At 55.1% G+C, this 209,376-nt stretch overlaps 13 protein-coding genes and 1 long non-coding RNA gene across 29 annotated transcripts; 5 read left to right on the forward strand and 9 right to left on the reverse strand.

Annotated features, from left to right (window-relative positions):
* Positions 1-10,738: 10,738 nt before the first annotated feature.
* Positions 10,739-16,148, forward strand: LOC127467474 (uncharacterized). The gene is made up of 3 exons (XR_007903143.1): positions 10,739-10,772; positions 15,754-15,795; positions 16,110-16,148. It is a non-coding gene; the product is annotated as an uncharacterized LOC127467474 (long non-coding RNA).
* Positions 16,149-25,463: 9,315 nt separating this feature from the next.
* Positions 25,464-40,736, reverse strand: LOC127467466 (uncharacterized). Of its 8 annotated transcripts, XM_051779452.1 has the most exons (7): positions 40,248-40,736; positions 37,879-39,794; positions 37,225-37,349; positions 36,783-36,905; positions 34,808-34,922; positions 28,812-28,934; positions 25,464-26,380 (listed from the first exon to the last, which is right to left on the reverse strand). In XM_051779452.1, exons 2-7 carry the CDS (start codon positions 37,940-37,942, stop codon positions 26,349-26,351), a joined length of 582 nt encoding a protein of 193 aa, XP_051635412.1. In that variant the 5' UTR covers positions 37,943-39,794; positions 40,248-40,736; the 3' UTR covers positions 25,464-26,348. The 8 variants fall into 8 exon arrangements, 1 of the variants encoding a protein (XP_051635412.1); XR_007903133.1 differs by lacking the exons at positions 25,464-26,380; positions 28,812-28,934; positions 40,248-40,736 and adding an exon at positions 30,645-30,742 and having other exon boundaries at positions 34,808-36,242; positions 37,225-39,842; XR_007903132.1 differs by lacking the exons at positions 25,464-26,380; positions 28,812-28,934; positions 40,248-40,736 and adding an exon at positions 36,430-36,558 and having other exon boundaries at positions 32,762-36,242; positions 37,225-39,842.
* A 1,972-nt stretch (positions 40,737-42,708) lies between these two features.
* On the reverse strand, positions 42,709-68,028 carry PAXBP1 (PAX3 and PAX7 binding protein 1). Its single transcript, XM_051779392.1, has 19 exons — positions 67,490-68,028; positions 66,550-66,678; positions 64,770-64,946; positions 63,458-63,679; positions 62,762-62,865; positions 62,154-62,374; positions 60,987-61,176; positions 56,865-56,988; positions 54,755-54,854; positions 54,208-54,323; positions 52,812-53,011; positions 51,228-51,372; positions 50,955-51,076; positions 50,578-50,654; positions 50,248-50,314; positions 48,612-48,758; positions 48,060-48,214; positions 44,660-46,841; positions 42,709-43,098 (listed from the first exon to the last, which is right to left on the reverse strand). The coding sequence occupies exons 1-18, from the start codon at positions 67,953-67,955 to the stop codon at positions 46,724-46,726; spliced, it is 2,880 nt and encodes a 959-aa protein (XP_051635352.1). The 5' UTR covers positions 67,956-68,028; the 3' UTR covers positions 42,709-43,098; positions 44,660-46,723.
* A 689-nt stretch (positions 68,029-68,717) lies between these two features.
* Positions 68,718-74,776, reverse strand: IL18BP (interleukin 18 binding protein). Of its 2 annotated transcripts, XM_051779454.1 has the most exons (6): positions 74,466-74,776; positions 74,106-74,174; positions 73,841-73,906; positions 73,427-73,556; positions 70,569-73,306; positions 68,718-69,201 (listed from the first exon to the last, which is right to left on the reverse strand). In XM_051779454.1, exons 1-5 carry the CDS (start codon positions 74,485-74,487, stop codon positions 73,120-73,122), a joined length of 474 nt encoding a protein of 157 aa, XP_051635414.1. In that variant the 5' UTR covers positions 74,488-74,776; the 3' UTR covers positions 68,718-69,201; positions 70,569-73,119. The 2 variants fall into 2 exon arrangements, with proteins under 2 accessions (XP_051635414.1, XP_051635415.1); XM_051779455.1 differs by lacking the exon at positions 73,427-73,556 and having other exon boundaries at positions 70,569-70,866.
* Positions 74,777-74,828: 52 nt separating this feature from the next.
* Positions 74,829-90,429, reverse strand: RNF121 (ring finger protein 121). Of its 2 annotated transcripts, XR_007903126.1 has the most exons (10): positions 90,312-90,429; positions 85,288-85,325; positions 82,915-83,056; positions 81,374-81,528; positions 80,798-80,905; positions 80,254-80,374; positions 79,043-79,176; positions 77,393-77,494; positions 75,675-77,070; positions 74,850-74,960 (listed from the first exon to the last, which is right to left on the reverse strand). XR_007903126.1 is itself a non-coding variant. In XM_051779444.1 (9 exons), the coding sequence occupies exons 1-9, from the start codon at positions 90,366-90,368 to the stop codon at positions 76,950-76,952; spliced, it is 978 nt and encodes a 325-aa protein (XP_051635404.1). In that variant the 5' UTR covers positions 90,369-90,429; the 3' UTR covers positions 74,829-76,949. The 2 variants fall into 2 exon arrangements, 1 of the variants encoding a protein (XP_051635404.1); XM_051779444.1 differs by having other exon boundaries at positions 74,829-77,070.
* A 67-nt stretch (positions 90,430-90,496) lies between these two features.
* On the forward strand, positions 90,497-94,930 carry XNDC1N (XRCC1 N-terminal domain containing 1, N-terminal like). 2 transcript variants are annotated; one of them, XM_051779432.1, is made up of 10 exons: positions 90,497-90,763; positions 91,293-91,399; positions 91,683-91,821; positions 91,910-92,065; positions 92,385-92,539; positions 92,720-92,796; positions 92,926-93,104; positions 93,734-93,815; positions 93,962-94,101; positions 94,344-94,930. In XM_051779432.1, exons 2-10 carry the CDS (start codon positions 91,355-91,357, stop codon positions 94,535-94,537), a joined length of 1,167 nt encoding a protein of 388 aa, XP_051635392.1. In that variant the 5' UTR covers positions 90,497-90,763; positions 91,293-91,354; the 3' UTR covers positions 94,538-94,930. The 2 variants fall into 2 exon arrangements, with proteins under 2 accessions (XP_051635392.1, XP_051635391.1); XM_051779431.1 differs by having other exon boundaries at positions 90,498-90,763; positions 92,382-92,539.
* Positions 94,931-94,989: 59 nt separating this feature from the next.
* Positions 94,990-115,509, reverse strand: NUMA1 (nuclear mitotic apparatus protein 1). 3 transcript variants are annotated; one of them, XM_051779384.1, is made up of 26 exons: positions 115,488-115,509; positions 112,683-112,755; positions 111,678-111,766; positions 109,915-109,994; positions 109,093-109,175; positions 108,924-109,004; positions 108,560-108,644; positions 107,761-107,890; positions 106,567-106,724; positions 106,113-106,230; positions 104,885-105,002; positions 104,398-104,538; positions 104,054-104,176; positions 101,281-103,587; positions 100,556-100,597; positions 99,226-99,294; positions 98,994-99,104; positions 98,695-98,913; positions 98,467-98,609; positions 98,118-98,355; positions 97,112-97,388; positions 96,858-96,994; positions 96,526-96,747; positions 95,974-96,084; positions 95,718-95,885; positions 94,990-95,550 (listed from the first exon to the last, which is right to left on the reverse strand). In XM_051779384.1, exons 2-26 carry the CDS (start codon positions 112,722-112,724, stop codon positions 95,515-95,517), a joined length of 5,328 nt encoding a protein of 1,775 aa, XP_051635344.1. In that variant the 5' UTR covers positions 112,725-112,755; positions 115,488-115,509; the 3' UTR covers positions 94,990-95,514. The 3 variants fall into 3 exon arrangements, with proteins under 3 accessions (XP_051635344.1, XP_051635345.1, XP_051635343.1); XM_051779385.1 differs by lacking the exon at positions 115,488-115,509 and adding an exon at positions 114,912-115,217 and having other exon boundaries at positions 107,761-107,887; XM_051779383.1 differs by lacking the exon at positions 115,488-115,509 and adding an exon at positions 114,912-115,212.
* A 2,154-nt stretch (positions 115,510-117,663) lies between these two features.
* On the reverse strand, positions 117,664-121,879 carry LAMTOR1 (late endosomal/lysosomal adaptor, MAPK and MTOR activator 1). The gene is made up of 5 exons (XM_051779453.1): positions 121,772-121,879; positions 119,922-120,067; positions 119,239-119,316; positions 118,613-118,739; positions 117,664-118,292 (listed from the first exon to the last, which is right to left on the reverse strand). The coding sequence occupies exons 1-5, from the start codon at positions 121,811-121,813 to the stop codon at positions 118,200-118,202; spliced, it is 486 nt and encodes a 161-aa protein (XP_051635413.1). The 5' UTR covers positions 121,814-121,879; the 3' UTR covers positions 117,664-118,199.
* Positions 121,880-122,042: 163 nt separating this feature from the next.
* TOMT (transmembrane O-methyltransferase) lies at positions 122,043-124,522 on the forward strand. 2 transcript variants are annotated; one of them, XM_051779441.1, is made up of 4 exons: positions 122,043-122,791; positions 123,209-123,485; positions 123,631-123,827; positions 124,027-124,522. In XM_051779441.1, the coding sequence occupies exons 2-4, from the start codon at positions 123,224-123,226 to the stop codon at positions 124,345-124,347; spliced, it is 780 nt and encodes a 259-aa protein (XP_051635401.1). In that variant the 5' UTR covers positions 122,043-122,791; positions 123,209-123,223; the 3' UTR covers positions 124,348-124,522. The 2 variants fall into 2 exon arrangements, with proteins under 2 accessions (XP_051635401.1, XP_051635400.1); XM_051779440.1 differs by having other exon boundaries at positions 122,043-123,485.
* A 110-nt stretch (positions 124,523-124,632) lies between these two features.
* ANAPC15 (anaphase promoting complex subunit 15) lies at positions 124,633-126,738 on the reverse strand. Of its 2 annotated transcripts, none has more exons than XM_051779450.1 (4): positions 126,086-126,738; positions 125,250-125,309; positions 125,041-125,178; positions 124,633-124,887 (listed from the first exon to the last, which is right to left on the reverse strand). In XM_051779450.1, exons 1-4 carry the CDS (start codon positions 126,635-126,637, stop codon positions 124,840-124,842), a joined length of 798 nt encoding a protein of 265 aa, XP_051635410.1. In that variant the 5' UTR covers positions 126,638-126,738; the 3' UTR covers positions 124,633-124,839. The 2 variants fall into 2 exon arrangements, with proteins under 2 accessions (XP_051635410.1, XP_051635411.1); XM_051779451.1 differs by having other exon boundaries at positions 126,097-126,277.
* A 137-nt stretch (positions 126,739-126,875) lies between these two features.
* On the forward strand, positions 126,876-130,007 carry LOC127467451 (folate receptor alpha-like). Of its 2 annotated transcripts, none has more exons than XM_051779426.1 (5): positions 126,876-127,846; positions 127,985-128,138; positions 128,345-128,533; positions 128,608-128,743; positions 129,096-130,007. In XM_051779426.1, the coding sequence occupies exons 1-5, from the start codon at positions 127,284-127,286 to the stop codon at positions 129,368-129,370; spliced, it is 1,317 nt and encodes a 438-aa protein (XP_051635386.1). In that variant the 5' UTR covers positions 126,876-127,283; the 3' UTR covers positions 129,371-130,007. The 2 variants fall into 2 exon arrangements, with proteins under 2 accessions (XP_051635386.1, XP_051635387.1); XM_051779427.1 differs by having other exon boundaries at positions 127,988-128,138; positions 129,096-130,004.
* A 722-nt stretch (positions 130,008-130,729) lies between these two features.
* INPPL1 (inositol polyphosphate phosphatase like 1) lies at positions 130,730-145,397 on the forward strand. Its single transcript, XM_051779387.1, has 28 exons — positions 130,730-130,935; positions 135,202-135,265; positions 136,015-136,165; positions 136,251-136,371; positions 136,470-136,607; positions 136,690-136,780; positions 137,002-137,091; positions 137,431-137,529; positions 137,701-137,851; positions 138,041-138,147; positions 138,395-138,497; positions 138,575-138,771; positions 139,140-139,257; positions 139,663-139,759; positions 139,844-139,982; positions 140,060-140,159; positions 140,243-140,331; positions 140,412-140,493; positions 140,582-140,671; positions 140,783-140,896; positions 140,971-141,059; positions 141,157-141,244; positions 141,326-141,481; positions 141,552-141,636; positions 141,981-142,130; positions 142,201-142,948; positions 143,060-143,178; positions 143,664-145,397. Exons 1-28 carry the CDS (start codon positions 130,760-130,762, stop codon positions 143,752-143,754), a joined length of 3,843 nt encoding a protein of 1,280 aa, XP_051635347.1. The 5' UTR covers positions 130,730-130,759; the 3' UTR covers positions 143,755-145,397.
* A 1,652-nt stretch (positions 145,398-147,049) lies between these two features.
* PHOX2A (paired like homeobox 2A) lies at positions 147,050-150,791 on the reverse strand. The gene is made up of 3 exons (XM_051779449.1): positions 150,488-150,791; positions 148,583-148,770; positions 147,050-147,606 (listed from the first exon to the last, which is right to left on the reverse strand). The coding sequence occupies exons 1-3, from the start codon at positions 150,693-150,695 to the stop codon at positions 147,178-147,180; spliced, it is 825 nt and encodes a 274-aa protein (XP_051635409.1). The 5' UTR covers positions 150,696-150,791; the 3' UTR covers positions 147,050-147,177.
* Positions 150,792-154,038: 3,247 nt separating this feature from the next.
* CLPB (caseinolytic mitochondrial matrix peptidase chaperone subunit B) lies at positions 154,039-207,396 on the reverse strand. The gene is made up of 16 exons (XM_051779398.1): positions 206,640-207,396; positions 205,854-205,905; positions 197,222-197,308; positions 189,049-189,152; positions 184,899-185,027; positions 174,927-175,024; positions 172,117-172,231; positions 165,367-165,444; positions 164,127-164,182; positions 162,176-162,220; positions 160,768-160,929; positions 159,665-159,821; positions 156,685-156,758; positions 156,067-156,186; positions 155,513-155,617; positions 154,039-154,741 (listed from the first exon to the last, which is right to left on the reverse strand). The coding sequence occupies exons 1-16, from the start codon at positions 207,379-207,381 to the stop codon at positions 154,502-154,504; spliced, it is 2,364 nt and encodes a 787-aa protein (XP_051635358.1). The 5' UTR covers positions 207,382-207,396; the 3' UTR covers positions 154,039-154,501.
* Positions 207,397-209,376: the final 1,980 nt, after the last annotated feature.

The following is a 209,376-nucleotide window of genomic DNA, read 5'->3' on the forward strand; positions in this document are numbered from 1 at the left end:
AGTTTGATTCCCAGCACTGCCTTGCAGGGCTGCTCCTGTAATGAGTTTCTGGAGCTTCACACACTGTGTGAAAGACTTTCCTTTGGTGTACTTTCTCAATAGTTAATGCAGAAAACATTAGTGGGAAAGGTAGTTAAAGCAAAGCATATCATGGGAAGACAGGAGAAAGCACTCAATGCTTTGGCAGAGGCAAAGGTGGACTTTTTTCTGCTGCATTGTCTTTTTCTCTTCTACATTTTTATTTCAGAGCACAGACACAGTTGTTCTTACACAGCTCAAGTACAGGGAAATGGGGAACACTGTATTTTTGCATGGGTCACAAGTGCTAATAGCAAACCCTGGCTTCATGTGCTGAAAGAGCAAGTAAATTGAAAGAACCAGGAATAACTCAACCAGGAAAGTTCAGCCAAGGAGAAAAATAAACAGTTTCACGCACACAAGCTTTACAATAACTTTGCTATGAATTCGTTCAAATTTCTTTTCAGAGCACAACAAAAAATGTTTCTACAAGTGCCTATTTTCTTTGGTCTAAGAAACTTCACACTTGGTGCAACCTCTTTCATTAAGTGTTTGTCTTTTACATTTTACATAACTGAGTTTGTGGACATTCAAGAGACACTATAGTAAAGCGGGGATTTATTAAGTCACCTTTCAGCCACTGAAATCTCAAGAGCATTCATCCAGTACAACGACATTTTTATGTAGCCAGCAGTAAGATTATGGCTGTACACTTGGTTTCAAATCTTTTCCTTTAAAATACAATGAATTAAAAAAAACCCCAAAACCTATGGATGAACATAAGGAAGGTTGTGTGTGGCCATTTCACTCTTACTTTGAGATTTGCTGCTGTAAGTTGCTGTTTCAAAAGCACTTCCATTATGTAAAAAACAAACAAACCAAAGCAAAACACACACACAAACCCCAAAACAAACAAACTAAACAAAACACAAACAAACAAACCCAAAACCACTACAGCCAAAAAATCCCACAATAAAATTAAAAAGACCAGCTTAAAACAGTGCCCCCCTGTCTTTAAGAGAGTACAATGATATAGAACAAATGTCACTGGGAGGGGCGGGGGGACAAGGGACGACAGGAAAATTGAGGTCTAAGTAAATCTTAATAATTGGAAAATTACAAATGTAAAGATAAATCAGTCTGTGTAGACCATACGGAAATAAGCAAATGAACATTCATTTCTAAACTCAGTTGCTTGGTCTGTCAAGCAGAAACAAAAGCAAAAAACTAATAGCCCGTATCTCACCAAATTAGGAACCACTGGAGAACAACTCACTTCATTGCAAGAGGTACTAAAGGCAGACTTGATTTACCAAGGCAAACCTGTACTGGCTGTTTCTAGTCACCTTCTCACTCCTTATGTGTTTGGAAATGGCTTCCAAGATTTGCTCCACAGTCTTCCCAGTTCCTGAAGAGAGGATAAACACTCTGTAGCTCCCCAGATCCTCCTTTCTCTTCCTGTCAACAGGTGGGAAGTTTTCTTGCCTTGAGCAAACTCCCAATCACCAGGACCATCCCAAGATAATATGCAGCACCGCTGCTCCCTCAGTAATCCTAAATACACCCCCTTTTTGCCCAGGCACTTCTCTATGTCCAGTATTCTCACCACAAGTATCCCTATTGGGACAGCGCACCTCCAGAGCAAGAGGGGTCTGCAGCATGAGCTAATGTTCCCCCACTGGCCATTCTGGAAAACAAATGAGCTGTCTGGGAAGTGAAGTATGGCTGTCTTTAAATTGCTCTTCAATTTGTTCAGTTTGATAAAGCAGGACAGGAAGCAATTCAGAATAGATAAAATTCTTCACTTAGTCAGAAAAGCAATCACATTTATTTTTCCCTGAATTTGTCACGAAGAGGATCTAGAGGACTCAAAGCCAGGGCTGCCACTTTAGGAACATTGGTGTGCCAGAATAAAGGCATGAAGAGCTCCCTATGGAATATATCAGGGTCTTGTTCAAAACAGGGGTTTCTGTTGCTCTGCTTCTTCAAAGATTTATCTCTTTCCCTCTCCAACCTCCAAAAAAACCAATAGATTTGGGATTGAAAACAGTAGGAACAGCACTGGGGCAGTAGGAAAAATAGGGAAGAAAATTATTAAAATAAGAGCTGTCCTAGGTAACACTCTGACAGCTTCTTCAACTATAATATCACATAAACAGCATTTTGAATTAAATTCAGACATTTTTAATTTCTGATTTCAAATTAAACCTCCTCTAAATGCCCACCCACTTTAAGAAAGACAATTTAATTAATTCCCTGAAGATGTATTTGAAGCGACATGAGAGCCACCCCCTTAGGGATAGGTAATATATGTTCTGTCCAAATGGGAGACTAGTGGAAAACATACACAAAGCCTACTTTGTGCCTACTTTTTGTCATCTGAGCTAAGAATTAAACTGTCCCATCGGCTTTAATGGTTGCTAAAAGATTACATTTTTTTTTCTTTTAATATCACTTCTGCCTGTTTCAATGTCTCTAAATTCACAATTCTATTCATGGTAATGCCATTTTTACCAATTTTGCCAACTTTATTGGGAAGACTCTCTTTTTTAGCCCAAAACTCAGAATTAGACAGAAGTTTTGGTAAAGATGGTATTAGAAGAGGCCAAATGCAGAACCCTCCAGGTAATCTGGACACCTTCAGTATATCCCCTGCATTTGAAGGACACACAATTTGCCAAAAGAGTCTGGACATCAATCTTGAGCATAAGAAACCTTACACACCTAATTCTGGGCATCACATAACTCCCACTTTGCAGTTCACTGTTCTTTAATTTTTCACATCTCATCTGATCTGGATTTTGCTACTCCAGAACCATCAATGCACCTCATTAAGCATTCAAAGGATCACAAAGGCATCAGTCTACAGAAGGAGTCAAAACTGCATTTACTTTCTCTTCTTTAATCTCCCGGACCCTAATTGCCATATGACAAAAAAGAAACAGTTGTTTACCTTTTAAAGTCTCAGGAGTGCCTGCCAAATTAATCCTTTTAAGCAGTGTTTCGTCAGCTCCAGAAACAAGTAAGTAGCATGCAAAGCAGCAAGAGGCTCCCTTAAGAGACAGTAAACACACATACTGCTTCAAAATTAATCTTGACTATTACAACTTGTCAAAGTTCCTTCCTTTTTCATATAGTCCAGAGGTTCCAAAAGGTTGTGTGTTTTTTTCTCAAAGCAGACTTTGAAACTTATTCAAAAGAGTTTTATTACCTAGATGTATGCAGGGGCCAAAACACACAGTGGAGGTGGTGGATAAATGTTATCTAAAGCGTGAGCTCACAGAATATTAAAGCAGAAAGTGAGCAGAATTATTTGGTATTAAACTCCTGAAAAATATGGAAACATGTTGTAAAACCATGCAATCCTCTCCAAAGGCTGTGAAACAGTACATAATACTAATGAAGTCTTTGATGCTGTGTCCTAAAGTCAGTACTGTACACTTTAGAGCACAATTATTTTTCCTCCCCAAGACTGAATTATCACCCTGTAGATAAATATCACTCTGTAGATAAATTCACATGAGCTGGAAAGTTTTTATATAAACTGATTCTTGTACTGTAACTGAAACATTAAAAAAAAAAAAAAGAAATAATTGCTTCCTCAGATAATGCTTACACTTCAGCTGCAAAGGAAATTAAATTTGCTGCAAAAACCAGACAAGCACTTCATGTTTCAGCACCAAACTGGAAGCACATTGATGGGCTTTAGTTACAATCACCAGTACAGCTGGAATATCCTGAATTATTTCCAGATGTTCTCTTCACATTGCCCTCTACCTGCTCTGAGATAAGCCAATGTTCCCTTGGGATAGTCTTTCCCATTGTGTCTGCAGCAGGAAACACACCTAAAATTCTTCTGCCAGAACTGAAGCAGCTGGTTAATGGCAGGAAATCTAAACCAAGGAGCTGCATATTTAGGTGCAATCCAGCACATAGGATGTATGATTGCTACTTTCTTGGTATCTGAAGGCCTCACCTTGTTTTTATGGATCTCCGAGCCTTTATGTGGTCCCCTACTGCCACCTCTAGTCAAGCCGAAATAAAAACAAATTTGAGAGGAAGTCTGTAAGAAATGAGGCTCTTGGTGCTACCTGGAGGTTCTGAGCAAGATCAGTGGGAATCAAAAGGTGCCAGACTAGTATCTTATCCCAAGTGCTACAAGATCTCATATGGTTGCAGGCAACACAACAGAATGTCTGCTCAGTCCCACTAATACTGCTGGTATTAGGGTTGTTACATAGCCACATCATTTTTTTAAGCCTACCAAGAAGACTTATAGCAGAGGTGAAATCAGGAGTGCAAAAGGATGCATTTTGTCAGTGACCTGCTTTGTTTAGACACACAGGCACAGATTATGCTATAGAGCAGCTGGGAGGCAGCCTCCCCATAATTCTCAACCCAATATTACAAAGCTTTTAAAATATGCCCTACTTTTAGTAATAGGAGGGCAAAAATTTCCAAAGAGAATAAACAAGCTGTCTCTCGTCGAATCTCTTGAAAAAGAGTTATGTCCCAACATGAAACTCACAAAAGGAATCTATCATATCCTTCTCACAATGAAAAATGTAAGTAAAGATTTTCCTATATATCTCTTCAGGCAAGTATAGTGCAGAAGGTTGCTGCAAACTTACTCTTTTGGACAGAGTGCCAAGCAACAGGGCTCTTCTCATTTTGCCAATTCCTTATGTCATTCGTCAATATTATTGAAAGAAATATAAGCTGGTTTGGAAAAACAATTTAGGAGAGCATTTCACTTCAGAGCTGCTCTCCAGCCAATAACTGGTCATTCTGTTATGAAAAAGTGTGTCAGTTTTACCCCACTGCTTCAGATTGATCTTTACTTGAGGGATAATCTGTCTGTTGGCAAACAGTAGCACCAGTCCCATTAGTTTCACTTTGGATGGACCAGTGTTTATACAAGGAGATTGTCTAACTATATTAATATAAAAATCTCAGCAGTAGCCAAAAGCCCATGTGCTTGAAATATCTTTAACAGCAAATAGGTTGAACATTGGGAAGTAATGATGGAAAAAAAATTTAAAACTCTTCAGTGAGGACAGGTACCAGAGGGTTGGCATCGTTTTTCTCCTGGTACGTGACTGCCTTCTGTCCATATGGACTTCTGCATCTTCAGAGTGCACGCAGCTATTTGCATTCTAACCCAGCAAGCAATAGGCTAAAATCAGTCCTGAAAATCCACTCTGTGGATACTGAATGGTGCTCTATGAACTTTAAATTTAAGCTTATTTTTTCCCTAGCAATTATAGGCGGTGTCGCAGAAAAGAAACCCAGGGCTTATCACTCCTTGCAGAGAGGTGTTCCCGTTTGCAAGAGAAACCATGTGTCCAAAATACATATTAATGCACCAGCATCCCTGTACCTGTTCCCTTCAGACTCTTGGTAGCCTTCCTGCCTTCATTGCTGTCCCTTTATCAAAGCTGGAAACAAAAAAATACAGAAAAAGTGGAAGTGCATTTGCATCCCAGACACCATTAGTAAAAACTGTTCTTCAGGGTTTCTAAAGTCCCAGGCACTACAAACTTTTAAATTTGATTCCTTGTAGAACAACCTCTGCTCTGCACAGTCCAGTATCCTAACTATGCACTAAGAAGTCTGTTTTAGATATGTACTGAAAAATCTACACACCTGAATGCAAGATAAAAGTCAATAAAAGATAAGATTGGCAAAAGATTGCTAATACTGAAAAATCTACCAGAAAGCAAGATGACCATGGAGTTCAGTGACACCACTCAGAACAAAGGACTTCTCTGACAGTGAGCTTTCCAGACAGCTGGTTCTCATTAAATATATTCACATTTTAATGTACAAGGCAAATGCTAGCTAGACCACACTGTGGCATAGCAAACTCTAAGGCATCAGTTACCTGATAAATCCCACATATACTTCCTTATTAATTTTCAGTGTATCCCAGTAACCTCTGGGAAAAAAAGGCTGGTCTCTCCACCAGTTTTTCAAACAGGAGCACTTTCGAAGGAGATCAGGACCCATGTCACAACAGACCATTGGCATTTCCCATCACACCCAGAGAGGAACACAACACCGAAGGTACCACCAAAAGAGTTCTTCAGTAATGGAACTGCTGTTAAAAGTGTGAATTCCAGAGACAGTTGGTTTCTTTCAGCAAGAGTTTCTGTTTCTAATTACTGAGGGGTTAAAAAATACATGTAAGAGAAAAGTTTTTAAGGAAAGGTTCCCACTCATCTTTTCAAACAGAAGCTCTCTGGTTGGAGGCTTTGACCAAATCCTGATCCCTGGTCAGTCCCCAGACTGTGGGCAAGGGCTTTGTGGGATTTGTCTGCCAAGCCTGGAGTACCCAAGTTTTAGCTCGGTAAAATAAATGATTTCCACCAAAAAACATGTTTAAACCCTAAATCCCACACAGTCCCAGCTATTATTTTCTTCCTTACAGAAAAAGGAAAGCAGAAAACTCTCAGTGTAAGAGTCAACAGCATCAAAGTGCAGCTTTTTGTTGTTGTTGTTTCCCTGGATCCTGGGCTTTTTCTTCCATGCCAGTTGTTTTTTAGTCTATCTGATACTGACACTAAATAGAACTGTCTTAGCTATTTTCAAAAAGAAGAACAAAGTCTGTACCAGTGAGTTATGCCATAAAGAATGCCACAATAGGAGGTGTCTACAATACGTGGGAGATGCCAACTGTACCAGAAATATCATGTCTTTGTTTTCTGCAGGCTCCAAATTTACACCTGTAGGATTTTCATACCAACAGTGACAGGCAGACACTTCATTTCCTTTAATCTCCAGTTGGATTTGTATTATACTGTTTTCTCCAAAGTCTTGCCCTATTTTCAGTAATAGCAGGGCAAAAATATCCAAACAGAATAAACAGGTTTTCTCTCCTTGAATCTCTTGAAGAAAGAGTTATGTCCCAACTGGGATGAAGGTACACAAGACTCAAAGAGAAAGGTAAGGAGCCAAGCTCAACAGATACAGTCTCGCAAAGACTGACTTCAGGTTTTGTATCTGTGTGCTATGAGCTGCTTCCAGAATCAGGAGGAAGGGCATGTGGCCATGAAGAAAAATTAGAAATTTCCCCACAAAACATTAATATGAGAGAGGACATGCTATGAAAAATTAAGAGTTACAAAACTGATTTCCCAACATGAGTCACATCAGAATGTGCAAACTTGCAGTTCTGTAACTGCTTGTACTAAAACATCAGTCTAAGAGATTACTCATACAGATACTTTTCAGAATAGCATATCTTAGTTCTACTGATACTGACTAAAACAATTAAAATCTTCATTAGTCTATAGGCACACAGCTACCCCTGCAAATTTGAGACTATTTATCTCATTTGTCATAACCTGATGACCTTCAGAAAGGCAAATGTGCACCATGCAATGGTTTTGTGTTGAATCTGTTTCACTAGAAACTGTTGCCATACAAACAATGTAACATAAGATATCATGAAGTTTATTGTGGCCTTTTATTCCTCTGTCCACACCATTCCTTCTGGTCCCCTACCAGAAACATACTCTGCCTACTTTTTCATCAAAAAAGGGGCTAAGAAAAGCCTTTTCTTTTTAAAAGGAGGATGCCAGTTGTATAAGCATTCCCAACAAGAGGTTTTCTGCAAAACAGAATAAAAAAGAGCAAAGCTTCACACACTCAAACAGCACGCATAGCATTAATGCTTTGCTTTTTCCCTTAAAGATTTATTGTCTTAGGAGATACTGCCTCTCAACAGTTCACCACAGTAATGCTGCATAATGCTGCCAACCCAGCCAAGGCTTGGAGGAGAAATAAATAATGAGAGTTCTTGAAACAGAATTGACATGAATTGAGTTTACAGTTCCTCCCTTGAGTCCTCATTTCTCCACCTGGAAGTAATGACGTGGTGGAGCCTGTTGTGGGAACTGTTAACTCACTGACCTGTGGCCAGTTCAAGGGCTATAATATATCTCCTTGTTCTACTTATAACGCCATTCATGAGCTTGCTGGTCCAAACATTCACACACATTAAACATTCCACTAGGTAATTAAAGGCAAAGTGCTGCTGCAGTACACTTCTTTTTAAAAGGATAATCTTAATTTTGATAGATATTTATGTTTCAAGCTATTAAAACTGTTGGAGTTCAGGCAGCTTGTCATATTGATATGAAATCCCTTTCTGCTGAAAGTGGTGGTTGCATTGGAACCGGATCAACTTCCAGTAGGGCATTACTTCTTCCATTTACAATAAAATTAAGGACATGGTATTTGCACTCCTTGTTCCAAAATACTCCAAAAATCCAAAACAGATCTCCACAGGGGCTATAGTGCATTACTGATGCTTCAATATCCAGTTAATATTTCCTAAAATATTCAAGGTATCTGGGTTAGAATTGGAAAATGAAACAAAGAAACATCCATGACTGAAAGAGAAATACAACTCTTCTTGGGCACCCCGGGGTTTACTCCTCGCCCCGCCGTCCGCCCTAAAGTGTGAGAAGGGGACCCCAAAAGGTGGGCGGGGGAAGGCCGGGGAGCCGAAAAGGCAGCGGAGGGGGTGCCGCGAAATGTGAGGGAGGGCCCCGGCAAAGCGGGCGAGGCGCACACAGTGAGAGAGCGAAGGCGGGCGGTGGGGCGGGGGGGGGGGTCAGGCAAGGTGCCCAACCCGGCGTTGGGGGCTGCGGCCGCTCCCGGCGCTGCCGAGGCTGCCGGGGAGGGACCGGCCTGTGCTGGGGGCACGGGGTTCGTTCCTTGGGTTCGAGGGCGGCAGCGGGAGCGGCGCTGCGGGGCGGGACGGGCGGGAGGGGCCGGGGCGGGGCCCGGGGGCTGCAGTTCTCTGGCTTCCCGACTGGCTTTGCAGACATTTGCCACCTTCAGAGGAGGCACAAATCCCCGCGGAGCTGAGCGAGGGGTGCGGGGAGTGCAGCGAGCTGGGGCGGGGCTGTGACCAGGGCAGGGTGTGCGCAGTGCCCCAAAACCCGCACCCAAAACCAGCCCGGAACAGCCCCAGAGCCCAGAGCGAAGCGACGCGGGATCGTGCCGACCCCGCCCCTCGGCCCACCCAGGCCCGCCCCCCGGCCAGCCCCCCGGCCCGCCCGGCCCCGTCCCGCCCGCCCCCAAGAAGGCCGCTGTCCCCGCAGGCCCCGCTCCCCTTGTCCCAGGAGAGCTCCCGGCCGGGCCGTGCCCGCGGAGCTCCCACCCGCCCTTCCCCGGCCCCAGCAGCGCCCGCCGGGGCTGCGGCGGCGGCGGGAGCCGCGCGGAGGGAACGGGGGGCGGGGCCGCGCCGAGGGGCGGGGCCGGGCTGAGCGGGCGGGGCGGGGCCGCAGGGCCAGGCGGGCTGGGATTGGGCGGAGGCGCTCGAGTGCTGATTGGGCAGCGCTGCCGGCCCGCGGTATAAAGGGCCGGCGGGGCGAGGGTGGGCGGTTGTGTGTGAGGGCTGAGGGTGCGGCCCCGCTGCTGCCTGAGGGGAGAGCGCCTTGGCCGCTGGGTTTGTGCACTGGGGGAGCCGGGGGCGTTTAGGGGCGCCTTGTGCTGGGCAGCGGGGGCCGGGTAATCCCGTTACCTGCCGGGTGACCCCGGGGGGAGCCGTGGCGGGGCTGCCGGGCTGGTGCTCTCTGGGTGTCTCAGGTTTTGCTTCGGTATTTCAAAGCCTTTCCCCGTGCAGGGTTATGAGGCAAAGACTGCTTGAACTTGGTTGTTTTGTGCTGCGTTAATGCTTTTTGCTCGTTCTGTGTCCATTTGCAGCCTGGCTCGTGGTTTCCCCTGGTGAGGAGGCGAGTTGTGCTTCCTGCTGGGACAGAGAACGGCCTTGGGAAGCTGCTCCATGAGCCACAGCTGTGCCGAGCCCGGCAGTCTGTCCAGGTAAGAGCAGGGCTTATGCTGCCCGTGAGGAGGTGGGTTTGCTGTTGGAAGATAGAAAATGCCCGTGCCTTTAAATGCAAGGACAGGCAGAAGCTGGGAGGGACCCTGAGCAGGTTTGGTGGCACGACAGCAGTTTGAAAAGACCTTGACTGTGGGAGAAGTGTCCAGGAAAAATTATTCCTTTTTTTTGCAGGGAGGCAGTTTGTAAGGACTGGGGGTTGCTGTGCTCTCTAGCACAAATACTGCCCTTGGGATGTGCAGGGTGAGGAAATGTTGGCCACGTGTGGGCTGGAGCAAAGGTGTGTGGGTGCCTGTGTGTGACAGCCGTGGGTGTGCTGGAAGGGGGTTCTGGTGCCATTGGAGCTGCCAGGGAGCCAAAAGGGGCACAGTTGTCTGAAAAATGCAAAAGTCTCAGTCTCTGTTGACACCTGCACTAAAGGAGATGCAAATTTTCCCTTTCTCATTTGCAGACTTCACAAAGCTCCCCAGGAAAGGAAGCTTTAGATTCCTCCCCAGCTTTATGCTAAAGGTTTCCTTCCTCCTGTCTCAGCACCCTTTCTGCTGTTGGGACAGCACAAGGTGAATGGAGAGGATCCCCAGGCATCTGCAGGCACAAGGGACTCCAGCCCGATTGGATATATTCCAATATATCCAATGCTGTGGAATATATGGAATACCTCCTCCAGAATGAAGGAGGCCCCATTTGAGGCTCCAGAATGAAGGAGGCCTCCTCCAGAATGAAGGAGAGAATATATGGAATACCTCCTCCAGAATGAAGTCCCTGCCCATGGAAAATCAGATCCGATTTTCCTCCAGCCCTCGTGAGAGGGACTTTCAGGATACTCTTGGGTAATGTGCCAGTTCTCCTGCTGGAGCTTTTCTATGGAATAATTGAACACAAACAGTAAAACTAAAGTCAGGTTTGTTCTGGAGTAGGTTACACTTGTGCAAAGCTCCTTCCCTCTGTATGTTTTCTGTTCTCAAAGCACATTCTTGGGTTCCTGGGCACTTCCTATTAATTGATTCCCTGAAAATAATTTTGTACTGAAAGGGGAAAGGAGCTGTCTGTGGGAGGTCAGATGTCCCTGGAAAAACTTTGTGTTTTTTCACTCAGTAAGCTCTTAAAATATCTCACAGTGTGCAGGAATGCCCAGCTTCTAAAAGTCACCAGCTGAGTCTTAGAGGCTTCTTTGAAGAGCTGATTTCAGGCAGGCAATTTACCCCCCCCAGGAGGGACTCTGTGCCTGCTCTCCCGTGGCTCCAAGGGATCTCTGGCCCTTCATGCCGGCACCGAGATTTTCTCGGGAAGGGCCTCAGATCCCCGGACCAGTCTGGGACACAGGCAAGATCCCCCTGCATTTTAGGACCAACTTGGGCCCCCTGGAGGGACAGTGCTGTTGGTGCCCCCCGGGTTGGGGCACCCCGAGGACTCCAGCGTGCACCGAAAGGATTATTCGGGGAGATCCTCGGGGTGCCCGGCCCTGGGGAGCTCAAAGCAAGGTCTCTGCAATGGATTCAGGCATTGCTGAGAGTATCCCAGGGGTACCTGTCCATGCTAGACATGGAGCTCTCCAATGGGCTGTAATTGGGTTCTAAAAGTGGTGCTCCAAGTGTCAAAGAAGTGTGGGATTGGGATTAAGAAATGAGCAGTGAGGGTCCAATTGACTGTTTTCTCTGGAATGGGACTGTGAGAGCTGCAGGAGTGCCAGGTGTGTGTTCCAGTCCCCAGCATTTGGTTTGCACTTGTCCTGCTCAGACACAGGTCCAACTTGCTCAGTCCTTAACCCAAGAGAGGGAGAATTAAGGACTGGCAGTGTTAAGATGATTGGTGTGACAGGGGTCAAACTGAGAAAACATTGGGGAATTCCTCAGTTGGTCTATTTGCCAAACTCATCCAAACCTGTGCTAGGAAGAGATGGACTGGGGTCTCTGATCTCCTGGGCAGTTGTCCTGCATGATCTGGGAGCCTCTGGGATTAGACTGGCCTGGGCAGACAAGGAGCAGTTTGTCCTGTGGAGCTGGGCTGGGTTTGTTGAGGATGCCTTGGGAGGCAGGGCTGGAGAGGCTCCTCTGTTGGCTGTAGTGGTGGAAGGTTGTAGCAAGAGGGATGGAGCCTTCGACCTCCTGCTCCCCCCGTGAGCCCCGACGGGCCCGTGCCCTTGGCAATGGAGGGCCCCCATTGCTGAGTCAGCGGTTCTGGGGGCCAGGAGGGATGGGATCAGGATGCCGAGCTCCACCCAGGGCCAGGGCTGCCAATGTTCAACCATGGAGGGAACTGAAAGCACAGTGAGATGGAGGCCAAGCTCCAGCACAAGGGTGGGTGAGAAAAGACCCTGGTCCTCAGGTGGAGCTTTGAATTCCCTGGAAAAATGGATCCTGACAGATGGTTCAGGCCCTTGTGGGTGCTGTAGCAGAGGCCTCTGTGATTTATGGTCCCCCTGAAAGGTTGCAAGGACAGCAAGTTTTGACTGCAGGATGAGGTGGCAAACAAAGTGAAGTGGTCCAGAGAAAAGCTGAGCTTAAAATTGGTCCTGTGCCAGAGCAGCCTCGTGCAGTGCTTGTTGCTGTCCCTGAGTGTCCCATTGCAGTGGATATTTCCAAGGGTGCCTTGTGCTGGGGAGCACTGGGGGCAGTTCCCTTTCCCTGGGCAGGGCAGGCAGGGCACGTTTCCCCCCTCGAGGGTGGCTCCACAGTCCCCCCCTGTGCCCTGGGAGCGTGGCAGAACACCTGGACCCACTGTCCTTGTCAGAGAGGGGACAAGGGATGGTTGGATGGGTGAGGGAATGGTTCAGGGAGTACAAGCACCATTAGAGTGAGTAGTGCAACCGATGGAAAGGAAGGGGGGGAGTTAATCCAGACAAAATCCAAGCACCTGCCCAACCTGTGATATTTTTAGGAACTCAGTGGTGCTGTGGTCCCCAGGAAGTATTGCCCAGGACTAGGCAGGAGACTTCAGACTTGGTCACCCCCAGAGCAAGATGGCAGCCCAGCAGTTTATTGGTTTGTTTGGCTTTTGGTGACAACAAGGTCCTCCTTTGGGACCAATGCTTGGCCTGGCCCACAAAGTCTCAGGACAGAAGTGTGAGTTTGAGTGGGAAATGAGCAGCAGGGAGGGTTGGAAACAGCTCAGGGAGCAATTCAACAGGCTCTGAACCTGTGGCCAATATGAACTAGAGAGGGGGAACTGAAGGTTCCTGCCAGTGATAATGATGCCAATTGGAGCCTCTGGCAGAAGTAGGGTAATGTAAGGGGGGTACTTTTGAATTAGATGATCAATGGAGCATAGAGGTGTGAGAAAGAAATCATATTAGGATGTGAAACCAGCTAGAGTGTGGTACATTGTAACTTCATGGCACAAGCTAATTGTAAGGTCCATTGTGCTTTTCAGCAAGTCAACCTGATATCCCCTGTTCTGAGAGCTGAGTTCTTCCTTGGTTCTGCTACATCTTGCAAGGTAGGTACATCTACCCTTGAAACACAAGGGTAGAGGTCATCCATAGGGGTGAGAAGGATGATGGTGAGAGGAAGGTGATGTGGGCAGGGGTCGCTGGCCCCTTGCCTTCCAAGTAGGGCAGGCCCAGACTGTTGCCATCAGGCAATGCTCAGGCGGGGTTTGGCTGCCATTCAGGCCTCCCCTTACACGGCGTCCTGGCCCTACGTGGTGTAATGTGGAGCTGATAAAAATGGGCTGTCAGGACTGCTGAGCTGAGCGATCCTCATCCTGCCACCGAGCCTGTGCTGCTCCGCGGGGACGCCCGCCAAGGGATGGGCACCGACCAGCTGCTGCAGATCCTGACAGCCCTGCCTGTCTGGGGGGTGGGCACAGGTTAGTGATAGGAGGCAACAGAGAAAGAAGACTTTAAATATCCTTTAGTGTTTCTTTAATACCCTTTATTTAGTGTTCATAATATTTCCCCTTTTACTAACCAAGAATCATGTTAATAGTTATCCATAATATTGTGTTAAGATCCTTTTTGGTATCCCTTTGACTCCCTTTTTACTAGTTAATATTATACTGTATTGAATGCTGTTCTTAGTATTTGTTTTAATGCCACACAATAAGGTAGTTCATTTGTGTCCTTTATTAACTTTTGATTCTCTTTGCTAAGTTTATTATTATTATTATTATTCTCACTGCAATAAAGGTATTTTGTGTGTTTGAATGTTTGTGGCACTTGTCTTTACTCTGGGCATGTATCCTAATGAACTGTTACAGGTAGGAAGGAAGTGCCCTTAGGATTTGGGAATAGGAAGTTACTGGAAGCCAGCCCAAGATAGACCCAAGAGTATGTTCTTGGGCTTTAGTGGCAACTTAAGAAATGATAAGAGGGCCTGAAATCCCCATAAGGCCTTGGGTACAAAGCTCCTCCAGGGTGCACAGGCCAGGCTATGCTCAGGAAGGCAGCACCATGAAATGGAGATGGTGGATCCAAGCCAGAGCCAGAGCAGGGGTCGGGGCAGGAGCGAGGCCTCGGGAGGGAGTTGCCAACGGCCCTGTGGTTGAAGCAACAAGTGTAGATCCCCTGGACAGTGAGCACAAATCACTGGGAAATGGGGAAAAGCCCCAGAGCAAGTGCTGGGAGCAGAGAGGAAGCATGCCTGGCTCACTGCTGGGTCAGCCACATCTGTCAGTGGGAAGCACTTTTGGAAAGCAGGAGCTTATAACCCATGCCAGAGGGAGTTGGAAGTCATGAAGGGGGGAGGCAAAAGTTGTCCATGAGCTGAATGAGATGCCCTACCTCTGGGAATGAAACAGGAAAAGGGGAATATGTTGGTGTGAATAAATATTAGTGGAGGGAATGACATTGCCATGTTTTAGCTTGATATCTTACAGAAACTGTGGATCCTGGCCATCCTCAGAGCCCTTGTGGTCCCTCTGGGCGATGCTGTTGGCCCGGGCAGTGCCCTGGAAAAGGTGCCTGGGTGGGGTGACTTGGTTTGATTTGGATGGAGATGGAAAAGCAGCTCCAAAACAGGCCCCCAGGACAAGGTGACCTGGGAAGCAAATGGCCCTTGCCCAGGGGTCAGTCTCCCTTTGTGCCCGGGGAACTCTCTGGCAGGGCCGGGGTCTGTCGGGCTCATTGTGCAGGCAGCTGTTGGTGCCCTCAGTGGGATTGGATGGATGTGATTCCAGGGGCTGGGAGCACTGTGGCCATGCAGGGCTGGAGTTTCCCTTATGGTGCTGGGTCCAGGGGGTCTCCCTGGCATCGTTGTCCCGCTGTGTGAGCGGTGCCAGTCACAGCCACAGTGTCACAGCAGCAGGGCTGTGCCCTGGGCTCTGCCTGCTGGGCTGTTCTGGGTAAGTGCTGCCAAAAGAGCAAAGGGATCAGCTTGGGCAGGGGATGGCACAGTTGGGCATCATCCTCCCGAGGAGAATATTGGTCCAACTGTTGGGTACCTGCTGCCTGTGTCCTGCAGCCCAACATCATCAGGATAACAGAATTCCTTTCCTCACTCTGATTCCAGTGCTCCCATCTTGGCCCAGGCAGTGAGGCTGGGGGGACATGGGGCTGGGAGGAACAGGAGCTGGTATTGGATTTGTAGGCAGTGAAGACATGGAATTGTTTGGTAACCAATGGCAAAGAGCTGGGCCAGGTGTATCCCGAGTGCTGAATTGAGGAGCACAAGGGATGCCCACTGTATTTACCCCCCACCCTTCACTCCAGAATGTGATGGGGAGTTTGGGCAGCTCTCTAATGGTTCCCCAAGATGTAATTGTGCACAGGGGAACACCAGTAACTTATGAACTGGGCTGAGTGCACATGACATGGTGTGTATATTGTACTACAAAGAAATGAGGCACAGAAGGACTTAATGAGTACCAATGAACTGATGTGGAGGGCTGTATTCACATCCTGGATTGCAAAAATTAACTGGATTTTGTCTCCTGAATTTCTGCAGTGCACCAACTGATATCGTGCTGGAAAAATAACCCACTTCAATGTAAGTAAACCAGGGGTTTCTTTGGATGTAAACACAAATTTCAAATTTGCAGGGCAATAATAAGACTTGATCACCAAATGCAAACAGTAACTATAGCGGTCAATTAGTGACTTTTGGACATCAGGTAGAACAAGTCTCTGCTCACCACTGGTGGGACATATTTACAGGAATCTCAGCACCTGCTACAGAGTTTTTGAACACTTTAATCCATCCACTGATCACAGTAATTATACTGATTTTATGAACAATATGCAGTTGTTGTCTCTGGGATCAATTATAAGAAGTAGTTTCTCACGTGTCTCTGCCCTGCCCAGGGATCAAAGGACCGAAGGAAAGGATGAGAAGTTCCCTGAGAATTGAGCCCTGGGGCTGCTGCCCCTGAGGAGCAGGGTAAGGGCTGGGTGTGCTCAGGGGCCACAGTTCTGGCTCGGGGGGCAATCTGGATGTGATGCTTTGCTCCTTTCCTTTTGTGTCCCCTAAATCTGTAGTTGAGGTGTTGGATTGTGTTTGTTCAAACTGTTCCTATTATTCCCTGACTAAGGAGGAGTTGTTTCCTTGAGTGCCTTGCCTGTCAGCAAAACACCGGGCCCAAAGGATCCGGGCAAGTGCAGCCCTGGAAGAGTCAGGAATACTCAAAAAGGCCCCAGTTCTCATGCAGCTCAACTGTGTAAAACATTTATGAAGCTAAAATTCCACAGCCTTGAGCTGTTGGCTCCCAAAGAATAGTGGAGGGAGAGGCAGAGAATCCCACTGCTGCTGGGGCTGAACTGTGTGCAGTGAGGGGGCAGGACTTGGCCCTCCTGCCTGAGTGCTCTCCAGCCCCCCAGGCTGGATCCCCACTGTCAGCCCCTGGCTCCATCCCTTGAGAAGATGGTGTTCCTGCAAGCCCAGCTGCTGTGCTGGTGGTCCTGGGGGCACCTCCTGCCCTGGCCTGCTGTGAAGGTGTTTGTGTTGCAGCTCACCAAAGTCCCTTTCAGTGGTGATTGTGTCACTTTGGTGTCAGTTTCTCTCCTCTCTTCCCCTGCCCCAGTGGCTGCATCACTGCCTTGTGCCTAACTGAACTCTTCCCCTGCAGCAGTTCCCTGCTGCTCTCATCGAGGGGGGAGCTGAGGCCCCTGAGCCAAGGGGAAAAGGATCCATACAAGGCAGGCCCGTGCTCACCCCCTGCCTCCCTCCAGCCTCCCGTGTTTCCAGTTCCCCTCCCTGCTGGACACACAGCCTGTTCCCAAACAACCCCTGTTCCTGTTCTCTCTCTGTGTCTCCCCTCACAACTCCCCTCCTCTAATCTCCAGCTGCCCAGGCCCCTGGTTTTGAGGGGCATTCCTGGGCTGCTTCCCTCCCATTCTTTATAAATGAAGTGCCAAGAGCCCCAAGTACAGAGAGGTCTGCAGGGAATCAGTGCCAAGAGCTGCCCGTGCCTGCCTGTGTTCCTGCAGTTCTCCTTCCTGTTCTCCCCTGGGCTGGAGAGACCTGCCTGCCCTGGGTTTATTGGAGCAGAGGGATGTGATTACATTTGTCCAGAAGGGATGTTCACAGACATGTTTTCTGACAGGCAGTGCCATTTTCCTTTTGCCTTTCCCAAGTTTTTCCAAGTGCTGCCCAGCACGGGGATCCGTGTGCTGGGACAGTGATTGGCAGGAGGAAGGGGAGCCTTGGCCTCACCTGCCCAGCTCAGGTGGGTGGCACAGAATTGGGGTGGGCTGGCAAGGCATGAACACATTTCTGAGTTCTGGAGTGCCTTGAATCCTTTCCCTGTCAGGTTTCTCTCCCTCATTTCCTGGGCTCCAGCATCCCAGGTGTCTCTTCCCTTGTCCAAAGCCCAGTGGCAGAGGATGGACTGACTCACAAGGGGGGGTTGGAACCAAAAGGGTTCTGTTCAAATTGGGCAAGGAATGCAGTAAGAAAGGTGAGCCTCCTTTTAGTGCCTGAAGTAGAGAGGAATAAACATGCTGGAAAAGGCCACGTTTCATTTGTTGTCCCCCCTGGATTTTTCATGGCTAAAACTCTCTAGTGAGCAACTGAACAGAAGGGTGAAGGGCAGGAGCCTTTGACTTGCCCAGTGCCCTTAATTGCCTTGTTCTCCTCTCTTCCAGGCCAGGCCAAAGCCCTGATCCAGCCCAGCTCTGCCAAGTGCCCTGGGCTGGGAACAGCCAAAGGCAAGAGGCTGCAGCCCCGCCGGCCGGGCTGGGGGCTCCTGGTGCTGCCCGTGGGATGGGGTAAGTCACAGGGACACCTTTCTCTCCTCCTGGTGTTGGCATTTGCTCCCTGGGCACTGGATGTGTAAGGAAGGATGGAGTAGCAGGGAAGGGCAGTATTTCCAAACTGTCTGAATGTTGTCCCCAGGTTTGGGATGGAGCAGCGATGGGGGTGGTTGGGTTTGGCCTGGGCCGGTCAGGATCAGCCAGAAAGGACCCATCAGACCCCTGAACCCTCACATGTCCAGCCCCTCTAGTCATTAATTTTCAATAGAGGACAAGTTATTGGTACTTGCTTCTGATCTGTGGAGAATTTCCTTTGGAATGATCAACCAGAGAGTGTATCAGTGCAAAGCATCCTTTTGGGTCTTTTGTTTGTTTGTTTGTAATTTCCTCTCTGGCTTCAATGATTTTGATGTGCTCCTGTTAAGGAAGCAACCTGTTTTTATCTGGAAATTTGGGGTGGTTTGCTTTGTTTAGGGTTTTTTCCCCCCACTGACTCGGGCTTTCCGTGCATAGTCCGTGTTGTCCCACAAGACTGCTTTGGTTCTGGGTCAGAGAGAGAGAAGGGAAGTGGCTTTTCCTCATCTGGAATGTTTCTAAGCAGAAGTGGGGTGTTGTCCTGCCCCTCCCCAAAGCACTGCAGGCACCTGGGAGTAGCTCAGGGCTGGCCCAGTTCTCTGAGACAGAACCATGGGGGAGAGGTTTAAGTATTAGTAACATCTCTGGTGTCCCTTGGTTGCAAAGATTGGGTCCTACAGTCCCAGAGTGTTAAGGAAAACAAGGAACTTCTGTTCTTTCTGGCAAACCTTCTGTTATTGCTTATGCAGTGTTTGAGTTCTGTTGTCTGAGTTCCTGTCCAGGATCTTTCGAAGAGAACCTGTTAGAAATTTAGAGGTAGGATTAGAATTTGGGTCTGTTGCCTACCCAACTACCTCCAAGTCCTGATGGACTGGAGTGATGAGTGCTCTCAGCCCAGGGTATTTCTTGATATTTTGTGGCTTTCCCTCAGTTGTGGGTGAGGAATTGTGCAAGCAAGGCCTGTGTGCCCGTGGGTGTCTCCCGTGTGTGTCCGTGTGGCAGGGCTGGGACAAGGACTCGTGCAGGGACCCAGCTGGCACTGGAGCTGCTGCCATTCTGAGCCACTGCCAAGGGCTGGGGAGAGACCATCTGGGAGGCTGTTCCTGGGATTCCATTGGAGCTGGATCTCCCTCCAGCTGCAGCAGCCAGGGGAGGGTTCTTCCTTGGGCAGCCCAGTGGCTTTTGCTCAGGCTGGCCCAGAGTGGGGCTGGGGCAGGTTCTCCAGGGAACTGGAGCCAGCCCTGAACGGGGCTCTGGAGAGCAGGAGCTGCAGGGACTGAAGTTTGCAAAGCTGGGCTGAAGTTTGTCAAAGCAGCAGAACATTCTCATTCTGGTGGGTTTGTGGAGTCCGTGTTGGTGCCCAGGAGAACTGGGTCAGACTGGGTTTGTGGTCCGAGAGCTGCCCCCCTAAATGTGGCAGGCTGTGTGTGCTGGCAATGAAGTGCTATCCCAGAGGCTGATGGTTTCTGTCTCCAGGGATGCCCAGGACGCTGCTAATCCCCAGGGATCTGCTCTGGGGCCAGGCTATCCGTGCTGGAGGGCCCTGGTGGCTGCAGTCCCTGAGCCCACAGAGACAGAGAGAGCCCCGGCCCGAGTGGCCTTTGGCCCCTTGTCCTGAATTTGGGGTGAGCCTAGGAGCGTGTGGAGGGTGAGAATGAGGGCTGTGTTTCCAATGCATCATCCCTGGGAAGATCCTGTTGTTCCAGAGTGCTGGGGACAGTTTGGGCTTGGCAGCTTCAGAGCTGGGTTGGAGCAGCCCCTGAAAAGAATCAGGAGAGTGGAGGTTTGTCCCAGTGGTGCTTTCACACCCCACTGGACAGTCTGGGCTTTGTGTTTGAGGTTGTCCTGGATTTGCTCTGCAGATAATGGGCCCTTCCCAATTCAGCCTAGCAGATCCCAAGGGCTCTTATGGGAATATTTGTTCTTTCCTTCCCTTTGGGATAACTTCATCTCCAAACTACCATGAGCAATTCCTTAATTTCTGCTGGAGAAAACCAAGTGTCAGAGGCAGTTTGCCAAGGAGACCAGAAGTGTCTTTGGAGCAGAGAGAATGAACATTTTGGGATAAACTAAGGCAGTCATCAGTGGACAGGTAACATTTGAGAAACTCTCCAGGGTGGAGAATGAATATTTGGAGGTCAAAAGGAGGTAGTCAGTGGTGAGCAGGTGGGGAAAGTTTTGAGAGTGAACTTGAGGTGGTCTGTAGGGTAGAGCATGAACATATTTAGGTATACATGAGGTGATCAGCTGTGGAGAGGTAGGGAAATTTTGGGGGTCCCACTTGATCAAATCTGCAGGGCAGAGAATGAATATTTGGAGGTCCAAAAGAGATAATCAGGAGTGTGCAGGTAGGGAAGACTCTGGGAGTTACAAAGTAGGTAAACCCGGGGAGAGAATGACTCTTTTGTGTTCAAGAAGAGTTAATCAGCAGTGGGCTGGAAGGGGAAAGTTTGGGGGTTAAAAAAGGAGTTTCATTCTCTGCAGGGCAGGGAATGAACACACTGAGGTAACCTGAGGTGATGAGTGGTGAGAGACACAGACAATTGTGGGTGTTAAATTTCAGGTAACCTGCTGGGAAGAGAAGGAATGTGTTGAGGTGAACTGAGGGTCTCTGCAGTGGCCAAGCAGGGAAATGTTGGGCTGAGCCATGAGTTGCTCCTGTGTGGGGGGCTGCAGCGAGGCCGAGCCCTGGCCCTGGTTTGCCAGCCATGGGCAGGGGGCTCTGTGCCAGCCGGGGGAGCAGCGGGGCCCCCGTGGCAGAGAGGGCAGGGGGGCTGTGGAGCTGCCCGGGGGGAGCGGGGGGGCCTTTCCTGGGCCGACTTCAGCCCCCTCGATCCCCGGGGCTGCGCTGCCACCCAAGGCTGTTTGGGGCAGAGAGTGCTGCCAGCTCTGTGTGCCTGTCCCCAGCCTGGCACTGCCCACAGGGACACACTGGGCACTGACCATGAGAGGGAACAAACCCTCTGCCTGCCAGAGGGTTTGTCCTGGGCCACTCAGGCCTTGGGCAGGAATTGGACTGGGCAACTCCATCAGCTGCTCTTCCCCCACAAAGCCCCATCCCCTGGGCATTAATGACGTGCCCTGTGCCCAGCGCTCACTGTTCACCCAACTGAAACCAGAGCAAGGCTTGCTTTGCTTGGAGCAACTTAAAGGAACTTGAAAACAAAATAAATCACTTTTTTCTTCTTTTTTTTTTTTTTTCTTTTAGATGCTGGAATTGCCTCTCTGGGTGTGTGCTGAGCTCTGGCTGCAGGGGAAGGAGGGCGGGGGCAGGGGGGGCTCTGGGAGGGGGGAGGAGGAGGGGGCAGGGGAGGAGGGCAGGGGGATCCCCTCCAGAGGAGTGGGGTCCCCGGGTGGGAGGGGCCAGAGGTGGGGACTCCTCCCACTGATCCTTCCCACCTCGGGACTCCCCCCCCGGGGGGCGGTCTGGGGACCCCCTCCAGGGCAGTGGGGTCCCCGGGTGGGAGGGGTCAGAGGGGGGAATTCCTCCCACTGATCCCTCCCATCCCGGGACTCCTCCCTCGGGGGGCGGTCGGGGGCGGGGCTTCCTCCGGGGAAGGGGGTCCCGGGGTGGGAGGGGAGGAGGGGCGAGTTCCCCCCTCTGGCCCCTCCCACCTCGGGACTCCCCGCCCCGGGGGACGGTCGGGGGACCCCCCTCCGGGGGATTGGGGTCTCGGGGTGGGAGGGGTCAGAGCGGGGAGATCCGCCCTGCGATTCCTCCCATCCCGGGACCCCCTCCCCGGGGGGGGAAGGCGGGGGGGGAAGAAGTAGGAGGAAGGAGTAGTGGAGGAGAGGGGGTGGGAGGCAAGGCCAGGAGGGAAGGGGGGGCACGGGCGGGGAAGGGGGAGTAGGGGGGGAAGGGAGGGGATTAGATTCTTAGAGATTCTTAATGATTCTATTTTATCTTTGTATATATATGTAGTATTTATATAACATTACTAATGAAAAACTATAATATATTAAAATGTATAAGCAAAAATGATTGCTTGTACAACAGTATGTAGTATAAGTTAATAAACTATAGTTACTACGACATATTATATAATGGTAATTCATATACAACGTATAAAGTAATTACATTAATTGTATGTTTTATTAAGACAGTAACTTTTTCGGGGGTTTTGTACTTTATGTTTTATACATGTTACATATATACAGAAAACTTTTTCATATGTAATAAAAAGACGCATGTACTCGTATGGGAAAAAGGGGGTAAAAATTATTAATATTATTAATTAGCATATTGAAAATATTAATTTTTAGTTATTACTTGATTTAAAGATGTATTGTTTCAATTGCAGTTTACGTTTAATCACTTATCAATTAAGAATTAATCTATTAGATTTAATACAGAATGTTATCATATATTAAATTAATTACTGTTTAAGGATATGCTTTTAAAAAGTTATGAATATTGGTTTTCATATTTATATTATTTATAAAGGTTTCGAAACTGTATGTATAATATATATACAATGTACGAACATATATTTTAAACGATTCTTCCCACCCCTTCCCCTGCCGTTCCCCCCGCCCCTCCTCCTTTCCCGCCCACCTCCGCACCCGTACTCCCCCCACCTCCTCCAGGGAGGGAGTCCCGGGGTGGGAGGGATCAGTGGGAGGAATTCCCACCTCTGACCCCTCCCACCCGGGGACCCCACTCCTCCGGAGGAGGTCCCCCTGACCCCCGCCCCTGCCCCCGCCCTCCTCCCCCTTCCCCGAGCCCCCTCCTCTGGAAGGGAGCCCCCTGACCGCCCCTCGGGGCGGGGAGTCCCGGGGTGGGAGGGATCAGTGGGAGGAGTTCCCCCCTCTGGCCCCTCCCACCCGGGGACCCCACTCCTCCGGAGGGGATCCCCCTACCCCTCTCCCCGAGACCCCCAGCCCCCACCCTCCTCCCCCTCCTCCGGAGGGGACCCTCATCCCCTGCCCCCCCGCCTCCCCTTCGTCCCCCCGCCCGCGGAGCCCCCCGTGTGATGTCGGGACGGGCCGGAGCCCCGGCGGTGTCGGGCGGCGCTTGGGAACTGCAGGGGGGACCCGCCGAGCGGGCCCGGCCCCGTGGGGGGGATCCAGGGAGGCGCCGGCTCCGGCCCTCGCGGCTTTATTAAAGCGGCGCCCCCAAGCCCGCGGCTGCGGGGACACGGCCCGGGGGACAGGGGGACGGAGGGGACGGGCGGGGGGGGCAAGGACGGAGCGGGGGACAGGGGGGGTCGGGCTGTGCAGCGGAGCAGCGAGGGGGGAGCAGGGGCAGGCAGGGGGGGCCGGGGGCAGGGGGGGGGCCGGGCTGTGCAGGAGGGCAGCGACAGCGGCCGGGGAGAGGCGGCGTGCGGGGAGCGGGTGGAGGGTGGGGAGGAAGGGAGGGGACGAAAAAAAGGGAGAAAAGTAAAAGAAAAGTAAAAACAAAAGCAAAGCAAAAGAGCCGCGGCAGCGAGAGGCTCCCGCGGCGCTGCTGCCTCCCCGCGCACTGCCCGAGCAAACGGGAGATGGGGCGAGTTCCGGCGCTTAAATACCCCCGCCCCGACCCGCCCCCTGCCCGTCCCCGCCCCGCGCACCTGGACGGGCCCCGCCTCGCACACCTGTGCGGGCCCCGCCCCGCCCCGGCCCCGCCCAGGCCCCGCCCCGCCCGCGGCGTTCAAAGCCGGCAGAGCCGGGCTCGTCCCGAACTTGTGGAGAAAGCTCGTACCGGGATGTTGCGGGAGCGATCGCCGCATCGGAGGACCGAGGGTGGCGATGGAGCTCGGCAGGAGGACCGGGACAAGGATCAGGACCGGGACCGCGACCGGAGGAGCGAGGTTGGCTTGGGGCTGGGATGGGGCTCGGCATCCGGTCGGGGACCAGGATCGGTGCTGGGCTCATCCCAGCCCGGTCTCGCCGCCTGTGCCCCGGCAACGCGGGTGAGAAGAGCCGCTCCGGGGCGGGCGCTGGGGCCGAGCGCGGCGGGGCCGCTCGGGCCGGGGCTCTGCCGGGGCCCGGTCGGGGGAGAACGGCGGCGCTTTCGTCGTGCAGAGGCGGAGCCGGGGCTGGGACCGGCCGGGGCGCGGGGACACGCCGGGCCGACCCTGGGACCCCCGAGAAGGGGTGCCGCCCGCACCCCCAGCGGGATCGGAGCTCTCCCGCTCGGGCACCCCCGAGGCCACCGCACCCGCTCCCGGGGAGAACATCGCCCGCCTCCCCCTTCCACACGGCCGCGGGGGTTCCCGCCCGCAGGGCCCCCCGGGAACGAGGGCTCTGGGGCCCGCCGGGGCTCCGGCCACGGGCCCGCTCCGGCCGCGGGGAGCCGGGGGCCTGCCGGGGCAGGGAAGAACGAGGGCAGCCCTTTCTCCGTTCCTCCCGTGCTCCGGGACCCCCAGCAGAGCTGCCCGTCTGTCCCCGTGTCCCTGTGTCTGTCCTCAGGCGGCCCCAGGAGCTGGCGCTGACCGTGCCGCGGGTCGGGCACAGGCTGCTCCCAGCTCTGCCTGCGGAACTTCGGCAATTGCCCACAGCAGTTCTTTGCCCTGCCATCCATAAGGTGCGGCTCATCTGACATTTGTCAGGTGAGACCTGAGGTTTTCCTTCCTCTCCCCTGTTTCCTCGGCAACTCGCTCCCTCCCGGGCCAAACCCTCTGGTTTTTCAAAATCCCGTTGAAACATTTCCTCTTTATTTGCAGACGGGGAAGGCCCTGCCTGGGAGGGAAAAAGCTACAGGGGAGGAAACCAAGAAATGCTCCAACCGGACACTGCCGCGCGAGTCAAAGGAGGGAAGGACCTCAGACAAATAGAGTCAGGAAATGCGCTTTTATTCAATCTCGGCAGCTCTCCCTCCTCTGCACGAGCCCTTCGCAGCCACGGGCCGGCTGGGCTGTGCCCGGCTGGGGACGGGCACCAATTCATCACTGCCCTGCTCAGGGAGGTTTTCCGGCCCCGTCCGGGATTTCCCCATTGACTGCAAAGGTGCTGGTACAACGTCCCTTTCCACGGATAAAGAAGCCAAACGAGTCCGGAGGGATCCCTCGCTCCGAGGCAAAGGCGTCGGTCGAGTGTCGCCGCCTGGTCCCGCCTGCGGGGGGGCGTCTCCTCCAGGTGAGCGTTTGGAACCCAAAATGCCGGGGGGGCTCAGGTCGGGGCCGCTTTTCGGGCCCGGAGTTGGATGGAGTCCGTGGACGGCTTGAACAGGTGGGACAGAGCCGAGGTGCCCTGAAGGCAGGGATGTGCATCCCTTTCCTCGGGGAAAAGAACTCCCCGGGGCCGCTCCCGAGGCTCCGAAGGGACAGCGGCTTCCCGGCCGGAGGGACGTCCTCGCCCGTGCTCAGGGGCTGCCTCGCCCCGGGCCGGGAGCGCGTCCGGCCCCCGCCTTCTCCTGGGCCAACACGTCCCCTGGAGCCCGGCCCGGGGCGGAGAATCGGCCCAATTCCAGGGAAGTCGCTCAAGGGACACCAGCGGGGCCGAGGGAGGAGGGTTATAAACAGCAAAGTCTGTGGAATATCTACCTGTCCTTACCCCGATCCCGCTGAGCAAACCTGGAACTGTGGCTGCTTCCCGGCAAACCTGGCGTTAGAGCGGCAGCTCTGCAGGGGAAGATCCAGGCTCCAGGAGGCACTGGGAGGCTGTTCCAGCAGGAATTCCCCGTGGAATTGCGGGCTGTAGGTAGAATTCATCCAAACCTGCAAAGCTGAGACCGGAACCCAAACCTGGGCCCCCGCAGAGAACAATCTTTGTGCTGCCGTGTCGGCCAAAGCCGCTGCACTGAGAGATCTTGGCAGCCTGAGGGAGGGCATTGTCTGCATCCCAGCAACCTCCATCTCCCAATGGGACAATCCAAGTCACAACCAACTCCTTTGGCCTTTCCACAGGGACAGTGACCCTTATTTGGTTCCATTTCAGTGTATCTTTAGTCCCTCACGGAGCAGCTTGGAGAACTTCCCCTGGCATTCAGAGGCTGAGCAGGGTTTGCTTTGGATTGCCTTGCACCTCTGGCCCCAGCTGGTGCAAACACAACTTGGGCCAATGTGGTTCAATGCACTTTCCTACACAAACAGTTGCTGTATCCCCTAGAAATTACCCCAAGTCTGCAGATAAAAATGTCACCTCTGTCCCTGTTCTCCCAGGTTTCCCCAGCTGGGAGCTACAAGGAGGCTGTGAATTCAAAGGTAGAAAGAGAAGATCTGTCAGCAAAAGGCACAAAGAAGGGGACAGGTTTCAGAAAACATTTCTGCAATCCAAGGAATAACTCTTTCCAGTTTCCCAGGGAGAAGAACACGAACTCACAGCCACTAAGGCCTGACAGTCCCCTGCAGCCAGAGCTCAGCACACACCCAGAGAGGCAATTCCAGCATCTAAAAGAAAAAAAAGGAAGAAAAATGTGATTTATTTTGTTTTCAAGTTCCTTTAAGTTGCTCCAAGCAAAGCAAGCCTTGCTCTGGTTTCAGTTGGGTGAACAGTGAGCGCTGGGCACAGGGCACGTCATTAATGCCCAGGGGATGGGGCTTTGTGGGGGAAGAGCAGCTGATGGAGTTGTCCAGTCCAGTTCCTGCCCAAGGCCTGATGGCCCAGGACAAACCCTCTGGCAGGCAGTGGGTTTGTTCCCTCTAATGGTCAGTGCCCAGTGTGTCTCTGTGGGCAGTGCCAGGCTGGGGACAGGCACACGCAGCTGGCAGCACTGCTCCAAAGACACTTCTGGTCTCCTTGGCAAACTGCCTCTGACACTTGGTTTTCTCCAGCATAAATTAAGGGATTGCTCATGGTAGTTTGGAGATGAAGTTATCCCAAAGGGAAGGAAAGAACAAATATTCCCATAAGAGCCCTTGGGATCTGCTAGGCTGAATTGGGAAGGGCCCATTATCTGCAGAGCAAATCCAGGACAACCTCAAACACAAAGCCCAGACTGTCAAGTGGGGTGTGAAAGCACCACTGGGACAAACCTCCACTCTCCTGATTCTTTTCAGGGGCTGCTCCAACCCAGCTCTGAAGCTGCCAAGCCCAAACTGTCCCCAGCACTCTGGAACAACAGGATCTTCCCAGGGATGATGCATTGGAAACACAGCCCTCATTCTCACCCTCCACACGCTCCCAGGCTCACCCCAAATTCAGGACAAGGGGCCAAAGGCCACTCGGGCCGGGGCTCTCTCTGTCTCTGCGGGCTCAGGGACTGCAGCCACCAGGGCCCTCCAGCACGGACAGCCTGGCCCCAGAGCAGATCCCTGGGGATTAGCAGTGTCCTGGGCATCCCTGGAGACAGAAACCATCAGCCTCTGGGATAGCACTTCATTGCCAGCACACACAGCCTGCCACATTTAGGGGGGCAGCTCTCGGACCACAAACCCAGTCTGACCCAGTTCTCTTGGAAACCAACACGGACTCCACAAACCCACCAGAATGAGAATGTTCTGCTGCTTTGACAAACTTCAGCCCAGCTTTGCAAACCTCAGTCCCTGCAGCTCCTGCTCTCCAGAGCCCCGTTCAGGGCTGGCTCCAGTTCCCTGGAGAACCTGCCCCAGCCCCACTCTGGGCCAGCCTGAGCAAAAGCCACTGGGCTGCCCAAGGAAGAACCCTCCCCTGGCTGCTGCAGCTGGAGGGAGATCCAGCTCCAATGGAATCCCAGGAACAGCCTCCCAGATGGTCTCTCCCCAGCCCTTGGCAGTGGCTCAGAATGGCAGCAGCTCCAGTGCCAGCTGGGTCCCTGCATGAGTCCTTGTCCCAGCCCTGCCACACGGACACACACGGGAGACACCCACGGGCACACAGGCCTTGCTTGCACAATTCCTCACCCACAGCTGAGGGAAAGCCACAAAATATCAAGAAATAACCTGTGCTGAGAGCACTCATCACTCCAGTCCATCAGGACTTGGAGGTAGTTGGGTAGGCAACAGACCCAAATTCTAATCCTACCTCTAAATTTCTAACAGGTTCTCTTTGAAAGATCCTGGACAGGAACTCAGACAACAGAACTCAAACACTGCACAAGCAATAGCAGAAGGTTTGCCAGGAAGAACAGAAGTTCCTTGTTTTCCTTAACACTCTGGGACTGTAGGACCCAATCTTTGCAACCAAGGGACACCAGAGATGTTACTAATACTTAAACCTCTCCCCCATGGTGCTGTCTCAGAGAACTGGGCCAGCCCTGAGCTACTCCCAGGTGCCTGCAGTGCTTTGGGGAGGGGCAGGACAACACCCCACTTCTGCTTAGAAACATTCCAGATGAGGAAAAGCCACTTCCCTTCACTCTCTCTGACCCAGAACCAAAGCAGTCCTGTGGGACAACACGGACTATGCACGGAAGGCCTGAGTCAGTGGGGGGAAAAAGCACCCTAAACAAAGCAAACCACCCCAAATTTCCAGATAAAAACAGGCTGCTTCCTTAACAGGAGCACATCAAACTCATTGAAGCCAGAGAGGAAATCACAAACAAACAAAAGACCCAAAAGGATGCTTTGCACTGATACACTCTCTGGTTGATCATTCCAAAGGAAATTCTCCACAGACCAGAAGCAATTACCAATAACTTGTCCTCTGTTGAAAATTAACAACTTGAGGGGCTGGACATGTCCAGTGAGGGTTCAGGGGTCTGGTGGGTCCTTTATGGCTGATCCTGACCGGCCCAGGCCAAACCCAACCACCCCCATGGCTGCTCCATCCCAAACCTGGGGGCAACATTCAGACAGTTTGGAAACACTCCCCTTCTCTGCTACTCCCTCCTTCCTTACACATCCAGTGCCCAGGGAGCAGATGCCAACACCAGGAGGAGAGAAAGGTGTCCCTGTGACTTACCCCACCCCACGGGCAGCACCAGGAGCCCCCAGCCCGGCCGGCGGGGCTGCAGCCTCTTGCCTTTGGCTGCTCCCAGCCCAGGGCACTTGGCAGAGCTGGGCTGGATCAGGGCTTTGGCCTGGCCTGGAAGAGAGGAGAACAAGGCAATTAAGGGCACTGGGCAAGTCAAAGGCTCCTGCCCTTCACCCTTCTGTTCAGTTGCTCACTAGACAGTTCTATCCATGAAAAATCCAGGGGGGACAAAAATAAAATGTGGCCTTTTCCAGCATTTCCATTCCTATCTCTTTCAGGCACTAAAAGGAGGCTCACCTTTCTTACTGCATTCCTTGCCCAATTTGAACAGAACCCTTTTGGTTCCAACCCCCCCTTGTGAGTCAGTCCATCCTCTGCCACTGGACTTTGGACAAGGGAAGAGACACCTGGGATGCTGGAGCCCAGGAAATGAGGGAGAGAAACCTGACAGGGAAAGGTTTCAAGGCACTCCAGAACTCAGAAATGTGTTCATGCCTTGCCAGCCCACCCCAATTCTGTGCCACCCACCTGAGCTGGGCAGGTGAGGCCAAGGCTCCCCTTCCTCCTGCCAATCACTGTCCCAGCACACGGATCCCCGTGCTGGGCAGCACTTGGGAAAACTTGGAAAAGGTGGAAAGGTCAAAGGGAAATGGCACTGCCTGTCAGAAAACATGTCTGTAAACATCCCTTCTGGACAAATGTAATCACATCCCTCTGCTCCAATAAACCCAGGGCAGGCAGGTCTCTCCAGCCCAGGGAGAGCAGGAAGGAGAACTGCAGGAACACAGGCAGGCACGGGCAGCTCTTGGCACTTCTTCCCTGCAGACCTCTCTGCACTTGGGGCTCTTGGGACTTCAGTTCTAAGGAATGGGGAGGCAGCAGCCCAGGAATGCCCCTCAAAACCAGGGGCCTGGGCAGCTGGAGATTAGAGGAGGGGAGTTGTGAGGGGAGACACGGAGAGAGAACAGGAACGGGGGTTGTTTGGGAACAGGCTGTGTGTCCAGTAGGGAGGGGAACTGGAAACACGGGAGGCTGGAGGAAGGCAGGAGGTGAGCATGGGTCGGCCTTGGATGGATCCTTTTCCCCTTGGCTCAGGGGCCTCAGCTCCCCCCTCGATGAGAGCAGCAGGGAACTGCTGCAGGGGAAGAGTTCAGTTAGGCACAAGGCAGTGATGCAGCCACGGGGGCAGGGGAAGAGGGGAGAGGAACTGACACCAAAGTGACACAATCACCACTGAAAGGGACTTTATTGAGCTGCAACACAAACACCTTCACAGCAGGCCAGGGCAGGAGGTGCCCCCAGAACCACCAGCTGGGCTTGCAGGAACACCCTCTTCTCAAGGGATGGAGCCAGGGGCTGACAGTGGGGATCCAGCCTGGGGGGCTGGAGAGCACTCAGGCAGCAGGTCCAAGTCCTGCCCCCTCACTGCACACAGTTCAGCCCCAGCAGCAGTGGGATTCTCTGCCTCTCCCTCCACTATTCTTTGGGAGCCAACAGCTCACGGCTGTGGAATTTTAGCTTCATAAATGTTTTACACAGTTGAGCTGCATGAGAACTGGGGCCTTTTTGAGTATTCCTGACTCTTCCAGGGCTGCACTTGCCAGGATCCTTTGGGCCCGGTGTTTTGCTGACAGGCAGGGCACTCAAGGAAACAACTCCTTAGTCAGGGAATAATAGGAACAGTTTGAACAAACACAATCCAACACCTCAACTACAGATTTAGGGGACACAAAAGGAAAGGAGCAAGGCATCACATCCAGATTGCCCCCCGAGCCAGAACTGTGGCCCCTGAGCACACACAGCCCTTACCCTGCTCCTCAGGGGCAGCAGCCCTGGGGCTCAATTCTCAGGGAACTTCTCATCCTTTCCCTTTGATCCTTTGATCTCTTGTCAGGACAGAGACGCACGAGAAACAACTCCTGTAATGGATCCCATAGACAACAACTCCATTTCATTCATAAAATCAGTGTAATTACTGTGATTACTGGATGGATTAAAGTGTTCAAAAATGTGGGAGCAGATGGTGAGAATCCTGTAAATATGTCCCACCAGTGGGGAGCAGGGAGTTGTTCTACCTAATGCCCAAAAGTCACTAATTGACCCCCTCTGTTTACTGCTTGCAGTTGGTGATCAAGTCAAGGCTTCTTTCAAAGTTGCAGGGCAATAATTTCCTCTTACATACAAAAACTCCCTGGTTGACTTACACTGAAGTGTGTTATTTTTCCAGCACGATATCAGTCGATGCCCTGCAGCGATTCAGGAGATAAAATCCAGTTAATTTTTGCAATCCAGGATGTGAATACAGCCCTCCATGTCAGTTCATTGGTACTCATTAGGTCATTCTGTGCCTCATTTCTTTCTATTACAGTAGACACACTATGGCATGTGCACTCAGCCCAGTTCATAAATTACTACCCTGATCAATATCTGCCACAGGAGGATGATGCCAAACTCTGCCATCCCCTGCCCAAGCTGATCCCTTTGCTCTTTTGGCAGCACTTACCCAGAACAGCCCAGCAGGCAGAGCCCAGGGCACAGCCCTGCTGCTGTGACACTGTGGCTGTGACTGGCACCGCTCACACAGGGGGACAACGATGCCAGGGAGACCCCCCGGACCCAGCACCATAAGGGAAACTCCAGCCCTGCATGGCCACAGTGCTCCCAGCCCCTGGAATCACATCCATCCAATCCCACTGAGGGCACCAACAGCCGCCCCCACAATAAGCCCGACAGCCCCCGGCCCTGCCATAGAGTGCCCCGGGCACAAAGGGAGACTGACCCCTGGGCAAGGGCCATTTGCTTCCCGGGTCACCTTGGCCTGGGGGCCTGTTTGGGAGCCGCTTTTCCATCTCCATCCAAATCAAACCAAGTCACCCCACCCAGGCACCTTTTCCAGGGCACTGCCCGGGCCAACAGCATCGCCCAGAGGGACCACAAGGGCTCTGAGGATGGCCAGGATCCACAGTTTCTGTAAGATATCAAGCTAAAACATGGCAATGTCATTCCCTCCACTAATATTTATTCACACCAACATATTCCCCTTTTCCTGTTTCATTCCCAGAGGTAGGGCATCTCATTCAGCTCATGGACAACTTTTGCCTCCCCCCTTCGTGACTTCAAATTCCCTCTGGCATGGGTTATAAGCTCCTGCTTTCCAAAAGTGCTTCCCACTGACAGATGGGGCTGACCCAGCAGTGAGCCATGCATGCTCCCCCTCTGCTCCCAGCACTTGCTCTGGGGCTTTTCCCCATTTCCCAGTGATTTGTGCTCACTGTCCAAGGGATCTACACTTGTTGCTTCAACCACAGGGCCGTTGGCAACTCCCTCCCGAGGCCTCGCTCCTGCCCCGCCCCTGCTCTGGCTCTGGCTTGGATCCACCATCTCCATTTCATGGGGCTGCCTTCCTGAGCGTGGCCTGGCCTGTGCATCCTGGAGGAGCTTTGTACCCAAGGCCTTATGGGGATTTCAGGCCCTCTTATCATTTCTTAAGTTGCCACTAAAGCCCAAGAACATACTCAGAGCCACTTCTCCAACGGGGGCTACCTTGGGCTGGCTTCCAGTAACTTCCTATTCCCAAATCCTAAGGGCACATCCTTCCCACCCTACTTCTGCCAGAGGCTACAACTGGCACCATTACCACTGGCAGTAACCTTTAGTTCCCCCTCTCTGGCTCGGATTGGCCACAGGTCCAGAGCCTGTTGAATTGCTCCCTGAGCTAATTCCAACCCTCCCTGCTGCTCATTTCCCACTCAAACTCACAGACTTCATGGCCCAGGCCAAGGATTGGTCCCAAAGGAGGACCTTGTTGTCACCAAAAGCCAAACAAACCAATAAACTGCTGGGCTGCCACCTTGCTCTGGGGGTGACCAAGTCTGAAGTCTCCTGCCTAGTCCTGGGCAATACTTCCTGGGGACCACAGCACCACTGAGTTCCTAAAAAAATCACAGGTTGGGCAGGTGCTTGGATTTTGTCTGGATTAACTCCCCCCCTTTCTTTCCACGTGCTGCACTACTCACTCTAATGGTGCTTGTACTCCCTGAACCATTCCCTCACCCATCCAACCATCCCTTGTCCCCTCTCTGGCAAGGACAGTGGGTCCAGGTGTTCTGCCACGCTCCCAGGGCAGAGGGTGGGACTGTGGAGCCCCCCTCGAGGGGGTAAACGTGCCCTGCCTGCCCTGCCTGCCCTGCCCAGGGAAAGGGAACTGCCCCCAGTGCTCCCCAGCACAAGGCACCCTTGGAAATATCCACTGCAATGGGACACTCAGGGACAGCAACAAGCACTGCACGAGGCTGCTCTGGCACAGGACCAATTTTAAGCTCAGCTTTTCTCTGGACCACTTCACTTTGTTTGCCACCTCATCCTGCAGTCAAAACTTGCTGTCCTTGCAACCTTTCAGGGGGACCATAAATCACAGAGGCCTCTGCTCCAGCACCCAGAAGGGCCTGATCCATTTGACAGGATCCATTTTTCCAGGGAATTCAAAGCTCCACCTGAAGACCAGGGTCTTTTCTCACCCACCCTTGTGCTGGAGCTTGGCCTCCATCTCACTCTGCTTTCAGTTCTTTCCATGGTTACAACACTGGCAGCCCTGGCCCTGGGTGGAGCTCGGCATCCTGATCCCATCCCTCCTGGCCCCCGGAACCGCTGACTCAGCAATGGGGGCCCTCCATTGCCAAGGGCACGGGCCCGTCGGGGCTCACGGGGGGAGCAGGAGGGCGAAGGCTCCAGCCCTGCTGCTACAACCTTCCACCACTACAGCCAACAGAGGAGCCTCTCCAGCCCTGCCTCCCAAGGCATCCTCAACAAACCCAGCCCAGCTCCACAGGACAAACTGCTCCCTGTCTGCCCAGGCCAGTCTAATCCCAGAGGCTCCCAGGTCATGCAGGTCAACTGCCCCGGGGATCAGAGACTCCAGTCCATCTCTTCCTAGCACAGGTTTGGGTGAGTTTGGCAAAGAGACAAACTGAGGAATCACCCAATGTTTTCCCAGTTTGACCCCTGTCACACCAATCATCTTAACAGTGCCAGTCCTTAATTCTCCCTCTCTTGGGTTAAGGACTGAGCAAGTTGGACTTGTGTCTGAGCAGGACATGTGCAAACCAAATGCTGGGGACTGGAACACACACCTGGCACTCCTGCAGCTCTCACAGTCACATTCCAGAGAAAACAGCCAATTGGACCCTCACTGCTCATTTCTTAATCCCAATCCCACACTTCTTTGGCACTTGGAGCACCACTTTTAGAACCCAATTACAGCCCATTAGAGAGCTCCATGTCTAGCAGGGACAGGGACCCCTGGGATACTCTCAGCAATGCCTGAATCCATGGCAGGGACCTTGCTTTGAGCTCCCCAGGGCCGGGCACCCCAAGGATCTCCCCGAATAATCCTTTTGGTGCGCGCTGGAGTCCTCGGGGTGCCCCAACCCGGGAGGCACCAACAGCACTGTCCCTCCAGGGGGCCCAAGTTGGTCCCAAAATGCAGGGGGATCTTGCCTGTGTCCCAGACTGGTCCGGGGATCTGAGGCCCTTCCCGAGAAAATCTCGGTGCCGGCATGAAGGGCCAGAGATCCCTTGGAGCCACGGGAGAGCAGGCACAGAGTCCCTCCTGCAGGGCCAATTCAGCTGCCTGAAATCAGCTCTTCAAAGAAGCCTCTAAGACTCAGCTGGTGACTTTTAGAAGCCAGGCATTCCTTGCTTACAACACCCTGCCATGATCCCAGCCCGACAGGGGTCCTGGCAATCCGCTCCCAAAGGGCACACAGAGGGGTCTCCACTGCAGCTGATATGGCAGCATTACAGGAGGGTTCATTTTCCTTCCCTGCATTCCTGTTCCACATTCAGGACATTCCCAACACCTGATCCCATACACACAAACCCTTATAAGGTCTCTGAGGGGCTCCATCAGGGGTCTCTGGTGGTCACCTGTGCCTGCAGCCCCCAAAGTTCTCAGTGACCACCTTATCAACTTCAACACAACTCACCTGGTTGTAGAGGAGCTCGGTGCTGCTTGGCTTCTGCCTCAGTTCTCTTCTTCATTCTTTCTTGACTTTGCTTGCTCAGTCCCTTTAAGTTCCTTGGCTCAGCTCCATGCAGTTTCTAGGGAACATCCCACTGCAAAAACTACCAGTTCTTGGTACATCTCCTAACTCAGATATCAGGGAGTGAGGAAGAAATCAACTAATTCAGGGTACTACCTACAAATATTGAGACAAAAACACCAAAACATTCCATGGCCTCCCTTGGCAAATCAACCCCAAACTGCTCAGACACAAACAATACCCTGCACACTACAACAATCTGGCACTGCTGGTTCAACCCGGCCAAGGCAGTTGGGAAATTACACAAGGTCAACTTTCTTCCAAGTTTCAGTTATGATACTGCCATGGTTTGAGATCCCCAAAATCTAATTCCCTAGTCTAAGCCTCCTCCCACATCTCGACCTAATGTGGGATGATTTTTTTCCAGACAAACACACAAGACTCAAAATGGGGGAAAGGGAATATATTACAATGACTGTACAAATAAATATTATAATACGTTATACACACGATTTCAACTATCTCTACCATGACATAAGTATTTACAATGAATCAGATCTCTTCTCCCCTCCAAATAAAAGTCCAGGAGGGAAGAAGGACAGATCCCTTCTAGTCTCTACTCTGAGCAGCAGTATCTTCTAAGGCAGCAGTCATCTGTCCTCTTCACATGCAGCAGCTGTAACTGGATTATCGTAGCTGGATCTCTTTTCAATACACACAAGGGGGTCTCCAAGCCCCTTGGCCCGTTGTCTCCAAACGAGGGTCTTTCAAGACACAAGGGGTTCTCCTTTCACCCCTCTTGGCTCTCCTTTGACGCCAAGCAAAGGCCTCACCTGTGGACTGCCAGCAGGGACAAAACTCGTTTCACCACAGGCATATCACGAAATGCAGGGCTGTCTTCATGAAAGTCCCTTCCTCAAGGGGTTCACCCCTGAGTCAGAACATCTTGGGCAGCATTCAGTTGAAAGCCTTTGTCTCGAGTTCTACCAGAGCTCCTGTGCTCTGTTTCAGGCTGCCACCTTGGCAGCAGTGGCAGGGGGGGGAAGGCCAAGGTCACCCCCCTCTGCATTCCTCTCCATCCCGGTCCAGCTTCCCAGAATGCTCTGAGCTTCTCAGCTCCTCTCTGCAGTGCATGTCGCACTTCACCCCTCCCTTCTAGGATGTGAGGGGTCTCCAAGGAGTTTAGGGGGTCTGGTTCAGTTCTTACCCCCAAAAATCTGTCTCTCTGCTGCTCTCTCGCTCCCTCTCTCTCTCTCTTTCTCTCTCTCCTTGCAGGAGTTCTTTCTCTGGTGCTGCATGCCGTTGTTGCTGCTTGATTTTATCTCTCCTGGCTCTCTGCCACCTTCTGCGGCCAGTGTTGCTTCTGCTGCCGCTGCTGCTGCTCACAGTGAAGGAAACTTTCTTAGCTCTCTCCTGCAGGCACCCAGCCCAGCTTTATGCTGTTCCAGGTCCCCGCAGGCCCCCGCTGGGGGCTGGGAGGCCAAAGCCCCCCAGGGGGCTTCTGCCATCTGCTCCTCGTGGCCTCAGAACATGGCTACCACTTCTACAACCAAACTACAACTAACCTTCTCTTCTGTTTGCTTGTGGTATGTTTACATTTCGCAGGAGCGCACATTGGACAAAACTTCAAAACTTCCACAGGTCACCACCCCCTGGGTTTTCTTAGCTTCAGGGGGAAAACCTGGTTCAAACCACTACAGATAGAAAAATTAGGGAGATCACAGACTCCCCCACAAAGTTTTACTCTGAGGAGAGAAAGAAACCAAAGCCATCCCCAGGGGTGCAATAGCTCAGGCTCCCAAAAAGACCCAGGGGCTTCAGGTTTCTGAGGGGCTTCACCGAGGGCCTTCCCAGCTCTTCTCTGTCTGGAGCCCTCAAAATCCTCAGTGCCTGCCTGAGGAACCTCAACACAACTCACCTGCTTACACAGGAACTTGGTGCTGCTTGGCTGCTGCCTCACTTCCTTTCTTTCTTCACCTCCCTTGGTTGGTCCCTTTACATCCCTTGGCTCAGCTCTGTGCAGTTTCCAGGCTACATCCCACTGCAAAAAGGATTAGCCCTTGTTACATCTTAACACTCAGATATCATTCCCCCTTTTGCCTTGACACTGGGCCATCAGGCCAGGGTCTCCTTATTTAAAGCACAGTTTGACTCCTCAGTGACAACAACTGACAGCCCTGAATCCTAACACAGGCTGAGACACAAACAGGGATGGGAACTCTGAAGGATCCACTTCGTTCTGCTCACCAATCAAAAGGAGCTTTCTGAACTCAAGAAGAAGAGACCCCAGGTCCTTTTACTGCAACTTCAGCTGCTATAAATGTGACCCACAAGACCTGCAAAGGCCCTTCCCACTTCACCTGCAGGGCTGGCAGTGCCACCACTGGACATGGCCCCAGTGGCTGGGCAGGAACGGAGGGGCTGGGGCGTCCAATCCATCGGCCCAGGCGGCACCAGGAGTTCCTGCAGTTCCTGAGGGGAGAGCCTCAAGACAACAAAGGGTTAGGAAGAGCATTTTAAACTTTAATATGTATATCCCCTGAAAGATGGGGAGCTGGACAAGGCCTACTGGGGCAACAAGGACACACTCAAGGCTATCTATTCAAAGGATCTACCAGCACTCAAAAGCTATCACTGTCCTTCTGTCATGGGGAACTCAGCAAACTCTCTTTGCCAAGAGCCTCCAGGAGGATTTCCAACTTTTGGGGCTCCCTTTGGACCATTTTTCCCATCACTGGAGCTGGGACTGTCACCTGCCCTGTAGGGGGAACAGCCCACAAAGTTCACTTGCAGGGATGCCATTAACTCAAAGTCCCTTCTCAGAGGGGTCACTGCACACCTTGGCCTTTCTTTACCCTCCTCACCAAAGATGCTTCCAACAGTTCTGACACATCTGGCAGACCCAGAGCTCTCCTCAGGGAAGGCTTCAGCTGCTTAAAGGCTGCCCTTGCACCATCTAGCCAAGGCAGCAAATTCTTACAGGCTGTTCTGAAAAGTTGCCATAACAGTCTTACCACACATCCAGAGGGAGCAATCCAGAGTCCAGCTCGTCCCACCATTCCCAGCAAGGCAGTTCATGGGCTGTCTGGGGCTCAGGGAGGAGTCACGGGGCTTCTCTTCTTCCTGCCCACTTGCCCCATTTTCTCCTGCAAAAGCAAAGCTTTCTTGGCTTTCCTTGCTCAAGGAGATGCAGCAAAGGCCCTCTTTGCAATCTAATACTGCAAACTACTCCAGGTTGTCATTTCAGGGGGATCTCTCAGGTCCTGCACTAATCAATCCCCTTGGCCCTTGCTTTTCTTGGCAGGTTCTGGCATTCACCTTCTACAAGCAAACCATGAGGAGCAAATTCAGCTGTTCCTGCAACCAATCCAAGCTGCCATTCTGATTTTAAAGGATACTGGGTTTGCCTTACCAGGAGAGATCCCACATCAGGGGTAATACCTATAGGTTCTGCCCTCTTCCACTCTCCTGCAGTTCCACTGGCCCACACCACAGGAACAACTGCAGCTGCCACTTCAGTTGGGGCCTTGCTGCTGACAGGAGTTATTCCCTGCACAACAAGAGCTGCTGCTTGGACACATTTAGTTTCAGCAATTACAGTGTCAATAGCCCCAGTTTTCAGTTTGATTTCTGCCTCAACTTTTCCAGTCCATCTCTTCCTAGCACAGGTTTGGGTGAGTTTGGCAAACAGACAAACTGAGGAATCAGCCAATGCTTTCCCAGTTTGACCCCTGTCACACCAATCATCTTAACAGTGCCAGTCCTTAGTTCTCCCTCTCTTCGGTTAAGGACTGAGCAAGTTGGACCTGTGTCTGAGCAGGACATGTGCAAACCAAATGCTGGGGACTGGAACACACACCTGGCACTCCTGCAGCTCTCACAGTCCCATTCCAGAGAAAACAGCCAATTGGACCCTCACTGCTCATTTCTTAATCCCAATCCCACACTTCTTTGGCACTTGGAGCACCACTTTTAGAACCCAATTACAGCCCATTAGAGAGCTCCATGTCTAGCAGGGACAGGGACCCTGGGATACTCTCAGCAATGCCTGAATCCATGGCAGGGACCTTGCTTTGAGCTCCCCAGGGCCGGGCACCCCGAGGATCTCCCCGAATAATCCTTTCGGTGCGCGCTGGAGTCCTCGGGGTGCCCCAACCCGGGGGGCACCAACAGCACTGTCCCTCCAGGGGGCCCAAGTTGGTCCCAAAATGCAGGGGGATCTTGCCTGTGTCCCAGACTGGTCCGGGGATCTGAGGCCCTTCCCGAGAAAATCTCGGTGCCGGCGTGAAGGGCCAGAGATCCCTTGGAGCCACGGGAGAGCAGGCACAGAGTCCCTCCTGGGGGGGGGGGCAATTTGCCTGCCTGAAATCAGCTCTTCAAAGAAGCCTCTAAGACTCAGTTGGTGACTTTTAGAAGCTGGGCATTCCTGCACACCGTGAGATATTTTAAGGCTTTACTGACTGAAAAGCATAAAGCTTTTATCACGGACATCTGACCTCCCACAGACAGCTCCTTTCCCCTTTCAGTACAAAGTTATTTTCATGGAACCATTTAATAATAGGTGCCCAAGAACGCCAGACTGTGCTTTCTAGAACAGAAAATAAACAGAGGGAAGGAGCTTTGCACAAGTGGAACATACTCCAGAACACACCTGACTTCAGTTTTACTCTTTATGTTCAATTATTCCATAGAAAAGCTCCAGCAGGAGAGCTGGTACATTCTCAAGAGTATCCTGAAAGTCCCTCTCACGAGGGCTGGAGGAAAATCGCAGTTGTACGAGTCCCTTGTGCCTGCAGATGCCTGGGGATCCTCTCCATCCACCTCCTGCTGTCCCAACAGCAGAAAGGATGCTGAGACAGGAGGAAGGAAACATTTAGCATAAAGCTGAGTTAGAATCTAAAGCTTCCTTTCCTGGGGAGCTTTGTGAAGTCTGCAGACGAGAAAGAGAAAATGTGCATCTCCTTTGGGGCAGGTGTCAACAGAGGCCAACAGAGCTTTCACCTTTTTCAGACAACCGTGCCCCTTTCGGCTCCCTGGCAGCTCCAATGGCACCAGAACCCCCTTCCTGCACACCCACGGCTGTCACACACAGGCACCCACACACTTTTGCTCCAGCCCACACGTGGCCAACATTTCCTCATCCTGCACATCCCAAGGGCAGTATTTGTGCTAGAGAGCACAGCAACCCCCCAGTCCTTGCAAACTGCCTCCCTACAAAAAAGGAATAATTTCTCCTGGACACTTCTCCCACAGTCAAGGGCTTTTCAAATGTGCTCAGGGTCCCTCCCAGCTTCTGCCTGTCCTTGCATTTAAAGGCACGGGCATTTTCTATCTTCCAACAGCAAACCCAGCTCCTCCCGGGCAGTATAAGCCCTGCTCTTACCTAGACAGACTGCCGGGCTCGGCACAGCTGTGGCTCATGGAGCAGCTTCCCAAGGCCGTTCTCTCTCCCAGCAGGAAGCACAACTCGCCTCCTCACCAGGGGAAACCACGAGCGAGGCTGCAAATGGACACAGAATGAGCAAAAAACATTAATGCAGCACCAAAAAAACAAAAAGCCCGGCCCCCGCTGCCCAGCACAAGGCGCCCCTAAACGCCCCCGGTGCACAAACCCAGCGGCCAAGGCGCTCTCCCCTCCGCAGCCCGGGCAGCAGCAGGGCCGCACCCTCAGCCCTCACACACAACCGCCCGCACCTGCCCCGCCGGCCCTTTATACCGCGGGCCGGCAGCGCTGCCCAATCAGCACTCGAGCGCCTCCGCCCAATCCCAGCCCGCCTGGCCCTGCGGCCCCGCCCCGCCCGCTCAGCCCGGCCCCGCCCCTCGGCGCGGCCCCGCCCCCCGTTCCCTCCGCGCGGCTCCCGCCGCCGCCGCAGCCCCGGCGGGCGCTGCTGGGGCCGGGGAAGGGCGGGTGGGAGCTCCGCGGGCACGGCCCGGCCGGGAGCTCTCCTGGGACAAGGGGAGCGGGGCCTGCGGGGACAGCGCCCTTCTTGGGGGCGGGCGGGACGGGGCCGGGCGGGCCGGGGGGCGGGCCTGGGCGGGCCGGGGGGCGGGCCTGGGCGGGCCGAGGGGCGGGGCCGGCGCGATCCCGCGTCGCTTCGCTCTGGGCTCTGGGGCTGTTCCGGGCTGGTTTTGGGTGCGGGTTTTGGGGCACTGCGCACACCCTGCCCTGGTCACAGCCCCGCCCCAGCTCGCTGCACTGCCCGCACCCCTCGCTCAGCTCCGCGGGGATTTGTGCCTCCTCTGAAGGTGGCAAATGTCTGCAAAGCCAGTCGGGAAGCCAGAGAGCTGCAGCCCCCGGGCCCCGCCGCGGCTTCCCCGCCCTCCCCCGGCCCCTCCCGCCCGTCCCGCCCCGCAGCGCCGCTCCCGCTGCCGCCCTCGAACCCAAGGAACGAACCCCGTGCCCCCAGCACAGGCCGGTCCCTCCCCGGCAGCCTCGGCAGCGCCGGGAGCGGCCGCAGCCCCCAAGGACGGGCGGTGCTCGCCGGGAGGGGCCGCGCGGGGCGGGGGCGGGTCCCGCGGCTGCGACCCCGCGGGGAGGGACCCCCGGGCCGGCCCCGTCCGGCACCGCCGCTGGCCCTGCTCGGCCACCGCCCCTCGCCCACAGTTTTAACATTAGAGAGCCAAGATTTAACCCAGAGCGCCGCAAGCTCCCAAGTGCGGGGCACTTCCATAGACTTGTTATTTTTCTCTTTTTAATGACCGCGTTGCCAAAGTGGGGGAAACACAATCAGCATTCCCTAAACACAATCACAGCATCTCCAGGGCACGGCGGGACCGCCAGGAGGGGGCTGCCCGCGCCGGTACCTGCCGCCGCCCACGAACCTGCCGCCCGCGCCCGGCGCCGCCGAGCGCCCCGCCCCGTCCCCACAGCGGGAAGCGGCGCGGCGAGAGGGCGCTGCGGGCGCGGGGCGGGGGTCCGGGTCGGGGCGGAGGTCAGGCAACAGGATAGACGCCTCTCTGAGGCGAGGGGGCCTCTCGCCGCCATCTTTAGTGTGGTCTCGACTAAGTTCAGGTCCTGGCGGCACCATCTTTACTGTGGGCTTGGGGCGAACTTCCGGGCTGGGGCCGCCATCTTTTTGTACGGCCTTGGAGGACTTTCGGTCACAGCGCCGCCATCTTTCTTTCTGGGAGGCTTCGGACGACTTCCGGTCAGAGAGGGCGCCTTCTTTGCTGGTGCGCCGTCCAAAATAGTCCGGTCGCTCTCTCTTTCCGGTGCCTGACTTTACCTGAATTAGCGTCCCTCGCTAATTTCTGCGCTTTCGCCCCAAAAATCTTCACGTTATTCCCCCCATGCACACCTCGGGAGAGACGGGAGGCCGCAAATCCCACCGTGCCGCCGGAATCGGCTCGTAAATTGAGCGGAGAGCGCTGCAGCGGCACAGGAGCCACTGCGCATGAGTCGCCGGTCCCTCTCTCGGCCGCCCTTAATTCCACGTGATCGCCGGCGTCTTGCCATGGACTGCGCATGCGCCGGCGTCGCCACTTTGGCTGCCCCCCCCCCACCTGGTCTTCTGGCTTCGCTCCCTCACTGCGCGCTCCTCGCCCGCTTTCCTGGGGCCCCTCCCTGACGTTTCGCGGCTCCCCCGCCGGTTTTTCAGCTCCCTGGGGTTCCCCCACTCACGTTTTGGGGTCCCCTTCTCACACTTTAGGGGTAACCCCCAAGTTACGGGGCGGAGGGCGGGGCCGGGGGGCGGGCAGTAAACGGGGCACCCAAGAAGGGGTTTTTTTCTCTTTTATTTAATTTTATTTCCTTTTTAGTTTTTTTGCTTTTATATTTTTAATGTTCTTTTCCATTTTCTCTTTTCTTCTTTATTTCGTTTATTTTTTGCCCTCTTTATTTTTCATTTTCTTTTCTTTCTCCTTTGGTTTTTATTTTTTTAGTTCTTATTCTTCCAGAGAGGGAAACACTGCAGCTCCTCTGGGCCAGAGAAAGGCTCCTCTGCCCTTTCCTTAAACACAACGCCTGCAGTGAGTGCCCTGGAAGCCCGCTCCGCTCCTGCCAGGCACTGGGGCTCACCCCCAGGGGGGCTTTGCCAGCACCCAGTGGAAATTAAAATTACAGCCAGGGCAAAGGCGCTTCCAGCAGGACTGCTTGGACGCTCCTGGCCAAGGCCACCGGTCCGTGCAAGTCAGACCACTGACCACCGGGGGCTGGGGATTTTCAGGGGCACACTTCCAGCTTTTATTCTCCAGAGACTCCAGTTCTTTCTGGCCCTGCTTGCTTCAGTCTTCCCCTGTCGGAAGAGGTCACTTAGTCTTTTTGGGGGCCAGATTGCCAAAGCCCGGCCGGTCCATTCCCTCCACACCCCCCGCGCTCAGGGCCCGAGGGGCAGCCCTGCCCCGCACAGACCCCGGGCTCGCCTTCAGGCCGTCTGTCCCAAGGCTGGAGCGATCCTGCCATCAGCCCGTGGCCACGAGGGGCACAGAAAGCCCAGGGCCAACAGCAACCCCAGGCAGCTGCAGGCAGAGGTTATCCCTTCCCAGCTTTTTGGCAGCGGGGGGAAGGTGCCTTTCCCCGGCCGGCAGCGGCATCGTCCCCTCCGCAAAGCCCGCCCCGATCCTGGGCCGCCTTGGAGACAATTCCCCTGTCACAGCCCGCCTCCCGTAGAAAACTGTTCGGGTTGAATGCGTTCTTTGTTGTATTTTTAAATGTTTATTTTATCGTTAAACTCCGTTATTATTCTCTCGAAAGCCCGGGGAAGGCGGCCCCCCCTCCCCGGCCGGTCCCCGCCGCTGCCCTGCCCGGCGGCCCCGAGCGCTTCCGGCCCGGCCCGGCCAACGCCTCGCTCTGCGCAGGCGCCGCTTCCCAGCCCGCCCCGACCGCCGGGCGCTGCCTCGCGGTCGCCGCCTGGCGGACACGGCCGGGAACGGCGCTGCAGCCGCGCCCCCCCCCTTGCGAGACCCGCGGCGCCTTTCGCGAGGACGGACCTTTCTTCCCTAAAACCTGCCCTTCCCTAGGAAAAGCTGAGCAATTCACAGAGTTGCTGTTTTTATCCCGGCTTCCCAAAGGACTTCTCTCTCCCGGCCCCAGCAGCAGCAGCAGCAGCAGCAGCGGCAGCAGCTGTTCTGCCTCTTGCTCCCCTCTCATTTGGAACCGAATGGTGAGGAACAAGCCCCGGGCACAATCGGCACCGAGCAGCAAGGCCTGGGCTCGCCAGAGGCCCGGGCCTGCCTACTCCAGGCTCTGGGCTTCCTTTGCTTTCTTCCGCCGCAATTCTCCTGCCCCGGCGAGCGTTAAAAGACAGACTGCCCGGTGAGACGTGCCCCGAAACAGCCACCAGTTCCAAGGCCAGAAACCCTCAGGGCCACACTTAGAAACCCTGCCGCGAGGCCCCCGGAGAAGCCAAGGGGAGCTGGGATTCCCTGGAGTCCCAGGGAACCGAGGGGAAGGTGGGAAAGGGGTAGAGAGCAAACCCCCCCCCCCAGCTGCTTCTCCCTGCAGCCCCCACGGAAGGTGCAGCGAACGCACACCGGTGTGGAGTTTTTAAGAGAGCTTTACAATAAATTAAAAAACAATCAGTTTACCGAAAAATCCTTCTGCAGTCTGCACTGTCAAACAACTCAGATTGCTCACTAAGAGAATTACCTGATTTAGAACAACTGAATTGTAGAACCTCAGTGCTTATCAAATGTATTCACTGGCAGAGAAAAAAATAATTGCAAGTAGTGAGACCCACATTGCAAATAAGTCTTTGCTTTAAAAAGAAACAGAAAAAAGAACCCAAAACACCAAATCAGAGCTGTGAGGGGAACCAAAACGTGTCCAGAGAAGAACTAGTAATCGTAAGCTCTCACCTGCAGGAGCTTCAGCTTGTGAACGGTTCCCAGCTCCCACAATGGGCAGAGTTTGTGATTTTAGCAGCCCCTCAGCTGCCCGGCAAGGCTCATGTCCCACCTGAGAATGCTGCTTTCACCCCAAGGTCAGGTCTGGAAGTGAGACGTGGCATAGTAGACGACTGGACAGAAGGACCTACTGCTGCCACTCCCCTTGGAGCAGAAGCCACTGGCTCAGGTCAATTCCCTCTGAAGAAACCTTTTTCTTTTTTATTTAGTTTTCGATTTTTACTTTTGATTAAAAAAAAAAAAATTATTATTTTATGGCAGTTCCAACCAGATAAAACTAGTTCCAACCTGATCAAACTGGTTCGGACCTGCCTGCCCTGGACCACCTCTTGTCTGCACCACCACCACTTGGGCTGGGTTCTGCCCTTCCCAAAGGAAAATAGTCCTTCTCTTTCTGGAGCCCACCTCCAAAACTTAACCACCACCTTCAGAACACAATATATGCAAGAATTGCTCCCACACGAGAAGTGCCAGGACAGAAAGCTCTGTCTGGCCTTCACCTCCACTGCAAGGACTATTATCTGCACCACCAACAGCTTTTCTGTCTGACACACTGAAAGTCAGCCAGCACCCATATAATTTCCTTTACTCCCCTTCCTAAAGGAAAAAAGCTTACCAAGTTGCACCGCAACAGCTCCTCCACCAGATGAGTTTATTGAAACAATTTTAAAAAGCAGGTACTTCTGAGTGTACTCCATCAATCCCAACAGTTCAGAAAAACAACTGTCCAGTGTCCAAAGAAGTGTGCATGTGACAAACGGTTCGTATTTACTGTAACTCATTTATGCCACAACAGGAGCACAAATGTTACTCATTACACAAATTGCTACAGTTCCCCTCAAAAAAGTAGGGCACATGTGGAAATAGCTCTTAACCCAAGGCTATTACAGCTGTCCCCCTGCCTTGGACCCAAAGATCAAGTCACTAGTGTTCTGATATAAATCAACAGATTTTTTTAAAGTGTTTTCTTTTTTATTTACATTTAAATTTGATCCCTGTTTGGGCTTTTCTCGAAAGACTATTCTTATGTGGTATTTAGTGGAAAGTGTAACATTTGAATATTTACTACAATATAAATACTTCAAAGTTTTTTTCACCTTCATTTTGCTCAACCTCTTTAGCCACACAAATCTGAAGAAACAGGTTCCATGGACGACATTAGAAAACAAACCCAAAAAACAGAAAACAAAAAAAACCACAAAACCAAAACCCCCAAATCCTGACACAAACAGTGGATTTAAGCAACTTAGAAAAGAAAGGAGGGTCCAGAGTTCAGGGTAAACCATTACTCCTCCAAAATGACAGGTGTTTGGAGCTTAGAAAGTGCTGCTATCTACACATGCACAATGATCCCAAGTTCTAATTGTTTGCCTGCATTAAAATAATTCATCAGCGACTTTCAAAGAAAGTTCCATATTCTGAACGCAAATCACTTTTTAGCTACTCCACTTGGAGTGCAGCACAGCTGCTTTTTAAAGGTCAGGCTCCATTTGAACGTGTCTCTACTCTTCAGCTCAAATGATTTTCACATATTTGAATGTTTTACCAGCCCTTTTGACCAATAAGATGATCATATTTTATTGTCAAAATAAGTAATTTTTAGCAAATGAAAAGCTCATTGCAACAGCACAACATCTCTATATCCAGTGTGAAAGCAACATGGTGGTATAAATATGTGCATACATTGGATTACACAAAATATATTATACACATTCCAGTTAACCATGGAACAATTAACAGGAGTAGATGACTACTGATCATGGGCACAAAGTATTTTTGTAAACAAGATTTTGAGAAACTTGAAGGAAAAGTTGGTTTCTGGAAAGATGACAATCTTGGGATTCCATTTTTGTTTTCAATGAAGTCAATGATTTTTATTTTTAAGGATGCTGTATATAAGAATGCACTTTGTATTAAAACAAAGATCAATACTTTACAGTTTAAGAAACTTTACATATGTACATAAATTACACATCAGGAATGGTTTTAAAGCTCAAAATGAGTTGTGGGAAAAGTCTATTTTCCTTCTATTAAAATCTTTAACTCTTTTACGTTGTGATCATTTGCAACTGTAACAGCATGATCCAGGGCTCGGATACTTGCTAAAAGCTTTATGATCTGCTTGATGTGCTCCCTAAAAGGAGGAAGGAGAAGTCAATACAGGAACAGAACCATCAATGACATGGATTAATGTTACAACAGAAGATTACATTAGGAAGCCATATAGTTAATACTCCTGCTGCAGATTTATTATATTTGCTTAATTAGGGTAATGGCAACAGCTTTGTTAAATGCTGGGGAAAAGCAGGACAGAAGACAGAAATTAAATGAGAACTCGCTATGAAAATAAGGCTAACTGGAAGTTTCTCTTCCACTACAGACTTTTACCAAGTTATCTTTTCACCTGGTAAAAAAAGTTCTTTCAAATCTAGAAACAGCCTATCAAAAGAGAGAGTTCAAAAATTTAAACTTGAAACCCAAATTATTGCACTGATACACAGGACTATAACAAGACTGGAAGACTGTTTATTCCTGTGCTGTTGCTGTTCCCATAGCATTCCAGGCCAGCAGTAACGTGTCTAATCCAAACTTTTCATTAAACTGGTTATTGGATTCAAGCAAAATGACTCTTGGATCTAGGGCAAAGCAGCTTCATCTAGCTGGTTGTGTAAATTAAGTCAGAACTTCTCCACTGTATACGACAGACAGTTTGGAATTTAGAAGCCATTAGGCAGGAAGCAGCAACAGGCTCACCAAGTGAAACAGTCCAAACGCAGGAGCTACAAAATTTGGCAGAATCATGGAATGGTTTGGGTTGGAAGGGACCTTAAGGACCATCTCATTCCAACCTCCCCTGTCACGGGCAGGGACACCTCCCACTAGATCAGGTTACTCCAGGCCCCATCCAACCTGAACACTTCCAGGGATGGGGCAGCCACAGCTTCTCGGGGCAACCTGTGCCAGGGCCTCCCCACCCTCACAGGGAAGAATGTCTTCCCAATATCTAACCTAAATGTCTCCTCTTGCAGTGTAAAACCACTGCCCCCGGACCTGACACTATCTGCCCATATAAAAAGTCCCTCTCCCTCCCTTTTATAAACCCCCTTAAGAATCTCTGACACTAAGCAGCAGTGCAATATATATTACCAGTGTTTCAATATTTCCAGTAGTTGCTGGGTTTAGACACCTTAAAAACATCCCCATCTACCATACTGTAACACATTTCAAGTCTGAATTCAAAGAGGTTTCCAAAGGCATGCAGCAGGATGGAGACAGTTACTCATGTTTGCATGCACAGGCAAAATAAAACAGATCACAAGAACTGCAACTGCTTTAACTCAAAGTAAGTTACCTTGCATTTCTCTTCTCTACATCAGAGCAACCAATGCTGTTTCTGTAAATTGTATCAGCCAGGTGAACAAGGTACCTACAGAAGTTTTCTAGCTGAGAAATAGTCTTGTCTCCTTTTAGATTACTGAACCACTGTTTAGGAAAGCAAGCAATTACCTAGGCAGAACAGGAAAAAGAAAGTTAAACACAATGTAAGAAAAAGTTTAAAAGCTATGTAACATGATTTGTGAAATCTGCCAGGTAAGACTGCAGTGACAAGGCCCAACTGAGTGAACAAGCGAGAAAACTACCACAAAGAAAAGTAACCAAAATCCAAGCAGCAAAAATCTGAAACCCACAGTATACCTAAGCCATCTACAGATATGAGCCAATCTATTGGTTGGCTTTAGTTCTTTCTTTAGTTTGTGTATTAAGAAAATATAAAATCTATTTTTCACTGACAATACAGATTTTGAGATATCAAAGCCAAAATTTCATAGGCAACCTCGAATTTTAACTACATTTTCCCTTCAACTGCAACCTGTGCCTTCAAGCACTGTTTGATTTTACTTACACTTTGAGCTTTCTTAATGCTGTCCTCTCCATACTCCGAGTTTTGAAAAGCCATAAGAATGTATCTATTTAGCAGCCCATCTATGGACAGCTCTTGGAGAGTTTTATTTGAAAGGATCCCATACCACTGGAGAAAGTTTCCTAATAACTGAAAACACAACACAGGGAAAATAAGTATTTCAAGATGTACTGAAACCAGACAGTTGATCAAACACATAAAAACACTTTTAAAATATTTAGGTTTTTAAAATATTTTGCAAACCCATTCAGAATACAGTCTCCCTCACTGCTGCAATTTAAACAGAAAATTCCAGAGAAGAGTTCTCTCTGTGTGATTGTGGAGAGCAGGTGTTCAACCAACATGAGTCTCTACTTCTCTGTTTAGTTGGGAGCTAATTTGCTTTACGGCCTTTTATTGGAAAGAAACGATGACAGTCACAGCTTCGAGCTCTCCCATTCCCCCAGAGCAGTATATTTTATTCTGGCAAGCACAAAAGGACACAAAAATCCTGGGCTGAGTACGCTCAGTGACATGCAAGTTGAAATGACGGTGCTTTCACTTGGCAATCTTTGAATCACAGAATCAATCAGGTTGGATCTCTGCTGAGATCATCCAGTCCAATCTTTGAATGAACACCACCTTGCCAACTAGACCATGGCACTGAGTGCCACGTCCAGTCTTCTTAAACACCTCCAAGGATGGTGACTCCACCACCTCTCTGGGCAGTCCACTCCAATGTTTCATCACCCCTTCCGTGAAGAAATTCTTCCTAACGTCCAACCTGAGCCTCTCCTGGCACAGCTTGAGGCCATGTCCTCTCATCCTGTTGCCTGAGGGAAGAGGTCACCCTCCCCTGTCAGGGAGCTGTAGAGAGTGACAAGGACTCTCCTGAGCCTCCTCTTCTCCAGACTAAAACCCAACTCCTTCAGCTACTCTTCTCTGAACACGCTCCAGCCCCTGAATGTCCTTCCTGAACTGAGGAGCCCAGAACTGGACACAGCACTCAAGGTGCGGCCTCACCAGTGCCAAGTACAAGGGACAACCCCTTCCCCAGTCCTGTTGGCCACACTATTCCTGATACAGGCCAGGATGCCACTGGCCTCCTTGCCCACCTGGGCACGGTGCTGGCTCACGCTCAGCTGCTGTCAGCAGCACTCTCAGGCCCTTTTCTGCTGGCTCACTCTCCAGCCACTCTGTCCCCAAGCCTGTAGTGCTGCAGGGGGTTGTTGTGACCCAAGGACATGGCACTTGGCCTTGTTGCACCTCACACTGTTGGTCTCAGCCATGGATCCAGTCTGTCCACATCCCTCTGCAGAGCCTTCCTGCCCTCCAGCAGATCAACACTCTCACCCAACTTGGTGTCGTCTGCCAATTTACTGAGGGTCCACTGGATCCCCTCATTCAGATCATCAGTGAAGATATTAAACAGGACTGGGCCCAAAGCTGAGCCCTGGGGGACACCACTAATGACTAATGCAGAGGCACAGTGCATTACCAAAGACTAAGAATCCTCAATTAGAATTCTTGCAAATAAAATTAAAGCAGTCTCCATTTACCCTTATCCACAAATTTGAGGAGTATTTTATTGCTACACTGTCTTAGGCCAAACATTTACCAGATGTATTTACTGACTTACCTTGACAGAGGACCAAAACTGACGTTGGAAAAACAAATATGGACCAGAGTTCTTGTTTTCTAAGATGCTGGAAAGTAAGAGATTTCTTTAATGAGCAACCAAGACCACACCTCTGTCTGGAATTTCTGGCTTCCTGTCTCCAGCACACACATCATTTCCATAACTACTCCCTTCCATCCTTCTTGTCTTTGCTAAATGCTACCAGCAGGATAACAAAAGATGTCCTGTATCCAGGCACTGAACCACACTGGGAAAAACCCCTGTTAACTATGGACAGAAGGCAGAGACTTGCTAAGAAAGATCTAACACCATAGTTGAAAGTAAACTTACTTTTTTGGATATAAAGGCATGAATACATCATCATCTAGTGTTCTCCTCATTCTTAGCAATAATGCCTTTAAAAGCATCTGAAACAGATAAATTTTTTTTTAAATGTCCAAGGCGTGGCTTAGTAGTTAAATATCAGGAATTGATTTTTAAAGCAACAAAGAACAAACAGTAAAGGCATACATATTTCAGCACACATATAGTCTTAAAGTCTCTTAATTTATCACCATACTTGACTGTCCACAACCAAGCTGCAGAGCACCAAATGGCTGAAGAATTCTCTTTCTTGCTGTGTTTTCCAACAGTAAGTGTATTAAAAATAAATTCAAATTCCTTAACTTAGGCAAAGCATTTATGGAAAAAAAAAACAAACAACTTACTTGTGTATTTTTGTTTTCTGCGTTCACCACTGAGGGATATCCATCTACTAGTTTCTGTACAATTGCTACCATTCTAGATGTCTGTGTGGTAGAAAAAGGATCCCAGATATTTTCTGAAATCACTGTAAGAGATTAAAGAATTACTCCACTTTGAAAAGACTCAAATACAGGTATTGAGACATTAATGCAATTATTTACAAAACAGTAAAATCTGAAAGCACAAAGAAGCCTCAGATTTCACAACCCTTTCCCTCCCATTTTCCAAGCCTGTACCTGTTAATTTAGGAAGAACCACTCTCTCTACAATGGTAGGCAACAGTGAAATATCAGCATCATCTTTCACTTGCTCCTGCTCTTCACAGCCATAAAACAGCAATGATTCAAACCACAACATTGTTTCAAAATCTCGGCACTTGCCCTAATTAAAAAAGAACTGGGGTTAGATTCCTAAAAAGAGATTTGAAGTCAACACACAGAAAAAGTATTACGTGTGCAAGTATGACACCACTCACAAAACAGAACCAAACAACTTTAAAACAAATGAACCAATTCCCTCTACCACCACACAGTCACCAGATGTAATGAAAAGTGAAAATGGCAGAAGATTGATTTTTTTTTTTTAGCAGTTGTTGCCCCACAGATTTTAACTTCTACTTTATAGATGCAGCCAAATAAAAGCCCACAGATCAGGGTATAGGCGGGAAGTACAGCTCAACTGTGCTGCATTATAAAATTATGACTGCTGGATTTGAAATCTCTCTTCTTTATGAGCACCTTGAAATTTTTCTAACTTAACAAAATGTTTACCAGGAGCAGTAACAGAGAGTAGTGAATACAGTTAGACTTGATAACTCTGTACCATGTCTCCAACTAATGTGAGCTTTGTTTTGTCAGCCTGGAAACTCACAGAGAAATAGCATGGGGGAAGGGACAACGTGCAAAAACAGTTTTAAATTTAATGAGGATATCTTTCATAGATTTCCCCTTGTTTGATTAATGAAGTGAACCATCAAATTAATAAAAGTAATACTCTGAATTCCCTCTGAAGAGGACTTATGCTTCCCTCCCTTTGCAATGAGCAGAGGTGACAGAAAATTCTCCTCTAAAAAATTCTCCTGGTAGTTAAGAAAAAAACCCACTTCTGAAAAAAGTAGGAAGAAGAGAGTGGGAGTCAAAAGGTACCTGAACTGCTTGTCCTGGTGGCATCTCATGTAAGCACATCTATGCAGGCTGCACAACAAACATGTGCCAGACATAATGGGTGCTGTACTGCTTCTCCCATGGTCCCTACCTAATTACTGGGCAAGGAGGACTATGAGGAAGACATGGAAAGTGCCAGCCAGAGTTCTGCAGGGTATGAAGGCGTAGGTGAGAGAAAGAAAGATATATAATCTATAGAGACATAGGCTGTAACTCAACGTAAGAACAGGCTTCTTACTTCCACTTCTGAAGACACAGCCTATCTAGAATCACAATCTTCTCTGAAGTATTTGAGAGCCTAAATGTATTTTCATAGAATCACAGAATGGTTCAGGGTGGAAGGGACCTTAGAGATCACCTAGTTCCAACCCACTGCCATGGGCCAGGACACCTTCATTTACGCTGTTTGACTTTTTGGTCTACACCACCCACTAGGGAGGTACTGGTAGGTGCTGAATTGAACTCTGGCCTGCTGGGAAACTAGAGGACAACAGCCTAGAAACTCCAGAAAAGCTTTGCCCCATGAGTGGTGCCTGTTTTAAACTTCATCCCCTTAGGAGAAGCACACATCAGAGGTGCAATTTACTTTGCTCTGCTCAAGTGTGAAAGAACTGCTATGGAGAAGCTTATGCAGAAGCTACTTGCAGACAACCTTACCTCCAAAGGAGTCCAGATAAGCAGTTGAAGTCTGATTAAAGGGTTAAACAGCTTTGGTAAACAGAGGCCAATATAAGCATCCTTATAAGAAGCGAAGTACTTGGAGCGCCAAGCTTCGAACTGTGACTTAATACAATCAATTGAGTAAAAGCTTTCCAAAACATCTTCGAAAACTTTGCTGGACTCCTTCAATATACGATCTGGCAGGGGAGAGAAGGAGCAGTAAGTTAATTAACTATTCCCTGTAATATCTCTTTCAAGAGAGTCTTTGATGCTCACTGACATAAGCTAACTCCTATAAACAAAACCAAAAAAAAAATCCCACCGCCTTTAAAAGTTCTGTTCCTTCTGCCTAAAATATACAAGGCAATAAAAACATGAGCACATGAGTACTCTCCAATAGACTGTCTCGCTTTAAATAGTCCTTAAATGATTTTCAGCCACCAGATGCAGGACTGGTGATGTATTGGGCTGTGCAGTGTCAGGTAACACACAGGTACCCCCGGGAATGCCACATGGAAGGAGTTCAAGGAAATTTATTCTGAAGTTGAGAATACCAGATCTACAAGGGAAAACTCCACCAGTGCTGCAAAAGCACTGGGCCTGAGAAAGACACACCTCCTGTCCTTCTTCAAGACTTTTTATCTTCCCAGTTCTCACCCTGCCACCAGCTCTCTCCGCCAGCACTGCCTGCAACATCTGTTTATCTCTCCTCGTACTAGAGAGAGAGAGAGAGCCTGCAGGCCTCTCTGGAATGCAGAAAGAAAAGGAAAAAAAAACAAAAAAAACACCTAGCCACCCTTGAGAAAGGCAATTCCCAGGCAGGAAAGACTTCCTAAGCATCACCTGCCTCTTCAAAGTGAATCCTTCCAGCAGAAAGGATATTTACCCTTACAGGCTGTATTCAGAGTGGATCGAGCTTCAAAGCTGGCCTTGCTGTGCATGGGAGTTTCAAACAGCTCATCTCCAGGTCCCTTCCAAGCCAAGTTATTCTACATCTTTGATAAGCCAAGTGCAAATATAGGAGGGCATCTCAGATAAGCCAACTGAACTGGCAGTTCAGACAGAGCGAGTCCTGGCAGGCACCATGAGCTTACAAGAGCATGCAGTGACAAGACAAAGGGGAATGGCTTCCCACTGCCAGAGGGCAGAGTTAGATGGGATATTCAGAAGGAATTCTTCCCTGTGAGGGTGGGGAGGCCCTGGCACAGGTTGTTCAGAGAAGCTGTGGCTGCCCCATCCCTGGAAGTGTTCAAAGCCAGGCTGGACAGAACTTTGAGCAACCTGGGATAGTGGAAGGTGTCCCTGCCCATGGCAGGGGGTTGCAACTAGATGAGATTTAAGGTCCCTTCCGACCCAAACCACTCTGTGATTAAGCTTCAGTAGCTTTTCTAACCTCGCTCCAAGTTGAAGTTCGTGATATCTGTTGAAGTTTCCTCGTCATCGCTGGAAAGGCCTTCAAGGTGATCTGCCATCTTCCCAGTTTGCTCTCTTGCTTGTCTACGGCGAGCTCTGCAAAGCATAAACCAGTTACCACTTTTTTCTTCCTACCCATACAATGAGCACACCCACCTAAGCTTGTCCTAACTTTTAATTCAAGGAGAGTCAGGGTGAAAAGAACTTTTACTATGCCACCACCTCAAACATTCCACTTATATTGCTGCCTCAAACAAAAGAAGGAAAAGAAACCAGCAGAGACCATATAGATGTAATGGATTTACTATGCTTCGAGTGATTTTAAATCAGAATCATGCAATGATTCCTTGTTTTGTACACTTGCATGGTAAACTGGGATATATAAGAATACCCCTGGCCCAGCATACCAGGTGAAGTGTTTTCTTCCCTTTGCAGGGAAGAAGCAAACATTGCCACTCTCACACAGGACAGTTGTATCATGTAAGCAGGCAAAGACTCCTCAGTGGACAAGAAATCTCATCCTCTACCTTCTAGCCTCTCTTTCTGCAGTTCGGCGCTTGACTTGCTCTTGATAGATCACTCTGTCTCGCCCAAAAGAATCAAGATTTGGTGCCATCAGTGCTTTATCTGTAAAATTACATTGGTGAAAATTAAAATGCTTATTTATGATTCTAGAAATGTGCTGTAGGCAGTTTCATAAGAGCCTTTTACCTACTTTTAAACTAAGTGTAATTTGAAGTAGAAAGTTGAAGTTTTTTAAAAAAAAAACAAAAAACAAAACAAAACAAAACAGAAGCCTGAATTCCCCAAGCGTAGAGGTTAAAACAGAAAGCAGCGGAGTTTGGAAAAATTTCCCCTTAAATGTCAAATAGTTTTCACCATAATTCACTCTTGTCCGTCTCACAACAGTGCCCAACTACATAAGAGTCAACAGTTATAACAGAAATTGCTTAAATTGAATGGCCCAAGACAAAAAGTGCTCCTTACATAAACACATTCACCATGTAACTTTTGAAAAGAAAATTAACAAAACGAAGGTCAGGGAATAGTGACTGGAGCAAGAACATAAAACGTTTCACAGTTCTAGTCATTGTGTTTCTAAGTTCATATGCTTTAGACTGCCTGAAGTTTAAAACACATCAAAACCTACAGGAAGACAAATCATCTTCCTTCCTCTTCAAGCTGTGATTATCTTTATAGATGTTCCTGGTTACAGAAAGCACACAAGAGTGTCTCCAGTTCCTTCTTCCCAGGTAAATTTTAAACAGTGGATTGAATGCTAACTAGAGCTCAGGTCCACCCACTGAAATATTAACATTTAAAAAACAGCCTATCCAAACTTCTGGAGTAAATTTACATGTTCTAACTAAATCTATTTACAAATTCATCATTACAAGTATTAATGATGATCTATGTCAGTATTCCAATTCAATACCAGAACTACTAAGAGCCCTCTCAAAACTTCCAGATACTGTGGAAGAGCTCTCTGTAAAACCCAACCTCAGCCATGACAACTATTCCCACACCCCCATTAAATTTCAGCCTAGAAGAATCTATTCCAAGCTTCTTTTAGGAAATACATTTCTAGTACACCAGGTTTCCAGTTCTCACATTCTCACAACAGCGTTTTCATGGTAAAACTGCAAGGCCTACGTGTGATGCCTGGGGCTCCAAACACAGTCCTAAAAGGAATACGTGTGCTAGCCACTCTGTAAAGGAATAGCAACTCTGACACCCTAACATTTCATCATCCTCAGTAAATTCTACCTAATGGTATTAAAAGATTTCATCTCTGGACACACTGTGACAGAACAGGAAATGGCTTCTGTTATAGGATTTTACATCAGCAATGGGACAGACAAGAAAGCCATTTCTAAAAATGGGAAGCTCTCTGAAGCAGAAGGAGGACTCCAATTCCTCGGATATTTTAACTGTCAGTTTTTTTGAATAAAACCTCCAAGAAACATATATTTCCATCCAAGTTAACACTTATGCTTTTGGAAGAGTTTTACATACTGAAGAGTAATAACCACAGGAAACCTCCTCAGTGAGAACCTCCCATCCACAAATTCACAGCAAGCAGGACTTTGAACTGGCTAATCTTAAGCTGTATTTCATATAGGGTCACTCTGTATTAGTCTGATTAGTCTTCCAGTTCTTTACCTTTACCAGTTAAGTGCCTGAAATTAAATACTTATGCTGGCTACAAACCAGAGCATTACATAGAAGTCTAGCCCAGTGCTTCATGGCTTTGTACAGAACTAACTGTAGATGTTAAATGCCATGTATAGATTCAGGAAGGTTAAAACAAATTTTTAAAAAGTCCTGACGTAAGAGGAAAATGGGGAGACACATGCTACCACTATTTCCACTGCCATCATGCATACACTTTCAGTGCTAGGAAGGAGAAAATACAGTTAAGAGAAACAGAAAGGAGAGATGAAGTCAGAGTTAGAGCGGTCTGGAGTTTAAAACAAAACAGATTAGAGAACTTTCATCTAAGCGTGCTGCTACCCATCTCTAGAGCAAGGATAAACTTTTAAGACACTCATATGTTAAACATTTACATTTCAATTTAGTCATACTAAGTAAACAAGGTTGTTTAATGAATAATAAAAACCTTCAAGATGGACTGACTTGAATGGCTTGAAAACTCCGAAGATTCATCTTTAATATCATCTTGTCGTCTTTGGACAAGGCGGGAAGCTCGCTGTTTGTACAGCTGGTGCATTGCAGACTCCAGCTCGTTAATCAGAGGCACCTGTAAAAATACAACACACTCCGTAACACCCGGTCCTCGAGCTGCTCAGCTTCTGGGCTCCCATCCTATTCCGAAGCATAACGCTGGGGCTGGGCTCCTAGCAGCACAAACTCTTGCCTTTTACTCCTTTGCATCATCTGCACTGGGAAGGTGTGGAAAATACATGCATTTAGTGTTGGCAGCTTGTTCAATCAGAGCAAGAGCGTTCTGAAAGCAACTTCAGTGGGTTGAATGAGCCTACACAGCAAGACGATCATCTCAGAGTGTGAAATAGTCTTTCCAGTACTCTTGCTTTCTCTACCAAGCACGTTACGTGTTGTACAAGGGTTTACAATTCTCAGACCTTGCTGTTTCCTATCTTTATGCAAGAATGTAGAGGTATTCTATAGATAAATGAGAAAATAACCCAAATGTACATAGTGAAAAAAAACACCTATCAATCCATCCTCCTGAAGCCAGCAGCTATTGTTTTGCTCTAACTCTTATTACTGAAATGGAATCAAGCCCTGCATAACCATGTCATGCCAACAGGCAATTCAAATCAGCCAAATGTTCCTCTAGACAATTACTAAAACTAAACCAGTACAATTTGTGCAAGTTATGCATTAAGTATAACCTTGAATAATACACAGGTAAGTCAGATCAGACCTGTCACTTTTTTTTTTTTTTTAAGTGGACTAAATTTTAGCAGCAACTCTAACAAAAATAGATGATGTTAGAACAGTCCTGACATTAAATAGCAGGTTCATTGATCACTTCTGCGAAAATTCATTTCCTGGGACAAGTTAAAATTAGATCATTATAAATATCCAAATGCAAAACAGAGCTTTTCACAGTCTCTTAATTTGGAAAGGCAAGTCCTTTTGGCACGAACACTTAAGCCATATCCTCCTTACCTCCAGACGAATGCTTACTCCAGTCTTCCAGCCTGTTAGTTCAAATATTTCAGTGCTGCCTACCATCCAGGATTATGGTTTTTTTTCAAAACAAAAGATGAAATCGGAAATTGTTTCCTGATGTAATTTAGAATGTGACTCAGCAGCTATTAAAGAACCTCCTTCAGTAAAATATAAGATTCTGAGATTATAGCTACAGGGCCTTTTCAGCTGAGACTGACACACACATCAGAGGAGATATTACGTGAAAAGAAGTATTAGCTCTTTGTGGGATAAATTGGGACTCCAGGGATTAAAATGAAAGCAACTCTACGTCAACTCAAAATATGTACACCTTTCTTTTGGAAAAAAGACTAGTGAGAAAGATATCCCAGCACTGGAAGCCTATATTGAGAATTTAAGACAATTCTGAAAACAGAAATAATAATCAAAAAATACTAGTTTTACTGCAATTTACCAGAGAAAATATAACTTTCTCTCTTAAGTATGTAAAGGAAATTCTAACATTGAAAAGTTTAATGAATTTTTTCAAAGCATCCCCAGAGGTTTTCTGGATTAAAAGAAGAAACAACCAGTGATGTATTCAGATATATGAATCCGCTTGAAAGTATTTCCCATTGAAAACACAAGAGACTTAGAAGCCCTTATTCTTCTATAATCAATACCGTGGTTAATGGGTCGCTGACAATTTCTCTGACTATAAAAAGTTACAAGCCTCATTCCCTGTTTTGTTTACTCAATACCTTAAATTCGGTGTTTTCAAGGGGTCTTTTGTTCACTTCCACTGTAAACAGTGTAAGAGGAAAAGCAGAAAGCTCCCTAAACATTTAGATCACAAGGACAATTTTAAGGTACAGCCCACACCTCTGACACACAGAGTGTGTTTTGATAATTTGCTTTGCAGGTAAAGTAACAGCTCATCTCCCTGTGCTGTCAAAGTACGCTCGAAACAATTCCATCTTTCTGTATCCACTGTACATTCCTACATTCCAAATGTAAAAACACCCTTACCACTCCCTAGCCTTCCCAGAAAGCATCATTCTGACAGTAACTGCTTCACAAGGAAGTCATGCAGGCATCTTCCACTCTTATTTATGGGGGGAAAAAAATAGATATCACAGGGATTTTGACCTTTCTAGTGCTTGTTTCTAAAATCTGCATAACAACTGTCTCATTATACTCTCCGCTGTGCCTCACAAATAGGCAAAGTGATTCTAACATTCAGAATCTTTTCAAAATATCCTAAGATATGTGTTCATATATGTATGTATATATATACACGTACAATATTATCATTATTACACATATACACATTTTATATGCTTATGCATATTATAAGCATAACTATGCCCATTATTACAAACAATAATAGCAACCCTTTAAATATGAAGCAGTTAGGGCCACAGGTTCTACCAAAAAGCTGAAGGTAATTTATCTCTACACTCAGAACGACAAATTTACTGTCCTACTGCATTTCATTTAAATAAAAACTGATACTGATTTTATTAATTGATTTTTTTCCCCTCCCCCCACCTCCTTTTTAGAAAACCTTGTAGTGTCCTGTGGACTGGTGGTTCTGAATTGAATGGCACTTTTGTCATGCTGAAAGCACTGAATTCCAAACCACATTATCTGGCCAAATAATATCATCACAAATGAAATGCTCCCGTTAGACTGACCACATCACCTCCTGCTTTTGCCACTCACTGCGCACACAAACACAGCAACAGCCTCCTCCTGACACCAGCAAACCCCTGTGAATGCCCCTAAGAAGCATGAGATGAGAAAAGTCACGTCTCAGAAGTTCAAGGGACTGGCATGGCAGATGAGGAGTGGGGACGCTGAGAAGGGGGAGGAAGGCATCCAGGTGTGGAATCCTCGAAAGACCAACTACCAGGAAAGCAACTGTAGCTGCTGCTAATTTACCAAACAGGCTTGTTAGTTTGCTGTAAAATGGCTGGGATGGATTTATTTACTAGTATATAGAGAGAGGCCAAAAACCTTCCTACAAACTGAACTGAAATTGTTACACTGTAACTTAATAGTAAATTTTCCGGGTTTATACAAAATCTGTCAGATTTGGGATTATGGCTTCATCAGGAAACATCAATTGCAGGTAATTAGTTACACTAATCCATCAGCTGGGTGAATTAACTGATCCACACTTCCTAGGTTTGTTCATGACATAGTTATTCTTCACTTCACAGGACTGAAGATTGGTCTCTCCCAATTCCACTAATACTGCACAATTAATGTCTAACCCATTAACACCCAGAATGCTTTTCTGTTCCTCCTCTCACACATAACGAGCTGGGCAAACAGTAGCTTAAACTACTCAGTCATTTTGACAGGTAATATATTAAGAAGCTACTATACTACTGTATTCAAGTCAGAAGACAATGAAGAAACAGCCTATATACTGATAACTGAATTCTACAGCTCCTGTGTGTGCCTAATACATAGATAAATATATATATATTCAGGAGCCCCTACAATATTTACAACAAAGTAAGTATTCAAAGCATAACGAATATGTTTTTGAGTTAGACATATACAAAGGTATCACACTACATGAAAGAAGGATATTTTTATGTTTGGGTGTCTTTGAACAGCTACATTACTTTTAAAACTTTTCTCCTTCAGACCAGAGTAATACCGAGTAATGCCCAGCAGGAGGAAGTCTGTAATAACACAAAAAAGAAAAGTCTCTGCTACTGTGTACACGAAGCACTCCAGAAACTAGCAAGGTCATAATCCAGCCCTTATTTGTGCTAACCTGATGTCCAACACAAGTAAAGAGCAGCATCTGAGTAAAGCTGAAATGCCAACGTATCTACCAAAGTCCTAAAGACACAAAATCTACAAGTTTTTAGGCAATCTAAAGTCAGTGATCTCTTACACTGGGAAGAGAGGTTCCTGAATAACCAGCTTAGCATGATGAAAAGTTATTTTTTCAATCCCTGAATAACCAAACCTTCAGAAGAGTTCTCAGGGGACTTTTTTTCTGAGAACAGAGGGAAATGTGGTGTTTGGCATGTACTAAGAGACCCCCTTTTTTTTTTTTTTTTTTTGGAAAAGAGATGAATGTTTTTGCATCCTTACCTTTTCACTGAAACACTCAAGCAAGTCTTGGACATACCCTCGCATTTCTTGCAAAAACTTATACTGTTCACCAATACCCCCAGAAGACCCTTCTAATCTTTCAATTGCCTTGGTAGAGTCCTCTCGGCTTTGCTGATGTTTCTCATATTGCTGCCGATTAGCCTTGTGCATTTCTTTCATAGAGTCCAACCTGAAGGGCAATGGATAAATAGTAAATTTACATCCAAAAGTCTATTTCAGACCATTGAGATATTAAACAGACAGCGCAAGTACTGAGCCCGTACGTGGGAAATACTGCAAAGACATTCTCCAACTTTCATTTGTCACTCTGTCCCCTCTCTCCACCACCAGCAAGGCTAACGTTGGCGTTCGTTTGCTGGACTCAGTGCTGAGTGCATTGCATGGCCACTCCCACTCACTCTTACAGGAGCTGACAGCATTTAGAACAGTGCAAGGTTGGCCCTAAAGAAAAGATGGGTGTCAAGGCTGCAGGTACAGGGGAACTACAGCTTATACAAAGCACTCTTTTTCCTCTACTAACTCGACTCACTGTCAAAGGCTGTAACGCTACCAAGGGGCATACAAACCAATTTTGAAGACATGTAAAGTGCAAGGTGTTCGTTACAAATGATTTCTCATTGCAATTGCGTTGTTCATTCCACACCCCTTTTGTGTACCTGACAAGCAGATTACAGTGTTTAAACCAAAAAAAAAAAAAAAAAATCAAAACAAACCACCCAACCAAAAAAAAAACCACCCCTGTATACACTAAAAATTGAATTCTTCGTCTACTGAAGGGGAAAACTCTGATTCATAGTTTAAAAGAATGCAGCTTGATAAGCTGAACACCTCACTGGCCTTTCACTTCTTCACTATAAGACTGTGCAGTGTCCAGAAGATGCAACTCAGACCTGTCTTCAACAACATCAATGGCCTCATATTTAAAGCTTCACTTCCAGAGAAGCAATCCAAGGAGAGTTTCGAACAAAGTGTCAATGCCATCTTCATTTTGAGCTTTTTTTGTTTGCCTTTTTTTTTTTAAGTGGATGTGCCAGTCAGTACTTTTCCAGCGATGAAACTCTGTGTTTGCTCACCGAGACTAAAGACACCTGAGGAACAGAAACCTAGGGGACAGGTCTTTAAGTCTAAAAAGATGGTCTGTCCTACCTGTCTTTAAGCTGTTTCTTTACCAAATCAATAGTAACAGGAGTCATCTCATTACTGGGAGTTTTGAAAGGAACTGTATTATCTGTTTTTTGAGCCTTGGTCTCCGATGATCCATACGCAGCGTAGGTGTATGGGATACCATACGATGAACCATAAGACAGTGTCTGGTAAGTGTTCTGGTAGTACAGATTATTCACTTCAGCAGGCTGACTTGGTTGAACCTAGTGGTAGAGGAAATCCAATTGTACTATATTAGGCTTTAAAGAAAGGAGAAACTTACTTTCTTACACATCTCACACTTTATAAAGTGAAAAATGTAAGCAAACACATTTACAAAATGTCATTATCAAGTGGATTTAAGCATAGAACTTCCAACCTCTCCTTTAAAGTGGAAGAAATTTAATACCCTCAGAAGCACCTTCTTAAATGGACAAATTCTCAGTATCATTATAATTCTAAATATTTATACTAGTTCTCTTTAAAGAATATCAGCATTTACACAATGAACTTCTCAGATAAAAAAGCCTTCTGGAAACTACTCGAGTTTGTAACAGATTTAGCCAACACACGCAGAAACAAACCAAACCTGAGTTCAGTTATATACATGCCTGGGGTATGTTGATTCCTTTTCGTATCTGCTCTTGCTCCCATCTACTGAGTTCTTCATCTTGCTCCCCTGCCACCAGTGCTTCATCATCACTTCCCTCAATACCTTCATACAAGTAAAACAGACAAGTAAGGAAAAGGAGGAGATAATGTATTCACAGTAAGGGCCATAACTTAAAAAACCTGTGACCACTCCTCAGTGAGAACTCAGAGCATCTTCCTTTCCTCCTCAGGAGGAATTAAGGACATCGACCTGTGAATTATTAGCATAGGGATTCCACTTGAAAGATCCAAGGAGTAAATCTGCAATTAACTGCTGGTAAAGCCCTCTAATGTTAAAAACCTATGTATCTTACTAATTCTCATCTTCCAAGAGGTTATTTTAACTGCTTGTCAGCAAAGAGAATTCTATATCAAATGTTTTTCTTTTCACGACTATATACTTCCTAAAAACAGAGTACAGGAAAAATAAGAATTGATTCTTAGTGGAAGTTTCTATTAGATTCAGCAGTGTGCACAGGAACATAGTTTTGTGCTCAACATTTTGTAAGCAGATTCCATTAGGTAGTACTTTTTCTCAGCACAGGAATAGAACTCCAGATTGTTTGAAAAACACGTTCTTTAAAAACGCTTAATGGGAGAATTCGCAGTGAAAACAGTGTGAACGTTTATCAGCTGTCCTTCTAAAAAGGTTTTACCTATTTCCTCGGCAATCTTTTGCCTTTGAGATTTTTCCTTCACTGTAAAAACTATCCTCCTCTTCTCGTCATCATCTTCATCGTCACTGGCATCATTTTCATCTTCTCGGACGAGGCGGCCTTTCCCCGGTTCGCTCTCAACGGGGGTAAAGTCTCCGAGCTCACGAGCCATCTGACGCTTTTTCCTAGCGGCATGAATAAAAGCAGCATCTGGAATTTCTCCTAGAGACAGATGTGTGCACCATTAAACAACCACTGCAACAAAACGGGTATTATGATTTCTTATCACTCATCTCTGCCGCCCTACCAAATCATCTCTGCACACAGAAAAAACGAACACGGGAGGAAACGAATCCATACTCACAGAAACACCTGCAAGCAACTTAGAAGCTAAACATGTAAACTTTCTGACCAGAAACCCTCAAAGGTGGGATCTTCACAAAAAGTGTGGCTCTGCTTCTGGCAGCTCACACGTCATAAGAGCAGAAGCCTGATGTTCCTATAGGAAACACTCCTATAGAAGAGGAAGCCCTTTGCAGGAGCTGACTATTGCAAAGGGAGGAAGAAATGGAGGTGAGTGACTGTGTCACTTCCTGTCCTGATATTGCTCCCAGCTCTTCTTATTTTGGGGGAACAAAAAGCACCAACCATTTCAACAGATGATGACAGCTCAGAGACTAAGAAGACACCAAACCAGACAAAGGTAACATGAGAAGATTGTACAACTGAAGAGAAACAAGAAAAGTGGACCTAATGAAAAACTCTAAAATCTACAGCACAAAAGTAATGCAACTTATGTAAGTCACATAAAGAACAGTTCCCAGGACATCCACCTTATATTTGGTGAGCAGACTACCACAATTAGCAAACCAGTTTCAAAAATACTTTCTCAGACTGATTTCTTTGGCCTCAGGGTCTGACTAGAACCTCATTATACAAAACAGGTTAGGGAAATATTTCCGATCCCTTGCAGACCCGTAACTGAAACACCTGAATTAAAGAACGGATTTTAACCGACAGCAGTTAAATCTCATGTGAAGTCATCTATCCCAAATCTAGATTTTCTTACAGCTTGTCATCTACTTGGGAGACAAATTCCTGCTTTTGACATCAAGATGAAGCACTCTGTAGCAAAACGTTTTCTCTTGTAAGGCTTGTGAAACTGAACCCCTTTAGAAAACAGCAGTTTCTTGAATTCTCAGATGCCAGATATATTGTTGGAAACTGTTTCCTAACCTCTCATGCACATTAGTCTGCTGTAAACATTGGCTAAAGCATTTGCTAACTTATCAGACAAATTACAAAGACCAACCTGGGCGGAGAACATTCAGGGAGGACAGAGCATTCGAAAACGCCCCACCAGCTTTCGGTTTTTCATCTTCCTTCTCACTTTCAACTTCCATTTCTTCTTCACCATGCTCACTGTTTGCAGTCCCATCTTCTTGGCCTAGATCCTTATTCTGTCCTGTCTTTTCTAGTGGTGCTTCAACTGATAAGACAACAAAGCCCATGTTTTACTCCTTTTATAAAGATCACTCGGAAGTACTTTTTTTTAAAATATAAAAACCAAAAGGAAAAATCAAATTAAAATTTTGCATTATAATTTTATTGCTTGCGATCTAGTAAAATATGCTTTCTTAACTGTGGTTAAGTCACTGACATCCTCTCAAAATAAAATCTGACAAGGCAGGCACACCAACAGCCACTAAACATCCTCCACATTGTCAGGTATTAAGAAAGTAAGGGAACTCGAGATCATACAGGCAACCTTGTCTCTTACACACGTAATGAGAAAGCATTGCCTGTATTACACCCAATCTTTCCACAAGAACAAACTCATCTCAAAGGAAGCTTTCATTTTCGTCTTGGGCTGGGTGTAACAAGCCCTTACATCAGGTGGGTAACGTACAGATAGATAGAGCAGAAAGTACAAATACTGTGTAAAACAGTGCAAGTTAAACTCAGCTGCACATATCTGAGGTTTTAGACTCAAGCATTTGAGTAGAGAATCCAGGCTACTGACTCAAGTAGCAGCCACAAGGTCTTTACACCATAACCACATCAATTAGGGACAGCAAAACAAACAGAAAATAGGTACACACAGTCATGTGCAAAATGCAATTTTTTAACGATCTTTGCGACAGAAGCAAGAATTAAGATCCAGGTTTTCACAGATGACCCTGAACACTACACGCACAAATGACCATTTCTGCCCCACACCAATGCACGGGCAACTTAAAGATTCTAGTAAGAAAGAATTTGTGGGTTTTCTAAACACAGACAAAACCTTTAAAAAACCTTTAAGAATTTTTTAAAAATAATTTAATTAAATATAAAAAGGGCATTTCCTGCATGGGACCGTGTTCAGCTCCCATACACTTCAGCCGTACCATTGCAATCTTTACATCATAAGCCTCTCAGCTCATGCTCACAGCATTATATACTCTATGCAAAAACATAACTGGAAAAGGAATCACTACACTTTACCAATGAGCTTCCCAAAAAACAATAGTACAACTGGAATTGAAGTCCCAGGCTCTGCTCCACGCTGTGGAGGACCGTACATTGTTAAAAGATCCTTCTGCTCCAACACTTTCAGTCTGTCACCTTAATCATCAAGTCTACTCTAAGGTCCAAGTCTTGAAACAGGCAGCTTACTTAATGACAAAGAACACCACTCTGCTCACCCCGAAAGTCTTCCTCTTTGAAAAGATGCATTACAAGGACACATCCTGTCAGACAAGCACCAGGCATATTTTTAAACTAATATAACTCCTTCCTAACTCAGTAAGAAACTCATTTGTCATAACCACAGCTGAAATTCAGAAAACTGATGTCTACTGACAACCGGACACAGAGCTGAGAAGTTTCATCCTTCTATATTAATTTCCACATAGGAGAGATTCAAAGAACTCTCTACCACCTTCAGAACAGCATCTGTAAGGCTCAAGTAACACGCTTAATGTGCGCTTTACTTCAGCTCTAAACGTGAAATCCTCTAGAAGTGTAGGCAATTCCTCTTGGAAACAAAAAAAGAAATTACAATACTCCATCTTTCCCACTACAAAAGTTACTATTAGTTTTGCAGTTACCAGCTGTTGGAGAATTGACCTCTGTTCTAACTTTTGATTTTTCAAGATCTTCTTTGTATTCTTTCTTCAACTGCTTTACAATCTTTTTGCTGTAACTTGATTTCTTCACTTTAAAAACTTCTTCAGTTTCTTTAAAAGAGAAATTGGAAAACATTACATTAGACCCACCATCAAGTATACTTACCTATTAAATATCTTAATTTTGTACCTAGAACTTTAGAAGCGCCATTAACAAACAACTGCCAGGGCTTTTCAAAGTCTATAGCATTATTTCATGTTTTCAGTATTTCTGTCAAGATTTCTAATCACAAATCTTAGAAACCAAGTTCTGGTAGTTACAAGAGAATTCCTTCTAAGACACCTACGAACTGCCAGGGCAAAAAGGCAGTCCGACATGACCCGTGAACAGCAGCCACCGCAGATTAAAACAAACCCGGCACAAAGCCCCGGGGCAGATGCTCCTCAGCCAACCCCCGCCGGTGCCGGGGGAAAGCGGCAGGTTGGCACAGGTGGGCCCAGCAACTCCCACCGCACAGACCCCTACCTGCGGGCCACCACGTGCAGCGAACGCAACACGGGGGGAACGGTCAGGCCCCGGCAACACAGAAGGGGAGGCGACTGAAACCCCCAGACCAGAATTAAACCCGCTGCCCCGCGGTGCTGGGAGCGCGCTGGCCCCGCAGGAGCCGCGCCGGGCCGGGGAAGAGCAGCGGGACCGACGGGGCGCTCCCTGCCCGCCCGCACCGCGCCGCCAGGGCCCTCCGCCTCTCAGGCGACCCCACATCACACGCGGCAACCCGACCGCCTTCAAAAATAAATAAGGGTCCCGGCTTTCTGCGAGGGCCGAGGGCGCGCGGCCGGCGGGGGCAGGCCGAGCAGCCCCGGGCCCCTTCCACCCCCGCGAGCGGCGAGCCAAAGGCCGGGCAGCCTCTCGTCTCACCCTCTTCCTCGTCCTGGAAGCTGAGCAGGCTGGCCCGCGGCACCTCTTTGTTCTCTCGCGGCCGCTTCTTCTCCTTGGGGCGGCCGGCCGCCGGCAGCCCGTTGCCCTGCTGGGGCTGCGGCGGCGGCGGGGGGGGCAGGAGGGCGGGCGCCGGCAGAGCCCCCAGGCCTGCCCGGTCGCCTCCCATCAAGCCCAGCCCCAGCCCGAGCGCCGCTCCGTAGCTCGCAGCGCAGGCGAAGGCCGCGGGGCTGCCGGGCAGGGCGAGGGGCACGCAGCCCGCGGGCAGCGGCAGGAGCCCGGCGCCCGCCGCCAGCGACATGGAGGCCTCGCTGGGCCCTTCCCCCCCCGCCCCGGCCGCCGCCGCCGCCGCCGGCGGCTCCTGAGGCGGCTCCTCGTCGCGCTCCTCGTCCTCCTCCTCCGAGTCGTTCCGCTTCCGCACGTTCACCCTCCGCGCCTTGCGGAACATCCCGCCGGGCACCGACCGGGCGGCCCCGCGCGGCCCCGACACCGCCCGCCCGCTCGGCTCCGGCCGCCCCGCGCCGCGGCCCGGCCCCGCCCGGCCCCGCAGCGCCCCCCGCCGCCCGCGCCCGCAGCGCCGCCCCCGCCGCCATCTTGTGGCGAGAGAGCAGCGCGGGGGGGGCGCGAACGGCGCCGGGGAGAGCGAGCGGGGTGTCACCGCACGGAACGAGTTCATCGCACCGAACGCGTTTTATTGCACCGAACACACCGATGCTGGGGCGGCGTTGCTCTGAAAAAGAAATCTGCAAGCTTCTAACGCGCAGTACTTCCACGGGGCAAAGCCGTGTAAAACCGGAAGTGGGACAATCGGGTTCTTGGTATCTTGGAGTTGGAAAGGTCGCTGCGATATCGGTGCCGTGGATTTCTGCAGTTCAGGACTTTTTGGCGTTTTCCGGGAAACTCTCTGCAGTGCTCGCTTGGGCACAGGAGTAAAAGGGCTTTTACACCAGCCTTATTCACAACACTTACCACCTGGGGAGTCTTTCTGCTGTGCCTTTTGCAATCGGACATGTCTTTCTGGTATTGGCCTTATTAGCCACCAGCATGCTTGTAACAGATGTGGATAGAGCCTCTCCCAAATCTTCATTTACGAAGCCTAGCCATGATGATTCAGAACACAACAGTGGCAAAAGTAACTGAGATTTTAATTTGCTCTGTTAGAAAGCCCAAGGATTTATTAATCTCATGGTTTCTTCCCAACAAACCCCGGTTACTGCTGCGTGCTTGAATTTCTGGACACGTGAGCAGTTTGCCATCATCACAAAAGATGAAGTCAAGCTCCCCAATTTGGGGAAACTGCAGGTGTCCACACATCCAGCATGTGCTGGATGACAGGCCCTTCCCTGGGAAAATACAGATCAACTGAAATGGTCTGGTGGAGAGACACCAAAATGGGCAGGGGTACATGTGACTGTGAGAAAAGTGGGGGGGAACCGGGCACACAGCCTGGACAAGGGAGGATGAGGTTAATACGTGGAAAAAAGTTGCCCTGTGATATCAGGCAGGCAGTGGAGCAGGTTGCCTAATGAAGGTGTGCAGGCTCCATCCTTGAGAGATTTTAGGACCCAGCTGTAGAAAATGCTGAGCTGCCTCCTCTGATCCCAGAGATGGTCCTGCTTGCAGCAGGGGGTTGGACTGAAGATCTCCCGAGCTGCCGTCTAACCAGAGCGATTCTGTGGGAGCCTCAGGTTCTTCTGCAATGGAAAGTACATGGTTATGTCTTTTTCTGTGTGAGGCACAACCTTAAAACAAAATTTACCTGCAGATTTCAATTCTCAGCTTACAGTATATTAAAAAAAATTCTAACAAGGCTTTCTAAAACAGTTGTTTCACATTTACTTTGGTCTTTAAGAAAGTGTTTACTGAACTAGTCTGATGAGTCTTGTCTTAACTTCAAACACCTCCTTGTAGAGTGCTCTCACAGTCAGAACTGTCCATCCCCTAACAGCTCCTCCTGGCCAAACCAGACAGACTTAAAGATGTCCCATCACTCTCTTAGCAGATTGCCAGTCCTCCCACTACTAAATATGTTAAATTACAGGTCTACCCCACCACCTCCCAGTCCTTGCCTGTCCCTTCTGAAGAGTTCACCACCATCCATTGCACCACTCCAGTTGTGCCAGTCATCCCACCATGTCCCCATGATGCCAACTATGCCACAGTTTTCCTGTTGCACTGTGGCTTCCAGGTCCTTCTGTTTGCTGCCCATGCTGTGGGCATTGGGGCAGATGCACTTCAGGGGGGTTATTGATCCCAATGCCTTTTTGGGGAGAGAAGCTCCAGTTCCTGAGTGACCATTCTCAGGAGCTTCCATGGTTTCTAGCACATCAGTAACACTTTCATCCTTGCTTTTGCATGGATCTCCATTGCCTACCTCTACTGAGATGGCAGACTGAAGGACCTCGCTAGCACACAGTCCCTCAGCACTGGCGTGTCACCCCCAGGATTATCTCCAGTGACCTGATTTTATCCCCTCCTCCCTTCAAATCCAGTTTAACTCTCACCCAACATGCCCTGCTAACTCCTGTGCAAGGATCCTATTCCCCTCAGAGACAGGGATGTTACCAGCACGCTTGGTGTCGGCCAAACCAACCCACGATCAAAAACCCCAACATTCTGCTGCTGGGGCAGCGTGAGGAGCAGCAAAGATGCTCAGTGCTGACTGAAACATCCAGGGGTTATCAGTGCTCCCTCCAGCACAAATCCAAAACACAGTCAGGGAAGAAATGGAACTCTTCCTCCCTGCCCAATGCAGCACATTCTCCACCTCTTATTCTATGCCATGTACATCCTGCCCAGGTCCCACACTATCCAATACCCACCACCACCCTTTGCTATCATACACAGATATCATTCCCTTTGTCTGTGGACCACTCCTGTGAAATGTCCACAAAATGCCCACAAAATGTCCACAAATGTTCACAAAATCATAGAATCACAGAATGGTTTGGGTTGGGAAGGACCTTTAAGTCATCTTGTTCCAACCCCATGCCATGGACAGGGATACCTTCCACTCCAAGCTCCATCCAACACTGAACACTTCCAGGGATGGGGCATATACCTGCTCCAGTGTGGCCTTCTCCATGGCTGCAGTCCTTCCAGGGGTGTACCTGCTCTGCTGTGGGTTTATCCATGGTCACACACTTCAGGGTGCTCCAGCATGACTTCCTGCACAGCCACGGATGCTTCAAGATGTACCTTCTCCAGCACGGTCTTGTCCTCGGGCCACGTTCCCTTCAGAGATACTCCTGCTGCAGCACAGACATATCCATGGCCACAGACACCTTGGGGTTTCTTGCTCCCACGTGGACACATCCACAGGTCACAGTAAGCAGAAGCAGCCACTAATGGGAACAAGACTAATTTACAGTAAAGTGAGCACAGAAGCTTTGTGGTTTTGCTTTCCCTTTCTCCTTGGCCTCCAGGGCTGCCCTGGCCAGGCTCTCTCCTCACACCGGAGCTTTCTCCTAGTCCCAGGGCTCCCCAAGAGGACAGTGTCTCCTTCCTCCTACCAGGGTCCCCCCCAGCTGGATTCCTGCCCCCAACCAGGGGCAGTGCCACTTGCCCACTCACACTCCCCCCACTACAGTAAATCCTCTGTGTGCCATCCCAGGAAGATGCAAGACCCTTCCATGTCCCCAGCACCTCCAACTCTCATCCCCTGACCCCTCATCACCCACAGGTATCTCCCCACATTTGGCTGTTGTCCATCTCCCCACTGGCTGATAGGGCCTCTCGTCTGGGGAGGATCCTGCTCCCGAGGGACGTGGACCCTGCTCCCAAGGGACATGGACCCTGCTCCTGAGGGACAGGAACCCTGCTGGTGTGTGGGGTGACAGGTGAGCACGGCCAAGGCTGTCACAGGAGCAGCCAGAGGTGGCTCAGCCAGATGAGTGATGATGTTTTGGGGGCTCACTTTGGCTTGGAAGTGAGGCTGGGAGCCCAGCTGTGGGCTGCCACCCCAGCATCACCAGTGTTGGCCCCATGGCCCCCCCTTTGTCTCTGATCCTCCAAGTGTTCCGTGCCGTGCTGTGCAGACACAGGGGTTCCCTGGGAGAGATGTTGCTGCTGATCTGAGCCACAGCCTACTGTGTCCTCAGCAGCATGAGAGAGGGATTGGTGCAAGCACCGCACCCCCGGTCAGGAGCACCCTGACCCGCACCCACGAGGCTCAGGACACACTTCTGGCTGGGATCCCAAGGGGGTTGCTCCCGGTGGGTGACACAGCAGGGCAGGTCTCAGCTGGTGCCAGCACTGGGGTCTGGGTTGGTGCTGGGACATGTGCCAAGGAGGGGCTCTGGCCAGGGATGGAGCAGGGGGTGCTTTCCTGCAGCCTGCCCTGCCTCTCTCCACATCCACCTCCCAAGCCCCACCACCCTCCCTGAGTTGGCCCTGCTCCTGCTGCCCAACCTCCCCAGGCACTCGCAGAGTAACCAGTTGCTTCCCTGTCCACAGCACCTCGGCATCTGTGGGCTTCCCTCGGGGGCTCTGCCCTCTGCGGAGCATCTGCTGGCCAGGACCCGGCCACTGACAGCCCCCAACACTGGCGGGACCTCGACCCCATCAAGAAGACATCAGGATGGGTGTAAGGATGCAGCTGAGTGTGGGGTCTGTGAGGGGCTGTCCCAGGGATGGGGGCTGGAATCAACAGGGCTTGGGGGTGCAGCAGGGCTGTATTGGGCAGGTCCCTGCCCAGGTGGCTGCTCTGCTGCTCACCTTCTCCTGGCTCCTTAGAGTAGCTGTGGGACAGGGGTGTCCCCAGGAGTCTCCTGCAGTTCCCTGGACTGAGGGCAGCTCATGGGGGCTGCAGCTGGGGGCTTCTTCAGCCCCCTCTATCCCTCCCACATCCTGTGCTGCAGTGCAATGCCTGCAGTCCAGTCTTGCTCAAGGGGTCCAGGCTGTCCCACAGCCCAGGGGGGTCACAGCCCCCACAAGCACACGAGATAGCAGGGAGGGGGCTGGCACCAGCGACTCCAGCCCCAGTACCCAAGAGCAGGAGCCCTGCCAGGACAGCATGGTTAGGGGGGCTGCCCCATGGTGGGGCTCAGCAATGCCATGCTGGGGGACAGCCCCAGCTTCCCCCAGGTGCAGAGGGGAATGGGATGGGCCTATCTCCCCAGGGTCCCTGCACCCCAGGGCTTCCCCACGTACCCTCCTCCTCTGGGGCAGGGCACAGCCATAGGGCCAGGCATTCCCTGGGCAGAACTGGGACTGACCATGGTTTTCCAGCACTTTGCCAGGCAGGGAGGGGGTCAGAAATGGATCCTGCCCTTTGTGGGCACCAGGGCCACTTCCTCTCCCTCCCTCCTCATCCCACAGGTGCCCTGTGCACTCATGGGCAGCACTATCCCCAGGATGCAGGTGACAACGGGGCAGCCTCGATGTACTTTAATAAACCCTGGGGTCCCATAGCCAGCTACAGGCAAGGCTGGGGTCGGCCCAGGCACCAGAAGCCCCAGGCTCAGCAGGCTGGCACATGTGGGGCCATGTGGTCCCCACAGCAGGTCACGGAGATGGGCCTCCATGGAGGTGTCACACGCGCACGGTGCGGGGCTGTTGGAGCAGGGACCCTCACTGCGGGGCGCTCACCCCTCACGAGTTGCTCCCTGGTGTCAGCCCAGCCCCCCACTCTCGACAGTGACACAGGCTGGTGCTGGCTGGGGCCATCGCACCTCCCTGGTGTCGACACCGAGAGGACTGAGCACCACGCAGGTGAAGTTGGTGAGCAGGTGCTGGGTGTTGAAGGAGCTGAAGTGCAGGTCACGGCGCAGGGCCGCCCCCGAGCCCCGCAGCTCCTCTCTGCAGACCCAGGGGGGACCCATCAGAGCCCACCCTGGGCTGGCAGATCCAGGGTCCCTGCCCCAAATGGGGCCACCCCGCTGCCTCTGTCCCCCCCATGTCCCCCGTCCCCATACTCACTGCACTGTCCCCTCGTGCACAGCCCCGTCTGGGTACAGGCTCTCCACAAAGGAGCCGTTCCCCAGCCAGTAGAGCAGCGTCAGCTCTGGGAGCCCACTTGTCGCCTCACATGACACCGTCACGCTCTCGCCTGCAGCCGGAGGGGACGTGGGGATCAGGGGGGCTGCAAAGGTCCCCAATGCCCCCCCGTTCAGGCTGGCCACAGTCACGGTCCCTCCGCACCCCTCAACAATGGAGAATGTCCCCCCACCTCATCAGCAGCCCAAAATCTTGGCTGTGGGTGGAAGATGCACCCTGTGTGTGTGCCGGGTGCTGGTGCAGGAGCTGACCCCACTGTGCCTCCCCCAACTGGGGGGCTCACTGCAGCTTCCCCATCCCTAGGCCATCCCTGCCATGGCCCCAGGGGTCTCTCACCTGGACGGGGGGCCTCTGCTGGCATCCGCAGGATGGTGATGGTGGGGAGCTGCAGGGCCATGGCACCTGGGGGAGCAGAGTGGAGTGAGGCAGGAGGTCAAGAGCGACCCTCTGAGACCCCACACCTCTGGGGTGGGTGAGAGGGCAGGATGCCATAGAGGCATGGGAGCGCTCCTCACCCCCAGAACCCTGCACAGGCCCCTCGAGGGGCACAGAGCCCAGAGGTGACCTGGCCTCCTCGCCTCGCCCAGAAACCCCCACCTACCTGCACAGAGAGCAGCCAGGGCCCAGAAGGGTAGAAGCAGGAGGAGCCAGGCAGGGAGTCCCAGGGGCCCTGCAGGCAGAGATGGAGCTCAGTGCTGGACATGCCGGGATGCTCCCCACGAGCCTGGGATGGTTCCGTCCCCTCAGCATCCTCCCAGCTGGTCACGGTCCCTCCAGCATCTCCCCCCCAGCAACCCCTGGGCTCGTCCCCTCGCATATCCCCAGTTAACCATGATCCACCCAGCGCCTCCCCAGCATGCCATGAGCCTGGGATGGTCCCGTTCCCCCCGGCATCCCCCTCCCGGGGTCCCTCAGATGGCGGCTGGTGCCCCCCGGGGCTGTCCCCCCGTCCCCTCCGTACGGGCAGGCCGTGGCTCAGCCATGGGGCGCCGGTGCTCGCGGCGGCGGCGCTTTATGGGGCGGCCCCGCTTTATGGGGCGGCCCCGGGGCGGGGCGAGCGGCAGCGCCGTGACTCACCGCGAGCCGCCCCCGGCCACGGCCCCGCGATGCCACGATACCGGGACCCGCACCGGCCCCGCTGCGTGTCCAGAGGGCCCGTGCCCCCATATCCCCCGGTTCCCAGAACGTGCCCGCTGTCCCCAGCACTCTACGCCCCCTATGCTCCATGTCCCCTACGCCTGGGGCGAACGCCCCTCAGGCAAGCCCATGATCAGCACACCGTGTGTCCCACCCGCTCCTGGGCGAGCATCCACGGGCCCCCAGGGATGAAGGAGCGGGGCTCGGTTGGGCCCCCGTGTCCATCACGTGGGGCATTGGCTGAGCCAAGGGGCGTCACAGGACTCTGGGACCTGCTGGTTTGCCCCCTGACACTCTGGGGTCAGGGGCAAGGCAGGGTCTGCACAAGATGAGAGGGAGGTGGGTTAAGCCCCCAGGGGACTGAGCATGCACAGCGGGTGGGGGGAGCCCTGCCCGCTGACCCCCGGGTGTCCCACCTGGGGCAGGACAACAGCTTAGCACAGAGGAACCCCCCAGGACCCAACCCAGGCTTCACGCTGGTGCTTGGCTGTGGGAAGCCTGAGCAAGGGCAGGACCAGGATCCTTTCCCCTGTCCCACAGTAGAGCCCCCTCATCCCTTGAACCAGCCCCTTGGCAGCAGACACAGTTTCAACAACCCACCAGTCCCATTCCCCAGCACCCTCAAGGCCAGGAGCCAGTGCAGGCACAGCCACCTGAGCTGCAGGCCCTGGCACTGCCTGGTAAAAAGTCCCTAATTCCCCAGTGAGTTTCGTTATCCCTGTTCCCAGCAGGGCAGAAAGGTGGCAGGAACAGGAATGTTTATCTTGGGGACCTGCCAAGTGCAATACGTCCCTGTCCTCTTGCTGGGATGAGGTCAGCAGCCACATCCTCCCCACAGCACCCATGGATGTCCAGTGGGCAGTGACGGGCCAGAGGCCACTCTCATGGCAGCACCCAGTGCCTGTGCTCCTCTGCCACCTCCCTGCTCCCACCAACACCAACCAGCTGAGCTCTGGGTGCCACAGGTGCTCGTTTGCCATCCACACGATATCTGTCCCCCTGGGAGAGCCGAAAGGAGGAACCATGGCCTCACCCTGGAGCAGGGAAGACGATCAAGAAAAACCCAGCGCCACGTCTCCATTTCCAGGACTCTTATTTTGGTGTTTGGCACGACACTGCAATGTGGTTTCCCCCGAAAGAAAACCCAAATGACGCAGCAGGGCGCTGGGGTTCCCTGGGGAGGGGGGGCACACAGCCCACGTGGTGCCCACAGCCACACCACTGCTGTGGCCACTTCCCAAATCCCCCGAGCCAGGAGCTGCCTCATAGCCCCTCACCAGACCCCAGTCTCCTCAGACGATATGGCTCAAGTATCTGCATGCCAAAAGACCACCATTGGCCCTCGAGGGACTTTGCCCCCACCCAGTGCCAAAAGATGAGCCTGAGGCCCCTCACACCAGCAGGACTGCGGCACGGCTCCCACCGGCATGGCCAGGAGGATGCCATGGTGCAATGCCGGGGCAAGGAAATGCCAGCACCAGCCCAACCTTCGCTCCATCCCTTTTATTCCAGTGCCAAGAAGAGCAACACCCAGCGAGGAGGCCCCCACGCCCTGGGGCAGGGGCACCCACTCCTGGGCTGCTCTTGATGTACCGTCACCGTCACCCAAAAGGGCGCAGAGAGAGGAACAGCACCGGTCCCACTCCATGCCCTGGCTGACAACCCCGAACAGCCAGGAGACAACGCTGGCCTTCAGGGAGAAACATAGAAAATTTGGGAGCATATAAAAGGGTTCCCCGAGACAGAGCCCACCATCACCGTGCCAGTGAGCAGCTTGGTTCCTCCTGGCACACCCATGGCACCCAGAAGGGGACCCAGCAGCCTGGGGTTGCCAGGCATCCCTCTGTCCCCTCTTTCAGGGCACTGGGCTCCAGCCTCTCCTCTGCAGCCCCCATATCCCATCCTCGCTGCCAGCAAGGCTGCTCCGGGGTGCCAGCGTCGGAGCCGGCAAAGCCTCGGCCCTTCTCCCCATGGCCTCCCCTGGCAGAGCGGCAGGAGGGAGCTGGAGAACAGCCCCCAGCCCAGAGCTCAGCCCAGTGGGGTGCTGCGAAGGACCCGAGAGGGGCAGGGAAAGGGGACGAGTGTCTCTTTTCAGCTGCAATAGAAAGTTTTAAATACGCTCATTAAAATAATTGCTTTTTAAAAAAATCCTCCCTCAGCTCTGGCAGGAGGGGCCCCAGTGCTGCTGTCCTCAGGGGTGGCCGAGGTCCTGAGAGGTGATGGAGCAAAGCCAGCATCCCCGGTGGCAACTGTCCCCGGCCCTGGGCACGCGTCCTCTCGTGGCTCTGCGGCTCCCCACCGCCTGCGCTTACTCCAGCCCCAGGATGTAGTTGATTCCCTGGACCAGTCCAATGATCACCGGTTGCCAGGCCACCAGGTAGCGCAGCCAGTCCAGCAGCTGCCCATACATTACATGAGGCCTCTCCCAGCTGGGCAGGAAGGAGTTAAAGAGCCATGGGGAGATGGGTGAGAGGAGCACGGCCCACCCAGGAGCCACCCAAAGGTGCCCCAAAGCAGGGACAGAGAACACAGGTGCCCAGGGAGGGACGGACACCGGCACCCAGGGAAGGACAGACATGGGTCCCCACAGAGGGAAAGCTGTGGCCAGGCTTGCCTTGGGTTTTGCAGGGTCTCTGCCACTGTCATGGGCTGCAGTGGCTTACCCAAGGTAAGATGAGCCCCTCACCCCTTATGTGCTCTACCCACTGCTCTCCTTCCCACAGTGCTGGCTCCCAGCAGAAGAAAGGATACGGATTACTGAACATCCTCTTGAGATCCACCTTCTCTTTGCAGTATGGACACGTCTGCTTCTTCCCAACAATGCACCAGCCACGGATGCAGAACTCATGAAACCTGGGGAGTGGCAGGTTAAGGGGAACTAGAGGAAGAGGGGCACACATGACTGAGTGTGGAGGGAACCACCAAGCCTAAGAAAATCCCCCCAGGCCAAGGAAACATCCCACTGCATGAGGACGGTGCATTGCACAACCACAGACCTTTCCTAGAAGGTGCAGCAGCTTCCAGGGACAGCAGAAGGGGCTCAAGGGGCAGCAGGATGGGACCAGGGAGGCAGAATGATGGCCTGACCAATGCATGGGCACCGGGGAGACTGAAACCCTTCACTGATGGTGCCCAACACTGGGAAGTTTCAGACAGTCTGGGAGAGCTCTGTGAACTGTGTGCATTTTGGAAGCCTTCTTCAAAGGCTTCTTGGGGATTGAAGACATATTTATGGAATTTCTCCCAGGATCTGACTTACTGCTATGCTCCATCACAAGGACGTGCACAGCTGAGCACTGCCCGGGGAAGTTACAGGGAAACACGAGGTGGCTGCAGCCCACTTGCCACACACAAGGGTGTCACTGAGCAAACAAACTTCCCCCAGAAAATCTCTGCTGCTCAAACCAAGGGGGAATGCCAGTGAGTCAGCAGTCACTCCCTTGTCAGCCCTGGAGCCATAGATCCAGGGGTGCCCAGCCAGCCCTCACCCCAGAGGACCACCAGGAGCATAGACCAGCTCCTCTGACAACCACACAACCCTGTGCTGCCATAGTCCCAGACTCTGCACGAGTCAGCCATAAATCTCACAAACAGTTCCTAACAGTTAAATTTAGGCCATGAGTTTTGCCAGCATGACCTTTGCCTAGGCCCAGTTTGGAAACCACCTTGCAGGCAGTAATGCACGCAGTGCCAGACGACATTCCACGTCCAGGTTGAGTCACCACAGAGAAAAAACCCTGACCTGTCTCAGCTGGGGCTGAGCAACAACCAGGACTTCCAGTTTCAAAACCCACTTCACATCAATCAGCTGATGGGAAGGGCTGAGTGACTCCAGGGTCCTGGAAACCCTGGAGGAGTTCTGGGAAAGGAGGAAGCTGCCAGGCTGTGATCAGAGCAGGCAGTGACCAGCAGTGCTGGACCTGGGGGCTGTTTTCAGAGGGAGGCCAGCAGTGTTTCCCCCGATTTTTCCTTATGGAGACTCAGACAGGACCCACTGCACTGGCTCTCTGATGAGGGGCCAGCATGGCACAGAGCAGGGCACGTCCCAACCTCAGACCATCAGAGCTGCCACCGCCAGGCAGATAGGTCACAGTGGATTTGGCAAAGGCAGGTGGAAAGTGAGGCGCAGCTCCATGGCCGAGCAGAGGGAGCTGGGGAGGGAAAGAAAGAGGAAATAACCACTTGTGATGCACATGGAGGTGGCAACCAAGTGATTTCATGGATGCTGAGTCAGTGAGGACACAGTCATGGATCACATGCAAATTCAGCCAGACAGCCCCAAGTCCCAGGACGGGCATTTCTTCACCCACTGTGGGAGCAGCCGTGGGGCAGGAGCTCCCTGCTGCCCACTCCAGCGTGGGGCCAGCGAGGCGAGGGACTGGCACCTGCAGAGAAGGATACACGTGGTTGCAGGAGAGGCGATAGGTGTTCTCGATGATCCCCTCCTCGTTGACGTCCACAAAGATCTGCTGGCCACAGACGGCGCAGACGCTGTCGGAGAGGTGCTTGGTGGGCATTCCCGAGGCGCTGTAGAACTGAGCGAGGGCAGAGCAGAGGGAGAGCGGTGACAGCGGGAGGGCACGTGTCCCACGCCCGCGGTGGCACGGCTAAGCTCTAAGGAGGGCTGGGGGCAGCACCCCGGGAGTCGCCTCAGCCTTTGGGGCTTAAAAACCCTGTTACAGGTCCGGCTGCGGGAAACAACTACAACAGGACAGGGAGCTGCTCAGTGATGCAGTGGCCCATCACATCCCAGCCCCACGCACCCCCTTCCCATGCTGAGGGACTTGCTGTCAACCCCAGCTCCCTAATCCCTTTCCACGGGACTCTCTCCAGGCTCTTGTCTTCAAATTTGTACCTATAACCAGGATTATGCCACCCCAGGAGGAGAATCTTGGCACTTGCCCTGCTAAATTTCACATGGCTGAAGCTTGCCCAGCTCTCTCGTCTGTCCAGCTCTCACTTCTAAGAGGCCACAGCCTCTCCTGGTTTAGTATCATCAGCAAAAACATGCCTCCCTCAGAGTCCTGGCACATTTTTGCTCTGAGCATCTGACAAAGCCCTGGGGATCTGAGAGAGACCTGAGCTGTGCCAAGGTGTTGCAGTGTGGCCCGTGAGAGGCTGGAGCAGAACCTCAAGAAGCAGCAGCAGAAAGCTCAGAAAGGAAGAGGAGGAGGAAAGACAAAGTCCAAGATCCTAAACAGCTGCTGAAAAGAAGAAATATGACCTACTTCACTGGTGTCTTATGTCACATATTCTAAGTGGATTGGGTTATTTTGATATCACACGAGCGGGCTACAGATTTTGGGCCACCAAGCCCTCTGTCCACAGGGACAGCAAAAGTCTCTGAACAACCTGTGCCAGCGCCACACCACGCTCCTGGGGAAGTACTTCTTGTCCTTCTGGGGCTGAGGGGACCCAGCAGAGGCTTCACTCTTCAGGAAGGCTCTCAGAGCAACTCTTGCTACGTTATAGCCAGGGACCCTTCCTTGAGGGGGAAGTTTGATGCACTTTCCCATTGGAGGGAGGCCAGAGCTGCTGCCGGGACCAACATGTTTCAGGCCCCCCGATATGGGGATGACTCTGGCCTGGGGGACAGCCCCTGGTGAACTCACCCCAATGGTCGAGGCCATGTAATCCGCACACATCTCGGCAAAGTCCCGCTCCAGCACTCCGTAGTAAAGACCATAGAAGAGGAGGGAGATGCCAAAGTCCATTGCATCTTCTGGTTTGATTCTACAACAGAAAAGCCCAACCATCAAGAGTTTTTTTGAGGGCAAAGCCGCTCTTATCATATTCCGAGAACATACGATTCTAGAGAATATTCCAGAGAAGTGGTCAACCTCTCTAAACATGAAGCTGACTTGGACTAGACTCCTCTGCCACCACCTCTGGGCTGGCTGCTTCTTGCAGGTACAGTTTCATCAGTATAGCAAAGAAAATCCCACTGCTGCCCCCGGACTGGACACCACAGAGCTGAGGGAGCTGCTGACAGCTGAGCTGGAAAAAGGGCTTTCCAGCCACCTGGACCAGTTCAGGTACCAGCACCTCACCCATGATCCTCTCAGGAGCAAAGGGACACCCCAGTAGTCTCTTTGGTGCCATTAATCAGTGGCATGTTAGACCCCATTGCCCCAGGAGTGGGAAAGATTCACTCACCTGAATAATAAGTTAAGACCAAAGAGTGTAAACATGACAGCCATGTACCCCACGATCCCAGTTGCATAGCTGATCTTGTATATTAGTAGAAACCATTTATAAACCAGTCTGTAAAGAATTAAAACAAAGAATTTAACAATTTAATTTTTTCCTGAGTGAAACTGTGCCAATCACCCGAAGAGTTTTATTTCTCAAACCCACAGTGTTTTTGCAGACACATCACCTACCCCCTACACATGGGCAAGAGGTTTACATTCCTAATTCAACCTGCCATGGGCTGCTCACAGTCTTGACTTCCAAACTAGAAACCTCAGGATCTCGGAAGGCCATAAGGAAGCATGCTGCACACTGGGAATGCCCTGGGTGAGGCTACCAGCCCACGTGGAATCCACCTTTCCACCACCCACCCAGGTACCAGGTGCATCAGGCTGGCTGCCAGCAGCCACTAAAATCCTTCACACCAGGCTCCCAGGATGCAAAGCATAACACAGTCATCTGTGGCAGGGAAACTGGAAAAATCTCCTTGTAATGGTTACTCTGGGGCTGAGAAGTTTCCTCAGGAACACACGGACGAACCTGGGTGTTGTCTGTACCAGAGGCTTTCGAGTTGCCCTGAAGGTGACAAAAGCTGTGACTGCTGAGAAGAGCACCCAGATCACCAGGAACCGCCACCAGTACAGCTTGATCGTGAAATACAGAGGCACTACCCACATCTGGAAGAGGGTCACCATCTGCAGGAACAGAGGAAAGGCACTCGGAGCTGGTTCTCTGCTCCTCAGACATCAGAAACATCCTGACAGTCATGGCAGCCATTCTCTCGCCTGCATCAAAGGGCCCTGAAAAGCACCAGGAAACTGGAGGTTTGGTCTGTGGCACCCAGAAAACAGCTCAGAGCTCGGCTGAGAGCATGAGTCTGATGGGGTGCAACTGAGGGAGCTGGGGATAGAAGGAGGCTCAGAGGGGACCTTCTTGCTCTCTGCAACTCCCTGACAGGAGGGGGGAGCCAGGTGAGGTCAGGCTCTGCTCTCAGGGTACAAGGGACAGGACAAGAGGAAATGACCTCAAGTTGTGTCAGGGAAGGTTTAGGTTGGATATTGGGGAAATTCCTTCCCTGAAAGGGTGATCAAACCCTGGCACAGGCTGCCCAGGGCAGCGGTGGAGTCACCATCTCTGGAGGGATTTAAAAGACATGTGGATGTGGCACCTGGGAACAAGGGTTAGTAGTGGGCTTGGCAGTGCTCGTTGGACTCCATGATCTTGGAGGGCTTTTTCAACCCAAACGGTTCTGTGATTTTGTGAGGGAGTCAGAGGCAGCAGTCAGGTGATTTCTGGTAGCAAAGGATAGAGCTGGAGGGAGAATGCAGAGGAACCATCTCCAGAGTAAGGTACAGGAGATGGTCCACCCAACCAGTTGTTGTAAGGCAGCTTCATAAACCTTTGCCTTCCCAAGGTCCTGACGCTGCAGCACAGACAGGTATTACACAAGGTGAGAAGGTTTTGGCTTGTCTCTGCACTCCAGCCTATTCCCAAATGGATCTACAGCTGTGCAGCTGAGCTCTCGTGGTGCTGCTGGAGGGAAACGGGCAAACAGGTTCGGTTCAAAGTTCACAGAGGATTACAGGTGCTCCCAGGAAACATTAATGACGATAATATTATCATTACTGTTATGACAAGGAAGTCAGAGTGAAGTTGGTTCAGTTAAATAACAGACCCAGCCACCCAGCTGGTGGCATTGGCAAGTGGCAGGTCTGCTCAGTAGAGTGCTGCAGGAACCATCAAACCCAGGGTCCTGGCAGCAAGGAGCTCCCATTGCTTCCAAGGAAGCACCCACAAAATGCAGCTTCCCTCTGGACAACACCTGAGATCTGCTTGTCAATCCCAGGTGTCAAGGCACCATGTCACACGGAGTTATTGGTATCGTTTCCAGCAAAACCTGAGGCCTTCAGGTCCACCCATCCTCACCCCTACTTAAAATCCCCCCATGCTGCTGCGAAGTCAAGGGAATCCCAACACCAGACAATAGGAAAACCAGGAACACACTTCTCATTGGCAAAAGGAGGGTGTCAGTCAGCGCTCACATCCAGCCTCGGGCGGAACAGCTGCGGGGGGTCACTTACGTTGTAGGAGCGAGGGTGCCGCTGCTTCCACTGGACCAAGAGGAGCTGTGCCACCACCAGCGTGGCGATGAGGATGAGGACCATCTCGGCATGCATGGCCTCGTGCCCGCGGTGCTTGGCGTGCATCCGTGCGTGCTCCACCCTGCAACAACCAGGAAAAGGCAGCTGAGACTGCACAGTGGGGGACAGACACCTTGGGAGAGCTGGGAAGACCAGGCAGAAAAACAGCCCAAAGAGGAATCGTGGAGTCAGGGGCTGTGAACAATCCACGGGAGAAAGGACGAAAGGTCGCTCTGGGACCAGCTCATTTCTACGCTGAGAAAGTCAAGACAACACCCAGCCCATCCAGGTGTGAATGAGGTGGAAACTCCCACTGACCTACCTGAACTAAGGAACATGGAGTGTACGGTCCACATAACTCACAATCCCAGAATGGGCAAGGTTAGAAGGGACCACTGGTGGGGTCATCTGTTCCAACCTCCCTGATGAAGCACGGTCCACCTAGAGCACACTGCAGTGTTTGACCCCATGAGTGTGTGTCAATTCTCATTACCAAACTCTCAGCCCAGGTTCAGAGCCACTAACACCATTTTCCCTCTTGCCCAGCAAGGGAAAGGCTGCAAGAGTCAAGGGTGGGGGACAGTTGGCACCTAACAAAACCCCCAAGAACCAGCAAATCGCTTCTCTCCACCATGAGCATGCTGGAACAAGTGATTTCCAGACTGATGCTCGCCAGATACCTGGGGTTCCTTTGCAGCTTGTGCTGTTTGACCAGAAAGCAAGGTGGAATTAAGAGCTGTGACATCCTTATGTCTTGGTCTCCAGGTGATAATATGGTTCACATTAGAAGAAAAAAAATCCAAATGCAATAAATATGCCAAATTCTCTGATTTTAAGTCATCCTCTAAAAACTAACACAGAATCAGGGAATGGGTCAGGTTGGAAGGGACTACAGTGGGTCATCTGGTCCAACATCCCTCCTCAAGCAGGGTCATCCCAGAGCACATGGCACAGGATTGTGTCCAGACAGTTCTGGAATATCTCCAGTGAGGGAGACTCCACCCCCTCTCTGGGCAATCCATCCCAGTGCATGATCACCTGCACAGGGAAGTTCTTCCTGTTCAGATGGAACTTCCTGGGCATCAGTTCCTGCCCGTTCCTCTTGTCCCATTGCTGGGACCCCCGAGCAGAGCCTGGTCCATCCTCTGCCCCCTCCCTGCAGACACTGACACACCCTGGGGAGGGCCCCTCTCACTGTCTCCTCTGGAGGCTGAACAGCCCCAGCTCCCTCAGCCTTTCCTGCTCCCAGAGATGCTCCATCCCTTCGGCATCTCTGCAGTCTCTGCTGGACCTGCCCCAGGAGCTCCATGTCCCTCCTGTCCTGAGGAGCCCAGAGCTGGACACAGCACTGCAGATGTGCCTCATCAGGGCTGAGCAGAGGGGTAGGATCACCTCCCTCAACCTGCTGGCAATGCTCTTCCCAATGCCCCCCTGGACACCACTGCCCTTCTTGGCCCCCATGGCACACTGCTGGCTTAGAGGGAGCTTGTTGTCCACCAGGACCCCCACGTCCTTCTCCACAGAGCATCCTTCCACCTTCCAGCAGGTCGACCCCCAGCCTGTGCTGGTGCAATACCGAGAGACCAGTCTCACTGTGATTTTCAATAAACATCTGGCTGAAATTGGTGTAGCTTAAGGAAAAGGAGGATTTTTGAGGCCTCTTACTACAAGGCAGACACTGAGGTGCTGGAGGGTGTCCAGAGAAGGGCAACAGAGCTGGGGAAGGGTCTGGAGCACAAGATTGATGAGGAGAAGCTGAGGGAGCTGGGGGGGCTCAGCCTGGAGAAAAGGAGGCTCAGGGGGAACCTTCTGGCTCTCTGCAACCCCCTGACTGGAGGGTTGATTGAGGTGGGGGGTGGTTTCTTTTTCCAGGTAACAAGTGACAGAACAAGAGAAAACAGCCTCAGATAGTGCCACAGGATGTTTAGGTTCGACATTTGGGAAAATTTCTTCACAGAAAGGATTGTCCAGCCCTGGCACAGCTGCCCAAGGCAGTAAGGGAGTCCCCATCCCTGGAGGGGACGTGGTGCCTGGGGACACGGGCAAGTGGTGGCCTTGGCAGTGCTGGGGGAATGCTTGGACTTGATGGTCTCAGAAGGCTTTTCCAACCTAAACTATTCTGTGATTCTAATATTTAGCAAGTAGTTTAAAAGAAAAAAACATGCCTTTTAAGACAGTTCATACTTCCCCTCAGCAAAAACTGCTGACCCTGTCCTCTCCCACTGTGAACACGGGCTGTGCTGCCAGTCGCTCCAGCCCGGAGCAGGAGCTCGCTCGAGCTGCACGCACTGATTCACCTCCCAGCACACTCACCTCCATCTCTCCTCTGGGGACAAGTGCGAGAGGTCAACCTAGGGAGACAAGAAAAACACCCATGAAATCAGCCACTGGAGTCTGGGAGCAGCAGCAGCACCACAGAACGGGTAACTCGTTCCCTTCCCCTTCCTGAGCAGCACGGTGCTGGCTTGTGCCCACACGAGCAGGACTCTGTGTGCCTGTTCACCACAAGAAACACAGCACCCAGGTCCTTTATCTCCTGGTGAGACCCTGAGCCGTGCTGACAGCCATCCCATGAGACCTCCAGGATTGCTCTCTGAGAACTTGAAGAAGGAATCTCTGGATTCAGATACTTTAAATAACAAACCTGGATGTGCCCATGGTGACAGCACAGCCCAGAGCTGTCCTTCACCCTCCCAGGCTGCACAGGGAAAGCAGTGAGCCCCCCTGCTCCTCTGCCACCTCCACTTCCTTATTTTACTGGAGCTGAGGCTCTGCCCACTATCCCACACCACCACTGCCAGAGAATTGGTTTAAATCCCATGTTCACAACCCTGCCTGGCATCTTGGGGCACGGAATGGTCATCCCAGTGTAGCCAATGCAAATGCAGTCCAAAACCCCACCAGGCTGCAGGACAGGGGACAGTATCTGCACACCAGCAACGAAATAGTGCTAAAAAAAATTTCAAAATCACAGAAAAGGAAAGATTTAGGTCTTGCTTTGCTGAGATGACTGGAAGTTCTTCCCAAACGTTACAGGCAAGAGCAACCCAAGAGTGACAGGAGCTGCTGTTATTAGTGATGATTGACAATGGGCTCATGTAATCCATCTTCTCCAGTGAGATTTTGTGTGAATACTCTCCCTTTGGGACAGGGGAAGAGTGGGGGGAGCTTTGACACTGCATTTCAGCTTTCGCTTGGAGCTTTATATAGAATCATAGAATCACAGAATGGTTTGGGTCAGAAAGACCTTAAAGCTCTCGTTCCTATCACCCTGCCATGGGCAGAGACACCTTCCACTAGAACAGGTTGCTCCAAGCCCCATCCAACCTGGTCTTGAGCACTTCCAGGGACAGGGAGTCCACAGCTTCTCCAGGTAAAATCTTTACCTTCATAAAATCTTCACCTAATTGCTGAGGACCCTCCAGCCCCAGTCCTGTCCCCACACGGTCTCACAGACCGGGCAGCACACGGACCCACAGCACTAGGGAGGGAATCCCGCTGCTCTGGGTCCCGTTGCCTTTTCTTGGTGAGACATAAACTCAGATTAAACCAAGAGCAGCTCGTCTGGGGCTGGGAATGTACACACGGGGTTTAGAAATCCTCAGGGGGCCGGAAACACTCCAGCATTGCCCAGGCATTGGGGGTGGAAACTGGAAACAAGCCATAGCAAGGACTTTGATATCACTCTGTCCTGCACACACAGCAGAGATGTGTACACAGGAACAGGCTCCACCTCACCCCACTGGGTACAGGGCCGTGGGCTTGGCTCCAACCTTTACCCCAGGGCTCTCCCTGGCATGGCACAGCCCTCAGCCTCACCTGCCCGGGGCACCACTGCCAGCACAGAGGTGTGTCACAGCCAGCAGCTCCATCACAGCCGGGCTTGGCTGAGGGCACACGCAGCTGCCCTGCTTCCCCTGCGGTGCCTAATTACACCCCAGGGTGAGGAGGCAGGAAAGACACACAGCAGCAATCCGACTGCCTGATGTGGAACATCTGCTGAGCTTCACCCCAGAGCAACACTTGCGAGACATTCAGCTCCTGAGGCCCTTGAGGAGTACTTCAGGACCTAGATGCAAAATCTAGAGCCACGAAAATCCGTGTTGGAGCTCGCTGGCTTGTGTCAGACCCTGTGGGGAGGTGGTGACAACCTGACACCGACACCGAGAAGGGTGTTTGTATCGACCAAAGTCCCCGAGTGCCTCTGCTCCTAAAACAGCCAGTCCAGATCCATCAGTTCAGTTGCTGTGACACAATTTGGAGCGAGAACAACTGTTCTGATACAAACAGGAAAAAAAGAGATTTAAAAACTAGTCACTGCACGCAGGAGAAGCTGAGAAACCCCAAGCGCTTGTTGGCTCCAGTGTAGGTCGATCCCCCTGCGAGCTCCGGGAGTCACGCAGGTGCTTCCACTGCCTCCCCCCAGGAGATCCCTGCTCCCCCCAGGCTCTGGCCACATCCTTGCTGAATAAGGATGTTTGACAAGCACCTTCCAACCACACCAATTTTTTTATCCCTATGCAGTGGCTCTGCTCACTCCTCCGTACCACACCATCAGCCACGCCATCCAGAGTCAGTCCTGCCTTGGGAAACACTTCCCAGCCTCTTTGCTTCAGCATCTTCCCCAAATCTCCAAATGCTTCCAGCAGCCCCAAACCCTGTGGAAATCCTGCTGATATTCCACAGAGGTTCCTCCAAGCTGTGCTTCCAAGCCAACCACGGATCCACAGCACCAGACACAATTTCGCCTCAGTCACAAGGACTGAGCTTCACCAGATTTCCCAGAGCTCAAAGCTCCTGAAATAACTTTATTAAGGGGGGCCAGGACATGACATAAGGGATGTTGGGAGGCATCTGATGGCTGTCAGACAGGACTTGGCACAGCAGCCCCCCCAAGCCAGATCTTCCAGCTAACCCCTCCTTGATCTGCACACTCTCTTAGCACAGAAGTTTTGGGTTGGGGCTAAAAACGAACAGTGATGGTGAAGGAAGCACCTGGACTCACCAGCAAGCATTCGTTCTATTTTTAGTTTGGGGTTGTCTTATTTTAATACCCAGTTTTTGGGTCTCTTGGGGGGGTTTTGGGTCTCTTCCTCTCTCTGATGACAACATTGAAGAACCTCTGCTTGTAAATCTCTACCAGGGGAGTTAGACAAGAACAACGAGGGTAAAGCAGCTAAAGATCAGTTCTATCAAGTGTTGAGCACCAGCCCACTGCTGCTGCAGCCTCCTCCAGCTGCCACATCAACACAGGACCCAGTGTGCAACCAACTACAGCTCTTTGAAAAGCTTTCTTAAAAAAAATTAGGAATTAAGAATGATTCTTCCGCTCTCTGTCTCTTCTGCAACTCACGATCCACTTAAAATCCCCAACCTCCTCTGGGTGACGACTGGGAGAAACTGGATACCTTGGACTAAAGTCTAATCATCTCCTTGGACGTGCTACGATGGCCTTTGGCAGAACCTCGTGCCACTCCCCATTTCTTTAAGGGCCTGATGTCCCAAAGCCTCCACAAACCTGTGATCCCCACCATTGGGACAGCCAGTGCAATTACCCCCTCAAGGAAAACACAAAGGCTGTTGATAGGGTCAGCACCAAAACCAGAACCACCCGTTCCTCAGAGCCCAGGGGGCTGGGGGGATCTCCAGGCACACACACGCTGCTGTGAGCCGGCTCTAATCTCCTTATGCTCTAAATCTGTGAAGGAGGCAAGGAGAATGCCTTGAGGATGGAGAATAAGCAGCTGCTGATTTCAGTTCAAAGCTCCAGAGCAGCCACCAGCCCTGATCTCACCTTTCCCACAGCCCCAACCTCAGTCTTTGTCTCACAGCACCCGCTAGGAACAACCTGACATGATGGGAAGATAAATCTCAAAGTGCTGCAAGTTCAACCAAGGCAGGTTGGGAAGAGGCACATTCTTTAGTGAAAGTCTGGAGAGATTTTGGAATCTCAATTCTGCTTTCTTCCTGCTCATAAAACAGCACAGGAACAAGGATCAGGGAGGAGGAAGGTCCCAACTAATCAAACACTTGGATAATTGGAAACTAAACATTTGTTGAAGGCCCAAGCTCCCCGCAGGCAGAGCCAGAGCCACAGGAATTAACATTCCAAGGGAATGTTAAACTGCTTTCAGGTCCCCACCATTAGTGATTCATCAGCAACCTGCTCTGCCCAAAGAGCTGCCAGGACCTCTGGACAACACAAGCAGACAGGTTTTGTCCTGACAGACACGGATTGTGTGGAATCACAGGGATAAGCACATGTCCTATATGCACTCCCTCACCCGCTGCCCCCTCCTGACGCCCTCACTGCCAGCCCCAAAAGTAGCTTCCTGACAGAATGAAAAATGGGAATTTCACTTCTGAGCATCAGAGACCTTGGATCTTTCACATTTTTACATACAAAGTCACTAGAAAATATCTTAGAAATATAACCAGTAGCAACTCGACAGTGATTGCTTTGTGGTCCAAATCTCCATCACCTCACTGCACCTGCTCTCTGACAGCAAAACAGGATGTGGGGAGGAGACACAAGCTCCCACAGTTCAGCCATACACCAGGGAATCTCCACAGCTTGACTCTGCCAGGAATCTTCTCCAACATAACCATCAGCATCTGAGAATTTTTAAGCGAAACCACCTATTCTTGAGGAAAAGTACCAAAAAGTACCTGACTGCACCAGCAGTCACCCACACTAACACAGTGCAGGCAGGATGGAACCACGTTCTCCACACAGAACAGACCCAGATTCTCCTGGTTCTCTACGAGTTGAAAGAAAACTCCTGAGCATAAAGCACAGGGGACGGCGAAGAGCCCCTGCAAAGCCCGGGGCATCAGTGCCGGTGCCCGTGGCACACACACCACCCTGCTCCCAGTTCCAGCTTTCCAAATAGAGTTCTTGTTTCCAGCTTTGTAATTTTTCATCCCCAGGAACGCTTGAAAGTCAGCATGGGAACAACAGCCGAGCCTCTATCCTCGCCCTCCTGCCCCCGGGAGCTCCCCTGTCCCGCTGCCCCAGGGGCCTCCCGAAGCCCCCAGCGCCCCTCTGCCCCCGGGACGCTCAGTGTTCCCCCACGCCAGGGATCCCCAGAGCCCCCCCCAACACTAACACTCCCCACACCCACCAGCCCCAAAGCCCTACAAGCTCAGAGTGCCCCAGACTCCCTCTCTCCCACTCCAGGGACCCTCAGAACCCCTTAGCGTACACCCCGACTCCGCTCCCCCAGGCCCCGCTCCCGAGCGGCTCCCCTCCGGCCTCCCCCGCGGGGGAGCTGCCGGCCCCGCAGTCGCCTCCCCTCCGCGGCTGCCCCCGGCCCGGCCCGGCGCAGCCCCCACACCTCCTCCACATCGCGCTCGACGGGGCCGCCAACCTCCACCTCCAGCACCGCCGCCATCTTGCCCCGCCCCCCCAGCGGCCAGCTCCTTCCGCCGCCGTCCGCCAATCACCGGGCGAGCCGCCGCCCTTGGGCCAATCTCTGCGCGCGGCGCTGCCCCGGCGGCCAATGGGGAGCGGGGAGGGGCGGGACGCGTGCCAGGCGCGGGGGAGCCGTCCCGGCCGGGCCCGCCTGCCCTTTGCAGCCCCGCGGGCTCGGTGCCCCCGGGCCGCCCGCCCGCCCTTCCCGCCGCCGCCTCACTGCTCCGCACCGTCAGTAACGCCGCCCGCGCGGGGCCCTGCGCGGCCCGCAGACTACGAGTCCCGTCAGGCCCCGCGGCCGGGCCGGGCTGGGGACGGCGGGGAGCGGGAGGCGGGGCCGTGCGGTTCGGGCGGGAGATTCGGGCTTTGGGATCGGTGCGTTGAGGGGCCTGCGGGTGTTGGGCTGCGGGGGCACTGCCGCGGGGGGATGGCGTGGAGGGGCTGCGGGGCACAGCCGGGGTTTGATGGGGCCGGGAGAGGGGTCGAGGTGGAGGACTGGGGGGCTACTGCGATGAATAGCTCTGGGAGCGTTGTTTGTGTGTCTGGGAACACGGGGGGGTGGAACTGGAGGAGCTGAGGGGAGCTGTGGGGAAGGATTGGGGGGTACTGGAGCGACAGAATGGGGCTGGGGCTTGTGGGCTGGATGTGGGTGGCAGCCAGTGATGGGGGGGTTGTGGGGTGAGCAGCGGACACAGGGGTGGCCGAACAGGGACGGGGGGTTGTGAGCCAGATGTAGGGGTTACTGCTGTGGTGGGGCGGGTCTGGGGGGCACTGAGGCAGTGAGATGGGACTGGGGCACACTGGAACTGCTGAGGGCTTGTGGGCTGAGGCTGGGAGCTGCTGAATAGTGCCAGAGCTGGGAGACACCCGAGCCCATCACAGACCTGTCTTCTTTCCCCACTAGGCACTGGAGGGATCTGAGGGGAATGTGTGTCCTAGCAGGACACTGACTCTAGAGCTTCCCGAATGGCTCCAGTTAAAATCAGCTACGTGGTGTCCTTCTCCTCACAGGTACCTGGGGGTTTCCTCCAGGGGGGCTCGTTCCCCCTGAGCTGTTGGGTTCTCTGAAGAGGCAGGTGAGGGTGCGACAGGGTGCAGCACCAGCTTTCCTTGTTAGGCTGCAGGGCACTAAGTGGGGCTGAAGGGCAGGAATTTCAGGCAATTCTCAAAGCAGGGTGTTGTTCCTTGGGTTACCAGGGAATTCCCTGCTTCTCTCCTGGGCCCCGAGCGAGCTGGAGCCGGAGGAGAAGGCATTCAGGGAGGGAGCCACTTCATGTCCCTGCTTTGTGTGCAGGACCCCAAGTACCCGGCAGAGAACCTGCTGAGTGAGGGCAGTGTCCGGCCCTGGCTCGGCTGCCCCCAGGACCGCAGCACACGGCTGAGCGTGGAGCTGCAGCTGGAAAGAGCCAGTCCCATCGGCTACGTGGACATTGGTACTTCCCCGTCCCCGTGCAGGAGGCAGGGCTGTGCCCCCCATGGGCTCAGCAGCTCTGAACCCCCGTGCTTCCCACTGTTCCCCAGGGAACTACGGCTGCGCCTTCCTGCAGATCGAGGTGGGACGTTCCTCGTGGCCACGTGACCAGCCCTACCTCACCTTGGTGCCCACCGTCACGCTGATGACACCGGACGACTCAAAGCTGGGCCGGAATCGCTGCGGGGTCCGGATGTTTAAGGAAGGTAAAGATCGATCCGAAGGAAAAAGGCACAGGGAAGAGCTATGGCCCTGGTGGTGGGCTGGCTGGGGGGGCCGGCAAAGGGATGGGGCTGGCTATGGGGTTGGCAAAGGGGCAGGATGAGGGGCTGGGTGGGGGGGGGGGCAGAAGGGGACAGGTAGACCAGGGGTCATGGTTGTCCTTGGGAGAGCCGTACCAGCTCTGCTCCCCTACCCCAGCCTTGCTTGTGCCCGTAATCTCCCAGTTGTTGCTGTTTCCTGGGTGTGCCAGGACAGTGGTCCCTGCTGCGTCCCCTCCACCCCAGGTGCTCTCCCCCACAGCAGACTTCCTGGTGCCGGCGGTAGGGCAGCACTGGGACCGCCTGCGGCTCACCTGCAGCCAGCCCTTCAGCCCGCGCAGCCGCTTCGGGCTCTCCTTCATCCGCCTGCGCACGCCACAGGAGCAGGAGCCTGAGCCCCCCCGGCCACCCCTGGGCCTGGTAGGTGCCTCTCACACCTCCATGCGTGTCCATGGGGAGGCTGTGGGGATGGGGCAGCTCCTCCACAGGTGCCACTTGGAGAGCACAGGAGAATGCTCACCGGGCTGAACCAGGGGCTGTGCCAAGATAGTGGGCAGAAGGTTCCTGCTTGATTGCCTGGGCTGTCCCCTTGTCCCACAGGAGGACGCTGAGCCCTCAGACAGCCCCTGGTGCTCCAGCCCTGACTTCCACCAGACGTTTTTTCCCAAACCACCCTCGTAAGAAGCCTGGTCTGATCCATCCCATCCTCTCCCTGTGTAGAGGGGCCTGGAGCTCCTCGAGGTGCTGCCTCAGAGCCCAGAGCCCTGGCTGTCCCCTCCTGCGAGCCTGACCCTCCCTGTCCCCAGGAGATCCAGCGCAGAGGAGCAGCTGAGGAGCCGCCTGTGGCAGCTGGAAGGGGGTGCTGGGAGCCCGGCCTGCCTCAGCCGCCCGGCCCGGATGGTGCTGTTGGCAGCGCGGAGTCGGGCGCCGAGGCCGGGGGTTGACCCAGAGCTGCCAGACCTGGGACATCCCGTGGTGCCAGAGGGTGAGCCTGTAACAACTGGGTCCTGGGCTGCATCCCCAGCACTGTGGGCAGCAGGGTGCAAGGTGGGGTTCTGCCCCTCTGCTCCGCTCTGCCTCTGCAGTGCTGCCTCCAGCTCTGGGGCCCCCAACATCAGAAGGACATAGAGTTGCTGGAATGAGTCGAGGGGGCCACAGAGGTGTTCCATGGTCTGGAGCACATCTCTTATGGAGCCAGGCTGAGAGAGCTGGGGGTGTTCAACCTGGAGAAGAGATAGCTCTGAGGAGAACTGAGAGGCCCTTCCAGGGCCTAAAGGGCCTAAAGAGCTGGAGAGGGACTTGGGACAAAGGCCTAGAATGGTAGGAGAAGGGGGAATGCCTTCACACTGACAGAGGACACTGCTAGATTGGATAGTGGGAGGAAATTCTTCCCTGTGAGGGTGGGGAGGCCCTGGCACAGGTTGCCCAGAGAATCTGTGGACTCCCTGTCCCTGGAAGTGCTCAAGGCCAGGTTGGATGGGGCCTGGAGCAACCTGTTCCAGTGGAAGGTGTCCCTGCCCATGGCAGTGGGTTGGGACAACGTGAACTTTAAGGTCTCTTCCAACCCAAACCATCCTGTGTCTCCATGGTTCCTGCCCACTTGCTGTTTCCCAGGCTCTGCACAGGACATCCCTGCAGCCTCCCCAAGCACCTACAAGCAGCCAGACAGGTGCCGCGCTCCCAGCCCTGATGGCAGGTAATCCCTCAGCTCACTGTTTTCCTCCTGCCCTCGCCCTGGTGATTTACCACTCCCAGTCCCAGAGAGCTCTGGGTCCAGCCCTTCACTCCTTTGGGCTGGCAGAATGTGGCACAAGGTGCCTTCAGGGTATGACCACTCTGCAGGGCTCCAGCTGCTGCCTCAAGGCCACCCATGGTCAGAGGAAGAGCCCAAACCCACGGCCACCGAGAGAGACGGGCCAAGAGGAGGGGCAGGAGACAGGCCAGCGGTGACAGGGAGACGGGCGTCTGCCCCATCTGCTCAGGTGGGTGCTTGGAAGGGGTGTCCTCTGGTGGCGAGGGGACACCAAGCAGCAAATGGGGACAGCAGTGGCAGTTCCATAGCTGAGACACCTCCTGCTGGTGCCAGGGCACCAGCCTGGTGACACCACAGTGCATCCCAGTCTATCTCTGCCATAAGAACCCTCAGGGAGGGTGTCAGCCCAAACCCCGTGTCATCCCAACACCAGTGAGCCTCTGACAACCACATCACCTCTCCTTTCCACAGGCCGCTTCCTCCTGGATGTGCTCCCCACGCACGCCTCCCACTGCGGGGAAGAGCCCAGTGCAGCCTGGCCCTCCTTGTCCCCTGACACCTGGGTGTCCTGTCCCATTTGCCAGCTGCCTTTCAGCATGGCAGAGGTGGAGCAGCATGCCAGCACCTGTGGTGAGACGCTGTCCTCATCCCACCACCTGCAGTAGGACAGCGGAGCTGGGGACAAACCCTGTGTCACCACCCCCCGGGGGCTGAAGCCACAGTGCTGGACCCAGCTGTGGTGCAAGGAGCGAGGGGGCAGAGACGCAGCAGCCCCAGGACGTTTGTGGCAAGACTGGTGGGGCGGATGGAGAAGGTGTTTCCAGCCCCTTGGCCGGGTTTGGGGGGCGGTGGCTTAAGGGGCCTGAAACACTGTAATGGCAGGAGTTGCTGCTGGAGAAGAATAAATTAAAGGAAAGAAGGAGGGGAGAGAGAAATGCTCTGTGACTGCCCAGTGCCACAGCAGGTTCCCTGGGTGAGCATTCTGCCTTGGGGCACGCTGTGCAGCTGGTGGGGACAGTGAGGGGACAAGGAGGAGGTCACACTTTTCCTCCCTTCAAGCCCCACCTGGAGTTCCAGCACGTGTGGCCCAGGGGAGGAGGAAGCCAGTACCCCTAAAGCAGGAGAAAAATACAATTTATTTACAAGTAGAAACATTTAAAAATGTTGCCTCGGCTTCCCTGGGAGCTGCAGGAGGGCAGGGGCAGGTGGGGAGTCCCACACAGGGGGAGAGGGGGAGGCAGGGGGGGGGTCAAGGGATGCTATGTCTTACCTCTGTCCCTGTCACTGGGGCTGCAGGATATCCCTGAGGAGGGCTCAGACCCTCCAGCCCCAGCCTGGTGCCAGCCCCTGCACCCACGGGTGTTTCCAGCCCTCACTCCCTGTCATGCCCTTGCCTTGGGTCTCGGGAGGGTTTAGGGTGACAATGGGTGCAGGAAGGACATGGGGGCCCTGCCGTGCTCAGGGCAGCCCCGTGGTTGTCAGTGGGACGTGCAGGGCAGCGTCACACGGGTGGCCCCATCTGTTTCCCCTCGGTGCTGCTGGGCCCCGGGGATGTTCTCACAGCACTGGGGGGAAAGGGAGAGGCAAGGGGGTGCAAGTAGGGGGCAAGGGCAGAGCCTGCAACACAAGGACTGGGGAAACCTCAGAATTTTGTGTCCTTGAGCGATCGGCGACTGGCCTGGAAGGGAGAGAGCAGAGAGGGGACGTTAGTGACAGTGAGTGTGACCAGGGCCCTGGCAGCAGCCGTGCCCACGCTGGGACCTGCTGATGCCACGGCATGAGTCCAGGGCAGGGGCTTGGGGGCACGTGCTCAGAAGCCCACCTGGGGGTATGGGCAGTGCCTACCTTGCCCTTGGGGGACTTGGCGGTGGCGATGCGGGGCGAGCGGCGGGTGCTGCCGCTGGGGGTGTTCTTGGGAGTGCTCTTGCGGGCGGCTGCCCGGCGCAGCAGGCGGTTCCCCAGCTTCTTGGGGGTGGTGAGGATGCTGAACGCCATGGACTGGCGCCTCTGAGCCTGCAGGGGAGGGGGCAGGACCACCAGCTCAGCTCAGGACAAGACAGGGAGGTCCCTCCCGACCCCTCCTTTTCCCTCTGGAGCTCACCTGCTTGGCGGGGGTCGGCTGTTCGCTCTGCCGGCTGCCCTGGGAGCCGCGCCGCTCACTGCGGTCCTGGGCGGTCTGGGGCCGTGGGAAGCAGCTGGTCGGCTTCTTGGACTAGAAAAGAAGGGACCAGCTGGGACTGTCATCCGGGGGTCACCCTGCTGGGGAGCTGGCAGCAATGAAGGAATCGAGGGGCTGCAGGGAGGGGACAGGAGCGAGGGCAGCAGCACCCAGGGAAGGCAGAAGGCTCAGCCTTTGAGTGGCCTTGGGAGTATGTGGAATACTGGACACAGCACTGGATGCTGGGAACACAGGGCACTGGAAGCCAGGATCACTGGGAACATATGGAGCACTGGGAGCATCTGGGAATACTGAGAGCATTTGGAGCACTGGGCAACAGGAGCGGTAGGGGCACTGAGAGCACAGGAGCACTGGGGTGCCACCCCCAGAACTGCAACAGCCCCCTCAAAACCTGGAGAACACCTGCAGCTGTCTCAAACCCTCTGTCCCCTGGTCCCCAGCAGGGTGCTGTGGTGGGGGCTGGGCTGGGCTCACCTGGGGGGTGTCGGGGCCCTGGTGGGTCTCATCTGAGAGGCGCTTCCTCTGCTGCCGGGTGGTGATGCCGGCCAAGGCGTGGCCCAGGGTGCTGCGCCGGGTGCCCACCCCACTGCCGGTGGGGATGATCTGTGAGGGCTGCATGCTGGCGCGTCGCAACGTCTCCTTAGGATCCCCCATCTTCACCTCCTCATCCGTGATGGTTCCCAAAGAAGTGGAGGGCTGGGGAGGGGGCACGGAGATGTTGTCAAGGGGCACTGCCCATCCCCAGACCCGCTCCCAAACCTCACTTCTGGGGAAGGGGCCACCCGCCCTCCGTGTCCCCCCCGTACCCTGCTCTCCAGGGGGTAGCAGGTCTTCAGGTGTGGGGGGCAGGCCTGGTTCCGCCGCTGCAGCTCTGCAATGCGGTTCCAGTCATCCGGCTGCTCCGGCTCATCCTGGCACGTGCCCAGGTAGATGCTGTTCCGGCCTAAATGCAAAGCAGGGAAGGCTGAAAGGAGGGTCCCAGATAAGAAGTGACCTACCCCTAAGGCAGGTGGAACCCCACAGCCAGCAGCCCAGGTGCCCACCCTGCCCACACACACACCGAGGCTGGAGCTGCTGGTCCCCTGCAAGCGCAAGGATCTGCGAGTGACTGGCCGGTACCCGGGGAGGCCCAGCAGTGCTGAATTGCCAGGGGTTTCCTCCGGGGAGGAGGTTTCCAGCTTGACAAGAGTTTCCCGGGAGGGAAAGCTGGCGAGGGAGCGGGTGGAGGCAGCTGAGCGCAGCCGTCTCTTGGCAGGGGAAGCGCTCGGGGACTGAGCTGATGGGATGCTGTAGAAGGAGAGGTTGACGCAGTCCAGTTCCTCGGACTTGGCCTGTTTCTGAGAGAGAAAAATCGAGAGATCAGGGAATCACAGATGGGTTAAGGCTGGAAGGAACCCTAAAACTCATCTGGTTCCAACCCCCTGCCATGGGCAGGGACACCTTCCACTGGAACAGGTTGCTCCAAGCCCCATCCTTGAACACTTCCAGGTGTGGGGCAGCCACAGCTTCTCTGGACAACCTGTGCCAGGGCCTCCCCACCCTCACAGGGAAGAATTTCCTCCCAATATCCAATCTAGCAGTGTCCTCTGTCAGTGTGAAGGCATTCCCCCTTCTCCTACCATTCTAGGCCCTTGTCCCAAGTCCCTCTCCAGCTCTTTAGAGCCCCTTTAGGCCCTGGAAGGGGCTCTCAGTTCTCCTCAGAGCCATCTCTTCTCTAGGTTGAACACCCCCAGCTATTTCAGCCTGTCTCCATAGCAGAAGTGTTCCAGCCCTCTCAGCATCTCCACAGCCTCCTCTGGACCCACTTCAACAGCTCCACATCCTCCTCATGTTGGGACCCCGGAGCTGAAGGCAGCACTACAGGTGGGGTCTCACCAGAGCCGAGCAGAGAGGCAGAATCCCCACCTCATGCTGCTGGGAATCAGCCCAGGACAAGTTTGGATTTTAGGCTGCCAGTGCACGTTGTCAGGCCACGTCCAGCTATTCACTCCCCAGCAGCCCAAGTCCCCCTGCAGTGCTGCTCCCCCTCCCTCCCTTCCCCAGCCTGTGAGGGCCCCCCTGCTCACGTTTGTCATGGTGATGTTGATGGTGGTGCGGCGCCGCGCCGAGCGGGTCTTGCACCCGGATTCGAGGGAGAGGCTGCCCAAGGAGTCGGTGCTGCTCTCCAGCTTGGACCGCGTCCCGCTGGGGATGGGGGTAAAGTAGAGGCTCTCCAGGGACTCCACCTCCCGAGGCAGCCGCTGGGACACCAGCGACTCTTCCCTGTCCAGTGGCACTGCCGAGGCTTCCGAGCTGCTAGCCTGCCTGCAGAGACGAGGGGTGAGCGTAGCACCAACAGGCTCACCCAACCCCTGTGGAACAGCGAGCAAGAGGACAGCGGGTTTTTGGGGTGCTGGCAGCTGGAGGGGCTGGTACCTGGTAGAGTTGAGCGGCTGTGCCTCATCGAGGCTGTCAGTGCTCTGGTCCAAGTTCTGGTGGCAAGTCTCCTGGTCCTTTAGTGAGGTGCTCTTCACCTGGAACTTCCTGAGCTCCTGTAGCTGCCGTTCAGCAATCTCCACCTGGGTGTGAAGCAGAGAGGGATGGATGGACCCTCCAAGTGAGGTGGCAGAGGAGGAGGGCGAAGCCCCACTGCACCATGCCTACCTGAGCCTCCAGGCTGCGGACCTGGCTGGTAAGGTTCCTGCAGCTCAGCTCCGACTCCTTGGCCTGCAGGATGCTCTGCTGTAGCTCCTTGGCCAGCCTGTCTGACTCGCTCCGGAGCTCCGTGTTCTCCTTCTGCAGCCGCTCCATGGCCTTCAGCTTCTCTGCCAGGTCCTGGTTCTGCTGCTTCTTGGCGTCATAGTAAGTTTTTGCCTTCTCCATCTAGGATGTCAATGAGAGGAATCCTGTCAAGCTTCCCAGCAGTGCCAGGGACAGTGGGGCCATGCCAGCCCCCGGCATACCTGCCCTTTGTAGTGCTCAGCCGCCTGCTCCTTCTGGGCGAGCTGCCCCTGCAGCTCTGCAACCTTCTCCTGCTGGCGGGTGGCCACTGCCTGCAGCTCCTCTTCCAGCGCCTGCAGGCAGGGAAGAGACTGGATCAGAGGCTCTCCACACCCTGGGTGAGCCCCCTGGGCAGCACCAACAGCTCCAGGGCTGCCCAAGAGCTCAGCCCCCAGGTTTTTGGTCCCTCTTTACCTTAACTCTCTGCTGCTGGGTCAAGGTGGCCTTCTCGTGCTGAGTCAGCTTTTTATTTAGCTCCTCCACCTGGAAGAACACGGCTTGGTTAGACCAGCTCCAGGCACTAAACTCCAACAGCCCTCCCATGGAGGAACACATCCCTCCTCTCCAGCCAGCTCCAGGGCAGGACAAGGTTTCCTGCCCCAGGGGGATTGTTCAGCAGCACCCACCACCAAGAAGATCCCAGGACATTACAAAGTGACAGCCACCCACATTAGTCCTTACAGGGAGGAGGCTGGCACTGCCCAAGTGTAAGGAGCAGCCACGTGCTGGAAGCAAAGCCTCTTTCAGTACCCAGTGCCCCAGCAGCCATCTCTGCTGCCAACTGTTTGCTGTCAGCTGCCAAACCTCAAGCCACGCAGTTCAAGGGAAGCCCATGCCCAGTCTGGGGAAGAAGAATCCCACCTCCAAGGATTCGAGAGGGGAGAGCTGGCAGCTGTGGGATGTGACACCATGGACGTGCCAAGGGCCAAGGGACCCGGTCTAGGCCTCTGGCCACAGCGGGAGCCCCCCATGGCATGGATGGGAGGCTTGTAAATCTTCTACCTGGGCACCTGCAACCTGGAGTCCCACAGGTTATCCAGCACTCCTAGCACAGGTAGATGGTTGGTGTGAGTTCTGGCCTGGACATGCTCTCCCTGCTCCAGGGGGTGCTTGGGGAGCCCAAAGCCCTCTGGTTACAGTTACAAGGCCTATGCAGAGTTCCTCGGCAACTCAGGCTGGGACTAGACAGGGAAACGGGGCTTTTCCAGCATCATTTCTCAAGTGTTAACTCCCACCATGTCCAAGATCGATGCTACTGGAATGCCTCCTATCTCTGGCCACCTCTGGACCATGCTGTCTAGCAGCACAGCTGTTCCTATCACCTGGGCAAGAAGCTGAACCTCAGTTAAAGAGAGGGGGGGAAAAAAGGGACATGTAGAAGGAACGGGGTTTTGCAGCTGCCTCCAAATCCTCTCTGTCTGAGGACAAGGCATCACAGGAGTGATGGTCCTGCGTTGAGGAGCCCTGGATGCCCCTGGCAGCACTCACTGCGTGTGCTGCCGTGGGGTGCATGAGAAGCCGTGCCAAGTCGTGGGCACCACTGTGAGCGGGCAGGTGGCAGGTTGGGACCCCAGTTCCTACTTCCCAGGGGTGTAGGTGCCCAGAGACCTGAAGCCAACTGGCCCACGGCTGGGTCCCCACTGCAAACGGTTCAGGAGAGGAGAGGGTGGCTCCAGTGGGAAGCGGCAGCAAGGAAGGCTGTGCACTGTCACCGTTTGAGCAGCCAGCACTTGGCATGCGTTACCTGCTTAGCCTGGTCTTTCCGAAATACCTCCAGCTGTTCCACCTGAGGGCACAAAAGGCAGAGGTCAGCATATGGCTGGCACACGCCAGGCTGCTTTTCATAGAATCACGGAATCGTTCAGGTTGGAAAAGCCCTCTGAGACAACTGAGTCCAACCACTCCCCCGGCACTGCCACGGCCACCACCAAACTGTGCCCCTAAGTGCCACATTCATAACATTTGTTCCATCCCTCCAGGTGTGGGGACTCCCCCACTGCCCTGGGCAGCCTGTGCTAGAGCTGGACAACCCTTTCAGAGAAGGAATTTTTCCTAATATCCAACCCGAACCTTCCCTGACGCAACTTGAGACCATTTCCTCTTGTCCTGTCACTTGTTATCTGGGAGCAGAGCCCAACCCCACCTGGCTCCACCCTCCTTTCAGGGACTTGTAGAGAGTGAGAAGGTCCTTCCTGAGCCTACTTTTCTCCAGGCTGAGCCCTCCCAGCTCCCTCAGCCACTCCTCATCAGTCTTGTGCTCTAGACTCTTCCATAGCTCCACTGCCCTTCTCTGGAAACAGTCCAGCACCTCAATGTGACAGTCCCTTTCACACCTAGGAGCTTGTCCCAGCCCCCTAGTCCCCAAACTGATCAGGCTGTGGATTCAGGGGTGTGCAGAAGACCAAACACACCCCTTTTGCAGGAGGACTCCCTTGCCTACAACCTACCTGCTGGGAGCAGAACCCCTACCTGAGCTGTCAGTCTGTGCCTCTCCTCCAGCAGCTTCTTCCTCTCCTCCAGCAGCTTCTTCCTCTCCTCCAGCGCTGCAGCTTTGCTGCTCTCATACTCCTTACTCATCTTCTCCAGCTTCTGCGCCGCCTCCTCGGCCTCCCTCCTGCTGACGGTCACCAGCTCCTCGGACGCCGCCCGCAGCCGCTCCAGCTCCTGCACGTGCCGCTCCCTGGCCTGGCCCAGTTCTGCCTCAAGCTGCTGCCGCCCCTGGCTCCGGCTCTCGCTGAGCCCCTGGTTCTCCTCGGCCAGACGAGCGTTGGCCTGTTGCAGCCCCGCCAGCTGTGCCGCCGCCTTCGCCGCCTCAGCCCGCAGCTGCTGAATGGCCCGGTCCTGCTCCGCCGACCGCTCCCGCAGCGACAGCGCCTCGGCCGCCTCCTGCTTGGCCTGGGCCAGCTCAGCTTGCAGCGCACCCGTGGCTTTCATCCTCTGCTCCAGGTCCTGGCGGTGCTGGCTTTCCAGGGAGGCACGCTCGGCCTGGAGCTGCTGGCAAAGGTGCTTCAGTGCCGGCAGCTCCCCAGCGAGTGCCTGGGCGCTGTCGAGCTCCTGCTGCAGGGCGGCCAGGAGCTGCTCCTTCTGCTGGCACTTGTCCTGGCAGACCTTCGCCTCCTGCCGCAGCTCATCCTCCCGCTCGCTCTGGCAGTGGCGGTCCCTCTTCAGGGCCTCGATGGTCATTCGCTGCTTCTCCATCTCCTCCTGGCAACGCTGCACCTCCACCTTCATCAGCGAGCACCTCTCGGCCGCGCGGGAGGCAGCCGTGGCCATCTCCGTCTGCAGCACCCGCAGCCTCTCCTCCAGCTTCTTGCTCTTCTCTGACTCAGCCAGGATCAGGCGCTTCAGCTCCTTGCTCTCCCCCTCCTTCTCCGTCACCTGCCGATGGAGAATGGAGACCTCGTGCTCCAGGCTGCCGATCAGGCTGTTCTTCCTCTCCATCTCCTGGACACACTGGGACACTTGCTCCTTCCAGCTCTCCTTTTCCTGCACGGCGGAGCGGAGGGACACCAGCTCCTTCTCTGCGCTCCGCAGCCGCTCCACGGTGCCTTCCAGCTCCTTGGATTTGAGCTTCTCCTGAGAGAGCTGCTGGGAGACCCCCTCCAGCGCCTCAGCAGCTCTACGGGCATCTGCCTCCAGCCCAGCCACGCGCTGGGCCACAGTTTGCTCTGCCATGGCCATCTTCTCCTGCAGGGAGGAGACCTCAGCCCTCAGCTTCTGCTCCTCGCTCTCCTTCTCCTTCACCCATGCCTGGGCGCTGGACAGGTCAGCCTGGAGGGCAGCCAGCCGCTCCTGTTGCTCTGCAGCCAGGCGCTCTGCCTGGGCCTCCAGCGCAGCCACCTTCTCCTGCTCGGCCTGCAGCTGCTGGCAGACCTGGCCATGCTCCCGGCTCAGCGCCCGCACCTCCTCCTCCAGCCGCACGCGCTCTCTGTCCTCCCCTCCGGCAGCAGGAGAGGCTCCCGTCGGCTTCTCCCGGCTCTCCTCCAGCACCTGGTGTGCAGCCAGCTCCTCGCCCCGCTCCTGCGGAGCCTGCTCCCGGCTCTGCACCAGCTGCTGTCTCTCCGCCTCCAGCTCAGCGATCCTGGCCAGGTTGCCCTCCAAGCAGTCAGCTGCCCGCCTCTTCTCATCCTCCAGGATGCCCTCGGTGTTCCGCAGGGATTCCTCCAGGAAGAGCAGCTGCTCCTGCAGACGGCTGTTTTCCCGGGCCAGCTTCTCCCTCTCAGCCAGCCTCTGCTGGCTCTCCTTTAGCCGAACCTCCAGCTCCCGCACCTGGACTTTCAGTGCCTCTGCTGCCACTCCCTGCTGCTGCTGAGCACTCAGCTCCAGGATCTGGGCTTCCAGCTTGCTGACCTTGTGGCTCAGCGCAGCCTTCTCCTCGGCCAAGGCGGCCTGGCTGGCACCTGTGGCCTGCAGCTGGCTGCTCAGGGATGCGTTGGCCTCCCTCAGCTGCTGCAGCTGCTGCAGGGCAGAGTCCCTCTCCTGCAGGGTCTGCTCATGCTGGACACTGAGGGCAGCCAGCTGCCCGGCCTGCCCCTCAGCATCCCGTGCCTTCAGGTCCTGCTCCAGCCTCTCTTGGGCCCGGTGGCTCTCAGAGAGGGAGCTCTGGAGGCTGGTGACAAGGCTGCTCAGCTGCTGCTTCTCCTCCTCGAAGCGGCCACGTTCGGACTGCAGGGCTGCCTCCCGCAGCTGCTTCTCCTCCTCCAGCCGCAGGACCGTGGCCTGGAGCTCTGCTCCTTTGGTAGTGAGGCTGGACACCTCCTGCTTCAGCTCCTCCAGCTGGCAGAGAGAAGAGGGGGAGGACAAAACATGCACACCCCCCCAAGGTGTTACTCAAGCTGCAGCCAAAGTGCTCACCAGAGAGCCACGTGCTGCATCCCAGTGGGAGCTGCCCAACGTCTGTCTTCCCTTCCAGCACCCCCAGTACACCCCAGCACACCTTGCTTTCCCCTTAGGCTCATGCCACTATGCTCCCTGGAACCAAACACCTTTTCTCACCGTGCAGGAGCCACTCCCTTCACAACAAAGCCATGCTAGGGGAGGCCGGGAGAGCCAGCAGGTTCCTTGGAGCAGATTCAGCCCAAAAGGGGCTCTCCCGGAGTGCTCAGCCCCACAACCCCCACCAGCAGGAGAAGGCAGCCGGCTCTGCCTCACGTGGCTTTGCCATGCATCCCCAGCATCCCCTGCTCTCTCCAGCTGGAGGAGCTTTTCATTCAAGCCCTCGCTGCCAAGAGCCCCAGTGTACCTTCAGAATGTCCCCCATGACTTCTCCCTTCTCCTGGCTGCTGCACTCCTCCAGCTTGGCCAGCTGGTCTTCCAGCAGAGAAATCTTTCCCTGGAGAATCTCGATTTTCTCTTCCAAAGATTTCTGGGGACAGAGACATGGGACTGAGCACAGTGGAGGCAGAAGGAACAGGGAGAAGCTCCCCACAGGAGCTGGCAGTTGCACAGCTCCTCCCTGTGTCCTGGCACGGATGGGTAAGAGGCTCCCAGCCACTCCACCCCGCCAGCAGTTGGCACATGTCCCCCAGCCACGGTGGGCAACGTGGGGCTGCAAGGGGGCACCCACCACTCCCAGGGTCCCTTCACCTTGTCCTGCAGGGCAGCACGCAGCTCGTTCTCCAGCTGTCCCTGCTTTTCCTGAGACTGTGCCAGGGCAGCGTTGTGCTCCTCTGAGAGCTCATTCAGGGCTTCCTGCAGCTGGACCATGTGGCTGGCAATCTCCCGCAGCTGCCAAGCAAAAATCCCCCCGGTCCAGAGGAGGGTCAGAGCGTGCCCTCGCTGCCCAGTGCCCTGCCCACTCCCCACTCCCGAGAGCTGCAGCACACACGGGCACCTCAGGTCCCGGGTGCTCGCCACATGCAGCAACCTCCACCCAGTCCCCACTCCCCCACCACAGTTCTTCGAATCACGATCTGGAGCCCAAAGCAGGTTCGGTCACTGGGTCAAAAGTCACATAAGCCAGTGGCAGAACCATCAACATCCCAGCGTCTGGCACTGCCACCAAATCCTCCCCCCAGCTCCAACCACAACCGACTGGGCTGTGGGGACACGCGGAGGACACAGTGCCCCATACCTTGAAGGAAAGATCGCCGTTCTCCTCAGAAAGCTGGTTGATCTTCCGGTCCATCTGGGCCTTTTCAGTCTTCAGGTCCTGGCACTGCCTGAAGGCCTCGTGCAGGCGCCCCACCAGGCTGTGGGAAAGGAGGTGGTTAAAGGAGGGGGTGAGCTCCCGAGGCAGGCGAGGACATCACCAGGGATCGGTGCTGCTGGATATTGCCAAGGAAACTAAAGGTTCGAAGGAATCTCTATGCCCTGCTGTGACTCTACCAATCAACCCAGCTTTAAAAGTGAGTCCCAACATGTGGCAAAGCAAAGATAAGCGATGTTTGTGCTTTGCAGAAGCCCAGCCACTCCAAACTGAGGGCAGAGGCAGCTGTGGGACTCCAGTCACCTCCCTGCAAAGCGAAATAAGTGAGGAGAGAACAAAAAGACATGGCACTTGCAGCACAGGTTGGGCGTCCTTCCTGAGTAAACACAGTGCTGCATAGGGACAGAGCAAAAACCAGGATGCAGTGGGGCACGTGATTTCAAGGGTGTGAAAGCCCAGTTTATAGCATGAAACTGAAGGGCTGAGGAAGGGGCTGGGATCAGGAGTTTCAGGGTCATGCTGAAAGCTTTCAGTGACGCAGAGCTTATCCCAGGGCAGGCAAGACCCACATGGGCAGCACAGCCTTTTCCCACAGCAGGGACAGCTGTTCCCGTGCAGGGTTTGTTAAGAGTGGGCTGTCAGAACAGACTGCGTGGCTTGGGACTGGCTCCCTGCCCACTGTGATAAAAATGGGCTGCAGGCCGTGTCTGCCCCGAGGGCGAGGCACAGCATGACAGCAGCACAGCTGTGTCCTGGGCTGATCCCCAGAAGAGTGGGCAGCAGGGCAAGGGGGGGATTCTGCCCCTGTGGCACTGGCACAGTGTGTCCAGAGAAGCTGTGGCTGCCCCATCCCTAGAAGTGTTCAAGGACAGGTTGGATGAGGTTTGGAGCAACCTGGTCTAGTGGAAGGTGTCCCTGCCCGTGGGAGGGGGTGCAACTGAATGAGCTTTATATGTCCCTTCCAACCAAAAACCTTTTTTGATTCTGTGCCTGCTGCCTTCTCCCCAGGGTGCAGGAGGGAGGAACAAGAAGAAGGCTTGCCTTCTCCCATTTCATGCACTGCCAAGGAAGAGACAGACAGCATGGAGTCTGGGGACGGGGGAGTAAAAAGGTGCAGCCTAGCAGGAGGGAGCAGAAGTTCCTGGAGGATTACCTCTCGTTCTTCTCCCTGAGCTCCTCCATTTCTTTGGGCTCCAGCTGGTCTGCAGCTTGCTTCTCGTTGAGCTTAGCCAAGCGATCAATCCGCTGCTGCATCATGGTGACCTGAGCCTCTGAGGAAGCAGGGGGAGAAAAGGTGTTACCGACCACCCAAACCCCCAACAACAGCATTTCTGCACAGAAACCCTTTGCAGCAGGAGACAAAAGAGCCAGGCCACCAGGGCTGCTGCTGAGCACAGGTGTTGCTTCAGGCATGGCTTTTGTTGCCCAAGATACATAGAGGAACACAAAAGAGAAGAAGAAACCCAGAGTCTCACTTGGGGCCTGGCAGGATGGACCATGCACAAGCAGAATTATGGTGGGGTCAGAACAGAAAGTAAGAGAAACAAGGGGAGGGCTCAGTCCCACAAACCCCTCCCTGCACCACAGGACATCCCGCTGGAACTGACCTTTCTCCATGAGGAGCTTGCGATTCTCCGCCAGCTCCACCTCCAGCCCGTCCCGGTTCTCCCTCTCAAAAGCCAGCTGCTTCTTCAGCCGTCGCAGCTGGAACTGGGGGGTCTGCATGATGTCCCCCATGGGCGAAGATGGAGGGCTGGGCAGCATGCTGCAGAGAGGCACACCACACAGCTCGGGCACCCAGAGCAGGGCACGGGCCCTCCCCGCGCAGCCAGACCTGCTCTGGTTCCCCCATCTCAGGGGCAGGTTCACAGCAATGACTTTGATGCCACCTGAGCAGAAAGGCCACGCTCCTCCTCCTGACTGCACTAATGCCAACCTCCAAGTGCTGGGCAAAAACCACCACCAGCATGCCCAAGTGGCCAAAAAGGCCCAGGGCATCTTGGCTTCTGTCACCCATAGTGTGACCCAGCAGTGTCAGGGCAGTGACCATCCTCCTGTGCCGGGCACTGGTGAGGCACCTTGAACCCTGGGTTCAGATCTGGGCCCCTCTTGACAAGAAAGACACTGAGGTACTGAGTGTCCAGGGAAGGACAACAGAGCTGGGGAAGGGTCTGGAGCACCAGGAGCAGCTGAGGGAGCTGGGGGAGCTCAGCCTGGAGAAAAGGAGGCTCAGGGGGACCTTCTGGCTCTACAACCCCCTGACAGGAGGGGGGAGCCAGTGGCAGGGGCGGGCTCTGCTCCCAGGGAACAAGGGACAGGAGGAGAGGAAACAGCCTCAAGTTGCATCACGGGAAGTTTAGGTTGGATACAGTGAAAATTTCTTCCCTGAAAGGGTTGTCCAGCCCTGGCACAGCTGCCCAGGGCAGTGTGGGAGTCCCCATCCCTCAAGGGATATAACAGAGGTGTGGATGTGGCACTTGAGGCATGGTTTGGTGGTGGTCTTGGCAGTGCCAGGGTAACAGCTGGACTTGATTGTCTCAGAAGGCTTTTCCAACCTTAATTATCCTGTGATTCTAAAAGGAGCTAATTAGAATCTGAGCTCACCCCTGTCATCCATCCATCCATCCCTCCATCCCCACATCATGCCTGAGCACTGTCCAGCAGGACACCACCACGGCAGAATGGGATATTCTGTGGAGTCAACGTTCAGCCCAACTACACCTTTGGCTCCCAGAAACTGCCCCATCCATTCCCCACCCCTCTCCTCGCTCCCCCTGGCAGCCAGGAGGTGGGGGACGTACTTGTTGGTGCTGGGGAAGGAGGCAATCTTCTGCAGCTCCAGGAAACGCACCTCCCGCTTGTGCGGGAGGGAATGTGGCGGGGAATGCTCCTCCATGCTGCTGCTGGACGTGCCAGACGAGGATGGCGCTGCTGGAAATAAAAAGGGGGAAGCAGGCCGTGATCTTTAATACCTAAGGGGCTGAGCAGCTGAAATCCCAGGGGCACAGAAAACAAAAATTCCAGCAGGGATGGAGCAGTCCAGCTGAGGAAGCCATAAACCTTCCCTAAGTCCCCATCCCACCTGCTCCACAGTCCTGTCCCAGCACTCTGCTCCCACGAGGCTGTGGGCACACCACCCGCTTCGCTCCTCCAGGGAAAGGCTGCGGTACTGCTGAGCAGGAAGAGCCCAGCAGGTCTAAGGCAGCCCTACTGTTAAAGAAGAGTTCACAGGGGACCGTGTCGTACGCGAGGGGTTCTGGGTGGTGCTGCTCCCTTTATGGCTGGGCAGCTACAGCAGCACAAACAGGGCGAAAACTGCAATGTTTTTATGCTCTAGAAAAGCGTGATCCCGGACAGCTGGGTGCTGCCGGTGTGGGAGCTGTACAGGAATATGCCAGCACTGCAATATCTGAAAGGTTATGGCCTGGTTCTGTCCCACTCCAAGCTGCCACTTGGACATCACCACAGCAGACACCTGCTGCTCGTAAGATGCCGGTGTGCCAGGTGCCAGTGAGGAGAAAAACACACAATGCCGACCCTGCCTGCACGAGGCTTGGCCTGTGCATGCCACAGAATGGGCAGCCAGGGCCCAGCACTCACCTTTCGTCAGCAGAAATGGCTCTAGGTTCTCATTCAGGTTCTCCTCATTATCCAGCACAAATTTGAGGATTGATGCCAGCTCAACCTGTGTCAGAGGAGCCATGGGGTCAGCAGCTCTGCTGCAGCTCACAGGCAGCAACCACAGCAGGCTTGGGGCAGCAGGCAGCTCCCTTGCCTACCCATGCTGGTGCCCACACTCGCTGCCACAAGCCTTTGACAGACCAAAAACACCCGTGAGACTGCAGCACCCACTCCACACTGTCTTTTAAGGGGACCCAGAATAGGAGGGCAGGTCTCAGAGCACCCCCTGAAAGCCACCGCTGCTCCTGCTGCACCCCAAGGAAGGGAACCCCAGAGGGATTACCTGGGTCTTGTAGTCAAACTCATTCCAGTCACCAGGGCTCTTGCAGCTCATAGAGGTGTGATACAGGAGCAGCACAGCCACCTGAGCAAGGCAGGTAAAGTGTCACTGACCCCACGCCAGTCATCAGCACATTGGTGCCAGCCAGGACTAAAGCATGCCACACAGTTACCTTGGCCAGAGCCAGCTCCTCTCCATCCACCAGCTTCTGTGCAGAGACCAGGTTCTCTGCAGCCAATTTGTGCCTGCAGTGCTCTGCAACAAGAAGCAGGATTCCCAGTCCCGCAGGATTCCCAGTCCCGCAGGAGCTGCTGGGCACGCTGCCTGCCCGTGGCACGGGGCCATCCCCCGAGGTGACACGCAGGGGCAGGGGGGCACTGTGATGCATCCCCAAGCACAAGGGGCCAAGGGCAGGCTGGGCTCTGGAGCTGAGGACCCGTTAACGCTGACTGGTTTTTATTACCCTCCCTGGAACTCCACTCTAAATCTCAGCCCCCCCACCTTGGCATCTCTCCCCCACCGCCAGCACAGAGTCCCACCTCTGGAGGGTGGGGTACAAGTTGGGTTGTGGTGTCTCCCCTCCAGAAAGGGCTGAGTAAAAGCGTGAAGTACTTTCAATTTCCCCTCCCAGGATTCCTGCTTGGGTAAAGGTTTTCCAGTGGGATTCGAACAGCTTGAGGCCAGGTACACAGGTAAGAAAACTGCCCCAAAGCAGCATCTCCTGAGCACCCACTGGCACCCTGCCCTTCACACCCAGGACCTCCTTTGCTCTGAACCCAGGCTCTGCCAAGGATTGCCATCCAGAATTTTCCCATCAGGAAGCCTGCCTTCCCACAGGCTGCTGTGGGAAAGCTGCTGGTATCTCACAAAGCTGCTGGTGCAGCAGCAGGGGGTCACTTTTCGGAGGGGGAAGCTGCAGACAGCAGACCAGACCCCTGCGGAGGTCGGGGGCACCAAGCAGGGGCAATCGCTTTCCCCCAGCGGAGGCTCTTACTCTGCAGGAAGCCACGGATGAAAGAGATCCTCTCCGGCAGCGGCTGCTCCAGCACGGACTCTCCCTCCTTGCTCCTGTGGCTGGAAGAGCGCAGGGGTTGCGTTAGTTCTCTCCCAAGGGATTAAACCGAGGGTGAGTTTTGTGCAACGGGGTTTGCCGAGCGAGGGGCTGGCTCGGGGCGCCGCCGTGCCCTCCGCCCCCGCGCCTGGGCTGCCGCCGGGAGCGAGCCCTGACCAACGGGAGCGAGCCCTGACCAACGGGAGCGAGCCCTGACCAACATGGCTGCGCTGGGTGAGCAGCCGGGGCCGGGCAGTCGGGCCCCCCCGCACAGCCGGGCCCCCCCGCGCCGCTTCCTCCTCTGCCTGCCAGCCCCGGCATCCGGCGCCGCACAGGGAGCGGGGCAGCCCCGCCAGCCGGGGTCGGGGGGCACGCGTGGGGCTGCTTGCTGGGTTTTGGGGAGGCTGAAGCTTCCTCCTGCTCTTATTTGAGACTCCACTCTTCCTCAGCAGCTGCCAGCTCACAGAATATTGGAAGGGACCCACGAGGATCATCGAATCCAACTCCAGTTCAGAAACATGGTGCCCAGAACTCACACTAGCCATGCCTGACCAGCACTGCTTTGGTACTGTCAGTTACTCCCAGGGTGCCAAAAACAGGGGCCTGGCCCAGGGGAGGGGCTGCCACGAGGATTTGCTCCTCCTGACAGATTTCCCAGCCCATCCCCTGGTGCCACCGGGAGCTCGAGCTGCCGTGGTGGCTGCCGTGGTGGCACCCCACTTATCAAGCTATGGCCAGGCCTGTTTAGTGAGCACACGCCACGGGCAATTCTGGCTAATCCGAATTCAAGCACAGACCCAGGAGATTAACCATGTCCGACTAAATATATCCACAGTGGAGGCAGCTCCTTCCTCCCCACCCACCACAGGCAGATCCCTGCTCCAAGCAGGCTCTCGTTACCCCGTGTAGGAGGTAATTATAGCAGACAGGCTCCCAACAAGCCTCCCACCGGAAGGGTTTGAAAGAAATATATGGCAGCCTCACGCCCTCTCACTTTGCTTCACCAGCTCCTTAACCACCAGGCTCGGTCCCACCTCTGATGCCCATTATGGCCTGAAGGTTTTAGTTGCCCTTGCTCCCAGGCAACGAACGCAATTCCTGAGGGAGGCATTCCTCCCATCCCTTCTGGGCAACTCAGGTCCCAGGACAGAGCAAACAGGCTCCACCCTGCCTGCACCATACTCAGCAGCAGCCTGACATCCACAGAAGAGAGGAGCACTTCGTGGGGCAGGAACTGTCATTCTATATGCTGCTTTCCAGATACAAGAATTCCTCAGGATCCCGAGGCTGCTGCCCAGGAAAACCTGCTGAGCTGTTCCCTCACCCGAGTAGCATCAACGGAAATGAATAATTTCCCTGTGCCACTGGCAGCACCGCTCAGCTCTTTTCTTCAGCGCCAGCAGTGAGCCCAGATGTCAGTGCCAGATGTGATAACAAGTCTCAAGTGACAGGAACTCTGACCCAAATCCTCCCTGGGCAGCTCTGTGGGGCCCGACAGCTCTGCCCAGGCAGACCCCGGTTGTGCAGTGGCACAGAGGAGACAGATCCCAGCATCAGATATGCCAGAGGAAGAATAAATACCCCAGGACCCCTACACTCCCACCCTGCCCAAGCAGAGACCCCCTCAGCTCCTGAAGGCCAAGGCCATGGCTCCAGGAGGCAGCCCAGCACCACCTGGGTGGTTTGGCACAAATCCCTGTACTCACATTTTGTGGATAATCCTGATGAAGACACTACAGTCCCGGAGCTGGGACAGATTGTTGAGGGGATCAGGACAAACCTTTGTGCTGTTCACCTAGAAACGGGGGTGAGATGGTCAGAAGGCAGAAGCCAACACCACACCATGCTGTGCCACCTACCACCTCCCAGTCCTGGCAGGGGACAGCAACAGGTCTGGGTGTGAGAGCAAACCCAGCCCTTCCAACCACTCCTGCCCTGCCCAGGAGCAGATGAACGTGATCCCCGTGGCTCCACAGCAGGGCAGGCCAGCACGGGACTCATTTATCACACTGCTGGAGCACCTCTGCTGTGGAGACAGGCTGAGAGGGCTGGGGGTATTCAGCCTGGAGAAGAGAAGGCTATGGGGAGACCTTAGAGTCCCTTCCAGTGCCCAAAGGGGCTCCAGGAGAGCTGTAGAGGGACTTTAGACAAAGGCCAGTCGTGACAGCACAAGGGGGAATGGCTTCCCACTGCCAGAGGGCAGGGTTAGACGGGATATTGGGAAGGAATTCTTCCTTGTTAGAGTGGTGAGGCCCTGACACAGGTTGCTCAGAGAAGCTGTGGCTGCCCCATGCCTGGAAGTGTCCAAGGCCATGGTGGATGGGAGCAACCTGGTCTAGTTGAAGGTGTCCCTGTGCATGGCAGGCGGTTGGAACAAGACTGTCTTTAAGATCCTTTCCAACCCAAACCATTTTGTGATTCTTTGCTAGGTCACAGCACTGCTTTGCAAGGCAGATCCAACAACCCCTCTGCAGTCCAGCTGCTGCCTGCTCCAGGCTCAGCTCCAGCTCCCAGGCAGTTTCCGTGACCAGACCAAGCCATTCCGGCATTTCTGGTTACCCAACAGGAAGGGAGAGCAAGGCTTCTCCTGCAAACACCCACCTGCCCAGCTGCCCCAGCCACAATCCCTCCTGTGACCAGCCCCAGAGGAGCCACCAGTGAAGCACGTCCCACCTACGGAGCAGGCTGTGGCAGAGGAGAGGGAGGCTTACCCAAGCGAGGAGAGCCGCGGCTCTCGCGTCGTGAAGAGACATCTTGGCCAGCCTGCCAGGTCACTGCCCAGACCTAAAAACACCAGCAAAGGGGGGTGGGGAAAAAAGAAACGTAAAATATAGCAATTACATTACTATAGGACCTCCACCCAGCACCAGGCATTCGTGTCCATCATGGGAGGATGTGCTGCTGAGCCTGGCTGGCTGTGGGGGAGCACCCTCCTGCTTTCCACAGGCACAGAGCAGGGAGCAGCACTGCCCAGAGCAGCCAGGTCCACTCCTACAGGTCAGTATCCTGACAAGGGGTCAGTGGAAAATCGCTGCTCAGGCTCCTTGTCCTCCAGCCACGCCTCCTTCCCTCTCCGTCACCCCCAAATGCTGCTAACATTTCTTTTAAGAGAAATTTAAAGTCCTAGTGAGCTCCTGGCACAGGGCCTGGCAGCTTGGCGGCACTTGCTGCCCCCCCAGGGACAGTGTCCTCCCTGCTGCTGGGCATAGCTGAGCACCAGCATCTCTGCTGGCACCACCAGCATCCCAGGAAAACTCATCTGCCTCCAGAAAACACAAGCAGCGGCTTTTAGAGGATGACGGTGTGGTCCAAAGCACCAAAATCTGGCCCTGTCCACCAGGAGGGGACTGAGCTCCCACTGTGCCACTGCCCACACCTGCTCTGGCTTCCTCCCAGCTGCATGGCCACCCAAACCCCAGTGGCCCGGGAACAGGGGCTCTCTTGCCCCAACTGCCACCACTCCAGCTGCTGGGATCTTCACAGGGCACCAGGCTGCCCTCTGCCCCCTGGCCGGGACACAGCCACCGGGACTGGAAGCTACTGGCAAAGGTCACCTGGCCCCAAATAAGCCCAGCAAAGCAGTGGCCAAGCCGTTGGAGCACCGCCAGCTCCCCTGCTCACTGCTGCCAGTGAAAGGAAAACAACCTGCTAAAGGCATAGGGAGCTTCCCGGGCATCGCTGCACTGGGTGGGAGCAGGGACAAGCTGCCCCACCGTCCCCAGGATACAGGATCACTGCCAGGTCCCCTTCACAGCGACCTTTGCCTCTGCACTGCCGTCCCCAGCGCCACCCCCGTAATCTTCCTGAGAAGGGAACTGCTGGGAGCCAAAAACATCACCCAGATGGGGAGGGGGGCTCCTCGCCCAGTATTGCACCTGGACACCCCCACTGTGATGGGCCTGGATCTGCCGCCACTCCCGGGAATGCCCAGCACAGCACGGCCACCAGCCATGGTGGCTCTGGGTGCCACGGAGCTCCCACTGCCATCAGCCCAACTGGGAAGCATGGGATCATCGGCAGGACAGGTCCTCCCTCCAGTCGGGCTAAAACACAGCTCCTTGCCCCCTGGCTGGGCCCCATGGTACCTACTGTCCCTCCATCCGGGGGCACGGCCAGGACCGCTCCCCAAAAATCCACCCGAAGGCAAAGCGGGCAAAGCACACGTGCAGCCCTGGACGCAGCCTCCCACCGGAGAGGGCCGCGCTCTGCCAGCGCCGAGCGGGGTTTTACTGGAGCCACTCTGCACACACCCCGGTGCCTGGCGTGAGATCAGGGCGGGCAGGGCTGCCTGCTGGCTCGCCACCGGTGGCACCGGCCACGCTGAGCACCGGGGACAACGCCATGACCCCGAGTGACGACGTGCCACTCGTGACGGCAGGCGGGCAGCGGCCGGGCAGCAGCGCCGTGAGCGCCTCGAGGAGGGCTCGGCGCGGGGCGGCGGGAGGGCCGAGCGGCGGCACTGGCGCGTTATTGTCCTCCGCCGCCCCGGTCACAGCGCCGCGTTACGCAAGCCCGCGCCCCGCGGCCCCCGCCGCGCCAACCCGGCCGGGGGGACGCGCGGGCGGCCCCCGCCTGCCCCGGGCCGGGGCTGCGGCTGCGGGAAGCGCACGGCAGCTCTCCCGGGCGGGCCGAGCGGCCCGAGGAGCCCCCGCGCGGGGCCGGGCCCAGGGCGGGCGCGGGAGGCGGCGGGGGGGGGGAGCGGCCGCTCCCGCGCCCGCACGTCGGCGGCCCCGACCCGGCCCCGCGACCCGCACCCCGGGACCCGCACCCCGGGGGCTGGCGGGGAGCCGGGCGGGAGCCGCGCGGTGCGGAGAGGCGGCGGAGCTGGGAGACGGCGAGCCGAGCTGCGCCTCCCCCGCGCCTCCCTCCCCCTCCTCCTCCTCGCCAGCCCCGTGGAAAACAAACAAGGAAGAGGGATAAAGTCTTTGTTGGGGCCTTACCGGGGGCGCGCGGCCGCCGTCGGCGCGCTGGGGTTAATCCGCCATGAGCTCTGGCAGCCGGGGAGGGCCGCGGAGCCAGCGGCCACGCACAAAAGAAAAGTTGTTGGGCTTCTCTCCGGCGGGGCTGGCAGGCGGCGGTTCCCCTTCCTGGCCCGGGGCCACCCCACGTCACCGCGCCGGGGCCGCGCTCGTTAAAGGCGCACGGCACACAAAGCTCCGGCGCCGCGGGAGCGGACACGGGCAGCGGGAACCGTCCGGCCCCGGCCGCGGGGAAGGGGAACCGACCGCCCCCGGCCATGGGTGTACTCACTGCCGGCACGCTGCCCGGGCCCTGGGTGACAGAGAGCCGCAGGGGCCGGCGCAGACCCGGTCCGGGCCCCAGAGCAGCTCGCAGAAAGCCCGGGCCTCAGCAGGGAATGGCCCCTGGCGCTACGTCTCCCGCTAACCTGGCTGGAGTCACATCCCAGCTGGCCCCTGAAAAATTGCCCCCGATACGCACACACCCCGCGACCACGGATTCGACGGGAACCGGACCCGCCGGGTCCCCAGCTGGAGCCGGCGGGGGCCGACGCTCACCCCTCGCTGCCGATCCGGAGACCCTCGGGAGCCATCCCCACAGCCCCCCCGGGCTACCTGAGGAAGCTCGGGCTGCAGGATGGGGCTGCCCCGAGCACGGCACAGGAAGGGCACAAGGAGAAGGTTCTTTCAAACCGGCGCTGGGGGCAGCAGAGGAACCCGCGGGGGACGCGGCCGCCGAATGCCAAGAGCTCTTTGCCAAGAGCCGGGAAACGAAAACACACAAGCCTGAGCCCCCGCGCTCCGTCCGGGTCCCCCCTTCCTTAGAGAGGGGGACCCCGCTGAGTTCGGCCGGAGGCGGAGGCTGTGCCACAGGCGGGGTCCCGAGCCTTGCACAGCCTCGCCTGCGGCCCCGAGCCCCGGCCCACGGAACCACCGGCGACCGCCCCCTCCCCGCCGTGACCTCAGCACCCCCCGTACCGTGGCCGTGGCCGCCGCCAGGGCCGGGGCTGTGTCCGTGTTCGGGGCCGCCGGGGTCAGGATGGGGGTCGGGATGCGGGTCGCGGCCGGGGGCAGGATGAGGTCGGGGTCGGGGCCGGGATGGGGTCGGGGCCGGGATGGGGTCGGTGCCGCCGCCCCGTTCGAACGGCAGCGCTCCCCCCGCCGCTCCCCATTGGCCGCCGCCGGACGGGGCGCGTCACGTGCGCGGGCGGCCCGCGAACCGAGGGGTCCGGCGGGGGGACCGGGACACACGTGGGGCTGCGGGAAAGGGCTCCGGGGGCCACGGGACATGCGTAGGGTCGTGGGGAAGAGGCTCCCGTGAGGGCACGGTGACACACTTAGGGCCGTGGGTCTCAGGCCCCCACTCCAAAGGGGGGACACACAAGGGGCGCTGGGGTGCCCATGGAGGGGAGCGTGTGGGGCCACAGGCAGAGCAAGGAGTACATGGAAGCCCACGGTGCATCACGGGACACGTGGGGGACTCTGGGGATGTGTCACATGCAGGCACCCCACTCTGCTCCGCAGTGCCAGCTGGGCAGGGGTCCTCACCAGCCCCCAACCGTGCCCTGACCCACTAGTGGGACCTTACCTTGCTTGAGGGGGGTCCTGGGCTTGTCCCTGTGCTCACAGCTCTACATCATCTTGCAGAGGCCCAGAAAAGTTGACTTTAGTCACAGTGTGGATTGTGGTGGTGCCTCCACACCACGACCCAGGCCACACTATGATCTGGGAAATGCTAGTTAAGCCTCAGCCTTAATGAACAGCACCTGGGCTAAGCCTCGCTTCGGTTTATCAGAAACAGCCTGTTCCCAGGATCTAACAGGTGTCTAACAAGCATCTGTTTGTTAACAGCCTCAGAAACCTACTTTTCTTCCTGGAGTAACAACCTGAGTGGAGTAGTATTTTTGTTACTGAACCTTCAAAGAAAGTCACCAACTCAAATCGTGGCCAGGATAGAAAATTATGACGACTAAAGCCCATTCTTTAACAACCCTATAAACAGGGGTCCAAAGTGAGACCCACTGAGCTCTCAATCCCCAGAAGGGGCTAACACGTCTCAAACACTGATAACCAGATGGCTGTGGAGCCAACAAGGGACTGTTGGTAATAACAAGACAAGAATTGTTGGTAATAACCAAGGATATTAATACACCATAAGATGTGGCTGGAGAAGGGGCCAGGTGGAGACAGGGCAGCACTTTTCTGGGACAAACATCCTTGTTGTAGCTCCTGGAGATAAGTACAACACACTACAGCACAAGCACAGGAGTGAGGCCAAGAAGTGGGAATGGACTATACAAAAGGGATTAGGACCACCAAAACCCTCCAACCCACTTCCAGAAAGGCCTAAAAGAACAGACTGTGCATGATAACTAATTTGCATAGAAAGCCAGAAAACCATCTTTAGGGTGGGGAAAAACCTGTCCACAAAAAAGTACCCCCCAATTTCCATGCCCAATGTGTCATTTACTAATAAAACTTTCTGATTGTTTGCAGACCCTCTGACTTTTGTTGTTCCTTTTGACCAAGAGCCTTTAAAAACCTTTGGTGCTTCCTTCCCCTTAAGGGTGGGTCATCGCACGTCCTCTACCCAGGGGCATCCTCTTGGCCCCAGGGGTCATGATGGTGACAAGGAATAGTGGGATGTGTGTCCCCTCCCCACCACAGCACAGCTCCCCCTGGGCTCTCCCACAACATCCATGCCATGGCCAGCAGAGAACAGCGGAGACAGGCACTGGATGAACATGGTTTTATCTACTGTGGCCAAAAACAATAATTAGGAAAAAAAAAAAAAAGAAAAACAAAAAGAAAAACAACAAAACAAACAAACAAACAACAAAACAACCCAAAATAAAGGTCTAAACATGTAAAAATGAGCAGAGAGGGTTGTCAGAGCCACCAGGCCCCACGCAGAGCATCACATCCACCTGGCTCCAGCCCACCTGTCCTGGTGACGTGGCACACAGTGCTGACCCACACCGGGGCCTCCTTGTGCCAGTTGTTCCCTTTGTGCTCATCCCTGTGCAAGGCAGCGTCCAGGTGACACGGCCCCCTCCCCACACCCACCCACCCACGAGGAGGAGAAAGCCTCGAGCAATGCAGGTGGGCTCGACGTGCCGGTGATGGGCGTCTTGGCATTTGGTAGGAAACAGGGCATCTGTCCAAGTTCCGTGGCAGCACCATGGGGAGGGAAGGGAAACAAAGAGAAAAAAATGGGAAAGAAACCCCAAAACAACCCAAAGCGGTGAAGCGGCAGTGCTGGAGGCAGGCTCAGGGGATGCCAAACTGTACAACCAGTTCTTCTTTGGCGTCGACGCGGATCTGTGAGAGCGCGCTGAAGGCGTAGGCGGCTATCCGGGACACCTGCGGGCACGAGGACACGGCCGTGTCACCGCTGGCTCCTGCAACTCCCGCTTATCCGGAAGAAACTGTCGCGGGAGGTTAGCCCCCAGCCCTAACAAGTCCTAAACCTGTCCTGGACTTTGCCCCCCAGATCTATCGAGGCCTTAAACCTGACCTGCACTAACAAGCTAACAAGTTGTAACAAGTCAGCTAACAAAGCAGCACTAACAAGGCAGCACTAACAAGTCGTGCCACGGCTCTGGGCAAGTGAGGAGGGCAATGCTGCTCCTCCAGGACGGGGAACACTGCAGGCTCCCAGGACTCACCCCGGCCCGGCTCACCTGCTGCAGGTCTGCGAAGGGGACGGGGTCGCTGGCGAGCACTTGGTGCGGTTGGTTAGTCAGAGACGGCAGCAGCGGGAGCTTCTTCCAGTGCGTCAGGTTGTTGCTGAGCATGGCCAGGCGTGTGCTGTGAGGGGGGAGCAGCATCAGCACCGTGCCAAGACACAGGGAGACCCAGGAGATGGGTGTGGCACCCCTGGGCACCCAGCACCCCCGAGGGAGAGGGAGGGAGGGAGAGCAGTGCTGCCACACTCCCCGCATCCAGCCCTCTTTGCTCCCCACAGCAAGAGGATGAGAGAGCTTCCAGCTCCTGCTGTGTTGGGAGAGCTGGAAGCTACTGAAAGTACACCTTTCAAGCAGCAGCAGTCACATCCAGCCCACTGCCATCTGCCCCAAGGGCCGGGTGAACACAGGAGCCCTTTGTTCTGGGCTCTGCTGCCAGCACTGCCATGGGCCTCCCCCGAGTGCTGGGAGGGCAGAGGCGTGGGGCTGCATGCTGCTCTCCCTGGCAGGGCAGCCCCACTGTGTGCCGAGTTCACTCCCCTCAGGCCAAACCCCTGCGGCCCTGCCCAGGGACGTGGCTGTGAGGGACTGCGGGCACCCCGAGGGAGAGGGGCAGATCCCACCTGTACTGCCTAGCTCTGTCCATGTACTCATGCTGCTCCATGCCCTGGGAATCCGCTGCCGACACATCGATGATGTTGCTGCAGAGACACAAGAGCGGGTCCCGCTGCAGGCTCACTGCTCCCCCTGAGTTCCCTCCCCATCTCAGAGCATCCTCTGACGAGGGCAGCCAAAATCCAGCACGCTCCAGCACCCCAAAACAAACATCTCAAGGCCAAACTCACCCCATGAATGATGCCAGCTGGACATGAGTGTGCCAGGCATGGGAGCATGAGCATCCCAAAGCCCTCCCACCCAGGCTGCCCCTGGGCATTTGAGGGGAAGCCTCCCCAGAAGGGGACACAGTGCTGGTGCCCCCCCAGCCATCCACTCCACATCCCCATGCAGTCACTTGCTCATCCCGGTTTGGAGCAGGGGGCTACCCAGGCCCAAGGGGCACCTCACATATGGATTCTCATCTCTGTGTCCCCAAGGGGCTCAAAGCCAAGGCAGGGGGTTGTCTACAGGTAGAGGGACGTGGGGGGCTCTGCCACAGCTCCCTCCTTCCCCTCAGCACCTCTGGTCAGTGGGACCCGCAGCCAGGCAGCCGCCCAGCTGTGTGCCCGTCGCAGGGTCAGCGCGGTGCCCAGGGTGTGCTGCCCGCCCCGCGGTGCTGGCACTGGGGCGGTCGTGGCCTGGGGCTTACATGGCCGTTTTGGCGAGGATGGAGGACAACATGGCCTGCTCGTCGGTGCGTGCCGAGGGCAGGTTGTGGTAGCTCTGCTCCGCTCCATTCAGCACCTTGCTGGGAGGGCTGGCTGCCGGCTCCAGCAGCCGCTTCGTCTCTTCTTCCTGAGGGAAAGGCAAGAGGAGAATCAGCCCCGGCTCCCCCACACCAGCACCGTTCACCCCAAGGGATGAGGTGCATCTCACCCTCCACCTGCCAGGAGGGCTTCCTGTGCACCCCAGTGTCACCCGGCACAGCCCCGGCTCTGCTGAGGCAATGGCGAGACTCCTCTTCCCCAATTCCTTTGCTTTTTTCCAGCTAAAGCCCCCATGGCCACGAAGGGACCAAGTGTGGCTGAAATCAGGCAGCGTGTGGAAGCACATCTGGAGGGGCCAATCCTGCAGGCAGGAGCCCACTGCCAGCACCGCCCTGCCCAAAACCTGGCAGCTATCGAGGACCTACAGTGGCCTCACCCCCAACCACAGAAATCCCACCAGCCTTTGGTCTCCACACCGGCATAGCCGGGGGCTCATCGGGGCCAGGTGAACCCCACCTACCACAGCCCAGGGGCAGCAGGGGGTGGGGGGTTCCCAGAGTAACAGGGCACATCCCACCACTCAGTCCAGGGGTGCAGAGCTGTGGCTCAGGCCTTAGTCCTCTGGCTTGGCCGAGCAGCGCCGCAGGAGCCGGGAGAAGAGCCCAGCAGAGAGACCACGGACACAAACCCCCAGGAGAGCAGGATCACAGGAACATTAAAATCGGAAAAGCCCTCTGAGGCCATTGAGTCCAACAGCTCCCCCAGCACTGCCAAGGCCAACACTAACCCATGTCCCAAGTGCCACATCCACATGTCTGTTAAATCCCTCCAGGGATGGGGACTCCAACCCTGCCCTGGGCAGCTGTGCCAGGGCTGGACCCCTCTTTGATATTTTCCCTAATATCGAACCTAAACCTCCCCTGGCATAACTTGAGGCCGTTTCCTCTTTTCCTGTCCCTTATTCCCTGAGAGCAGAGCCCGATCCCGACCTGGCTCCACCCTCCTGTCAGGAAGTTTCAGAGAGCAAGAAGGTCCCTCCTGAGCCTCCTTTTCTCCAGGCTGAGCCCCCTCAGCTGCTCCTCATCAGACTTGTGCTCCAGACCCCTCCCCAGCTCTGTTGTCCTCCTCTGGACATGCTCTGGCCCCTCACTGTCTGTCTTGTCCTGAGAGGGTGCTCAGCCTGTGACCCAGGGTGAGCTGGGAATGCAACCACTCCTCCACTCCTCCAGTCAGTGACATCTCCAGCTCCTGCCTGGACAGCAGCTCCCTCTCCCCTTCCTCCAGCTGGGCCCTGCCGCTGCCATACTCTGGCCCAGGTCCCTCTCCTTCCCTCCCCGCGGCAGCACCACGGCCCAGCCGCCGGCCGGGCTGCCCTGGGGACGGGGCCGAGCTCCCTGGCAAGGCACGGGCAGAGCCCGAATCCCGCCCGGGGATTAAGTTTCGCGGGACAGGTGACAGCCCCAATTCTGCACCGGCCCAGCCGGGAAAAGCTGGCGCTGCTCCCGCCGGCGCCGCTCGAGGCCCTGGACTCGCACCGGCAGCGGGACGGGGGAACGGGACGGGGGATGCTCCGGCACGGCCCCGGGGCACCCCGGGCGGCGCGACACACGCGAGGCACGAGTGACACGGAGGCGGCCAAAGCGGGAGGGCGTTCGGAGGCTGCTCCGGGAGCGGGGAAGGGCCGGGCCCCGCCGAGGGCACACGCCGCCGGTCCCCCCCCGTTCAGGCAGCCCCGGGGGTGCCGGGCCGAGGCTCCCCGGCGGCGCCGCCCCCCCCGGGCCCCTGTCCCCACCTGGTCGGAGGCCTCGGCCTCGCTGCTGTAGCAGCAGCCCATGGCGAGCGCGGCAGCCCCGGCCCGGCCCCGCCGACCACGTGACCGCCGAGTCACCCGCCCACGTGACCGGGGGCGACACGACACAGGCCGCGCGCGCCGCCGGGAGCGCGCGCGCTCCGCGTCACGTGGAGGGGGCGGTGCCCGCGCGTGCGCTGCGTCACGCGGCCCTGCGCGCGCGGTCACGTGCGGGCGTCCAGTGGCCCCCCCCCCCCCCCGGTCGCTTCCGGTGCTCCCGGTGCTCCGAGCGTTCCCTGCGTTCCCGGTGTTCTCAGTGCCCCCTCAGTGCTGCCGCTGTTGTTAGTGCTCCCACTGTCCCCACGTTCGCGGTGCCCCAGTGCTCCCGCTGATCCTAGTGTTCCCAGCGTCCTCAGTGCTTCCACTGTTCCCTATGCCCCTATGTTCCCAGTGTTCCCATGCTCCCAGTGTTCCCAGTGTTCTCAGTGGCCCCGTTGCCGCCGTTCCTAGTGTTCCCAGTGCCCCCATGCTCCCAGTGTTCCCATGCTCCTAGTACACCGATGTTCCCTATGCCACAGTGCTTCCACTGATTCTACTGTTCCCAGTGCTCCCAGCCCCAGTATCAGAACCCCAGTTCCAGTATCAGGATCCCAACCCCAGTGCTGGGGCCCCCCAGCGTCAGCATCAGGCCCCAGCCCCAGTGACAGGACTCCAGCTCCAGTATCAGGACTACAGCTGCCAGTATCAGCATGCCAGTACTGGGGCCCCAGCCCCCAGTTTGGGGACCCCAACCCCAGTACTGGCACCCCAGACAAGAGTGTCAGGACCCCAGCTGACACTGCATCAGCATCCCAGGCCCAGGCTTGCTCCTGCAGCCCCACAGCCCCAGCCTGGCCCTGGCCCCAATGAGCTGGTAACCCGAGCCAGTGGTGGCTGCAGCTAAGGTGACACCATCAATAATTGAGTAGCAGCAGGGCCCCACGCAGGAGTGCCTACCTCTGCCTATCTGGAGTGTGGGGACAGGTAGGTGCCACCCCCACGGCCCTGTCCTCTTGCTGTGTCTGGGGACCCCCAACAGCTCAGGGTGTGGGGAGCGGGCTGTGGGGAAGGATAGGGGGGGTGAGGGCAGCAAAGCTGGGCCAAGGAGGGTTACGAGGGGCTGTGCTGGACACTGCCCCTTAGAGCAGCCCAATGCTGCCCACAACACCAGTCCTGCAGACTCCAATATTGGGACCCCAGCACCCCTCAGACCTGGCACAGGGACCCCCAGAGCATCCCAGGGTGTCTCAGCCCTGCAGGCCCAGCAGCACCAGAGCCCAAGCAGAGACATTTGCAGGGTGTGCAGAGCGCAGCCAACTCGTGGCACGAGTGGGAGCTGTGGGGCTGCACCCTGGGAGGACCCCCACTCCCATATCCCCCGGGTGGGGGCTCTTTCCCCAGCCTCGCTCCCCTGTGATGGTGTCTCCCGCGATCGCACTGGCCTTCCTCCCCTTCCTCGTCACCCTGCTGATCCGGTACCGGCACTACCTGGTGCTGCTGTACCGGGCCGTGCTGGTGGCCTGGCTGCGGGACCGGCTCACCGGCACCACGCGGGAACAGCGCGCCTTCCAGTACCTGCTGGCCCACGCCATCCCCGGGGACCCCCACCACATCCTGCAGACCTTCGACCAGTGGTGCTACCACTGCGAGCACCTCAGCTGTGTGGGGCCCGCCAAAGGTGAGTGCCACCCTTGCCCACACAGGCTGCACCGGGCACAGCCACGGCACCATTGCTGTGGCCGTGACGGTGCTGGTGCGGTCACGGCCCCGCTGGCACAGCTGCGGTTGTTGGTATGGGTGCTGACAGACACGTGCCGTGTCAGGGCGGATCGTGGAGCGGCTGCTGCTGGAGCGGGCACCACTGCGGGTGCTGGAGCTGGGCACCTACTGCGGGTACGGCACCGTGCTGCTGGCACAGGGGCTGCCCCCGGGCGCCCGTCTCTACACCGTGGAGGGAAACCCCCAGCACGCCGCCGTGGCCGAGAAGGTCATCCGCCTGGCCGGCTTCGACGAGCACACGGTGAGCGCCCGGGCACTGGGGCAAAGGCTCTGCGCCTGATACTGGGGGGGAGACGGGCAGGGACCGTGACACCTGCTGGGAGGTATCTGTGGGAAGAGAAAGATTCTTTCCCACATGGACCCCTCACCACTCTGTGAAGCAGGGTGGTGGGTGGGCACCCGGACACAGCACCCCAGGGGCTGAGAGTGCTGTGGCGCAGGTGGAGCTGATCGTGGGCCCCTCAGAGGAGGTGATCCCCCAACTGCGGGAGAAGCACGGCCTGATGAAGGCCGACTTCGTCTTCATGGATCACTGGAAGCGCTGCTACCTGCGGGACCTGCGGCTGCTGGAGAGCCACCAGCTGCTGGCTGAGGGGGCCACCATCCTGGCCGACAACGTCCTCTTCCCTGGGGCGCCCCACTTCCTGCAGTACGCCAAGACCTGCGGCAGGTACCGCTGCAAGGTGCACCGGGCCAGCCTGGAGTACTTCCGCGCCATCCCCGACGGCGTGGCCGAGCTCCGCTACACCGGCGCCCGCTGACCAGGCCACGAGCTCCCGCCCCGCGCTGCCACGGGCACTGACTGCAACGCTGGCTGCAACACGGGCTCTGCAGGAAATGTGCTGGCTGCTGTGGTCTGTGGGGGGGATGCTGGGGGAAACTCGCTCCCTGAGTGGCTCCTGCCTGCGCTGCTTCCCCGTGTCCCTGCAGGGAGCTCTGCCAGAGGGCCCGAGGAAGCATGGTGGGGAGCAGCCCTGCCCTTGCCCGCGTGGCACCCCCATGGCTGCCCCTGCCTGCCCTGGTGGCCTCAGACACCAGATTTGGGGTTGTTTTCTTGTAAACTGAGTTTATTAGAAAAGACGTGTCAGCCCCAATGTGCTGGGCCACAGCTGCCCCTCTGGCTCCCCCAGAGGGGCTCCGCTCCAAGGCCCCCACACAGCACCCATGGCAGGAGGAGCTTCACTGACCTGCCCCACAAAGCCGTGGGGGACAAGGGCTCTCCCCAGCTCCGGTTTGGTGTGGTCATGGCAGAATCAGATCATCCACTGGTCTTGATCCTGCTCTGCCCCCTCCATGTCCACCTGGGAAAGGGAGAGGTTTGAGATCCCCCATCAGAGCAGGGACCCAGGAGAGAGGGGTGGAGGAGAAACTCCTCTGAGGTTCAGCTCAGGCTCCTACACGCTGCATATCCCCTACTCTGGGGTTGCAGTGGGGCCCCCAGCCCCGCTATTTACCTCATTGATCTCCCCGTCATCAGGAGACTCATTATAATCGTTCATCTCATCCATATCCTGCATGTCCTCGTCATCTTCAGAGTCCTCTTCGCTGTCTTCATCATCTTCATCATCCTCCTCCTCCTCCTCATCGTAGTGCTGTGGACACGACAGCTCCAGGGCCCCGCCAGCCCCCCGGCACCCCCCCAGTTCCCTGCCCACACACCCACCTCGGACGCTGGCTTTCCTATGGGCACCAGGTTGTTGTCCTTCTCGGCAATGCTCTGGAGCTGGGGAGGGCAGAGAGGCGGGTGAGCACCCCGGCAGCTCTGGGACACCCCGCGCACTCCCCGCTCGGCTGCCGGCTCACGCTGCTCCCTGACCACGACTATTCCCAGCTGGCAGCTGCCCGAGGAGCCCTGTTCCTCCCACTGGGATCCCCCTGCCTGTGCCCAGCCGAGTGAACAGTGGCTGCAGGCAGCTGCCTGCACTCCCTAGCAAGGACACCCTGGGGGTGAGGGGACTGGGGGTGTCCCCATGTGTGGCATGAGAAGCTCAAACACTAAGTTTATCTATTTTTTTATCAAAAAAAGAGAACCAAATTCGAGGTATCTGCTCAGCCAGACTAACACACCCGCAGCAGATAATTAAAGCTCAATTAAAATGCGCAGGACCTCCCACCCAGAGGGACTGGGAACCTCTCCCAGGTGCTAGGGTTTTAATTGACTGAAGCTGTTTTACTTAATTATAATAACTTAATCACCGAGAAATTGCTTTTTTAAAAACTTTAATCAAGCAGATGTCTTTCCCCCCCCACTCAGGGACGCCGCCGCACCGAACCGCGCTCACGGCGCGGGCATTGTGAGTTACCGGGGTCAGAGATCGGCCTTCGCCTCTCCCGGGAGACGATCCGTTAAATAACGGGGGCTCTGCAGTTACCCCGGTTCGGCACCAGCCTGTTCATTAGCCCCGTGCCCCGGGACCCCCGCGATGCCCCGCGGACGTGCCCGCTCGGGGGGCGCTTCCCCGGACCCCCAGGCCCAAACCCGCTCCCCGCTCCCCACACCTGGTGCCCACCCAGGCCTGGTGCTGCTGCTCCTGCTGCTGCAGCTCGGTCTCGTCCACGCAGGGGCGGTCGAGGTTGAACCAGAGGGGCTCGGTGAGGCGCGGCAGGAGCGACGGGAACAGCGTGGCCATGGCGGGGGCTCCGCGGCCGCGCCGGCCCGACCCGGAAGCGCCGCACCGGAACCGGCCGCGGCGCATGTGCGGTGTGTGTGTGTGTGTGTCCGGAGAGGCCACGCCCACAACGCGCGGCATGAACGGCGGCTGGGGCGGGGCCAGCTCTGATTGACAGGCGGGGGCTCCGCCCTCCGCGCGAGCGGGCCCGGGGCACCCGTGACCCCAAACGGGGGACATGGGACCCCGATGGGGGTATATGTGACACCTCTGGGGGGATATGTGACCCCCCCGGGGCGTCCGTGACCCCAGCGGGGACCCCAACAGGGGGATATGTGACCAACCAGGGGATATGTGACCCCAACAAGGGGATATGTGACCACCCCCGGGTATATGTGACCCCCATGGGGGCATCCGTGGCCCCTCCGGAGATATGTAACATCACACGGGGGTATCTATGACCCCAATGGGGTATCTGTGACACCACCCCCCCCGTATATGTGACACCCCCGGGGGAAACTGTGACCCCCCAGGGGTATCCATGACCCCCCCCGGGGATATGTTACACCCCTGGGGGCATCTGTGACCCCAGAGGGGTATCTGTGACCCCCACAGGTATTTGTGACTCAAGGGGAATCTGTGAGCCCCATGGGGTACCTGTGACCTCTATGGGGCATGTGTGACCCCTATAGAGTATCTGTGATCCCCACGGGGCATCTGCCCCCCCACCAGGGCATGTGTTACCCATGGATGGGGGTATTTGTGCCCCCCTTGGGTATCTGTGACTAACAGCGGATATGTGACCCCCACGGTTGGGGGTGACCCCAGTGGGGGCATATTTGTGATCCTCACAGGGTATCTGCTTCTCTGGGGACAACTGTCACCTGTGGGTGGGATCCGTGATCCCCACGGGGTACCTGACACCCACGCAGGAGTATCTGTCCCCCTACCCAGGGCATCTGGGACCCCAGGGGCATGTCTGGCCTCCCCATCATGTATGAACCTGGAGGTATCTGCCCCTTCTGGGGTATCTGCCCCCCCCAGGGCATGTCTGACACTAGAGGGTTTCTGTCCCCTCTGAGCCACGGATGACTGCCCCCCCCAGGGTATCTACCCACTCACATCCCCAAGGGCCATCGGGAGTATCTATGGTGTCAGTGAGGGGTACCTGCCCCCCCCCGAGGTTATCTGTGACCCCACAGGAGTACCTGTCCCCCCCCCGGGGACCATCTCTTACCCCCCAGGGCAGTCACGGGCACCGTGCAGTGTCAGGGGCTAGGTCCTGCCCCTCGAGCTGCTGTCAGGGTATGAAGCCGCCTCCCACGGGAGGGACGGCAAAACAGCCACGGGTAGATTTTGGCTGGCGCTGGCCCCAGCCTGGCGCCAGCAGGACAAATCCTGGCTCCGTGCAGGGCTTGGGGGGGCCGGGATGGGCGCGAGGGTCAGCCCAGGACACAGCAGGGTGTCGGGGTGCGGTGCCCCGTCTCCTCCGCGCCCAGAGCGCTGCCGAACCTGCTGTGTCCCCACGTCCCGTGACCAGTGGCCAAGGGTTGTGCCGCACCACGACCTTTGAGATGAGCTGTGCTCACCCCCTGGCACCTGAAGCCCAGCACCCCCTCAGAGAAGAGTCCTGGCTCCCGGTGCCCCCCAGGTAAGACCCCCAGCCCCCGTCGGTGGTCCCGGGCCGTGCCCACGTGCTGCCACGCTCCCGTGTGCGCGGTGTGGGACTTTGTCCCCGCTGTCACTGTGTGCCTGGGCTCTGCCGCCCTCACCCCCCCCGCCGCCCCAGCAGAGCCATGGCGGTGACGTTGGCGCTGCTGGTGCTGGTGGCTTGGCCGGCTGCCACCGCTGGGACGGTGACACGGGACTCGCTGCTTAACATCTGCATGAGTGCCAAGCACCACAAAGAGAAGCCTGGCCCTGAGGGGCAGCTCTACGGGCAGGTACGGTCCTTACCCGCTGCTGCAGCACCCACCGGTGCCACTCGCTGTGGGGTCACCAGGATGGACTGCAGGGGGGTCTGTAGCCTGACATGGGCTCCATCACCCAGTGTCACCTCCCTGTGGGCGCTGGTGATTTCCCTGGACCCCCAGTGGGTCCAAGCTGAGCCCTGGTGGGTCCAAGCTGAGCCCTGGCTGCCCTGGTGCAGTGTGTCCTCTGGAAGGATAATGCCTGCTGCACTGCCAACACCAGTCAGGAAGCCCACGAGGACCAGTCCTACCTGTACAACTTCAACTGGGACCACTGCGGGGCCATGCCACAGAAGTGCAAGCGCCACTTCATCCAGGACACGTGTCTGTACGAGTGTTCCCCCAACCTGGGGCCATGGATCGACCAGGTGAGTGCAGACCCCCCCCTCACCCACTCAACGGGACCCTTGGGGTGAACTGGGGTGAACTGGGGGCCCTGCAGGCAGACAACACCTGGCGGAAGGAGCGGATCCGGGACGTGCCACTGTGCCAGGAGGACTGTGAGCAGTGGTGGGAGGATTGCCAGGATGCTGTCACCTGCAAGGTCAACTGGCACAAGGGCTGGAACTGGACCTCAGGTGAGTGGGGGGCGCAAGGGACCCACTCATCATAGTAGCTGGACCCCCCTCCCCCATTCCTGGTGGCTGTGAGTGGGTCTGGGGGTGAGGATCCCCAAGGGGTGGGGGTGATGTGGGTTGCTGGCAGCCTGGTGAGGGTCCCTGTGCCTGTGAGTGGGTCGGCAGGGCGGGGGTGAGGGTCCTCACAGGGTGCAGGGTGATGGGATGGTAGCCCCTGTGCCACCCTGAGGTCAACGCCCCCTCCCCTAGCAAAGCCAGTGGGACCCATCTGGACCCCAATACCATGCACAGGGGAATGACCCACTCCCCCTTCCCAAAGCCCTTGACCCACTTCACCCCTTGACCACCCCAGGCACCAACCAGTGTCCCCAGGGCGCCATGTGCCAGAAGTTCAAGTTCGTGTTCCCCACGGCGGCTGCACTCTGCGAGCAGATCTGGTCCGGCTCCTACCGCTACACATCCCACCACCGTGGCAGTGGCCACTGCATCCAGATGTGGTTTGACCCCGCACAGGAGAACCCCAACGTCGCTGTCGCCCAGTATTACGCCCGTGGCGATGCTCCCCCAAGCCCCCCACTCCCTGTCCTGCTGGCCCTGCTGCCCCCCGCACTCCTGGCCCTGCTCTGAGCAGGAGGCTGCAGGCAGGAGCGGGCAGTGGGTGGTCAGGGGGGTCGCCAAGCTGTCCTGTGCCCCCCCATGGGATGTCCCCAAGCTGTGTCCCCCACAGGCATGTGGATGGTGAATAAATACTCCTGCCCTGCTTGGTGTTGGGGTGCTGTGGGGCTGAGGGGTCCATCGGTGGGAAGCAGTAGGATGGCTGGGGGACTCAAGGTATCTGATCCTGCTTCTCTTGGGGGACAAAGTGAGGCATCACCCCCATTTATCTGTAACAACCCACCTGGTGGCCTGGCATTGCCCCCCGAAACCACTGTGCCTGGCACAGGGCTCCCTGCCACTGGGGCCCAGGGGGATGGGATTGCTGAATGTGTCTCAGCATCTGCCACAGCTCCAGGGCTGTGGGGGTCACCGGTACCCTGGAGTGTGCAGGGTGGGATTGGGGAAATGATGAGGAGAAGGGGGAGGACATCCTGGGGACCCCGAGGTGGGGGCATAGCTGTCGAGGGGGTCCCGCCAGCCTGGAGCCCACCCCAGGGGTCCTCTTCCCCACATGGCCCCTGTTCCCAGCTGTGGAGTGCCGCCGTCCCGACCTCCGGGCCATGGAGATGTCCCTGGTTCTGGTGCCTAACAGGGCCGCGCCCCCACTTTGTGACCGTCTGGCCCTGGTCCTGCCCCACCGCGGCCCGCGGCTACCCGGTGCCCTCATACCGCCAGTGCCCTCGCCCGCCCCTTCGGTGCCCCCGTCCCGGTGGTGCTCCCCCTCCCTGGTGCTTCCCTCCCGGTGCTCTCCATCTCCCGGGGCCGGCGCTCTCCCCTCGGGTGCACGTCCCGATGCTCCCCATCCTTCCCGTGCTCCCCGCTGGTGCTGCCCACTCCCCGGTGTCCTACGCCCCTCGGTGCCGCTGCCCTTCCATCGGACGCCGCCCCCTGCCGATGTCCCTCCGGTGCCTCCCGAACGCCCTACCCACGCCCCGGATCTCCCCCGGTGCCCCCGTCCCGTGCCTCTCCCGCTCCGCCCCCCGGGACCCCACCAGTGCTCCCCCGGTACCGCATCGCTGTTCCCCCAAGCTCCGCGCTGTCGCTTCCCCGGGATCCCCCCGATCCCCTCCGGTGCCCCCACAGACACCCTGCTCGTGTCTCCGCATCTCCCCGGCCTCGCGCTGCCGCCCCGCAGGAGCCCCCCCGGTCACGCCCGGCGGCCACCCCCGGATCTCCCCCCTGCCCCCCCGGTTACCTCGTCCATGCCCCCCCCCAGTGCCCCCATCCCTCCGATGCCCCCGCCCGTCCCCCGATGTCGCCGTCCCCCCCCGTCTCCCCGCCTCCCCCCGGTGCCCGCCCCGCCGGTTCCCCCCGCCCCCGTCGGAGCGCGGCCCCGCGGCGCGGCCCCGGCGGCGGAGCATGGCGGGCGCGGGGGGCGCGGGGGGCGCGGGCGGGGCGGCCCCGGTGCCCCCCTGGTACCACCGGGACCTGAGCCGGGCGGCGGCCGAGGAGCAGCTGGCGCGGGCCGGGCGGGACGGCAGCTTCCTGGTGCGGGACAGCGAGAGCGTGGCGGGGGCCTACGCGCTCTGCCTGCTGTGAGTGGGCTGCGGGCACGGGGGGGCGCGGGGAGGGGCGCGGGGGACACCCCCGAGGGACCGCGGGAGGGCACGGGGCGAGATCCGGGGGCGGTCACCGGCGGTGACCGGGGGGGACACCGGGAGGGACCGGCGCGGGGCCGGGGGAGCCGCGGAGGCACGAGCAGAGTGACGGGGGGAGGACCGGGGGGGATCCCGGGGGGGATCCCGGGGAAGCGGCAGCGCGGAGCTTGGGGGAACAGCGGTGCGGTGCCGGGGGAGCGCTGGTGGGGTCCCCGGGGGCGGAGCGGGAGAGGCACGGGGCGGGGGCACCGGGGGAGATCCGGGGCCGTGGGTAGGGCGTTCGCGGGGGGCACCGGAGGGGCATGGGGGGGATCCGAGGAGAGCAGGACGGGCGCCGGAGGGGCGCCGGATGGGGGGGATCCTGGGCGAGCAGCCGGGAGGGTTTGGGGGAGCAGCATCGAGGTACCAGGGGGACACTGGGGTGTCATGGTGGGGGTCACTGGAGAGGATTCAGGGGAGCACTGGTGGTGTACCGAGGGACACAGGTGGGGTGTCCAGGGAAGGACTGGCAGGGGGCCGGGGAGAGCACTGGGAGACACACCGAGGGCAGGGGGGGCACCAGGGGAGCACTGGCAGGGGGAGCAGTTGGGGGTCACCAGAAGGGATCCAGGCTCTGGAGCACAGGGGGAGAAACGAGGGGACACCAACACCCAGAGGGCAGCAGGCAGAAAAGGGGGCACACCTGAGGGGACACCCGTACTCTGGGGGTTTCTGGGAAATTTGGGGGACTGGGTACGGAGAGACTGGGACAGCTCTGGGCTGTGGATGCTGGGGGGACACAGACACGAGGAGATCTGAGGGGCACAGGGGGACACTGGCACTTCTGGGTGACAGGGCACCAGGGGAATGGCACCCATTCTGGCCTGGGGGTCCCAGGGGACCAGACACCAACAGACTGGGGGGCATTGGAGAGACTGGGGGTCCCTGGGCACGGAGGGGACACTGTACTGGCTCCAGAGGGGCTGTGACACCCACCCTTGCCAGGATGAGGGTCTGTGAGATGAGGGGCCTGGCCTCCACCCCACATTCTTGGGATCTCTGAGCGTCTCCATGGGACTGGGGGTCCCCAGCCCCCATCCTCATGTCTGGGGGGTTCCCAACCTGGGGGAGGAGGTGAGCTCTGTGCCCTTGGGTCACACCACGGGACTCCTGTGGCTCCTGGCTGGTGCTGGGCCATGGGTGAGTGCTGACAGCCCTGGGGTCCTGGAACGCTGCCCCCTCTGCCCAGCAGTGCACCCCAGCCCCCTCCGTACCTGAGGCCTTGCTGGCACCTCGGTGGGTTGGCGGTGTGCCGTGTGCCAGGGTGCTCCTGGGGAGCTCCTGGGGCATGCCCCTGGCTCTACTCAAGGCCTGCCGCCTGTGCCAGCACCTGGACCTTGATGTGGTTGTGGGGTGGCGGTGACGGCATCTCAACTCGAAGCTTTTCTGTGCCCCGAGAGTCCGTGGCAGAACCAGGAGTGCACCGTGAGCTGACCTACCCTGGCCTGGGGCTGCCGTGTGCCGGTGCCATGTGCAGGTGCCAGGCACGCAGCCTCCATGGCAGCAATGCTGCCCTTCCCCGTGGACGGGGGCAAATGTGGTTTCCCATCCATGGGGGCACAGCGTGGCCATGGGCACCAGCTCCCCACCACGAAGCTGGGCTGGCGAACAGCACCAGGGCACAGCACTGGGAGAACATGTGGTGCCACAGGGCACCAGGGTGGGTGACAGGGGGCTGCAGCTGGCGTCATGGTGCGGGTGCCTGGGGAAGGGGTGTCTGTCACTGGTGTTTCCCACTGCCCAGTGAGGGGGTTGTGGGTGCCACACGGCTGTGCCACAGGTTGGGACCACACAGCCTCGCAAAGCCCATCATGGGGATGCCACGGTGGGTGACAGAACCCCGACAAGGACACTGGGAATCCCTGGTGCTGCGATCCCACCCATTGCCAGCGAGTGGGTGGCCAGGGCTGTGAAGCCATTGGCCCCGGCCACTGCCGGGGCCCTAAAAATAGCTGCGGGGGCAGGAGGAGGAAAGGGAACTGCAGCGGGATCCCGGCAGCGTCGGCTTCCTTTAACCCTCCTGTTGGTGCTCCGTGGCCTCTCGGGGTTGGACGTGGCTCACCGGGACATCTCGCTGTGGCCTCGCCATGACACACCGGGGCGTCTCATTGCGGCACACTGGGGCATCACGGGCCCCCACAGTGCCGGCACACCGTGGGGGCACCCCAGGAGTGCCAGCGTGGCCGGCTGGTGGGCAGCGCCATTGGGGGTGGTCCTGGTGCGCTGTCCCCCAGGAGGGGAGGGGTTGGGGCCCCTGTCCTGCCCCACTGCCGCTTCACGGGGACACCAGTGCCAGGGGGTGTGTGGTGTCCCCTGGCCGAGGTGCCCGCGGTGCTCTGGGGAGGAGGGTGGCGGGTGTCCCCTGTGCGCGGAGCCCGCTGTGCCGGCCGGGCCGTGGCAGGGTGCCGGCTGCGTGTCAGAGCCGGCGGGGAGCCCCGGGGCTCCCACATAAAGGCTCTTTGTGCCCGAGCCCGGCGCTCCCAGGCCCCCCCGGCGTCGCTCATCAAAATAGCAGCCGCCAGCGGCGCGGGGCTGGGCAGCCAGGGGCCATGCAGCCCCCCTCCCCCTACCATCCACCCCCTCGGCACGGTGTCCCTCTGGCTCACCTCTGGTTACCCACGGAGGACCCCTTGTCCTCCCCCGCAGCTGAGGTTCCTCCTGGGGGTCCTGCCCCTTGCCTCTCCAATTTGGGGTTCCACGTATTGGTGCTGTGCTGGGGTTCCTCTTGCACCCGCCCATCACACCCCCGTTGCTGTTTTTGCTATGGAGACCCCAAATGGGCCTTAGGACTTTCCACAGAGGCTCCTTATGTTTCCCCCGTTGGGGGGATGTCTCTTTGTGCCGCCCCAATCCCACCAGCTGGGGTTCTCCCACTCTGACTCCTTTGATCTGGGGACCCCTGAGATCCCTCAGCAAAGAGGTTCAACAGTGACCCCCTCACCCCCCCGCAGGGTTTTCCATACAGCCCCCCTGTAGCGGATTGCCGTTCAGCCCCCCCTCCCACTTGGGGGGTTCCCCATGGCCTCCCATGACCCCTGACTGGGCATTGGGGCACCCGGGGGCACTCCCTGCTGGGGTTGGTTGTAGCTGCAGGGGAGGGGCGAGAAATGAGAGACCTGGCACTGCAGGAAGTGGGGTGACACCAGGGGACCCAGTGCTTTGGGGTGGCACCAGGGAACCTGATTCTGTGGGGTGGCACAGGGAAACTAACATCATAGTGTGGCAGCAGGGGACCTGGGGCGCTGTGAGGGATCTGGCACTATAGGAGGACACAGGGGACCTGGCCCCGTGGAGTGGGAACAGGGGACACAGCACCCTGTCCGTGGAAGTGACACAGTGCAGGGGGCACAGATGCTGCCTTGTCCCAGTCCTTCAGCCCCGCGTCAAGGTGCCATCGGGGCAGGGGACATGGCAGCTGAGTGGAGCAGTGGCCCTGGTGTGGTGACCAGTGGCCCTGGCGTGGTGACCAGTGGCCCTGGCATGGTGACAACCTCCTCGATGCTCATGGTGAGCTCCATGGCCAGAGGCCAGCCCAGGAGCCACCGTCCCTCCTGACAGCACTGGGGTGGGGGAGTCTGGCTGTGCCAGGGGTCCATGGCTTCTGGAGTCCCCAGGATGGGGAAGGGACACCCCTGGAGTCCCGGTCCTGCTCCTTGCACCCGCTGCTGTTGTCACCCTGTCTCTTAGCGCCGCCTGTCACCCCCTGCCCCGGGATCGCGTCCCTGGTTCCTGTCAGCTTCCATTGGAAAATAAATTGTTTCCTGGCGTCCTGGCTGCCAGCTCCTGCCTGCTCCTGCCAGCTCCTGCCTGCGCCTGCCAGCTCCTGCCTGCACTGCAGGCTGGGGACACAGGCTCCGGCACACAGACAGGCAGTGGGGCTGGGGCGGTGGCACTACCAAGGACATAGTGGTGTTGATCGTGGGATCAGAGCAAGCAGAGGCGTCAATCTGGGACCCCCAGCACCCATCCAGGACCCCCAGGCCCCATCCTGCGGGCATTTTCCTATAGGTTTCCCTGTCAGCTCATTGGATGCCGTAGGGAATAGTGGTACTGGAGCTCCTCACTGCGGGTGCTGGATGAGTGCTGGGCCATGCAGGTGGGTGGGGGGATGCCACGCAACCCCCTAGAACCCCCTGCCTGATGGCCTCCTCCCCGCTGCCACAGGTTCCAGAAGCACGTCCACACCTACCGCATCCTGCCCGACGAGGAGGATTTCCTGGCCGTGCAGGTGGGCAGTGAGGGCACGGGACACCCTCTGGCTCGTGGGCAGCGAGGGGTCTCTGGCTCGGCGGGGCTCAATCTCGACCTCGTGCCATGAGTGTGCCCGTCTCTTTGGCTGTGCCGGGCTGCTGTGCCGGGTGGATGTGCCGGGCTCAGCCCTGGCCTGGTGCCACGCGCGTGCCCGGCTGTGCCGGATGGCTTGGCTGTGCCTGTCTTGGCGGGCTGCCAGCACCGGGTATTTTTAGAGCAACAGAACCCCCTTTGTGCCGGCCGGGCAGGCAGGAAAAGCCGCCCCCGGGAGGGAGGAGGCCGAAGGATGACTGCTGCCTGCACCCTGCCAGCCCACCTGCCAGCCCCCCGTGGGTGGCACCAGGGCACTGTGCCACATGCACTGGGCTCGGCTCCCCACCATGGGCTGTGGGGTCAGCCCCCCATCCTGCTTGTGGGTCCCTGCATAGTGGCATCTCCGCATGGGAGGATTCCTGCATGGGAGTCTTTTTGTGGGGGGGGGCATCCCTCCGTGGTGGCATCTCTGCACAGTGGTATCTCTGCATGGTGACATCCCTGCATGGTGGAATCCCTGCATGGGGATGTCCCTCCTTGGAGATATCCTTGCATAGGGACATCTCTGCCTGGGGGTCCCTGCGTGGTGGCGTCCCTGCATAGTGGGTTCCCTGCCTGGTGGTGTCCCCACGCGGGGGTCCGGTGACGGTGGCTGCAGGTGCTGATGGCCCCGGTGTCCCCGTGTCCCCGCAGACGTCGCAGGGGGTGCAGGTGCGGCGCTTCAAGACGCTGAGCGAGCTAATCGCCCTGTACCTGCAGCCCAACCAGGGGCTGGTCTGCACCCTGCTCTTCCCTGTCGAGAGGGAGAAAGAGAAGGAGACCGTGGAGGACAGGGACTACTCGGGTATGGCAGGGTGACACCGGCGGGTGGGTGGGGTCCTGGGACCCCCGGGGTGGCAGGGATTGACCCCCTCATCGCCCTGTTGCAGATGGAGAGGATGAGAAGCCGCCGCTGCCACCACGCTCTGGCTCCACCAGCTTCTCCAGTATCTCGGCCGGGCTCAGCCCCACCAGCCTGGGACCAGCCGTGCCGGAGGGGCCGGCAGAGAGGTGAGGGTCTGCCCATCTCCTGAAGGTCCCCTGTCTGTCCCCTGCCCATCCCCTGCCCATCCCTGCCAGCTCTCACCCCCTGGGTGTCCTCCTCGCAGTGCCAACGGGCTCAGCAGCATCTCCCACGAGTACCTGAAGGGCAGCTACACCCTGGACCTGGAGGCAGTGAAGGGGGGGGCCAACAGCCTCCCCCACCTCAACAAGACCCTTGTCACCTCCTGCAAACGGCTGCACAGGTGGGTGCTGGGCGCTGGGACAGAGGGACAGATGGAGGGACTTCTGTGTCACCCACTGAGCTGGCTCCTCTTGCCCCTGCAGTGAGGTGGACAAGGTGCTGGCAGGGCTGGAGATCCTCTCCAAAGTGTTTGACCAGCAGAGCTCCCCCATGGTTTCCAAGATCCTGCAGCAGGTGAGGGGGATATGGGGACACGGTGGTGGCAACCCACCACCACGGACTGTGCCCACAGACCCCACCGTAGCACCATCCATGGGTGGTGGGAAAGCCTGGGGAGAAACACCCACCATCCTGCCCCATCCCAGGGCGCCTGGGGGTCTTGTTACTCTGGGGCGGAACTGGGGTGGGTGTGGGGATCCCATCCCTGTGCTGGGGTTACCTGCTGGGGGTTCCAGACAGCAGGGCAGAGCGGGGAGCAGGAGCTGGAGAGCCTGGTGCTGAAGCTGTCTGTGCTGAAAGATTTCCTCTCCTCCATCGAGAAGAAGGTGAGGCCAGGGGTGTGCAGGGGATGTGTTCTCATGGGGGTGTCCTGAGGGATCTGTGGGGCTGATGGCACTGATGGGGCTGATGGTGGGACTGGGACAGGTGACAGGGATTGTTGGGCTGGTGGAGCTGGGGGAGGCTCGTGGGAATGAGGCAACAGTGGGACTGGGGGTGGGGGCAGTGGAGCTGGGACACTGGTAGGGCTGAGGGGGCTGGTGGATCTTGGGGGGCTGGGAGGGCTGAGGGTGCTTGGAACACTGGTGGGACTGGAGAGTTGGAGGGGTTGGTAGAGCTGGGGGGGCTGGTGGGCTCTCGGTTGATGCCACTGGGGGCTCTGGCAGGCACTGAAGGTCCTGCAGGAGATGAGCTCGGCTGCCCCCACTGCCCCCCCCCAGCCTCTGTCCCGCAAGGCCAAGAGCATCCCAGTGCAGACCTTCGAGGTGAGCCCAACCCTACCCTACCCCCCCTTCCTGAGTTTCAGAGTTCTGGGAGACTTCTGGCGTCAGCTGAGTGCATGTGGTGTAACACTGAGGGCACAGACCCCGAGGTGTCCCCAGCTGGAGTGCTGGGGTGTCCCCTCTGTCCTCCCTCATCCCAGTGTCCCCCGGCAGGTGAAGCTGGACATCACCCTGGGGGACCTGACCAAGATTGGGAAGTCACAGAAGTACACACTGAGTGTGGACGTGGAGGGGGGGAAGCTGGTGGTGCTGAAGAAGCAGAAGGACTCCCAGGAGGACTGGAACACCTTCACCCACGACAAGAGTGAGTGGGGAGGCACCCACGGGGCCCCCTGAGGCTGCCTTTGTGCTGGGGAGCGTCCCCGTGGGGCTCAGCGGTGGGCTGGGAGCTATGGGGTGTCCCCATCCTGGGGGTCCCCCAAAGCGTGGGCTGGGGGGGCTCCAGCACCCAGCTGGCACCCAGCACCCCCCAGCTCTCGCCACTCCTCCCCAGTCCGTCAGCTGATCAAGTCACAGCGAGTGCAGAACAAACTGGGCATCGTTTTTGAGAAGGAAAAGGATAAAACACAACGGAAAGACTTTGTTTTCGTCAGTGCCCGGGTGGGTAATGCTTGGATGGGGGGACAAGGGGGCAGGTCCCTTGGTGGGGGGGGGGCAGGATTTAACCCTTGGGCCCTGCTGGGGCTCAGGGCCGGGTGCTGGGTGCTGGTGCTTGATGGCTGGGGGATGTCCCTGTAGTGGTCCCCCATGCCCGGGAGGTGCCAGGTTTGGCTGAGCCAAAGCAGGGGTGCTGGAAGGGGTTGTGGGGAGCCCCTCCGGCCCCCCCTCTCAATGTCCCCCCCTGCAGAAGCGTGAGGCTTTCTGCCAGCTCCTGCAGCTGATGAAGAACAAGCATTCCCACCAGGATGAGCCTGACATGATCTCTATCTTCATTGGCACCTGGAATATGGGTGAGAAGGGCGGGGGAAGCCCATGGTGGAGTGCCGAGACCCCGGGGTGCCCCCTAACCATGCCGTCCCCCTTGCAGGCAGCGTCCCCCCCCCTAAGAGCATCACCTCATGGTTCACCTCCAAGGGGTTGGGCAAGACCCTGGATGAGGTGACGATGGCCATCCCCCATGACATCTACGTCTTCGGCACCCAGGAGAATTCCCTGGGAGACAAGGAGTGGGTGGACTTCCTGCGCACTGTCCTCAAGGACTTCACGGAGGTCGAGTACCGCCCGGTAGGAACCGGGGGCTCCGGGGGATCCTGGGGACTGCGGTGTGCAGGCACCAGTGGGTGGTGGAGGTGGGCGATGCTCGGTGTCCCTGGGGTGGCTGTGCTCTGGCTCTGTGACACAGGGTGCTTTGGGGTCCTGTCGTGGTGCTGGGTGGCTGTTGGTGCTCCAGTTCTGCTGACACCAGGTATTTTAGGGTGCTCTCCTGGTGCTGGTAGCTGTGGGTGCTGATGGTGGTGGAATTCCTGGGGAACAGCCCTGGGAGGGAGAGGCTGGGGTGGAGCTGTGATGAGCAGCAGCTGTGGGCGCACCCCCCATGGCCCGGGGGGGCCCCATGGCGTGCTGGCAGGGGCTGAGGATGCCGGGGCCGGCAGGTGGCCATGCAGTCCCTGTGGAACATCAAGGTGGTGGTGCTGGTGAAGCCGGAGCACGAGAACCGCATCAGCCACGTCAGCACCTCGAGCGTCAAGACAGGGATCGCCAACACCCTGGGTAGGGGCCCGTGGGGGCACGGGGGGTGTGCGCTGCACCGGGGGGGGCCACGAGTGTCTGGGTTTCCAGGGTGGTCCCGGTGTTGCATGGGTCACACAGGATGGGGTCCTGGAGCACGTGTGTTGCTTGAAGAGGAGTCTGGGGGGTGTGTTTTGCCCAAGGAGGGATCCCAGAGCACATGTGTTGCATGAGGAGGGGTCTGGGTGCGGGTGTTTCACAAGGAGGGCTTTCCGTGTGTGTGTGTTGCACGAGGCAGGCTCTGGGGGTTCATGCAGTACGTGAGAAGGGCTCTGGGCACGTGCCCATGCCAGCCAGCCAGGTGGGGACTGTGCCCCCCATCCCCCAGGGTTGGGGGACTGCCCCTGCCCTGGCCTGATCCCATCCCATGTCCCCGTGTCCCCACAGGGAACAAGGGCGCTGTGGGCGTCTCCTTCATGTTCAATGGCACCTCCTTTGGCTTCGTCAACTGCCACCTCACCTCTGGCAATGAGAAGACGGCACGGTGAGCACCCCCACTCCAGAATGGGCCGGGAGGGGCCCTGTCTCCTTGTCTGTGACACCCCTGTCCCCATGTCCCCTACTTCAGGAGGAACCAGAACTACCTGGATATCCTGCGCCTACTCTCGCTGGGGGACAAGCAGCTGAGCTCCTTTGACATCTCCCTCCGCTTCACCCACCTCTTCTGGTTTGGGGACCTCAATTACCGCCTGGACATGGACATCCAGGTTGGGGGACGGGGATGGGGGGTGAGGGGTGTCAGGTACCCCCTGCCCAGCCCGGTGCCAGCCCCTCTGTTCCGCAGGAGATCCTCAACTACATCAGCCGCAAGGAGCTGGAGCCGCTGCTGAAGGTGGATCAGCTCAACCTGGAGAAGGAGAAGCACAAGGTGTTCCTGCGCTTTGGTGAGGACTGGGGGGGCTCTGGGAGAGTCTGGGGGGATAGCCCCTCCTGCTGGGACTGTCCTGATCCACCGCTGTCTGTGCAGGTGAGGAGGAGATCACCTTCCCCCCCACCTACCGCTACGAGCGGGGCTCCCGGGACACCTATGTCTGGCACAAGCAGAAACCCACAGGGGTAGGTGCTGGGGTAGTGGGGAGTCAGGGGAGGGGTAGACACCCCAACCTGAACCCTCATCCACTCCCCATCCCTGCCAGGTGCGTACCAACGTGCCGTCCTGGTGCGACCGCATCCTCTGGAAATCCTACCCCGAGACTCACGTCAACTGCAATGCTTATGGTGAGCAGTGTGACCCCCCAACACCCCCCCTCCCATTCTGGGACGGTCCCTTCCATCCTGACTGTCCCCCCATCCCTGCTGGCTGCAGGATGCACGGATGACATCGTCACCAGTGACCACTCACCCGTCTTCGGCTCCTTCGAGGTGGGAGTGACATCCCAGTTCGTCTCCAAAAAAGGTGCCTGTGCCCAAGGGGACATCTCGCTGTCCCCCACCCCCCATGGGTTCCACCTCTCCCTCGAGATGGGGAGGTCCCAGGGGGGTTCCAACACCTCGCCTCTCCATGGAGGGCTCTCCAAGTCCTCGGAGCAGGCGTACATCGAGTTTGAGAGCATCGAGGCCATCGTGAAGACATCCAGTCGCACCAAGTTCTTCATCGAGTTCTATTCTACCTGCCTGGAAGGTGAGGACTGGGATCGCAATGTGGGGTCCCAGGGGGGCTGACAGGGGTGATGCCATGTCCCCCCCACACCACAGAGTTCAAGAAGAGCTTCGAGAATGACAGTCAGAGCAGCGACAACATCAACTTCCTCAAAGTGCAGTGGTCCTCCCGGCAGCTGCCGACGGTGAGGAGGGGCTGGGGGCTGACAGGGTGGGCGCCAGGGGGAGCTGCAGGCGGGGAGACCCCCACTCAGTGCCAGCACCTTGTCCCCTTGGCTGCAGCTGAAGCCCATCCTCTCTGAGATTGAGTACCTGCAGGACCAGCATCTCCTGCTCACTGTCAAATCCCTCGATGGCTATGAGTCCTACGGTGAGTGTCCACACCAGCACTGCACCTGCCCCCGGGGGTCCATGGGGTGCAGACCCCTGACCCCCCTGCTGTCACCCCCAGGGGAGTGTGTCATTGCCCTGAAGTCGATGATTGGCAGCACAGCACAGCAGTTCCTCACCTACCTGTCCCACCGTGGCGAGGAGACCGGCAACATCCGTGGCTCCATGAAGGTCCGGGTGCCCACTGAGCGCCTGGGCACCCGTGAGAGGCTCTATGGTGAGGACTCCCCTCCCCGGGGGAAACTGTGGGGACAGGACCCCACCACTGAGCCCCTGTTCCCCCGCAGAGTGGATCAGCATTGATAAGGACGAGACGACAACCGGCAAAGGGAAGGTGCCTCTGAGTGCCAGGGCCACCCAGGACTATGCCAAGTACGGGGGACAGGGCTCGGTGGGTGGGGGGCACCCGTAACTCCCAGCTGGGGGGCCCTGGGGCTCAGGAGGCTGCAGGAATGGTGTGTGGGATGTGACTGGGGGCAGCTGTGTGCCATGCAAGGCAGGGATGGGGCTCTGTTGTGCCTCCAAGAGTGACACTGGCATGTTTTGGTGGCTGAGCCCTATGCTGAGGGGCTGAACCCCATCTTGGGTGGCTGAGCCCAGTGCTGGGCTGCTAAGACCCATCCCAGGGGGTCTGAACCTTGTTACCATCCTGGGGCTCTGAGCTCCACTGCAGGGGTTCGAGCCCCATGGGGCACCCAACACCTCCTGTTGCCCAGGTCTGTGGGGCGGAAGCCCACCGGTGCCGAGCCCCCCACTGCCAACCCAGCGAAGCTTCTGGAGGAGCCCGAGAAGGGCAGTACTGCAGCAGCCCCCTGGCCCCCTGCCCCACACCGTGGCACCCCCAGGGACGAGGCTGCCCCGAGCCGGTGAGGGAATGTGGGCAGGGCTGGGGAGGGGGCGCGCTCTGGGTTGCCACGCTCACCCCTGTGCCTGCAGGTCCAAGGCAGAGGCGGTGCCAGAGCTGTCGGGGGCTCCCCTGAAGAACAGCTTCAACAATCCGGCGTACTACGTCCTGGAAGGGGTCCCCCACCAGCTGCTGGCACCAGGGGATCCCGGCAAGCCCCCCAAGGCCAAGGTGCAGCTGGCAGTGCCGGAACGCCGCCGGCACCCTTCGGTGTGCCGTGGTGACGAGAGCGAGGAGGAGGAGGATCTCGGCACCCTCAACCTGCCACCGCCAGATTTCCCCCCGCCGCCACTGCCGCGGGAGCTGGAGCTCCCCCCAAACCCCTTCTTTGGCACCCCCAAGGAGCCGCCGGTGCCCGCCGCGCGTGAGGACCCCAAATCCCACCCCGCTGCCTTTGGAGAGGCTCCCCTGCCCAAGCTGCACCCCCGGCCACCCCCAGCTGCTGGGGCTGGATTCGGGATGGAGGGGGCTTGTGGGACCCCTGTTACCGGGGGGCTGCCTGCAGTGGGGGGGCTGCCTGCAGTGGGGGGGCTGCCTGCAGTGGGGGGGCTGCCGGGTGCTGGGGGGCTGCTGGATGACCGCTCCTGCTCGGTGCTGCAGATGGCCAAGACGCTGAGTGAGGTGGACTACGGGGGTGGGAAGGGGAGGGTGGCCCCACCCCCACCGCTGCTGGCCAAGGGGGGGCTGCCCCCCCGCTGCCTGCCCCCCGACTATGGCCGCCCCCTCGCCTTCCCGCCCCACTCCATCCGGGAGAGCATCCAGGAGGACCTGGCCGAGGAGGTGGGTGATGCAGGGTGGGTGGGGGTCAGGCTGCTGGGCCCCCCAGCGTGCTCAGCTGGGGCTGTCTGGGGGGCCCCGTGGTGCTGAGGGTGTCGGGTGCTGGGGGTGCAGGTGCTGGGCCGTGGCGTGGGCACCGTGCCCGGCGTGGGCGAGTGGCTGCGGGCGCTGGGGCTGGAGCGGTACGAGGAGGGGCTGGTGCGCAATGGTTGGGATGACCTGGAGTTCCTCAGGTGAGCAGCCCCCCGAAACTGCTCACCCACACCCCCAGACTTGCCATCCCCAGGGGGTCCATGTCCTCCCCAGGGGGCCACAGCAATGCCTGGGTGGGGTGACCCTGCTCTGGGGAGATCCATGGGGGTACTGCCTTCAGTGGTCCCCACTGCCCCTGGGTGGGTCCCCACTGCCCCCTTAGGATCTACACTTCCTTGGGGTTTCTGCTTCCCCTTGCTGCCCCCGGAGGTCCCCACAGCCCCCAGAGGGTTTGTGCTGCCCTGGGGGGTCCCCACTGCTCTTGAGGATCCCTGCTGCCCCTGGGTGTCCCAGCTGCCCCAAGGGGTCCCCCCTGCCCCCCCAGGAGGGAGGCTGGGTGGGCACCCAGCAGCCCAAGTGGGGGCTCTCACGCCCCCTCTTGGGGACCTCACCTGGGCGGGGTGCCCCCCTTGAGGCTGGGGCGTGCCTGGGGGCAGAGAGCTCCATGTCTGCACCCCCACCCCAGTGACATCACGGAGGAGGACCTGGAGGAGGCTGGAGTGCTGGAGCCCGGCCACAAGCGTGTCCTCCTGGAGAGCCTCCAGCTCCGCAAGTAGCTGCCGCCGCACAGCCGGCGTCCCGCGCGTCCCACAGCCCGGCATCCCACATCCTGCGGCTGCACATCCTGCGGCCCAGCATCCGAAATCCTGCAGCAACCAAATCCTGCAGCCACACATCCCAGACCTTGCAGTCGCGTGTCCCGTGGCCCAGCACCCTGCGTCCCGCAGCCGCACGTCCCGGGTCCCGTGGGTGTGCACTCCACATCCCGGACCCTGCGGCCGTGCATCCCGGATCCCATGGCCGTGCATCCCAGATCTTGCATCTGAGCATCTTGCATCCTGCAGCTGAGGATCCCTCGTGCCATGGTCACACATCCCGCATCCATGCATCCCACCATCACCAGCAGCCAGTGGGAGCTCCGGGACCCCCACGGCCTGCCCCCCATCTCGGGTGCTGGGTAACGGGGTGGGGAGGGGGGAGGGGGGGACAGGGTGGGTGGTGGGTTCTGGTCAGACAATTTCACAGGGGGGTCCCTATGGGGCATCCTCACATATAAGTTATTTCTTATTTATTGGAAGAAGGGCTGGGGGAAGGGCTGTTGGGGGGGAACCCTGGGAGCCCTGGCTCCCCCCACAGCCCCTCACAGCTAGGAGGAGGAGGAGGAGGAGGAGGCGCTGAGCAAAGTCGTGTGTCAATCCAAGTGCCTTCATGATGCCCAGCCAGCACTGGGATGGGATGGGAGGGCTTGGCCAGCCCCCACGGACAACACTGGGCGGAGCTCAGGGTCTCCATCCCCACCCCAAGGGTCCTGTCCCCACCCTGAAAGTCCCATCCCCACTCTGAGGGTCCCTGTCCCCACCCCCAGCGTCCCTGTCCCCACCCCAGGGCACCGATCCCCACCCTGAGGGTCCCTGTCCGCAACACAGGAGTCCCACCCCTACCCTGTGGGTTTCTGTCTCCACTCCGAGGGTCCCTGTCCCCACCCCAGGGATCCATGTCCCCACCCTGGGGATGTCCCGTCCCCTCCCTGGGAGTCCCTGTCCCCACCCTGGGAGATCCCCATCCTCACCCCAGGGGTGCCATCCCCATCCCTGGAGGTTTCTGTCCCCACCCCAGGGGTCCCTGTCCCCATCTTTGGGGGTCCCATCCCCACCATGGAGGTCCCTGTGCCCGCCCTGGGAGTCCCTACCCCGGGAATCCCACTGCAGCAGTCAGATCAGTGCCTTCACCCAGACCCCACCTCACACCACCAGTGCCTCCGGGGTGTGCCCCCACTCCCAGTTTGCCCATTAGGTACTTGCTGGGTCCGTCCCCACCCCGGGGGTCTCTGTTTCCCTCGGGGGCAGTGGGGCTGGCACCCAGGTCCCCCCGTGGGTGCTCAGCCCCCAACCTCACCAAGTGCCCTTCCAGGGGGGTCCCTAGGGTGGGGGTCCCCCAGCCATGCCTTCCCCGCTGGGGTGACCCCTCCAGACTCTCCCTGTCCCCAGGGGGCTGGTGGGCAATACCACCCCCATCCCCTCCCTCCCCTCACTCCGGCTGAGATGAAGGATGGGCCGGCCCCCCCAGCAGCCCCCCAAAATCCCCTGACTGTTTGTTACTGGGGTGTTCGGTGTGAACTTCCCCCCACTAAACCCCTGTCTTGTCGTGCCCTGTGTTTGGTGGTTTTTGGTAAATCTGGACTGGTTTTTGTTACATTTCATGCAATGGGTGTGGTGGAGCTCTCCGCATGGCAAGGGGGGGTCTGGGGGGGTCTGGGAAGTGGGGCAGGATTGAGGAACTGGGTCCCAGTGTGATCTGGGCCCCCCAAGCTGGCTGTACTGGTCCCAGCACAGTCAGGGATGCTCCAGGCTGGCCATACTGGTCCCAGGATAATAGGGACCTTCCAGACTGGCTGTACTGGTCCCTGCAAGGTGGGGACCAAGTCCCTTCTCCCCTTCTTGCCCACCTTGGGTATCCCAGACTGCCTGCCCAACTCCCTGGTGTGCTCCTTGCCACCATCCCAGTGCCCCTAGGACCTTCCCCATCACCACCCCCAAAGGGCCCCCAGAAGCCAGAGGGGCTGTGTGGGGCATCCCTCTCCTTACCCCACTTCAGGGGCTTCCCATGTGGTGCTCCCCCAGCTCCCTACAGTTCCTTGAGGTCTTTGGGAGGGGGGCACCCAAAATAATCCCTAAGGTGGTGGGGGTCTGTGGCATCACCTAGGGGGCTATGGCAGGTTTTGGATAGCTCAGGGGTGGGGGCCATGCAGCCCCCCACCCCTGTAGCCCTTGTGGGGGGCGCAGCGAGGGCTGGGGGCCAGCAGCAGCATCAATAAATTAAGTTTTATTTGGATTGGTGGCATTTGCAAACATGGGCAATAAATTACAGAATGGTTAAAAAAAAAAACGAAAGAAAAGTGGGGACCTCACCTCGGAGGCACTGGGGGAGACGGGGGGTGGACGAGGACACGTGGGTGGGCTGCCAGCATGCTCACCATGCCACGGAGCCAACCGGCACGGCAGCACCAGTGTAGGGGGGTGGGTGCAAGGGGTCCCACCAGCATCCCAGCCCCCTGCTGGGGACCCTTTGTGAGATCAGGATGTTGTGCTGGCGGGTCCTGACTGCACCCGTGGCAGCTGCAGCGGGAGCACCCATCCAGGGACTCCCACTGGCTCCTCTGGGGGGTCCCGGCTCCTCCAAGGGGTCCCACCGGCTGTTCAGAGGGGTTCCTGCTCCCCCGAGGGGTCCCACTGGCTGCTCCAGGGCTTCCATCCCTCACCAGCCCTCTCTCGGGGGGCCACCACACCCCTAGCCAGCCGTTCTGGTGCCCCGTCCCCGTGGGCAGCACCCACGGCAATGCTGGCGAGAGCTGAACCCGCCGGCCCTGCTTTTACTCCCCAAAATCTTGGGGAACGGAGTCTTCTCACCTCCAATCCTACCGCGTCAGGGTGCTGCTGGGGGGGATCCATGTCAGCAGGCAGGATTTGGGGGGCATCCCCTCCCCACACCGAGGAGCGTCTCCCTGCCACACTCCCCAGCAACGCCCACCCCGTGGCCCCCAGACCCCGCCCCATAAAGTGCTTCCTCACCCCCAGCCCAGCGGCAAAGCCCATCGGAGGGGGTTCTCCTGGGGCGGGCACCGGGATACCGGAGCACCCGCAGTGCTGTGGGGAGCCCTGCACCCGCCCCCAGCCCTGGAGCGCACCGGGAGCCCCCAGAAGCGAAGGCTGTGCCGGGGCCGTGCCGGCCGAGCACGGCGGTGCCGCCCCCGCCTCGCACCCCGCGGTCCCGCAGCACCCACGTGGGTGCGGGTGGGAGCTGCCCCAGCTCCGGGTCCATCCCGCTGGCGCAGGGTCCGGGAGGTGGCGCGGGGCGGTCCCTGCTCCATCTCCCCGTTTGCTGAAGCGTCGTGGCTGGGTCCGTGGCGGGGGCAGCGGGTGGGGGATGCAGGATGAGGGCTGGGGGGGATTTGGGGGCAGCCAGATCCGGTGACTCAGTGATCAGAAGAGGTTTGTTTTGATGCCGTTGGGTTTCCGATGGAAGGAGGAGAGGACACCGGAGAAGGGTCCCGGCACAGCCTCGGTGGGCTGCCAGGCTTTCAGCAGCTCGGCCGCGTTGGGGGCACCGCTGCCACCCCCCACCCCTGCCCAGAGGGGCGCCTTGAGGGGCTGGGGGGCATGGCCGGGTCCCATGGGTGCCCCCGCGCCGGGGCTGGGGCTCAGGCTGCCGCCGGGGCTGCCGATGGCAGCGGCAGGCAGGGACGCCGTGCTGTCCGGCGTCGGGCTGCAGTTGGATTCCTTGGATTCGTCATCTTCTGAGGAAGAGCGCGGCTCCGACTTCTTCCCGGTGGTGCCGGTGCCACTGGCACCCTTGGCATTGGCCGCACGCTCCTGCTTGCGGAATTTGGCTCGACGGTTCTGGAACCACACCTGGGGGGGGATGGAGGGGATGGGAGCACCCCACACCACCGTCCCTGGGCGTTTGGGGAGCCTGGGGGTGCAGATGCAGCTCCTTCACAGGCCTTGAGGTTCCCCTCACAGCCCCCCATTCCCACGGGGGAAATGTTTCCCGCAGCACCAGAGGGATCCCCATATCCACAACAATGTGGATCTGTGAGGTCGATGACGGTCACTCGTATGAGCATCGGCAACAGTGGGGGAGAGAAACGGTGAGGGGGCATTGCCAGGGCCCCTGCTGCACCCACACGTGCACCTCGCAGGATCAGAGCCCACCCCCACAGCGGGCACCTCTCCTGCTCCCCGTGGTGCCGATGGTGGGGTCAGCTCCACAAACCATCCCCCCCCAGTCCTGTGAGTCCCTACATCCCTATGAGGACAGGTGTTCTGACAAAGGGGGTTCTGCACCCACAAAGAGGATTCTGCACTAACACAGGGGGTTCTGCACCCACAAAGAGGATTCTGCACTAACACGGGGTTCTGCACTCACAAAAGAGGATCTGCACCCACACGGGGGCCTCTGCATCCACCAAGAGAAATCTGTACTGATATAGGCAGCGTCTGCATCCAGAAAAAAGGGGGGGGGTCTGCACCCACAACGGCACCACTCTCTGTCCTCCCCGGCCTCTCACCAACCTCCGGGTGTTTGGGATCGGACTAAATAATCGGTGGCAGTGACAGTGCCGTGGCATGAACCGATGCCCCTCCTCTGCTGGGAGCCAGGCTGAGCGCCGGGGGTACCCCCGCAGTCCCCATCAGAGCAGGGCGGTGCCCCGCAGCGTGTCCCCGACTGTGGTGGAACTGAGGCCGAGTCCCCCCCGCCCTCCGTCCCAACACAGGGGGCACGGCGGCAGCGTCCCACAGTCAGGATCCCCGCTCTGGTGGGATTAGATCCCCCCGTTCCTTCATCCCCAACCTCGCAACCCCATCCCCCCCTCCCCGAGCTGACCTGCACCCGGGCCTCGGTGAGGTCGATCTTGAGGGCCAGCTCCTCACGGGTGTAGATGTCGGGGTAGTGGGTCTCGGCAAAGACCCTCTCCAGCTCCTTCAGCTGGGAGCTGGTGAAAGTCGTCCGGATCCGCCGCTGCTTCCGCTTCTCGTTGATCCCCGACGGGTCCGAGAAGAATTTGTAGGGAACTGGGAGGGAAACGAGGCGTCAGTGGGACCGGTACAGCAGGAGGGCAGCGGTGGGCACCGGGGAGCACCGGGCAGGGGGTACCAGGCGGGAATGGACTGGCAGGGATGGACCAGGAAGGGACAAGCTGGACAGGCTGAATGGGGCAGAGATGAACCAGAAAAGGAGGGACCGTGAAGGGATGAACGGGAAGGGATGGACCGGGTCGGGGACATTGGCCAGGGACAGATGAACCGGGAAGGATACGCAGGGCAGGGGTGAACTGGGAAGGGATGGACTGGGCAGGAATGGACCGGGAAGGGGTGAATCGTGAAGTGCTGAACCGGGAAGGAAGGGACCAAGAAGGAACGGACCGAGCAGGAATGCACCGGGCAGAGACATACCGGGCAGCATGAACGGGGCAGGGATGGACCGAGAAGGAATGGACCGGGAAGAGATGAATGTGCAGGGATGGATCGGGCAGGGAATACCGGCCAGGGATAGATGAGCAGGGATGGAGCTGGAAGGATGAACTGGGCAGGGGTGAATTGGGAAGGGGTGCACCGGGCAGGGATGGACCGGGGGATGGACCGGGCACGATGATTCAGGCAGGATAAACCGTGCAGGAATGGACCGGGCAGGACCCCGCGGGCAGGGTGAGAAGGACGAGGGCAGGGCTGAGTCGCTGCCCCCGCCGCGCCCCTGGCCCCGTTCCTTCGTTGCCGGCGGGATGCGGGGCCTCGGGGTGCGAGCGGGGATGGGGGGGTGATGCGGCGCCGGTGCGGGTGGGGCGGCCGGTACCGATCGGCAGCTCCTTCGTTGTGGGCGCATCCCCGGGCAGGGTCTCCGCGGCATCAACGAATGCGGAGCGGGGAAGGGGGTCCCGGCGATGGGGATCTTCCCCAGCCCCGTTCTGGGGCTGCCGCCGCGCCGGGGACCCCGGGGGAACCGTGGCCGTGCTCGGGGGGCCCGTCCCCGCCGGCGGACGAGAGCGGGGAAACCGGGAGCGGGGGCGGTGGGACTGAGCCGGAGTCAGCCCGGGCTGCGGGCACCGGCGGCACCGGGAACCGGCGGGACCCAGCACCGGCAGTACCAGGAATCAATAGCACCGGGAATGGATGTCACCGGGAATTGACGGCACCGAGCACCGACAGCAGCGGTTACCGACGGCAGCGAGCCCTGACAGTACCCAGCACCGGCGGCACCGAAAACGGACAGCGACCGGGCTCTGATGGCAGCTTGCGCTGACGGTACCGAGAGCCGACAGTACCGGGCACTGTCGGCACCGGGAACCGACGATGTCTGTCGCCAACGGTACCGGGAAACGATAGCTGCGAGTCCTGACAGTGCCGGGCTCCAGCGGCACCAGGAATCGGCAGTAACGGGTACTGTCGGCTCCGGGAACCGATGGTAACGGGCACCGACGGCACCGAGCACTGACAGGGCAACGACGGCACCGGGAATTGATGAGATCGGGCACCGGATGTACCGGCAGTAATGGGCACCGGCGGCATCGAGTCCTGACGATACCGCGCGCCGACGGCATCGAGCACCGACGGTACGGGACACCGACGGCTCCGGGAACCGATGGCACCAAGCCCAGACACCACCGGCAACCGCCGGCCCCGGTCCCCGCCAGCTTCGGTCCCCTCCAACCCCGACGGCGCGGCCGCTTCCTTGCGCCCGTCCTGGGGCTGCTCGGGGGTGTCCCTGGTGGCTCGGGGGGTCCCGCTCCGTTACCTGCCGAGTAGGGCGAGGGCTGGTGGTCGCGGAGGGCGCCCAGGGCGCAGCTGGCGGAGGCGAGGGGGGCGCAGGCGGGCGCGGGCCCGAAGCCCCCCCGCATGGGGCTGTACTGGAAGGAGCCCGCCTGGCTGCAGGGGCTGAACTCGTAGCTCGCCTCCATGGCGGCCACGCAGGACTCGTAGGAGTTGAGGTAGGAGTAGTCCATGGCGAGCCCGGCGCGGCCCCGGCTGCCGCCCGCCCGTCCCCGCCGCCTCCTGCCCGCCGGGCCCCCGCCCGCCCCCGCCGCCGCCGCCCCGGCCCGTTAATATACTGGCGGGGGGAGCGCGGACAAAGGCTGCGCTCGCCGGGGGCTTTTGCATGACAATATCTCCCGGGGACGGCGGGAGCGGGCGGAGCCGACACCCCCCTCCCCGCAGCCCCCCGCCCCCCTTAACCCTTCGTGGGCGCCCGCACCCCCCTCCTCGAGCCGACCCCAGCAGCCGCCACTTCGGGGCGGGCGGGGGAAGCGGCCCCTCAGCACCCCCCGGAGCAGCATTCGGCGGGGCCCCCCCGGGACCAGCGCCGGGACGGTCCCCCGGTGTCCCCATTCATTCTTCTGTATCTTCTCTGTCCCCAGCCCCATCCCATCCCATCCTATCCCATCCCATCTGCATCTCATCCCCATCTTCATTCCTGTGCCCACGCCATCCCATCCTCATCCCGTCCCGTCCCATCCCATGCCTCCGGGGCTGAGCATCCCAGGGGCAGGAGGGCAGCAACGCCACCCCCCCACCCCTGGGTGCCCTCCGCCGTCCCTGGGTGCGCGGGGGGAGCAGCGGGCTCCGGAGGGGTGCTCAGCCCCACGCCCCTCTCCTTGGGGGGGCTCTGGCCTTTGACACCTCCATCCCCAATTTTCAAGCCGGATGAATTTCAAAGCACCCCATCCCGCCCACCTCCCGCGCAGGGGCCAAGGCAAAGGCTTTGCCCCTTTCAGCGGCACCAGAGGGGGGCACGGGGCCGGGGGGGATGCAGGGGGATTTGGGGAGGATTTGGCAGGATTTGGGACATTTTCAAGACAAACACTTTCACTAAAGAGGATTTAAAAGTCTAATTGCGCCCAGCGAGGGGCTTTGGGCCCCCCGGGAGGGAAGAAGGAGAACGGACCCTGACTGGGTCCTGTGGAATCAGCTCGAACCTGTCCTTCCCTGTATCCAATCCCGCATCCTGCCCCACCTCCTGCCAGATATCTTGGCCCATCTCCTGCCCTACACCCTGCCCCATGCTCATCCCGCATTCTTCCCCACGTCTCAAGGCCCACAGGGTCCTGCTCCCTCCTGGACTTCCTTCCCTGGGAGCAGCTCCCACTGCCCCCGGCCGGGTCAGCTCTGTCTCCGCTCCCTCGCCCGGGCCCCCGGTGGGTGCTGCCGGTGCCCCCCCGCGCCCACCCCAGCTGCGCGGCCGAGCGGGCAGGTTGCTAAACAAGTTAATTCGATCAGGGCGCGGGGCTGGCGCGGAGCGAGGCCCCACTGTCGGGCTGCTGGAGCTGTGAAAAGTTAATTCAATTAAGTTTTCCCTCTAAACTAATTAGGCAGCAATCTGCCACGCAAGGAGCTGCTGGTGCTACCCAGAGCCGGGGGCAGCTGGGGGGGTGAGGAGGAGGAGGGAGATGAAGGGGGAGAGCAGAGGGAGAGGGACGTGAAGGGGAGTAGGATAGGGTGCAGCTGGAGGGTAGGGCCAGGGAGTTGCTCTGCATCCCTGCGGCTTCCGTGGATGTGGGCGATCCCTCCGGGTTTTGGTGGATGAAGGGAGATGGGTGCTGGCAGCAGGGGTGCCCAGCTGTCCCCAGTTTGCCGAGTGGGAAGGGGGGTGGAGGTTGACTCCTCCTGCCCACAGAACGGTGGCACTGGCAGTGGGGAGGGCTGGGCACAGCGGGGGAGATGGGAGAGACCCATGTCCCTCCATCCCATTTGGCACTAATGGGCTGCCTGTGGGCTTGGGGCTGTCTGTCTGCCCGGGACTGTTGGGGCCCTCCTGGACCTGTGTGTGTGGGGTGATGGGACCCTCTCCAGTGGGACCCCCTCTGATAGGACCACTCCAAAGGGACACCTCCGATGGGGAGATTCCTTCCTGTGGGACCTCTCCAACAGGTCCCGTGCTGATGGGATCCCCTCTGATGGGACTCCTCCACAGGATCCCCTATGTTCACACCCCAGGGCCCCCCAGCTCTAGCCCCAGCTTGGGTGGGGTGGTAGCACCCACTCCATCACCCCCAGAACCCTCCCAGAACCCTCAGCCTTCACCACCCCGTGGAGTCCTCCAGGTTAATTGCTGGGGGGTCCTTGTGGGTCCCTCAGCCCCATGGCTGCTCCCAGTGGTGCTGCCACATTCTTCCTGGGGACAAAGCCAGCGTGCTCCGGGGTGCCCTGAGCCCCCATGCTGGCAGGACCCGCCACCCTGACCGAACAAGAACCAGCACAGGGCTGGGGTGCTGGGAATTGAATGTCCTTGGCACAGCCCCGTGGTTCTCCCTCCAAATCCCATGCTCCCAGGCACTGCTCCTGGTGGTGGGAGCCCATTCACCTGCACTGGTACCAAGAAAATCACCTCGAAGGGTCAGGGAGGGCCCACGCGGCCCTGGCTCGTCCCCACGGGCCGGTGCACACCCGTGCACACACCCCCACCCCTGAGAGCACACCCCAGGGAGCACCCGTGCACAGAGGGGCACACCCACACACGCTCCTGCACATCTGCACACAGGCAGTGTCAGTGCACACTCACACACAGGCAGTGTCAGTGCACACTCACACACACCCGTGTGCTCCCGTGCACACACAGGCACACCCCTGCACACCTCAGTGCACACCCACGTGCACCTATGGGAGTGAACCTGACTTTGGAAGGCTCCAGCAGAGCTTAGTGATGCTCCCAAACCCTCCAGGGATGGGATCCTGCTCCAGTCCTCAGGATTAAGCCAGGAAAGGGCTGCTGGGATGGGAAGGGGACTCAAAGCAGCCCCCACCAAACCTCTTTGTATCCCTGGAAAACGAGCACCAGCACCAAACCCATGGGAACACAGGGGCAGGGGGTCACAGTGCAATGGGGACCCTGGCAGCTCGCTGCCACCTCCAATCCGTCCCTGTCCCCATCCCAAGGGATAGTGATTTGGGGCTCAGTAATCCTGGGGGGGTTCAATTTCCATCTGTATTTCATGTTCTACTCCTCAAAATCCATGGCCGGGGTAGCTCTGGTGGTGATCATATCCCCTATGCCATCACAAGGAGGTCCCTGGAGGAGCTCCTTGGGGGGCTCTGTGTTTGGACAGCTCAGTTACACCCAAGATATTAAATACTTCCTGGAACAAGGTCGGGAGAAAAAGATTCAGCAAGGATTTTGCACCAGGATGTCACCTGGCTGGGCTGGGGAGATGTGACAGTGATGGTCCCAGCTCACAGCTGTGTTCCCAGCTCCCAGTGACGTTCCTGGCTTCTGGTGATGAGCAGGAGACACAGGAGTCCCCTGGGATGGGGATGGGTGATCCCCACGGCCGCTCCTTCTGGGGATGCAGAGGGTCGGATGTGCATGGCATGTTTATTGCCACAAATAAAGAGAAATGGGGACGATACAGAGCAGGAGCCTGGTGGCTTTTACACTCACACTCGGTCCCTGTGCCCACCTTGCCAGCCCAGCTATCCCAGCAAGCCCCCTCCCATGAGAATGACAAATCCATCCCGGCTCCTGCATGGTCCACAATCGCTTCCCCCTTCCTTAAAAAGCTCCAACACCCCGTGACACCTCAGGACCTTCCACCGACCCAACCCTGAATGGCACCAGGGCACCTCATCACCCACAGCTGCACCCCCAGAGAGCCCTTGGTGCCCACCCTGGGGCAGCTCCGGCCCATGTCTGTGTCTGTGCCCGTGTCCATGTCCGTGCCCGTGCCTGGCGGTGGCAGGACTGCGGCTCTGCCCTTTCTGACACCGCTCACTCTGACTCTTGGGGTATTTTATTGCCGTCGGGAGTGCCCAGTGCTGCCTACAAGAAGTAAGTGATGTTTTCGGGGTTCAGCGGTGCCTGGATCTCCAGTTTTCGGGCCTTGCTGTCCTTTTCCACGATCTCCAGCCGCAGGGTTGGCACCTTGGATTTTTCCGTGCTCTCTGTGCTTTTCAGCAGCTGCTTGTCTGAGTCCTCCACGGTGATCCTGAGAGTGCAGCCGTGTGGCAGCAGGTCCTGCTCGTAGGCGGCTGCCAGCTGGTTCACCACGCGACGCTCCACCTGAGGGACAGACCAGATCCTGATAGGAAAACCCTGTGGGAAGCCTCTCATGGAGCCAAGTAGCTCCATCCACCCTCGGGCAGCATAGGATCATGGAACCTCCTCCTCCATCCCACTTATTCCCTGTCTACGGAGTGTGGCTGTGCTGCTTCCTCCCTGAGACCACAGACATCTCCCCTGGGATGAGGAGGATGAGATCCACACAATCATGGAATCATGGAATGGTTTGGATTGGAAAGGACTTTTTAAAGCTCATCCCATTTCACTCCACCACTGCCATGGGCAAGGACACCTCCCACTATCCCAGGTTGCTCCAAGCCCCGTCCAACCTGGTCTTGGATATTTCCAGTGATGGGGCAGCCACAGCTTCTCTGGGCAACCTGCGCCAGGGCCTCCCCACCCTCACAGCCAACAATTCCTTCTCAATACTCAATCTAAATCTACTGTCAGTTTGAAACCATTCCCCTTTGGCCTGCCCCTCCAAGCCCTTGCCCCCAGTCCCTCTCCAGCTCTCCTGGAGCCCCTTTAGGCCTGCAAGGGGCTCTCAGCTCTCCCTGGAACCTTCTCTTCTCCAGGTGAACCCCCCCAGCTCTCCCAGCCTGGCTCCAGAGCAGAGGGGCTCCAGCCCAAGGAGTATCTCCGTGACATTCTCTGGACTTGCTCCAGGAGATCCAAGTCTCTTTTGATGTCTTTCCAACCCTCCTGGCTCCCCCTGGGCAGTGGGGCTGGATGTGACACTGAGGACTCCCCCCAAGTGCCCCCCTCCTTCACCTCGTGTTTGATGGAGCGGGCGCCGTAGTGCAGGTTGTAGCCGTCGGCCAGCACGTCCATGACCTCCCTGTCCCACAGCAGAGTGATGTTGTGCCTCGCCTTGGCCTGCCAGGGGAGGAAGAGGAGGAAGAAGAGGAGGAGTTACAGATGCCTCCCAGCAAGCCTGGCACCCCACTCACTTCTTGAGCAGTGGGGGATGCTGTGGTGGGGTGCTGAGAGTCCCTGGGAAGGGCAGAGCTCCAACAGGGCAGGCCCATGGCAGCAAAGGGTCACTCAAATCCCATTTAGTCCCTGGAGAGCTCAGACACGCAAAGACCAATCAGACAGATGACATTTCTGAAGGTGGCTCAGAGCTCACCCCTACCCCAGCCCAGGAGGAACTGTCCTTCTGCCCCCAGAGGTCCTGACCCTCCCCAGCACCCCACGTTCAACAGCATGCAAGATGATGGTAAAGAGACACATCATTGTGTTCATCCCAGGGCAAAGGCTCTGGCATTGATTTCCTCCAGAGTTACTTTGAGAAGTCCCCTCTAAAGCCACTGATGGGCTTGTACCTTTCTGGCCCAAAAGCTGAGCTCCTTGTTGACCAGCTGGATGAGCTCCGAGTGGCAAAAAGGAAGAAAATAGACAATTTCATTGATCCTCCCCAGGAATTCATCCCGTCTGAAGTGAGCCTGCAGGGACAAGGGGGGAGGTCAGCAGGGACAGGGCTGGTGACCCCCATGGGGGACAGTAGTAACAGTGGCACTGCAGAGTGAGCTCCCTGGGGATCACCCGACCTCCCACAGCTCCCAGCATCCATGTGATCCCATGCCATGGAGATGGACAGCACCCTGAGGTGCTTCAGAAACATCTTAAAGAAACCGAAGGTCATGGGGATGCTGCTGCAGTCAGGTTTTCCTGACCTTGGGAGAACAGAGAACCTCCAAACTGCACCACAGTACTTCCCGTCCCATGTCCCTTTCGCATCCCACATCGTGGCTCTGCTCCAAGAAGAAGCTGTAATTTATTTTTGCTGGGCTCTGACCTTGCTGAAAGGTCCCTCCATCATTTTTAGTGAAGCCACACCCCTTCTCTCACAGCTGGGAGAGGAACATGGATATCTCAGGGAAGGAAACTGGGACCAAAACTCAGGACACGTGAAACACGAGCCACGAAAACACCATCCATACCTTCAAAATGGGGCGAATAACCTTTTCCTTGAACTGCTTGGAGATGGTGATCTTGTCAGCCATCTGGACATCCTCTGGAAGAGAGGGGGACAGGAGGTGTCAGTGGGGACAGTGGGACAGAGGCTTCCTCTCTGTCTGGACAAGCTGGAATGGAGGAGGAGGGGGGCCTGGGGGTTGCTGCAGGACAGACCTGGGACCTCCACATGTGCCAGCAGTTTGGTTTGGCAGTGGCGTGTTCCTGCATTTGGCACTGTGGACAGCAGTTCTGGGTGTCATGAGGTGCCCCAAGGGAACACCCTGTGCTGACATGGCTCCCTCAATTGAAGAGCCCTGGCTCTGCCTCTGCTCCAGCCCCATGAGTCCAGGAGCTGCTCCTGGAGGTTTTGGGCAGCTGGAGTGCCCACTCAGGCTCCATGGCCACCGATGACGTGATACACAGAGCAGGCTGACCCCCTGGGGCTGCTCTGCCAGCACAGAGCAGTCCCTGGTCTCCCCAGCAAACACCAAACTCGTGTTCAGGGTGTCTGTGGCACCGCTCTGGCCGACCTCTACTTCCCTCTGCTGACTGCAGATGGAGCCAGGGTCTGGCTGCTCCTCAATCCTGGCTCCCAGCCACTCCAGATACTCGGCTGCAGGGTCACCTGTCTGCCTTTCAAGGCCACCTTCCTCTTTGTCTTCATCACCCCAGTTCTTGGCACAGCTTCACTCATTCTGCACCCCTACAGCTCTCTGTGCTGCTCAGCACCAGGATGCTCCCAGGGAGATCCCTGTGCTCTGGATGGGATCCCGACATGCAGGGCAGGGGAGAGGAGAGAGACCCACGCTGGGTGCTGGGAGCCCATTCCAGCTTTGCAGTCTCGATGCAGATCACTGCCCCTCACCAGCAGTGGCAGGAGGGGTTCTCAGGCTCCACTGGACCAAATCCAGTGCTGACACAGAACCATGGAACTGTTTGGGTTGGAAAAGCCCTATGAGACCATCGAGTCCAGTCATTCCCCCAGCACTGCCAAGCCCCCCACTAAACCACGTTCCCAAGTGACACATCTACATGGCTTTTTAAATCCCTCCAGGACTCGACCCCATCACTGCCCTGGGCAGCTGTGCCAGAGCTGGACAACCCTTTCAAGGAAGAAATTTTCCCAATATCCAACCTAAACCTCGCCTGGCACAAATTGAGACCATTTTCTCTTGTCCTAACACTTGTTACCTGGGATAAGAGACTGATGCCCACTTGGCTACAACCTCAGTTCAGGCAGTTGTAGGGAGTCAGGGGGTCCTCCCTAATGCTCAAAGTAGTGCAGGGCACTCTGGAATCCCCTCATCCAGTTTCAACTCCTCTGCCATGGGCAGGGATGCCATCAGGCCCATGCCAGTGTTCTGGCAGAGGAGAGCTAGGAAAGTCAGAGGAGCCAGTGCTGCCACCAGCATTCACATTTCCCATGTGTAGTATCTGCTGCTGCCGCTGGTGGATGTGGAGCCGCTGGGGAAGCAGCTCCTTCCCTTTATCTTTCCATTTATCTGCCCATCAGGCACTTAGAGTGACCTCCTGCCACCGCATCTCCACGCTGAGAGCCCGGGAAATGGGCAGGAGCTTCCTGAAACCCAACTGAGGGCGGCTGATGTGCCCAAAAGCCTTTCCCAGCTCCACTCCTGCTGCAGCTGTACAGTCCCAGAAATTAAAATTCAATGCTCTTCTCATTGAGCAGAGAAACATTTGGCATTTTCAAATGTTAGTCTGGAAAGTTCAGTTGCCGATGTGCTTTGTCCTTTCCCCAGCCTGACTGAAGTTTAAAGATTCTGAATTAAGTCAGTGTTGGAAGCCACTTCTCCAAAGGAAAAGGAAGAGACAAGGTGAAAGGAGCTGGAAAATAGATCTGATGCCAAAATCCAACATTTTTTCCCGCTCCTGTAGAACTGATGCAGGAATATGGTGTATCTGTGCTGGCACAGGCTGACGGATACCCCGAGGAAGATGTGGTGTCCAGACTGTTAAGATCATAAATTTTAAGTTTTCTAAGGCTGATAAGAAAAGAAGGGATACAGTCACCATCCAGGGCTGCCTGGTTATCCACAGGCGTGGCAGCAACTGCTGGGGACTGGCCTTCCCTCTGCTCCGTGTGACAAACACTGCCTAGAAGGCATGGTCCAGCTGCTGGAATCACCATCCACCTCTCCACCCTTGGGCTTATCAGCAAAGGCACTGGAGGTTGCACACTGAGTTGTTCAGTTCCAATCTCAGAGGCCTCCCTTGCTCTCCTCAATTCCCCTTTTATTACCTAATTCACATTTTGGGAAATTTTTCTCCAGGAGCCTAATGTGTGGGGCCAGGGCTCCCATTTCACAGGGAAGTAAAATTGTTTAAGCTCAGTCCTTTTGGGAAGGACTGTGAGGAAACAAAACTCTTCCTCTTTAATATGAACCAGACACAGGTTCCTTTTCCAGGAAGTGTTTGAAAAGGTCCCAAAAGAAAGGGAAGTGTGAGGAGGTAAGCGGAATCATGGAATCCCAGAAGGGTTTGGGTTGAGAGAGAACTTAAAGACCATCAAGATCCAATCCATGTGCTCTGAAATCCTCATTATTTGAGATTCCACCCCTCAGAGGGAGATCACACCTTCAGAGAAGGCTCTGTCCAACCTCTCAGCCTTCCTTATCCTGTGCTCACTTCTCTGGAAGTGTTTCAGGCCAGGCTGGATGGGGCTTGGAGCAACCCGATCTAGTGGAAGGTGTTTGCCCATAGCAGGGGGTTGGAACGAGATGAGCTTTGAAGTCCCAACCAACCCAAACCACTCTGTGATTCCATGACTTCCTGCCAGAGGAGCATTCCCCAAGTCATGTGGACCAGCGGGGACCAGTGGAGAGAGACTGAAGGGTCTGGGTGTGCCCCCTGAAAAGTGATGCTCAAACTGGTGTCAAACGAAGTCATATTAGGAAGGTGGGAGATTGTTTAGGGATTTGGAGAAAGACACTGAAATTCCAGCACCTAAGTTTTCCACGATCCTATTCTTGCTCATCTCCATGGCCTCTTGCCGGAGCTGCAGAGCGTGCTGTGCGATCTCCTCGCTGGCCACGTTGGAGGTCATGATGAAGATGGCATCCTTGCAGTCAATGGTCTTCCCCTTCCCATCTGTCAGCCTGCCCTGCAACAACAGTGACACGGCGTGAGCAGCGCCAGCAGGTGCCACAGGACACGGCCAAAACCCCAGGAAAAAGAACACGGGTCTTGTCTTTCCCCAGAGTGTCCCTCATCCCTGTGGGACTGCCTGGCAAACCACAGCTGCCCAGCACCATGGTGGCATCACCCCTCAGCCCCCCAGACCGATCCAGGATCTCTTCCAAGGTACTGGTGCTCTTGATTAATAAAATAAAAAAGAGAGGAGAATAAGGAAAAAAGCAGCATCTCCCCAGGCTGTTTCTTTCCTCGATCCGTCTCCAGTAGCAGAGATCCAGCACAATGACACAAATCCTTGTCGGGTGCTTGAGATTAACATTTGGGTTATTGCCCTGTCAAGTGCCTGGTACAGGAATTGATTTCACATTGAGCTGCTGCTGCGATGATCTATGCAAGAAAAATGATGTTATTAATTCTTAAAAGAAAAACAAAAAAATCCTCCAAAACCTTCCAGTATGTTGCTCTGGAATTTGGTGGCCTCTGAGAACAGACCAGGACCTTCAAAATCAACCAGAGAGCTGGAGAAGGACTTTGGAAAAGGGCCTGGAGGGACAGGTCAAGGGGGAATGGCTTCAAACTGCCAGAGGGTAGGATTAGATGGGATATTGGGAAGAAATTGTTCCCTGTGAGGGTGGGGAGGCCCTGGCACAGGTTGCCCAGAGAAGCTGTGGCTGCTCCATCGCTGCAAGTGTCCAAGGCCACGCTGGATGGGGCTTGGAGCAGCCTGGGCTAGTGGAAGGTGTCCCTGCCCGTGGCAGGGGGATAGAACAGGGTGAACTTTAAGGCCCCTTCCAACCCAAACCATCCTGTGCTTCGATGACTCTCTGACTCCTCCACCCGTCATCCCTCGCACCCCTCACTGTCACCTTCTGCACGTCCCTTGCACTGACTCTCACCCCGAAATGCAGCTTTACCTCATCAAACAGCTGCAGCATGATGGTGAGCACATCTGGGTGGGCTTTGTCCACCTCGTCAAAGAGGACCACAGCATTTGGGCACTGCCTCAGCTTTTTGGTGAGCTGCCCACCCTCTTCATGGCCCACGTAGCCAGGTGGTGAGCCGATGAACTTTGCCACCTGGGAGGAAGGAACAGGAGAGAAGAAGGTTGATCCATGGACACTGGGAATGAAGCCCTCCCGGTAGCTTGGCAGGCAAACACTGCTCTTTGCTGCTGATAAATCAAGTTCTGTATTCTTTGTGACACCTATCGCACCCGAGGTATCCCAAAATCAGCTTAATAAGCAACAATTAAGCAAAATAAAGATTGTGCAATTACACTGCCCAGAGCTTGAACCAGTACAATTCAAGGAGCAGGAATGGGCAGAAGGGAAGACACCGTTCCTGCTTTGCTATGCAGGGTCTGAGAAACCCGTCTCAGATGTCCAAGACCTGTTTTCATCCCCTTTAGCCTTTTTAAGAGCAAGATTCAAAGGATTATGAGTGGCAGGTGGCTCTGGTGAAGAATCAAAGCTTGGGAAGAGGCTACAAGTAAAATAATTTTCCTATGCCACCACTTCTTGAAGCTCATCCAGTTCCAACCCCCTGCCATGTGCAGGGACACCTTCCACTCCCACGTTGCTCCAAGCCCCATCCAACCTGGCCTTGAACAGTCCCAGGGATAAGGCAGTCACAGCTTTTCTGGGCAACCTGCCCCAGTGTTTTACTGCTCTCATTACTAGGACCTTTCTGCTTTTTGGGGAGACAGAGCCCTTCAAAGGGATTTCGGACATGACCCTGGTGAGATATCCCACCTCCCCTGCAGCACCAGAATTGGGCAGGTGTGACAGGAGGGGTGGACTTGGCACCACCATCCTGTATTCTGCTGGATTCTCCTCCTTTCCTCCATGGAAGCAGGCTGAGATAGTGATCCTGCACTGGACTTGGCAAGGTTTTGGGGACAAGGGACTTTGGGTGACTGCCTGGGTGTGGATGGGTGATGAACAGCATGTGGCTGCAGGTATTCATGCACAAGGTGACCCTCTGGATTCCACAATCTCTTCTCAGCTGCTTTCTCCCCAAGGGCTGACCTCACGTACAGAGCCCACAGCGCTGGACACATCCAGTTAACGCCTTCCCTGCTCCTCAGCGAGCGAGCAGCAGCCTGGTTTGGAAAGTCTCAGGGGGAGCACTGAACTGAGGAGTACCATTCCTGAACCACGACACTCAATTGAAGTTGCTTTCTGCAATTTAATTGCAATTTAGTGCACAACTCAGAGCGACTCCTGTGACTCTGTCATGCTTCCCCTCTGACACTCCAAAATGCCCACTTTTTCTAGATTAAACTCAAAGCTGACCCCCCCCACCCTGGGCCCATTTACTGACCTCGTGCCTCTCCTGGAACTCTGACATGTCCAGTCTGATGAAACCCTGCAAGAGACTTAAGATGAGATTTGATCAATCTGCTCGCTGCCAGAGCCGGAGCAAAACTGATGGGGCTGAAACTTTCTACACAAAATGGATATTCCTGTGGTTCAGCTTTTTAGAAATCAATCACAAGAAGAATGCAACAACACCCCTCTACAAAAATCCAGTGAAAATCATACAGCTGAGGTGAACTTGGCTTGTGGATGATCATCTGAAACAAAGAATATTGTTAAAGAATTTACAGCTCCCACCAAAGTTTCCATTTTGCATTTGAAAAGCTGCTGATTCACTGCAGGTACTGAATGTCCTGGTCTTGGAGCTGTAATCCAGCTCCTAGAAGGGAAGGGAAGGGAAGGGAAGGGAAGGGAAGGGAAGGGGAAGGGGAAGGAGAAGGGGAAGGGGAAGGGGAAGGGGAAGGGGAAGGGGAAGGGGAAGGGGAAGGGGAAGGGGAAGGGGAAGGGGAAAGGGAGAGACCCCTTTCAGGGAAGAAATTTTCCCAATATCCAACCTAAATCTCCCACGGTGCAACTTGAGGCCATTTTCTCTAGTCCTGTCACCTGCTACTTGGGAAAATCACAGAATGCTTTAGCTTGGAAGAGATTGTCAGGACCATCCCATTCCAACCTCCCTGCAATGAGTAGGGACACCTTCCACTAGACCAGGTGGCACCAAGCCCGATCCAACCTGGCTTGGAACACTTCAATTAATATTGTTCCTGTTACTGCTCATTTCTTGTCTCATTGGTGTTTTCAAGTAAGTTGATCTTTGGTCAAGTTGGAATCTCTGCTTTTTGTCTCCCTCTCACTGGAGGGTGTGGGAAAAGGTAAGCAGCTGAGTGGGGTTTAATTTCCAGCTGAGTTTAAACCACAACAAATGGAATAGAAAGAATGGAATAGAAAGGAAAGAATGGAAGGGACTGGAACAGAAGATAAGGGTGGAATGGAATGGAATGGAATGGAATGGAATGGAATGGAATGGAACAGGACAGAATGGAATGGAACAGGACAGAATGGAATGGAACAAAACAGAACAGAACAGAATAGAATAGAATAGAATAGAATAGAATGGAAGATTGAAATGGAAGGGAGGGGAACAGAAGATTGGAATGGAATTGATTTGAATGGAAAAGAATAGAAAGAATGAAATGGAAGATTGCAATGAGATTGGGGAGCTCAACTTCAAGTGCTTTGTGCCTTAAGAACTCAGACAACCGCAAAAGTATCCTCCTGCAAAGCCACCACCTCCATGAAATAATTCCAACCCATCTTCCCCCAAAACTGTCCACTGGGTAATGAGCTAAATCACTCAAACAGCTTCTGGATACCAAACATTTCATCATTTAAAATCCTGAGCAGGAAATCAGTGTCCCATTGCCACAGTCCATACCAACACGATGTGACAAGTGGTAGAGGTGGAGATGTGGAAAACAGATTTCTAGAATTGTATCCTTCTAACAATTTACAGTCATATTAGTAACAGAGGAAAAAAAATATGTTCACAACACAGGATGTCAAAATGAGAGCAAGATCCAACAGGGAGCACAAGTATTGTTAGATCCATTTGAATTTTTACCATTTAAATATACTGGTGACATAGACAGGGACACTCATGTCCTGGGCTGATCCCACAGCACGGGCAGTAGGGCGAGGTGGGGATTCTGCCCCTCTGCTCTGCTCTGGTGAGACCCCACCTGCAGAGCTGCCTCCAGCTCTGGAATCCCAACATCAGAAGGATGTGGAGCTGCTGGAGCAAGTCCAGAAGAGGCCAAAGAGATGCTCCATGACCTTCACGGGTCACTTTCAGCGCAGCAGAAGCCCGTTCTCAGGGCAGCAGAGCCAGACAAGGAGCCCCCCCAATGAGCTGCCCCTGGCCCTTTACTGACAGCACAGAAGCTGGGATGAGCCATTACCTTTTTGACGTCCTTGTGGATGTACTTGGCCGTTTGCTTGGCCAGCTCTGTTTTACCTGTTCCAGAGATGGAAAGAAAAGACTCACATTAAACCAAGTCTGTCCATCCTCTGTCCTGTCCATCAGCTCTGTTAGCACCAGGGCTGGAACTCCCTGCAACCAATACATTTGTTTTTCTTGGGAAGCAGGTACTGCTGTTTTATCTCTGGGATCACTCTACTGGGGTTCCTGGCCTCGGCAGGGTGAAGGGGTGCATTAGGAAAGTGGCATCTCCACACTGGCTGCTTCAGCTTTAATTCGTTCTCAAAGGATGGCCGCAGAGCTCTTGATTTTTTCCCACAAAAAGATGTGGAGAAAAAGAAAGAAAGGAAGGAAAGAAGGAAGGAAGGAAGGAAGAAAGAAAGAAAGATGAGAAAGAAAGGAAGGGAACGAAAGACCCCATGGAAAGCCATTAGAGTGGAAGAGCCAACAATGTACATCCCTGAGCCTTCAGACCTGCTGTAAGCAGGGCAACTAAGTATCAAAAACTTCTATCCTGGTTTTATACAGCTTTATAGCAACTCATTTGGAGTTAATGCTTGGCCTGGCACTGCTCTGCAGCAGGAGCCTGGTCTTGCCTGTGCCCCTTAACCCCCCCAGCACTGGAGCATCGGTACCTTCCCGAGCCCCGCGGGAGGCAGCGGAGGCGGGAGAAGCCCTGAGGTTGTTCCAAATGTCACAGCTCAGTTACTTTAAAGCTGTTTTGCTGGGGATTTTTTTGCCACAACTAAAAGTCATTTGGATCATTTCATGAACTGATCAGCTGTCATGTGGCATTTGATTGTGCTGGAGGACAAATCTTATCGGTGTCAATAAAATCCTGTCGTTCCAAAGCAATCTGTGCCCACAGGAGCAAGACGAGCAGAGATTCAGTTTGCAGGCAGCAAATTTCCACTATTACCCCACCATTCCCACTGGAATAGAGGGGTTCCCACTGGAAAGCTGTAAACATAACACTTTCAAGCTGCCCCTTTTTGAGACTAGGAGGGTGGACTGTCCCCTGGGATAACTCCCCATGAGGCTGGACGTGGCCGTGGGTGTGCTGGTGTCTGGCTGTGGTCACCCTGTGGGACTATGGGTGACAAGTTGGAAGGATGACAGTGCTTTTAACGGGTATTTCATGCAGACCCTGTGGCTCTGCTGCAGCTCCCGCCCCCTCTCCTCGGGGCTCTCCGTCCCCCTCACCACAGCCCAAACGTTACCTATTCCAGACGATCCCAAGAAAAGAAAGACCAGCGGGTGCTCCTCATCATACCAGCCATTTTCCTTCCTCCGAATAGCTGCATTTGAAGACAATGAAAACAAAAAAGAGGGGGGGAGGCATATAAATCAATGCCACAAAGCAAGTGTAATTATCACTAAGTATACACTATGTTTTACTGCTCTCTACCCACTCCCAGTCCTCCCTGCCATTAGTGCTCTCTAATTTGATTAGCCAGCCAAGGCCCCAGAGATACCTAATAAGGTTAGCATGGATTTGGAAAGCTGCCCAGAGCAGATTTCGGATAAAGTTTTCCAGGATGTGCACTCAGCGTTGCCAGGGAGACAGAAGGGAGGGGGGACAAGGATGGATGGATGGACGGAGGGATGGAGAGGCATGCTGCCTCGCCAGCTCCCCAGTGCAACCTTCCTCTGAGAAAAAAGCAGGTTTGAAGAGGTTTATGGGTTATTCCTGGCATGGAATAGGAAGAGGAAGGTGGTTGAAGGTCACAAACAGTTTGAACTGGTGCAAGGATTGGGAAAGGACTGGTGATTATTGCTGTGCCTCCCTGGACAGCAGCGTCCAAGTGCATCCTGGGTGACACACCAGTGGAAAATTTTACAGAAGGCAAGAGCCCTGATTCTCTCCAAAACTCCTGGTCCAACCAGCACAGCCCTTCCTCACAACAGACATGGATCTGCTGTGCAGAGTGGGTGATGGCTCCTACCCCCACGGGTGTCCACAGCTCCCTAAGGTGCTTTTCAGTCCCCCAGAGCAGCCCCAGGCTCTGTAAGAGTGTTCACCAAACCAGCAACACCACTGCACTGGGCTTAGCTGGAGGAGGAGGAACTGCTTTTGAGGCCTAAAGATCAAACCTAATCCTCTGCTGGCTGGATCTGAGCTCTGCAGCAGAGAAGTTCTTGAGCTGGATCAGATCAGTTCCTGGTCCAATGTGAGAGATCAAATGACATCCCAGCCTTTCCGCTTTATCCACAGTATTGAAATTCAGCCTGTATTCCAGCTCTGCCCTATGGAATGTTGTAAGGTGTTTTATGAGAGAGAACATACACTGTACAGAGTGAGGAATGACAGCAAGGTCCCACGATGGGCACACAGCGCTGCTGGATCCAGCCTGACCCAAGATGTGGCACATTGGGAAGCAGGTCATGAAAAGGGCAAGACGCCCAAAAATGATAATCGACAGGATTTTGAAAGTAGCAGGGCAAAATAGCTGTAGCTTGACCACAGTTCTGGATTAAAGCTCTTGGAATGCTCCTGCAGATGGCCACGGCAAGGCTTGGCCTCTGCTGCCTTTCAATGGTGTCCATAGCAAAGGCAGGAATAAAGACAAGAAAGAATAAATGCACTTCTCTTTGTGACCATCACCCTCACACCACAGTTCTCTCATCTCCTTCTGGCTGCTACCCTGGGCCCAGCCTCTGTCCCTCAGCCCTGTTCTCCCTGGAACGAGGCATCAACTGGCTCCACAGGGAGCTGTGGATTTGTTTTCTTCCCGAAGCTGGCAGGAGAGCATGAGAGTAACATTTAAAACTGGGGGATTCTGAAATTCAACCTCAAAGTCAGTCCCTAAAACCCTTTATTTGATGGAGTAGGGGAAAACAAAAGATACCTAAGAAAAGGCATCGTAGGCATGGCATGCCAAGAGGGCAAACTGACATGGGAAATACTGAACAAATAGTTTGATTTTGCACGTAAAAAGATTTGCACATAAAAATATTTAACCAATACTTTCATTTTGCATATAAAAAGAAGCGGAATGATACAGCCTACAGATGGATCTGCCAGCAGGGGCATGCTGGGAAGATGTTAAACAGCAGCAGCTCCAGTGAGATACTCCAGCAGCTGGGTTGTATGGCTGGGTGGAGAAGCCCCATGGGAATTAGGAGCTGCAAAACCTGCATGAAAACAAGCTCCTCAGAGCCCATGTTTGTATTCCAGGAGACCCAGGCAGGGTGGGAGCCGACAGATCCAGTGAGGATTAGGAAAACAAGAGCAAAGCCTCACTGCAAGAACAAATCAATGAGCTGAGGTTAAGTAGGAGGGGTGTGAGGAGTGACCTGACTACAGTCATTAAGGATCATCACACGAAGGCACCGAACTCGCTCAGCTACAGAGAAAATTAAGGTGCTCCAGGGCCTGGAGTGAGAGGATCAAACTAGAAATAAAGCAGAACAGTTTTAATAATGAGGGTGATTAACAACTGCAGCCACTTAGGAAGAGAGTGGGACTGAATCCCTAATCCCCGCCGAGTCTGCAGGGAAAACCAGGAGGACTTCTCAAAAGGTAGTGGTAGCTCAGTATGAAGGTGAAGGTTTGCACTGTTGCCCAAATAGCCAAAAAAGCCCAAATTAACCTTAAATCCAGGGCATGTAGGGATCTTAAAGACCATCAGTTCCAACTCCCATGGAAATGGGACTGAGCACTAGGACTGTGCATTTAGTGGACGCCAGTGCTGTGAGGATTTGCCATTCCATGCCCGGACACAATCAGATGCATTTTACCCATCCCCTTGGCCACGCTAATGAGTCCTGACTCCTGTCAAGGCTTCATTAGCTGGGCACAGAGCCAAAGGCAGCACAGGCCGGTGCCTGGCTCCATCTCACCCTGCCCAGGCACCTCAGCACGACAGACCAGCCTGGCTGCAGCCGGTGATGTGGTTCTGTCTGAAATCCTGGGCAAAGCCTGGTGGGAATCCCGCCCTGCCCTCCAGCTGCTCACTGGCCATGTCACCCCCCAGAACAGCCACCCCAGGAGGACGAAGAGGAGGAAATGCTCTGCCACTGGCAGGGGGGTACAGAGGAGGGTCTGTGCTGCATCCCTCTGTGTGCCCTTCCCAGTGCTGCATGTGCTCCTTCCCAGCCCTTTATGGCAGCGAACAGGAGGTCAAACCCCGGGGTGGGGATATTTTATAAAAATTGATAGGGAATAACACGTTCGCTGATAATTCCTGCAGCCATCTCAGCTAAGATAATAACAGCAATAAAGGTAATAAACTTCTGCTTCAGGGCATGGAGTGACCACTAAAGGGGTCAGCACGTTTGGGGTCCGAAGTCAGCAGGGTTAAGTGCTGCCTTCTTTCCCTCCCCTCTGCAGCAGGATACCAGAGTTTATGGATAAATGCTCAGAGCAACTCCAGGGATATAAAGCACCCCATAAAAAACTACCATAAAGTTAGAGCTTGAGATTCAGCATGTGATCCCTATTGAAAGGTGCCGAGCATTGTTTTTAGAAAGAAATTCTTCCCTGTGAAGGTGGGGAGGCCCTGGCACAGGTTGCCCAGAGAAGCTGTGGCTGCCCCATCCCTGGAAGTGTCCAAGGCCAGGTTGGACGGGGCCTGGAGAAGCCTGGGCTAGTGGAAGGTGTTCCTGCCCATGGCAGGGGGGTGGAATGGGATGAACTTTATGGTCTCTCCGACCCCAAACCATTCCATGATCACCCGTCAGCAGGTTAGTCAGATCAACAGAGTGATGAGGTGTTAACCCTTTTCTACAAGCAGATTTAAAATGATGAGCTATTCCAGCACACAGGACTCCTGAGGTCTGGAAGAGCTGAAAAACTCTGAATGTCCCCATGGAAGGGACCACCACTCCTCAGGTCCTGCTGCCACGGCTGGAGGAGGCTCTCCCAGGCTGGCCACTGTGGAGTTCAGCAAGAGGAACAAAGGTCCCATCCCAGAGCAGAACATCAGTGCCAGTTCCGAGAGTGAAAACCTCAGCTACAGGAACACTCCTCTCCTTGGAGTCTGCACTCCCAAAGCAGCTGCTGGCCATGATGACTGGTCTTTATTGTCACCCACACAGGAAATCCACGCTCTGCCTCTGGGAAAGCTGTCCCCTTCCTTCCTCCCGGCAGGAATAAATAAATAATTAAATAAATACCAGGAGGGAGGTCACACTGATGTGCTGAAATCTCATTAAGACATTTGGCCCCAGTGTCCAAGACAAGAGGCTGATGATGATGACGCTGGGGCCTTCTTCTCTGGAGCTGTTCCTGGCGTGGCTGCCATGCTCTCGCTTTATTTTGTCCATCTGTAACGGTGTGACTGCAGCCCTGTGTCTCCGAGAGGCCCTTCAGCCCGCTATTGAGCTGATAAATTCACTGTATTACTTTACACAAATCAATACCCCAGCAGTTATCAGCACTTGATGTGACCGAAATTGGTTTCAGCCAATTTGTGAGTGTAATAAATGTCCATTTATCAAATCAATTCATTCCGTGGGGCTCCTCGGCCTGTCCGGGCTCGGGGTACCACGGGGTGAAGGCTCCGGGGCCAAACCCGCCGTGGGATCGTCACCTCCATCCAGGCTCTTCACTGCTGCCCCGGGGTCCACAGCATTCCCAAGGAAGCACTCTTCCAGCCCTGCTGTGGGTGGCCCAGGGATGTGGGACCCCAAACTAGACCAAAGCTGTGTCCTTGCAAAGTTTGACCTGACCTGCAGGCAGCAACGCACACCGAAAAACAGCCCTCATAAATGATGCTATGTTGTCCAAAACAACACAGGTTTCCCTTGGAGCAGAACAGGGTTATATTCCTGCTCACCTCTTTTCCTACAGCTTTGAAATGTTGACTCACTCAACATTATAGCTGCTCAAAATTTTTTATCATTAAAAAGCAGATTTTTCTGCACTACCCTTTCTTCAAAAATCCCTAAAAAGTAAACAACATTTTTCCTTCCCCCCTCCTTATTCAACTTCAGGAAGAGCTGGAACAGACTGTTTCAATCCTAAAGGTTTATTCCCCCTGAAAGTGGGAAATGGTGGGTTCGAACTCCTCCACCTCTAAGTGAGCACTGACTGCAAACATGGTGTCTCCATATAAAAGAGGTATTCTTTCCCTAGCATAATATTTAGGATATTAGACCCTCCAAAAATACACACATATATACTTGGAAAAAATGCCTCCTTTGGTTTATAACCTCAGAGAGGAGATGCTGCTGATCCCTCCTGCCCTTGCATCTTCCAGAGAAAAGGCAAATGAGCCCAACCAGATCCAGAGCACAGTCACTTATGGAAGTGCCTGGAAACACAATCCCAAGCCTTTTAGCTGCTCATTTGCCTGGACCGGTCGGAGCATCCCAGCAGCTCCTGGGATGGCAGCAGCAACCTGCCTGTTTCTGACGTCAGGAGATGGAATATTTAATTTTGTTAATTTGTTCTGGGGATTTTGTTAAGATGAACCACACACCTACACCCGCTGAGGGGGGTGACTGAGCTGCCTCCCACCATCACCCAGTGGGGCACTTGGAGGAACCCTGTGTCCTTGGAGACGCCCAGTAACCATCGGTTAACCACCATCCACCTTCTCCCAGGCCTGTCCTGCTGCACACAGCAGAAAAGAGTGCTGCAGGGCTTGGATCTATCCCACAGAGAAAACAGGGAAGGGTTTTCCCTCTGTAGCAGCCACGTCAAGCTGCCAGGACCGTGGCTGCGGTGAGCTTCCCACCAGCGTTCCCAGTGCATCCCCCTGCACGAGGTTGCTGGGATAACAGCTGGACTTGACGATCTTAGAGGGCTTTTCCAACCTAAATGATTCCATAATTCTGTGATTCCATTCTATCCCCACTGCCCCAGACCTGCGCTGCTAACCCCAGAGCGCACGTTCCCTTTGTATTCCTGGCTAAGCTCCTCTGGAGACTGTTTGGATCATGCACCGAGTGACGGATTAAATCCAATTATTCAATTAAGGCAGCAGTTATAAATTAAACATATCAGCCAGGCGCGGTGGATCCGAGGATGTGGCGTGTGGCAGGTCTGCTCGCCAGCAAACAGCAGTGGCAAGGGCAGAGTGGAGGGATGGAGGGTCTACAAAGTGGCAGGAAAACCAGCTGAGAAGAAAATAAGTAACAAAAATAGCGAGGAAGCGCTTGAGAGAAAGAGTCCTGTCTCGAAATTCATCCTTCTGGAAAGAAAATTACAAAAACAGGGCAGAAGGGAAGGGGGGAGGAGGGGGCAGAGAGTCTCCTGCTACCTTTTGGTCCGATATCCCGAGGCTGCGGGGGTATCAAGCACATTCCCTATAATTCAATAAGAAAAACCTCCATAAAGGAAGGGACGTTAATGCACAGAAACACCACCTGTGTCAGGAACAGGCACTGCCCATTAATCACAGCTCCCCAATTAGCTGGGGATGCTGCCCTCAGGCACAGCCGCTCTCTGAACACACAGGGTGGCTGTTGTCTTTGCCGGAGCACAGGCTCCTTCCCACCTCCTTCCCGGCTCCTTCCTGGCTCCCAGCTCACAACGGGCTCCTCTTTGTTAACTCAAGGCAATGGGTTTGTGTTTCTGACAGCATGTTCCTTGTGCTTCTGCCCTGGCCTCAACAGCTCTTATTTCGCTGTCCTGTTTTCAGGCATTAACTGGGATGCACAGATGACTCAGGAATTACTGACAGGATCCAAAGGCCTGGGACTGGCAAAACAAACCCAGCCCAGCCTGCTGGAGCCTTGATTTTATGGATTCACAGAATGGTTTGGGTTGGGAGGGAGCTTTAAGTTCATCCAGTTCCAGCTCCCTGCCATGGACAGGGACACCCTGCACTAGACCAGGTTGCTCCAAGCCCTGTTTAACCTGGCTTTGAACACTTCCAGGGATGGGGAAGCCACTGTGAGTCCCCCCCCAACCTCGGGGACCTGCCCGGAGACAGCCTCAGATCATGGCTTTGGGGAACAGCTCGTCTCCCCTGTGGAGTTGGTGTGGGAGGGCAGAGCAGGTGGCATGTGGAGGGTCCTACCTGCCCCCACTGTGGCTATGGCGCTCTCCTGACCGATGATGTGCTCTTTGAGCCGCTGCTCCAGCGGGAACCTTCGCCGTTCCTCTATCTCCCTCCTGCGCTGCTCCTCCTGGAACTGTGGAGGGAAGAAAACATAGGGATCAGAGGCTGTATGGAGCACTGGGTCAGCACACAGTTTCCTCACCCCAGGGCGTCAGAGTCCTGCACAGAAACATTCCATGTCTCCGACACAGAACCAGAGCTCCACTCCCAGTGCAGGCAGGCAGCATCCCAGGGCAGATGCAGCTGTCTGGAAGCACCAGCCCAAGAGAGAGGAAATTTCTGGATCTGCTGGGGATGGAGGCTGGGATGAGTGGGAATGGGGATCCCACTCTGCAGCTGATGGGAAACCAGACCCTGTTCTGCCTCTGTACTAGTGTACTAGTGTGGAGGGAACAATGGCACTGCTCATCAGCTCTTAACCATTAGGAGCTGCTTATTTTGGGAAATAAAGCCATGACTATTCTACCTAGATTGGTTTTTCCCGCTCCACACATCTCTTGTTCAAAGACTCCAACCAGATCCTGCTGGGATGGCAGAGTGTCACTGTGCCTTGCTGGGGACACCAGACACTGCTGCTTTGCAGACAAACCCACAGCAGCATGCAGGACAGCCCCGGAAAAAGCTCCTTCCTCGGGACATTGGCTTCCTTCCACCTCCAGCTCACAAGGAAGCTGAGCCCTTCAGAGCTCTCTTATGGAGAGACCTACGGATTGCTTCCACCCAGAAGCTTCCATTTTCTAGAGCTGAAGGCTGAGCATGTGTAGAGCAGCTTACAGAGACACTGGACACGAGCACATCTCGGAGATGCTCGGGGACAGGATATTGGCAGAATCTCCAAGTGGGAGCAGGTCTTATGATGCAGGGAGCTTCCAGAGGCAAGAGGACAAACCTAGTCCTGCTGCATCCCCAGCAGTGCAGGTAGTAGGGTGAGGGGGGAGATTCTGCCCCTCTGCTTTGCTCAGGTGAGACCCCACCTGCAGTGCTGCCTCCAGTTCTGGAGATCCCAACACCAGAAGGACGTGGAGCTGCTCAAACGAGTCCAGAGGGGACCACAGAGATGGGACCTGCTGCCCACACTGCAGGGGATCAGCCCAGGGCATGGGGGGTTTCTGGGCTTCCAGCACATGTTGTTTTAAGGAAGAAAAGTTGAGAATAAAATACTTGAACTCTTTAGGAGCAGGAGGGGGAGAGTTGTCTGCTGGGTAAATGCTCTCTGGAGCCCAGTGCTGGTGAGGAAACCTGCCCCGAACAGTTTGAAACTTGCCTTGGTTTTTATGCTTAACTAATAGCTGGAAGAGAGAAAGGAAATATATCTCTGGAGCTGTTCCCGAGGAAGATGATTGTACTTGTATATAAACCACCAGACAGCCAAGCCAGCCCGTGATGAATATTGAGCTGGGGGGGATCTGGTGCTCCCGGGGTTTCATCCTCCCCGGCAGCCGCGTTCCACCGAGAGTCTTTGAGAATTTATTGCTCATTTTAATCACTGCTAGAGAATGAATAGGCAGAACTATTACGGGGTGGACACGTCCCATAGATTTTATTTACATATCCTTGTGACAGAATAACAAGGAGTTTTCATATGTATTTTTAATTTATTTTGATTTCCTTTATTCCGTAAAAAAACCCCCAGAACTCTGTGTGTGCTTTTCCTGGGCTTAGAGCACACTTGCCTGGTGTTGAGGGCTCTTGAGCTAGTTCCCAGTGCTAAACAGTCTGGAGAAATTTAAATATGCTCTCATGTATCCAGGGCTAAAAGGGAGAGAGAAGCCCTCTGTCATTGGAGGGGAAGCAGCCCCAGGACTGAGCTGGGTTCTTACAAGTCTGTCTTTGCCATTCAGGTCCTCTTTACCTCTGTCAGACCCATCTGGTATCCTCCCCTGTCTCCAACTGTGTTTACTGAAGGATTTTTAAGGAATATTTCAGCCAGAATGAGCACATAGTTGCCCTCTCCTTGGCCCCCTTCTGGAAGCAGTGGTGTGAGACCTCCTAACCTGGAGCTGGTGTCCACTTCATCCCACCAACAGGATGGACCTTTCCAAGAAAACAAGCATCCACCTGTGTCTCACTTCTTTTTCCATCCTGAACATCATGAGGTTGCTGGTTTAAACACATTTTATGACAAAAATGTCTCTTTCGGTTATTTGCAAAGTGGCTGTTGGTTAATCTGCACATAGCCCTCTATGTGGAGTTGGGGGAAGTGAAATCTCATTTTAACCCTTCTTTAAACCCACAAGTTTGCCTTAGACTGGTGCTCATGAACACCTGGATCCCAGGCCACAAGTCTAAGGATTGGCAGCTCTGGTTGTCTGACCAGGAATTTCAGAAAATACAGTAAAAACAGGCCCTGGAATTTACTGCATTTTGGCCAAGGGGTTACAGAGTAGAATGGGATTACTGGACCTGGGTAGGTCACTGGTGAGTGAGAAATGGAAAGCTGGAAGAGAAAGGACACAGCTAAAATACTTCAGAAGGGGTTTTTTTCTTTATACATCATGTTGTTAATTTTTACAGACCTCTTTTGGAAAAGGATGGACCTCTAGGGGTGCTAAGGTGCTCTCCATCACTTGCACCATAAAATCATACAATGATTTGGGTTGGAAAAGACTTTTCACATCATCAAGTCAAAGTGCTCACCCAGCACTGCCAAGGCCACCACTGACCCATGTCCCCAAGGGCCACATCCCCACAACTGTTATATACATCTTCTTTAAAACTGTTCTTGTAGTGGGAAAGGAAACCCAAATTGGCTGGAGTCTCAGGCTCACCTTCGCCTCTGACGCTCTCAGAAGGTTCATGACCTCCCCTTCACGGGCGTAATCCAGGGGGGTGTGTCCCATTTCATTCTTCTGCAGGGGGCTGGCACCTGATGGCACAAGAAATGAATAAGATCAGGGGCTCAGAGCTCAGTCTTGGGGCAGAAGGAGCAGGAAGCACATCCTGCCCGTTTCCGCTCCTAACCTTTGCTCTGGAGGGTGTCTGGATCAGAAAGGGACAATGTACAACCAGTGGTTACAAGCACGGGCATCCGGGGAGGAAGAAAAGGGATTGTCACTGCTAACAATTGGCTTGCCAGGGGGAATGAGAGAGCACATGGTCACCAGAAGGAAATACAGTCTCACAAAAGCACCCACTCCCAGTCCTGTGAGAGCCACCCGGGACCGTTACAGCTCCAATTGGACACGCTGCCCATGCAAGCTGGAGCTGAAGCTGGAGCCTGTGGACCAGCTGCCCCTCCGAGCCCCAGGAGCACTTCTAGGGGGAAATCACGCCCTTCTTTAGAGTTTCATTTAAAAAAAAAAAGTCAAAAACCCCCAAAGACTGAGGTTGGATGGGCACCCCACAGAAACACACCTGCATGGAGAGAGCTCCCCATCCCAGATAACGTGGACTGTGGCAGAGCACTCATTCCCAAACTGGTCCCGGTTGCATATGGAGGGAATCTCGGTGAGATCAGGAGAGGGGGGTACTGTGGAATAGCTAGAGGGGCAAGCAAAGTCTTGGGACTCATCTCTGACTCTCAGCATCTCAGGAGTTTTCTCTAAGGCAGAAGCTCACCACTAACACTCTGTGATCCCGTGACAACTCCTAACATCAAGAGTTATGAGAATGAACTTTCAAATCAGCCTCAAACCCCCCAAACCAGTGCAGGAACTGATCATCCCACCAGTTATCAAGCCTTGGGAAACAGCCTGGTGGGGGAAGAGACCATAACTGCGCTCAGCAGGTCCGGGATGTCTTCCACCCCAATCCTGTGGGGTGGAATTGCAATCCTGTGCAATTCACTCCTCCTTGTGCAGGGAGATTGGCCCAGATGACCCCACTGGCAGTCCCTTCCAACCTGAACCATACTCTGATCCTGCTGGAACCACGGGAGCAAGCCGAGTACCTTGGTACAGGCAAACCAAGCTGCTCCTGGGCCTTGGGAGAGTGTAGAGCACCAGGAGAGCTCAATATCAGCGAGCAGCAACCAGAACAGATGAACAAGTGAGGGGAGTCAGTGGGAGCGGAGCCGCAGAGATTAGCCATTCCTAGGCATTGGCATCAGGGATCTATATTTGCTTACAGAATGAAAAATGTGCTCCATAAACATTCGACACAGAGTAATTTCTATGGCAAGCCTTGTCTTCCCAAATAAAGAATATGATTGAGACAGGTGAGATTGTAATAAACCCCACTGCCGGGGCCGTCCACTCAATATCTGTTAAAGAGACAGTGCTCCCCTGATCCTCCCCCTCCCCAAAACCCACCCAGGTCTGTGCAGCAAGCAGGGGGCACGTTCCTGGCTGCTCCAAATTATGACATCCTTGAGGCTAGGCCTGCTCTTGTTTCCGATGGAGGGTTTGTTTGGCTTTCCCCTGGATCTATCAATAATGGCTCTCCAATATTGGCCTAATCCCCCTGTTAATGGCTTTGACGACTTGACTAATTGCTGCAATAATTGATAGAACCCGACTCCTATAACTGGTCGATTCCAACCTCGAGTACCGGCAGCAATAAAATATTATGCTGCCATAAATAACAGTGTCACTTGGCTTGCTAATAGAAGGTAAGAGTGGCCACCAGTCCATTGGCGCCCCGGCTGACCCCTCTCCCCTATCCCCACCTCCTCCCTTGCCCTCTCCCACCCTGTGGCCGGCTGCAGCAGCGGCTGAGGGGACGCCAACCTTCCGAGACTTAATAGAAGGCAATTTGTCACCTCCCACTCGCTGTCTGTGGCTGGAGATGGACACCTGGGCAGCACCTCGGGCTGTGCGAGCCCGTCGCCTCCTCCCACCCCTCCCTGCTCATATTAGGAGGCCCTGGCTGATAATATTTGATAAATAGCGTGGGGGTTCCCTCTCTGCACCCGCCCGGCGCTGCCACGCTGCAGCAGCTGCAGAAGGTCACTCATTGGGGAAATATGTTCCTGTCAGCAGGATCGAAAAAAGTTTAGTGGAGTGACAGGCCTCAATTTTTCAAATTTTATTAACTCCATCCTCTTAACAATTTGTCTTGAATTCCTTCAGATTCTGGATAACTGTCAATAGAGCTGGCGATGCAGCGGGCGCTGGTACCTGGGTCCTCTGCTGCTGTCGTGATGGGGGGGGTGACCAGAGGAGGGAGAGGTGGCAGGAGAAAAAGGAGGATGCCAAGGGCTCACAGAGGACTTGGAGGAGCATCCCAGCAATGCTCCCTGTGTCCTCAGCAGCCCGGGGACCCTGTTCCTGTCTCTCCATCCCGCCAGGGTAGAAGAGCAGCAGGTCAGAGCCTACTGCAGCCAGAACAAGGCTCACACTGCAGACAGACAGGATGGGGCACACAGTGGCATCGGTGACTCACATGGACAACCAGAGAGTGACACTGCTCCAAGAACGGACAGAGCATAGCTTGGGAAGGCCCTGGGCACCGAGATAAGGAGTCTTGAGGACCTTGTTTCACAGTACAACCAGATACTGTGAGAGCTCCTGCTCCTCAGCACGCCAGGATGATATCCATCATCCTTTCTCCATATACCCACACATGTGCAGAGCTCTTAAGTTCATGCCAAACATGATGTCACTGTCACGTTTGTCCCCAGAAATATTTTGAGAGGGATTTATTTGCTCCCCTGCCCTAAGGGGAAACTATTCCTAAGCGCTCTGACACAGACAGAAATGCGCTGCTACTTGGACTCTTATTGCTCTCACCACGGTGGGATGCTGGATGCCTCGATGCTGGGATATGATTGGTTTCTAAATCCCAGTCTCATAGGATTTTAATTACTGGTCTGGTGTGGCGGGGAGTGGAACTGGCTGCGGTCGGCCGGAGGGTCGATACACCGGCCCAGAACATATTGAGCCTCGGCGCTCGCAGACTCTATTGCACTATTTAATCATCTTTTGCAAAATTTACAGTGCAACAGAAGGAATCAATACGGAATTTATCACATTCCCTTGTAAATATGAGCATGGAGAGGGAGAGTGGATGTCAGGCACTCTGGCACGACAGCTGGCCTGGGTAGCAAACGTCTGGGAGCAAACCTCCAGGACAGACCACTCAGGGCAGCTACCACGCCTGTGACTCCCCAAAAACCAGCCCAGCCAGCTGCTGGGACTTGCATTCCCAGGGACAGCTGCAGCCACAGCGGCTGCATTTGTGTGCTGTGACCTGCTTGGAAGTGAAATGTTTTCCTAGCTGCTCTGAAGGAAAAACGGGAGGAAGCCACCCAGGTTGTGCAGAGCCTCACTCTGCACCGTGTGGTTTGCAGAGCCTGAGTCACAGAGTCATAGAATAGAATCAAGGAATTGTTTGGGTTGGAAAAGCCCTCTGAGAACATCGAGTTCAACCATTCCCCCAGCACTGCCAAGGCCACCGCTAACCCATGTCCCCAAGTGACACATGCACAGGTTTGTTATACCCCTCCAGGGATGGGGACTCACCCACTGCCCTGGGCAGCTGTGCCAGGGCAGGACAACCCTTTCTGGGAAGAAATTTTCCCAATATCCAATCTAAACTGTCTGTGGCACAACTTGAGGCTGTTTCCTCTTGTCTTGTCCCTGGTTGCCTGGGAGCAGAATCTGACCTCCACCTGGCTACATCCTCCTGTCAGGCAGCTGTAAGGAGAGGGGAGTTCTGCCCTGGGCTCCTGCTCAATCCAGGAGTGCAGCAAAACTGTGATGTCACCTTCTCAGGATGTGTTAAAACCAGTAACCGGTTGCTGGGGACCCAGGAGCCCGTTGCTCCCTAGGAATATCCTTTACCCTCCCTCTGGAAGGATGGACCCTTTCCACCTGGGATGCAACTGAAAACGCTCCAAGACACATTATGCTGAACTCAAAACTGAAAAAGACAGCATTAATTAGAACCTGTTTTTCCAGAGAACACCAAGAGCACTTTCGCTTTCTGATGTCCAAAGCCCACCCCCTGCAACACTGGCTCTGTAATTCGTTTACCACCACTCATCCTACTCACAAGATCTGCAATTACACTGGACTGAGGAGAGGAGTGTGCAGCATCACCAGCAAATGCACTGGGCTAAATTTACCAGCAAATACAGTCCAGGACTATTATAACCTGGATTATATTATTATAACCTGGATTATTATATATAGATTATTATAACTGGGTTATTGCTGCTTCAGCTAGTAAGTTTTCACAAATATATGTTCTGTCCTTCCTCTCTCTCTTTCCCCTCTCATTAGGGATGAGGGGCTCCAAGAGAGCTGAAGTGAGCCTTTGGACAAGGGCATGGACTTATAAGGCAAAGGGGAATGGCTTCCCACTGACAGAGGGCAGTGTTAGATTGAATAATGAGAAGAAATTCTTCCCTGTGAGGGTGGTGAGGCCCTGGCACAGGTTACCCAGAGAAGCTGTGGCTGCCCCATCCCTGAATGTGTTCAAGGCCACATTTGACAGGGCCTGGAGCACCCTGGGCTAGTGGAAGGTGTCCCTGCCCGGGACAGGGGGATGGAATTAGATGAGCTTTAAGGCCCCTTCCAGCCCTGTGAATTTGTGATTCCACTGAGGGTGTATTGCAGGAGGCACTTCCCATGCAGTAACAGCCTGGTCAGCCTGTGTGCTGGCTCTAGGAGGAGCTGGAAGCAAAGGGGATGATTTCTGATGATGGGAAGTAGAACCCAGGGCAGTCAGGGATGCCGAGAGCACTGGGGAGAATGGAGCACATACGGAGCCTGCTCAGGTTTGGCAGGAGGGGATGTGTCTGTTTCTGCTGTGGGATAGAGAGAGGAGAGGTCCCGACAAAAGGCATGGGTCAGTCTCTGAAGGAGGGAAATGCTCTACTACAAGGCAAGGATACGAAATGCAAGCCCCCACCCACCTATGTGCAGCAGCAGAGTAGTGCACTGCCACACAATGGTGTGAAAACAGCACTTCCACCCGTCAGCAGGTGACAGCTCAGCCAAGCCCTTGCTGCACGGACACACACACCAAACACACTGTGGAAAAGCACTTGGAAAAGCAATTTGAGATCCAAGAAAAATGACAGCTGAGCTGCTAAGCACCAGGGAAACCCTGTTTCTACACTTGTTGCTGTGCCCAGTTTCTCGGAGGTGTACAGGAGGAAGTGCTCACAGTTCCTGCAGCATCCTTTTCTGTGCTCTGTTTACTGGAACTGTAATTTACTGAAAGGTTACCACAGCTCATGGCAGCACAAGCCGGTGAAAGGTGAACGGCATCCCATGCCGGGAGGAGGGTCATTTACCTGCAGGGTAAACCCCTCAGCAGCAGCAGTGTTGTCCCTAGGTCTAAATCACAGAATCACAGGATTGTTTGGGCTGAAGGGACCTTAAAGCCCATCTCACTCCACATCCTCTGCCATGGGCAGGGACACCTCCCACTAGCCCAGGTTCCTCCAAGCCCTGTCCAACCTGGCTTTGAACATTTCCAGGGATGGGGCAGCCACAGCTTCTCTGGGTAACCTGTGTCAGGGCCTCCCCACCCTCGCAGGGAAGAATTCCTTCCCAATATCCCACCTAACCCTGACCTCTGGCATTGGAAAGCCATTCCCCCTTGTCCTGTCCCTCCAGGTCCTTGTCCCAAGTCCCTCTCCAGCTCTCTTGGAGCCCCTTCAGGCACTGGAAGGGGCTTTAAGATCTCCCTGGAGCCTCCTCCAGGTGAACACCCCGAGCTCTCTCAGCCTGTCCCAGAGCAGAGGGTCTCCAGTCCTCGGAGCATCTCCATGGTTCTGGTCTGTTCTGGACCCACGAATCAGTGCCTGTCTGTGCTCCTCCAGCTCTCTGCATTTCAGCAACAGGTTCTGGAGCAGAACCAGATGTAGAAAGGTGGTTGATGGTGGCTTGGCTCCATGGCAGGGTTACCCCACTGCCAGCAGAAAGCAGCATCTTTTAATGCTGGCTATTTAATTTAAATACTGACATAATAAAAGCTCCCTCTAAAATGAGGAGACTCCTGTCACCAGCGAGCTGGCGACCCTGCCTGCCTTCCTCCAAGCCAAACACAAAGCCCCTGGAATCGATCGTGCCTGCAGTAGCAACTGGTGCACTCTGTGGCTGTGAGTGCCCACCCACCCCTTCCCTAAACACCGATATTTATGGTGTCACCTCAGGTCAAGGGACTGTGAAATGTCACCAACAACTGCCCGAAAGGACAACAGAGCCGCCACTTCGTCTCGCGGTCTGCTGGGCACACACATGCTGACCACAAGGCAGTAAGGTCCTGGAGGGGTCAAGCGAGTCACTGAATGGGCCACAAAAGGCCAGGGACGCGGGGTGAGGGGCAAGTGCATGGGGGCTTCCCTTAAAAAACAACAGCGGGGCGGGGGAGATGGGAGCAGAGAGGGGCTGGGCGGTTAATGGCTTTGGCCCGAGGGCAGGGCACCAGCGAGGGAAGTGTGAGGGAGAGTAAATGGAGAGTTAGTAAAAGGCAGGTGTAGAGAGGGAGCAAGAGGAGCCTGTTCCATGTCAGCAACCAGGAACCATCCTGTGCATGAGTGTCAATGGCAGCACAGGGACATTACCCTCACAAAGGGCTGAGCCGTGTTCGATCTCCACACCGAGACCCTCGGCCGTGTATTCATCCCAGATTACACTGACAAGGAGGCAGGGATACCCCGCTTTGTTATCCCACGGAACTGGGAGGAGGGCAACACCCCCAGTCAATGCCATGAAATCCTCATGTCACGTGCCCATTGGGAACTCCAGCATCCAAAACTTGCTGAAAGGGCAGGGAAGGGTCTGCTGTCAGCCCAGCAGCTCAGAGTCCACCTGACAGAAAGGGGAGGCTTATTACATTTAGCAAATAATCCTCATAAATCCTCATCCTAATCATGGCTGCAACGGGTAAGTGGGTATTGTGGATGGTGAACCAGGATTAATCTGAGGAATGCTGTAAACTCAGCCCCAGGATGCTACCAGGGCTCCATCACTGGATGGAGATTCCCACTGGTGGATTGCTGTCCCCAGGATCTAAGCACCAGGACATGCTCATGTCTCTACAAGATGAGGATTTCCACTTGGAAACAAACCCTTAGTGTAGACTCTTGAACCTGATCCAGAAGGATTTCCACGGGGCTGGATTAAGAATGGAACAGTGATGAGTGACCATCACATTTTCTGGCTAAATTCTGAGTTTTCACTTTGATTTTAAACAATCCCTCCAGTTGTACCCAAACAAACACAGCCTCACAGACTGTTAAATGCTTTTTTTCCCAAGATTCAAGTGAGTTCTTTCGAGCTGAGATACTTTGCCACAAACAAAGAACTCTCTGTGAGCACTGGGCACAGAAGGGAACATTCACAGGGATGGCAGTGGCTCCAGGACAGACACAGAGACAGCTCTGGAACAAAAAGAACAGTCCTCTCTGTGAAGTGAGGCTTGGATTGGAATAGCACTTGGGGAGCTGAGCAGGGCACAGCTGGAGAAATAAGTTGGACTTACTCCTTGCATTGATTCATTCAGGATGGAGAAATTTTTTAGTGCCACCTTCACTTACTTCCACCCCTATTTTACCTGTACTTCCTATAACCATGGAGCTGCCTTGGTACTTTCAATGAACTGGTAATACACACGTTGTGCAAGGAGACTTTCCAAGGCAGAAATGAGGAGCTATTTTTGTAGAAGATGTTATTCCAAGTGATTCTGCCCCTCTGTTCTGCTCTGGTCAGACCCTACCTGCAGAGCTGCCTCCAGCTCTGGGGCACCAACATCAGAAGGATGTGGAGCTGCTGGAGCAAGTCCAGAGGAGGTCACGGAGATTCTCGGGGGGGCTGGAGCCCCTCTGCTCTGGAGCCAGGCTGGGAGAGCAGGGGGGTTCAGCCCAAACCATTCTGTGATTTTATGATTCATGCCATGCCACATGGGAAACACTCCCCAGCCTCAAGAACCACAGACTCTCTACACAGATCTGTTCCCAGCACTGCCAGGACATGGACTTTTCCAGCCCTTCAACCCTACTGCCACTCTCTGTAACACCCCAGAGTCCCCTGCACTCCCCAGGTCTGTGCATTCACAACCCCCTGCTCCAGCAGGTAAAGCCCACTCCACTCCTCCTGTGGGCACCTCTGCCCACAACTGTGGGATCCCAGGGGTCTTGCTAGAGCAGTTCCTTCTGACTGCCAGTGCCCAGGCCAAGCAACAGCTGAACACGTGCCACTGGCCTGTGCCACAGACGTGCAGTGAGTCTGATGCTCTGGGACCCTGCTGGGTTCCGTGTTCATGCAGTGCCTACACGTGCTGGGAACATGGAAGGGCTCTTCCATGTCAGACAAGTGTTCTGGATGCCACATGGGCCAATGTTTTCATCTGAACATTTACCAGCCGCCACATCCACACACTCCCAGTTTTCAGAGTAGCCGCCTGCTGTTCCACCTCCCTTCCCTGCAAACATCCCTGAGGAACCCTGCCTTTGTAATAGGTTTTCTTTCAGTGGCTTTGTTTTTGGGTTAATTTATGGCCAGGAGCTGGGGTTCTGGTATCTGGTAGGCTCCCAGAGAAACCCTGACCTGGAGTTCAGTGCTACCGAACCTCAGCCTTTCACTTGTATTTTTCTATTTCTACTCTTTGTGAAAGATAACAAGCATATAATACAGATGAGTATCAAGGTTCAATGTTCCCACAATTACTTTTTCTTATCCCTTCTGGGGATGTTTAGCCATCACAGATGCTACTTTCCATTATCTTTTTAGTTGCTTTCTTAAGGAATGAGCCTTATGTGAGCATGTCATACCATTATCCACCCAGAATTAACTCCTGAGATGCCCACACCATGCAGATGACAACACTCCTCGGATTTTTGCAAAAATCAGCATCTGGCCAGCCAGACTCTAGGGAGTCTGTCTCTGGCAGGGCCAGGCTGGGGCTGTGGCCACTTGATGCTGCCCCTGGCAGCAGGCACCTGAGAGCAGACACAGCACTGCTGCATCAGGCTCATTCTGAGCTGGCCTTGATGGCCTTTGCAGGGAGGGGAGAAGTTGAAATTGTTGGAGCAGGAGGAATGATGGGGAAAAAGGCCATTGAGTCTGGAGGAAAGCAGAACTATAGACCAGCTTGGTGGTCTGAGGAACAATGTGCCAAGGTAAGAGCACTGAGACGGTGCAGGTACACACTAGGCAGACAGCAGCTCTGGAGAACAGTCACAAATGTCATCCCGGGAAGGAGCTGCAGGAGGATACATATAAAAACAGCTGTCACGGCAGCACATCTCTATTCTGTTAGCTAAATGCATCTTCTTATTCTACTCCACCAGTGCTGATGAGCTTTTTCCCCACAAAGACAGTCAAGCATTGAACAGGCCGCCCAGGTGAGTACCCAAGAGAGGAGAGTGAAGCAGGATCCACGAGGGGAAGGGCTTTGTGATTTAACTGTGAGGACCAATAACTGCACAAGGTAATTCCTACCTATTCTCACAAGAGCTGCCCAGGCACCAACAGTACTTAAGCCTCCACCATTTCATGTGGGTACCAGCACCTATCCCATGCCTTGTCTACGGGATGATCTCTAAGGTCCCTTCCAACCCAAACCATTCCAGGACTCTGTGATTCTATGGCCATTGAACTGCAGAAGGAAACAGAAGACTCGATGATTAAGATGAGGACAGCCAACAAAAGTACACGAGAAAAACCACTGGAGATGAATGGGAACACAGAAACTAAAAAGCAAAGAGATCAAACCAAACAGTAAATCACACCTAATTGTGACAGTGACACAGCGGGGGCTGTGTCTGAGCCTGACAGTTCTCTGGGATGGGCTGACTCAGAAAAAGTGCTCCTGGCCCAAGAGCTGGGTGGAACTGCAAAACTCACCTGCATCCAGCAGCAGTTTGACTGTCAGGTAGTCGTCAGCCAGCACGGCGTAGTGCAGAGCTGTGCAGCCCTTGAAGTTGGCTCGGATGTTCAGACGGTTGCTGAAGTCGTCCTCCCGGGTGACAAGGACTGGAGGGAACAAAGTGTGAAAGCTCAGCCATGGGCAGGGACACTTTCCAATAGAACAGGCTGCTCCAAGCCCCCGTCCAACCTGGACACTTCCAGGGATGGGGCAGCCACAGCTTCTCTGGGCAATCTGTGCCAGGGCCTCGCCACCCTCACAGGGAAGAATTTTTTCCCCATATCTTATCTAAATAATTATTTCAGCAAACAGAATTGGAGCTGTGAGAGAAGAGAGTGCTGCTCTGCTATGGCTTGACCTTCAAGCAAATTTCTGATCCTGGGAGTGCCCAGCAGCCCATGAGTCTGGGCAGGGCACAGCTCTGCAGGAAGGGTCTGCAGCACCCATACTCTCTTGTAGCTGGTCTAAGGGTCAAGCTTCAGCAAACCTGGATTTTAAGTCCTTTGCTCTAGTCACCAGCAAAAAAAAGGGAGAATGACCTTTTACAGGGGCAGATAGCGGCAGGACAAGGGGGAATGGCTTCAAACTGCAAGAGGGCAGGGTAAGATTGGATACTGGGAAGAAATTCTTCCCTATGAGAGTCGCGAGGCACCAGCACATGTTGCCCAGAGGAAGTACTACAGCACCCAGCCTCACCACAGAGCCTGAGTGACAGTGGGGCTGGTGTGTGCTGTCTCCTAACAAATAAACACCACCCACCCAGTGGGCCAAATCCTGCTCCTGGAAGTGTGCCCAGCTCCCTGGTGAAAGAGTCTGTACCCAAAACTCAGCAAACCCAGGTTCAGGGACAGGGAGAACTTCCAAGCGCTCTGAGCACCTTATACTTTGTCATGGCAAAGCAAGTGGAGCTGGAAAGTGGGTGGCCCGCAGGGACATCTCCATGGTCCCTCCTAAGAACCAGTGACAGATTTCCAGAAGATTTGAAAAGTTCAGAAGAGAGAAACACTGTGATGAATACCTGATGCTGCCTGAGCCCAGCATCTCCGCTAATGAACCGCAGTCCCTCCAGGAAGATCAATTAATGCCCTGGCTCCTTTCCTTCCCTGGGTCCTTTCTCCAAGCACACAGGGTGAGTATGTATATTTATTTATTTGTCGTCATTTCCTACCCAGGGAGGAGCAGGATAATGAACTGCGTGCGTCAGGGAAGATGAATCTGAGATACTAGGGAGCAGTGCAGTAAAGAGATTAAAGTGTTATTATTGTTGGGTTTTTTCCCCCATGGTCCGTTGTGACAGCTCGGCCGTCATCCGTAAAAAATGTCTCCAAGAGAGATAATCATCGGAAACTCAATAAAGCGTCAGGGGAAGCCTCGTCCACCATCAATCACTGGGTGCCTGGAAATTTTCAGCCCTCTGTCTCCCTTCCTGCCATCCATATAAATGTCTGTAATATATTTTGTGCAGTGGTTGTGGAGCATACCCTCTCGATTTGGATGTTTTTATGAAAAAATATTTATACACGAAATATGTAAATGACTAAAAAAAAGAGAAAAAACAAAGGCAGTTTCTCTCTCTCTCTCTCTTTTTAAAAACGCAACTGAATTTATTCTTTTTAATAAAACATGTCAACCAAAGAATTAATGCAACTTCTTACAGAGTGGCCTTATCTTTTCTTCACCCCAAAATATATAACATTATAGAGGGATGAATGCAGACAAAAACAATTAACTTCCTTGGTTGATATACTTTGTCTTAAATAAAGTCTATGTACATGCATTATGTATTGGCATTCCATTGCTCATTTTTTAATGTTGTTTCATACATTTTGCAATCCCTGCTATAGGGATCTGATCTATGTATGCTCTCCCTCCCATCAAGGAGCAGGTCTGCTGCTGGGTCACAGTGAGGGATGAGAGCAGGGAGCTTTTAAAAATATAAAATAACGCCCTGTCAAAGCTGTCACCTCACTGATCCATCTTCTTAACTCAACCTGTGCTTTATGAAAGGTTCAAATATTACACCTTCATTAGGCTTTCATAGAGCTTTTGTCTCTTAGCACTGAGGCAAAGCACAGACAGGCCAGTGGACAATGTCACCAAGTGTCAGCGGCAGCCGGGGCTGTGTCACCCACAGTGTGGCTGCAGGACCAGGGAGTGACTGTCCCCCTGTGCTGGGCACTGCTGAGGCCACACCTCAAATCCCGGTTCAGTTCTGGGCCCCTCACGACCAGAAAGACACTGAGGTGCTGGAGGGTGTCCAGAGAAGGGCAACAGAGCTGGGGAAGGGTCTGGAGCACAAGATTGATGAGGAGCAGCTGAGGGAGCTGGGGGGGCTCAGCCTGGAGAAAAGGAGGCTCAGGGGGACCTTCTGGCTCTGCAACCCCCTGACAGGAGGGGGGAGCCGGGGGGGGTCGGGCTCTGCCCCCAGGGAACAAGGGACAGGAGGAGAGAAAATGGCCTCAAGTTGTGCCAGGGGAGGTTTAGGTTTGATATTTGGGAAAATTTCTTCTCAGAAAGGGTTGTCCAGCCCCGGCACAGCTGCCCAGGGCAGAGAGGAAGTCCCCACCCCTGAAGGGATTTAACAAACACGGGGATGTGGCACCTGGGGACATGGGCTAGTGATGGCCTTGGCAGTGCTGGGGGAATGCTTGGACTCAATGGTCTGGCAGGGCTATTCCAACCTAAACAATTCCACAATTCTATTCCATGACTCTGTGACTCAGGCTCTGCAAATTACACAGGCAGAGTGAGGCTCTGCACAACCTGTGTGGCTTCCTCCCTCAGAGCAGCTGGGACAAGGTTTAACTTCCAAGCAGGTCACAGCACACAACTGTGTTGTGTCCTGGGAATGCTGTCCCTGGGAATGCAAGTCCCAGTGGCTGACTGGGCTCTGGCAGGGCAGTGGGGATGGCTGGGACACATCCCAGGATCGGGCTCTGGCAGGGCAGTGGGGATGGCTGGGACACATCCCAGGATTGGGCTCTGGCAGGGCAGTGGGGATGGCTGGGACACATCCCATGGCTGGGCTCTGGCAGGGCAGTGGGGATGGCTGGGACACATCCCAGGACTGGGCTCTGGCAGGGCAGTGGGGATGGCTGGGACACATCCCATGGCAGTCCAGCTCAGATGTGAGGTCAGCAGGTCAGCACAGCGCTCGGATGGGGAAAAGGCTTCTGGAATGGGGAAGGAAACAGCCAGGAAATTTTAGGAGGGTTGGGTCCTGCCAGCATTCCTGCCAGGTTGGAGAACAGAAGCATGCCTGAACATGCAGCTGGCTGCTGCGAAGCACAGCTGGGCACCAAGAATCCAGACAGCCCCCCTGAGATTCCACCAATAATCACAAACCCAAGAAAATTTAACCACCATTTATCGTTGGAAGTGGAAACAGTCTGGGAAATTTAAATTGGCCTGTGTAAACAAAGCAAATGTCTGAGCAACCTGGTCTAGTGGAAGGTATCCCTGCAAATGGCAGGGGGTTTGACTGGATGGGCTTTACAGGTCCCTTCCCACCTCAACCATTCCATGATCCTGTGATTCTGAGTCTGCCTCAACATCCCAGTGATGGGGATAATGAAGGGGGGAGATTGGAACCTGAGACATCCACGAAGAATAATCATAATGAGATGACGTGACTCTGCAGAAAATGTCCTTGTTTCCATGGAAAGGCTTCCAGGGCTGAGAGCTGGCACTGATGCCTGCCCAAATCCAGCAGCAGTCACTGCAACCAGTTACATCATTCAGCTTTATTTCAATTGGCCAAGTCTTTCTGCATTTTGTATCTCCTGACAAGATCTGGATTAAAGCTGCTGGTGGAATACACTGCCTTGAACCCTTCTCCTTCCCCAGCATGTGGCTGCATGTGGGTCAATGGGATGACGTTCCTATCTATGACTTTGTATTATGTTCTGGCTATATAAAACCAATTTCCCTCTGGGAAGTTGAAGGATTGCTTCTACATACCATCTACATAAGGTTTCTTTCCTCTTTAGACACACACTCACCCACATACCATCAGCTACTTTGCATTTAAATGGAAGTTAAATGCAAAGCTCTAAAAAACCCCCACAAGGAAAAAATATTTTGGGAGCTGAAAAGCAAATGCTGGTAGCTGCACAGAAACTATCTTACCTTCCAAGGAGTGGAGGCCCTTTTCTTTAGCAATCTCATACACGCTGCTGAAATCATCACCAAGGTTTGGATCTGCATTAGCTGTGAGCAGGGCCTTCACCACACTGTCACAAAACAGAAGGAAAGTAAGGCAGAAGCAGGATATGAGGAATTAAAGTCCTTCAGAGACCGAGAAGTGCTCAGAAAGCCCTCCTCAAATGTTCCCAGGGATGTTAATATGTTAATATTGTTAAGAAACCACAATTACAACTGAATATTCAACAAACAGGATTCCAGCAGCATATTTTAGAATGAATGAGATGGGGGAGGCACTGAAAGAACAGGTGACATCATAGGGATATGCAGCTCTCCCAAGAAGACCTGCACAGAACATGCCCTGAGCACATGGCATTCCCAGATGCAGATCTCGGCTCCAAGGTCACCCCTGTCCCTGCAAGAAGGAAAATTATTGTAACCTATATTGGTGCCATCCTACCACCACAAAAAGAGCAAGCAACTTCCATGGGAAGCAAGTCTGCAGGAAGCCCTGAAGATGATCAGAGAGCTGGAGCACTTCTGCTATGGAGACAGGCTGAGAGAGCTGGAGGCAGCACTGCAGGTGGGATCTCACCAGAGGGGAGGAGAGGGGCAGAATGCTCTCCCTCGTCCTGCTGCCCGTGGTGCTGGGGATCACATGGTTGGATTTTGGGCTGCTAGCAAATGCTGCACATTATGAAGACACTGCAGCAGGACAGAACCACACAGCACACACTGTCCAGGCAGTTTTGGTGTGGAAGTCCTCAATCTCTGCTTCTGAACCCAAACAATCATCAGGCCAGAATTAGATTTCTCACCACTTCTGAAAGCAGCTTGAAGCCAGTTAATTCTTAATTTTTTTCCCAGGGTTCAAGCTTCCCATGACAACTAGACAGTAACTCGTTTGTTAGCATTCATCAGCGGTGACACGGCTCACAGGCTGACAGCGCCGCAGCCTGACTGACACGTATCTGCGGGCTCTGGCCTGTCAAGTCACATCTGGAATTTAACTTAAGCTTCTCTCTCATTTACCCTATAAATGCATTAGCAGAATCAGAGGTGGTTATTTTATTCTTTGAAGATGGTGCAATAGAGGCTGGCTCCTTACCGGCACCAGTGCGCTCCTCACCAAGTCCAGAGTCCCATTTAGTGAGCACAGCACCAGGACAGGGGGCAGGAGACAGAATCACAGGAATTGTTCAGGTTGGAAAAGCCCTCTAAGACCATTGAGTCCAATCATTCCCTCAGCACTGCCAGGGCCACTGCTAACCTAAGGGCCACCACCGTTTAAATCTCTCCAGGGATGGGGACTCCCCCTGTGCCCTGGGCAGCTGTGCCAGGGCTGGACAACCCTTTCTGGGAAGAAATTTTCCCAATATCCAACCTAAACCTTCCCTAGAACAACTTGAGGCAGTTTCCTCTTGTCCTGTCCCTTGTTACCTGGAAGAAGAGACAGACCTCCACCTATATAATACAGCCATTGTATAAACTCATTCCCTCCAGTATAAAGCCATTCCCGCAGTATAAAGTCACTCTCCCTGCTATAAAGACATTCACAGAATCACAGAATGGTTTGGGTTGGAAGGTAGTTTCAACCTCCCTGCCATTCTTCCCAGTACAAAGCCATTCTCTCATTTAAACAGGATAAAGTCATGGAACCACAGAATCATTTGGATTGGAAAACCCTGTGACACCATTGAGCCCAACTGTTCCCCCAGCACTACCAAGGTCACCACTAACCCATGTCCTCAAGTGCCACATCTACATGGCTGTTAAATCACTTCAGGGACAGGGACTCCACCACTGCCCTAGGAAGCCTATGCCAGGGCTGGACAACCCTTTGAGGGAAGAAATTATGTGCCTCAATTAAGCCTTTGACAATCTTGCCCTAGCAGCTGACTTACTGTGATCCTTGCACAGACCTACAGTGATCCTTGTATCAGCTCTTCCAACATCCCCACCAGGGAGCTGAGTCTCTGATCACTCAAGTCCTTGGAAGTACAGGCTCTGACATGGTCAAACCACCCTTCTGGGACCCCATTCTTATGGCTGTCACCACCAAAAAGATCCCTCTACTCCAATTTTAGCTCACAGGCTAAAATATCTTCAGGTCCCTGCATCTGCCTCATTTTAAGGGAAATGATCCCAAGTCCCAGTGTAGGACTTTAATCCACAACCTTGTAGCCCATGGGTGAGCTTCAGGTACCGAGTGAGTCTTACGGTAACACAGGATGACTTGCCATTTTCTTGATAACTCCATCCATCTTCCTTTCCTGCTCTCAGTGACTACATAGAAATGAATGTCCTTCCCAGGCACTCCATCAGATATCACCTCTGTGTGCTCTTGGACACTCAGGAAGCCCCTTCCTCTTCATCCTTCAGCATTCTCTGGGCAGACCTTTTGTGAGAAGCTGAGCAGAGGACCACAGCTGCTACATGCAAGGTGGTGTAAGAGTGATGTGGTGGGTGATGATGGCAGAACTGCTCTGCCCTCTCTATGAACTACCCCCTGCACCATATTCACCCCGCGGTAAGAAACATTCCCGTAGCTCTTACCATAGCTGGAAGGCTCAAGTTTAATAAGCACAGATATCACTTCCTGGCAAACTCTGCTCTTCCAAAATCCTGGCACTGGTCTAGTAACAACACATCACACATCCAGGCTCTCTCTCCAATCATCTTTCAATCTCATCTCCTGCTTTTGGGATGTGCCGACCCCTCCAGGCACTTCTCCATCAGTCAGACATTCCTGGAATCACAACTATTGATTGTACCTATCCAATTTGCAGGTAATGGGACATTCAAGCAAATTAGGCTGTAGGAGAGGTAACAGCGCCATCAAAACGCAGAGGAACTGCATTCAGTGGCACAAAGCATGTGAATGTCCCTGGAACATGGAAGTGACTTGCAAAATCAGGAGATTACAGGAGCTCCAAGAGAGCTGGAGAGGGACTTTGGACAAGGGGTGGAGGGACAGGACAAGGCAGAATGGCTTCCCACTGAAAAAGGGCAGGGTTAGAGGGGATACTGGGAAGGAATTCTTGGCTGCGAGGGTGGTGAGGCCCTGGCACAGGGTGCCCAGAGAAGCTGTGGCTGCCCCATCCCTGGAAGTGTCCAAGGCCAGGTTGGATGGGGCTTGGAGGAACCTGGGCTAGTGGCAGGTGTCCCTGCCCACGGCAGGGGAGTTGGAATGAGATGAGCTTTAAGGCTCCTTCCAAACCCAAACTACCCTGTGATGAGTGAGTTTTAAACAGCGGATTCTCTGGCCAGTACACCTCCTGAGTTCCTCCTCTTGCTGCCAGGCATTTGGGCAGAACAGCACCCCATGCCAGATCCTAGAAGGAGCCGGTGGCTGGCTGGGCTGCTCCAGCCTCCCTCATAACTCACCTGTGCTCAACAGCCTCAACAAGCTGAGTTTTAATTTGCTGATCAAGTTTTGATTGGATTAGAGGCAGAGCCTATTCATCAGCGTGAATATAAATCTGAATTGACCCTGGTGATGACTCAGAGGGCAATGCTGGGCTGGAGTTGGCTGGGCAGTTCAATCGATTGGGGAAAGTGCTTTCTGCTTGTAATGGCCGGACCAACATATTGTTCAATAAATAAATACACATACACAATGCAGGGGGTGGGAAATCAATGACAAGATGCATCAGGAGAGGCGCTGTGCCTGGGCCAGGGCGCCGGCAGCTGGGGTTGGTGAACCAAGGAGGCCGGTGATCCCCCTGACCGCGAGGCACCGGCACAATGCAGGCGCTGGGCGCGCTCGGATACGCGGCTGCCCCGAGCTCGTGCGGGAGCCACAGCTCCTGCCTGGACACAAAGGGGATCCTTGTGTGGCTGTATCTTAGCTGTGTAAAACTCAGTAGGGCTGGGAGGAGCTGCTGCTCGCACTCCAGCCCCTGTCCACTCTTTTTTTTTCCCCTGGATGAGGCTAAACGTGGACGTGTGCCTTCCCAGGAACATGTGCACGCCTACCCGTGGCACAGAAAGTCAGGCAGCCACAGCATTCCCTCGCTCTGTGGTGGTTCATTATTGACCTAGATGAAAATGACTGACTCCTCAAACAAGGATAAAAAGGGACTATGAGATCCAAAAAAGCCTTGCTCCCTGCCTGGGAAAACAAGCAGAGAGGCCATTTCCGTGGCTTGGAGAGGTGCAGGAACCTGCTAAACTGACAATATCTCACTGTGCCTGACCTACAGGACATTAGATGCTGTTAATCCCTGAAAAGAGGGGTACTCGTGCCCAGAGGTCTGAAATGGGGACACAAGGCATTGGTGTGGGGAACAGTTGCAGGAACAGCTGAGTGGACACTGTTCATCAAAAACACCCAGAAAGGGAGTGGTTGAAAGCCAATGCCCCAGTTTGTAGGATTCAGCCCTCCAAATGTCCTGCCATCACAGCTGAAACCCATGTCCAACTCCTCAACCTTCTGACAGGTGACACACTCGGCCGTACCCGCTTCCAAAGGCACCCAGATATTTCTCCAGCTCCACTGCAGACAGCTCTGAATGACTTGCCTGAAGTGAACGGAGTGAAAAACCCCCCATGGAACAGATGTATGTACCTAATATAGATAACAAGACTGCGCCAGTTCATCATGTCACTGCCTGTAGACAGGGAACTGCTCCAGATCAGTTACCCTTCACCAATCTCAGAACAAACCCACTAGAATACCACTGTGTGTGAGGAATTGTTATTACCAGTATAAAACACCCACACAGCACGTTCAGTGCATGTGTGGAAGAGGCACAGGCGCCAGTGATGCCCAAGAAGACAAAGCTCACCTGACCTGACAGTGTGCTGGCAGCCCAGAGCCCCCCTGGATCCTGGGCTGACCCCACAGCAGGGGCAGCAGCTGAGGGGGGGCTTTTGCCCCTCTGCTTCACTCTGGTGAGACCCCACCTACAGTGCTGACTCCAGCTCTGTGGAAGCAAAAGCAGATTCCAGTGTCTTTTAGAACTACTCAAATTCATCCCACTGGGACTCAGAGCTTCCATGATGCTCCATGCCTTAGTTTCCCTCTCCACACAAGCAGTTTTCAACCTCAGAGACGGTTGAGAGGATGATTCAATATTTCACTGTCATTTTATTTCTGCAGAAACGATGAAAACTGGACTAGCTGGATAAAGAAAAGGTCACTACGCTACAAAATACAGACACACAGCTAAGTTCCTACCTGCTTTGAGGTTTAATTTATGATAGCTGTATTGCTTATTTTAACAAATGCACAAACGCCTCAGTATGCATTTCATTAAAGCTTAATTACTACAAATATGCCAGAGCTATGGTAAATTCCCCCAGCAATGGAAGTTACAGCACAAAACCTTCCTCTGCTCCTGTTAACATGGTCACAGCTGATATGTCTTTAGCCCATAACCCAGTTACAACCCATATCATCTTCATGGAGCCAAGGAATTTGGACCTTCACTCCCTCTCACATAAAAAAAGGAACCCTAAATGTCCCTCTGCACTAGATCCACCACTGTATCTCCACTCACAGCTAGGAACTAGTCTCCCCTATCTGTGAGAACACAGTGGAACACAATGCCTTGCCACGTTTTGGATACAAGACATTTCCAAGAGGAAGAAAATGACCGTTGTTTTGTTGTAAAAAAGAAAAGACAGACCCTAAACTTGCCTTCCAGCACATAGGATTTCATCTTGTAGCTGATGGCAACTGACAGGAATCATTAAAGCAGTGCCTCTGGAATTAAATTAAACATATGGATTGGGGCTGTCTAATTGGAAGAGTGAGGGCTGTGAAAATTGGGAAACATGACAAAGCTAAAGGACAGGTCACAGAAATCTCCAGCAGTACAGTGGAGACCGAAAACGACTTTCTTCTCAGAAAAACACCTTTGGAAAGGCAGTCATTTGGGGCTGAAGGCTTCCTTTTTCTTAGCTGAAACCCCCCATCTCAGTTCCCAGCATCCCAGCCCTTTGAAGCTGTGCTGAGGAACCTGTGCAGGTATCAGCAAACTTAAAAGTGGAAGTGCTGAGAGAGCCAGTGAGTTAAACGAATTGGAATGACCTTGGTCTTGTTGCAGGCAAACAGTACCTGCAGGTCCTGCCATCTCTGAGCCAGGGACAGCCCCAGCTCACCTCTCCAGAGCCTGCTGGGCTGGGGGGCTAAGGACCAAAAGTCATAACAACTTCAAATCCACAAATTGGGCAGATTACGCAGGCAGACAGCAATAGGACAAGGGGGAATGGGTTCACACTGACAGAGGACATGGGTAGATGAGATACTGGGAAGAAATTCTTCCTTGTGAGGGTGGTGAGGCCCTGGCACAGGTTGCCCAGAGAAGCTGTGGCTGCCCCATCCCTGGAAGAGTCCCAGGCCAGGTTGGACGGGGCTTGGAGCAACCTGGGCCGGTGGAAGGTATCCCTGCCTGTGGCACTGGGGTGGAACTGCACAGGCTTCAAGGTCCCTTCCAACCCAAACCATTCCACGATTCTGTGATTCTATGAGATCAGCTGCTGAGGCTGAAGAAAGCAAATTTAGAGCATCACACTCTAAAAACAATCCTGCATCCTAGTGCCTCTGATTCCTCCCCTCCTCAGTCCACCCCAGGCACAATGTCTAGTTTGGGTTACAAAGCTCACCCTGTGGACTATGCAGGGAATTTCAAACCCTCTGTGGTCTTGTTCCAGCTCATTGCATTTCCCAGACCCCACTGTGGACATTACAATGCTAGAAACAGGACCAAGGGCCAAAACCTCATCTGGCACAATCCCAGAGCTGCTACACCAGGAGCAGGTCTGGCTTGCATTTATGTTTGCCTCCATAAAGGATGGAATCACAATCACTAAGGTGGGAAAAGACCTCTAAGATCATAAAGTTCAGCTGTATCTAATTACTCTTCTGCTATATGGAGACAAGTCCTACAGTGCTTCAGGTACTGAAGGACTTCCTAATTTTCAATTAAAGTCAGTATTCATCCAAAATGTGGGAAAAATAAACAGAATTTGCCCAACAGAGCCAAAAGCTTTTTCTTTTGGCCAGGTACACAGCTAAGGCAGATGTGGTGATGGCTCTGCCCTCTCAGCAGGGACCAACCTGAGGACTGCACATTTTTTACTGCAGAGATGTTTTCATTAGCATTTCCACTTGATTTTAGGCCCAATTTTAGGTAATTATTGTCCCACGAGCAGCCTTTCTCCCTGCCTCCTCTTAGCCTTTGCAACTCGGGAAGCCCTGTTCTGCTCCACCAGTCACTCGGAATGGTCAACAGTCGTCACACTCCGCTGCTGACCATTGTCCACTGGGAAAGGTGGGAGGCTCCCGAGCCAGTCCCTTCGCGGACGGGCAAACAACGGGGCCCGTTGCTGCTCGGACATCAAAGTTAAACAAACAGCCCCGAGCCCCCACCTCTGGGCCTGTCCTAAGGAGCTCCCCGAGGAGGTCACCACTTTCAGCTTGTCATAGCACACATCAAAGTTTGCACCACACACGAACTCGGCACACGGATTGGAATCGTGTCGCCCGAGAGCGGATATTCAGCCTTTGTGCACTGCTTTAATCCTGTGTTTTCCCAAGTAATTAGGCTTTTTTGCTTATGAACTTGTGACTAAGTAAAGCATCCCTGAGAGGTTGTAACATCAAAGCTCATTCTCCCGTCTGTCCCACGTTTTCCAAAATTGGATTTCTTTTCCCCCTTTTTTTCCTTAAATAAAAAAAGCTAATTGAATTTAGTTGTAGACTGAATATATTTAGGAGTGTCTTTAAAAGGTTACAAGAAGGCAGAGTGATCATCATGGGAACTGCAGAGAGAGAGCACAGCATTCAGGCTTTTTGCTCCAGAAAGGCCTGGATGAAAGCCCCAGCCATGGCCCCACCAGTGAGGAGGGACACAACAGCTCTTATGGGAGTGATTTTGGATGGTGGGGTGTCCGACTACCCACCACAATGACATCCCACAGGCACAGGATCATCAGAGGCCAAAACCTGAGAGCTGCTGTGGAACGGCACCATCAGTTCAGACGTCACGTCCCCGGGACTGAGGAGCAGCCTGCCCCAATCCCTCACACCACAGACTGGGCACAGCAGCAGTCACAAGCTCCCTTGGGTTAAGCTCCACAGCACATCCCAAACTTTACGGGAGCTCACTGTGGGTTGAAGTGCCCCAGTGAGGATGTGAGACACACGTACCTGGAGTTCCTGCTGATGGCTGCCACCATGAGAGCCGTCCAGCCCAGCCTGTGCCTCGCGTTCACATCCGCGCCTTCCTGCAACAACCTGGAGGGGGGAGACACATGGTCAGGAAGCAGACACGTGGAGAGCATCCCAAGCATCCCAGATCTAATGAGGGAAAGCAGAATGTTTTACTGTGCAAGCACCTGCTCCAGCACAGCCCAGAAGACCCTACATGAAGTTGATTCAATCCAGTTTCTCACAGCTGACCAAACTGAGATGAACATCCAGGAGACAGCAAGCCCAGTCCTTTCAGAGGCTGCACTGCCAACATCTCGTTTTCTTTATTGTGTATTTCTTTATTTTTTATTTCTTTCTTCTATTCAGTCTAATTCCTGAAGAACCAATCAGCAGCAAAGCTGATAAACCCAAATTCCAATGATGTTTGGATCCTTAGGCTGCAGAGCACCCATTAGGCTTTAGAAGCAGCTCAGTGGATCTCCAAAGCCCACGTCACCAGCAGATATTTTGCAGTTTTCTCACACAACATGAGAACAAATAAGACAACCCCCAAAAATATGAGGCACCAAACTATCCCTGGTGCTATGTACCCAAAATTTTCTCAGCCTTTCTACAAGACAATGGCAAGGGAGAGGTTCTCACAGCAGCTAATTTAGATCATCCTAAAACAAGTACTGAACCCAGACAGAATGAAATTACAGTTCTCTCTGCAGACCACAAGGAAAGAGGGAAGTTCAGAATTCAGACACAAATTTTACAGTGCTCAAGTTAAATGAGACAAGCTCTGAGCCCTACATGTCCATAGAATCACAGAATGATTTGCAGAAGGTTTGGGCTGGAAGGGACCTTCCAGATCATCTTGTTCCGCTCCCCCTGCCATGGGCAGGGACACCTTCCACTAGCCCAGGTTGTTCCAAGCCCTGTCCAACCTGGCCTTGGACACTTCCAGGGAGGGGGCAGCCACAGCTTCTCTGGGCACCCTGTGCCAGCTGGGGTTGGAACAAGATGGTCTTGAAGCTCCCTCCAACCCAAATATATATCCTTCAGTGATATGATGATATATGATATGATAATCCTAAAGTTATTTTCAACCAGCCATATTGCTGCCTAAGCTTTGGCTCATATCTCAAACACAGCTGAAACACAGTTGTCCCAACTGACTGGAAAAACCAGCCAGATAAACATAATCCAAATAAAAAGCCTGTATCCCACTCCAGTTGAAGTTTATGCCCTATTTGACTGAGACTGGGACATGAGAGCCAGCTGGCAGATGGCTTCAGCCAAGCTCTACACAGAAGTGTGTTGGTGAACTCTTCTGACTCAAGTAGAGGTACAATAGGTTGGTAATGGGTCTGGGTGGACAATTTGACCACCCTTTTTTGACATAAGGGGTTGCTAGCACTGGTGCCCTGTTTCTGGATGCTCTAACTGTTCACTGGGCATTTGGACAGAGATCTAAAAGCATAGAATCATGACTGACAGCCTTCCTTTGTAGCTCCCAGCTGTGATTCAGGAGGCGGTAAGTGATCACAGCATCAACAGAAGGTTTATGCTCTCTCTACCAGGGTGACAATTTAAAAGTTTAATGATAATGAGCTATCCAGCAGGTCCTTGCTCCAAAACAATTTGATACTTGATCCTACACGGTAGTAGAGGAACAAATTTTCATGTAGAATCCTTCTCAGACCCAACTTTTCTTTTTTTCTATGCAGTGTAACATCCGAAGAACCTCCCAGGAGCGTGATGAAGAGCAAGGATGGAGAGCAAGGGTGATTAGCCTAAAGCCTGGTGGGGGGGTTGGATCTCTTTCTGCCAGCACCTCATCCCTGTAAGTGAACACTAAGAGCTCTGTGCCTGAAGAGCACTCCCAGGCAGCAGACGGCTGAGAGCAGAGATATCCCTGTGCATCCCCCAGGCTTTCTGTGCCGGTGGGGCCGGATGTGCCCGGACACACGGGGCTGGCAGATTGCTATCTACACAGATCAGCTCCCACTGCAGCTCTGCTTACAGAGGTGTTTGTACTCACAGCAGAGATGAGCCAGCCTGGCTCAGACACACGGCCCCTGCTCAGGGACACTGCCCGCGGGAGAAATGCACACCACGGCTCCATCTGTGCCCCACGTGTGCTCTGCGCAGCACAGGGCGCTGCTCCCTCTGCCTGAGGACCCCTCGCTTGCTGCCCCCGCAGGAACCAGCTCCAGACCCGGCTCCCCCAGAGCCTGCCGAGCCGTTCCCACCAGCGCCACAGCTGCCTCACCCCAGACACTGCGATGGCCAACCCTCTTCCACTTGTCCCTCGGAGCGGCACGGAATGATGTGTCCCAGTTGTTTCTGAATCCCACTGTATTTACTTGGCCATTTGAAAGCCCTTTCAAAGCAGTAGCATTCACATCAGTCCCTTCCTACAGTGTGTCACTGTGACAGCCTCACAGTCACAGAAAATCCAGGAAATAAAGGAATCTATGACCACAAAGGAGTGGCAGCCTGACAGAGGAACCCAGGAGGGGCAGGGGCAACCAGTGCTGAACCTCCACAGGTAAGAAGGCATCAGCTAAGCCAGGATGGAGGCACTCAAACCCCTTCAGGCTGAGAACTTTTGCCGGATAACTAAAACCTTTAAGCCCAACCCCTACCACTCATTAACATCTCCAATGAGGTTTAATTAATGCAATTCACAAAGTATCAGCCCCATTTGGACTTGGCCATGGTATTATTGTAATTTTACATTAAATGGGCAAACAGACCATCCTGGTCACCTTCCTCCAGCCACTGTGTCACTGCTGCAAAAGGTTTGGTCTTAATTCCATACATCATGAATTTTAACATTTCACAGAAGGGTTTGAGCGGGAAGGGACCTTGAAGATCATCCAGTTCCAACCCCTCTGCCATGGGCAGGGACATCTCCCACTAGACCAGGTTGCTCCATGCCCCATCCAGTCTGGCCTTGAACACTTACAGGGATGGATATTTCTTCCCAATATCCAATCTAACCCTGCCCCCTGTCAGTGTGAAGTCATTCCCCCTTGTCCTGTCACATTTATTTTCTCACGAATGGAACCTGCAGTGAAACTCTTCAGCATCTCCTTATGAGATGAAGGACAGGACATCAGTCTTCATTTAAACTACAGAGATGATGTTTCAAACTAAAAGATGACAGATTGAGATTAGATATTGGGAAGAATTTCATTCCTGGGAGGGTGGAGAGGCCCCAGCACAGGTTGCCCAGAGAAGCTGTGGCTGCCCCATCTCTGGAATTGTCCAGGGCCAGGTTGGACGGGGCTTGGAGCAACCTTGTCTAGTAGAAGATGTCACTGCCCATGGCAAGGGGCTTGAGACTAGATAATCTTTAAGGTCCCTTCCAACCAAAACCATTCTGTGATTTTAGGATTCTTAAGGCACTTTGGAGCCACTGAAAAATACCTGTGAACTCACTGGAAAGCTTTTTTCTCTACAGACACACTGAACAATGAATTATCTTCATTCTTCAATAAAAAAATAACAAAATGAGATCCTAGTCCTGCAGTCAAACCTGCTAAACCATCGTGCAACCAACAGGAAGGATGCTGGAGTCTTTGCTGTGGGATCTGGTTACAGGCTTGGAGCAGAGCTATTAGAATTAGTCAAGTAGTTTTCCATTCAGGAACCCAGATCATCATAAGCATCTGGAATGCCCCGTCGCTGAGCCCAGCGCGAGAATTACTCGCATCACATCATCTCCCATAATATGCATTGACATTTCATTTAGGAGTTGGATTCTTTTTTTTTTTTCTTTGTTAAATCATTGCAAGATGCTCAGCAACTTAACAGATTTTCAGACAACTGAACTTTATGTTCAGGGTCTTCGGGCCCATCATTAATTTTTTCCCCCGCCTGATTTAATGATATGACAATCGATAAAGCCACGACCACTGCTCAGATCCCAGACAGCCAAATGTATTTACCAGCAGGACTATTTTATTTTAATTAAATAAATCCTCTGATCAATGTTTAGGATGTTTATCCACATTTTAACCAAGTAAGATCCAGGGCACTCGCTCTTACCTCCTAAGGAGTATCTCATGTGGATACAGCTTTATTAGCATCATTTTCAGTGTTTCTCAAATGACAAACCGTTCCTCAACTGCAGCAATGCCACCAAGATGTCTCTGCCCATGGCAGGGCATTGGACTAGATGACCTTTAAAAGCCCCTTCCAACCCAAACCCTTCTGGGATTCTGTGATTCATGACCCACCCAGGAGAAGAACCCTCAAGTTGTTTCTGTTTGGGGGTGTGTTTGTATTTTAAGGATTTCAGATAAACCTGGTCTAGTGGAAGGTGTCCCTGCCCACAGCAGAGGGTTGGAGCTGGATGAGCTTTAAAGTCCTTTCCAACCCAAACCACTCTGTGATTCCCTGATTCTGTGAACATCACCGTCTGCTCTGGAATTTGCCGGAGGAGTTCAGGCAGAGCAGCACCCACCGCTTTGTGCACACGGCCTCTTTTACCTCGAGACAGCAGCTCCCAAGGCTTCAGCACTTTGATCCCCGCAGAAGAGATAAAGAGCCCACGTCAGCAGCCGACGAGCCTTCTCCCCCCAGTGCCCCCGGACAGATGTGCCTCCTATTCACCCCGCCGCTGGGGTTCTGGGTGACTAACTCGCTGACACTGCCGAGCCCAGAGGGCATGTTTGAGTTTGTGCTCAGTGCCGGGAGCAAGCCCAGCACTCCCTCCTGACAGGTGGAGGAAGAGGAAGCTGGAAACTTGAACTTTTGCAACAACAATAGCTTCTGTTCCTCTTGGCCTCTTAACCATTTCCCCCAGCCCTGTCCCAATATGTCACTGTTTAACTGCGGGGCGGGCGGCGCCCACCCTCTCAGGAACTGCCCTCTGCTTTGCAGGAGGAGGGAAGAAAAACAAACCTAACAGTATCTCAGAACACGAAAGCACAGTGCCTGTTAGAGGCCAGGGAAAGGATCTGCCTGGGCAGGAGGACATGGTGAGCTGTTCAAATCCCTTTGCTGTGGCTGCTGTCTTCCTGGAGAGAGCTCACGGCTGTTTCTCACCATCCTTCCAGGGCCAGTAACACACCACGGTGCTCTGAAAACACATGGACCTGCACAGTGTGGGGTAGGGTAGATGCAGATGGGCAGGGCTCAGAGCAGCCTGGTCTAGTGGAAGGTGTCCCTGCCCATGGCAGGGGTGTGGAAGTGGGTGAGCTTTAAGGTCCCCTCCAACCCAAACCCTTCAGTGATTCTACAGTTGGCATCACCAGGTTTGGAAGAGAATGTGCAGCCTCACACAGAGGAGCCCTGATTCAGTCAGTCACCCCAATGCAATAGCTGAGCTGAGCCTTGGAAAAATACCCCACCGGCCTGCTAGCCTGACTCTGGCAGTGGCCAGCAGCAGACAGTCAGGAAAAGAACATGGGTCATCACTGTTTGCAGATGGATTTGAGCATAATACACTAACCTGTGACAATACACTTCCACTGGAGGTGGCACATGTTACCTGCTCAGCTCACTCTGCACAGATACAAATTCAAGGGTCAGACTCCCTCGCATCCACTGAGAGTCACAGTTTATGTGCTGTGGAAGACAGCACTCAGCTTCTGTTTGTAACCTGCTGCCCGACATCTCCCTGGGTGCTCCTTGGCTCCTGAGCTGTGAGGGAAGGGGAATAATTGCTCCCATGGTTGTACAGGCCACATTAGCACTGGTGGACTGCTTCTCCTCCAAACTGAGCTGCTCGCTGAGACTATCCTACACTCAGCTCTGCTGATAAACCTGCACCAGCTGCAATTAACCACGTGATGGTTCCCAGATGTATTCCAAACACACGCAAACTCCCACACATCCAGGCCTGTTGGTGTCTGCTTCCAGAGAGAGGGACAGTTAAGGCTTTAAAACTGTTTTGGAAAGAAGCATGAGGTCTCCTGTCTCCTGTGGCCATCTGGGTGCCGACTGCGGAGATATCAGCCCGTGACTCAGTGTGCAAACCCCAACAGTCCTGGGAGGCCAAAATACACCAAGAAGCATGAAAAAAGGGCAGTTTTTCAGTTGTCCAGTACAGGAAAGCACAGCACACACAAGTCTCCCCCAGTACTTCATAGTCAACATGAAGAAATCTGGGGTGCTGTATCTGAGTTCCCAGGGCCGTGGGCCAAATCAAACTCAATAACCAGTCACAGAACTTCCACTGAAACCCAGACCTGGATAATTTGGTCATTTAGAAGAAAAGATTAAAGGGGACATTTACAGGAAAAACATCTGTTTATCCTAAAAGCCCAGGTGTCTGTCAACTCAGATACACACAGTCAAATGCAGGCCCAGCATCATATAAACATGGAGCAATGGAAACAAATGTAATTATAAATCATCTCCCAATCCTGTCTCCAACCTGCCCTCGCTATCACTGCTGAAGATGTCTCACACCTGTTCAGGACAGAGATAAGGTACATGCTGGCTGGTGGCCAGAGGCCATCATGCTCTGTGAGCCACTGGCATGACATCTGTGTTCACCCTAAAAAGCCTTCAAGCGTCCCTTGAGCCTCAGGCATAACACTCAGAGTTATTCTGTGAGAGAAAATGCTCCAACGGGTACAACACAGGATACCTGCTCCTGTAAAGGCTCACCCACTCCTCACAGTGCCTTCTCACGATCAGATGTTCCAAGTAACCAAAGCCTGACTCACTACTCAAATCCTGTGTGCAGTTCCAGGCCCCTCACGGCAAGACAGACACTGAGGTGCTGGAGCGTGTCCAGAGAAGGGAATGGAGCTGGGGAAGGATCTGGAGCACAGGTGTGATGAGGAGCGGCTGAGGGAGCTGTGGGGGGACCTTCTCGCTCTCCACACCTCCCTGACAGGAGCATGTAGCCGGTAAAGGGTTGGTCTGTTCTCTCAGGTAACAAGTCACAGCACGAGGGGAAGCAGCCTCAAGTTGTGCCACAGGAAGTGTAGGTTCGATATTCAGAAAAATTTCTTCATGGAAAAGGTGGTCCAGCCCTGGCACAGCTGTCCAGGACAGTGGGGGAGTCCCCATCCCTGGAAGGTTTTAACAACCATGTAAATGTGGCACTTGGGGACATGGGGCAGTGGTGGCCTTGGCAGTGCTGGGGAATGGTTGGACTTGAGGATCTCAGAGGGCTTTTCCAACCCAAACAGTTCTGTAATTCTGTGACAGAGCATAGAAACAAAGGGGAGGCTGTGGGTGTGCAGCAGGGTATACAGCCACCAGCCCTGCCCTGACCAGCGGGAGCACAGAGCAGCCCTCTTGCTGCTCTGCCTGACCAGGCTCACAAATCACCCAGACAACCCTAAGCAGCAGCTTCCTGCAATTACAAGCAGCAGAACACATGTGCCAATTAGCTGCACACCAATATCCTCTTTGGCCCTTGATCTAGGCCAGATCTCAGCCCTGCGGTGCAGCAGAGCCAGGCTGCTTCATCTGAGATCCTGGAGACTGGATGGAGTATCCCCTGGCTGCAGGCCAGGAGGGCTCTCCCCTCCCTCTCCTTTTCCTCACCTCTCCATCTCCTCCCTTCCCTTCTACACAGGGACAGCAGCTCCCATCTCTCCTGGGTGCCTGTGCTGGGTGGGAGATCTCAGCCTGAGACACACACACGTGTGTGGTGTACACAAGAGAGCAGCAATGTCTCTTCCTGTCCTACACAAACTTCCAGGCTGCCAAAAAATCTGAATTCCATACTAGCTGAGGGCAGCACCTGGGGCCTGGGAAACCTCTGGGATTCTGAGAGAGGCTAGGCAGAAGGACCAGGCTCTCCTCAACAAGCAGCTTCAGGGTTCTCACACTTCTCTTCCCGTTTACCAGGAAACCTGTTTTCCTCCTACAGTCCCAGACCTTGTCCCTGACAATGGTTGCAGCCAGCAGTCAGTGACAGGGCACTGTTGCTCACAAACCATCCAGGGAGCCTTTGAGTGACTCCCCAGAGGTCTGGCCACAGGAGGAACACGCCTCCTGGGGACCAGTCACACCTTGGGCCTGAGAAACCGGTTCATTTGTTACCACCTCGGGAAATGTGATGCTGCCAGACACTCCTGAAAGGTGCCACAGCACCACCCAAACAGGGCAGGCACAGCCAACTGTGACAAGAGGCCTGTTGCCATGGGCTGGAGCTCTGGAGATGTTCCACTCCCTATCAGATATGCCTTTGGTCACCCAACCACTCACCTCCCCGACTTCCTTGGCTGGGCAGGGCTCTCTCCCATGCTCCTTGTGGGAGACAAGCCCCTGGAGACCTCGTGGCTCAGGCTGAGGGGCACACAAGGGCTGTTTGTTCAGAGACAGATCCCCGCAAATGAGCCTCTGCAGGGTCTGGCCCAGAGGGGTATGTTCATACCTGCTGCACAGCACGGCCTCAAACTTCGTCCTCCCTCGGCACGAGGATCTGCAACCCACCTCCCACTTCACAAGTAACAGTGCTCCCCACCCCTCCACACCTGCTCTGGATCTGAGATAGCAAGGTGAGCACCCCCCAGGGGCAGGGAGCAGCCAGCCCCGCTGCTTTATCCCAAGAACGAGTGACGAGGCACAGAGGACGAGCCCCTCCTTTCCCCATGTGCTGGTAGAGCTTCCTGCCTTCCCAGCCCTTGGCACGCTGTGTTCTCACGTGGCTCTGAACCCTGCTCACCTGTTGACTTCCAAAACGTTGTTGATCCTTGCAGCTTCCAGCAGAGCATCCTCTGAAATGCAGGAAGAAGAGAAAGGGGGTTGGCACGGAGACACACAAATGGACATCCTACCCCGGAATGTGCAGGGGCTGAGCTCACAGCTCTCACCCAGTGAGCACGGGGCTATTCCTGCGTGCAGGTTACCCCCAAGCCCCTCGCCCCGACACCTGGCAAACAGGGGGCTGTGGGGTGCACGGTCACCCCAGCCTGTCACAGCCTGAGACAGAGGTTTCCACAGCAGGGCCAGCGAGTTCCCACCACAGGCTCAGAATGACATCTCCTGGCTAGAGAGGGGAAGGGCAGCACCCAGCTCTAGGAGACGGGAAAAGGCATGATTTGGGGAGGGAGGGACCTTAAAGCTCATCTTGTTCCAGCCCCCCTGCCATGGGCAGGGACACCTTCCACTAGCTCACGTTGCTCCAAGCCCCATCCAGCCTGGCTTTGAATATTTCCAGGGATGGGACAGCCACAGCTTCTCTGGGCAACCTGTGCTGGAGCCTCGCCACCTTCAAAGGGAATTATTTCCTCCCAATATCTCATCTAACCCTGCCCTATGACAGTGGGAAGCCATTCCCCCTTGTCCTGTCCCTCCAGGCCCTTGCCCAAAGTCTCTCTCCAGCTCTCCTGTAGCCTTTTAGGCACCGAAGCACCAAGGATAACCCCTCCCCTAGAAGCTCCCCAGGTCAGCGCCAGCAGGCAGGCTCCGTGCCAGGCAGGCCCCGCACGCCCCCAGCAGCGATAGTCACCCTTGGACAGGCGGTCCCGCAGGTAGCAGTAGGCCAGCGCGGCGATGAGGGCGGGCAGCCCCGCTGCCGGGGGGCAGCTCCCGGCTCCGCTCTGATGCCCGCCGGGGTCTCCCGCGATGCAGCAGCCCTGCTCCGCATCCCCGGGCCGCGGCGTCGGCTCCCCGAGGGATGGCGGCACGAGGTTGGGCGGCGGCCCCGGCACGGAGCGGCTGGTGTTGGCCGGGCCGGCGGGGGGCGGCCGGGGGAGCTGCAGGGGGGCCGGGCCCGGGGCAGGGCCCTGTGCTGCGGGGGGCCCCGCTGGGCCTGGCGCGCTGGCTCCGGGGGAGCCCCCCGGGCCGGGCCCCGCTGCCGGGGGTCGCGCCCCCGCTGCCCCCTCCGGCCCCCTGCAGGCCGTGACCCGCCATTGCAGCCTCTGCCCCGGCGGCCGCGCGAGATCGCGGCGCCCCCTGGCGGCCAAAGCCTGGAGCAGCCGCGGCCTGGTCCCCTCGGCCGCAGCCACCGCCGCCGCCGCCGCGCCATAGGCCGCCCGTGACGGTGACAGCCACGGCCGCGCCCGGAGGAGCCGCGCCAGCCCCTGCGGCTGCGGGCGGAGCGCCAGAGAGGTCAGCATGGTCCCCCCGCTGCCGGCGCCGCGCGGCGCCGCCCGCACCTTACCCCCCCTCCCCCCAGCCGCTGAAGCCGGCGGATCAAGATGGCGGCCGCCAGCGCTCCGCTGCGGCGCCGTGGGCGGCGCGCAAGGCATGCCGGGAGGCGTAGTGGCCAACAGCGGACTACAACCCCCGGGGGGCGCCGCGGCGCGGCCCGCCCGCCCGGGGCATGCCGGGGAAGCGGCGTCAGCGACGGGAGCGGGGCAGCGGCCGGCGGGGCCCGGCAGGGGGCGCTGCGCGGCGGGGGCGGGGCCGGGCGCGCTCTCGCGGACAGGCGCGCTCACGATCGCAGGCGCGCGCTCACGGGCACGCGCTTGGAAGGGACCCGCAAGGATCATCGGGGCCAGCCCTTAGCCCGGGATTTGCCGCCGGCTGTTCCTATCCCACCCCCAGGCCCCCGTTTCCGCCCACTCCTTCCATTATCCCAGCAGCCGCTTGCCCGGTTTGCCATTCCGCCTTCACCCCAGCGCTTCCACAGGCTCCCCCACAAGCTCCGTGTCCTGGGTTAAACTGGGCTGCTGAGAAGGTACGTTTTAGGGAGAAAAATAAAACCAAGGAGTTCATTAAAAGAAAAAAAATGTGGTTTTTTTTTTCTTTGAGAAGAATTGGGCTTGTTGCTCGAATTATTGAATCCCTGATTTAACTGCACACTGCTGGAAGATGCAGGATGGTGGAGCAAGGATAAGGATTGGGAGTGGAGAGAAGGGATGGGGTTTAGGGGAGCAGGGGTGTATGGAAAGACCCTGAAGTTGGAGGGGTGTCAGAAATGGGCATTTCTGCACCCAGACTGGGGTCAGCAGGGCAACAGTTGTCACAGGCAGCCCAGTGCTTCCAGTTCCCCAGCTGAGTTCCCCCAGCTCCATCAGCCCAGCGCTTCCCAGTTCCCCAGCCCAGTTCCCCCAGCTCCATCTGGTCAGTGCTCCCAGTTCCCCAGCCCAGTTCCATCATCCAAGTGCTCCCAGTTCCCCAGCCCAGTTCCCCCAGCCTGACTGCTGGTTCCCTTAAGCCCAGTTCCTCAGTCCACTTCTTCCAGCTCCAACAGCCCAGTTCCCCCAGTTCCCCAGCCCCACTCCCCTCCCCAGCCCATCTCCCTGGCTCCTGCAGCCCAGTTACCCCGTTCCCCCAGTCCATCCCCCCCACCCCGTTCCTGCCGTGCTGGCTGGGGATGTGGGTGCTCCTGCTGGCAGCTGGGAGGGGCTGCGGGGTGACGGCACCCACCTTCCCACTTCCCTGGGAACAGGGTGGGAACACCTCAGATTTCCACAGTGGAGCTGCCTGGAAGGGCAGGGAGAGGAGGACGAGGGGAGAGAGTCCCCTTGCACCAGCCACAGCACCCTGTCCTCTGCCCTGCCTGTCCCCAGCCTTGCCATCACCCACTGGGGTTGGCAGCAGGGTTTCCAGTTCCAGTGGGACAGGACGCCAGATGCTCCCTTGGCTCCTTTCCCCAGGTGAAGGAGCAGTGGTGTGGCATGGTGAGCACAGCAATGCCAGGTCTCTGCGTCCCCATGGGTGCTGAGCATGGTGACACCTCTGTACCCCCCTTCTCCTCCGGTTACTGCATCCTGGGAAAGGCCTCACCCTGGGTAAAGGGCTCGGTGCCAACCACCTTCCTGCTGCTGGCACGGGCTTGGCTTTGCCAGTCTGGGCACGTGACACACTGCTTCGTCATCTTTTACACAGTTATTCATGGGAGCTGGGAGAGAATTCCTTGGTGTTCCCAAGCAGAGAGAAAGATATCCTGAGTCTGCAGCATTTTCAGAGCTGGCTGGGAAGCCTGAGCTCTTCCAAAAATAACATCCTAGTCAGCACTGCCAATGGCAGCATGCCCACCTGCCACGGCACCGTGGGGATGCCACAGCAGGGCCCGGCACTGGCACAAAGGATGGACAATGCTCATGGGCTGCATGGGACAGGGCATGGGACCACAGTGACAGCGTCCCAGCAGAGCTGCCTGGAGAGGGGCTGCGGGTCTCTCTCCTGCACCCATGTCCCCTTCTGCCCCACATGGAATCATGGCATCGTTTGGGTTGGTAAAGCCCTCTGAGAACATCAAGTCCAATCACTCCCCCAGCACTGCCAAGGCCACCACT

This window comes from Manacus candei, unplaced genomic scaffold (assembly GCF_025592945.1).
Source record: "Manacus candei isolate 608988 ecotype Guabito, Panama unplaced genomic scaffold, ASM2559294v1 h1tg000014l, whole genome shotgun sequence".
In the NCBI taxonomy this organism is placed as follows: domain Eukaryota; kingdom Metazoa; phylum Chordata; class Aves; order Passeriformes; family Pipridae; genus Manacus; species Manacus candei.

Excerpts from the sequence above, each read along its gene's own strand:
- LOC127467466 (XM_051779452.1), bottom strand. The coding sequence starts at position 37,942 with ATGAACTGCCTTGCTGGGAATGGTGGGACGAGCTGGACTCTGGATTGC. Across the intron at positions 34,923-36,782 it reads CCAAGTTCCTGTGTAAGCAG|AAACTGCATGGAGCTGAGCC; the intron begins GTGAGTTGTGTT and ends GATGTTCCCTAG. Across the intron at positions 26,381-28,811 it reads GGTGCTGCCCGTGGGGTGGG|ATGCTGGAATTGCCTCTCTG; the intron begins GTAAGTCACAGG and ends TTTTTCTTTTAG.
- PAXBP1 (XM_051779392.1), bottom strand. The coding sequence starts at position 67,955 with ATGTTCCGCAAGGCGCGGAGGGTGAACGTGCGGAAGCGGAACGACTCG. Across the intron at positions 61,177-62,153 it reads AAGAAACAGCTTAAAGACAG|GTTGGACTCTATGAAAGAAA; the intron begins GTAGGACAGACC and ends ATTGCCCTTCAG. Across the intron at positions 53,012-54,207 it reads GAACTTCAACTTGGAGCGAG|ATCGTATATTGAAGGAGTCC; the intron begins GTTAGAAAAGCT and ends CTCCCCTGCCAG.
- IL18BP (XM_051779454.1), bottom strand. The coding sequence starts at position 74,487 with ATGGCTGAGCCACGGCCTGCCC. Across the intron at positions 74,175-74,465 it reads GGCTGAGCCACGGCCTGCCC|GGCCCCTGGGACTCCCTGCC; the intron begins GTACGGAGGGGA and ends CTCTGCCTGCAG. Across the intron at positions 73,557-73,840 it reads AGCAGAGGCCCCCCGTCCAG|GCGAGAGCGTGACGGTGTCA; the intron begins GTGAGAGACCCC and ends CTCCGGCTGCAG.
- RNF121 (XM_051779444.1), bottom strand. The coding sequence starts at position 90,368 with ATGGCGGCGGTGCTGGAGGTGGAGGTTGGCGGCCCCGTCGAGCGCGAT. Across the intron at positions 85,326-90,311 it reads TCGAGCGCGATGTGGAGGAG|GTTGACCTCTCGCACTTGTC; the intron begins GTGTGGGGGCTG and ends TTGTCTCCCTAG. Across the intron at positions 80,906-81,373 it reads CTGGTACAGACAACACCCAG|ACTGGTTTATAAATGGTTTC; the intron begins GTTCGTCCGTGT and ends AATTCTTTACAG.
- XNDC1N (XM_051779431.1), top strand. The coding sequence starts at position 91,355 with ATGGCTCCAGTTAAAATCAGCTACGTGGTGTCCTTCTCCTCACAG. Across the intron at positions 91,822-91,909 it reads CATCGGCTACGTGGACATTG|GGAACTACGGCTGCGCCTTC; the intron begins GTACTTCCCCGT and ends ACTGTTCCCCAG. Across the intron at positions 94,102-94,343 it reads CGTCTGCCCCATCTGCTCAG|GCCGCTTCCTCCTGGATGTG; the intron begins GTGGGTGCTTGG and ends TCCTTTCCACAG.
- NUMA1 (XM_051779384.1), bottom strand. The coding sequence starts at position 112,724 with ATGTCTCTTCACGACGCGAGAGCCGCGGCTCTCCTCGCTTGG. Across the intron at positions 109,176-109,914 it reads CATCCGTGGCTTCCTGCAGA|AGCACTGCAGGCACAAATTG; the intron begins GTAAGAGCCTCC and ends TTCTTGTTGCAG. Across the intron at positions 96,995-97,111 it reads GACCAGCAGCTCCAGCCTCG|GCCGGAACAGCATCTACCTG; the intron begins GTGTGTGTGTGG and ends CTTTGCATTTAG.
- LAMTOR1 (XM_051779453.1), bottom strand. The coding sequence starts at position 121,813 with ATGGGCTGCTGCTACAGCAGCGAGGCCGAGGCCTCCGACCAG. Across the intron at positions 119,317-119,921 it reads ATCCTCGCCAAAACGGCCAT|CAACATCATCGATGTGTCGG; the intron begins GTAAGCCCCAGG and ends GTGTCTCTGCAG. Across the intron at positions 118,293-118,612 it reads CCTTCGCAGACCTGCAGCAG|GTGTCCCGGATAGCCGCCTA; the intron begins GTGAGCCGGGCC and ends TCGTGCCCGCAG.
- TOMT (XM_051779440.1), top strand. The coding sequence starts at position 122,960 with ATGCTGCCCACAACACCAGTCCTGCAGACTCCAATATTGGGACCCCAG. Across the intron at positions 123,486-123,630 it reads CTGTGTGGGGCCCGCCAAAG|GGCGGATCGTGGAGCGGCTG; the intron begins GTGAGTGCCACC and ends GTGCCGTGTCAG. Across the intron at positions 123,828-124,026 it reads CCGGCTTCGACGAGCACACG|GTGGAGCTGATCGTGGGCCC; the intron begins GTGAGCGCCCGG and ends GCTGTGGCGCAG.
- ANAPC15 (XM_051779450.1), bottom strand. The coding sequence starts at position 126,637 with ATGTTACATATCTCCGGAGGGGCCACGGATGCCCCCATGGGGGTCACA. Across the intron at positions 125,310-126,085 it reads CAGGCCTGGGTGGGCACCAG|CTCCAGAGCATTGCCGAGAA; the intron begins GTGTGGGGAGCG and ends TGCCCTCCCCAG. Across the intron at positions 124,888-125,040 it reads ATGACGGGGAGATCAATGAG|GTGGACATGGAGGGGGCAGA; the intron begins GTAAATAGCGGG and ends TCCCTTTCCCAG.
- LOC127467451 (XM_051779426.1), top strand. The coding sequence starts at position 127,284 with ATGACTGCCCCCCCCAGGGTATCTACCCACTCACATCCCCAAGGGCCA. Across the intron at positions 127,847-127,984 it reads TGGCTCCCGGTGCCCCCCAG|CAGAGCCATGGCGGTGACGT; the intron begins GTAAGACCCCCA and ends CCGCCGCCCCAG. Across the intron at positions 128,534-128,607 it reads TGGGGCCATGGATCGACCAG|GCAGACAACACCTGGCGGAA; the intron begins GTGAGTGCAGAC and ends GGGGCCCTGCAG.
- INPPL1 (XM_051779387.1), top strand. The coding sequence starts at position 130,760 with ATGGCGGGCGCGGGGGGCGCGGGGGGCGCGGGCGGGGCGGCCCCGGTG. Across the intron at positions 139,258-139,662 it reads AGGGATCGCCAACACCCTGG|GGAACAAGGGCGCTGTGGGC; the intron begins GTAGGGGCCCGT and ends GTGTCCCCACAG. Across the intron at positions 142,131-142,200 it reads GACGAGGCTGCCCCGAGCCG|GTCCAAGGCAGAGGCGGTGC; the intron begins GTGAGGGAATGT and ends CTGTGCCTGCAG.
- PHOX2A (XM_051779449.1), bottom strand. The coding sequence starts at position 150,695 with ATGGACTACTCCTACCTCAACTCCTACGAGTCCTGCGTGGCCGCCATG. Across the intron at positions 148,771-150,487 it reads GCCCTCGCCCTACTCGGCAG|TTCCCTACAAATTCTTCTCG; the intron begins GTAACGGAGCGG and ends TTTCCCTCCCAG. Across the intron at positions 147,607-148,582 it reads TCACCGAGGCCCGGGTGCAG|GTGTGGTTCCAGAACCGTCG; the intron begins GTCAGCTCGGGG and ends ATCCCCCCCCAG.
- CLPB (XM_051779398.1), bottom strand. The coding sequence starts at position 207,381 with ATGCCTTGCGCGCCGCCCACGGCGCCGCAGCGGAGCGCTGGCGGCCGC. Across the intron at positions 156,759-159,664 it reads TAGGATCGTGGAAAACTTAG|AGGATGTCCAGATGGCTGAC; the intron begins GTGCTGGAATTT and ends CCTCTCTTCCAG. Across the intron at positions 155,618-156,066 it reads TCAGCTTTTGGGCCAGAAAG|GCCAAGGCGAGGCACAACAT; the intron begins GTACAAGCCCAT and ends CTCCCCTGGCAG.